Here is a 288,358-nt window from a genome sequence, read left to right as displayed (position 1 = left end):
CACTTCAGCAAAAAGTTTAGATTGACTAGTATTACACCCCTCTAATTCAATTTTTACTTCACTATTTTCATTTTCAAGTTTTTTTATTCTATCAAAAACATCCTTTAATGCTTTATGATGAGATTCTGCCTCATTTTCTATAGAATCAACACGAGATTCAACAGACTCAATACACAACTTATTATTTTCAATACATGACTTATTATTGTCAACTTCTACCTTAATATTATCTAACTGCACTTGCAAATCCTTTTGATTAACAGTTAAAGAACTACAAAGGTTTTCTACGCTACCTATTCTTTCATCAATTTTATTAATTGTAGTGGAGAGGCTATGTACATTCTCAACAATGCACTCTTGAATTCTAGCATTGTTAGCTTCAGCTTTTTCATTAACTTTCTGCTCAACGCTTTCTAGTTTACTTTCTATTTTACTATTAATATTTGCGTTACTTTCTTCTATCTTCCTATTAGTATTTGCATTACTTTCTTCTATCTTACTCAATACAAGAGCAAACATTTCAGCGAGTTCACTCACCTGCTCTGTCCCTTTTCCGCTTCCTTGCGGGGACTTAGGAGAAGAAAAATGTTTGGGAGGTGATTCATTCTCACGCACCGACACTTCAGGAGAAGCATGCGCGTCGCATTTAGGACAAACCCAAACAAAAGAATCTGAGCTAACAGCTTCGAAAACACTAGAAGTATCTTTTAATTTTACACAAACAAAATGTGACCATTCGTGACACCTGTCACAAGATATAGCAAGTTTCTTACCAGAATCAATTTGTTCCGCGGCAGCTCGCTACAAAGGCTCGCTACAACAAACGCAAATAATATCATCTCCATTAGGAGGAAGATTACTCGACTCAGCCGACATCCTACTTACTTACTTAACTCTTAATAAACATAGACATATCTGAGCTCTATCTAGCATATCTCATCAACACCAACGCAACAGTCCGTATCACTCGTTTCTTCCCGCATGACACGACAACAACCAAATAGTGTAACATTTTAGATAATAAAATAATCCTACAGCTGGGTTCGCCAAGTTGTAAAGAGCTATTTACACTAGTTCAATTCTATGGGTGGGTAGCCAACTTGAAAGGTAACATTTTCGATAATTAGAATTCTGGCTGCGTACGCCAGCTTGAAAAGCGCTAACAACTTTCGTTACCTGAATTGTATCCGTAGCTGACATAGGGGGAACGAAGGAAAGAAAAAAAGAGAAAAAAAATTGGTCGCCGTTATTCCTTCTTACACTATAGTTCATAGGCCAGTAAACACAACGCTACTTACTCCAGATTCTTGTACACTAATGGCATCGTCGATGCTAAGGAAGAAAAGATAAAGAAAAAAAAAACATTTAGGACAACACCATATATCTTGCAACTCGGTTTATTTAAAATTCCTTGTAATAACGTATAATACTAAACTCCTATTAACAAATCATGGACGGCTAGATTCAGAAAAAAAAAATCTTTGTATTCCGTTTAAGTTTCTCAAATCTTTAACGCCAACACAACTCAAAGGTAAGTAACAGTAGCAGTTAAACAGTGCTGTAAAAACAGTAAAAGAGTTGTTTACATTTTTCTAGACAATAGCACAAACTCCTCGGTAGGCTACTTCACCAAAAAGGAAATTTACCAATTACATTACTGCTCGTAAACATCTCACTACAGAGAAAGAGTAGACCTACGGCTGTGTCGATTGACCTTCCCCCTTTACGTACATAACTTCTCCACTTTGTCCGCATCCAACTGTTAAGAAGGCATTTCCCTCAACATAATTTACAATTAACAGCGGCGGTAATAATAATACATTCTGTAGCACATTATGGGGAATACAAGACCAGCCAGTAAAATTTAACTCAACTTCTGACACTTTCGCATTAAGGTACGAGTGGTATCGTACACCCACCGTCTCGACGTGCCTCAGTGATCTAGTGAGCAGCATTATAGCTATACATGACATGAAGACAACTCGAGGATTTAATACAAATTTTGAGGTGTGGCGACTTAATACTTAGATTGTGGAATATATATATATATATATATATATATATATATATATATATATATATATATATATATATTAATAGACAATACGGAATACCCGTTACTAGACAGACATAAACTAGCCATCGCTAGGCTCACTTCACCTTGTCAAATGAAGTACCTGAGAAAATAGACAATACGGAACGCCCGCTACTGGACGAACATGAGCTAGATGGTAGCGAATAATATGTTATACATCTAAACATCTCTAGGGAATGATTTTATTCAAAGCAAGAAAGGAACGGTGTTGATATCTGACTACCCCGTCGGCGTATGATTCGACTTACTGGATAGAGACTCACTTTCGTTTACTCGGACATGTTACTGACGAGACTCATTTTAGACAATATTATAGACATTGTGAACTGACGCAGATAACATGAAAGCACTGAAAACCAAGAATTATTAAATGTATATTATTGTTTCTTATAAACGATTGTATTAATATAATGAACACACGAAGACATTAATATGACGTTAGATATTGTGATTAGAAACGATTTGGACGGATTACAAACGGTGGACAAATTTCTTTCTCAACTTCCTGAACGATATCAGTTTCTTCACAAGACGGAATAAAGAATAGTAGACATATTTACCTGGGGAACAGTTACCAGAGCTTACCAAACCTTGCTTTCACTTCACTAGTAGGAACACTGCAGAAACATTGTGGAACAATGTCCCAGGGCGGCGACAAGTCCTGACGAATTCTCCAACGTCTCACCATACAGCAATCACAACCACCATTCAGCACAGATTGACCAAAGGGTAACGTCTCCTTAGTTGATACCAAGCAATCACCCTTCCACCACTGCTCTCACCGGGTAGACAGAAGTTCGCTGCAAAGTTGCCACAACACTGTTGGTAAGTGAATAGGCGACGGATCACTCAAGAAACTCCAACAAAATTGGATGAGAACCGTGTGTCCATTGGCAGTCCAGGAACGTTTAAATTCCACAGAAGCAGGTATGATCAATAACCGGTGACATGGGATGGAGTCCCTTACTAAGAAGGTCTGATGACAATGAATCGTTGTGTCAGAAGACGAGGATTCCCAACTTCAAGAGGACGAAGCCATACGTAATCGAATGTGGTTTGGAGACAATAATGAAAGGCCATTAGACTTCAGATCTCATCACGGCAGTGATTTACGAGTATTGCACCAATCCCAGTAATACGTCAGACACACACACGCCGAGCAATTTTTAGACGAGTCCTTTATATTTTACAATAAATTCATTCCTCCAACACAATGTTTAACCACAGTAATACTTAGGATGGGCACTGATAATAAACACACACTCGCCCACTGCATAATTCGCAAGGAACCTTATGTCCAAAAACATGGACAATTGTACTGCTCACTACACTCCCACCATATTTGTTATTACAAAGAACTAAGTCGAAGGGGGGGGCACGCTCCACGGCCTGCTCGTTCCTAATTGGTCATTCCATACTGCGCATCAAAGCATAATATGGAAACGACAACTTTAATAATAATACAGATATAACATAGGGGGAATAAAAATTATATGAGTGAGCATATATATATGCATGTTCATAATAATCCTTCCGTTTACATGAAACAAAAAAATTTAAATTATTTCAAACAATCAGAGCTACTCTCAAAAGCCGCTCAACGCAAAACATAGACATACAAAGAAAAAGTAGCATACTATAACTACACACACTGGTCCAATTGTCGACCATCTTGAATCCTTCATGAGAGTCGAGAATTGAGAAAATATAGAAAGAAATAACATTAACTAAGAGCTAATTAACATTTCCGCAAATATTTTTTTTGAGAAAATGTATCGCTCAAAGAGGAACGTTACAGCTGAGATCATCAATCCCTATATAATAGCATGGTGAGTAGTAGAAAATGGATCGATCTGGGCCATAATAGGACAACATAGAACATAAGAGAACAACTCACAAGCCCCTGGGAAAATGACCACCGTACACCGTGAGCCCACGGTCTTTTACGACCTCCATTTTAGGGGTGAATTTATTCCCTTTTATGACCACTTTTTCGGGGGTGTACTCGTTCTCTTTTATGAGCACATTTTTAAGGGTGTACTCGATCCCTTTTATGAGCACTTTTCCAACCCCTATGTTAATTACGAACACATAGAAGAAGAGATAACACATGACACTACGTAACACACAGCAGAACAGATAACAGATAAGAATATGAAACATAAAAGGGGTGTATTCGTTCTCTTTTATGAGCATTTTCCAACCCCTATTTTAAGATAACAGAAATTACATACGATTACGAACACATAGAAGAGCAGATAACACATAAGAGTACCTAACATAACAAGGGTGTATTCATTCCCTTTTATGAGCATATTTTCCAACCCTTATTTTAACATAGCAGAAATTACACTGAGACTATGAACATACAACAGAACAGATAATACATAAGACTCGTTCCCTTTTATGCCCTCCATTTTAGGGGTGTACTCGTTCTCTTTTATGAGCATATTTTTCAACCCCTATTTTAACATAGGAGATAACACATAAGATTACGAACACATAGAAGAGAAGATAACACATAAGAGTACGTAACACACAGCAGATTAGATAACACATAAGAGTACATAACATAACAAGGGTGTACTCGTTTCCAACCTCTATTTTAATTACGAACATATAGAAAAGAAGATAACAGATAAGAATATGAAACACACAGCAGAGCAGATAATACATAAGAATACGTAATATAACAAGGGTGTACTCGTTCTCTTTTATGAGCATATTTTTCAACCCCTATTTTAACATAGCAGAAATTACACTGAGACTATGAACACACAGCAAAGCAGATAACACACAGCACTATTTTAACATAGTAGGTAACATAAGATTACGAACACATATAAGAGCAGAAGACTACATAACATAGCATGCCTCCATTTTAGGGTGAACTCGTTCTCTTTTATGAGCATATTTTTCAACCCCTATTTTAACATAACAGAAATGACATAAGAATACGTAACTCATCCCAACCCTTATTTAGCAAAGATTACAATCGAACACCCCACGGTCTACAGATAATCATTTTAGAGGGTGTATTCATTCATTCTCTTTGATGACCATTTTTTCCACCCCTAATTGAAATTACATAGGAGAGCAGATAATACATAAGATTCGTTCCCTTTTATGAACACTTTTCAGGGGATGAACTCGTTCCCTTTTATGAGCATATTTTCAATCCCTATTTGAACATTTTAACATAGCAGAAATTTATGAACACATTCTCCACCCCTATTTTAACGTAGCACTGATTTCGTTCCCAACCCTTAATTTAACATAGCAGAAATGACACAAGCATGTCCCCAAACTACTGACCATCGTGAACAAAGGTCAAACTCAAAAACAAAACAACATATCGAGGTGCTGTTTCCACATTTAGTAAAATTCCAAAATAATGACCATCGAGGTCAAAGGTCAAAACTCGAAAACGGAGCCACATTTAGTAATTGGTCATCAACTACTACAAGTTCCAAAATAGTGGCCATCGAGGTCAAAGGTCAACTTACTTAAAACCTAATCACTCGAAAATGGATCCACATATTGAGGTGGTGTTTCCACATTTAGTAATTGGTCATCAGGTACTACAAGTTCCAAAATAGTGGTCATCGAGGTCAAAGGTCAACATACTTAAAACCTAATATCTCGAAAACGGAGCCACATACTCAGGTGTTGTTTCCACATTGAGTAATAGGTCATCAGGTACCACAAGTTCCAAAATAGTGGCCATCGAGGTCAAAGGTCAACATACTTAAAACCTAATAACTCGAAAATGGATCCACATATTGAAGTGCTGTTTCCACATTTAGTAATTGGTCATCAAATACTACAAGTTCCAAAATAATGACCATCGAGGTCAAAGGTCAACATACTTAAAACCTAATAACTCGAAAATGGATCCACATATTGAGGTGCTGTTTCCACATTTAGTAACTGGTCATCAACTACTACAAGTTCCAAAATAATGATCATCGAGGTCAAAGGTCAACATACTTAAAACCTAATAACTCAAAAACGGAGCAAAATATTGAGGTGCTGTTTCCAAATATAGTAATTGGTCATCAACTACTACAAGTTTCAAAAATAATGGTCATCGAGGTCAAAGGTCAATCTCGTAAATGAAACCACATATTGAGATAACGCTGTGTGATCTATTCAATTTTGTACAAAGCAAAAAAAAGTGAAGAAGGAATAAATTTGAGTGGCTTATTTACTTTTGTATTAATGAGAAAGAAATCAAAGGAACACAATTTTAACTAGCGCAGACTTTCTGTGCCTTTTTTGGCTATTCAAATGGATTAACAAGAAAGAAAGCAAAAATATGCCATATTAATTAGCTATGTATTATTTAAGCAAAACAAAGGGCTACATTTGAGAAAGCGAACATGGACCATTTTACTCAAATTTGGATGGAGTATTTATCTTTGTATGAACCAGAAAAAAAATGAAGAAGTTTCAATATTTCTATACAATTTTGTACTGCCCAAATAAACGAAATTTTATTTTTGTACCAATCACATGAAAATCAAAGAAGGGTCATTTTATACCTTTTTGTGCTATTCAAATAATAGAGGGAACAAATTTCAGTGGTCTATTTTATTTTTGTACCAATCAGAAGAAAAGCAAAGATATGCCATTTTAACTATTTAAACAAACGAAAAGATAAATTTGAATGACCTATTCAATTTTGTACCAACGAGAAATACCATTTTTACTAATCAAATAAACAAAAAAAACCGAAGAAGGATCATTTTAACTAACTCAGACTTTTATACCATTTTGTACTACTCCAATAAACGAAGGAATACCAGTAAAAAATAAGCGAAGATTAGGTGAATTATTTTCTTTTGTACCAACTGGAAAAGAGAAGAGGAGCAACTTTAACTAGCTCAGAATTTATGTAACTTTTGAACTACTGAAATGTTCTATTTTTGTATCAATCAGAAAAACCCGAAGAAGGATCATTTTAACAAGTTCATAATTTCGATGTTCTACTTTTTATACCAACGAGAAAAAAATGAACTAGCTGAATATACGAAAGAATAAATTTAAGTGACCTATTCAATTTTGTACCAATGCTGAAATGTCATTTTTAACTGGTTCAGAACTTTACTACTCAAATAAACAATGGAGTATTTAGTTTTGTACCATCAAGAAAAAAAGAAATTGCACCATTTTGGAGTATTCAAATAAACAAAGGAATTATAATTTGTGTCAACTCTAAATTCAATTACACGAAATAATGCATTTGAGTGAGCTATTTAATTTGAAAAACCGAAGTTGAGTATTTTATACCATTTTGTATTATTTCAACAAACAAAGGAATAAGCAAAAAAGGATCATTTTATATCATTTTAAACTAGTCTAATAAACGAAGGCATAAATATGAGTGAGCTATTTAATTGTGTAGCAACCAAAAGATTTTCACGAAAGAACAAAATTGTACTAATCAGAAAAAGCGAAGAAGACCCATTTTAACTAACTGAGAATTTCTGTACCTTTTTGTACTATTTAAACAAACGATGGAATAAATTTGAGTGGCCAGAAAAATTGAAGAGGGTCCAATTTAGCTAACTCAGAATTTATATACCTCTGTACTAGCCCAATGAACGAAAGAACAAATTTGGGTGTTCTACTTTTTTATACCAAACAAGGAAGAACCATTTTAACTTGCTGAGTATTTTATACCATTTTGTACTATTCAAATAAACGAAAGAAAAAGCGAAAAAAGACCTTTTTAACTAGCGCAGAGTTTCAGTAACGCAAAAATTAATTTGGATAGAGTAACAAGAAAGAAACCAAAGATATGCCATATTAACTATTTAAATAAACGAAGGGATAAATTTAAGTGATCTATTTCATTTTGTACCAATGAGACTTCAAAAACAAAAAGGATCATTTTATATCATTTTAAACTAGTCTAATAAACGAAGGCATAAATTTAAGTGATCTATTCCATTTTGTACCAAGGAGACTTAGAATTTCTAGAGAACAAAATTGTACTAACCAGAAAAAACCGAAGAAGGCCCATTTTAACTAACTGAGAATTTCTGTACCTTTTTGTACTATTTCAACAAACGATGGGATAAATTTGAGTGGCCTGTTTTTTGTACCAACCAGAAAAATCGAAGAAGGTCCAATTTAGCTAACTCAGAATTTATGCACCTTTATACTAGTCCAATGAACGAAAGAACAAATTTGGGTGTTCTACTTTTTTTTATACCAAACAAAGAAGAACCATTTTGTACTACTCAAATAAACGAAAGAAAAAGCGAAAAAAGACCATTTTTAAATAGCTCAGAATTTATATACGTTTTGTACTAATCAAATAAATGAAGGAATATTTAGTTTTGTACCAAGCAAAATAAGAATAAAATTTGGATGGACTATTTTCTTATATACCAACAAAAATGGAGCAAATTTGAGTGGCATACATACATACTTTTGTAGCAACGAAAAAAAGAAACCGAAGGAGGAATAAATCTGAGTGACCTATTCAGTTTTGTACTAAAGCGAGAAAGGTAAAATTTAAATAGCTCAGTATTTATGTACATTTTGTACTATTAAACGAAGGAATAAATTTGGATGTTCTACAGAAGAAAACGGAGAAGGGGTCATTTTATTTAATTTTGTAGTACTCAAATATACAAAGGTATAAATCTGTGTGACCCATTCAGAATTGTACTGAGCAGAAAATTTGTTGGCTTTTTTAGAAAGACCATTTTATCTTTTGTATTACTCAAATAAAGAAACCTATTCCGATTTGCCGGCTACTTTTTTTCGCTAATCATTTTTTGTGCTCTAAAGCAAAGAGAGACCATTTTTAACTAGCTTAGAACGTATGTGCCTTTTTGTAACGAAGGAACAAATTTGAGTACCAATCCTGCTGCGAGTAGATCAATTAGTACATAGATTAAAAAATAAAACAGTATGGCATTATTGCGACTTTCATTTCCGAATACATACGGATTAAACCACTATGGCAAAAAAATACTACTTTCTCCTTATGCTTATTTCGAGTAGACTTAAGAGGATCAAGCATTATTTTAAACTCGTAATCTAGCCAACAATTAGAAACCCACTACTAGAGTGTCAATTTATCCTTTGCAGTAAACCTGTTATGTTTTAGAAAACAAAATCCATATTGGAGTATACCTTTTATACAGCAAACAAGCTTCTTAGACTCACTCCAGAAATTAGAAAACAATTTTTTTCTTCTACGGTCTTCGGCATGCATTTTAGACCAAGAGCAGCAAAATTAATATTTGTATTCCCCTGCTGAATAGAAATTCGATACTTGGAAATTGACCTAATAAGCCTCTGTTAACTTTATCCATATCTGTAAAATATTCTTTGGTGTGTAAAATTAGTTCTAAATAGTCTTGTATTTGATCCACTCATCAGTATAGTAAGTGAAAGATAATTGCTTCCAATCTCGTAATACCCTTTAAACGCTTGTCTGAACAATGAACAAAATTTGGCAAATCAATTTGTTGTAAATTTTAATGGAAGAATTACCTGTAAGACATCTAAGATAATCTACACCCACGGAATCATCGTTGTTACAATTAGTGTTAATAGGCTTGTCCTTCCATTCAAAAATTAAAATACCTGAAAAATCTTGTGTATTATTCTGTTTATGTTCTGAAATTTTTCTATTAGCACATCCTAGTACTTCTTAGTTATATCTCCCAAATACTTTTGCACAATTTGTTGTACATCTCTTCTCCATTTAATTTAGCCTTAAATCTGAGAAATTAGATGGTATAAATGTGTTCGGAACATTGTCGCAGAACAGTGGTGCAATTGTTATCTGGTAAGTTTTATCTTTACCTAATAATTTTCTCAGAGATCATTATTGTTGGTACACTACAATATACCTTTAAAACCTACTCTCATTCCAAAAATAAACTGCACTATTACAGATTATTATTATATTATAAGTACAGTGCAATACCGCTATTAATTGGAAATTCTTACACAATGTATCGTTTTTGTAAAACCTACTATTAATCGGGGAATTATTGTTATCAAAGTATAATGTAATGGCACCTAAATTCTCTTCAGCCTACTCCAAATAAGCATAAGGAGAAAGTAGTATTTATTGACGTTTAATATAGCCCTTTTATGTCACTTTTTTACATATAGCTTTATTGTGAGAAAAGAAAACATTTATTTATTCTTTTTCACCAAGTTTCCAAATACTGGTTGGCTAGATTACGAGTTTAAAAGAATGCTTGATCCTATTAAGTCTACTCCAAATAAGCATAAGGAGAAAGTAGTATTTTTTTGCCATAGTGGTTTAATCCGTATGTATTCGGAAATGAAAGTCGCAATAATGCCATACTGTTTTATTTTTTAATCTATGTACTAATTGATCTACTCGCAGCAGGATTGGTACTCGAATTTGTTCCTTCGTTACAAAAAGGCACATACATTCTAAGCTAGTTAAAATGGTCTCTGTTTGCTTTAGAGCACAAAAAATGATTAGCGAAAAAAAGTAGCCGGCAAATCAGAATAGGTTTCTTTATTTGAGTAATACAAAAGATAAAATGGTCTTTCTAAAAAAGCCAACAAATTTTCTGCTCAGTACAAAACTGAATGGGTCACACAGATTTATACCTTTGTATATTTGAGTACTACAAAATTAAATAAAATGATTCCTTCTCCGTTTTCTTCTGTAGAACATCCAAATTTATTCCTTCGTTTAATAGTACAAAATGTACATAAATACTGAGCTATTTAAATTTTACCTTTCTCGCTTTAGTACAAAACTGAATAGGTCACTCAGATTTATTCCTCCTTCGGTTTCTTGTTTTTTTCGTTGCTACAAAAGTATGTATGTATGCCACTCAAATTTGCTCCATTTTTGTTGGTATATAAGAAAATAGTCCATCCAAATTTTATTCTTATTTTGCTTGGTACAAATCTAAATATTCCTTCATTTATTTGATTAGTACAAAACGTATATAAATTCTGAGCTATTTAAAAATGGTCTTTTTTCGCTTTTTCTTTCGTTTATTTGAGTAGTACAAAATGGTTCTTCTTTGTTTGGTATAAAAAAAAGTAGAACACCCAAATTTGTTCTTTCGTTCATTGGACTAGTATAAAGGTGCATAAATTCTGAGTTAGCTAAATTGGACCTTCTTCGATTTTTCTGGTTGGTACAAAAAACAGGCCACTCAAATTTATCCCATCGTTTGTTGAAATAGTACAAAACGGTACCGAAATTCTCAGTTAGTAAAAATGGGCCTTCTTCGGTTTTTTCTGGTTAGTACAATTTTGTTCTCTAGAAATTCTAAGTCTCCTTGGTACAAAATGGAATAGATCACTTAAATTTATGCCTTCGTTTATTAGACTAGTTTAAAATGATATAAAATGATCCTTTTTGTTTTTGAAGTCTCATTGGTACAAAATGGAATAGATCACTTAAATTTATCCCTTCGTTTATTTAAATAGTTAATATGGCATATCTTTGGTTTCTTTCTTGTTACTCTATCCAAATTAATTTTTGCGTTACAGAAATTCTGCGCTAGTTAAAAAGGTCTTTTTTCGCTTTTTCTTTCGTTTATTTGAATAGTACAAAATGGTATAAAATACTCAGCAAGTTAAAATGGTTCTTCCTTGTTTGGTATAAAAAAGTAGAACACCCAAATTTGTTCTTTCGTTCATTGGGCTAGTACAGAGGTATATAAATTCTGAGTTAGCTAAATTGGACCTTCTTCGATTTTTCTCTCCACTCAAATTTATTCCATCGTTTGTTTAAATAGTACAAAAAGGTACAGAAATTCTCAGTTAGTTAAAATGGGTCTTCTTCGCTTTTTCTGATTAGTACAATTTTGTTCTTTCGTGAAAATCTTTTGGTTGCTACACAATTAAATAGCTCACTCATATTTATGCCTTCGTTTATTAGACTAGTTTAAAATGATATAAAATGATCCTTTTTTTGCTTATTCCTTTGTTTGTTGAAATAATACAAAATGGTATAAAATACTCAACTTCGGTTTTTCAAATTAAATAGCTCACTCAAATGCATTATTTCGTTTAATTGAATTTAGAGTTGACACAAATTATAATTCCTTTGTTTATTTGAATACTCCAAAATGGTGCAATTTCTTTTTTTCTTGATGGTACAAAACTAAATACTCCATTGTTTATTTGAGTAGTAAAATTCTGAACCAGTTAAAATGACATTTCAGCATTGGTACAAAATTGAATAGGTCACTTAAATTTATTCTTTCGTATATTCAGCTAGTTCATTTTTTTCTCGTTGGTATAAAAAGTAGAACATCGAAATTATGAACTTGTTAAAATGATCCTTCTTCGGGTTTTTCTGATTGATACAAGAATAGAACATTTCAGTAGTTCAAAAGTTACATAAATTCTGAGCTAGTTAAAGTTGCTCCTCTTCTCTTTTCCAGTTGGTACAAAAGAAAATAATTCACCTAATCTTCGCTTATTTTTTACTGGTATTCCTTCGTTTATTGGAGTAGTACAAAATGGTATAAAAGTCTGAGTTAGTTAAAATGATCCTTCTTCGGTTTTTTTTTGTTTATTTGATTAGTAAAAATGGTATTTCTCGTTGGTACAAAATTGAATAGGTCATTCAAATTTATCTTTTCGTTTGTTTAAATAGTTAAAATGGCATATCTTTGCTTTTCTTCTGATTGGTACAAAAATAAAATAGACCACTGAAATTTGTTCCCTCTATTATTTGAATAGCACAAAAAGGTATAAAATGACCCTTCTTTGATTTTCATGTGATTGGTACAAAAATAAAATTTCGTTTATTTGGGCAGTACAAAATTGTATAGAAATATTGAACCTTCTTCATTTTTTTTTCTGGTTCATACAAAGATAAATACTCCATCCAAATTTGAGTAAAATGGTCCATGTTCGCTTTCTCAAATGTAGCCCTTCGTTTTGCTTAAATAATACATAGCTAATTAATATGGCATATTTTTGCTTTCTTTCTTGTTAATCCATTTGAATAGCCCAAAAAGGCACAGAAAGTCTGCGCTAGTTAAAATTGTGTTCCTTTGATTTCTTTCTCATTAATACAAAAGTAAATAAGCCACTCAAATTTATTCCTTCTTCACTTTTTTTTGCTTTGTACAAAATTGAATAGATCACACAGCGTTATCTCAATATGTGGTTTCATTTACGAGATTGACCTTTGACCTCGATGACCATTATTTTTGAAACTTGTAGTAGTTGATGACCAATTACTATATTTGGAAACAGCACCTCAATATTTTGCTCCGTTTTTGAGTTATTAGGTTTTAAGTATGTTGACCTTTGACCTCGATGATCATTATTTTGGAACTTGTAGTAGTTGATGACCAGTTACTAAATGTGGAAACAGCACCTCAATATGTGGATCCATTTTCGAGTTATTAGGTTTTAAGTATGTTGACCTTTGACCTCGATGGTCATTATTTTGGAACTTGTAGTATTTGATGACCAATTACTAAATGTGGAAACAGCACTTCAATATGTGGATCCATTTTCGAGTTATTAGGTTTTAAGTATGTTGACCTTTGACCTCGATGGCCACTATTTTGGAACTTGTGGTACCTGATGACCTATTACTCAATGTGGAAACAACACCTGAGTATGTGGCTCCGTTTTCGAGATATTAGGTTTTAAGTATGTTGACCTTTGACCTCGATGACCACTATTTTGGAACTTGTAGTACCTGATGACCAATTACTAACTGTGGAAACACCACCTCAATATGTGGATCCATTTTCGAGTGATTAGGTTTTAAGTAAGTTGACCTTTGACCTCGATGGCCACTATTTTGGAACTTGTAGTAGTTGATGACCAATTACTAAATGTGGCTCCGTTTTCGAGTTTTGACCTTTGACCTCGATGGTCATTATTTTGGAATTTTACTAAATGTGGAAACAGCACCTCGATATGTTGTTTTGTTTTTGAGTTTGACCTTTGTTCACGATGGTCAGTAGTTTGGGGACATGCTTGTGTCATTTCTGCTATGTTAAATTAAGGGTTGGGAACGAAATCAGTGCTACGTTAAAATAGGGGTGGAGAATGTGTTCATAAATTTCTGCTATGTTAAAATGTTCAAATAGGGATTGAAAATATGCTCATAAAAGGGAACGAGTTCACCCCCTGAAAAGTGTTCATAAAAGGGAACGAATCTTATGTATTATCTGCTCTCCTATGTAATTTCAATTAGGGGTGGAAAAAATGGTCATCAAAGAGAATGAATGAATACACCCTCTAAAATGATTATCTGTAGACCGTGGGGTGTTCGATTGTAATCTTTGCTAAATAAGGGTTGGGATGAGTTACGTATTCTTATGTCATTTCTGTTATGTTAAAATAGGGGTTGAAAAATATGCTCATAAAAGAGAACGAGTTCACCCTAAAATGGAGGCATGCTATGTTATGTAGTCTTCTGCTCTTATATGTGTTCGTAATCTTATGTTACCTACTATGTTAAAATAGTGCTGTGTGTTATCTGCTTTGCTGTGTGTTCATAGTCTCAGTGTAATTTCTGCTATGTTAAAATAGGGGTTGAAAAATATGCTCATAAAAGAGAACGAGTACACCCTTGTTATATTACGTATTCTTATGTATTATCTGCTCTGCTGTGTGTTTCACATTCTTATATGTTATCTTCTCTTCTATATGTTCGTAATTAAAATAGGGGTTGGAAACGAGTACACCCTTGTTATGTTATGTACTCTTATGTGTTATCTAATCTGCTGTGTGTTACGTACTCTTATGTGTTATCTTCTCTTCTATGTGTTCGTAATCTCATGTGTTATCTCCTATGTTAAAATAGGGGTTGAAAAATATGCTCATAAAAGAGAACGAGTACACCCCTAAAATGGAGGGCATAAAAGGGAACGAGTCTTATGTATTATCTGTTCTGTTGTATGTTCATAGTCTCAGTGTAATTTCTGCTATGTTAAAATAAGGGTTGGAAAATATGCTCATAAAAGGGAATAAATACACCCTTGTTATGTTAGGTACTCTTATGTGTTATCTGCTCTTCTATGTGTTCGTAATCGTATGTAATTTCTGTTATCTTAAAATAGGGGTTGGAAAATGCTCATAAAAGAGAACGAATACACCCCTTTTATGTTTCATATTCTTATCTGTTATCTGTTCTGCTGTGTGTTACGTAGTGTCATGTGTTATCTCTTCTTCTATGTGTTCGTAATTAACATAGGGGTTGGAAAAGTGCTCATAAAAGGGATCGAGTACACCCTTAAAAATGTGCTCATAAAAGAGAACGAGTACACTCCCTAAAAAGTGGTCATAAAAGGGAATAAATTCACCCCTAAAATGGAGGTCGTAAAAGACCGTGGGCTCACGGTGTACGGTGGTCATTTTCCCAGGGGCTTGTGAGTTGTTCTCTTATGTTCTATGTTGTCCTATTATGGCCCAGATCGATTCATTTTCTACTACTATGGTGAACTTCTTTCCAAAATATTATGAAAATTATTTGTCTTATGCAATTCAAAACTTCTCCAGAAGAAAATGTTCCGATTTAAATTTTTGTCCATTTTCGATCACTGTAATGACAACGCACATAATAGGACTTTATCTGGAGGATTCCAAATAATCACTGAGGTAATAGTTCACGCTTCTTATAGATCATCAGAATTTATTGGATGGCCGTTTCAAGTAAACTTAAAATTTGTAAGTTTCGTAATCGTAATATCCACCTCAAATTACTTCGGTTAAAGAAAACTGAGAAATAGGGGGAGCCTCATTTTATTATTTCAGAGAGCCTTTTCGATGAAAATAATAAAAAAAAGTCAGGGAAAGCTTTTGTTATTCATTTAATAAATGTGAACCACAAACATAATCAAATCGTTGAAATTTTGGTATTTTCAGTATTGCCACATGTGACATCAAAGTTAACGGAACATTGCAAACTTGAAAATGGTGTAGTTTATTTATGAAACATTGGTCGAGAGTAGTATTTCGTGTGTTTATTATTCATATAAAGTTGAACCATCTGGCAAAATTTTAGAATTTTAAATTATAGTGTTTTCGAGAAAATGGCGCCCAAAAATGGCAATTTGGAAAATTTAACATTTTCTGGAATTTATTGCGACAAAACGGTTGCACACGGAAGCGATTCAATTGTTTTTCGCGGAGAGCGGGTAACTAGGTCTTACCAACCGTGAAAACAGAATTTTAAAATTCGAAACGGAAGTGCTCGAAAAAATTCGCAAACTTCGACTTTTCAGATAAACTGACGTTTATTTGTTAATTTGTGTTCAAAAAGATGCACATGCGCAAATCAAACTATAATAAAATATAGTTTGTTTATATCCCTATGTACATACAACAACAAGAATTATACCTCTGGCTATCTCCATAGCTGAATGGTGTTTTTCCTAATTTGACCATTATCCATATTTTCTACAATTCATAAATTGTACTCATCTTTGATGGCCCATTACTTGGCAGATTTTTTTTGACAAAACAAAAATATGGGTCCCTTAAAAACATGTTAAGGTGCTATAAAAATGTTTCAGCGAGAGCTAAGATGGTGATACTACATGCTTTGCCTGAATTGAAATGGAAGGTACCATGCGTGATTTGTTTATATTCAGGAGAGTCTTAAAGACACTAAAGAAGTATCCCGGGTGAGGCGCGAACCATCGATATAATGAGTACTAGGCGCTTGTTCTTCTGACTTCACCATGGATACAATGAAGGAAACCTCGCTTGCAGCGTAATAAGTCATTGACGTCTTTATTCAGGCAATCAGATAACTTCCTACATCTCGAATTCTATTATGTGTTACCGTGATCCGTTTCAAATTAAATGCTTTCTTGTGGTTTGTTATCTATGTGCAAAAATTCAGCAAAATCGCCGACGTGCACTTTCGAAGCCTCTCCTCTCTGCTACTGCACTCGCTTGTCTTTTGTTCTTATTAACTTGTCATTTATTTCTCTCCGTAATTTGCGAAGTGTGTAAAACGAATGTTAGTTTATGGAGTGTGTAACTTGTGTATGGAAACATTTTTTTTTCTTTTATATGTTAAGCTGTGAGTGTTACTAATCGTTATTTGAACAACGAAAGCGAAGCAATTACTTTCTTCGCCCTCTCTATGTGTTCTCTTTCACAGTTCTCCAAAGTATCATTGCGTACGTAATCTTTTTCCAAGTCTGTTAAACTTAACAGACTCAGAAAGTACCTCGTAGTATCGAAGCACTTCCTTCACTCCTTGATGTTTTCTGTTAAAAATATTAAGCTCCTTTTCTTATTGTTTAATGACATGTTAGTTTCAACACAAGATACTACCTTAGCAAATGCAGAGATCATTCTTGTAGTTAAATGAAATTAAATTTGGAAGTTTTACGTCCCACAGTTATGCCGGCTAGGCTAAAGGAGACGGTGATGATGTGGAATAGATGAAATAGTGGAATGAAGAAAGTGGGAGGAAATGGAAGGGCCCGAGAAGCCCGAACATACACGATATTTGTCCACCACAAAGTTAACTTGGCGCGATGGAACCAAAGACCCCAGGCACCAGAGGTGAACTCTACCACTGAGCTTCCGCGAGTCCCTCTTGTAGTTAAAGAAGAAACGTACTCCCTTTCTGAACAAAGACAAACCAAATATGCTTAAGGTTCTAATGTTTAGTGTCTTAAGGTGTTCCTTAGCTATCAGTATAACTGAAATATAGATGTACAGTTGTTTGGGTAACTGTATATCTTAAGCTCCTTTCTCCACTTGTTATTCAAAACTTTTGAACCGTATTCGAATCCCACTTGATGCTTGTATTTATTTATTTTTGTACTTTTCCGCTGATCTCAGTTTACAGTTTCTGATATTATGATTCATTTCTTTTCTTTCTTCAGGACAAGTCACAGTTCAGAATGTAGTTAACTGATCACCGTTTCTATCCGAAGATTTCCCAAGCACTAAGTAAACCAATAATCTTAGCATTTTTTTTCTGTTTTATAGGTTTGAGAAAATTGTTTAAAATTTGTTAAAGCTTTTACTTTTCCTACTATGTACATTAACGGGGATGCCAGTGTTTACCCTCTCCAAAAACGTATCGCCTATAACTTTTCCCATATAGATTTTACTTTGAGTGTTCATTACAGATACTGGGCCTAACTTTTATTCTGTTCACAAAAATACTATAATTATGAACAAATCTTGTTCAGTAGATTTGTTTATGGAAACTACTTTACTCATTTACCTTATCTCTGTGTCCGTCCTTCCAAGAGACGAAATAAATCTCAAGGAGTACTTGTATCATCACATTTACCAAGAACGCAAAGGGTTAAAAGATAAAACATATAAGTTTGGGTACGGAGGCTATAATTCAAAATGTAATTGATAGAAACTGACCATTACTAACTCTTGTTCATCACTGTAGAAGTAAAAATTCAACAGATATCGTAAAGTAATTTTCTTAATGACATAAACGTTCCAGGAATACATTTTCTGTATCCTTTATTATCTATTAAAGCCAAAAGTGATAGAAATCCACTGCAGCTTCTGATTTCAGTATTGATTTAGCGACCTATTAATCTATCTACCTATTAACATTTTCGTTTTAGGGAGACGTGTAACATTTTTATAACTTCTAAATTACAGTTTTTTCTTAAGAAACTATCAGCTTAACAAATCCGTGTGTTATTTTTCTAATAACAAAAAGTATTCTGCAGTAAACTAATACAGTCTTTCAGTATCTACACATTATTCGTTTCAGGCGTGAAATGTACAAGAACTTGTACATTGACCACACAAGATCAGCTAACATGAAATACCACGAAAAATCGTAGAATAGCCGCGCGAAAAGATAGTGAGATCTAAAGGAGAATATAATACGCGAAGGGACTATAAACCTGCAGAAAGTAAAGAGTGTGGGCATTTTCTATATATATTACAAGACTTCTGAGATGTACATAGATTTGTTGTCTGCGTCATTCGTACTCAAACTACTACGCACTTAAATACATTGCGTGTGAATATACCTCTATTACTACTACACATTCATTCTTAAATACTCAAGGCAATTTGATGTAATTTGGCAGATATGAGATAAAAATTTTCTTTTGTCGCTGATTGTATATACAACTCTCGATTCCTTATTATCTTTTTTATCTTTCCAGTCTCTTTGATAAATATTTTTTGTATTATTTTTGTAGGAATGAGTAACTTTTACCTGGAAACACCGTTATTCACAGTCACCTTCTAATTATTTCATGTCCTTTAGCTGATTGTTAGCAAGTAGATGTTGGAATTGTCACAATGGAAGATGAACATAAACTTACATGTGAATTAATTTCTATGCTATCGGAAATTGTGCACGTGGCTGAAAAAACCAAACCTTTTAATGGAAATTCAGTTGATGAAAATTGTGTGCAATTTACGGATAACAAAGAAGCCAAGCTGACAGCAGTCCAAAATGAGAGTCTGATAACACATCAGAGCGTTACATCTCCAACTTTGGCATTACTACCCGCAGTGAAGCCTGAGCGAGAAACCAATGATGATAACACATATTTAACCGATTTCATTGACGAATTAAAAATTGATAGTTTTGCCTCCTCTGTAAAATCAGCTGATTCATCGCAATTTGAGGATGGAATTGAAGATGGAAAAGGGGAACCTTATAGTCAAAGGTAATTTCGTACTATATTAAATGTGAAAATCCTGAAAATTATATATATATTGTGTATCTTTGTTAAGTATTAACATTTATTTCTTCAACATAAAACTTAACAACTTTTTATTTTTCCAGACACTGATCTATATATCAGGTTTATCTGAAAGAAAGGTGTTTTTCACATTGAAGTTCCGCTGGCACTGCACAGTAAGCTAAGAACCCCGAAAACATGACGAAAACCTCAAAAATGAAAGTTCGTCAAAGGGTCTATCACCTAACGCATATCATCCAGGAAGTTCCCAATCGTATACAGCTGTCAGTGTTACTGACATATTTTCACTGTTTTGATCAGAAGTGAAAGCCAAAACAAAACTTTGCAAATGATCTATGTATTTGCTATGTTAGAAAAGGTTAATTTCGCAATATTATTACGGACATTAGCGTCATATCCACCGATGAGTAACTATTGTTTATCTATATGTGTATATTTTAATTCAATGATACATATCTAGTTTTGACATTATATGTAATTTGTCGATTATGGATGCTGATGGAGAAGTAGGTTGTCAGTCACAAAGAAAAGTATATTTTTTGTGGTTTCGTAGGTTTTTAATCCGGGAAAAGCGGATAGAAGATGGAGATTTTTGAAGTGTGATACTTGAATTATTTGTGTTTCAGAAGCTATGAATCATTTTTGCCTGTTTAAATTGTAAGCGTTTATTTAGTGTGGATGTTGTGTGGAAATTTGTAACCAAAATACACCATATTAATACCTGGTTTGATCTCTTTTCAAAGCAGCACCACATAATATAACTAATGGAAAGCAATTTGACTTCCTGAGGAATACAGAAGAGAACAGAGAAGCCAAGAAACAGCAGCTTCTGATTTTCGTGGAAGATGAAATATTAAGTAGAGGGATATTATGTAGTAATGACCAAAAAGCAGTAGTCACCTTTTCCTATCCGATGTTCCATAACCTCGAAACATGCAATCTCGAGTACAAGGTAGAGAGATATTATGCGAAATGAGTGAGGACTGATATTAATCTGGGTGACAGTGAACCATAGCCATCCACCTAGGAAAAAGTCAAACTCCCAAAGCAGACTTAGTAGAAAGCATTGAAAGATTAAAGAGAAGAAAGACAGGCAATTCAGTCAGCCAAGAGTGAAAACACTCTTGTTTACGCAGCCGCGATAAAGTGGAGAACAAAGAGAACTTGACAAGTGAAAAGTACTACAAGAAATCTAGCAAGTTCAACTTCAGCGAACAAGATTAGTAAGTTCTGGACAAAATCTGAAAGACACACTGCAATGTCGTAGGATTCAGGTAAGAGTCAGACGTTGAATATATGGCGTTTCAAGTCAAACACAGGATTAATTGGACGGTGCTAGGCGGCAAATCAGCAACGATATGACCACGCAAAAATCTACTGAAACTTTTTATTTATGCGTCACAAAACCTAAAGATATAGACAGTTAGAAGACCTCCATCAGCAATCCTAAAAGTCCCGACTCCTTCAGATTTAGACTTTTTACATTATATGTATTTATTACGTTCCTGGGGTGGCTTCTTTATGTGGCCTGAAGACTAGATATAAAAAAATGGCAAGTTGGGAAAGAAAATCAGAAAACCGCAAAGAAAGGAAGTCAGACATATAAAAGAAATTAAAAGCTAGGAAACAGGTGAACAACCCGAAATACGAAGACAATCAGCACAAAAAACACAAACTGTGAAGTGATAGAGGTCGTAGAAAAAAGTGGCTGCGATAGTTTGTGACGTTTCGAACCATAGTAGTGTACAGCAAGTATGATTTCACTTGTTGCTAGTTTCACATCCGCTTGTTCTTAAATATCTATACTCATATTACGCACACACACTAACGTATATATATGTAGATAGATAGATAGATTGATTGATATATGAAGTTTGTTCACCATTTTCCCTTTTAGTATAAAATTTGTACTGAGCAACCTTTTATACTAATGCATACCAAGTTCCATAAACATTAAAACACGACTTCCTCTTTTCGCAGAGTTTTCGAAGTTCCTTGCCCACTGTGCACTGGTGTAATTAAATTAACCCTTTCGGACCCAGATCATTTTCGGCGTTTTTCTACATTTTCAGTTAGTGACTTATTGCTGAAAAACTGTTGACCCGATTGATGTGATTTAGAAGGGGGATGTGGCTATTTTTTGGTGTAATTTACATTGCGGTGTTGCCAGTGAGAGAAATATAGGAGTGAGAATTTACGAAAAATTCCCTAACGGATTTCAAGATTATTTGTAACTGCCTCCACTGTTCCCATATGGTGGAAATCACATTTTTTTTTGTATGTTGACAAGGTACATGGAAAATCTGAAGTCGCTGGCTGCCTTATAAAAAGAGAAAGAAAAGGTGTCCTTCTCATTGTACCCAGAATATTTGTACACTTTTTCCGTCTCAGAAGGAAAAATCAAAACTTATACATGTGCTGCAGCTTCCCTAATTGTCCTATTAAAACATTGTATGCTGCCTTGTGTTTACCAGAAACGAGGCTTTCAGATACTGGTACGCTTGTTCCAATGTCGCTAACAAGAAGGATATTCTAGAAGGAAAAGTGAGATATTTTCCGATTTTTACACCTAAAATCAAATAATTCTGTGATTGGAAACACTGTTACTAAACACGCCTGTAGTATCTTAAAATAAACTTTGGTACACCACTAATATATCCTAGAAAGTATCATGATTATATCTAATAAACTAAGCATGTCATTAAAAATCTCATTCTAGCAAAAAAGAATAAATTATCTTTCCACTTAGAGAACAACGTCTACTGTAAACCTCAAGTCTGTTTTCCCTAATTTTCCTATTGAAAGTTTCTATGGTGCGTTATGTAGGGGAAGATAAAAGAAAATGCGAAAATTCACAAATTTATAAATTTGAGCTGAAATTTTAGAAGGAAATTCGACACTCAGAAGAAAAAACCTAATATGGTTAAGTGTCCAACCATAATTTGAAAAAAAAAATATCCCGATATATTAATGAGTGTCAAGAAAGGAGCGGATTAAGAAAATGACGCACCTGTGTGTGTCTCTCCCCACCTGAGTCCGGAAGGGCTAACAACCATACATTTTCGGTATCATCCCAATTGGAAACAGTATATGATATGTTCAACTGTAGGTATAACGTGTCATATTATTGTAGTTTCGACTTTTTTTCATGTATGGATTGTTTGCTTGAATAATTCCATTTTTGAATTGGTTGATTGATTGGAGTTTAAGGGAAGATTTAACTTCTTGGCTGTACGTTGCTTCTTCGCTTGGTCAGCAATCGCTAACAATTCTAATATATCAAAACAAGTTTTCTAAAACACATTAATGCAAAATAAGTTAAGAATAAAATACAAAATAAGGTTTGCATAAAACACGTGGAGTGATCTTCATAAAGCAAGACAATGAAAGAAAGAAAAAATGAGAATATAACTAATTAATTAGTAATATGAATCAAGCATGTAAAGGGAATTATCTATAATACACTTCATAAAACCTGATGCATTTTAATCGCAAGAACAAATCATGAAATATGAACATTGAAAAAGTTTATCAAAATATGTATAATAGTATTAGATGGTCGTGAATGGGTGAAAATTAATAAAGAAGGGTGATTGCCAATTATGTTAACATGTTTAACAAAGATGAATTTATTTTCATTTACCTGGTTCCATTCAGATTGTCAGAATAGCACGCCCAATAACAATAATTAGCGAGATGTGGGAAAGGGGCTGTACTAGTGCAACGTCTCTCTATGACCCATTCTTAACCTCCAGCAACCAGAAGCCAACAAAAGCATAGTTATATTGATGTAGCTGGTTTTATTTAAACTAAATGATATCTAGGAGATTGTATATTCCTAAATCATTTCCACACATTTATTAACGCTCTACGGGTTAATTCTGATAATCACATGACATGGTGTTAGCTGAAGCGATTGTTCGTGAAGAAAGTAATTTTCGGTTATTTCGGTAGGAAATACCGAACACATAGGTACATGCCAAATTTCGTGCTTTCTTTTCGCATGCCTAAAGAATAGCCAACAAAATGCTTCTTCCTTGTGCCGTTCGTATAACACAGAATAAAGTTATAATAATTTTCTTAATATTTCAATACATTCCTTGTTACTTTATTGCTGGATTGTGTATGATGGTAATCGACCATTATCAACGCTGTGGCTTCAACGTTTATATTGGACAAGTTCAAACATATGTCAAGCATGCAGACGGCTACGAAAATGTATTTGCGTTGAGGCTCTCATAACGTAACGCCGACATCTGACGTATAGTTCATAAGTATGACATATAGCCATGAAGCTTTTCAGAAATGGTTACTACACAGAGTGGAACTTCAGGGAAAGAGACATAATTGACAGAATAAACTGTAATTTGTGAAAAGTTTGTAAAAAAAATTATTAACTTGATGCTCTTACTTTTTTACTTAAACAGAAATCGTTGGACCAGAAATGTACGAAGTATCTCAGTAGCTTTTGAAATTCTGGTAAGTTATTTGAAGTTGTTCCATCTGAAATGAAAATTCGAATGATTGAGCAATAGAACCGTCGTATAATTTCCATCGAATCAAAAATATTACATCTTGAACTCTTCCATGATGATATGAAATTACAACGAGCACATTTATGTCGAAGAGTTTATTAAGTGTGTACCGTAAGTCAGGATGATTTATTATACCCTGAATTCGGGCCATATTAGCATACAAGTTGCTAGTGTCATCAAGATAATTGGTTCAACAGGGAAACTTTTTGAAGAAGGAAAGAGTATTTATTTAAAAAAGACATGCATGACACGATCAGCAAGCAAAATTATTTAAACTCATGCCGTCCTGCGAGTAGCGAAGATATCTGAAACAGTTACAAGTGACAATATCTTGACATCCGGAGTATATTCCGTAACTGTTTTGACTGTTAATGCAAATATTGTAATACGGAGGTCGATGCCTTAAGGAAAAAGCCTGTTAATTGAAGGAATTCTTATAAGGGAGTGTTATCGCATTGCAATCCGAACTAAATTGATTTCTACGCTATGTGTTCAGTCTTTGGTGCATCATACTTCTTTCTCACGTTAAGCCAAAAATGATCTTTATGAGAAATACCTTTCAGACGAATGAAATTGTCAGTAGGGGATCGGAGAGAGCTAAATGACACTAAAATTCTCTGGAGGGAGGGCTATAATTGTAACACATATCGCGCTAGTTCTTTAGCCGTCAATTTGCTTAGAGGGGCTGCGGTGGCTTAGTAGTAGAGGATTCACCTCTGGTGCGTGGGGTCCCGAATTCGAACCTAGCTCGTGCCAAGTGGACTCCGAGGTGGACAAACACCGTATTTGTGGGTTTTCTCGGGTTTTCGACCGTTTCCTCCCATTTTCTTCATTCCAATATTTCATTCATTTGTCATAATCAGCATCTCCTTTAGCCTAGCCGGCATAATAGTGGAACGTAAACATAAGATTTCATTCATTTTAAATTGCTTAGACACAATTCTAGCTTCAATGGATGTGTCGCTTGTAGTTCGACTTTTGGCTATCGGATTGGAACGATCTGAGCCTAAATTTATTAAACTTGAAAAGATTTGCCCATGTAGGATTAAAGGGTTGCAGTAGTCCAAGCTTTTTATCAGGAGACGAAGTTCTGCAATGTGATTAATACTCCATGATTCACGTCAAACTAGGCACAGTAATGGAACGAAGATGGACATACTCATCAAAGAGTATCGTTAATTCAAAAATAATATAATTGTGTCTGTTACAATTATAGGCTTCTTACGGATCAGTTACTAAGCAGGACCTCCGTTAATTTTTCAAAGTGGACATGACAATTCAGCACTGGACAGTTCATGACGCGGGCGTCAAATGTCAGTTGCAATTGTCAGCCTCTTTGGGAAGTAACAGGAATTTCTATCTTTAGGCCTTCTAAGATTTATTACAACTTTGCTCTCTCATTCGGAAATCAAAAGTGGTTAATAATTGGGACCTCAAGTCTCCCGACAAACGTGATCAGAACGCGGCAAAGAATGTGAAGGTGCTCATTGAAAACAGCACAAGATCCAGTGATTAGCTGTCTTGGACAGGCTCCACCATCTTCTGAAGTGAAACTACAGGCAATATCTATATCAATTTTGTAAAAAATAGATGCATGATTACTCGTGCTGGTTTCATTACGAGGATGAATATCTTTGTGTTCATGAAATACTTGCCGATCAGTACGCTATCAGAAATAGCGTCTTCGTTAAAAATTGACGTCAGCATCTCCTTAATGAAGCCTGTTATCTGATGGGTAGTATCGTACTTGCACATTTTAGCCTTGTAAGTAGTGGTACGGTTAAGTATCTTCCACATTCTTATTCAAAGTGTTTGGAAACTAAAGGCAATCTGCTGCTGGAAAGGTTTTTGTAGCAAATTGTAATCGGTCAAGGAAAGAAAACTAACGCCATTTGATTACATCAGAAATGAGGGTAATAATGATAGAATGAAAACCGTCATGTGCATTTATTGTGTGTTACTGAAGTTGAAATACTCTTACGTAAGAGTGACATGTTGATAATGCGAAAAGGTACTTTTACCGCACGTATCCAACTAATTATCTCACAGTGATAGTTTTGTTTCCTTTATAGTTAATTTCACCCTGATCACCTTAGTAATTAAGGCACAGTATATTATTTCGATATCAGCGTGTAATTATTATATTACTCAAATAATTTGTTAACAAGCGATGAGTCTATTTTTTTACCATCGTTGTAACACCATTTTTTTGGTATTTTGTTACGAAGAATGGTATCCAGTCGTGTCTCGTATTCAGTAATTGATTTTTCTGTCACAGGTAAAAGTATATTTTATATTTTTTAGATCGCATGGCGAGGCTTGGAGTGGGTACAAAAATACACAAACACTTGACCAAAATTTCGAATTGACATTGCATACTTCTGTAAAGCATACGAGTGTGGAGATCGATAGCCAAAGGTCCGCTTCATTAATTCAGGTTCCAAATGATAGCAGATGTTCCTTAAGCGGATATGCAATTGATGGGACAGAGCACACTGTAGAATCTATATTTGTAAATGAAACCGTAACACATACAGTCGAAACAACAGAAACTCCTATTATATGTGGAGAGACGTGTACTACAAAACGTGTGTTAAAGACTCATAGTGTCGCCAATAATGGTGCAAGTCCAACGACTTGCCCACAGTGTCCCAAAACGTTTACCTCTAAAACAAATTTAAAGACCCACACGTTTATTCATGCAGGGGAAATACGGCATACGTGATTCTATTGTGGAAAGGGTTATATTCTGAAATGTAATTTGAAATATCACTTGCTTACTCATACAGGGGAAAGATCGCATACCTGCAGCTATTGTGAAAAGGATTTTACTACGAAAAGTAAATTGAAATTGCACTTGCTTACCCATACTAGGGAAAGACCGCATAACTGCACTTATTGTGGAAAGGCTTTTAGTACCAAAAGTAGTTTGAAATGTCACTTGCTTACTCATACAGTGGAAAGATCGCATACCTGCACCTATTGTGGTAAGGGTTTTATTCAGAATGGTAATTTGAAATGTCACTTGCTTACTCATACAGGGGAAAGACCGCACACCTGCTCCTATTGTGGAAAGGGTTATATTCAGAAAAGTAATTTGAAACATCACTTGCTTACTAATACTAGGAAAAGACCGCATACCTGCACCTATTGTGGAAAGGCTTTTAGTACGAAAGATACTTTGAAACGTCACTTGCTTACTCAAACAGGGAAAATAAGGCGTACATGCACCTAGTGTGGAGAAGCTTTTAATTCGAAGGTACTTTGAAATATAACTTGCTTACTCGTACAGGGTTTATATGGCATACTTTAACCCTATTGTGGAAAGGCTTTTAGTAGGATAGATACTTTGAAATGTCACTTGCTTACTGATATAGGTGCAAGACCACATGCTTGCACTCTGTGTTGTAAAAAGTTTTCTGCTTTAAAGAAACACACTATTACTAATACAGGCGCAAAACCACATGCTTGCCTTCATTGTGAAAAGCGTTTACTAGAAAATATTATTCTAAGGATCATGCCATTACTCAAACAGGTGTACGTCCATTTACTTGTACGCAATCTGGCAAAGGGATTTCAGCGAAAACACGTTTGAATACTCACATACTTACTCTTAGGATTAGAAACCGCAATGCAACAAATAATGAGACAAGTGTCAATTCAGAAAGCTTCTTTAGGGGTCCGAATGCGTACTAGTGGATGTGAAAGGCCAAATGCTGGCACTTAGTTCAGTATGTTGTTCACTATACAACGTTTTATAAATACTTATACAATTAAATGTCCATTAATTGTACTGTAAGCAGCAAAAGAATTTCAACCAAAACTTGCTTAAAGATCCAGGTGTTCATTGATACAGGTAAAATCCAAATCTAAGCCCTTTTAGCAGCATGCCCTGCAATTACAAAAGCAATTTGATAGTCTGCCTTCTTACTCATACATTTAAAACCTTATATCATCTTAGTTATTGCCGCAAGGCCATTATTCGGAAAAGACACGTCGCTGTGCTTATTCTTAGAAGGCGATTGCATAAAAAAGAGAATAAAAGCTTCTCGTCCTTATTCATACAAATGATTGTCGACATGCTTAAAATAATTGTGGCAAAATGCTTATTTAATGGAACAACTTGCTCATGCATGTGAAAGTCATCATTCTTTCAAGTTTAGCGAAGAAGTAACAGAGAAGTGCTATAAAGGAACCCAGTCTTTTTCATGTAGGAGAAGATCAAGCAGTTGCGCACAATGGGCCTCATGCAGAGTCGTTCTGACGAGTAATTAGTATCATACTAAAGAGTTCGACTAACATATGTTTCCTAATGTAGTCAGGCGTTTAGTATGACGCTAATCATACGTCAGAACGACTCTGCATAAGGCGGAATATGTCTAAGGTTTTACTACAAATGTCATCTTGTAATTCTGGTTTGAAATAACGGGCTGTAGCAATCAACAACTCTCCACTTTCTTACCCACAAATTTCTTAAAATTATTCTGTTCTGACGATATTTCTTTATTTCAAATTCTCCGTAAAAATAGAGAACGTCAATAATTATCACCGACCTAAAGGGGAATATGGCATTGAGGGACCACCTTGTCCACTTTAACTATTGAGAACTGTTCCCTCAGGTGTGATAGACATTTGACAAATTATTATTGTTTAGGGAGCAATAGCTCAACACACTTGTTTCCCTGGTAATTACTTCTTCCCGCCGTACTGAGTGGTCTCCGTACACTTCGGAAAGGGTTGCGTCAACAATTTGAAGAGGTTGTTGAAATCTAGGAAGATTGTCAAGTTCCAGTAATAATGCAAACTTTAATGGTACTAGTTAAATTGAAGTAATTACAAACAAATAATGATAATACAGTTGAGTTTAACATAGTTCCAAATGTTTAAAGATTCTGAGTATATTAATCCTATGTCCTTGTTTTCCATAACAGCCGCGCATCGAATCTCGAATACTTATGTCTAGCTTTCTTTTACCTTTTTTAGAGCAAGAAACTGCCCATTCAAATCCAGCGACGAAAACTACGTTGACTCAACATCTGGAATATCCCTGTAGACGGACCTTTATGCTGTACTTTTCTTTAAAAGTCTCATTAAAAGCTAAGATTACAAACAGCCACTTCCTTTGGAACACGTTCACGAAGTTACACACAAAGCGACAAACACTGCTCTTATTCTTTTCCTTTTCTTGCTGCTAAAAGAATAAGGTGACTGGATTCAGCCAATCAGAATTTTTCTCCCGTTGCCTAGCAACGAAGGTCTTTCGGTGCGCATGAACCTGTCTGTGTGAGCGTATTGTTGAAATTTGAGCACCGCTTGCACACGAGTTGAGCTTTGTACCCTGCCGCAATTTGTAACTACATCGTTACAATACTATTGAACATTGACACACATACAAATACACATTCAATCAACTGACAAAATAACCTTGAATACGTGAATATATAAGAATGAACTGAAATAATATGAGGTAATTTAACAAATGCAAATTAAATAATAAGAAATGTCACTAAATCATATTTGTGACAGTGGCGCCCGAGAAGCGGACCGAACCACTTCACATGAACCCAACTTTACACTCGTTCACATGAACGGGATCCAAAAAGAAATAATTACAAAATATACATAAATTTGTGGATATAAGATAATCTTTCCTTGCAGTATTTTTAAGTATTTTTAATGTAAAGTTCCTAATAACAAAAAAATAAACACGAATAATTATGATCAGCAATCTTGCTACTATTGTAATATAAAATCACATACTATACCGTCCAATTCAACATAATCAAAGAAATCTAATATATTATATTTGTTTAGAATTTTCACTTCCGGCTTTTCCTTATCCTTTATTGTCCAAGAACTGTTTATAACTTTCCATCTCGCCATTATGATGATTTCTCCATCCTAGACAAGATTGATTTCTTGGTGCTTGACCTTGGTGATCTGCCGGTCAGTTATTTCCTCCATACGTAATATACATGCAAAGAAATCAACAAGTAACAAAACTTTAATACATACCCTTTCAAATTTCGGTGGTAACAAAGAAAAGTAAAATATACATAGGACATTACCATTTTAAAAATTACATGAAAACTTTACAAAACATATATTGGAAATATTATTATTTACAGAGGATATACATAATAATAAATGAAAGAAAAAATGCATACATGCATATATATGTGTATAGGCAATAAGCATATATTCACCAGAGCAATCGCCATTACTTCAATCTTTCCAAGTGAACAATGACTGAGATTTGACGTCTTCATCAGTCTTTTCCTTAGTTTGAACCATTCCTTCTAGGGCGAAATGCCTTACATTGGGATCGTTCCCTAATAGATTGCAGATTCCAAGGTTCTACCAACTGAACTTTAGAGATGTCCATTACTGTCTTTGATGAAGAATCTGCTATATCTTCGACCGAGCTCCGCAAGTCTTCTTCGTCTCTTCTTTCTGGACATTCCTTCATGACGGCAGAAAACCTCTGGGGATTGATCCTTTCTCGTAACTTCATGATCCAATGGTCCTTCGTGATTCCACTAGGATTCCATAACTTTATGTTGGAAAGATTTTGTCTTCCGACGATGTTTCCGGATTCTGGATCAATTAATTCCACGACTTCCCTGTTGATAACGTTATAGCACCAGTAGGGTCCTCGACAAACATCACAGAACTTTGCGATCTTCTTTCCTAGGAGATTACTTTGGTTATGACACTTTACGAACACCCAATCTCCTTCCTGGACGCATCTTTCTACCTTAACGTCACGATTCAGCTTTTCATTTCTCTTCTGTATGATCCTTCTTCTCTTGATGTCCGCCATCACCAATTTGTTCTTCCAAAGTTCCTTATCTTGATCATTGGAGATGTCTAGGATACCAAAATGCTCCAAGACGTGGGAATTCGGCCTAACGTTTAAGTGCAATTCGCAAGGTGCTACACCTAAACTACTACTAATAGTGTAGTTCAGTAAAAGACAAACTTGTAACGCTTGTTCGGGCCACCGTTGATGCTTCTGTCGACACAAAAGCCTAAGGATTCGTACAATTTCCGCATTGATGCGTTCCACAATGTTGCTACGAGGATGATATGGCGTGCAGAAATGAATCTGGATGTTATAACGCTTCATCTCCTGACAAAATTTCGTGCTGGAAAACTGGCTACCATTGTCACAGAGTATGTGCGAAACTAATCCAAAATGGAGAAAGTATCTCTCGGTCAAGCATCGTATGATGGTATTCGATGTCGCCGTCCTTAACGGATAGATGACTGTATACCAGGAAAAGGTGTCACAGACAGACAGGATCCAGACATAGCCTTCCTTAGATCGAGGAAGGGGCCCTATAAGATCGATCGCAATCATATAATTTATTCCCTTGGTAGGAATAGTCTTCATTAAAGTTGGAAGAGGATGTTTATCAGCTTTCGTTCTCTGGCAATCCAAACAATTCGTAATGTACCTCTTGATGTCATTCCTCATGCCCTTCCAATAAAATGATTTGGAGATAAGAGTCCAAGTCTTATCTACACCAAAATGTCCATAACTATCATGATATGCGTGTAAGATTTTCGGTACGAACTTCGGAGGTACACAAATTCTCCAAACATCAGGAAAATGGAAATCTCGGTTTAGAAGTATTCCATTCTCAACTTTGAAACATTTATGCCAATTTCTGCTACCAGGAATACTTCACTGATCCTCATTTTGCTCTTCCAAATACTTGATGATGGCAAGGTAAGGTTCGTGACTCCCTTGAGCTTCTTTCAAGTCGTCTAAAGAGATATCCCGTACATCGTCTTGAAGAACTTATACTGGGTTCACATGGAAGGTTTTCTTCCTTTCTGGAAATGCACGTGACAGATAGTCGCTGAGAAGATTATCCTTCCCCTTGATATACTCAACGGAAAAATCGAATTGTTGAATTTCTAAAGCCCATCGCTGCAATCTAGCATTCCAACTCCTGAATTTGTGCAAATAGATGAGGCTTTTATGGTCGGTACGAAAAATGATCTTGTTGCCAACCAACCATGATCGCCACTTACGTGTAGACGACACCAAGCAAAGACATTCTAGTTCCACGACAGAATAATTTTTCTCAGACTTGGACAAAGATCTACTCGCATATTCCAAAATCTTCTTACGTCCATCGATAATCTGATATGCGACGCTAGCCAACCCGAAGGTGGATGCATCCGTCTCTATGAAAAATGGATACTGAAAATCCGGGTGAGACAATGAGACATTTTCGGCTAATGCAGCTTTCAGTGTCTCAAAACACCTCTGATGCTCTTCAATCCATTGCCATTTCTTTCCCTTTTTGAGCAGAGAAAATAGGGGATTAGCAATAACTGCAAAACCTGGAATCGCCCGCGAATGCCACAGAAATGCACCAATCAAACTTCTCAAGGTTTTCAAGTTATGTGGTGGTGGCAACTTCATCAAAGTCTCCACAGCTGATGGATTTTTTCGTATTTCATAAGGTGTAACAATATTCCCCAGAAAGTTTAGTTCTTTTACTCCAAAAATGGATTTTTCGAGGTTAACTGTCATATTAGCATTGAGCAAACAGGTAAGTACTTGTTCAAGCGTCTCAAGGAATTCGTAAAACGTTCTTCCTACCAAGGCTATGTCGTCAACGTATCGGACTAATTTATCGTTTAGATGTTCAGGAAACACCCGATTCAGTGCCAGATGAAGTGCAGGTCCGCCAGCTTTATGCCCGAATACACAGCGTTCATATTCAAATAAATCACCACCAAACGAAAATGCCATATACTTCTTCGACTCCTCAGCTAAGGGTACTTGGCTATACGATGAGACGAGATCAATTTGCCCAAGGTAGGGTTTATTGGCGAATTTATGCAATAAGTCGGGTATTTTCTCTACTCTCAAGTTTGGAAGCAACGCCCTCTCGTTGTGAGCACGTAAATCAAGAACTAGCCTTAGTTTACCATTGGCTTTGGGTACTACGTGTAACGGGTTTAAGAATGGACTATTACTACGCCGGATGACTCCAAATTTCTCCATTTCCCGAAGTTGTTCCCGCACTTGTTCTCGGTACTTCACTGGAATACCATACGATGGTCCGACGATAGGTTTCTCATCCAGAAGCTCTATCTTATAACTAAACCTATTACATTTGCCAGGAAACTTGGCAAATACTGGTCTGAACTTCACTAGTAATGAGAATAAACTTTGTTTTTGCTCATCGTTAAGCATTTCTGCTTTACCAACACATTCCCGTATATCTTGAATTGAAAAATATAAATCTTCCGGAAAATCTTCTTTATAAGGATTACAGGATTGTTTTACAGGTTGGTAACCCTGTTCGACATTAATATCAACCTGATTTGTACTAAAACTGAACACTTTCCCTATATGTAACTGATCATTAACTTGAGCACACTTACCATCTAAAAGATTATTATTACATGAATTCAATTCGCAAGGATAAGAACGAGACACCAAAGTTTTATCACAAAAATGTTCATTCTTAATTTTATTTACGCTACAAGAATCTTCAATACAAATAGAATGTAAAACTTCTGATTCTTCTTGTAATTCCATCTTTGACTTTAACTGACAATCATGGACACTAGTGGGGTTAACTCCATTAACTTCGAACTTTAGATCCGCAGGATTGATAAAATGTAGGAGGCGGGGTACAGCTTCTTCAATGCAAACCAAACGAACATCAGACGAATATTCTTCGATCTTCGGATGCAATATGGGGGTGGTAACACAAACATCGTCTTTACATAGCGTTATTTCTCCGGCCTTCAAATCAATAATGCCTTTCAAGCGCTCCAGGAAATTTAATCCAAGGATCACGTTTTCTCTTAACTTCTCTATAACTACAAACTCAGACAAGACTTCCATTTCTCCAACACGGACGGGTAAAATGACTGTTCCTAATACTGTTGACTGCGACCTTCCCAGTGAAATCACACAATTGTAAGTTTTCCTTATGGGATAAACTCGCATTGAAAATGCAGCCAGTTACCGACTTGTACAGTTCCTTGCGTAGCAACGAGGTTTGAGATCCAGAATCAACTAGGCAACTTAATTTTCGACCATTCAAATGCGCAAAAATCCTCATAGATGATCTACCGTCGTCCATGGCTATGATTGAAGCATCTTCACTCTCCCGATCACCTTCTACACTAGATCGATCCAACTCGACATTACAAACTTGTATCTTCTGATCTTCATCCTCTATCTTTGATGGTATGGAAATAAATTCCTCCCCACGAGCGTCTTTCCATGGTAGTCTCTCACAACTTCCATTTGAATAGGTGCCCCCTTCTCCTGGTTCCAAATAAATATGCTGGGAATGTTCCGAGAAATTTAGAGCGTCACTCCTTGCCCACGGGGCACAGTCTGAACAAGGAACTACATGTTTAAAGGATCACCCCTTTGTTCGCCATTATCATGTGGACATCTGCAATTGACAGCTGATTCCGAGCATCTACAAGACTCCTCTTCCTGGTTGTCCGGCTCCCTTTCTCGACGATCTCTCCAGTTGTTCCGATTGAAGCTTGGCCCTCGCCGATTTCTTCCAAATCTCCTGCCTCTGTGACTTGCATTAAAGTCGTGATGACACTGGTCGGATTTCTGATAATTGCCGATGCAGCCGTCTTGTTTACCTCGCTCTTGGGAATAACTGCGCTTGCGACCACCACCCTGTCTTTTGTTTCCACCATCTTTATTGTTGGTATCTCTTCTGAAAACTTCTTCATTCTTCACGAGTGTTTTATTACGCCCTCGAGATTTCGATTCCGCACAAAATTTCTTGCTTTGAACCTTAACATTATTCACACGCTTCACATTCTCAGCCGATTTCCTTTCATTCATTTCCCATTTTTGATTTTGATGAAAGAATGTTTCGACATTTTGTACAGCTTGTATTAACTCCGACAAACACGATATTCGACGTCCCAACAAAGCAGATTGAACTTTATAAGGGAGTAAATTAACGAGATTAGACATCAGTATTTCTTCTTCTTCGTTCGGCTGAGCCATCTTCAACTAGTTGTATCGGCTTAAGAGAAAATCTACGACAGACTTGTCTTCCTTGGGATTGAAGCGAGAATTATGCAATTTGTTCAAACGCGTAACAACAATGCAAGTATTTTCAAAGGTATGCAAGAATTTTGCCTCAAAATCGTTCCAACCACTAAACCAGTTGCTTAGGTACCATGAATTAGCACCATCAACAAGAACCATAGGGATGTATCTTAAATACTCGTGTTCGGCAATGTTACTAAACTCCATCTCAGCACGAAATTTACGTAAGAATTCGGAAGCACTCTCCACCATTACATTTCCTGAAAATTTCGTAAGAGACTTCAAATCATTTAAGCGTAATTGCGAATGACTGTTTTGACTACTCTGCGAAGGACGATCCCGATAATGAGGAATCTTACGAGGTTTCCTTCGATGAATTTGTGAGGACGCGAAAGATTTATTACGCACAACGTCATTAATACTCAGGTAAGAAAAACTATCAGCATCCGAACTATATTGAACTACGAGTTTTCCTATATCCGAACTATATTGAACTATATCCGAACTACGTGTTTTATATATTTGTACCCTTGACGAGTCTTATTCATACGCACGTAATCGTGCAATATGTATGACTAAAAAGACGAAATAAATGAATGAATGAATGAATGAATTGAGAGTCTGGACTAACTTGCTCGCAACGCATGTTCAAATTCGGTGATTTCCTAAAACTTACATGCTTAGGCGTACTATGACCAACAGGTGAAGAACGAAAATCACTACCATCAGTAGGAAATTGGAACGTAAGTTCACGTACTATCTCTTCTACTTCCGTTTTCACTAGCGCAGTGGTAACCTTTCGGTTTTCTTCGACTTCCTGCTTTAAAGTACTAATTTGTCCAATAAGATCGACAACTCTTTCACACGCAAAGTTCACATTAGGTCTTAAAGCTTCAATGTGTTTAAAAGCATTATCAACTTGTTTTTGTAAACTTTCTGTACTTTGCTCAACATGGGCAACTTTAAGATCACTCTCGTCAACGCGATCAACAACATTAGTAACAGATAACGTCAAACCACGAATATTATCCTTGAATGATTCGTTGACCCTAGCTTGAATTTCAGTCTGAAGATTAAACTGCTCTTGGAGAGCTCTAGTACTGTTTTCGCAAGCTATCTTAACTTCAGAAATCTCAGCACGCACATTAGCAATTTCGGTAGATATATGCTTACTGACCTTTTCAAAATTTTCATTAACCTGCTTAACAAATTCTCCATGAGAATTACCTATATCACGAATTAATGTGGTTACATTGGTTTCTAGTAACTCCACAGCAGAGGTAAGTTTATCATTAAAATCTACCTGTTCCCTTTTAATGTCTTCACTAATGCTAGTTTTAACATGATTAACTTCACTTCTGACAGCGCTAATTTCTGAATTAACTTCGCTCTTTACAACACCCAAATTAGCTAACATTATCTTAGCTAAGTCCTCAATTGTCATATTAGGGTTAATTTCCGGAATACTCGGCATTACATTCTGTTCAGCAAGATCTAACGCGCCATTATCGACATTTACGTTTTCTACAGAAAACACGCTTTTCACATCACCTGTATTCTTATCCATTATGTGAACAAACAATATTCTTAGTCAAAGAGAAGATAATTCTTACTAGAGAGACAAATAAAATGCATATACATACAGTATATGATAAACAAATACACACACACACAAAAGCAATCTCTTAAGAAAACGGTAAACATACAATGCTCTGCATTGACTTGAGATGTTGTTTCGTACCAATAAAAGACAACAATATTTCTATTTTAATATACACTTTTCAAAAATTCTTTGTTATAGTTTGTTTTTAACAATCCTTTAGCGAATAGTGTTAATTGTTGACGCAAAATAACTCCCGGCACCACTTATCTATCACCGACCTAAAGGGGAATATGGCATTGAGGGGCCACCTTGTCCACTTTAACTATTGAGAACTGTTCCCTCAGATGTGATAGACATTTGACAAATTATTATTATTTAGGGAGCAATAGCTCAACACACTTGTTTCCCTGGTAATTACTTCTTCCCGCCGTACTGAGTGGTCTCCGTACACTTCGGAAAGGGTTGCGTCAACAATTTGAAGAGGTTGTTGAAATGTAGGAAGATTGTCAAGTTCCAGTAATAATGCAAACTTTAATGGTACTAGTTAAATTGAAGTAATTACAAACAAATAATGATAATACAGTTGAGTTTAACATAGTTCCAAATGTTTAAAAGATTCTGAGTATATTAATCCTATGTCCTTGTTTTCCATAACAGCCGCGCATCGAATCTCGAATACTTATGTCTAGCTTTCTTTTACCTTTTTTAGAGCAAGAAACTGCCCATTCAAATCCAGCGACGAAAACTACGTTGACTCAACATCTGGAATATCCCTGTAGACGGACCTTTATGCTGTACTTTTCTTTAAAAGTCTCATTAAAAGCTAAGATTACAAACAGCCACTTCCTTTGGAACACGTTCACGAAGTTACACACAAAGCGACAAACACTGCTCTTATTCTTTTCCTTTTCTTGCTGCTAAAAGAATAAGGTGACTGGATTCAGCCAATCAGAATTTTTCTCCCATTGTCTAGCAACGAAGGTCTTTCGGTGCGCATGAACCTGTCTGTGTGAGCGTATTGTTGAAATTTGAGCACCGCTTGCACACGAGTTGAGCTTTGTACCCTGCCGCTATTTGTAACTACATCGTTACAATACTATTGAATATTGACACACATACAAATACACATTCAATCAACTGACAAAATAACCTTGAATACGTGAATATATAAGAATGAACTGAAATAATATGAGGTAATTTAACAAATGCAAATCAAATAATAAGAAATGTCACTAAATCATATTTGTGACATAATGCAGGGTTATTCGAGAGGACATTTTATCTTATTACACCCCGACTTACTTTGTTATGTTACTAATGAAGTAATTTTGATAAACATTTGTAATACGAAATCTACTATGTGTTACGTAAATAATAATTTTGCTCGTTTGGGTAAAAAATAACAATTTGTAACCCTGAGAGTCTTTTTACGAACCCATTATTAAAAACTTTATCTACATAAGAGCAAACAATATTTTGTTTTCAGTATACTAGCAAACGTAGGTTAGGATAAAAAAAAATACTTTCTTTTAAAAATTTACTGTACAAATATGTCCAGTTCCAAATACTGTAGAGCAGTTCAGAAGTTTTGAAGTCTTACGTGTATTTAGATAGATCATATTCTAGGTTTCACTGTAGAAAAATATTTATTGCTTAGAGCGATTTGAGGAACGACACACTTTACATTCTAGTGAAAAATCACTTCGTAGCACTTCCCGTGGAAAGACTTTTACTCATAAAGATAATTCGAAGAAAAAATATTTATTTATACATTGATAGACATGTGTTCTCTTTGGAGAAGCGTTCTGTACTACAGTTCGTTAAAAAACTCACATCCCTATTAGTGCAGGCGAAAGAACGTATCATTTCTTATAGTATAGCGTTTATTACGAAACCTTTTAAATAATGTAGTGTTTCTTCATACTGACAGACATCGAACTCGCTGCATTTATTGTTGAAAGACTTACTTGAGAAACTGGAATGTAGTTCACAAAGTTAATTGTAGAAACAGTTGAAAGCAATCATATTTGCACTAAGTGTGTCAAAATTGTTGACTGAAGAAGTAGTTTTAAAGTATATATGCTTATTCATATCGGAATGTATTTGAAAATAAAATCACATTAAGCAGTTGAAATTCCACATATCTGTGCTCAGCGTGCAAAGAGATTCACTAGAGAGCATACCTTAAAAGTACACATCGTAAGTCATACATATGAAGGGTCAATCATTTGTAGTAATTGCGGCGGAGCCTTTTATCAGCATAGATATCTTAACGTCCCGTGTGCTCATGCAGGAGAAAAAGAATATTTGTTCGCTCAGTGCGGCAATGCTCTTAAGCGCAATGGTCATTTCAAGCTCCATGTGCATAATCATAGACGACAGAAATTACATCCATGCACTGAGTATTAGAAACGTTTTAGCAACAAGAATTGTTAAAACTATCACATGTTTACTTAAAGAGGAAATAGATCACATTGGTGGGCTGAGTGATGCAAGAATTTTGCCAAGAAGAGTACTTAAGCTCGTATATACTTACTTATACAGCAGAGGCAACATAAATTCGCTGAATGTGGAAAAGCGTTTACGATGAAACCTTACATCAAATCCCACCTTCTTACCTATACAGGAGTGAAATAACGTAAAAGCACTGAGCGTGGCAAAGGTTATCAATACAGGGGTCATTTAAGGTAGGCCTACCATATGCAAACTCATAGCGGAAAGAAGTAATTTATTTGTATTGAAGGAGGAAAATGTGTAACTCAAAAAGCTAAACTGTAGTACAATAAGCTTAGTCATAAAGTGGAGAAACCGCACCGCTGGTATTTGCGTGACAAAGCTTTTTAGCACAGGGGTCTTTTGAGGTCCCATATGCATAATCAAAAAAGGACTCATATACTTGCAATGAGTATGGAAAAAGCTTTCCGGAAAAAAGATTGTATACATTACCATGTGTACAGATGTAATATTTTGGCTAACGATATGTGTGGGAAACGTTATAAAAATACGTATATGTTTTAGGAAAGATCAAACTTTTCGTTTCAGAAGTAGTGATGGGCAGTGGGAATATTCAAGGTGGGAAGGAATTTAAAAAATGGGAATATTCCCGGTTTTTTTTCCCTGGCCTATAAATCCCCGGGAAGGAACTTATTTCCATTTCTGTACTTTACCTTCCAAATTATAAGAACCATATTACTAATTACTTTATTTTGATATATTATGATTTACTTCTAGGTTTTACAAAATTTGGAGTTAAAAAATTACAAATTATTTGACGGTACTTTATATAACTAATAGTATGATTTTTTAAGTTCAATTTCCATTTGAACTAAAATGTAAGGTAATTGTTTAGAATTGGGGGGACAAAACTAGCAAAAAGTAGAATGATTTATGGAAGAAATGAGTTGATAGTGATGTTTAAATAGTCAAGAAAGTATCAAACACATATTTTTTATTGCAGTAGGGGATTTATACAAAACGGAAAGGTAAGTGGAAGTGATTTATGTGAGAAAAGAAAGTAAATTGTTGGTAACTGGAAAGATAGAAAACAACGTGCCATGCGGGACTCTAACCCTTCTTCATTCGTTAACGCTCGCTCTGCAACGCTGTCTGAAATTAATGTTGGTAACGTAATTTAACGCATGAAAACATAAAACAAACGTATCGGAATAAAATATCGCAAAAAGTAGGTGCAAAAGCTGGCCCCCCAATGCTAAAGAACAGCCAAAATTAGCAAAGTACTAATTTACAAATCGTGAAAAGGAACTATTTTGTAAAGTACTTTAGAATTATGTAGAAATAGAGATGAACTACTAGTAATAAACCCTGAACCACCATTAGTAATAGACGTCGGTTTGTCTCCTCTCTCTGACTCAAATTTCTGCTGAAGTACTCGGACTTCTTTGCATGTGAATTAACGTATGGAATGTCGAGAAATAGGTAGAATGAAAGGTCGTGTATGGCAATGTTACGTGCTAAATATAAAGATAAGTAAGTATCTTGCAAATTTTGTGAACATAAATATATATGCGCAAATGTTGATAAATTGGTGAGACATGTATCCTCTAGCATTTACCCAATCTAATTGATTTATAACATTTATAAATTTAATGTGTTTATAATATCAGTAATAGAGTCACGTTGAGCAAATCCACTTACATATAAAATTAAACTGTTACTATATAATTTTTTCACACATATTTAATTGACAGAACATATTGTAAATAAATATAAATTTATGCGTAATTTCTTAATATAATAAAGTAACATAGTACCGTTCAGAATATACATTTTAAAGAATGCTCTGTGGACAAAAGTAAGAATATGCTGTGATATAAAAATTAATTCAACTTTGAAATCATAATAACGTAATAGAATGCAATTTTCTTCCTGATTGAACATAAATTCCCGGATAAATTCTCATTTTCGGAATATTCCCGAAAAATATCTTCCCTGGAATTTACCATCACTAATTCAGCCTTGAATAGGCCTACAAGATAAAGGCAAACAATGTTACAGGTTGAGAAAAACAGCCCGTATCAAACTAGAACAAAAGTTTTACTATTTTACCGCCCCCAATGTTGTGCTTTTCTCAGACACCTCTGGTTGAGTCATCATGTTGAGGGACAATGCCCTTATTGCTGGATGGACTACTTGTTTTTGTCCTAAGAAAAAATATGTAATTAGGTTTAATATTGACAGATATAAATAAATACATATTCAAATACAAAAGGGCAACAAGGAATGGACTGGAGCGCCGACTGGTATTTAGGCTAGCGTTCACTTACATCTCAAATCCTTACCTTAAGGTATTTTTAATAAAGTAAACTAACGATTAACCACAGAACTGGGTTGTACGGTAATCACAGATAATCCACAAAATGGACCAAAAAGACACAAACACAAATAATTTTTACAGTGATATTCACTTACAGCAGTGGTCGTTCACACGTAATTATGACTTAATGGATTAAAACAACGGTTGAATTATAATCAAATTACTCTCCGGGCAAAACAATACATTTTATTACAAATAGCTTAAAAGGTGTAGCGTTTCGCCAAGCAACTATGGCTTTGTAAACATTATCTAGATGCCAAAATGCATCTAGATCACACACCATGCACCCAAAGTAGTGAGTTGGTAAAACTACGTTGTCAGTATGACATAATAATCCCAGATAGGTGAACACGTCTTAAAACTGTGTTTATCTATTTTTGTACAGTATTCTTTTAGACAATAGATTTGAAAAAAGTTTGTGTGAAGTAGATAGGTGTTGAGCACTGTTAATCGGCTCCATTACTCCATGACGCAACGTTTGAGTCATGAGTGTTAAAAGCGTTAAACCAATTCAGGCAGAAGTCTCATGATTCCAGCAATCAGGGACGTGTAGTGCGTATTACCGCTGTTACCGGCGGTAACGGTAAAAATATTACAGTTTTTCGTTGTTTTCATATATCTTCAAATTTCATTATCGATATGGGAAGATGTTTACATTTTTCTTTTTCTTTTCTTTCTTTCTTCCTTTTTTTTTAAAAAAAAAAAGTTTGGATGGCATATGCTTCATTTACACTGTGAACGAATGCAACATGCCAGCACCAAATAGAAGGATACTGTTGTTGATACCGCAGATTTCAGAGGTAACGCGAACTCCGATAGCGTTCGTTCACTCCAGAAGCACCTTTTAGCGTACCAGCCAGAAGCATCCTGCGCGCTCGTATTTGGACTTTCGGAATAGCCCTGATGTTACCGTTCGGCTGAGTGGAACAGGAAAAAATTGGAACGTTCCTTGTGAAAACAAGGAGAATCTAGAATATCATCAACATGTATATTCTACTCACTGCCCGCTTAGTCTCTATGCGCTCTCCTCTCGCTGTAAAGGATCGAGCGGGTGGTAATTCTACGATACTGTTTGGTTTGCTTCCCCATTCTAAGGATACTGTAGAAACTTGGCTTTAATTTCAGTATTCATAAGATTATTTCATAGTCTTAACAGCATACAATTTCGTACAAATATAAGTAGCAGGTTTTTCATACTAATAGCATTTAACACGTGCTACTGTGAAACTGATGTTCCAATGCATTATTTATATGTCAATGTATCATTTTTACACGACTTTTGTATGTTAATACGTTATCTTTATATTTTAATAATACAAAGATCAAGAAGAATATATTCCATAGGATATTCTAACAAAAATTTAATATAGGTTTGATTCAAAATAAAGTTTCTCATTGAATGTTAATTTGAGCTTATGGGCATTATTTTTTTTTTTTTAAATTGAGATTTTATTTCTGTTTAAACAGTATATAAATTTAAATGGTTGTCTCATGCCTGAAGGAGCAAAGATATTGTCAGTCCCTGAAGTGTCATTAAATATACAGAAATGCCTATTGATGAAGCACATTGTGCTATATGGGAACTGTTTCAAGAGCAAGGGGAGTAGTAATGATAATTAGAGAGAAGTAGAGATGTTGCCCGCGTTCCTTCCAATTCGAGTAATTATTATTATTTAGGATTTATGCTCATTAAGTTGAAAATATTTTGTTTTTAATTTAGTATAGAAAACTTTCGATGCAAGAAATTTCCAACTCTAGCCGCTAGCCTACTAGATGAATTTGGATTTTGATGCAGTTTGATGTGTTGAAAAAGAACTGTGTATGTGCAATAGTCTTCATCGTGCCGCAGTTTGACTGTCTAACTAATTTTCAATACGGAAAACGTGTTGCTCAAACATACGATGAAACTCCAGTTATGGTTGGTGAGGTAGGGAACTGCAGCCTCTTGTTAATTATATTTTCATTCTTAAGCCCATAGACTTAATTTAGTTTTAGAAAAGTCCGTTGATTATACAAAAGGGCATAGGCGTAAATAGCACCCCCGCAATCCTCGCGGCAGGGGGAAGGCGCACGAGCTCCAGGGACGCAAAATATATAGAAACTACTGCGCATAACTAAAGGTTGCGAGGGCACTGAAGCTTCAAGTTACGCTACTGGAAAAGGGTATGTTTTTTTTTTTTTTTTTAATTGTGTTGGGACTTGCTTCTTCTTCCTCGAAGTCTTCAAAAAGAACAAATACTCTGGATTATGTAGTCAACAAAAGTATCCCAATAGTCTCAAACACAAGGTATGGAACTATAGAAGTAGGGTTAATGATGTGCTGTATAGCTTTAAAGATGAACTGTTAGGAGTCTTTAAATCCATAATGGATAAAACCGACGAATAGGATTCTCAAACCAGAGTTTGTGTAGCAAAATTTTATCAAACCTTTCAAAGTTTTGACTTCATTTTTTTTTACTTGAACTGTTTGCTGTTATAGCATCAAGATAAGAAATCTTGTTCAATATCTTACAAAAGAAAGTTCATGATGTAGGTTACTGCAGAAAGAAAATAGATGACTTTGAAGAATATGTAAGATCATTGAGAGATAGTTTCAATTATATTTAGTAAAAAATGAAAGAACATGAAGAGCCACATTGTTCTAAAAGGTCAAGAGTAAATAAAGTGGAATTTGACCACTTTGCCAATGCCTATACTTTGAAATGGTTGATACGCTGAAAGAAAAAGTGAGTACTAGATTTTCTGATATTGAGAAACAAGAGTTATTTGTAGTATCAGCAACCGGTAACAATCGTCAAATTGTCACGCCACGTCACTGCCAGCAATAAACAAAAAAGATTTATGCAAATAAGATTAAAAATTTGATATATAACCACACCTTAACTCAAAATCTTGAAAGATGTTCCGTCTCCTGAAATGCATAGGATTAATGTTCTTTTCAGACATCAATTTCCTCTACAATCTGTGCAACAAGTTTTACGAGTTCCTTCCAATGCTTCCAAAGAATCGAATTACTACAATTCAAAAACTTACTTTAACCCAGGGTGGGAAAAAATCATGATCTCTTTTTAAAAAATCATTTTTGTTGATTTTTCTGATTAAAATCGATTTTTTTTTATTTAAATCAAATCTTTTTCCTCCTATAATACAAGTCGCGAACTGAAGAAAAAGCATTTGGAATTAGTATTAAATGCTAATTATGCCATTTAACTAAAAGTATTGGGGTTGAATTGTGAATTATCCCCAATCGTTAACCTATATCAAGCTCAAACAACGTTTCTTAACCCTTTTAAATTATGGCTATTTTTAAAGGTGAATTATAGACTTTCTGTCAAGCAGCTACAGCATCATCCTTATTTATCCTAGGATAATGGTACATACATCACTCTCTTTAGAATGGAACAGCGTTTGAAACGGTAACATTAACATTTCCCTATCATGTCCTTGAAACGGGAAATTCTGAGAGTAATCGGAATTTTTGATTTTTTTTAAAAAATTTGATCCCCTCTGGATTCCCCTGTGTTAACACAGATCTCAAATTCAACTGGGAAATACTAAGGGGTGTACTATATGTGTGTACAATATCTCAAGCTTCTATTTTGAGTAGTAAGGGTGAGGAAACTATTTAACAATGAGCTAAGAACATCCCCACAATGCCCCAGATGACCCGGATATAATATGAAAATTTCCTCAGACATCCCTATTTATTCTAGGATCATGATTTGTACATTATTCTCTTCAGAATAAAACAAATATTGAAACGGTACCCTTCAAATATCTCCATGTATCTGGGGCGGGTAAATTACGAAAAAAAGGAATTCTCTGTTAAATATATATATATATATATATTTTATAATATTTACCTTTGTGCTCCCTCCCCTATTTTAAGGCAAAGATTTGCAAAATTCTGAGGAGTGCACTGAGTAAATGTGCAAAATTTCGATCTTTTACGTGCAAAAGTAAGCTCGCGAAAAATAATATTCCTCAAATACCCCTGATTCCCGTATAAAACAGGATCTCAGCTAACAGTTTCCTGAGACATCCCTATTTATAATAGGAGCATAGCACGTATATCATTTTCTTCAGAATAGAACAGCCTTTCAAACGGTACCATTCATATGTCTCCATCTGAGACGGGAAAATCAAGAAAAAACTAATTTTTTGTTAAAAGTACCCTTCTTTAAAAACATTTTTGACCCTCTGGACCCCGCTGTTTCCACGCAGAGATCTGAAAATTATTAAGTACCTTACATCAAAAGTCCTATCCACTGTTCAAATTAAAAGTTTCTGCCTTAAGCAGTTTGGCCTGTTCGATGATCAGTTTCTTAGGACTACCTTATCCATATTGTTAACGCGGGAGCAAAAACTGTATCTAACTTCAAAATTGAATTCCGGCAGTATCATGTAAAACCAGCATGACCAATTTGCTTTTGTCATGTATTAAAAACCTCTCCTAAGTCGTTAATTTTAGAAAACCCGTATTTATTTAAACATTGTAAGGAAACATCTTGGAATGTGCGATTTTGCTAACTGAAGGACGTGTTCCTAGTGATTAACTTAATATGATCAAATTGCCACTTTTATGGTGAATATATGAAACCATATCTACATCCTGGCCGAAAACCAAAGTTGAAAATATCTGTTACAAAGAATGAAGAAACTTAAAATAACTTTCCTTATTCATTATGATTACGCAATGGAATGTTGGTACGTCTCTTACTCCGCGCGATAACAGTTGAACGAAAGCTAAGTTTTGTTTAGACTTCAATCGATAAGCAGTGATTATTCGGAACAACATTATTAAGAGAAGTGATAGAAAGCACTTCCGAGTCCCGTTTCAACGCTTATCAATGTAGAATAAAAACTGCAAATAGCGATTTAGGATTTAGATTTCTGGGCTTTCGGAATCTAAGGCCATTTAGCCCTTCACGATTGGATGGATGACGTCCCTCGGCTAGCACACAATCCGGGGAAAGGGAAGCAGAAAGGATTGGGGAAGGATGGAAGCGGCCTGGGACATGTAAGTTAGGTACCACCCCGGTATTTGCCTGGTGTGAATGAGGAAAACCCGAGAAAACATCATTCATAGTGGCTGGCCTGAAAATACATGTTACATTTTTTCGACCAAGTGACCCCACCGGGAATCGAGCCCGGTACCGCTCGCAGCGAAGGCGAGAGCGTTAGCGACTAGCAATAAATAGCGACAAACAGGTTTATGTAATAAAATATCCCACTAATATGCTGCTAATAATATCCTTGGCTCTCTACCGAAACCGGAAATGGTAGATATATACTAGAACCTTTGGTTTCAATACTGACCTACATAGATCAATAATGTAAGAGATAGCGAGAAGCGTTTTTTGAATCGAGAATCTACTAATAAATACCATCTTCTCTTGTAAGGCTATTCAAGCCGAAAGTACGTGAAATCACTAACTTCCTGTTGGATTCCACGTTAAACTGCAGGTCCACGTGTCGTACAACCTCATTGCTGACAAATGATGCTAAACTAAAATCAACTCAAAACTGCATCTCGCTGTATCCGAGTAACGTTAAACCGGAAATAGCTTACTTGCATCATTCCGTAGCGACAGAAGTCTCAGAGAGTCACAAATATATTAAGCGGTCACATCCGTTAAAGTTACCTATAAATTTTTAAATTTTTATAGCTCATGATGACGCATTGATGTCTGGGTGCGAAGAAAAATTAAGACGGGCTAGCCTTCTCCACATCGACTTCGGACGTATCACTTCTGTTCACGAACTTATTTGAGATAATTAATCTACCTATCTCAAGGTTTGCAGGAAAAGCAGAAGGCGCTACGAATAACTGGAATTGACCTTTGACACTTAGACCCGGCATGGGAAAGTTCCCATAATCTAAACCGGCGTAACTAGTATGTTAATAGGAGATAGGCCGCATGTATGCATTTGGACGGTTGTATAAATATATAGAAACGAGACAAAATAAGATTTTCCTCTTCTTCTCGTCGTGTATTGGGTAATATTTGGGATTCTCCGCTCCGTCCCACGGCGAAGAGCGTAAGTGTCCATGGGAGCAGACTACGAGTATATGAAATTTGTTTTTTTTATCGAATTGGTCTTAGTTGCTAAGGTGAATATCGTATTTCATGATTTTTTTGAAAGCGTAGGATGAGAATTCGTATACGCAGGTGCCTCCATAGCTATTGAGTTGGCCTTGAGCGCCACGGGAAATTTATTGCAACAGCAGCAGCGTCGAAATTTAGCCTTGGTCCTATTCCGCTGAGACGTCTATATAAACAGATGAAACATGACTTTCCCAGGTCTTAGGTGAATAGTTTATTATTTTGATTCCATTCAGCATCAGCTAAGAACTGAAGCTGAGATATTGAACGATGGAAGGTTCCCACAGCATTTCATAATGTTTGACAACGTAGGATGACAAATAGTATATTCAAGTCCCCCAGTGGCCTTGTGTTCCACGCGAAAGATGTTATTTGAAGAACTACATCCACGAAAACTATAATATATCATGAGGATGCCTGTATTGAAGGCAGATGAGATATTTTGCGTAACATATCCCCATAGAAAACGATGATGTTGCTATAACTAGTATTCAAAGTCACTTTTGCAGATAGCCCAAGGATCAAATTATGTAAACGAATTGAAAGTTAGTATGACCTTGAGGTCACAAGAGAAATTGATTGTGGTTAATATGTCCCTGAATGTTTTAAGATGTGATTGAAACTGGAAGGAAACTGTGACTAATATTTTAAACCCACTCTTCTAGCCTGAATGATAAGAGAAAGTACTCAGTTCATAAATTTTATAGAATAAAGTCCTCGATTCATATTATGACATATTTTGTCGAAGTTATCACGTGTGCGATTGTCTGTGTGTTTGGGACGAAAGCTTGTACGACGGGAATAGAATCATTGTAATTGATAAGTGATAGAGTGTAGATTTTTGCAGTGCCTCGTCTTCCGTAGAAGTAATATTTGAGTTCACTTGCTGTTTTCATTAATGTAGGTAAGTAAAAAATAACTTAGAAATATTCATAGTAAATAAACAATAATAATGTTTCAGTTGCACGTCCCATGAATATGTCGTGAAGCATCAAAACTGTATATCTTCGTTTATTTAAAAAAAAGTACATAAAGAATAAAGGAATAAAGTTTATCACTCATAGTCCCTTTCGTACTTGGTAATGACAATTGATTCTAACGAAGAGAAAAGACTCACACATACAAATAAGCGAATCTGAATGAGTTGTGATGTTTGTTTCTTGCTCTTTCTCTTCGTTGTACATTGAATTCAGCGTTAAAAGGTGTTTACTTTAAGAACAAAAGATAATATGCCAGACTAAGTAATCGTGTGTGTGTGTGTGTGTGTGTGTGTGTGTGTGTTGATGATGATGATTCGTATTTCAATTCGTTCGCAGCTGTTGTGGGAAAATGTCTGGAGTCTTGTATAGACCAGATGTTGAATGTTGACCGACACAGACGTATCATTTGTAGTCCTATGTGAAAATAATATTACGAATCAAGATGTGTGTTCATGTGTTTTAATGTTGATAATGTCAAATGATAGCTTTATTTCAAACCTCAGTAGACATACAGTAGGTGTTTTTGACTCCCAACCCTATGCTTATATAATATAAATAAAATAAAAGTGTTTATCAGTCTGTATGTATGTCTGTCTGTTGTATATGCTCGAGGAACGCCATGATTATCTTAACATGATTATCTTAATATTGAACAATAGTCCCATGGTAGAATGAAGAGAAAAGTAGGAGGAAACGGGAGATCCCCGAGAAAACCCACGAGTACAAAGTCCACACGGCGCGAGCTTGTATCGACCCAAGGACCCCAAGCGCTGAGCCATCGTTCCCCATGTGAATGATGATGGAATAAAATGTTGGACGAGAGAGAATACATCGAGAAAACTGACGAGTAAGATGTCCATCACATATTTACTCTCTCGGAGATCGATCCAGAGACCCTAAACACCATAGATAAGTGAGTCCTGAGAAAACCAACGAGCATACGGCGCGAGCTGCCAACGAAGTAGGCATTAGAATTACAGAATTAGTATAAGAAAATCACTTTCAGAAGACACGGTAGTGGGCCAATTGTCACAAATGTGTTTAGGACCACATATCAGGAAAACGGTTAGATAAAAGAAAAATAATTTAAAAAACACCCCAAACAAATAAACTCCTGTCGATTCCATCATGAAGAATAAGTGTATAGAATTTATAGAGTCTGTAGCAGCATATGGTGTACCAAGTGCCAAAATTTTGGAAACTTTAGGACCCCATATTTGGAAAACGGTGAAAGAGAGAGCAAAAATAACGACATTTTAAATTACGAAGTAGGCATTAGAATTACAATATTATTATAAGAAAGCCATTTTTGGAAGACTCGGGGGTAAGCAAATTGCAAAAAAAATGTGCTCAGGACCGTATGTCTGGAAAACGGTTAGGGATAGAGCAAAATAAATTAAAAACACTTCCTAATCTCAGAACCCCTTGTCAATTTTCATCAAAAGTAGTAAGTGTATAGAATTTCAAGTCTGTAGTAGCACGGGGTGCGCCAAATTCAAACATTTTGGAAACTTTAAAACCTTATATTTGGTAAACGGTGAGAGAGCAAAAATAATGAAATTTTAACCTATAAAGTAGACATTAGAGTTAGGAATGGCCGCATTTTTCGGAAAAACAGAAAATATATTTTCCGAAAAAAGAAAAGAAAACGGAAGACGAAAACCTTTCCGGAAAAACGGAAGTCGTAAAATTTTCCGGAAAACGGAAGACGGAAAATTGTCCGTAAAGCAGAAAACTGAAAATGTACGGGAAAACAATGGCATAACATTATTTTACGAAAAGCAATCCACACATGTCACATATGTGAATCTGCAGACCTACAAATAAAAATGAATATTACGATGCATGTACGCGCATCATGATTAAACGCCTGCGTGAAGCAGCCAGTGTAGATCCGTCATGGTGGTGAAATTCCTAATATTCGTAAATTTCAAGATCATTTAAAGGATTATAAAATAACAGTGTATAAGCGGTTTTCTGGAAGTAATGCCGTGTTTGAAGCACCACCAAACGATAACGAGAGAACATCTTTAAACTTACTTTTCATAGACAATCATTACAACATCATTGAAAGCTTGACATGTTTTAGCTGCAATTTTTATTGCGAAAGTTGTCATAGGAAATGTGAAAAAACCGTACACATTTGAGACATTGTACAACTGTATGTTACCAATATCATCAGAAGCCACCATGTGATTCTATTGAAGACCATATTACATGCAATCTTTGCAATCGAGAATTTTATGGTCAGTCATGCTATGAATATCACAAGTCAGCTCCTTATAAAAATGGAAAACCTTTATGTTCAATTGTGAAATGTGCCCAGTGTTTGAAAATTTATGTGGTGAAAGAAAGATCTCACGTATGTGGAGAAAGGTATTGCAATATTTGCTATACTATAGTACCACCTGATCACGAATGTTACGTGAAACTGAATGAAAAAAGAATAAAAACTCCAATCAAAAGATTATCATGGACAAGAAAGATCTGATTGTATGGTATGATATTGAATGTACAAAAGATACGAAAATAGAAGATGATGACGCAAACACGTATGAATATATACCTAGTGCCCTGGTTCGTCATCATGCATGTTACCGTTGTTATGATGAAAACAACAGGAAAATGATTGTATCGGTTGTGGAAAACGTGAAAATATATTTGATGGAAAAAATGTAATAGAATACTTCATAAAACGTTTACGGAAACGACTTCCAAATATTAACACAATAAAATGCGTTGCACATAACTCGAAAGGCTATGATGCACATTTCATCATAAAGACCATGGTTTAGAAGTTGAATTGGACTCCAGAGGTGATAATGAATGGGGCGAAAATTCTATCTCTGAAAGTAAGGAATGTAACCTTCATATATTTACAGTTTTCTACCTATGCCCTTAAGTAAATTAAGTAGTGCATTTGGTCTTCAATCATGTAATGGGAGTTTCCCGCACTTTCTCAATCGAAGTGAGAACGAGAAGTATGAAGGTACACTTCCAGACAATACGTATTATGGAGCAGATACCATGAAAGTAGACGAAAGACTCAAGTTTCTGGAATTGTATACTGAACATTGAAATGAGACCTTTGAAATGAAAGAACTCATAAAGTACTGTGTATAGGATGACCAAGCTTTAAGACAAGATTGTACTTCTTCTATGAATACATTTGAATCAGAAACGAAAGTAAATCCCTTACTTGAATGCATTACAATCGCTAGTGCATGTAACTTGGAGTATCGAAAAAAATTTCTTAAAGGAAAGTACTATTGGTATCATACAAAGAACGGGTATCGATGTAGATGTGTACAATCAATTGAAGCAGTACAATGGTTTTCTTGGGAAGAAGAAACAAGAAATAATCAAATTACCAATGCTGCATGTACTAATGGAAAACGAATTACATCAATGAAAGTAGATGATGAATGGACCGACACTGATACAAGAAAAATACACGTATAGGAGAATGAAGGGTGCTTTACCCATGGTTGTATTTTTTGTTATCTTAATGACGATATAAACCCATACATAACAATGCTAGGAACACCATGGAATTTCGGTATGAAGCAGCAAAGAGTAAGATTCAAAAATTAAAAGATATTGGCTGTGAAATTCACGAAATATGGGGTTGTGAATTTAAAAAAACATAGGGCAGGAAATGAAGAGATGAAGAAGCATGTTAGTAATCACCCGTACACAAACAAAACTCTATTGAATCCTTGTGACGCCTATTATATGGAACGTGTGAATGTCATAAGTTTGTATCAAAACACAAGAGTATGAAGAAGAAAAACTGTGTTACAAAGATGTGATTAGGCTTTATCCTTACGTATTTAAAACTAAGAAATTTCCATTTCATCACCCCATTATTTATTTGTCTGGAGATTCAAATATTGCCAGCATTGAAGAGGTAGAACGATCAGTTAAGTATTCTTCCTCCAAAAACTCTCTTCCATCCGGTGCTGCCTTATAAATCAAATGGTAGATTAATGTTTCCACTTAGTCGTAAATGTTGTGATGATGTGATATTCTGAAAATTTGGGCTTATAATGTTCAATATGATGAAGAAACGAAAAGTCTCGATTTATTTTCAGAACATTTATTACATGAACACCTTGAAAGCAAAAACAGAAACTAGTGGATGGCCCTCACAGTGTGAAACAGATGAGCTAAAGGAGAAGCACATACAACAATTTTATGAAAAGGAATATGTGTAGATATAAGGAAAATTAAACATAATGCAGCACTTAGGAGTTTAGCTAAATTAATGTTAAATTCATGTCTAGCAAAATTTGTCCAACCTTAGAACATAGTTCATGTAAGTATCTTTAATGACAATAAGGAATTATATGACAAGTTAACATCCCATTATATAGAGGTACATAAAATATTTCCAGTAAATGATGGCATGTATGTATATTGTCAATACACACACTAAGTTCCTGTTTTGCTAACAACAGTAAACGTTGTAATAGCCGCATACACAACAGAACAATATGGGAATTGTACATGTATTTAGAACAGATACAAGAAAGTGTACATTGTTTTGATACTGATTCCGTAATTTATACTCAAGAACCTGGTGAAAGTACAGTGACTTTTTAGGTGATTTAACAAATGAATTATTCGAATATGGTAAAGAGACATATATCTCATAATATGTATTACCTGGAACCAAGAACTATGCATTACGTATTTTTGACCCTTACGAAGAAGAAGTATCAAGTATGCAAAATTAAAGGATTTTCATTAAATTATAAATCTTCCAAACACCTAAATTTTGATGTAATGAAGAAAATTGTAGTAGATGATGATGAGGCAGAAGCATCTCGTCCCATTGAAGTCAAAATTACAAATGAGAAAGAAAATTGCCAAAGTAAGATCATACTATCGTCAGCATGAACGAAACGTCTATTGGGTGAATTGCATAAAATGACGTAGAATTCCAAATTCATATGATACTCTTCCATATCAATACACTCCTTCTAACAAAACAATAAGAGAAATGCAACACAGTCCTTTATAAATATACGAATGAAGAGAAATTATCATACTCCGTAACATGGGTAGGACGTAGAAACGTCCCTTTTATTTAGTGTTGCAGGACCAAGTCGATGTACAAAAACTTCCCTTGTAATACGATTCCTGTCTAGTTTATCATGTATGGTAATTACATCATTTCGTCATATTTATTGGTACTATGAGGAGTAGCAAAATGCATACAGAGAAATTTCGACAAAAGTACCATTTACTGAAGGATTAGCTCGAACAAAAGACATTTTACCTGAAATTAGAATTCATCTTATTATGTACGAACATAATTTGTACATTTGAAGTGAACCGCAATGCAGTCCATTTCTCTACAAAGGGTTCTCATCATAGAAATCTTAGTGTAACGTTTATTACACAAAACATGTCTCATCAGGCAAATGGAAGCAGAGATATGAGCTTGAATTGTTCTTATCTCGTATTATTTAAAACCCAAGAGATAAATCAGAAATTAAACATATGAGTCATCAACTCACTCCTGACAATCCAAAATTTCTTCAAGAAAGTTTTAACGACGCAATAAAGTTTCCATACGGACAGGGTGTATTTACGATTTTGTTTCGGGGGGCTTTGCCTGGAAGTGTGAAAATTCTGCAAAATTTTAATTTGCTTTACTATAGTAAGTAAGATTTCGTGGGGGGCTAAAACGTGGAAGCCCTCCTTAAATACGCCACAGCATACGGATATTTATTTATTGATTTAAAACAGTATACGCCAGATGAAATTAGTTTTCAAACAAATATATTTCCTGATGATATTTATCATTACGTTTATGTTTCAACAAAGTAGAAGAAGATGGTATCCTTAAACTGTGTTTCTTCATTCTGCCAATATGTCTCCAAGAGTAAAATACGCTGAGCAAAGTAAATACTAAATTACGTAAAGCTATAGTGGCAAATGCAGACTCTTCAGTGATTCGTAGTATTTTCGAATGTATTAAAAGGGAAAGTACCTCTTACAAAACAAGATTAAAGCGATACAAGAGAAAGCTTCGACATCTTGTGAACAAAGGAAACTCCATCAAAAAGAAGAAGCATTTGTTAGTGCAACAGGGTGGATTCTTACCGGCATTATTAGCTCCCATTTTATGTGGTGCATTATCAAATTTACTATTCCGTTAGTGAAATGGAACACGCAAAAAGAAAATGATTTTAGTTCCACTATAAGTTCATAATCGTATACAAGCATCACCATCAGCAGCAGGAGAAACATGATCTAGTTTGGATTAAGAAATGCAACATATTTTACATTTATCCTCTCTTATTGATGAAGAAAAATGAAATCAATATAATGTTCTTTAAAATATATACATTAAATACGAAAACAAGAACATGTGACACTTTCGATTACGTCAAATAAATCAGAGAAGCCTGAAGTAGGAGAAGAAATATTGTTATCTATATCCAAAATGTTGCGTAAAAGACCTGAGTTTCTACTACATTGAAATGAAACATGATGATAATATCACGTGGGATAATAAAGGAACTGTTTTCATCAAAGGTGATAAAATAGAAGGATCTCATATTGTAGATTTAATTTGTGATATGTCGCGACCACGGAAACATAAAATCTACCTGAATGGGAACAACTTAGTAATTATTTATCTCCTAATACCACGCCTCAAGAACTTATGGCAATTCGAAACGTTTTTCATACATTTTACGACGAACCAAAGCATCACCAGTAGCATAATGGAAAAAGCCTCTGAAATCGATTATAGAAGACGAAGAAGAAAAGGAAAAAGTGATATCTTCTATAAGGATTCCATTGCATGTCCCAATCTGGCACTTCTTCCTTTTTCCAGTAGAAGTTGATGCTGCTGGCAAATCTTTTGAAACACGCTTTTGTCTCATTTTCTCAGAATGCTCCTTTTGCCAACTTGCAAAGACATGACTTCTCCTTTTTTCTGTCTACTAATATGCCTATTTATAATACAGTTGTATAAGATACGAAATTTTATGGGGCCGAACCAAATAGGTTATAAAAGAGCTATACCCACCATTTTCTTCTAACAGCCTTCACAGGATATTTACTATCCATCTACTCTTCAATGTCTACATCAATTTTCTGCTGATCGTAAAACAAAACTTTTGTTATTTTCGTGACCATTCATTACAATTTAGTACTCTTTTGTTTTTCTTGCATTGATATGTAGTGAGTAATTAACGGTTTTTAGTAGTCAGTGGTATACAAATCTTTATTATGGAAACGTACAGAAGCTGGAACTTCTCCCCTGTTGCTTCGGATAGTACCAAGCAAATTTATTCCGTTAATTTTTAGTTCCCTTGCAGGATGTAGAGACGTAAAAATGTTGTCTCAAGATACATGCAATCCTGAGTTTCAAAAGATGTAAAACTACATGTTCAGCAAGAGGGATGTTCCTTCGCCTCTTTTCATCTTTTTCTAGATATGGAAAACTACTTACTACATATTAGTTCTTCACTTCAACAAGGATCTAAAATTTGACGCCATATTTATCCGGCAGCTACCCATGAACTGATTAATGGACCATTAGTTTTCATTGGAAAGAGCCGCTCACCAATAGTGCAATAAGTATCGCGATTGTAGTACCTTCGGGAATTCTCAATCAACTAATACCAGATATCAAAAAATAAGCAAAACCTGTTAGTTTTACGGCTTTCGTCCCTCTTAGATTTGAGATAAACCTTATAAATCCCATTATTTCTTCAAACCTGTTTCTGGGCATGACATTCCAAAGAAGCTGCAGCCCAAGCTTTCCAGACCAGAGACTCTTTACACTTTACCAGAGACAATCAGTCTGAATGCACTTGCACAAGCATCATCCATGTTATGTGTAATGAGTGATGTGGGTTCTGATTTGATATGAACTATATTATGTTTTTGTAATCTTCCTGTGTCTTGTTGTTTTCATCCACTATCGTCCACATAGTCTGATCCCAAGTTCACTAGGCCTACCAGTAATTTCAGTAGAATTCTTTTGTTGAGATTCTTCATTTGAATCATTATCACTAGAATCAGAATCAGTATATTTGATTTGTTTATCATAACTACTGGAAAAATCTTATTCTTCAAGGTCTGCAACATCTTCCGCTTTAATCCAGCTGTTACTGTCCTCATTGCCAGAAGTACTATCGTCAATATCATGTAACTCTGCAGGAAACTCTACTGCTGCATGTCGTTTACTACCTGAAGACTCCATCATTCGCAAAGAGTGAAAAACCTTTTTGAAAACAATCACCACAAATCAAGGGTTGTTGACAATAGTTTTGGTGCATCAATAATAGACCTTGATAAAAAGTATAAACAAGAATAAAAATGCATTTTTTATCCAGGGTAAAATAAATAGGAAGTGAACTTTTTGGTGGACGAACACCGTCTGCGTGGGTTTTCTCGAGGTTCACTCGTTTCCTCCCACTTTGTTCGTTGCACCATTCCATTCATTTCTCACCATCATCGTCTCCTTTAGCCTAGCCGGCATAATCGTGGGACGTAAAACTCAAAGATTTTATTTCTATTTACAGAAGAAATAGGTAGGTGTCAAAATGACCCCCGTGGTAGTTCTAGGTAAATCATTTTAAAAGAAAACCAAAAATAATTGAAATACGGTATTTAGGATATACTCACACTGGTTAGAGAGAAGAAAAGTGGTGTAATATGTTTTGAATATTTTAATTAATTTTGAAATTAAAGGATAGTGAATGACAGTGAGGGGTCAAAATGACCCCTTTGGTAGTTCGTGTGTTAATAGGAAAACAAGAACCTGTGACACTTTCGATTACGTCAACTAAATCAAAGAAGTCTGAACTAGAAGAAGAAATATTGTTGTCTATACCCAAAATGTTGCGTAAAGACCTGAATTTCTACCAGGGGCGGATCCAGGACCGACTTCTTGGGGGGCGGTGGGTTGTCATACTGCTACTTTTAAGGGGTCCAAAGTTTGGGATGGGTTTATTTATATATATATTAAAATAAGAAAGTTTTATCTTGTGGAGGGCGATCGCCCCGTCCCTGAATCCGCCCCTGATTTCTACTGCTTTGAAATGAAACATGATGATAATATCACGTGGGATAATAAAGGAACTGTTTACATCAAAGGTGATAAACTAGAAGGATCTCACATTGTAGATTTAATTTGTGATATGTCGCAACCACGGAAACACAAAATCCACCTGGATGGGAACAATTTTTAATTATTTATCTCCTAATACCACGCCTCAAGAACTTAATGGAAATTCAAAACGTGTTTCATACATTTTACGACGAACCTAAGCATAACCAGTAACATCAAGGGAAAAACCTCTGAAAACTTTTGTAGAAGACGAAGAAGAAGAAGAAGAAATGGAAAAGGTAGTTTCTCCTTTAAGGAAAATGAAACGTGCGTGCAAACGTCCAGTATGTTCAAGATGGAAACCGTAAATAAACAGCTAAACAAAATTTATTACAACCGTTCACATCCTCCCTTCACATCGTTTTCAACTACCAAAAAATTGTGGATAACTACAAAGAAGAAAATTCCCATACACTGTATAAGAAAGTGGTTACTAAAACAATCAACATATACGTTGTACAAACCAGTACGTCGTAGTTTCGAAACAGATTTCTATGCAGTGAATAACATTGACAACGAGTGGGAAAGTGATATTAATGATCTTCAGTCTCCTCATAAATTTAATGACTGATATCGTCATATTCTTATAGTGATAGATGTGTTCAGTCGATATGCCTGGGCTCCGTCCTTAAAATCTAAAAGTACAAATGATATCTTAAAAGTATTAAAATTGTTTTCAAAGACAGAAAACCAAGTAGGCCTACATTCGAAGCAGATATAGGAAGTGAGTTTACTAATGAAACAGTACAGAAGTATTTAAAGGAAAACAAAATAAAACATATTACAATTAAAAATCATTACATAAAGGCTAGTGTTGTAGAGCGTTTTAACAGAACACTAAAAGGAAAATATGGAGGTATTTCACAAAGTATCAAACGTATAATTATGTAAATGTTTTACGTCTTCTTTCGAAATCATAGAATGAAGGTTATCTCTCAAGCATTAAGATAGGACCTTCAAATGTTCCTCGTAATAACCTATTACAAGTACGGCATAATCAGTATGATAGTAAAATGAAGGAGAAGAATTTAGATTTATCAAAACATCTTAAGATTGGTGATTCAAAACGAATTAGTTAAACTACACATACATTTGATAAAGGATAATCCAAAACTGGACTTGGGAAATATTAAAGTGAAGAAGATAATGATTAGACATCAACCTCTTTATGAAATAGATGGTTTAAACAAGGAACCATTACTGGATGGATTTTTATTGAGAGGAATTACAACCCTTGACGATACCAAAAACGTTTTACATGTATAAAATCATATGCACAAGAAGAAAAGGTAGAAGAAAAGAATATCTTGTTCATTGGAAAGGATATCCTTCTTTCGATTCCTGGATACCTGCATTATCTGTAAAGAAGATCAAGAAGTACAATGGAATCTGGTGAAGATTTTTACGTTATGCTTTGTTCGTGGACTGTATTATTTTGAACACAAAGTTTGTTGTACAATATACTATTTATTATATTGTAAACACACAACTAAAAACAATAATTGCTATGCATAAGCAACTACACACTATGCAGTCACACACGCCACATTGACACTTATAAAAGACTATCAATCATCCAGCGTTGCCTGATACAAAACAAAAGAATAATGAAATGCGACCGAACATACCGCCCACCTTGAAATATTTCAACAGTACATATTATTCTACAGATTACTCTACACTACACATTCTTCATTAAATGGAAGAGGAGAACTTTTTACAATTGGTTGTTTGAAGACACCTTTGTTACTTTTAATAGTAACAGTTCTAACAATATTATCTACACCAGGATGAACAGCAACTACTCTTTCTAAATTCCAATGTTGAGGATATGTCTTATCTTCCTTGATTAAATCATTGACCTTGATATTAGCACGTTTACACCACCATTTTGGCCTTTGTTGCAGGCAAGACAAATATTCTGTTTGCCAACGGTTCCAAAAATGTTGGACCAATCTTTGAGTTAATTGCCAGCGTGACAAATGATTTATTTTTAATTCACACAAATTTGGTTCAGGTATTGCTACTATTGCATCGTGAATTAAGAAATGACCAGGAGTTAATACCTGATAGTCATTAGGATCAGAACATAGAGCAGTTAATAATCTAGAATTTAAACATGCTTCAATATGAAACAAAACTGTATACATTTCTTCAAACGTGAGTATAGTGTTACCAACTACACGTCTCAAGTGGTACTTGACAGACTTTACACCAGCTTCCCATATGCCTCCAAAGTGAGGGAGGATGGTGGATTAAAATGCCAATTTATAGATTGCATACGGAGGTAATTACATACAGACTCTTTCGAATCACCATTCGTTACAAGTTTCAGTAAAGATTTTAATTCTCTGTTTGCACCTATGAAATTTGAACCACAATCACTATAAATATCAGTAGGTTTTCCCCTTCTAGCTATAAACCGTTTCAAAGCTGCAATAAATGACTCTGTTGAAGCATCACTTACCAATTTTAAATGGATTGCTTTGACACTGAAACAAATGAAAAGTGCTACGTAACCTTTGAACAATTTTGAATTTCGACTTTTCATATTTTTTGACATTAGTGGACCAGCATAATCTAAACCGCAATGCAAAAATGGACGAGTTGGTGTTACTCTACGAACAGGAAGTTGACCCATTAACTGAGAGGCTGTTACACTTGACTGTTTGTGACATATTAGACAACTTTTTACAATTTTCCTTACAAAGTCACGACCACCAACAATCCAAAACTTTTGTTGCAAAACAGATAAAAGTAACTGTGCACCTGCATGAAGATGCTTTATATGTTCAGATTTTACAAAAAGGTCTGTAATTCTAGCATGTTTTGGAAGTAAGATAGGATATTTGAAATCATATGTTACACTAGCATTTTGCAAGCGACCTCCAACTCTCATGACATCATTTTCATCAAGAAATGGATTTAAACACAATAGTTATAAGGCTATTATAAGGCAAAGGTTTTTTCATACGTAAGTATTTTAATCCAAGTGGATATTCATTTTCTTGACCTTGTTTTATCCAATGCATTAATGCATTTGACAACTCCTTTGTAGTCAGTGGTCCACTACATCTTAACTCCTGTGTAACGTTCCTCTTTGAGCGTTACATTTTCTCAAAGAGACTATTTGTGGAGATGTTTAATCAGCTCTTAGTTAGTGTTATTTTCTTTTATATTTTCTCAATTCTCGACCCTCATGAAGGATTCAAGATGGTCGACAATTGGACTAGTGTATGTAATCGGAGTATGCTATTTTTCTTTGTGTGTCTATGGTTTGCGTCGAGCGGATATCTTTCAGTTTCAGAAGATAGCGCTGACTGCTTGAAATAATTTGAAAATTTATGTTTCGTTTAAACGGAGGGATTTATTATAAACGTACATATATAAACATTGATTTCTGTAAATTCTATTTTTATTTAGTTATATATATTCTAATATTAAAGTTGTCGTTTCGGTATTACGATCTAATGCGTAGTAAGGAGCGACCAATCAGAGAGCGAGCGGGATGCAGAAGCGTGCTCCCTTTGTCTCAGCTCTTTGCACAAAAAAACATGGTGGGAGTGAGAATGGAGGCGTAGTTCTTCGTTCTGTCTTTGGACATGAATTATTGCGTGTCGTGCAGTAAGTGATTGTTTTCCTATTGCAAACCCTTTAATAAAGATGCTATGACCGAGTAGTAACAATGGATTCAGTGTACGTGTAGTGAATTACAATAACTCACCTACGAACATTCAACTCGTGCTCGCTCCGGACACTACTGGGATTGGCTTGATATTCGTTAATCGTTTGCTGTGTTGTAAATGGAAGTCCGATAGTCCCACCAAGAACTGTCTCTTGGATCAAGTTTGATCTTGTGTATGGCCTCTTCTTCTTGATGTAGTGACTCTCCGTCCACCGCCCTTCCTTAATTTGGGACTCCATCCTTTGTTACTTGCCGGCTGATTCTACCTGCTTCTGTGGGACCTGAGTGTGTCATTCAGTGAAACTTCTATCTGTGGTTATGATTACGGCTACTACGTGGTGAGATGCCTGAGAAGTCGTTGGAACCGGTTGCCACCCGAAGATGCTGCCCGAACTGAGCCCTTGGAACTGGCTTGGGGTGCCGGTATTGTCTGCTAGTAAGCGTCAAAAGGTTGGGTGAGCTTTGGTCTCCGTTTCAGGTGACTCTGTTTCACTATTTTCTTCTACCTCAATCTACAGAAGGAGTAATGTCGTCCTGGAACTAAAGAATTGTCCACTGTTCATATAATTCGTCCAAGTTCTTTCTGTTTATAATATTCAGTGTTGTATTATCACTGTCGTGTGTTTATTCTATTGTCTCAAATTGTTTTATAAAGCAAAAACAATATACATATTCCAATCATTGGTTACTTAGTGAACTTACGTATTACATGTATGTCGAATCTACAATGTCTATAATATCGTCTAAAGTAAATCTTGTCCGTAACATGTTTGAATAAACGAAAGTGAGTCTCTATCCAGTAAGTCGAATTATACGCCGACGGGGTAGTCTGATATCAACACCGTTTCTCTCTTGCTTTGAATGGAATCATTTCTCGAGTTGCGTAGATGTACAAACTACCATCTAGCTTACGTTCGTCCAGTAGTGGGCACTCCGTATTGTCTATTTACAAGTACTATGTTTGGTGAAGTAAAAGCTTGATTAGCGATGGCTAGCTCATGTTTGTCCGGTAGTGGACACTCCATATTGGTTATTACAATATATATATATATATATATATATATATATATATATATATATATATATATATATATATATATATGGTTTATAATCTAAGTATTGAGTTGCCACACAACAAAAATATATGTAAATCCTCCAGTTGTCTTCATGTCATATCTCCAGCTATAATGCTACTTATTAGTTCAGTAGGACGCGTCGAAGACGGTGGGCATTGCGATATTACTCACACTTTGATGTGATGGTGTCAGGGGTAGAGTCTAATTTACTGGTTGGTCTTGTACTTCCTATAATGTTTCTGCAGTATGTATTATTATTACCGCCGCTGTTAAATTGTAAGTTATGTGGAGGGAAATGCCCTCTTAACAGTTGGTTGCGGAGAGTAGTGGAAAAGTTATGTGTTTAGGGAGGAAGGTTAGTCGACACAGCCACATGTTTACTCCTTCTGCGGTGAGATGTTTTGTAAACAGTAATGTAATTTTGTAATTTCCCTTCACTCGTTGTAATGCAGCCTACCGAAGATTATGTCCTATTATTTGGTCGAGGAATGGAAACAACCTCTTCTACTGTTACTAAGGATAACGTTCAAATATTGTCGTTACTCATCTTTTAGTTGTGTTGGCGCTAGAATTTTTCTGGAATCTTTAAAGACTGAATACATATGATTTTTTTCTGACAATTGAATCTAGCTGTCCATGATCACTAATATTAATGATATTTTCAATATTATACGTTATTTACAAGAGAGTTAAATAAACACGATTGTAAGGTATGTGGTGTTGTTCTGAAATGATTTTTTTTATCTTTCTCCGTACTGACGATGCCATTAGTGTGCAAGAGTCTGGAGTTAAATAGCGTTGTGCTCACTGGTCTATAATAGTAAGAAAGGAATTTATCGGCGACCCAATATTTTTTTCTTTTCTTTTTCCTTTTTCTTAACGTCAGTTATGAACAAAGAGAATCGAACTAGCGTAAATAGCGCTTTTCAAGTTAGCGTATACAGCCAGAATTCTAATTACTGTAAAATATTACGTTTCACCTGTTTACTTTTACTATTTCTAATAAATCTTTTACACCAAGCAGTAAAACGAACTAACTTAGATAATGATGAAAATTTATCTACTATTGTATAGTCAACCTTAATGTGCATGTTAACAGTTGAAGACTTTTGCTCACATTGAACAGAATCTGGATTTTTGCAATTAATATTTACAGTAGGTAACTCTGATTCCATCAACCACTTTGGCCCATTCCACCATAGTGAATAAGACTAATTGTGACGGATTCAAACCACGAGAACTACAATCAGCTGGGTTGTCTTTGCTCGATGTGTGAACCAATTTAATAAAAAGTGATTGTTGAATCTCATATACTCGGTTAGCCACAAATGTTTTCCATTTACTCGGACATGAAGAAAGCCATGCTAACACAATAGTAGAATCTGTGTAACAGACAACCTGTTCAAACTTGATTAACATTGCCTTAATGACCGTATTGACTACTCTACATAACAATACTGCAGCACACAATTCTAACCTAGGTATTGGTATTTGCTTTATAGGGGCATATTTGGTCTTTGCAGCAATCAGGTATACTTGCACATTTCCAAGTGTATCTATACAACGTACATATGCTACTGCAGCATACGCCATTTTATTAGCATCTGAGAACCTAATTAGATCATATTTTACAATATTTTCAGAAGAAATACACCTTTTGATCTTAATCTGTCTCAACAATGGCAATTCTTGACAATATGCTTCCCACGAGCGAACAACATCATTCGGAAGTACGTCATCCCATTCAATTTTTAATTTCCATAATGATTGTAGCAACAATTTTGCAACAGTGGATACTGGAGATAACCAACCAAGCGGATCATACAATTTTGCAATATCGGATATTAAGATTCGTTTTGTAATTACTGACTTATAAGTGGGAAATACAATAGAAAATGAAAATGAATAACTTGATGGATTCCACTGTATACCTAAAGCTTTTACATTCTCATCTTCATTAAAACAAATTAAAGAGTGAGTTTCTCTTAAGTGAGAAGGTATACTATTTAACACATTCCTGTCCTTAGTAGACCATTTTCTTAATGCGAAAACACCTTTGTGTAATAATGCTGTTAGTTCTGAGTACAATACCATTGCCTCACTACTATCAGCTGCTCCTGAAACTAAATTATCAACAAAGAAATTGTTCATGACTAATTCTGTAGCTCTGGGATAGCAATGACCTTCATCTACAACTAAATGTTGCAAACACTTTACAGCCACATATGGAGCCAAACTGGTTCCATAACTAACAGTTAACAATCTAAAATCACTAATAGGTTGGTCAACTGTTTCTCTCCACACTATTCTCTGGTAATCAGAATCAGTTTGATCTACCTTAACTTGTCTGTACATTTTTGCTATATCAGCAAACAATGCAATTGGATGAGTTCTGAACTTTAATATTAATGGGATAATATCATCTTGTAATTCTGGACCTACCATTAAGTTGTCATTGAGAGATATTCCATTGCTAGTTTTAGCATTACCATCAAATACAACTCGCAATTTAGTGGTAGAACTACTTTCATTTAAGACACAATGATCTGGCAGATAATAAGATTCAGATACAAGCTTATCAAATTCTACATAAGGCGTTTTTTCCATGTGACCTAAGTCTAAGTACTCCTTCATGAAATCACAATATTGTTTACATAAATCAGGATCTTTCTGTAACTTACGTTCCATCTGGCATAATCGCTTTACTGCTGTGTCCCGTGATATACCTAGAGGCTCAACGTTTTTTTAAAAGGCAATTTTACAATATATTTGCCATCAACATCACGTTTGTAAGTTTCAGCAAAATACTGTTCACATTTTTGCTCTTCAACGGATAAATGTTGTACAGTTGGCAACTCCTCTACTTCCCAGAATCTTTGCAATGTTTTATTGAGATCAACAGAAACAAAATATGACAGAATACTTGATGTGTTATTCGTTAAGTTAATCTGACCACACAATACCCAACCTAACACCGTTTCAATGGCAGACGGAGCTCCATTCGTACCTACGTGTCTCCCACTGAGCAACAATAATAGAAAACATCAGCACCTTTCAAGACATCAATAGGGCCGCTTTTATTAAACTGTGGATCTGCTAAGTTTACTTGTTTCACAATTTCCCAATTACCTATATTTTGAATAGTTACTCTGGGTAAGTTACTTGTGATTCTTGGGACTACTATTGATTTAGTATGAATATTATTATTACTGTACAATGACTGAAAACACAAATGAACTATTGCATGAGAATTACCAACGTTAGAACCAGTAACACCTGATATGCTCATGTTTATTTTCTCTTTACTTAAGCGTAATTTCTGGACGCAACGTTCAGTTACAAACGATAATTCACTGCCACAGTCGATAAGAGCACGAAACTGGATCAACTTTTTTGCATTATCTTTGATATTTATGACAGCGGTGGACAACAACATCTGAGGAATTAGTTTTTGATTTATAGAATGAGAACAATTTACGTGATCTGCTTTATCCATTTCTTCAAAATGCAATAAAGTATGGTGTTTTTTGTTGCAAGTGTGGCCACCCTGCTTCACATTACACTTATTTACGGAACAATTTAAGGTCAAACAATTGAAACAAAGCGAATTCTTTTTCACAAAACTATGCCTATCATTCACTGACATATTTATAAACTCTTGACACTTATATAGCTTGTGGTTATTTTTACACATGATACACGACTCAATTGGACTTGAATGATGCACTAACGTGTTGCATCTTTTGTTTGGTTTTAAAGCAGACGTGTCTGCCGGTGACCTTGCACTCACTAAAGCTAACGCTTTGGCACGTTGTAATATGAAGTCTTTCAGCTGGTCGAAAGTTGGTTGTTCGTTTTTCTTCAATGAAAGCTCCCAATGTTTTCTGGTGTTCTTATCTAGCTTCTCACACACATGGTAAATTAAAATCACATCCCAATGTTCCACTGGAAAGCCCAAGGCTTTAAGTTCACAAACACACTGAATACTATTGTCAACCAATCTTCGTAACTCACCTGATAACTCATTCTTCACAGCTGGTTGAGTAACGAAGTTGCTCAAAATATGATTTGCTAGCTCTCTTACATTTTCATATCTTGATTTAAGTAACTCCCATGCTAGTTTATAGTTATCATCACATATGGAAATAGACTGCAACAATACAGCACGCTCCCCTGATACAGCTGTCTTCAAATACTGCAACATTTGAGCATTTCCTAACCGATTGTTAGCAACAGCAGCAACAAATAAGTCACGAAACGATAGTCAATCCTGCACTCTAAAACAAAATGTAGGAAGTTCTAAGTCTGGCAACTTCACATCTGTGCACTGTTTATTAGATGTATTTACCTGTTCAGTATTAGGTGACTACATATTGTACAAAATTTCTAAGACAGAGTCTAACTTATTTTGAACTTCATTAAATTCTCCGTCATATGTTGCAAACTCACTTTCACCACCCACAGAAATGAACTTTGTAATGAGCTCTGTGCAATCGCCATGTAATTGCGTAGCACGTTCAGTGTACAGCTTGATACTGAAGTTAGGCTTGTCTTTATTCTCGTTCACTTTATGTGTCAACCTTGTCACTTCACGTTTAAGTACAGTTTACTTACCTATGAGTTCTTCCATTGTTATAACTCTGCACCACTTTGACAATGCACTGCAAAATGAAAATACTGCGCCACAAGTTCGCAAACCACACACATCACATGCACAACTGGAACAAAATCCGGTCAGTAAGGACCAATTTAATGTTCGTGGACTGTATTATTTTGAACACAAAGTTTGTTGTACAATATACTATTTATTATATTGTAAACACACAACTAAATACAATAATTGCTAAGCAACTACACACTATGCAGTCACACACGCCACATTGAGACTTATAAAAAACTATCAATCATCCAGCGTTGCAAGATAAAAAACAAAAAGAATAATGAAATGCGGCCGAATACGCTTCCCAGTAATAGTTCTATGGACTATTTTCCTGACAATACCATAACAACATACACTACTAAACATAATCAAAGAATGGAATTCCCTGAAAAGTGGCTGTTGTTGAGATTCATTATCCTAATTCAATATTAAATATTAAAGAACAAAATATTTTTTTTTTACAAACCTGCAAACAGTGATGAATGGAAGTTTTAATTATTAATGTACGTTATTATACAGATATTTCAGAGTTGATAGAGGTAATTAATACGCACAACAGATTCACAAATTTACATATTTCCTACATTCGTGAAAGTAATACATGTTTTATACGACGTCTGCATTAAAACAGATGTGGACGTTGCATTCTCACCAAGTGTTAGTGGGATGTTGGGATTTGATCCAAACGTTGACTTAAAGGATATGCAACAAAGCAAAAGGGTTCAAAATTTACGTTTAAGACTTCCCTCTACAATATATGTATATTGTGATAAAAATTCAATCCGTGTTTGTTTTAGATACAGTAGCACCATTATTATGTATCATAAATATGAATCCTGTGAATCATACATTTAGAAGAAGTGCTATAGAAATTTTTAATTCTCCATAGTATGTACCTATAGAGAAGCATTTTGAACACATCAAAATAGATATAAGAGATAGTACAGGCTCTCCACTGGCGTTTCGCTTTCAGAACGGTATGCGTTAAACTGCATTTTCGACCAGTGTAACATCAACAATTATGAATAATCCATACTTACAATATTATCGAAAACAGGCACCTTCTGGAACTGGAAACGTTTATGTTGAATCACCTTACCAAGTTGGACAAGGTATAGGAATTTTCCTTGGAGGACTATTTCGTTCTGTCATGCCATTAATAAAACAAAGAGCTTAAACTACTGGAAAAGAATTATTGAAATCTGGAGGGAAAATTATTAATGACGCCATCATTCACAAATACTTTTCAACGAATCCTTTCGGAACAAATGGGGGAAGCGAGGTCTAGTTTGCAAGAAAAAGCTAAAAAATAAACTTAAATAAATGCTAGGATTTGGATATCATCGAAAGGAAAGAATAATTACACACCATATCATCCTTAACCCTTCATTATTACACATCATCAAGCGGAAGAAAAAGAAGGGCAAGGAGAAACGAGCACAGAAAGCAAAGAAAAATCAGTCTTATAAGAAGAGAAAATTACCAGACGACATCTTTGATTCAACATTCATCATCATGGCTTTCTTACATCATCAATCCTGCGAGTGTATAAAAATGAACTAGATATTTTTGTGAAAAACCAACTCAAACCAGTGTATTGGATAATCATGTTACATATAAATCAATCAGTTCACTAGCTGATAATGCACCTCTAAAATTAATTATCCCAGGAACAAGTGATGAATACATATATCTGCCACATACTTTCCTTTACATTGAAGCTCAAATCGTTAAGCCTGATGAATCAGCATTTGGTCAAAGTGAGAAAGCTGTGGCTCCTATTATAGACTTGAAATTCTATGTTCACTGAAGTGGAAGTGTATTTAAATAGCAAACTGATTTCATTTCCATCTCATAATCATCGATACCGATCATACATTGAAAAAAGGTTAAATTATGATGATTCTGCTAAAAACACTCATCTTAAGTTTACAATATGGTTTCAAGATATTGCTGAAAATATGGATGTAACATCTAGTTGCAATAAGGGATTTCAACAACGCTATGAATTAACAAAAAGGAGTACAAAATTCAACATGCTTGGACACCTTTATTGTGATATTTTTAATCAGGATAAATTTTTAATCCAAGGAGTAGAATTACGGATCAAGTTAATTCCTGCAAAACTAAACTTTTGTCTCATTGCTAGTGATTTGTCTGTTGAGGCTAAAGTGAATATTTTAGACTATGCTTTACATATTAAAAAGATTGATGTTAGTCCTACAATAAAACTAACACAACAAGCTTCTACAATCAATAGCCGACAAATATCCTCTCACAAGAGTACAAATGAAGTCATCTGTCATTCCAAAGGATTTTCAATTAAAAACAATCGATAATTTATTTATGGGAGTATTACCAACTCGAGTGATTGTGGCGCTTACTCAAAATGATGCCTATAGAGGAACAATAACTTCAAATCAATTTCATTTCAAACATTTTGACATCAACTTCCTCTCATTATACATTGATGGAAAACCTGTACCTTGAAAACCTTTACAACCGAATTTTGAAAACAACCTATATGTTTCTTCATATCACATATCATTTTGTGCATCATGTATTCTCTTTTCCAATCATGGCAACAACATTCCTCACCTTGACTTTCTTCAAGGATACACTAACTTTGTTTTCGACATTACGCAAGATGGACGTGCCGCGCTGTACAGCATTGGAATCTAATTAAACAAGGATGTGTTCGGCTGTAAGTTCATTTTAAGAACCCTCTACCAGCACCTGTTTCATGCATCATATATGGCGAGTTCCAGTCTCTCTTAGAAGTGGATCACCAGAGGAACATCATCATGGATTTTTAAAGGTACATTTTTATTATTTAAATAGTACACCATATATATACATGTCTGCATTTTTGTACATGATGTCCTATACAATAGAATAATTGCATGCACTTGAAACCAATTCTTTATTTCAAAATCATTACGTTGTGTATTTGCAGCCAACGAATTACCATCACATGTTCTATTGCCTGCAGCTATCTTCATAAATACAGATCCTGCGAGTAAAATTGGCACCCATTAGGTATCCGTATATATTAATACTGATGGAAGTGCCGACTACTTCAATTCATTTGGATTTCCTTCATATGTAATGCAACATATTCAGTTTCTACGTAGAAATTTCCTCTCTTATAAATTCAATAATAAACAAATTCGAAGTGAGAAATCGTCCTTATGTGGACATTATTCATACGTATTCCTATGCTTTAAAGCTAAAGGAAAGTCCTTAATCCATTTTCATTACACCTTCTCATCCACGTCCGAAAAAATGATCTTTGATTATTCTATTACTACAGGTAATCATTTCTCCATCTTCTCATCCTTTTTTGTATATTATCATGTCTTCAATATCATCTCTCTTATTTCTTCTTCGTTTGTTTTGGATACTTATTCTTGTTTCTTTATTTGTTCAATATTATTATCAATGAAATAAACTTTAAATTCTATATATTACCGCAGGTAATCATTTCTCCTTCTTTGTTAAAACATGTTTTGTATACATATTCTCATTTCTTCTTCGTCTTTTTCTTCGTTTGTTTTATATACTTATCATTATTATCGTTTTTATTTGTTCATGATTATAGATAAGATAAATTTTAAAGTTATTTTTTTCAATTTTTTCATTTCAAAGAATAAAAGATCTTGAGTTATTGTATAAGCAGCATCACTGTACAGTATGACTTCTAGCTACGTTTCATCATCATCATCATCATCATCAATATGAAAATTAGTGTGAACTGCGTATAAAGTCATCTTTATCAATATGAAAGAATATTACTATGATGTGTGTGTAAAATGGGTATGATCATCAACATGATACAGTATGGCTTCTAGCTACGAAAATAGTGTGAGCTGTGTGTGTGTGGAGTCATTATCAATATAAACGAATATTATTACAGGATGTGTGTAAAGTGACGAACTGTGTTTTAAAAAGGTATACTATACTTACCATCATTTTTTCTTGTATAAATATTATCATTGTCTATAAAGAGCTTTTATTCTACTTTTTGTCTTTGAAAAATTATTTATTTTCTTCTGTTTCCTAATAAATGTTTTATGATAAATTATGTAATTAAATAAATACATCATAATCATGTTTTGTACGTTTTTAAACTCATTGAATTAACCCTACAACCACACCGTGCTTTTATCACGGTGAATGTATCACACCGTGGGGTCATATACGACCCCAGTCTGGAGAGTCGTTTTATTAGACTAGATACGGTTATATTATGTTAGATTAGATAATATTAGGTTAGGTTAACTTAGGGTAGATAATGTGTGGTTTGTTAGATTATATATGTTTATGTAGATTATGTATATATGTTAGATTATATCTATATGTATTGGATTAGGTTAAGTAAGGTTAAATGAGTTTAGGTTAGGTTTATTAGGTTATATAATCTTATATATTTCACGTATCACATTTTATGTGTTGACGTAATTCGTTTCTTTACCGGTTATCCAATTAGTCTAAAATACACGAGTTCTACATTATAACAATATTAAATGTTTTCATTGGGTTTCAATTGTTTGATATTTTCATTGTTTTACATGGACATAAATGAAGCAGTTTTCATTGTTTACCATTGTTTACATTTTGCATTTCTCGCAAATGTTGTGTCGGTGTTCAGCACACACACTTCTCTTACACAAGTAACACACTGCTACTCCTTCTCTGTTTTTCTTCCGGCTACAGAAAGCACATATACCTGGTCGTCCAACTGGTGTCACACTTTGTACCGATTCCTCTTCGATGCCAAGAACATGACGAATATTGTTCCTTAGCTGTTTTGGCAACCTCTCGTTATTTGCTCTTCTTTTCGTGTGCTCTTCACAGAGTGCCAATGCAAGAACCTTCAAGAAATCAGAACGCTTCTTCAATGTCAAACTAAATCCCGAATTGCACCTGAAGATAACGAAGCTATTTAGTGCCGCTGCATCTAACATACCATAAAAAACTCTGAGTGGCCACCTACGTGTCTTCCTGGCAACTGTTTTCGAATGACAGTATTGATCAAATTGATCCACGCCTCCTTTAGCTTGGTTGTAGAATAAGATTATTTCTGGTTTCTGCGTCTCATTGTCTGTGTCAGCTTGATTATGCATAGACGATATCAGAACTACGCACTTGTTTTTTCTTCGTACAAAGGAGGCAGCGTTTTTGTTTTCCTGAAAAAGAAACAATGAGGAATAAACTGGTTTCCCTTTTGTTTCAGTTACACATGGTGGAAATTCTGGTTTGTTCTTCATCATAGTGCCAACCATGGTGAGTCCTTTTTCCAAGAGCTTGTCAGCTACCTCACATGAACTAAACCAGTTGTCCATAGTTACATTTCTGTTTGTGTGATGGATGGATTGTGTGAAATTCAACACATATTCAGTTGGAATTGCAAGCTGTGAGTCTCTTCTCTCTTTTCCAATATATGGTTTTGCTGCACACATATATGATGTTTTGGCGTCACACATCATAATAACTTTTATTCCATATTTATCGGGCTTGCTGGGAATGTACATTTTGAAAGGGCATCTACCCCTGAACCCAATAATTGTTCATCTATCGTGACATATTCTGAAGGAGTATAATATTCAGAGCGGTGAAGCACACAGATATCCCACACTTCACGGATGGCAGCGAATTTGTCTACAGATTTCCTTTGGTCCCTTGTAGCTTTATCGTCAAAGCGCAAGCAGTTTATGAGAAATTCAAATGTATTTCTTGACATAGTGCTCCTAAATGCAGGTGGACCAAACGCTTCAGACCACATATCACTTACTGTCAGGTGAGAATTTTTTAGAACACCGGCTAGATAAAGCAAACCAAATAAGGCACACAATTCAATTTTGTCAGTGGGGGATAGATAACTCTGATCTGATTTGAAGACACACTTTTGTCTTTCTATTTCTTCATTGGTAAAAATCACAATTGTGTTCAAAATGTCATCTGAAAAAAACAGTAGCCAAATGTCCTTTGCATCGGTTCTTTGTTTCGCTTCCTTCTTGGGCCCTGGGAGATGAATAACAATGATTTTTTTCAACGTTCTAGTGGATTTTTGGTGGAAGGGTTTAGTGCACCACTTACTGCCATTCTTCCCATAAATGACTTTAAGTTGTAACAAGTCGGCAACATCATCGTTATCAACATCAGCTTCAAATTCATCCTCCGATTGATCATCCTGCTCTTCGTTATCCTCATTTTCACTTAACAGTTCATCAGCATCGGACAGATCATCATCTGATACTTCTAAAATGTGTACAATATCTTCCTGGTTAGAAAACTTCCTTGATTGCCATTCGTAAAAAATCGCCCACTAGAAAATGATTTGTTATATGGCTATTCAAAACAAACTATGTTTCATTAATCACACCGTGGGGTCATATATGACCAGAGCACTCAAAATAACACAGAACTTTCCGCACCAACACAACAATGCAACTTGCAGTGTCAACAGCATGCTCCGAACTGAAGCTAGATGAAATGTTCTGTTTCCCTCTCACAACGGCGCTGACGCAGAACGCATTTCATATGCACTGGGGTCGCCGGTGACCCCACGGTGTGATTGTGGGGTTAAATAAGTTCATACTATTTAAAAATAAATCCAAAAGTGTTATTTAATTCAATTATGTAATCATGTAACTAAAGAATAATAATGAATTCAAGTACTTACTTAAGTTATTCTTTTGTAAATTAAAACAAGTATCTTTGTATTATTATTTTTATGATAGAACTTTGTTTCAAATTTTAATGTTTTCTTAACAAGTAACAAATGGTCTATCATACTTAAAACAGAGTTCTATAATAATGAATTCAAATACAAACGTTTTTGTTTCATTTAACTAAGCATGTGAATTCATTTTTTATTATAATAATTATACCTATAGTATACAAGGAAAATATGATAGGATTTTGTTATCATATCCTATATCAAAGATCCTATCGTATTCAATTGTATTAAACGAACACAAAACACAAGTATATTTGTAAATAAAAGATTTCATTTCCACTATATTTTTGTTATAAACCCCACTAAATTTACTACTACCCTGTTCAGTATAAATGAAAAAACTAATCACTTTTATTCTTCTTTATCCATCTCGTGCATACAGCAGACTCTAGTGCACGCATCTGCTTGGCTGATATTTTTCTTACGTAGGTGCTGCAATTCATGGCGCTTGGGGTTGTTCTTTGTCGCTAGACTTCTTTCTCTTGTTTTCCGGTGTAATTTTTCGTCACCTGTTGGCAGCCGCAAGAACTAGTCAGTTTCTTTCCACTTGGGCAGGAACAAACAGAAGACAAACGAGTGGTAAGAAAACAAAGAAATTGCACCGAATATCTTCTACGGAGGAACTAGTAGAGAGGTATGTATTTTTTATTTACTAACAATAATTTAAGAGTAGGACTAGTATGTAGTTTATGAAATATTGCTATATATGTGGCGTAAGGGGCTGTTTTCAATGTGTCCCATGAGATGGACCTCATGCAATAATAGAGTGAAAGGTTTTTCTGTTGTGTCCACTGAGACAGACATTAGGCATTACTGCGTCAGCCAGTTTTTTATTTATTACTCTAGTAGTTTTGAGAAAATAACCGTAGGAAAATTAAATATAACTAGGCTTTCATACAGTCGGGGCTATTATGGCTAAGAAACAATATAAATATTCATATTATGCCTTTTTTTTAACATTTTTTTGTCAGAGAAAACTCTCGTCAGAAGGCTTCTGGGCTTTGTTATGTATAGTATAACTTCATGCAAATATATCTGAACAGGGTACATTCACAGTAGAGGGAAGGGGACAGCACCGGGTTCGGGTGGGTGAGGGGCACCAGCACCCCAAAATCTCCCGAATCCTAAAATATTACGGTTTTTGCTCGGCAATAATTACACATTTCCATAGAATTAGATGTAAATCTGTAAGATTTCAACCTTGGATCCTCCTCCCCCAAAATTATGAATGCGCTCTGCATCTGAGTAAGTGTACGAGATTTTATGAAACTAGTAGTTGATTTCAGGATATGGTCTGTTGCGGAGGATTTATGCCCCGGAAAGAAGTTCATACACCATGTTCGCATTGACTCTGACCAGTGGCGTAGCAGCTGCCCCCGCAACCCCCGCAGTGCGGGGGGGCCCCGATGTATAGGGGCCCTGAAGTCTTGCGATGAATAAAGTTTTAAAGAAGTAGAACTTCCACCTTACTTGTGTCGGCTTTACAAGTGGGGCCCCTTCTCTATACTTTGCGGGAGGGCCCGCAAAAGTGTGCTACGCCACTGACTCTGACAATTTCTAATTAAACGTTAAGACAATAAATGCATGAAAAATAAAATGAAAGGTAATTCAAAAAGTAATAATATTACTAACACAAAACATTTGGAAAGTATATTTTGCTTTGAAACACAAATGATATAGTACGTGTTTTTTGAAATGAATGAAAAAAATAAACGTTTATCTTTTCACCGAATGTTGTAAATTACCAGCGTCTTATTATTAAAATATTTTTTTCTTTGCAGTTTTAAAATAACAAACGACGTTTTTTTGAGATCTTCCAATCATTTCCGAGTGAATCGGGAGACAGCGATTATGATGATGGTAATTGGGAACCTCACAGTACTATAGTAGAATAGAGGGCGTATAGAAGGTCGAGTCAGCGAAATTTGATCTTGTTTTCCTAGAAATGGATATCATTTCCTGGAATTGGGAGGCAAGTTTCGACTTGCCTATATTTGTTATGTTCATAGCCTTTTACGGCTACCACAGAAGTTCGTGGGAAAATGTTTGTTTATGAGAAGAGCCTGTTGCTATGCTGATAGTCTTGGATGCCTTCATAGTCTTGGATGCTCATACTCTTGGACGGATCAGAGTCCTATCAGTTATCATGATCGAAGCTTTCCAATTGATTGATTGATTTTTGCTTTTCGTTATGTATTGAATAGCTAAATGCTCTTGGACGGATGAGAGTCCTATTAGTTATCATGATCGAAGCTTCCCAATTGATTGATTGATTTTGTCTTTTCGTTATGGATTTGAACTCCCAAACCCCTCCACTCCCTCCTGCGAAGAACGTAAGCGAACGTTGTTACTATGCTCATACTCTTGGACGGGTATCGGATCTTAATGAGAGTCCTTTCAGTTATCACGTTCGAAGCTTCCCAATTGATTGATTGATTTTCGTCTTTTCGTTATGTATTGAATAGCTATTTTGCATAGCATAGGTAGAACTTTACCCCCAATCCTTTGATATTCAGTGATCGAAGTACTTCAATTGATTAGTCTTCGTCTTTCCCCGACTCGTTTTTCCTGGGAAATCGAGGAGCATACTTAATGTCTTAAAATATTCAATGCTTTCTCATCGAGAATCGAACCTGAACACTAAATATGTTTTCATTTTGTAAATTTGAGTGTCGAAGTGCATAGGGTACTAGAGTAGATGTAGATGTCGAAATGTAGATGTGCATAGGGTCTAGTACTATGTTTCATATTATGGTTATTATAACAAACGATCTGTTGACATTTTTAAGTTAAAAGAAATATGTCAAGGCTAGTTAGGGTTACATCTCTTTAGGTAAATCTGATATGTAAAAGGCAAAGTAAACCTAAATATATCATACAATTCTGTTCATTCGTCAAACTATTAGCTATTTTATTGTATGTATACTGTAAACTGTAAACCTAGCTATCCATTTGCTGCTAAGATATATTTCCAATGTGAAGAGAGAGTTATATATATACATGTAAAAAAACACAGTGCTTTCATTAGTGATACAGTTCTATAATTTTATTCTATGTCACTCTCTGAACCTGTAACAGAGGAACATATTAAATATGGATCTTATAATCTAATTTTGTGTTAATATTGTAATATATGTAATAGTAATTGTATGCACTTACAAAAGATACAGCGCGTTACAACGAACCCCAATCACTGTTACAACCAACCTCAACGTCGGGGTTGGTTGTAACGTTTGGATAGGCTTTGTTTTTCCACTATATCTCAGCAAATACTTTACATTATCTGATATTTGCTAGGTATTTTGAGAGAAGGATGTCCAAACTTCCAATCACGTGCAAAAATACGTATTTTTCTTCAATTGGAGTCTAGTTATGGATAAAAATGTAAAAAGTGTTACAACCATACCCGGTCTCCCAACGATACAAAGAAGTGCGCTGGAGCAGTATACTTGATTTATCCGTTAGGTGAATCTTCTCCCAGGAATACTTTTGATGGCGTGTTTTCCTTCCCTCGAGTTGGAAAATCTCAAGTTTTCCCTGAGCTATGAAAAACTTCATTGCTATTGTGAATATACCAAAATAGTATCCTAGTGTAGACCACTTATATTTTGATTTTGTCATTGCTGAAGAAATTTTCTAAAAGAAAGCTCGTTGAAATTACATAAAAAAAAGGATAGTCTTTTTTCGACGTTCTAATGTATCTTGGAGCTGTATGAAATACCTACACGGAGGAATACCTACGGAACTATCGTCCCTTGTGTGCCAATTGCGAGTGACTTGCAGAAGGCTGTCTTGCAGTTTTATTGTGGAATGGCATTAATTACCGTGGCTGAGTTGTAATAGGCATCTACGCAACTTGTGAGTGATATACATAGTCAGATGCTCTACTGTTACACATGGAATTGCTGTATAACAGGATGGGAACTGTTGCGTTCAAGGGTAGAGGGTTGTGTCCAGGTATTCATGGTCGTGTAAAAGTGTAGACGTTGGTGTTTAAGTATAATTGATTGTGTTAACTTGTACACGCCTGCACAATGGCAGATTACCCTGTCCACGAGCTGGCAGATACGCACATCATTTATGGAGAAGCAAGGGGCAATAGCCCAGAGGCGAGGCGTTTATGTCGTGATCGTCGCCCTCAAAAGAAAGTAACTTTCCTTGTATTTTTCCACGCCTCCATATTCGACTTTGAGAGAGGGGTCTCTTCAACTTCTCCTACGTGAAATCGGAGGAAATCGCACCATATGGACAGCTGAACTTGAAGACAGCGTTTGGTGAATGATCAGAGACCGTCTTGAAACTATCATGTGTATGGCGTAAAAATCCACATGCAACTCTAGTAAACGATCAGCAGCAGAAATTTGGTGTGGTATGGTGGATAATTTTGTGGTAGGATCTTGTTTATTACCGGCCTGCCTGTGTGAGAGTACGTATCTTTTATTTTTACGTAATTTTCTCCCAAAATTGATAGAACATGTGCCCTTGAACATAAGACAGCGGATGTGATTTCAGTATGACAGTGCACCTGCACATTTTGACAGGAATATGCTGACTTACCTAAATGAAACATTTCCAGATCGTTTGATTGGGAGACAAAAACCTGTGTTATGACAACCTCGTTCATCCTACCTCACGTCGCTTGATTTTTTCCTCACGTATGAAACACCTTTTGTGTGCAACTCCGGCCACGACAGTCGAAGAAATTGTAGTTCGATTTAATATATCTGCGGCAATCATCTACGAAATTTCAGATGTGCTTGACCAAACGCCGAAAAGTTTGTTTCGCCGATGTCATCTTTGCAATGCGGTCAACGGTCGACAATATCAGACTGTGAACTGTTATACTTCACAGCTGTCTCGTGTACATATACTGCATTGCACAAATACTGTACAAGGTACCTCTGAGTATTTCACAGTTATCCTACTGTGTGCGAAACAGAATAAATCAATAGTTTGAAATTGTATTTCTTTCTTTCCTTCTGCAACACGCGCAACAACCTTGAGTATCGTCGAATTTCATTCCTTCTGTACTCGTAGTTATTATATTCCGCATTACGGGGAGGAAATTTTTTAATGCACCTTACTTTCGCTAAAATTATATTCACATAATTTGTGGGAATCACTCTTGTTATGTGAAGAATCCGTTATACTCTGGTTCATCATACATGATCTTTTGTCCTTGACTGTCTAATGCACAGTCGTTATAAACCTACTCTAGATTAAAGTTATTTTTTCATTTTTATACACTCTTAAGTTGAACAGAAAGCCGTTCATTGATCATCCGTTACCATTAGCCTAGAAGTTATAATTGTGATACGCTGAAGACTTCGTTTCATTTAAATTCTTCTTCAAAGTCCAGGAATCGCCTCCAGACGTTCACTACATTAATTAAGTTACACCCTATATATATATATATATATATATATATATATATAATGATAAAAAAGAATACCGATATTAGTGTCGATGACAGTATTTGGGGTCAGTGAGACGAACAGTAACACTTCCGATGCAGTTTAAAACCATACTTAGCTTCCATTGCCCTTTATGCTCAAAATGAAACTATTCTCCCCGTGCGAAGAACGGGTATTCTGTTAATAATTTATTATTAAACATCACACCATAAAATCCAAACTGTATCAAGTAATGTACACGTTATACCGTTACTTGCCTAATGTATAAATGCAGGATGAAGGACTATTATTGGATCAAAAGATCCAATATATTTCAGGCAATGAATTTCTTGTAGGATTTATATCTGGAGAAACATATAGTGTACCCAGACCTAAACTATGACTTAACTCAGTATGATGAGCTTAGTGCCTGAAAAATACGAAAACTCGATTTAGGGGCCATTCAAAAATTCTGTTGCCCTTGATCCAAAAAATCTAATATATTTTATTCAATACTTTTAAAAAATCTTGTACGTCTTATATCTGAAGAACTACATATAGTGTAGCCAAACCAAAACTATCACTTAACTGAGCATGATGTGTTTATTCCGAAAGAAATGCGAAACCTTGATTTAGGGGCCGTCCAAACGTTTGTAGCTCCTGATTCAAAAAATCCAATATGTTTCCTTCAATCAATAATTTTCATGTATACCTTATATATGGAGAACTACATATAGTGCAACCGAACTCCCAAGGTATCACTTAACGCAGTCTGATAAGCTTATTCCGTAAAAAATATGGAAACTCGATTTAGGGACCGTCCAAAAGTTTTGTGGCCTGTTATTTAAAAAAATCAAAAATATTTCATTAAATCGAAATTTTTCTTGTACTCATAACTGGAGAACTACATATCTAGAAAAACTCGATTTAGAGACCGTTCAAATATTTTGTGGCCCCTGAACCAAAAATTAATATTATCCAAGATCATAATATTTTGATCCATTTTTTAGATCATTCCTAACATTCTTGTTTTTTCCAATCTTTCTTTTAAACAGTATTACTCGCTTTGTTCTCAATTTGTAGTGTATCAAGCAATTATAAAGCATTGTTTATTATCCAATTTGTATTCGATGTAGAGCTTCAATTTTCTCAAAGTTTCAAATAAGATAATGAAATATGATTTACTATCGAATTGGAATTCGTGTCAGGTATTATTATTACTTTTATTGGCGTTTTCCTTTCTTTCAATTGTTAAAACAAGAAACTTAATGGCGCTGTCATAAAATATGTGCTATTTTCCAATAGCATAATAAGTGCTCATATAATTTTAAACTTTGAAATTAAGAATTGAAGCAGTACAACAAGTACAATTTGGATAACGAATGATTTATAATTGATGTTTAGTGGCGTACTGAAGGAAAGGGATTTCGGACTTTGAATCCCCCCTTGAGCAAGGTATTATGCAAAAGTAAGCACGTTTATCATATTAGCACGTTTATATATATAAACACTTGATATTATATAAACTTATGTTCCTGAAGCCCATGAACCCCCTAAACATTTGCGTAGAGTACTGATTGTGTTTCTCTTATTATTTTAATCGTTTTATGCTTTGAACGAAATTTGAAGTGCAGGGACCCTGTGAAGGTGACCACCTTTACTATCAAAATTTCTTTAATGCTTCTCAGTTTTTCTTCAAAACAATAACGAACGAAAAATAAATGATTGAGTTTGATTTTGAATCGAAATTTGAAATACCAGTGAAAAATTGACCCACCCAACTTTATTTTGTAAATGACTCTTAATAATTTTCAAAACAAACTATTTTCTCTTCAAACCAATCAATAAGAAAAGAAAACACGTTATTAGCTTGAGTATTGAATCGATATTTAAAAGCAGAAAAAAAAACAGTATGAAGTTGACCACCAAATGTATCCTGCAAATAGATATGTCGCACATAACATAGAACAGTGACAAACTCAACATTTTGCGTTTTTGAGTTATTGCCACTGCGAGGAGCGCAATACTGTACTCTACCTAGTAAAAAAATTTCACACTTGTAACTTAATTTTTAGCCGCTAGAGAGCAGTATGTGTCGGTTTTCCATTTCCTGAACTTTGACTATTGTCCTTGGAGAATAGTGACATAAGTTAGATGATCTTGTGTGGTTTAGTAATTCATGCCGTTATCGAAAAAGCAGTGAAAAGATCATTAAAATCTGGACCAATTTATGTGTCATATCAGTATGCGCCAATAATTCAGGGAGCAAAAAAGAAAGGAAAGCCGAACAAGGTAATTGAATCTACGCATGAAAACTTCCTTGACTTTAAGGATCTTTGTCAAAACTACGGAAATAATTTCTCAAAAACCTACGATAAACAGCAAATAAAATTTGCCGTTATTAAAATAGCAGAAGTTGAGAAAGAAACACCGGACGGATTTTTTTTAGCAAAACTTCATACGAACAGGCGGATTACCAAAAAATTGTTGTCACGAAGAATACGCGCAAGTCTCGGCAGTGAAGAATGTCGTGCGGACTGAGAAAAGCGTATTCAGATAAACTGAAAATATCTGATCGCAAAAAGTACGATATAATGGATTTTCTTGCTTCCCAACACATTCCCCAGCTTACAAAGATTTCTACACATCACTTTTCAATTAGTAGTTTCTATTGGACAGCTGATTTAAAGACATTAATTTTTGGATCATTATTTTGAAGTTATACCATAATTTAAAGTAACTGTTTTCTTGTAAAACTTCGAAAACTTCGATTTGTGTCACTTTTCCTCCTTGTCATCATTACACACTTTTACACGGTGTATCATCAGAATAGTCAGAACTTGCAAAAAATGAAAATGAAAAATAAAAACAAAAGTGACACAAATCAAAATTCTCACCCCTGGGATGACTGCATTTTGTGTACTAAACACCTATTGTTTCCAGTAACAATACCTGTAACTATTTACAAAGTTAGAAGCAATTCATACACTATTTTTTTCGAAATATAATACTTACTGTAATACTAGTTTTTTTTTTGCTCTTCTGAAAAAATACGTATTTTGAGTTGTGTCACTGTTCTATGTCATGTGCGATATTTTACTGGTTGTTTTGAAACAAGTGATTTTTTCTTCAAAATAAGCAGCCCACCCCGAAACAAATCACTTTCATCAACATTATTTCTTAAATATATTCTTATGTTTTTCGAATCAAATTACTTTTCTTCCAAACCAGCAACAACAAACCCATATCAAACGATTGATTTTGATCTTGAATCGAAATTTGTAAGTAAAGGAATCAGATTGAATTTGATCAGATTCTAAATTTATTTTGTAAATCTCTCTTTCTGTTTTTTCGAAACAAGCGATTTGCTGTTAAAAACAACCAATAAGAAACGCTTAGCTTCGGTTTTGATTCGAGATTTTAAAGTGGAGACAATATGAAATTGCATCACCCATTTCTCTTGAAAAGACTCTTTATGTTTCGAAACAAACTATTCTTTCTTAAAATAATTAATAGCATACGCATATCAAAGGATTGATTTTGGTTTTCAATCAAAATTTTAAGTGGAGGAACAAGGATAAATTTGGTCATATACCAACTTTATTTTGTATACACCTCTTTATGTTTTAAGAAAGATTTGAATTTTACTATTTTTTCTTCAAAAAAGTCAATAACAAATGAAAAACACACGATTGGCTTCCGATTTCAAATCGAAATTTGAAAGGAGGCAACTTCACATAGCTGCATTGCTTCGCTTAAAAAATCCAAATTTCCAAACGCAAATTCTAAGACTACAGTTTTACAATTGCAGTTACATGTACATACTTCAACTTAGTATACATAAAAAATTACAACACTGTAAAAACATCAGCAAATAAAATTATTTATTCGGTATTGAAAACCTCGAATTAACTTTTGGAGTTATTTAGGGCCATTTTTAAAAATTTTATCACAAAATTAAGTGTGGGACATGGATATATTACGAACAGTATTTTTATACAATTTGTATATATATATAATTTTAAAAAATAGACCGTTTAGAATTATTTATCCTTACAATTTTTTACATCCCCAAATTCAAGGTGAGGGATATGCGATATTGATATATTCAGAAAGTGTTGCCCCCCAACAGAATGTCGGTCGTACGCTGTTTCGGTCCTGTGCCGTGTTGATCCTACGCCGTTTCGGTCCTGTGCCGTGTCCATCCTACGCCGTTTCGGTCTTATGCCGTGTCGGCCATGTGCCGTTTCGGTCCTATTCCGTGTCGATCCTACACCGTTTCATTCCTATGCCGTTTCGGTCGTATGACGGTTCTCTCCTATATATCCTTAAGAAAATAATTGTTAGTTAATATTGCGTAATTATCAAATGATGTATTTTTTTATTATTTCGATCGTATGAAAGTTCTGCTGTCGTCCTATGCCGTTTCGGTTCTGTGCCGTGTCGATCCTATGCCGTTTCGGTCGTATGCCGTGTCGATCCTATGCCGTGTCGATCCTACGCAATATCGGCCCACCGCAGTGTCGGTCCTGTGCATGTAACCCTGGATTTTGAAATTCGTTCACTTTTACGGGTAAGATGAGTGCTTTGATACTTTGATTTTGATTGGCTGATATATGTCACGTGATGTTAGGCCCTGGGACTTTTGAAATTCGTTCCCTTTTAAGGGTAAGATTTGTGCTTTGGTACCACGATGCTGATTGGCTGATAGATATCACGTGATCTTAGGCCCTGGGATTTTTGAAATTCGTTTCCTTTAACTGTCAAAATTAGTGCTTTGGTACCTCGATTTTGATTGGCCGATAGAGGTCACATGATCTTAGTCACACCCGCGCGAGAAATTCAAATTTTATGACACATGATATGATATCATGAGGTCATGTGATCCACCCTTGACCGAGATTTTAGAATTTCGTTTCAATTATGGTTACCCCTTTTGGTACCATGATAATGTACTGAAGTTCCCATTTCGGGCTCTGACCCCCACCTTAATTATTTAAGTTCTTTTAAGGGTAATACGGTTCTTACCTTGATGGAGAGGCAGCCCACTTTATATGTTAACTTGTGGAGATTGTGTTTAGAATCTTGTCCTTGAATTAGTATGTCTTTGAAAGGATATATTTATTGTTAACAAAGGTGAAAGTGGGGTCCTTCCTTGTCGCTTGTAGATTTCATTGTTATAACTCTTACAAAACATTGTTGTGAGTTTAAGCGATTTTTTAAACGCACAGCGTTTCTTGCTCAGTAAGCGCTTCATTGGTGGAAACAGTGTTGCCAGGTTATTAAAATGTAACTGTTCCGGTTCTTTTCAAAACGGTTCCGCTGAGTGCAAGAATTTTTAAAGTTCAAAGAATTTCAAAACTAAAAATTTTTCGAATCAAAACAAAATTTTTGAAACAAAAATTTCAAACCAAAAATTTTGGAACCAAAAACTTTGAAACACTTTTTCAAAACAAAATTTTTCAAAACAAAAAAATTAAACAAGAATTTTTCGAACCAAAAAATTGAAACAAAAATTTCAAAAAAGTTTTTGAACGAAAAATTATTGAAACAAAAATTCCAAAAAAATTTCGAAGTAAACCAACTTTTAAAAGCAAAAGTTCCGAACTAATCGATTTAAATCATATCTAAAATTTTTCAAATTAAACTTTTTTCTCGAACTAAACTTTGAAAATTTTTTAACTAAAACAATTAAAAATCAAATTTTGGACAAAAATTTTAAATCAAAATTCTTTAATTAATTTTTCTAACGAAATATTTTTAAGCTAATCATTTAAATCAAATGTTGGAAAATTTTTCCACCTCAAATTCTGAAATCAAATTTTCAGGATTACCATTATTTGAATGTTCGGAGTTTCAAGAAATAATAAAACACATTTTTTCAACTTATTGTAGTTTAACGAGAGGTATTTGCTCTTCTCATACATTTTTATTAACATGGTAAGTGGTGAATCTAGATCAATGAATACATTGAACGTGTCACCCTCGAAACTTGCAGACGTATTCTGTAAAGAAAGAGAAGCAATAGATTACTTTATGAATTTCATTTTTCCTGAAAAATAAAAACGAGTAAATAGTGATAAGAGAGAAATAAAATTTACTCGTTAAAGATGGATATGTACCTTTCTTTGGTCAGTTGCTCTTCCTCCTCGAGGTGCGAGATGACTGCATTTACTTCTGTTGATGGGAGTGTTGCTGCTTTATGAACTCTTCTGGGTACCAGATGACTGCATTTTTTGTTGGTGTTGCTGATTCATGATAAGGGGGAAAAGGAAAGTGAAAAAGACTATGTTACAATGGCCTCATTGGGTATTCATAGTTTTCCTTTATCATCTTTTTCTTGTTCCAACTTCCGTTTTTTAACGTACCCGTAAGGGACCGTATCATATGAATTGAGTTCTGTCAGTTGACGTTTTGTGTGCTGGATGCTGTAAATTTTTTGTTCTTTGCGAGTCACGATAGTATGATCTTTGGGCCTCCATATTTTATGGAGGATGGTAATGGTTAATTATCCACGGTATTCATTCGTAATCATTTCTTTTAAGGTGTTGAAATTTAAACGTTGTCCTGCATCGTAGTTTAAGGTAAATCCTCTAATATTGCATATATAGCTAGTGACGTTGGTGTCTGGATTATATATTTCTAAACTGTAGTTTTTCGGCCCTCCATTATCAAATGTCTTGATGTGGGCTCGTTGTCCGTAAGAATCCATCTCATCTGATAAATATCCCAAATACGTGTAAGGTTCAATGGTTGACCTTCCCGGTTTTTCTGTAAATATCACAGAATCAGTGTCGAAATATAAAACACGTTCCTGCAACATTTCCAGGTACTTGTACAGTTCCAGACGTACTTGACATGTTGTTAACGCCCATAAAATGACATTGGTGTTTCGATTTTGAACAGGAACGTGTTCATTGTACTCCCAGAACGTATACAACATGTTGTCATTGATGGGTACAATTTGATGGAGTTCAATGTTGGGGGAAGATAATTTTTCAAAAATTCTTCAGGTCAATCAATAATCGTGGTCTGACTAAAGTTTGCACGCTGGGATAGCTTGCCCCATAAAATATTAAGACAAAGCTTAGATAAACTTCTTTGTGCAGGATTATTTTCAATTTTGGACGGGTCCAAAGCAATACTTTCACGCTCCACGACGGTTTATATAAATTTCGTTTCCTCGTCTTCGGTGACACATGAACTTGGCCATCCAGAAGCTTTCATTTTTTATTTTAAAAACGTGTTGATGTACTCAGTGAACAAACCACCTGTTTTCTTGATGGGGTCATGTTGTTCCATGTCATAATCCCAAATTTCAAAGATTTCCACCGGTTGATATCCTAATTCTATTGTATTTTGTATTTCGTACAATACCCATGTTCCAGTGATACATCACTCCTTATCGTTGTGCATACACGCTGCTGTAGGGTCTGGTTTCATTTCTTCGGCGTAAGCAGCACGCAGTTGAAACAGTAATTTCTTATTTCATTGATATGGGAGGAGACCATAATAAAGGTGGCGACTTGGCAATATCATCATTTTGATTAGACCGTTGACTTTACTTATTTGTGGTATATTTCATCTCCCTGTAGATAAATTCTAGGGTGTCCTACAGGGTATTTAGCACACTCATTGCTGAACGGATACTAAGAAACAAATCGAGATATCTTATGTTTCTCCTGATTTTTCATCGACTTGGTTGTACAATTTCACACAATTGGTTCTACCTCCAAAAAAGCTATCTCTTGGATTTAAGGGCTTGCGGTTCATGCACGGGTGATTCTTGAGATATGCCACCATTGCTGGATTTTGTTTCAAGAACGTTTAAACTCGCACTCCCAAATTTCATGTACAATGTACCCCAATTCACGCAGTCTTGTATTTTTTCGTTGCGTAAGTACATAACGGAATTCTGTGGTGTCTTTCGGATTACCGTATATGGGTTGATTACGGCCTGTAGTAATACACACGTTACAACCATGATAAAAAAGAGTCGGCATGCTCATAGACGTGCTCCTATAACGTCTCGGGATCTTGGTAGTAACCATCAGCACGGAATCCCGCAATAAACACTTCTTTTTGTTCTTTATGGGGTAGTTTCACCGCGGGGTAGATTTTGTTTCCTTCTATGGCATAAAATTTGGGAAATTGTTACCCTTTGATGGAATACAGGTGTATGTATAGCTTACCTTGCGGTATTTAATTTTAACTTTTGTGCCCATAGGCCACGCCCCGTCCGCCTTTATTGGTAGTCCCACCTATGGTGTATTTCGTTTCCTTTTATGGCATAAAATTTGTAGATTGTTACCTTGTGATAGAGTACAGTGTATGTATAGCTTATTTTGTGGTACCTGATTTTATCTTTTGCGTCCCTTGGAGTGTGGTGTCCACTAAAATTTTCCGTCCCGTCCGATGTAGTTTAAAGAGTTTTACGCTCCGCCTTTATGGGGTAGTCCAACCTATGAGTTTATTTTGTTCCCTTTTATGGGTATAAAATTTGAAGAAAGTTATTCCCTTTCTTACCTTATAGAGTGTATGTATAGCCTACCTTATTTTTGTTCCCTTTGATGGGTGACAATTGATACCCCTGCGCCCACCGTAGCATCGCCTTCAGGTTCACGTCATGAGGTCAAGTGATGTTACGCCGCGCCTTTTTGGTTTTATTATGCTCCGCCTTTATGGGGTAGTCCCAATGAGGGGTTTATTTCGTTTCCTTTTATGAGTATAAAATTTTGGAGATTGTTATCTTTATTTCTTACCTTACAGGGTGTATGTATAGCCCACGTTATTTTTATCGTTCCCCTTGATGAGTATCAACGATTGATTTTGGGGCCTTATTACGTTATATGATTATTTGGAGGTTTATTTAAGATTATTTCCTTAAATTTGATATGTACTTCGTGGTTCATTTTGTTCCTTAAGGTATACCTCAGGGATGAACATGAATACCTTACATGTGTTGATTACTACGTTGTAGTCATTGCAATCGTCCCTAGTTCGATTCTTGGTTCTAGTTTAGGAAATTTTGAATTTATCGTCCGCTCGAGGCTAAGTGAAATGATGAAAAAATGGTGAAATGAGAAAATATCATAAACTTACTTGCGTGCGGATTGAACCAGGGATTTCACACATCAGAGACAAGCGTTGAGCTACCGGGCCACAGTTTTTAGTGTGAGCATTTTCACATATGGAATCAACATGAGCAGGTTATGTTACATTACACATTTCTGTTCCTAGTTACGCATACGAGTTTGTTGTGAAAATGCAGAATGCATGGAACCTACAACCATGGAATTCATACACATATTCCCGTTCAGTGTCGTGATGTTTGTTGGAGCCGCCCAGATGAAAACAAGCAACACAAACTTCTATTTCTCTTGCTGTATGTAGAATTGGATGTCCCTCATTTTCTTCCATGTAGGCTAGCCACTGCAAAGCAATTCGTGACTGATCATTTCTTTGGCGGTATCCTCGTGCAGGAAGAATGATAATAATATTGGGTTTTAGGAAATTTCGTCGAAATACTAAATAGCACGCACTCGCCAAAGTGATATCCTCTTGGAAAGGATTAACGTGAGTTTCTTGTTCAAAAGAAGTCATGAAAGATATACAAGCCATTCGAAGTACGTTGACGTCCTGGACACAAAATTTCACCAATTCTTCTTGGAAAATAAACGCATCGTTCTGGTGTTCGTTGTACCACGTCATAAATTTCTCTCGATCATCCACTTCCATTTCATCTGCACCACATACGTTTGATTTGCAGCAGTATTAAAAAGTGTGGAAAATATCCTTTGGTCGTTGGTAAATGAAATACCTTGGATAATTTACCTAAAGCCATTGGCAGGAAATTTAAGTAGTCAATAAACGATAGCTGATTCACTTTCATGCTTAAAATTTTTGCCCCATTCAAAATCAAAGTAGCTTTTAATTCATTTTCTTCCACTAAAGATTTATGAACAAAATTTTAGTTTCAACTTTCTAGTTCTAAAATTTGGTTTCAACTTCTCTTGGTTTGAAAATTTTGATTTGAAAATTTCAAGTTATAAAATTTTTAGTTTGACATGGTTTGAAACTTTTAATTCGTAAATTTCAATTTGAATTTTTCCTTTGAAAAATCATTTCATTTTTTTGCGTAAATTACAGTTTCGAACCAACAAGAGATTGGAAGTTTTCTACTGTCAAATAAAAATGAGCCGCCAGGAAGGAAAAAAGTACCCACTGAAGCGTATCATAAGTGGCTGCAACACTGCATGCTTTCCATTAATCTAATATATTCAGTATTCTTGCAGAAATCAACCTCCAAAGCCCCCATGAAATCATTCTAATTATAATGTTTGTATATCATCCTTAGATTTCGGATCTTAAAGTCCCACAAAGTGTACATTAGAATTTTAGAGAAGTGCTTTTCAGAGAGTTATTTTAACACTTTGTAAGTAATTACGCACTTCAAACTTTGTCTTTCCAGAATTTTTTTTAATTCCAACTTTAAACTAACAACTATTATAGGGAATGAAAAAAAAATCGTTATCTCGTTAATGCTAGTTTAAATCTGGTACAGCATAAAGCATAGCCTATTTACTTTTCTAAAACAAAATGGAATATATTTGTATTTAAAAAGATCCTATATTTGAAATTGTGTAGAGCGTGACAACAACATTTCACGTTGAGCTCCTCCGTGGCTAAGCGGTTAGCGTACGCGCCTTTGGCGTGGGAGACCCGGGTTCGATTCCCGGCGGGAGCTCATGTGGTTCGGATTCCACGTTAATCAGTAGGTCCACGTCTCATATAGCCTTGCTGCTGAAAGGGACGCTAAAACTAAAATCAATCAATCAACATTTCACGTTCCCAGAATGACACAAAGAAAGAAATATTTTCGCTTCTGTTTATTGACCTCACCCACCACAAATTACAAAGAAAAATAAACGCTTGGAAGAAGCGTTGTCATTGTGATGTGGAAAACAGATTCACCATAAAAAGTTACGACTGTTATTTAGTCTGTTAAAAATAATTTCAAGTTCAAAAGCACTTAAGACATTTAGGAACGTCAAGGATTTTAAAATCAAATTTAGGATATGTTAGATCCTAATATCGAAATTAGTACATTTTATGTTTATAAAATTAGTATATTTTTGCTCATATCAACTTGAAATGTAAAGAAAACAAAATTTTAAAATTAATTATAAAGGAATAAAAATTGATCAAATTTAACCCGAAGCCCCCATCTGCATTTTCCCGACTTTTTTCAGTTTCTTCTCGTTTCCCTGGCTGAAACACATTTCCTTGACTTTCCAGAATGTGGACACCATACATTTTAAGAACTTGTAATTCCCACAATTATCAACATATCGGAACCAAATTTTACAAAACATGGGTATTCGCAACACCTTATTTGGGTGAAAATCAAAATGATCTATTAAAAAATTTCAAAATGGCGGCCGTTAAATCTTTACAATTCGCAATTACGAACAAATCAAAACCTAATTTGGAACAAAAGTGAGTATTACCAATGCCTTAGTTAACTATTAACATCAGCATACTGAAAAAAAAAAAAAAAGAACAGCGGCAGTTTCAGGCTTTCTGAAAAATCTTGTTTCTTGCAGCCGTGGGCCATAAAATGTATTTCCTTTCCATACTTTATTCTGTTCAAACACAATACAATGAATCATATTGTCGTATACACAAGTTTCAAGTTTCACTGCCAAGTCGGGGTTATTATTATTATTATTATTATTATTATTATTATTATTATTATTACGCTCAGGACAAGCAACAGACTTTCCATCGTATTTTGTAATAACGAAAGAATATGTATGTGTTAAAGGAGGGGGATTATTTTCTTGAATATCATAATAATATATACTGTAAGTACGAGTATATCCCCACCCAGGGCCGGCCTTGGGTAGTACGGGGCCCGATTGGGAACATTTTGCGGTGAGCGTTGAGGAAACAATAAGATGTACAGATTTGGTAATTCATTTATTTTTCAACAGAATTCCATTGGACAGCAACATACTTGCTCCAACCGTGCTGCACTACTCTTATCACAGTTAAAAGAAGTTCCTTAGGTTGTGAACACAGAAACCCCTCCGCGGCTGTCATGACGTCAATATCGCTTGCAAAACGTCGCCCTGCTAGAGCCTTTTTTAGATTAGGAACAAATGGAAGTCTGAAAGGCCAGACCTGGAGAATAGAGTGGATGAGGAAGGAGTTCAAAGCCGCATACATGAATAGTAGCCATGACAACTGCTTAGTGTGGCCGCGAGCATTGTCATGATGGTAGAGAGCGCCTCTGGAGAGCATTTGCGGCCCTTTTTCTTGAATTTGGACTTGAAGCTTTTTCGAAAGGTCACTATAATACTGTCCTGTACTGGTATGACCCCTTTGTTGGTAATCAATCCATATCATATCTTGGGAATTCCAAAAAAACAGAGCTTGTATCGTAGAGAATGTTGTCAGAGCACATTAAACTTCTGTTTCCCTTCTCTACCAGATGTTCTGAGCAATTCATTAATACAATGTTAATATCATTTCACTACTTTGGAATTTTTGTGGAAATTTATAACTTAAAAATACACGTGCCTAATAAATTATAACAACTAACCTTTGTTTTCTTCCGTCTAGTCTCAACTTCGCTTTTCGCAGCCACTTCTAATTTTCTTTTTCTTTCTTTCTTTCTTTTTTTTTTTTTACTGCTTTCAAACATTTGTGAAGAGAATATGCTTTTTAAACTGGTAACTACCTAAGATGACTATGTGAAATTGCCAAAACTACTTTAACAACACCCACCCACACATGCACACACACACTCGTATATATATATATATAAGGTATTCCAAAAATCGTGGACACCTTCTACAGGAACTACTACTTATAGAAGTCGAAAAACAAAATAAATTAACTGTCGTTTTGTCCTATGGAGCCTCCCTTCGTCGGTAGAGTCCGAATTTGAATTCTATTTTTGGCTTTTAGGCAACTTTGGATGAACAAGGGGCCAGGAAAAGAAGTCAGAAAGAAACAGAAGAAGTCAGAAACTATTCATAAAGTAACGTTTTGCTTTTCTGTTATGCAGTACGCAGATACAGGCTTGCAGTAAAGTTGCCCCATCAGGTCAAAATAGTTTAACTACTTACCTGTATCTGAGTCTTGAATGACAAAGTAGTGGGTTGCAGCCACAGAGGTTTTTTTTTGGGGGGGGGGGCAAGTCATTAAAAATTCTCTTACAAATATCTAACTGTGCATTTTGTATTGAGGTCTGGAGGGGCCACGAAAATTTTAGGGGTTGCCAGCCCCCCTTGCCCCCTCTGGTTGAGGGCCTGGCGAGGTGTTACTTTGTGAATAGGTTTTATGCGACTTGTTTCCAATATCCCTCTTCCCAAGCTCTTCCCTGGTCCTTTGTTCAACGTTGTCTAAAAGCCAAAAATGAAATTCAAATTTGAACTCTTTGAGCGAGCCTACCGACCACAGGAGGTGCCAGAGGAAAGATACTTTGTTGATAACAGTAAGAATATTACACAGGCGTATACAGTATACTAAAATTTAAACTAATACGAATGTAGCCTACCATACAATACAGTTCAATTACTCACCGTACAAACTCACAATCTTCGCCGGGTACCTATCCCAATCTTTTCCTGCTTCCTGGCGTTCCAAAATTCATTTTCTTATTCTATCGGTGCCTTTAAATGGCGGCCATGCACACCTATCTTGTTTGATCCAATTTACTGGAACAACTTCTATTTCTTCCGTTTGCAGTAAACAAAAGAACAGCGTACAATTTCTCCATTCTATATATGCAGAGTAAAGAAAGACAGAAAATCTTCCGTTAATTTGTTTCTTACAAAAATTACAAATTTAGAAGGATTATTATTATTATTCCTCTATATTAAGTTCCGGTTAGGAAACATTACAGTTTAGAAAGACAAGGAGAACTATAAACATTCTGAATTTTTCTCCACGCTCTCACTCGCAAGTGTTTTTAATTTACTGAAATAAAATTCTATGGGTAGCCTTCCCGAAGAAAGGGATTTTTTGGTAAAAATATCCCTTTTTCCAACTTTTTGCCCCTCTGGATCCCCCTGGTTTAACGCAAAAATTTGAAAAAAATCTAGTAAATACTACTCGGTTGACTGAATGTTTGTGCAAAAGTTTAATCTTCTACGTGCAAAAATAAGCCCGCCAAAAAATAACGAACATAGGCTTAATAAAAGAGAATCTATTTTAGAATTATGACCTCATCATCTCCTATCTCTCGATGCAGGAAGGTGTGAAACCATACGTAATGTCTTCTACAATGCCTCTGGACTTGAAAAACAAACAAACAAAGAAAAAACGGACGAAAAAGCTCAAATAGGAGAGTTATAACGCATCCCATTCAATGTCGAAAATTCCCTCAGCATGGGATTTTTCGCACGTGTTGGCATCACTGAAATTGCGGGAGGAGATTTAAATGCGCATTTGACAGAAACGGAAGGAGAAGTAAACAAAAATGGGCAACTTTTATACTCACTAGTAGAGGATTTTAATTTAGAAATAGTGAACATAAGACAAACACCAGTTAAGAAGACATACTTCAAAAGAGAGATGGCTACTACTATTGATTACTTTCTTGTTAGTGAAAAAAGCAGGAAAATGGTTAAAGAATTTGATGTTGATGAAGAGGGAATTTACAGTGTAGGAAGTGATCATAGATTAATAAAAATGGAGCTATTTGATCAAGAGAGCAAGAGAAATTACCAAAAAAAATAAATAAATAAAAGAGATCAAAACAAACCTACTATTAGAAGACTGGAAAAAGAAGAAGATATAAAGAAATATAAAGATAAATTAGAAAAAGAATACATAAATGAACTAAGCTATGAATCTTTAGTAACAAAAGTTAAAAGTGCCAAATGCGAAAGAAGGCAAGAAAGGTTATAGAAAAAGTAGGAAGTTCAATTGGACCAAAGAAACATAAATAAAAATTAATATAAGAAATGAAAAAAGCCGAAAGCATAGATTAATACTAAAGAAATTCAAGAAAGGAGAAATCGGGAAAGAAGAAGTAATTCAAGCAAAGAACGATTATATAAACAGCAAGAAAGATGCACACATAGCTAAAATGAAAGAAATTAGAAATTTCAATGAAGAAATAGCAGAGCAAATTAAGTCAGGAGGGAGAGAAGCAGGGAAAAGATTCTGGAGATACGAGGGCTATCCAGAAAGTAGATTACGTTTTGGAATAAAAAATCAACAAAGTATAGGAAACAAATTTTATTATATACAGATGAAAGCCACACACAAATACTACTTTTCGACATAGTCACCATTCAAATTAAGGCATTTATCGTAGCGATGTACGAGCTTGGAAATTCCTTCGTCGAAAAATTCGGCCGCCTGCGACTTCAACCACTTCGTTACCTTTTTTTTTGCAGCTGTTCGTCGTCATCAAAACGCTGCATAGCCAGCCACTTCTTCATTGCTGGGAATAGGTGGAAGTCGCTCGGTGCCAGGTCGGGACTGTACGGCGGATGAGGAAACAACTCCCACTGAAAAGATTCAAGAACTTCACGCGTGACATTTGCCGTGTGGGGCCGGGCGTTGTCGTGAATCAACAAGATCTTAGAGCTCAACATTCCTCTGCGCTTGTTTTGAATTGCTCTTCTGAGGTTTTGCAGAGTTTGGCAATACCTTTGAGCGTTTATTGTAGTGCCTCTTTCCAGGAAGTCCACCAAAATCACACCTTTTCTGTCCCAAAAAACAGTCGCCATCATCTTCCTTGCCGACATTGTTTGCATGCATTTCTTGGGTTTTTGGGGAGAACCTGTGTGCCCCCACTGCATTGATTGCAATTTCGTTTCACAGTTCACGTGTTTCACCCATGTTTCGTCACCAGTAACGATGCGATCGAGTAAAGAGTCACCATCCTTATTGTAGGCGTCCAAAAAGTGCAACGCTGCAGCCATTCGCTGATTTTTGTGGTCCTCTGTCAAGATTTTTGGAATCCATCTTGCACAAAACTTGTGGTAACCAAGCTTTTCGCTGATGATTTCGTGCAACAAACTTCGCGAAATTTGTGGAAAACTCAAAGAAAGTTCCGTTATTGTGAACTTTCGATTTTCACGGACTTTAACATCGACTTTTTCGACAAGTTCGGCAGTCACTTTGCTGGGTCTCCCACTTCGATCTTCGTCGTGAACATTGGTTCGGCCATTTTTAAATCTTATGACCCACTGTCGCACTCCACCTTCAGTGATAATGTTGTCCCCATACACTTCACACAGCTGCCGATAGATTTCTATCGGTTTACAGTTTTTTGCTGTCAGAAACCTTATTACTGCACGCACCTCGCAGCTCGCGGGATTTTCAATTAACGCAGACATTTCAAACCGTCACAGTATCTTAACGGAGCACAGCACGAACCTCTCACTAGCACGGCTAGATGCCGACTGAGCTGCGCAACGCTCTGACCCCAAGATGGCCCCGCCCCTAGCGGACACAGACGAAAACGTAATCTACTTTCTGGATAGCCCTCGTATGTTAGACAAAAGCAAAACGAAACAGAAAAAGAAATCATTCTTAGAAATGAAAAGGGACAAATAATGGAGGACAGGACGGAAATTGAGGCGTACTTAACAGATTGGGCGATGAAACAAAATTGTGAAGAACGGAAAAATGAAACAAATAAATTAGCAAAAATGAGTAATGAGACTGCAGAAGAAGAAAGTCAGGAATTAACTAATGATATTGAAAATACGGAAATAGAGAAGGCTAGGAAAAAGCTAAGAAGAGGAAAAGCAACAGGAACAGATGAGGTGTCAAATGAGATGTTAATGAACTTAGATAATAAATATTTAGAAAGTTTAAAGAATATTATGAATAATATACTTGAGTCTAGAACCATTCCTCCAAGTTGGAAGCAAACGAAAATTAAGTTAATATATAAAGGAAAAGGTAGAGATAAACATGACATAAAAAATTATAGACCAATAGCTATTACCAGCTGCGTATATAAGTTTTTTGCAATTATTCTAAGAGACAGATTAATGAACTGGCTAGAGAAAAACAAAATATTAAGTGAGTTACAAAATGGATTCAGAACAGATAGAACAACAACAAATAACATCTACATTATAACACAACTGATAGAAATATGCAGAGAAAGAAAAGAAGATTTCATAGTAGCATTTATAGATATTGAAAAGGCGTATGATACAGTCAAGAGAAAGATATTATGGGAAGTAATGGGAAACATAGGAATATCAAAGAAATTTATTATGCTTCTTAAGGAACTATATAAGAACAACAAATACAGATATGAAATGGGAAACGTAAAATCAAAATGGATAGACAGTAATAAAGGTTTGAAACAAGGATGTCCTCTATCACCAGTTGTATTCCTGATATACGTACATGAAGTGGCAGAAGCATTGATCAAAACAAACAGGGGGTTAGAATTAAGATTGCAAGGAAAAGAAAAAGTAAAAAAAATCCCTGGCACTCTATTTGCAGACGATGTGACTCTGATGAATACTAATATTGAAGATATTAAGGAAATATTAGAAACAGTAGTTAGGAGAGGAGAAGAAATTGGTTTAAAAATAAATGAAGAAAAAAGCAAGTTCATGGTTTTTAGTGGAGACGTAGAGGATAAAAATATACAAGCAGGAAACATAGTAATAACAGGACTGAAAAAATAGAATTTTTAGGAATCACACTTGAAGAAGGAGAACAATACTTAGTTGAACATGAGAAAAAACTGAAAAATAAACATCAAAAATATACAGCAATTTAAAAAAATAAAGCAATGTGGTCATACAATAGATATGAGGTGTCAAGAATACTATGGAAACAAGTAGCAGTACCGGCGCTAACATATGCAAATGAAGTAATAACTTTAACGAAAAAAAACAGGAGTATTTTACAACAAGCACAAAATGAAATAGGAAGGTTTGCCCTAGGAGCAAATAAATTAAGTGCAAATGTAACAATAACAGGAGAGATGGGATGGAGTGATTTTGAAAAAAGAGAAGGTGTGAGTAAAGTAAAATATCTTAGAAGATTAAAATTTATGGAAGAAACAAGATTAGTAAAAGTGGTGCATGAGGCCACTAAACATATGAGAAAAGGGGAGAACACGAAATGGTTTAGGAGAGTTAGGAAATTAGAAAGAAAGTATGATCAAACTACCCGCTGGCATAGAGAAGAAATTTAAAAAAATTGGAAAAAAATCACAGAAAAAACATTTAAAGAGTAAGCGCAAGAAAAGTGGTATGAAGAAGTTGATAAGAAGAGCAGTTTGAAAGGAATATACAGACATAAAAAGCGTTATGAGAAAATAAATTATATGAACAATGATTTACGAAGCATTTTACTTTTCAAAGCCAGGTCAGGAAGCCTTGAAACAGGAGTAAGATTGAAAAAAATTAAATAAGTGAACGAAAAATGTCAATTATGTTTTAAAGAAGATGAAACATTAGAACACTTATTGTTAAAATGTGAAGAAACCCAAAAAATCAGGGAAAAATGGAAATGGATCGATGAAATGAAAGAGGAAGGAAATTTGGTTAAATTAGCTTGGAGGCTAGGTTTTAATGTAAATGGAAGGGAACAAAGTGAGAAAGAAATAGAAGAAAACAAAGAACTTCTTGAATTTTGGTGGAAAAAGAAAATGGAAAACGTTAAATGAAAAAAAGCAGTACCCTTCTTTTTTTTCTTTTTTTCAGGATCCAAACTTCCGAAGAGAAGGAAGGAAAATACCTTGAACCTGAATTTCGAAATGACAAAAGAAGAGCAAATAAAGTGAAGAAGAATACAATTTTGGTTGAATAATTGAACAGAATCGAAAGAAATTAATCGATTGAGTTGATACATTCAGTAAAAATCAGAGAGTGGTTTTATTTTCGACCTAGTGAATGCATTGCTATACTTTCGCACAAGTCGCCACGTATTTTACAAAATTCTCAACGAAATAGAGTATGCTCTAAGGAACAATGATTTCATAGGATCACTCAACGATAGGAAATATCATGTGATACAACGCTATACACTTATAGACTTTCCAGGTAACTCCACAAATTTTATGTTGATTCATTTCGTCCTGTAGAGTGCGACTTATATTTAACAAACTAGAACATAAGAACGCAAATTTTATGTTGCATTTACGAGAAATACATCTTTCAGAATTAAGCACCTAAGTTCAGTTTCATTATTTCTTTATAAATTGTTTGCAAAGATGCTTTCGTTAATTTAGAATTTACTGGGAGTACAAATATACTAATTTTTTAAAAGATAAAGTAAAGGAGGAGGATTATTAGAAAAAAGTAAAAAAGTGATATTAGCTACCGTACGTCTTGGATATTCTTTTTTTAATGGTTGTTCTACCCCGGAACATTTTTGGATAAGAATTCCTTTTGTGCTTATCAGTGACATTTTGCGTGGGTTAGGTTAGGTCAGATTATCACTGGTTGCAGTCACTGATCGGTAGAAAGTAAACTCTTGCCGATTTTTGAAAAAAAAAAATAGTGTGTTTGTAATTTTTGTGTGCTTACTTTCGTTTCTGCCTAGTTATTTATCTAAATACACCTTTTATTCATATCTTTATATCGTTTTTAATGCTCGGCCATTCCACGTAAATATGAGCCTAAGGACAGAAAATTGTTTTAAATATATTTTGCTCGTTATTTATATAAAAATGACCAGAAAGGTTCAAAATTTACTATGCAGATCGATTTCTTGTTAAAACGTTTTAATTTTTGTCTTTTTGAGCGATTGAAATTCTATGCTGTACGAAGCCAGTCGAAGGGAGAATTTACCAACAATATTGGACACCCCTAAACAACACCTGATAAGCATTTGATTCAGTTGCACTGCGATGTAGACAAGCACGTACACCTTAGGAACTGAAGCTCAGAAGTTTTAAAGCTGTTAGTATATTAAGTAGTTCACTATTTGACTACTTTTGGTACCAATGTAATTATGTAACGCCCGTTACAAAAAAGATATATTTTTCTCTATACAATTTGTACTAAAAGTCAGAAGTAGTCTATCTTTTGGAAAAGTAAAAATGAGCACATGGGAAATACAACAAGAAAAAGAATATCATTATATTTATAATTTAATAGGCAAAATCTGCGTAACGGGTGTTACATTGCCAATGTAACGGGTGTTACACGTGAATTGTTAGTTTGGTTCAAATGTGATATTTTGTGCACTTAGTCTAGCTCTAAGGCTCTAAATAGGGAATTTGAAGTTGGTAAAGTTATAGAGGGTCCTCTTCTGAAGACATAAATTATGGTAAGGATGAGCAGTGGGCGAAATTAAGGGACATTATACCGGAGGTGATGAAATGCATTCCAGAGAATATAATATCTAGGAGATATCGTACGATGGGGGACTCCCTCTCATTCCCGCGTTAAGTCGCATACTCAGGGTAGTGATTAAGTAGCATGAAAGTGCCGTATTTTAATTGAGTACTCATTACATACCAGAAGTCTACTTCTTTATCAGAAGCCTAATACGGTGCTTTGGAAGTCTTCGTTTAGCAAATCATTAGAGGCTGCAGCGCGACAGATTTTCATTAAGAAACCAGAAAAACCCTACACTACAATGATGTGTACGCAGACTCCGAATGAAATTGTGATCAGCCCTTTGCGGAAAGATGTTTGTGTTGGAATGTTGTCTTGCTGGCAATGAAAGATGAAATAAGTAACAAAGATTATCGTCAAGTTGGAATCCGTCAAGGATTTTCGGACGAAAATTGTGATATTAGAGTTATGTTCTTGAAATCTTGTGCCGAAAAGGAATTGGAACTACGCCGACGTTTAGAAAGTATACTAGTGACGTGCCGTAAGGGGGGTTTAGCGAGGCGACGGCCCCGGGCGCCAAAGTAAGGGGGCATAAAATTCGGTAGGAAAAGAAAAGGAAAGAAAAAAGAGAGAAAATACTTCACATATCAGTACAAATTAGTATGCACTTAAATCCTCTTCCTGTTTTAGAATTCGTCCTATAATGTTACTCATGTTAGGAAAATGCATGTGCACATATATAAAATGGAAGGAAAAAAGTAATAAAAAATCCTCGAAATCAAGGAAAAGCAGGGTTTATTTTGGAAAAGTTTCTTATGGTTTGCCCCAACCATAGTGTCGCTTCGCGGCTGGTCTGTCGACCTGACTAATATGTACGGGGGCGCCGTCGTATACTCTCGCCCCGGGCGCTGATTTTCCCAGCACGGCACAATATAATTCATTTTCATGAACGTGATTTGTAAACTGCCAAATCCGATTATGAAAATTAAAGGATAACAAAGTTGTGTAGCAACAGGGTTGGCTGGTTTAAACCAAGGTGGTTTAAACTATGGTTTAAACCAAGGTTTAAACCAGCTGGTTTTTTCAAAAAAAACAACTGGTTTAAACCAAAAAACGAAAAATGTTCGTAAAAGTGTAAGTGTTCGTAAAATCTTGATGAACACACATTCATGGGATATCACGTTTCACTCCCGTATATTATTCGTATTATATTCAGACCTAAATTCCCCATTCATTACTCAAAAAGATTATACTACGAAAGCAACTTTTTTTATATATAAATTTATAAATGTTTGTTTTGTGATTTTCTTGTAGTTGTTATTATTGTTATGTAATTGCAATCAAGAAAAATTCTTAAGATTGTTTCATTTCAATGTTTACTATTGATAAAATACATCGAAATGCCGTACTTTTTGTGTGTGGTGGGGGGGTCATACAGACTCCACGAGAGGCATTTAGTGAAATGAGAAGTATCTTTGGTATCTATTTATGTATAAATGAGTCTGAGCCAAAGTGGACTCAAATAATTTGTATCTTTATTCACTTTTCTTACTGATATGCAAATTAAGTCGTTGTATTTCTTTAATTCGGACCAATAAAAGTCGTTGTTAACTAACTTCAACTAAATTAGTTCTTCTGTACTCCGTAGTACTTTGAGATTGTCCATATGTAATTCTGTATAATGGTTTCACTTGTGCAACTGTTTATCTTTTTGTCCTTCTGAAATGACTCTTGCCAGTTATATTAAGAAGCATGTAAAGATCAGTACAATGTATTTTTATCAGGATTCCTTCGTGAGTGAGTCGGTAGACGTATCGCATTTGTGGCCAATTAGTCTTGGTTCCGAGTTCAAATGGAGGACAGTTTCTCTCGGATGTAAATCGAGAAGCAGTTTTTATTTCGCTTTAAGCTTATATGACCCCTTCCAGCATAACCCGGCTGTTGCATAATAACATCAAGGCGAAACAAACTTATTTCTGTTCATATATGATATGAATGTATAGAGCAAATTATTTAAACCAAACAAACCTGGTTTAAACCAAAAAAACCGTTTTTTTTGTTTTTTTTAAATAAAAACCATGGTTTTTGCCAACCCTGTGTAGCAATTTAGTTCCAGAGTTAATGTCACTGAAGCATAAGAAGAATAGACTTTTGTTGATGATCAGTGTGTCAAGAGACCTATATATTTAATACTGAAACTTCCTACATTCTTCTGATTTATATGTTTATTATTTTGTGTTTTTTATTTCCTACACTGTACTACATGTGTATTTTTTTATCTATTAACATTGTAATATTTTGTTCTGTACATAATATGTTCATCAAAAGTGAAGTTGGTTTAAGTTCATTCACACTGTGTAACACCCGTTACGGTATTGAACATTTTTTAAAATAAAAGCCATTACATTTATGGAATTTCTGATTCTAATATTCACATCATTATACTTTCAGAAAAGTGCACACATAATTGGAAAAAATTCTGATCTGGACATTCGCAGAGTTTGGCTTAACTTTGCATGCATCTGAAAGTGCATGTCCAATTGCTGTAACACCCGTTACGCTACATTTTTCACTCTCACTGAATTGTGGTATCATGTATATGTAACAAATTAAGTGTTTACTAAAATACAAAGGCAAACGGTGATGTTTCGAGGCAGTTTGATATAACTTGACCCAGTAAGGACATTTCTATAACAATTTCTATTCGTCCAAATGTAACACCCGTTACGATGGAATGGCCGTGCTATATTAACAATACTAAATACGGCATTTTTTTAAAAAAATGTATGTTTAGTTTCCCGTTCTGTTCTACATTGATCTGTGCACACCGATTGCGCTTTTAATTAAAAGATTTCGGTTGCCAACGAAATGTGTGAATAGGTAAAAATATGATTTTTTTTAATGAATTGGATATTTGAAAGCGATTACGAACGTGGAAAGACTTAATTTCCTTAACTGGCTTACTTCGACAGAAGAACGATATAAAAGTGGATTTGTGTCATTAACGTGTTAATGACGGACAATACAGTACAATCGATATATTTTTCGATTGTTAACGCAGTCAAATAATTATAGTGGCTAATTACAGTTTACGCTGATGGACATCAGCGGTGTTAGCCAGGAGGTTTATGCGAAGGTGGGGGGCGCGGTGGCTCAGTCGTAGAGCGTTCACTTCCGGTGCTTAGGGTCCCTTGTTCGATCACAGCTCGTGCCGTGTGGACTTTATGGTGGACAACACCGTGCTGGTGGGTTTTCTCGGGGTTCTCCCGTTTCCTCCCACTTCATTCCACCATTTCATTCATTTCCCATAATCACCGTCTGCTTTACCCTAACCGGGATAAGCGTGGGGCATAAAACAGAAGGATTCCATTTGATTTTTTTATGCGAAGGTATCCGAAGATGTAAAGAACACGCAAGTAAAGTGGGTTTCTTTTCTTAAATATATATATATCTTTATAGCATACTATTTCAGTTGAAACACGTAAAACTAACCAATATTTGTAAGTGATGCAATAAAATTAAATATAAGTGGTGCAAGAGTAAAATGCTATTTTCGAATATGATTTTAACTAAAGAGACGTAATAAAATCCGGATTTCCGGAAACTTTTTCAGATATAGTATACGAGACAAACTTCCCGTGTTGCGAAGGTGGAGAAATATGAATATATTGATATGTGTGTTTATAAAGTTAAGATATGAATATAACGTTTCTGTGCAATGTTTTCCCTTCAGTATTTATACATTTTACTTTCTACACGAAACTGCATACAGTTTATAAATATTGATGTTAGACTGAGGGTACTGGTATCGATACTTAGTATGAATTACCAATATTTCTGAAGAAAATTAAGTATTTACTGGTACCGGCACAGGAACAACATTCTAATAGTTTAAGCATAGGCCTATGTCCCACACAAATGCCAACTCAGGGACAGAAAAAAAGTCCATGTGAACCAATTTGCCGTAGTTTTTTCTTATGTCCTAGAATATCATCCCAACCGTAATTATTGGAAGATTTACGGGATATGGGACTTTCAGACTGAAGTTCACTAAAATTGGATGATTTCTTTCTTTTTTTCTTTTTTTTTTTATTGTAATGCTAGTAATTCCTATGCGTATAAGTTGCAATCTCTCCCAAAAGCCTAGTTATTTCTTAAAAAAAAAGAAAAAAGAAAAAGACCAAAGCATTTATGAGAGAAGCTCCTCTCAAACTACTGTTCTGAATCGACCACTGTTCATAATTTATTTTCCAACAAGAAATTCATTTCGACATCTACCTAAATTTATAATGAAGGAGGTTCCGAAGGTAATAATTTCTTTTTTATGAGGTATTTTGGACTTGTGAAAAGTAACCCCGATTAGAGGCTGAAACCGCCTTCTTCTAGTTTTCCTATTTTAAAAGACTTTAAACCGTCTCACATTTAAATTTCGACTATTGCATCAAAGTTTCATTATACACAGTAGTATTCTACGAAACTGACTTAACTTTAACGGAAATTCTTGTACGTGATACCTTTCAAATTTTGGTGGGCTTTACATTGACTGCCTTCCATACCTCTATAACAACGAACCCTCACGGTAATTAGAACTGATGTTAACTACAAATATTTTAGCCAAAATACAGTCAGATGTTCTGTCTTTCGGTGGTAGTTGCAATTTACTCTTTGCTGTTCATGATTTTGCTGACAGAGAACTATGAAAATCTTCATATTTTGTGCAAAGTAAGCCCGTCTTACGATATGTGAAAATCAATGCTTCCTGTTCCTTATTCTCTTTTTCGTTGCATTCCTAATATTTGCCGTTGTACTCAATGTGTGTTTTTCTATGCTGTATTCGAAAAATAATATTGCCCTTCTACTTCCTCTCTTTTTTATTGCATTCTTGAAAGTCCCTCATACTTAAGGTGTTTTTGTAGGAATATATGTTTTTATGTCGTATGGAAAAATTAATAATGTGCCCTTGTACGTAATGTGTTACTATGTGTGGGGGAATTGAAAATACATATCGCATGTCCCGTGCATGTGGATAATTCTTACTGTTGTACTACTTACAGAAATGATTCTGTATCATGTTCAACTGGTAATAGAACACACAACAAACCGGCATCACGAGAATTCACACTCCATGTTGGAGTGTGAACACAATATAATCTGGGTTTGTTGTGTGTTCTATTAGCAGTTGCACATGATATTGAATCATCTCTGTAGGTACTACAACAGTAAGAAGTATCGATGTGCACGGGAGATGGGAAGTTGCTGTTGTAAACTATTATAATTTTTTTTTTACCAACTTGTTAAAAATATTTAATACAAATTAAAATGTTCACGCTGTTTCATAATGAATGACTCCAATCTTTATTGCTGTTCTGAGGTAAAAATTTTCTAAGTGCAATTTCGGGTAATTTCGGAAAAACGCAAACCAATTTCGAACCTGCAAGCCAACCTTTGCATTAAGAAAGATTTTTCAGATGTGCTTTTAGTTTATGTGAAATATAATACTACTTATTATTAAGTTTAGAAAAAAGCAACATTGATTGAAATATTTAGTGATACAATAGTTCGAAACCATGTTTTCATGTCAGCACATGCTTGTTGGTCATGTAGCTTTCCATACGTAAAAGAACATTTAGATATGTAAAGGAACCTTTCCTATGAAAAGGAAGACAGAGAACAAACTTCTCCCATCCGTAGTAAAAAGAAAAAGCTACAGAATTTGCAACAAATAACAAAGGAACTTCAGTTATATTTCTTTAGAAGGAACGTGGGCGGAGTCGTCGTGTTAGCACATTGTTTAAAAGCGACGTGCCAAATCGTAAAGTCATCAGTTTGAATTCCGTTTGGGTCAAAAAATTATATGAAATTCTATTTTCCTCAATGTATGAAAATTATATAAAATAATTACAACGAAATAAATCAGATGTATATGTATACCCATAGAATCATTGGAGAACATAAGTAATTATTATGTTTAAAATATAACATCTGATTTATGTTAACAGATCGTCGGTATTATATATGTGAGTGTTAAACATATTATGAAAATCGTGGAATAGCAATAAGTTATGTAGTTTTTTTATTTGCAGCTATTTGTCATATTGAGGTTCCTTCTCATCATTCTCATTACAGAATGTCATTTACGTTCTTGAAATATATTCCTATATTTCTAGAAATATAAATAACATTCTCTTTTAATGGTTCTCTTAGCCCGGAACACTTTTGGATAAGAATTTCTTTTGTGCTTATCAGTGATATTTTACATGGGTTGGGTTAGGTCAGATGAATCGGTTCCAGTAACTGGTTGGCAGAAAGTAAAGTCTTGCCGCGTTTTGAAAAAAAAAAATAGTGTGTGTGTTTAGTTTCGTTTCTACATAGTTATTTATCTGAAATACACGTTTTATTCATATCTTTATATTGTTTTGAATGCTGTATTACAAATACTAAATACGTCTTTTTTTGCAAATTGTATGGTTAGTTTCCCTTTCTGTTGTACATCCATCTGTACACATCAATTATGCTTAAAATTTAAAAATTTGTGTTGCCAAGGAAACGTCTGAATAGGTAAAAAGATGTACTTTTTTTTTTAATGATTTGGATATTTGAAAGCGATTGCACATATGGTAAAACTTTACTTCCTTAGCAGGCATACGTCGACAGTAGAACGATATGAAAGTGTGTTTGTGTCATTAACTTGTCAAGTACAGTACTTATTTTTCGATTGTTAACGCAGTCAAATAATTATAGTGGCTGATTACAGTTTACGCCAATGGACATCAGTGGTGTTGGCCACAAGTTTTATGCGAAGTCGGGGGCAAGAAGCCAACTATTAGAGCTGAGCGCCAATTGATGGCGCATCAATATCCAACTACTTCTTCGTTCTTCGGATACAAATCTGCACTGTCACTGTTTTCTTGTCTCCTTCACTTCCTCATCTTCCGCCAACTGCGCAGTACACAACGTTGAAGAAGAAGGGCAAGGTATTATGCTATTAACAGAGAAATTAATATATATTGACTTCTTTTAAGCATATTAATTGGGATACGATTAATTATCACTTTCTGTTCTTCTATTATAGTTTTATAATAATTAAAACACTGGAAAATTCAGTTTAAAACACTTTTTATTTTGGTTCCATCGGGAACGTCCCGAAGAATTTTATTCGTACTGTTCTGACGGACGTGAAAAAGAAAGAAGTTATTTTGAGAAATGATTTAACTATATAATAAGGAACTTTTAATGATAGAATTGTACGAGGGTTGTTCAAAATGTTTTTTGTATACTGATTTTTTGTGGCACAGCCAAAGTGTCACTGGCGCAAGTCATAAATGTAACAAGACCTTAAAAACATTTCGCAGCAGGAGTCCTATACGACATGAGACCTAAACGGCACATGACGTAAAAAACATTTCATGCCATAAAACCTATTCGCCACAAGACCTAAAAATCTTGTGGCGCTACCATTGCATCCGTACAAAGAATACTATCAATCTGTTAGCCAACGTTCTAGATATACTGTTTCGTATTACATAACCAGATTTTATTTTAGTTCTTACAAATAATTTGTATATAAGTACATAGTCTCTAGTTCTGAAATAATAAATCCTGTCGTCCTTTCTTGCTCTTTGCGTGATAGCATTAGTATGGTCACATAATTTTAACTGCCTGCCAAATGTGATTCCCAGATCATTCATAATTTCTGTTTTTCTTCTATTTCCACACCATTGACTTCGTATTTAGTAAATTGACGTGGTGTTTGAGTTATATACATGATAAATTTTGCGTTCTTTGTGCTGATTTGAAGTTAATAATTTTTCACATTGTAGCAAATAGTTTCTATACTCGTAATATAACACACTTTACTCGTTACCATTATTAATACTAGTTTTTTGTTAGTATCATAGCACTTATCGTTGGAATCAACTAGTATTATTATCAGTAACAATAATAATAATAATAATAAATTTAAGATATGTTCTATTTTTAAGATCTTAGCCTTGATTATGCGTAAAGTTAAAATGGTTATGCCACGGACGGCAAATGCTGGTTTAACATCCAAAACAAACTAATGTCCCCTCAAATGAGGGTGTCTGTTTTGAGTTTATTAAACGTGTTTAATATTATAATTACAGCAAATTAAGAATATTTATGATACAATGTAAAAGAAGACACTGAAAAAATTGAAACTATGTCAGCATGTTTAAATAATCAGAAGAACCGAATTAATCATCCACTTTGTATTCTCGTTTGCTTAACTGGAAAATTGGAGATCTAAAGGAAAACCGTTTTCTGCGCAAATCTCATAAGCTGTTGGAAACATTTTATATTATAGAAATTTTCCCTTCTAGAAGTGTAATTTTCAAGACCCTGAAACATGTGTTTTGTTACTTTCAGTTAAGAGATTGGATACCGAGTTTCGCGCATCCAACTGATGCAAATCCTTCCGTACTTTATAAATATTTTCAGAATAAGAAATGGGAAATTCGAACATTAAAGAAAATTCACCCTTTGTTCTTTTCCTTTTGAGTGTTGATTTTTTTTGTATCTTTTTTTCAGTGGAATGTTTACATGACAAGTTTCATTTTACTAGCTTCAGAGGTTTGCGAGATGCACTATTTAAGAAAAAAGTGCCCCAAACTTATACGGTACGTTTTTCCAATATAATCTTTCCTACATCCTGATTTCTTAAGAATTTTTTTTTTTAATTAAAATTTTTCGACTTACTTGTAGTAGTATGCCCAGAAGGTCTCTCAACTCTTTTATATAAGAGTGCGGAAGATAAACTCAGTCAAACAAGTTTATGTCCATTAACAGTTTGTGGTTTCTTATGTCTAACTTATTCCTACATTTCTAACAACCTGTGATTTTTTAATTCATGTACTGTCAAGACTAGTGATGGACAGTACGAATATTGCCGGTGGGAAGGAATTTAAAAAATGGGAATATTCCCGGGTTTTTTCCCTGGCTTATAAATTCCCGGGAAGGAATTCATTTCCATTTCTTTACTTTATCTTGCAAATAAAAAGATCCATATGACTAATTACTTTATTTTAATATATTATGATTTACTTCTAGGTTTTAAAGAATTTAGAGGTTAAAACTTTAATATCTTCCGCTGCACTTTATATAAATGATAATATGATTTTTTAAGATCTATTTCCATTTGTACTAAATTAGGGCAATTGTTTAGTATTGGAGAGGGGCGGGGCAAAACTAGCAAAAGTAGGATTATTAGCGGAAGAAATGAGTCGATAGTAGTGTTCAAGTAGTCAAGAAAGTATCCAACAGAATTTTTTAGGGCAGTAGGGACTTTGTACAAACCCGAAAAGTAAGTGGAAGTGATTTATGTGAGGAAATAAAGTGAATTGTTAAAAACGAAGATAGAAAACAACGGGTCCTCTAACCCGCCTTCACTTGCTTACGTTCGCCCGGCAGTGCTGTCTGAATTTAATGTTAGTAACGTAATTCAACGTATGAAACCATAAAAAAAAGCGCATTCGAATAGAATATCGCAAAAAAGTAGGTGCAAAATCTGGGCCCCCAAAGCTAAACAATAGCCAAAAGTAGCAATGTACTAATTTACAAATGATGAAAAGGATCAGTTTTTTAAAGTAATGTAGAACTATGTAGAAATAGGGATGAAATACTATTAATAAACCCTGAGCTACCGTTAGTAATAGACGTTGGTCTGTCACCTCCCTGTGACTCGAATTTCTGAAGAGGTGCTCGGACTTCTTTAACATGTAAATTAACGCATGAAATTTCTAGAAATGGGCAGGAAGAAAGGTCGTGTAAGGTAATGTTAAATGCAAAATTTTAAAGATAAGTCAGTATGTTGCAAGTATTGTGAACATAAATATTTATGCGCAAATTTTGACAAAATATTGGAACATGTGTCTTCTGGCAGTTACCCAACCTAATTTGTTTATGACATTTAAAAATTCAATATGTTTATAATATCAGTAGTAGAGTCAAGTTTAGAAAATCGACTTACATGTAAATTTAAATTGTTTAGCGGTTTAAAAGTATGTGGACTTGCTATACAATTTTTGAAACATATTTACTTTCATAGAACATATTGTAACTATCTATTTATACGTACTCTCTAAATATAATAAAATAATAATAAAAGAATATAACGTCGTTCAGAATAGTGCGGTCGAAATCGGTTTTTGAAAAAACCGAAAACCGGTTTTTGAAAAAAAGTGAAATTTCATAAAACCGAAATGGTTTTGAAAACCGCATTTGCGGTTTCGGTTTTGAAAACCGCTTTTGCGGTTTCGGTTTTGAAAACCGCAAATGTCACAAAAAATCTAGAGCACTAATATCAAGTAACGACGAGAAAACAGCAAAGAATCTTTTCCTACACCGGCTCACAGTTGCCAAATGGAGGGAAATTTCCTTCGGCGGCGTAGGGAAAAAATGATCAAAATTTGCAGAAGGAAAAGAAGGTATTTTTTCTTAAAATGTCCTAAAGTGTAGGGAAATTCTATACTTTTACAATTGGCAGAATAAAACAAAAAGTTGCAATTTCTCAAAGAGGCACGAATTCGTTATTGGGAAGTAAAAAGATGCAGAATACAATATGATCGGTGTTTCCGTCTAGTATAAACTATTGCAGGTGTCTGGGACTTGCGATAAGAAGCCAGTCGACGCATGCAAAACCACAACATTCACATTTATCGAAGTGGCAACAAATCAACAATAAAATTGTGTATTGCGATAGAGATTTTCTTTCTTTCTTTTCTCTTTCTTTATATTAAGAAAGGGAGGTGGTGTCTTTTTGTTAACAAAAGAAAGAGTGGGAGTACTATTTTTAAAAATATGGGGAAAGAGTAATAATAATACAAAAGATGTCAGTCTAAGTGGATGATATTTCAAATTGAATTTCATGAGTTGCATGTGTAGTGATTTTAAATTGGGATATACCTTATTTCTATTGAGCTTAGTGTTGGCTTATTACCCTTTTTTAGCGGGTACCACCCGATTTTCAGGTTATATATTCGTCCCCCGCTTAAACATATCTTAATCACGAAAATCCACCCGCTTTTTGGGATTGGAGAAAAATCTAAGAGGACTTAGTTGATAAAGTGTTTGTATGGTATATTCAACGTAAACCACTATACCTTTGACAATCTCAATCGCGATTGAGTTAAATTTGGACTCGCGCTCAGGCTCAGGCTCTGGACTGTCTGAGCAGTGCGCGTGTGCAGAATCATTTGCTAATAAAAGATCTGCTCTAATGCACAATAGTTTTCTTTGTATAGTTCATGTGTTTTGTATGTAATCTATTGGAGGTTCTATACAAATGAATATTCGTTTGTAGATGTTGTAACAAACATACTTAAATTATTAATGCTTTCACAAGCTACAAGAATCTTCTACAAGAGTCTTTCACACTTTAAAGACTCTTGTAGAAGCGAATTTACGTTTCTTAACCAGGGCAGAACTCAGTTTGAAGCAAAATGTATACTCTGGAAAACTGTTTCGTTTGAAAAGTAGAATGCAGAGAAGCAAATTGGACCTCCCCTGATTTTTATATATTTTGTAAACTAGATCACGAGGAACACGAATATGAAGGCGTTTTGACATTCAGACCTCAGGAACTCGAGATATTAAAACTTAACGTTTAATATAGACGCTATATGAAAAAAACACAATATTCTCTATACGAAACATATTATGTCCTGTGAGATATATAAAGGTAACCAAGAAAGTTCTGTCGCTTTTTGTGGAGTTCTGTGTAAAATTGACCCTAATACCGTGAGTTGAATGCGAATGGAGATAAGGCGAAGGTCAGTTGTTGGTGTGGGTATATCCGACATTCTACCTGGTTGTGGCAGTTCAGTTACAACGTAAATGTATGTAAGGACGGAGTGAATATGGAACCTCCACAGAGCGTCATAGGGGCGTGTATGCTGTACGAGTTCCAACTTGGATCAAACGCCACTGTAGCAGGGCGGAAGATACCTCAGGCCTTTGGTGAGGGTGTCGTGATTACGCAGACAGTGCAAGGGTGGTTTTGCAAGTTTAAGAACGGTGACGAAACACTCACGAAAGACGCACCACACGTGCCGGAAGACCAACACATGTACAAAATGAGGATCTTCAGGTAGCAATTAAACCGAACAGACATGTGAGGAACTGGTGCTAACATTCAATGTTAGTCGAGAAACCATTCGCCAGCACCTACATTAATTTGGGAAGCACTACAAGTTGGGTCTATGTGTCCCAGATGATTTGTTTCCGGGCCAGAAGGCTACGCGTGCAGACACTTGTGATTCTTTGCTGTCTCGTCTGAGGAAGGAGCCATTTCTGGACAGGATGTTGACATGTGATGAGAACTGGATCCTGTACGAAGCTCCACGGTGCCGTCATCATTGGTTAAAATTCCATGAACCGGTTCCAAAACAGCTGAAATCAGTAATGCAGCAGAAATTCCTCCTGTATGTTTGGTGGACTGCTCACGACATCGTGCATCGGGAACTGCTACCGGGTGGTCAGAGAAGAACATCAATGCAACTGTCTACTGTCAGCAGTTGAGCCGTGTTCAAGAAAAACTCAAAACCCTGGAGCCAACACTTCTCAAACGCTAAGGGGTTCCCCATTACGGGACAACGCTATGCCCCACATAGCTAGAATGAGCGGGGACACCATCCTACACCTTGGATGGGAAACATTATTGCATTCGCCATACTGTCCGGACATTATACAGTGCGGTTATCACCTGTTCCTTTCCTTGGACACTCACTTTAGAGGACTCCAGCTCAACTCCGTAGTAGAGGTGCTAAATGCACTTGATACCTTCTTCGGTTCACGGCAAACCAAGTTCTACCGCGAAGTAATCCATGCCCATCCCGAACGTTGGCAGAAGGTCATTGATACTGATGGGTACTATTTTTGATCTTCCAGGTAAGTCTTAGGTGACATATCGATGCTCTAAGTGATAGGTCAAAAAGCGACAGAACTTTCTTCGTTACTTTTATACATATTACATAAAACTACTGTATAAGTTCTAGTATCTCGAGATCGGGAATCGGAATGTCAAAATTCGTTCAGATAATTGCTAATTTTGGTCCAGTTTACAAAATATATAAAAATCAAATAGTGTCCCTTTTGCTTCCTGGTTACTTTATGTTCGAATATCTCGAGTTCCGAAATTCGGAATGTCAAAATTCCTTCAGATTCGTGTTTCTCGTGGTTTAGTTTACAAAATATATAAAAATCAGTTGGGGTCTAGTTTGCTTCCGTTTTCACTTGATGTTCGAATATCTCGAGTTCCGAAATTCGGAATGTCAAAATTCCTTCAGATACGTGTTCCTTGTGGTCTACTTTACAAAATATATAAAAATCAGGTGGGGTCCAGTTTGCTTCCATGGTCAATTTATGTTCGAATATCTTGAGTTCTGACATTCGAAATGTCAAAATTCCTTCAGATTCGTGTTCCTGGTGGTCTAATTTACAACATATATGAAAATCAGGTAGGGTCCAGTTTGCTTCCCTGCAGCCGAAAACTACATTGAAAGTGTCGTCAAAGAAATAACTAAAAAAAAAAAGCTAAGGATCGAATGTCAGTATTTGTCACCCTAATTTAGCTGTGACTTGTACAACCATCGAACTATCCCTTTCGCACTGTGCTGCACATATTACCATAATAGTCTTGAAGCAAATAAAAAAAGTTAAAACACACATATACATCAATACATTTGTCTCGATCGATAGATGCTTTCACAATTGTTAAAAGGTGTAATTAAAAACAGCAAACATTGTTTCTGCTTTGAAAAGGACAATCCTTATAGAACCGCAAACACGGTCTCGGGTGGCTTTCGCTATCGAAAAGAGCTTTTGCGGTTTCAGTTTTGAAAACCGCTCTTGCGGTTTCGGTTTTGAAAACCGCATCTGCGGTTTCGGTTTCCAAACCACTTTTGCGGTTTCGGTTTTCAGAAAATCGGTTTTCTTAAAAACCGAAAACCGCAAATGTCACAAAAATTCAACAGCAGTTGTTCAGAATATACATTTTAGGGACTCCTCTTGGGACAACAGTAATAATACTGAAATATAAAAACGAATTTAACTTTGAAATTATAATAGCAATTTTTTGTGATTGTACATAAATTCCCGGAGAATTCCCATGTTTGGGAGTCTTCCGGGGAATATTCCCGAAGAATATATCCCGGGAATTTATCTATAACTAGTCAAGGCACACATTTCGAAAACGTAACAAACTAGAAATATAATAATAACAACAATAATTGTATTTATTTACATGTGAAATATGTATATATTCGTTGTCTTATTGAAGCTTTCGTATTTTGAAATACACTTTTGTATTGCTTTTAATATGAAGAAAACCGGCTCTCCTACAAAAGTTTGCAGGCTACACTCCTAAATGATTATGGATTGGTTTCTGCAAACGTATTGTGTTGGATATTGCATTAGTAATTTAGCGTTATTTGTTGCTTTTTCTTGCTTATACATATCAATTCTTTCGATACACACTGTGAAATATAGTAACTGTATTGCATGGATAGTAACTTAACACGCATTACAAAATATAGTAACTTAACCACTTATGTAATTAGTTCTTAGAATGAAATATGTTGTTATATGTAATTTATGTTGTTTATGGTGCATTCACAACTCGTAGCACATTGTCGATAGTTACAAAACTCTTATTTTCACTTCTGTTATTGTCTTCTGAAAACCTGTATTCTGTTGAAGGACCATGTGGGAGCATGGACAGAACTTCACGTAATTCGTGATTTATGCATAGTTTTTCTGCTACCCAGCACTGGTTATCATATATGCATGTAAAAAAAATTCTTTCTGCAGACATCTTAAATCCTTACTTTGAGTTTCACAAACTCGATTTTTGTGGCACCGTGAAGTTAGTTTATGGTGACCCGTTACTGTCATAAAAACTTCGCTATTTTCCGAAAGCCAAAAGTACCTTCGTTCAATACCAGTTGCCAATCGCACACTTTCCTATTCTTGCTGACAACAATACAAGAGTAATACCCAGAGTTTGTACTTGCAATATACTCACGAATTCTTCTGTAGTTTTAATACTATATATATATCTATATATATATATATATATATATATATATATATATATAATGTTTTTGCCTAAGGTTATGCTGGATTACCACATTCTTTACAACCCACCCCCAATACTGTCGCAGAAGCCCTTGCATGGACGGTTTCACTGAAAAACCAAAGCTATATCTGACTATTCTGCATCTTGAACACCTGAAAGCGATTTCTAGAGGGATGCAGCACAATCAGGAATCACTGACATGGTTTGGGAAATTGTAGACACTTATTTTCAAGTATTCGAACCTTTTTCTATAACCTATATTTACGCTTTTCTTCGAGTATTTTTTTTTTAACATTGTCTATGACTATGAGTGTATGAGTCGAATCGTGTTTTGTCGTCGCTTATTACAACAAAACACTCATTTGTTCTGTAGGGATGGGAAATTTGCTCGTTCAACAGTGATAACTCTGAATTTCACTTTACAGAATAACACTCCAGTTTTCAGCGAAGTCTACACGATAAAGAATTCTTCTAGCGATTCTCTTTGCATTTTCTTGATGTAGTTATGAATAACAACTCTTACAATTAAACCAGCAACGCACGATACGAAAACAAAAAGGAGCACAGATTTTAACGAGATCATTGTTTTCCCATATGGCATACGTAGCACTTTCATTTTCATCAGGGTCAATAATTAAAAACTCCATACTTATTCCTTCCACTCCAGAACGTTCACCACACACTTGAAGAAGCCAGCTGTCATTTTATACGGATCATATTATTAATTAAGAATATAGGTCACTCGTAAAACCTTCAATACAGGCTCCACCTTTGATTTGTTGAACGCAGTAGCAGGTAACTTAAAATTTGCAGGGGGCGCGATGGCTCAATGGTAGAGCGTTCATCTCTGGTGCTTGGGGTTCCTGGTTCGATCCCAGCTCACGCCGTGTGGACGTTGTGGTGGACAGACACCGTGCTCATGGGTTTTCTCGATGTTCTCCCGTTTTCTCCTATTTTCTTAATTCCACCATTTCACTCATCTCTCATTATCCGTCTCCTTTAGCCTAAACGGCATTCACGTGGGACGTTAAACTTAAAGATTTCATTTCATTCATTTTTAAAATTTCCACAGTACACAAACACATTTCCCTCACAGGTTGCCTACTTTGGTCGATTAAAATTTCAAATGACCCATTCTTATGCTGGGATTGTTCTGTTTAAAAAGCCCGTAAATTTTTTAATGGAACGCGTAAGAAAAGTTCCGATTTAACTCTTTGTCCATTTTCGATCACTGTAATGACTTCGCACATAATTGGACTTTTTCTGGAGCATTCCAAATCATCACTGAGGTAATAGTTCAGGCTTGTTATAGATCATCAGAATTTATTGGATGGCCGTTTCAAGTAAACTTAAAATTTGTGAGTTTGGTAATCGTAATTTCCACCTCAGATTACTTCGGTTAAAGGATACGGAGAAATAGGGGGAGGCTCATTTTATTATTTCAGAGAGCCTTTTTTGATTAAAATAATAAAAATAAGTCTGGAAAAACTTTTGTTCTTCATTTAATAAATGCGAACCACGATCATCATCAAATTGTTGAAATTTGATTGTTTCCAGTATTGCCACCTGTGACAACAAATTTAACGGAACTTCGCTAACTTGAAAACACTGTAGTTTATTCATGAAGCATTAGTCGAGAATGGTATTTCGTGTGCTTATTATTCATATAAAGCTGAACCATTTGGCAAAATTTTAGAATTTTAAATTATAGTGTTTCCGAGGAAATGACGGCCAAAAATGTCAATTTGGAAAATTTAACAATTTCTGGAATTTATGGCGACAAAACGGTTGCACACTAAGCGATACAATTGTTTTTTTTCTTTTTTCTTTTTTTTTTGGAAAGCGGGTAATTAGGTCTTACCAACTGTGAAAACAGAATTTTAAAATTCGAACCGGAAGTGCTCGAAAAATTCGCAAATTTTGACTTTTCAGATAAACTGACGTTTATTTGTTCAATTATGTACAAAATAATACGCATGCGCAAACCAAACTACTAACTAACTAAAATATAGTTTATTTATATCCCTATGTACATACAAATACTAGAATTATACCTCTGCCTGTCTCCATAGCTGAATCGTGGAATTCCGAATCTGACCATAATCCATATCTTCTACAGTTCATAAATTGTACTCTTCGTCTTTGATGATCCATTACTTGGCAGGATTTTTTTTTTTTGACAAAACAAAAATATGGGTCCGTTAAAAACATGTCTAGTTGCTATAAAAAATGTTTCAACGAGAACTGAGATGGTGATGATACATGCTTTGCCTGAATTGAAATGGAATGTACCATGCGTTATTTGTTTATATTCAGGAGAGTCTTAAACACACTAAAGAAGTACCCCGGGTTAGGCGCGAACCATCGATCTAATGAGTACTACGCGCTTGTTCTTCTGACTTCGCCATGGATACGATGAAGAAAACCTCGCTTGCAGCGGAATAAATCATTGAGGTCTTAATTCAGGCAATCAGATAACTCCCTATATTTCGAATTCTATTAGGTGTTACCGTGAGCCGTTTCAGATTAAATGCTTTCTCGTGATTTATTATCTATGTGCAAAATTTCAGCAAAATCGCCGGGGTGCACTTTCGAAGCCTCTCCTCTTTGCTGCTTCACTCGCTTGTCTTTTGTTCTTAATAACTCTTCGTTTATTTTTCTCCGTAATTTACGAAGTGTGTAAAACGAATGTTAGTTTATGGAATATGTAACTTGTGTATGGAAACATTCTTTTTCTTGTATATGTGAAGCTGTGAGTTATTAATCGTTATATGAACAACGAAAGTGAAGCAATTACTTTCTTCACCCTCGCTATGTGTTCTCTTTTACAGTTCTCGAAAGTATAATTGCGTACGTGATCTTTTTCCAAGTCCCTTAAATTTGTCAGATGGCAACAACAGACTCAGAGAGTACCTCGTAGTATCGAAGCACTTCCTTCACTCCTTGATGTTTGTTGTTTAAAGTATTCAGCTCCTTTTTTATAGTTTAATGACATGTTAGTTTCAAAACAAGATAGTACCTTAGCAAATGCAGAATCATTCTTGTAGTTAAATGAAATTAAATCTTGAAATTTTACGCCCCACGATTATGCCGCCTAGGTTAAAGGGGACGGTGATGTTGTAGAATAAATGAAATATTGGAATGAAGAAAGTGGGAGGAAATGGAAGGACCCCGAGAAAACACAAACACACACGGTATTTGTCCACAACAAAGTTAACTTGGCGCGATCGAACCAAAGACCCCAGGCACCAGAGGTGAATTCTACCACTGAGCTACCGCGGGTCTCTCTTGTAGTTTAAGAAAACGTACACCCTTTTTGAACAAAGGGAAACCAAATATGCTTAAAGTTCTAATGTTTAGTGTCTTAAGGTGTCCCTTAGCTATCACTATAACTGAAATATAGATGTACAGTTGTTTTGGTAACTGTACATGTTAAGCACTTTTCTCCACTTGTTCAAAACTTTTGAACTGTATTCGAATCCCTCTTGATGCCTGTATTTATTTTTTTGTACTTTTCCGCTGATTCAGTTTTCAGTTTCTAATATTATGAATCATTTCCTTTTTTTATTCAGGACAAATCACAGTTCAGAATGCAGTTAACTGATCACCGTTTCTATCCGAAGATTTCCCGAGCACTAAGTAAACCAATAATCTTAGCATTGTGTTTTCTGTTTTATAGGTTCGACAAAATTGTTATTTAAAATTAGTTGAATAACCTTAGCATTGTGTTTTCTGTTTTTTAGGTTCGACAAAATTGTTATTTAAAATTAGTTGAAGCTTTTACTTTTCCTACTATGTACATTAACGGGAGATGCCAATGTTTACCCTCTCCAAAAACGAATATCCTCATGAAGAGGTATAACTTTCCCCATATAGATTTTATTTTGACTGTTCATTACAGATACTGGGCCTAACTTTTATTCTGTTCACAAAAGTACTATAATTATTTACACGTCTTGTTCAGTAGATTTATTTAGGGAAACTCCCTTACTCATTTACTTATCTGTGTGTCCATCCGTCCAAGAGACAAAATAAATCTTAAGGAGTACTTGTGTCATCACATTTACCAAGGACGCAAAGGGTTAAAACATAGAACATAGAAGTTTGGGTACGGAGGCAGTACTCAAAATGCAAATGATAGAAACTGACCATTATTATCTCTTGTTCATCACTGTGGAAGAGAAAACTCAACAGATATCGTAAAGTAATTTTTTAAATGAAAAAAAAAAAACGTTCCAGGAATACATTTTCTGTATCTTTTTTATTATCTATTTAAACCAGAAGTGATAGAAATCCACTGCAGCTTTTGATTTCAGTATTGATTTAGCGATCTATTAATCTATCTACCTATTAATATTTTCGTTTCAGGGAGAAGTGTAACATTTTTATAACTTCTAAATTACAGTTATGTTCTTAAGACACTATCAGCTGAACAAATCTGTGTTTCATTTTTCTAATAACAAAAAGTATTCTGCAGCAAAACTAATACCGTCATTCAGTACCTACACATTATTCGTTTCAGGTGTGATTGTACAAGAACTTGTACATTGATCATACAAGATCAGTATTGCATCTGTTAACATGAATTACCACGATAAATCGCAGAAAAATCGCGCGTAAAGATAGTAAGATCTAAAGGAGAATATAATACGCGAAGGTAGTACAAACCTGAAGAAAGTAAATAAGCGTGCGGCCATTTTCTATATATATTAAAAGTCTTCTGAGAGGTACATAGATTTGTTGTTCGCGTCATTCGTACTCAAACTACTACGCACTTAGATGCATTGCGCGTGAATATACCTCTATTACTACTGCACATTCATTCTTAAGTACTAATGCCAATTTAATGTAGTGTGGCAGATATGAGATGAAAATTTCATTTTGTCGTTGATTGTATCTACAACTCTCGTTTCCTTATTATTTTTTTCTTTCCATTCTCTTAAATAAATATTTTTTTGTATTATTTTTGTAGGAAAGGAGTAACTTTCACGTGGAAACACCGTTTAATTCACAATCATCTTCTTGTTAGTTCATATCCTGTAAGTGATTGTTAGCAACTTGATGTTGGAATTGTCACGATGGAAGATGAACATAAACTTACATGTGAATTAATTTCTATGCTATCGGAAATTGTGCACGGGGCTGAAAAAAGCGAACCTTTTAATGGAAATCCAGTTGATGAAAATTGTGTGCAATTCACAGATAACAAAGAAGCCAAGCTGACAGTAGTACGAAATGAGAGTCCGATAACCCATCAGAACGTTATATCTCCAACTTCGGGATTACTACAGGTAGTGAAACCTGAGCCAAAAACCAATGATGATAACACATATTTAACGGATTTCGTTGACGAGTTAAAAATTGATAGGTTTGCCTCATCTGTAAAATCAGCTGATTCATCGACATTTGAGGATGGAATTGAAGATGGAAAAGCGGAACCTTATAGTCAAAGGTAATTTCGTAATATATCATATTTGAAAATCCTGAAAATATTATATATATATATATATATATATATATAGTATTTCTTTGTAAAGTATTAACATTTATTTCTTCAATATAAAATTTAATAAATTTTTATTTTTCCAGACTGATTTATATATAAGGTTTATCCGAAAGAAAGGTCTAATATGCATGTTTTTCACATTGAAGTTCCGCTGGCACTGCAAAGTAGGCCAAGTACCCCGAAAACATGATGAAAACCTAAAAAATGAAAGTTCGTCAAAGGTTCTATCACCTAACGCATATCATCCAGGAAGTTCTCAATCGTATATAGCTGTCAGTGTTACTGACATGCTCATTACTTTGATTAAGAGTGAAAGCAAAAGCAAAACTTTGTAAACGTTCTATGTATTTTCTATGGTACAAAAGGTTAATTTCGCGATATTTTTACGAACATTAGCATCGAATCTACCGATGAGTAACTATTATTTATCTGTGTGTGTATATTTTAATTCAATGATACATATCAAGTTTTGACATTATATGTAATTTATCGATTATATGGATGCTTATGGAGAAGTAGGTTGTCAGTCACGAAGAAAAATACATTTTTTATGGTTTCGTAGGTTTTCAATCCGGGAAAAGCGGATAGAAGGTGGGGATTTTCGCAGTGCGATACGTGAATTATTTATGTTTTTGAAGCAATGAACCATTTTTGCCCGTTTAGATTGTAAGCGCATATTTTCTGTGGATGGTGTGTGAAATTTTGTAACCAAAATACACCATATGAATACCTAGTTTGATGTCTTTTCAAACCAACACCACAAAAAATTACTAATAAAAAGCTATTTGACTTTCTGAGGAATGTAGAAGAGAACAGAGAAGCCAAGAAGCAGCAGCTTCTGAGCTTCGTGGAAGATTAAATATTAGTTAGAGAGATGCTATGTAATGATGACCAAACAGCAGTAGTCACCTTTTCTTATCCGATGTTCCATAACCTCGAAAAATGCAATCTCGAGTACGATAAGGTAGAGAGAAATTATGCGAAATGAGTGAGGATTGATATTAATCTGGGTGACAGTGAACCATAGCCATCCACCTAGGAAAAAGTCAAACACCCAAAGCAGACTTAGTAGAAAGAGGTGAAAGATTAAAGAGAAGAAAGACAGGCAATTCAGTCAGCCAAGTGTGAAAACACTCTTGTTTATGCAGCCGCGATAAAGTGCAGAGAACAAAGATAACTTGACAAGTCAAAAGTATCACAAGAAATCTAGCAAGTTCAACTGCAGCGAACAAGATTAGTAAGTCCTGGACACAATCTGAAAGACACACTGCAACGTCGTACGATTCAGGTAAGAGTCTGACGTTGAATATATGGCGTTTCAAGTCCAACACAGGATCCATTTGACGACGCTAGGCGGCCAATCAGCAACAGTATGACCACGTAAAAGTCTACACAAACTTGTTATTTATGCGTCACAAAACCTAAAGATATGAACAGTTAGAAGACCTCCATCAGCAAGCCTAAAAATCCCGACTCCTTCAGATTTAGTCTTTTTTTATATGTATTTATTACGTTCCTGGGGTGGCTTCTTCATGTAGCCTGAAGACTAAATATAAAGAAATGGCAAGTTGGGAAAGAAGATCAGAAAAGGGCAAAGGAAAGGAAGTCAGACATATAAAAGAAATTGAAAGCTTAAGTTAGGTCTCATACTTGATTAGCCAAAGCTGGGCGGCAGTGGCAGATGTAAAGAACGCAACATGGCTGGAAGGTTTTTTCACAATGCGGAAAAATGTAGCTACGATAAAAGGACTCCTCAAGAAATTCATCGAAAAGTCTTCTGTGTTACTACAAGCTTTAACTTCAGGACTGGATATCGAGGGGAAACACATTTAAAACTCTGCAAGTGGTATCCCGGAATTGTATATTGCAAATTACCCATTATTCTACATGTCATAATCAGTTCAGAGGCCCGGTAGTACATCAACAGTACCGAGAGCACATTAAACAGTACCAAGAGCATTACGCACGTAAGTGCTCCAAAGAAAAGGTATTAAAAAAATGTTCCGACTGTTTGTGACACCTGATCCCCTAACTTTCACCTTACGGCAGGCCATGTCTCAACGAACCAGAAGAAAGCACCGTCGGGCAGTCCTTTCTCTCCTGAAGCCACACGTGCGTGCAACAAAGATTGAGTTTGATTGAGAAAAAATAGCCATATAAGTACGAATGTATCTATTTTTCCACTTTCCTTTTCATTCAACCTTGAGGTTAATACAGTGATGAGCAATGTGAATTCTATGATGTGGAATGAGAATGTAAAACATGGAGCACTGGAAATGAGACAACATATTCTAAAAAGAATCAAACTGGGAAACAGATGAGTAACCCGAAATACGATGACAATCAGCACAGAAAACACAAACTGTCAAGTGATATAGGTCGTAGAAAAAAGTGGCTGCAATAGTTTGTGTTGTTTCGAAGCATAATAGTGTATAGCAAGTATGATTTCACTTGTTGCTAGTTTCACATCCGATTGTTCTTAAATATCTATACTCTTATTACACACACACACAAACATGTATATATATTTGAATCTTTGTCCACCATTTTCCCTTTTAGTATCAAATTCGTACTGAGCAACCTCCGATACTTATGCATACCAAGTTCCATCAAAATTAAAACACGACTTCCTCTTTTCGCCAAGTTTTCGAAGTTCCTTTCCCCCTGTGCACTGGTGTAATTAAGTTAACCCTTTCGAACCCAGACCATTTTCGGCGTTTTCCTACATTTTCAGTTAGTGACTTATTGCTCAAAAACTATTTACCCAATTAATGTGGTTTAGAAGGGGAATGTGGCTATTTTTTGGTATAATTTACATTGCGGTGAAGCCAGTGGGAGAGAAATATAAGAGTGAAAATTTACAAAAAAATTCCCTAACAAATTTCAAGAGTTTTTTGTAACTACCACCATGTTCCCATATGGTGGAAGTCACCAAAAAATTCTTTTGTATGTTGACAAGATACAAGGAAAGTCTGAAGTCGCTGGCTGCCTTATAAAAAAAGGAAGAAAAGTCTCTCTCTCATTGTAGACAGATTATTTTCCGTCTCAGAAGCAAAAACCAAGAGTTATACTTGTGCTGCAGCTTCCCTAATTGTCCTCTTGAAACATTGTATGCTGCCTTGTGTTTACCAGAAACGAGGCTTTCAGATACTGGTACGCTTGTTCAAGTGTCGCTAACAAGAAGGAAATTGTAGAAGGAAAAGTGGGATATTATTCGATTTTTACTCCTAAAATCAAATAATTTTGTGATTAAAAACACTGTTACCAGACGTGTGTGTAGTATCTTAAAATAAACTTTGGTATACCACTAGTATATCCTAGAAGTATCATGACTATGACTAATAAACTAAGCAAGACATTAAAAAATTCTCATTCTAGCAAAAAAGAATAATTATCTTTTCACTTAGAGAACAGGGTGTACTGTAAACCTCCAGTCTGTTTTCCCTAATTTTCCTATTGAAAGTTTCTATGGTGCTTTATGTAGAGCAAAGGTAAAAGAAAATTCGAAAATTCACGAATTTATGAATTTGAGCTGAAATTTTAGAAGGAACTTCGACACTCAGAAAAAAAGAAAAATTATATGGTAAACTGTCCAACCATAATTGGAAAAAAATTATCCCGATATATTAATTAGTGTCAACACATGAGCGATTATAGAAGTGACACACCTGTGTGTGTCTCTCGCCACCTGAGTCCGGAAGGGTTAACAATCATACATTTTCGGTATCACCTTCAATTGGAAACAGTATATGATATGTTCAACTGTAGGTAAAACGTGTCATACTACTGTAGTGTCTATTATCTTTTCATGTATGGATTGTTTGCTTGAATAATTCTATTTTTGAATTGGTTGATTGATTGGCGTTTAAGGGAAGCTTCAACTTCTTGACTCTACGTTACTAATTGGCTTGGTCAGCAATCGCTAACAATTCTAATATATCAAAACAAGTTTTCTAAAACGCATTAATGCAAAATAAGTTCACAATAAAATACAAAATAACGTTTGCATAAAACACGTAGAATGATCTTGATAAACTAAGACAATCAAAGAAAAAACATAAGAATATAACTAATTAATTAGCAATACGAATGAAGCGTGTAAAGGGAATTCTTTAAAATACACTTCATAAAACCGGATGTATTTTAATCGGAAGAACAAATTATGAAATATGAACATTGAAAAGGTTTATTAAGATATGTATAATAGTATTAGATGGTCGTGAATTGTTTCTAGTGTATCAATATCCCCAAAAAATTCTTCGTATATTCAAATATATTTATATATGTGTGTGTGTGTGTATATGTATGTATATGATACATAGTTGAAAAGTAATTGCTTGACTACCTTACAAAATTTTGATGCGAGAGAGAAATGTTTGATGCGCCGGTGTCAGAACTTTTAAATTAGTATAGAAGGGTGATTGTCAATTATGTTAATATGTTTAACAAAGATGAATTTATTTTTATTTACCTGGTACCATACAGATTGTCAGGAGACGACACCCAATAAAAATAAATACCGAGATGTGGGGAAGGGGCTGTACTAGTGCAACATGTCTCTATGCACCATTCTTAACCCCCAGCAACCAGAAGCCAACAAAAGCATAGTTATATTGCTGTATCTGATTTCATTTAAACAAAATGATATGTAGGAGAATGTATATTCCTAAAACATTTCCACACTTTTATTAACGCTCTACGGGTTAATTCTGATAAGCACATGACATGGTGTTAGCTGAAGCGAGTTTTCGTGAGCAAAGTTATTTTCGGTTATTTCGCTAGGAAATACCGAACTCATAGGTACATGCCAAATTTCGTATGCCGAAAGAATAGCCAACAAAATTCTTCTTCCCGGTGCCGCTCGTATACAACAGAATAAAGTTAGAATAATTTTCTTAATATTTCAATACATTCCTTGTTATTTTATTGCTGGATTGTGTATGATGGTGATTGAGAACTATTTCTGTGGCTTCAACGTTCATATTTGACAAGTTCAAACATATGTCAAGCATGCAGACGGCTACGAAAATTTACCTGCATTGAGGCTGTCATAACGGAATGCCGACATCTGACGTATAGTTTAAGAGCATGACATATAGCCATGAAGCCTGTCAAAAATGGCTAGTGTGCAGAGTGCAGCGTCAGGGATAGAGACATAATGGACATAGTAAACTGTAATTTATGAAAAGTTTGTAAAGTAAATAATAACATCATGCTCTTTTTTTTATACTTAAACAGAAATCATAGGACCAGAAATGGTACGAAGTATCTCAGCAGCTTTTGAAATTCTGATAAGTTCTTTCAAGTGTTCCATCTGAAATGAAAGTTCAAATGATTAAGCAATAGAACCGAATTTTTGCATCGAGTGAAAAATATTACACCTTGAACTCTTCCATGATGATATGATATTACTACACGCACATTTATGTCGAAGGGCTTATTAAGTGTGTACCATAAGTCATGATGAATTAATATACCCTGAATTCGGGCCATATTAGCATACAAGTTGCTAGTGTTATCAGAATAATTGTCTGGTCCAACAGGGAAACATTTTGAAGAAGGAAAGAGTATTTATTTAAAAAAGACATGCAAGATACGATCAGCAAGCAAAATTATGTAAGCTCAAGCTGTCCTGCGATTAGCGAAGATATCTGAAACTGTTAGAAGTTGTTTTGAGAGTTAATACAAATATTGTAATACGGAGGTCGATGCCTTAAAGAAAAACCCTGTTGTTTGAAGGAATTCTTATAAAGGAATGCTATCGCATTGCAGTCTGAACTAAATTGATTTCTGCGCTATGTGTCCAGTCTTTGGTGCATCATACTTCTTTCTCAAGTTAAGCGAAAGAAGGCCTTTATGAAAACTACCTTTGAGGTGAATGAAATTGTCAGTAGTAGATCGGAGAGAGCTAAATGACACTAAAACCTTCGCAGAGAGAGCTATAATAGTAACACATATTGCGCTAGTTCATTAGCCCTCAATTTGCTTAGAGGGGGCCGCGGTGGCTCAGTAGTACAGCATTCACCTCTGGTGCATTGGGTCCCGAGTTCGATCCCAGCTCTTGCCAAGTGGATTTCGAGGTGGACAAACACCATGTTCGTGGGTTTTATCGGGGTTCGTCTTTTCCTCTTATTTCCTTCATTCCAATATATCATCCATTTGTCATAATTAGCATCTCCTTTAGCGTAGCTGGCATAACAGTGGGACGCAAAAGATAAGATTTCATTCATTTGAAATTGCTTACACACAATTCTTGCCTCAATGGATATGTGGGTTGTAGTACGACTTTTGGCTTTTGGATCGGAACGATCCGATCCTAAATTCATTAAGGTTGAAAAGTTTTTGCCAATGTAGTATTAAAGAGTTGCAGCAGTCCAAGCATATTTTCACGAGAGAAGTTCTGCAATATATTTAATACTCCATGATTCACGTCAAACTAGGCACAGTAATGGATCGAAAATGGACACACTCATCAAAGAGCATCGTTAATTCAAAAATAATATAGTTGTGTTTGTTACAATTATAGGCTTCTTACGGATCAGTTATTCAGCAGGACCTCTGTTAATTTTTTAAAAGTGGACATGACACTTCAGCACTGGTCAATTCACGATGCGTTCGTCAAGTGTCAGTTGCAATTGTCAGACTCTTTGGGAAGTAACAGGAATTTCTATCTTTACACCTTCTAAGATTTATTGCAATTTTGCTCTCTCATTTGGAAATCAAAAGTGGTTAATAATTGGGACATAAAATCTCCCGACAAAATTGATCAGAACGCGGCAAAGAACGTGAAGGTGATCACTGAAAACAGCACAAAATCCAGTGATTAGCTGTCTTGGACAGGCTCCACCATATTCTGAAGAGAAACTACGGGCAACATCTCTATCAATTTTCTCAAAAATAGATGGATGATTACTCGTGGTGGTTTCATTACGAGGATGAATATCTTCGTTCGCGTAATATTTGCCCATGTGTATGCTTTCAAAAATAGCGTCGTCGTTAAAAATTAACATCAGCATCTCCTTAATGAAGCCTGTTATCTGATGGGTACTATCGTACTTGCACATTTTAGCCTTGTAAGCAGTGGTATGGTTAAGTATTTTCCACATTATTAGTTCAAAAAGTTTTGAAACCAAAGGCAATCTGCTGCTAGAAAGGTTTATGTTGCAAATTGTAATCGCTCAAGGAAAGAAAACTCTCACGCCATTTGATTACATCAGAAATAGGGTAATAATAGAATGAAAATCGTCATGTGCATTTATTCTGTCATTACTGAAATTCAGATGCTTTAACGTAAGAGTGACATGTTGATAAAGCAAAAAGGTACTTTTACCACACGTATCCCAAGTAATAATCTCACAGTGATAGTTTTGTTTCCTTTCATAGTTAATTTCCACTGATCACCTTAGTAATTAAAGCACAGTATATTATTTCGACATCACCGTGTAATTATTAAATTACTCAACTAATTTATTAACCAGGAATGAGTCTTTTTTTTACCATTGTTGTAACAATTTTTTTCTTCTTTTGTTACGAAGAATAGTATCCAGTCGGTGTCTCCTATTCAGTAATTGATTTTTCTGTCACACGTAAAAGTATATTTTACATTTTTCAGATCGCATAGCGCGGCTTGGAGTGGGTACAAAAATACACAAACACCTGACCAAAATTTCGAATTGACATTACATACTTCTGTGAAGCATACGAGTGTGGAAATCGACAACCAAAAATCAGCTTCACTAATTCAGGTTCCAAATGATACCAGATGTTCCTTACGCGGATATCCTATTGATGGGACAGACCACACATTAGAATCTATTTTTTTAAACGATACTGGAACACATACAGTCGAAACAACCGAAACTTCTATTATATGTGGAGAGACGTGTACTACAAAACGTGTGTTAAACACTCACAGTGTTACACATAAAGGTACAAGTCCAACTACGTGCCCACAGTGTTCCAAAACGTTTACCTCTAAAACAAATTTGAAGACCCACATGTTTATGCATACTGAAAATAGAGCGCATACTTGCACCTATTGTGGAAGGGGTTTTAGTCAAAAAGGGACTTTGAAATGTCACTTACTAACTCATACAGGGGAAAGATCGCATACCTGCACCTATTGTGGAAAGGCCTTTAGTACGAAAAGTAAATTCGAACGTCACTTGTTCACTCATACAGGGAAAAGTCGGCATACCTGCACCTATTGTGGAAAGGCTTTAAGTCGGAAAGATAGTTTGAAATGTCACTTGCTTACTCATACAGGGAAAAGTCGCCATACCTGCACCTATTGTGGAAAGGCTTTTAGTCGGAAAGATAATTTGAAATGTCACTTGCTTACTCATACAGGGGAAAGATCGCATACGTGTACCTATTGTGGAAAGGCCTTTAGTCAAAAAGGGACTTTGAAATATCACTTACTTACTCATACAGGGGAAAGACCGCATACGTGCACCTATTGTGGAAAGGGTTTTAGTCTGAAGGGTAATTTGAAATCTCACTTGCTTACTCATACAGGGGAAAAACCGCACACCTGCACTTATTGTGGAAAGGCTTTTGGTCAGAAAAGTAATTTAAAATGTCACTTGACTACTCATACAGGGGAAAGCCCACATAGATGCACCTATTGTGCAAAGGCTTTTAGTACGAAAAGTAAATTGGAACGTCACTTGTTCACTCATACAGGGAAAAGTCGGCATACCTGCACCTATTTTGGAAAGGCTTTTAGTCGGAAAGATAGTTTGAAATGTCACTTGCTTACTCATACAGGGGGAAGACCGCATACGTGCACCTATTGTGGAAAGGGTTTTAGTCTGAAGGGTAATTTGAAATCTCACTTGCTTACTCATACAGTGGAAAAACCCCACACCTGCACTTATTGTAGAAAGGCTTTTGGTCAGAAAGGTTCTTTAAAATGTCACTTGATTACTCATACAGGGGAAAGCCCACTTAGATGCACCTATTGTGGAAAGGCTTTTAGTACGAAAAATGGATTGAGATACCACTTGCATACTCATAAACGGGAAAAAGCGCACACCTGCACTTATAGTGGAAAGGCTTTTAGTCACAAAGGCACTTTAAGATGTCACTTACGAACTCATACAGGGGAAAGACCACATACCTCCAATTATTGTGGAAAGGATTTCAGTACCAAAAGCAGTTTGAAATGTCAGTCGCTTAGTCATACAGGTGAGAACCCGCATGCTTGCACTGTCTGTGGCAAACTGTGTTATACAAAGTATGATTTAAAGAAACACATTATTACACATACACGCGTGTAAAACACATGCTTGTTCTCAGTGTGGCATTGCATTTCTTAGAATATACGATTTAAAGACTCATATGTCTATTCATACAGGGAAAAGATCGCGTACCTGCACCTATTTTGGAAACGCTTTTAATAGGTAAGGTACTTTCGAACGTCACTTGCTTACTCATAGCGGGAAAATAAGGCGCACGTGCACCTAGTGTGCAAAACGTAATAATCAAAAAGGTACTTTGAAATGTCACTTGCTTACTTATACAGGGTTTTGATGGCATACTTGAACCTATCGTCGAAAGGTTTTTAGGATGTAAGGTACTTTGAAATGTAACTTGTTTACTCATACAGGCGCAAAGCCACATGCTTGCCTTCATTGTGAAAAGCGTTTACTACAAAATATGATTTGAAAGATCATATCATTATTCATACAGGTGTAGGTCCATCTACTTCTACGTAACGTGGCAAGGGGATTTCAACGAAAACTCGTTTGAAGACTCACAGGCTTACTCAAAGGATTCAAAGCCATATTGCAACACATAATGGCACAAGGCCTCAATTCAGAAAGGTGATTAAGGGGTGCGAATTAGTGATGGGCAGTGGGAATATTCCCGGTGGGAAGGAATTTAAAAATGGGATAATTCCCAGGTTTTTTCCCTGGCATATAAATTCCCGGGAAGGAATTTATTTCCATTTCTTTACTTTATCTTCGAAATTATAGAAACCATATGACTAATTACTTTATTTTAATATATATTATGATTTACTTCTAGGTTTTAAAGAATTTGGATATAAAACAACGTGCCATGGAAGGCTCTAACCCGCCTACATTAGCTAACGCTCGCTCTGCAATGCTGTCTCAATTTAATATTGGTAACGTAATTTAACGTATGAAAAAATAAAACAACCGAATCGGAGTTGAATATCGTTAAAAAGTAGGTGCAAAAGCTGGCCCCCAATGCTAAAGAACAGCCAAAATTAGCAAAGTACTAATTTACAAATGATGAAAAGGAACCATTTTGTAAAGTAATTCAGAATTATGTAGAAATAGAGATGAAGTGCTATTAATAAACCCTGAACCACCATTAGTAATAGACGTCGGTCTGTCTCATCTCTCTGACTCGAATTTCTTAAGAGGTACTCGGACTTCTTTTACATGTGAATTAACGTATAGAATTTCGACATAGGTAGAATGAAAGGCCCTGTATGGCAATGTTACGTGCTAAAATATAAAGATAAGTAAGTACCTTGCAAATTTTGTAAACATAGAATAGAATATTTTATTGTCATTGAGCTTTACAAGCAATAGACAACGTCCGAATGAGATATACCTACATATAGATACAGATATATATATATATATATATATATATATATATATATATTATATATATAAATCATTGCATACAGACAATCAGTTATTGGTTAATTTTATAATGAACAACCTAATAATATTTGAAATAAAGTGCCACTGCAAATTAGGACACAATGTCTTGACATTCACTAAACTCTTGAATCGAGTAAAATGGATTCGTTACTAACCAATCATATAACTTTTTCTTATAGACTATAAATATGTACGCGCAAATGTTGTTAAATTGGTGAGACATGTATCTTCTAGCATGTACCCAATCTAATTCGTTTAGAACATTTATAAATTTAATATGTTTATAATATCAGTAATAGAGTCAAGTTGAGCAAATCCACTTACATATAAATTTAAACTGTTACTTTATAACTTTCTCACACATATTTAATTGATATAACATGTTGTAAATAAATATACATTTATGCGTACTCTCTAAATATAATAAAGGGTTAATAAAGTAACATAGTACCGTTCAGAATATACATTTGAAAGAATCCTCTGTGGACAACAGTAGTAATATGCTTTGATATAAAAATTAATTCCACTTTGAAATCACAATATAGTAATAGAATGCAATTTTCTCTCTGTTTGTACATAAATTCCCGGATAAATTCCCATTTTGGGAATCTTCCCGGGAATATTCCCAGGGAATATTCCCGAAAAATATCTTCCCGGGAATTTACCCATCACTAGTGCGAATACGTACTAATGGATGTGAAAAAGCAAAGGCATTTGGTGCAGTAAGTTTTTCACTCTACAACGTGTTATAAATACTTATACAATTGAATGTCGATTAGTTGCACTGTAAGCAGGAAAAGAATTTCATCCAAAACTTGCTTAAAGATCCAGATGTTCATTGATATAGATGAAATCCAAATCTATGCCCTGTTTGTGGCAAGCCTTTCAATTACAAAAGTAATTTGATAGTTTGCGTTCTTACCCATACAGTTAAAATTTTACATCATCATAGTTATTGGTGCAAGGCTATTATTCGGAAAAGACACGTCACTGTGCTTATTCTTAGAAGGCGATTGGTTAAAGAAGAAATTAAATAGTTCGCGTGCTTATTCATACAGGTGAATGATGACATGCTTAGACTAATTGTGGCAGAATGCTTATGTAATGGAACACCTTGCTCATGCATGTGAATGTCGCCATTCTTTCAAGTTTAGCGAAGAGAAAACAGAGAAGTAGTATAAAGGAACTCAGTCTTTTTCATATAGAAGATAAAGCAGTTGCGCACAATATGTCTTAACATTTTACTACAAATGTTACCTTGTAATTCTGGTTTGAAATAACGGGCTGTAGCCCTTCAAAACTATCCACTTTCTTAACCACAAGTTTCTCAAAATTACAATCAGTTGTGAAAATATTTTTTTTTTTATTTCAAACTGTCGATTAAGAAAGACAACGTCAACAATAATGCCGGGTAATTCAAGTGGAAATTTTATCATACTACACCTGGACTTACTTATTTTGTTACTAATGAAGTAATTTTGATGAACGTTAGTAATCCGAAATCTACTATCTGTTATGTAAATAATAATTTTGCTCGTTTGGATAAAAGAAACACGTAATTTCTAACCCTAGGAGTCTTTTACGAACCAATTTTTAAAAACTTTTTCTACATAAGAGCAAACAAGATTTTGTTTTCAGTACATTAAGCAAACGCAGGTGCGAATATAAAAGACATAATTTTAAATACTTTATTTTAAATTACTGTATAGGTATTTCCGGTTCCAAATACTGTAGAGTAGTTAAGAAGATTTGAAGTCTTACGTCTATTCGGACAGATCATATTCTAGGTTTCACCGTAGAAAAATATTTATTGCTAAAAAACATTCTTGAATATGCCCCCTTACATAATGTAGTAACTTTAGACATCTTATTTTAAAATGTTTTCTTTAGTAATAATTTGAGCAACCATGTGGGAGGCGACACGAGGTTTTATTTTGCCCCTCTCATTTCAGTACCCACCCAACAGAAACTTTTCTGATAAGCAGGGTAGACAAAATGAATAAAAAATATATTTATAGTTTCCTCTCCCCCTTCATGATTGGAATTTCACGTAGAATTTTTTTTCTACCGAAAATGGCCCTGTGCGGTCAGGGGTAGGTAACTAAGGAAATACCTAATATATAGCACCCCTTGATTGTAATATTACCGCTTGTTTATTTGCTCGAGGGAGCTCCTACACTACCAAGGGTGACAAAAAGAAAAGTGTATATTGATTCTAGTGGGGACGGGGGCGAAGAAGTGAAAGATTCTTTTGATGATGGGAAGCTGTCACATATTACCAATTAACTAAACAAACATAATAGTAGGGTGAAACGGAACCCAGTAAATTAAAATTGATGTAAAAGTTCAATTTTTGACTTCATATTAAAGTTTTGGTTCCAAATGAGAATTTCAGTCCGAGTTGTCAATGATCAAATCTATGGGGGCTCTTCGATGTAGAGGTTACTACCCCCTTATGGGAAAAGGCAAAAATATTAAAATTCTTAATACTTTCAAATTTTCGTTTATTTTAAAAGAATTTCTGGCTTCATATTAAAGTGTTTGCTCCAAATGACAATTTCAGCCTAAGTAGACAATGATCATATCTCGGGGGGCTCTGCAATGTAGAAAAAATAATGACGTCTATATCGTGATCCTGTTGGTGACATCACGAGTCATGACATAAATATGGCACAAAGAAAACGCTTTATGCTTTCGGCTTTCGTAGCCGAGTGAGCTAACGCAACATGCTACAAAGGAAAATTGGTTTTACCGTGGGTTCAAACCCTGCCTGAGGAGAGTTATTTTTATTATTTTTGAATAATTTATAACACTTCTTTCGTTAAAAAAGATTAAAAATAATATTCGAAAAGTGATTTAATGATTATTTTTTTAATTTTCATTAAACTTCGTTGATTAAAATAAGTTTGCCCATGTACTATAGCAAAAGTAGTAGTAGTAATAGTAGTAAAAACGGGTTAGAATACAATCCAGCATTCATTTGTTTCCGTGCGATATTGCGAAACGTAACTCGCTTACAATGCTTTCTGGCTAGGGCTGAGTGTATTTCGAAAATATGCTGCTTTTCGGGATGAAGTTCCAAGGTTCAGCATTGACTAGCAGTTTTTGCTATTAATATCTGTTCTAACAATATTGCAGTGGACGAAAGTTAGCTCGTGTTGATCATTTTTGCTCCTAATTTAGTTTTTTTTATTATTTAACGAATATATTGAAAATATATTTGTCAGCAGACACGTACGCAGGAATTTATTTCGGGAGCAATCGAAAGCTATTTGGGCGGTCTGACTTCAATATTAGGATAAATTATAATAAAATTTTTAAAAATAACCCCCAAAATTAGGTTAAATTTACATAAAAGTTGGAATTTCAGAGGGGGTCCGGACCCCCTGAACTCACCCCTAAATGCGTTCTAGTTTGTCAGTAACGTTTCCTCATTTTAAAACCCTCAGAAACTTCGGATATATAAACAAAAACGAGTTATTTTCGATAAAGTATCACTTCAGGGAGAGGTGACATTTTTATTACACATGGTGGTACCCCACATTAACAAGGGCTAGAATTCCTTCTCTTTGGTTCTCTGCCATTGTGCTCTATCGAAAGATTAGGTTTGTAAAATATTACTCCTAAAAACAAACGTGATTGACAGAGAAACGTGATACTGAACAGAATTCCACAGAAATGCATGCTTAAATTTCGTTTAAGCTATCCTTTGGTGATTTGCCCTCAAGATCAATCGAGTGATAAATCAGTTCAGTCCCTGTGCTTAAGCCGTGTTCGTATTACTTCGAACAGTTCTGATGTGTGTTTTCCAACCACCATAGGAACAGACAATCAGGGCAAATCATAGCATACAATACATTTAAAAAAGAATATTTGTCGCGAAATTATTACACACATTACCCAAAGACTCTTAATATGTGAATCTAAACATTTATTTATATAGATAAAGCAAATAGTGGAAATTACCTATGGAAAGAATAAATTAACAGCACGATCATAATGAAAAACATGTAATATAACACACTTCTTTCGCGTAAGAAATTGAAACTCAGTTGGATAGAGCAACTAGTCTGTACGAATTAGTTAGTTAGTTCGAGTTTGTGTTAGTTCGAGCCTAATACGAGTAAGGTTTTTATTACTATTGTTTTTCTTTTTTATGTGAGGAAACATCAAATTGTGACATCGCGATATCAAATGTATTTCGTTAGGTAACTTTGTCTTAGCTAAACTTTAAATATCAGTAACCGTCGAATTTATTTCACTAACCGATCAGTTACTGAACATTTCAAACACGTCAAACCAGTGGCATAACATGAAGGTTAACCCCTCCACCGCAAACCCTTGATTATGCGTCCGTACTTTCAAGGGCAGGGCAACCCGGGCGCATGCCCGGGACGCCAGAGTCAGAGGAGCGCCAAAACGAGCCTCAGAAAATAAATTTTATAATGTGTTTTCTACTGACTACTTTTGGTATATATTCTTGTAAAGTAGCGACAATTACATAATCTTTTTCCATTTCATCTAGAAGAAGTGTTTCATAGTACTAAGGGGACTGTATCGACAAATGGAGAGATAGCATGTAGAAGGAAGAGTGGAGGGGAAGTAATTATTGTTTGTTTGATTGCTTGAGTTTAGCGTTCCACGGTTATCCCTCAATGGCGAAAGGAGATGAGGATACTGATTATAGTGGAATCCGAACCACGTTTATCGTTCAACAGTAACCCTCCGAGAATTGGACCCAGGACCACAGAAGGCAGTAGTGCTAACCACTAGACCAAGCGGAGGGGGGGGGCGGAATTCGTATTGTTTATAGCGGGCCATATTCTTTGTGAAGTTTTCCTAGGTAATGAATGTATTCTTGAAAAATGGGTTTAAACTATGAAAAACACTATGATAAAATGTAAAATATAGCCTAGTACTAGGGGGGAGGGGATTGCTAAATTTAATACTAAAGAAAGTATTTTAAACTAAGATGTCTAAGGTTACTACATTATGTAAGGGGGCATATTCAGGAATAATAATAATAATTATTTTTTTATTATTATTAATAGTATTATTATTAAATATGAATGTCTTTGGAGAGCCGAAATTATGTGACACGATTGATTACATGTAGAGCTTTAAGATAAGTGGTCATAGGAGAGAAAAAAATCGGATTTTCCTGTCTGAATTTCTAACGTAAAGATTACGTGCTGAAGGTAAGACGCTTCATCAATTTACAATTGGTTCTTTTTACCTAGAATATCAGTTACTTGAGCTCTCCTTCTTCGGGCTACTAACCTCATGCGGTAAATTCAAAACAATTTCAATTTAAAACAAATACAATGTAAAACTTTTCCGTAATTAAATATATAAAAGGAAAATAAAACATTTAATAAGGAAATTTGTTATCAAAGTGTCTAAAAAAGTAGAAAGAAGACTTTCTAGTGATAAACACTGTGATACTTTATAAAATTCTCCAAATTAGAATTAACATTTACTGGAAAACATTTCTTATGCACCTGTGAGCATGTAGTGAGCAGTGAGCATAGGGGAAATAATTACGAAACTCTTTGCAAACGAAAATTAGGGACACTAACGCAAGTGCGACAACGACATTTTTTCTTTTTTGTTTTGGTATCGTCATGAGTTTTACACATATGTTACAATTTGATCTTTCCCACATAAAAAATAAATAAAAAAACATTAGTAATAAAAATTACAATTGCACTTCATTGGGGTTCGAACCAGGTATCTGCGGCATACAGACTCGTTGCTTTAACTAACTGAGCTATTTGTTTTCTAATCTGAACTAAAACTGTTCTACGATAAAGAAGTTTTTTCGTTACGATCGTGCTACCAATTGTTTTTTTTTTTCCATAGGTAATTTCCACATTTTGCTCTGTCTATACGTTATACTTAGTATACATTCATATATTTGGAGTTCGCAGATAATGTATGTAATAAGACATATTAGAAATATTTCGTTTGTAGATTTAATCCACATTTCTCCCGATGGCATAGGTGTCACTGCTTCGAGTTGAACTGCAGAATTCCCTCGCGTTCTTGAAAATTTCCCACTTTAGTAGAGTTAATAATTCACGTGATTTCGGTCGATTTAATGTTTTTTGCTTCTAATTTATTTATTTTAAGCTAATATCTAACACAAATATTAAAAACGGGTTTGTTATTAACCTATGCTGCTAGGGAGACCTTCCGAAGTTTACAACTTATAAAGAAAACGGAGATATTTTCAAAAAACCTCAAAATAAAGAGACGCGTCATTTATTTTGCTCATAGTTTATAGCTATACTACCGTGAACCTTAAGTCTAAAAAAGACACGATGACTCAGTAAACATAAGCAAAAGTTAATAAAGTATTTTTAAATAAAAAATGAAAAAAGAAGAGCATAAAAAATTAATTTTAATCCGATTCTCATTACAATGATCAAACAAATCCTTTGCCAAGTACTGCAAATCCCTGCCTCAACAAGACCGGAACCCCTTTCGAATAAAATAATATCACTTATATATATCTAGCTTAGAATCACACCTTAACAATATCTTCAATAAAATATATTTTACATAAATATACTATAAATCAGATGGTGAGACTGTTAAGAAAAATAATAATTGATAAATATGTAAACCGCTGAGCTTTTTTAAAGGTTTATTTCCCAAAAGGGGATAACAAAACAACAAACAACAAAAATATAATAACAAGATAAAATAAAATTAATTAATGTTAAGTAAAGGAAATAAACGTAATAATCATGCAATAAATAAATAAATAAATATATGCATATATTAATTAAGAAGTCCATCCATTATGGAATTTCAAATTAGAAAGAAAAAATCAAACATTTTTAAATGGCAAGATCACACATTCATCAAACAAAAAATGTTTTAACTAAGCAAATAAAACAAAGATTGGTCCCGAAATGATCTACCCTCACCGGTAAGAAAGTACTAATAATTGGCACAAAGGAGTCAATGTACAGCACAGTTACATTGTGTTCTTGCAAAATAATTCAATAGATTTTTCTTTCTTTTTTCCTTCTCTTTTATTTTTAATACTTCAAATCAGTCTTCGAGGTTCAAAACACTTAGTATTCTCGTCGGTAATTAGACATAGAATCTCGTTGATCGTTGTATCAACATTTACCCGAAGAGCAAATATTTTAAATTTATAACGTTGAAAGGAAAAGAATATATAATTTAGTAATTATTCTTGACCATCAATTTAATCCTCACAGTTAACTTTGATAAATTAATTCAGTCACCAATTATAAACTTAATAATATTTGTGCAACAGACATACACAGGAAGTCAAAAAATTTTATATTAATTTCTAAATACTGTAAGCCGGAAGTTTATAAATTTATCCAAAATGCAACTAAATTCCATGGTATCCTTCAAAAATAATAATAATAAAAAAAAACTAAAATCAGGATATAACAATATGCTGTTTAAACTGTCACTAATATTTCATCCAATAATCCAACCAAATGTGACGAAAAGATTAATGCCAGAAATATAGATGATTCCAGAAATTTTCCAGAAATATAGATAATTCCAAAAGAAAGAATAGAAATAATAATCAACGTTGTATATGTGGATGTCCATTTATCAGGTAAGTCCAATACTTCTATACATATTGAAGAAAAGGAACTTCTTTTTTTATTTTTAAATTTCATACGACAGATAGAGGAACTCCAGGCCAGATTGAGAACCACTTAGTTGTCCAATCAACACGTACGCATGATCATCATATATATTCCTAATATCGTAGATTTTATTTTAATGACATCTTATTTCAATTAAGGTACTGAATTCATATTGACTTCAATAATGTTACGATTACAGTTAGGGCATTCACAAAATTAAAACTTTAAAACCGAACGCAATGAATAAGACGATAGAGACAGCGGCGGGGATTGTTTTTCTTTTCTCAGTTCCGTTACAAACTTTTACGAGTACTCATTTAATCATAATAATATTTTCATAGTTGCCATTCATGGAATATTCTTTACAATTGGCGCGTCGCTACGTAACTTATTCAATCAACGAAGAAAAGAGCTACATTTTCTAATCACTATATAATTAACTACGATACATTATTTCATTACAATTATATCCCCGGGTAAAAATTTAAAAAAAAAATCGTGTGTGTATTATACTTCCAAAAACTGAATTCAAGCTAGAAATTGTACTTAACCCCAGAGGCCTTAAAAAGGAAAGATTATACGCCAATCATTAGACGTAGAACAAAAAACTAGTCTCATTATATTGGCCAGTGGTCCTTTGAAGTTTCAAAATTTCTAACTACTACTCCGAAAATTCAATAAATCAGTACCATTACTGAAGGATTACAAAAGTAAACGAAAAGTGGGATACACTTCAAACAGCCGAAAACGCGGTAACAGCTTTCCTTCATTTCCAAAATTTTGCATATTCCTGATCACTGATCAAACCGAAATAAGTATTACATAGCTTAAAGACAAATTAAAGTTAAATGTAAACACATAGTTGTTGGGTCAAAATTTGGTAAGAATTCAGAAACATAAGGTTGAAGAATCGAAAACTTGACCAAAAATTGCTAAGTTTTGATGATTTCCTTTCCGAGAATGAATTTTGCCACATATATTCAATAACGTCCAATCAGACGTAATCGTCTTGTATTCAATTCTGCAATACACTCTACCAAGATATATTTAAAATAAACGAAAAATTTTTTCCTTCGAAATTACGTAAACTAAAACAAAATTAAAATAAATCACATGGAACAGCATAAGTGACAACACATTTATCATTCTTTAAATGCTTTTGACATCAGACGGTAAGTCTAATTAAATTGGGTTCCCTATGCTCAAGGATAGGCAATCGATTCCCGAACATATAACAGTACACTGATAAAATTGGCAGTTAACACACGAAAATAATTATTTCACATTGACAGACATATAATACAAAAGCCAGAAGAAATAGACAAGGATGTTGGGTGCAAAAAAAATTAATTTTAAAAAATACGTATGTGTGATTAACTATTTTGAGCAATAAGCTGTAGTGAGTAAGACACTCAAATATAAATAACCCAAGATTTTGTTTTTAACAATGCTGTAGAAATCCACGTGTCTCAAAATAATTAGTGAATATATTAAAGCACATAATTTAAACTCCCCCTTTTGACCTATTCCGTATTCTGAAGTACACATGTAAACAGACAAAAATTCTACGTGCACCGAAATAATACTATGCCACGATTAATCAGAATTTCAATATTTTTATCGGTAACGAACTAGACAAAACTTGAATTTTAAAAAATGCTAACTTTGCATTTGTAACTACCTATCCTGATATTTAAAATTTAATAATTACACTACCAGAATTAACTATTTTCGATATATGCCATTGCGCCATCTCATTAGTTCAACAAATCTAAATTTACAATTAACATACCGAATTGTTGCCATTATTAAAACGTAGAATATGTTTTGAGACAAAGAGTATCTTATTACTAGCAAAAATCAGAAACTTTTAAGAACGACACCACGAAATAATTACCTTATCTTCGTCTCCTTTATACAAAAAACAATTCTAGTATCTATTTACAGAATATAAACATCTTTTTATTCATTAAGCCTCAGCACACTTAAATAATCATCAATTTCACTACTTTTAATTCATCGAATATCAACGAATTATAACGAAATAAATAATAAGGGAGAAAAATAACAAAATAAACGACTCTTAAATTAAAATTTTAATCACATCTTTTAATGACATTTACTGGAAACCAAACGAAGAAGGAGTTTTGGTGAAACTAGCGTCTCATATCCAATTGTTTACAAGTTACACAGAAATATGGCTGCCCTACAAAACATGCATTGGGAACGAAATTTGTCTTTCTTTCTTTCTATTAGTTTGCGAAAGGAGGCGTAATTTTCAAAAAATCAAAACTTACAGGGTCTCGGAGTCTATTGTTTTTTTTTTACTCCCTACTTAAGTTAGTGTTATGTCCATTAATTAGTTGTAGAGAATGACGTCCAAACGAAGCACCTCGCCGAATTTTTGCATCAAAATATGAGCGCCTCCTGCCTTTTTTCTGCTTCTAGCCAATGTTGCTAACTCCCTCTAATATAATATTCACCGAAAATTCCCCCTCAACCTTTTAATAGCAAATGATAAAAACTGTGTGGAAAATACTATTCTAAGTTAAATATATCCCTTTCAACAGGCCTAATACAACAAAGAAATGGGATTTTAAAAAAATAGAATAACAAAAAGAAAAAACTGAAAAAAATTAACACAATGTAATGGATAGAATTATCTCGTTACGCTCTTTCCAAATTATAAAACACTTGAAAAATTAAGTAAACTGGTACCTAAGGCTTACAAATTTCCATCTGATTAAAACTTACAAGGCATGCCCAAATGAAAAGGACATTTCTACTCTGGCAGCAGTGTATTCAATCACAGAGGGTACAAATGATCTTAATTAGTGACGTGTGTTTTGCCGATAGAGCGCGGTGTGGAGATTGCAGGTTTAACGGAGAGCTTAGGACCTTCTTTACTCAGTAAAAGAAAGTTGTTTCGCTGAATGGCGGGGTGCATCATAGATTCCTCCTGATGAGAGCAAGGAGCTCTAATCCAATTTCATCGTGCAGAAAAAGTACATCTTCCAATGTGATTTCCACCTCTTCGGCCCCTTAAAACTGTCGCCTAAAAATGAACAGTTGACCTGTGAGAAATTAGCTCCGTAACCCTAGTGCTTGTATACTGAAAAAATCCATTCACTTCTTACGCACTGGGATTGAATATTAATGGCAATTTTGTGTAGGTATCATGTTCAACGTTAACTGTACTTTGCATATTATGTATTGCACATACAGATACACACACACAGTAAATGAGTGTTGAGCTATAATTGAAGCAGTTTCATTCGGGCAATTCTTATACATTAGTAAAAACAGTACATTCTAGAAACTCAAAATTATTTAAAAAATAAATATCAATATTGTTTCCAGGTTTAGAGAATTTTGGTTCCTATTTCCGTTGCAAAAATACTAAAGAAGAGTAATTAGTTTTCATTTTTTTTTAAATTACTATCATCCATATTTCTGAAATTCACCAAGCAAAACGTGAAATTAAAACTTACAGTATTGTTTATCGATATTAACATTACAAATCCCTTTTATTCTTAGTAATATTGCAGATTTTATAAAATAGTAAAATGCTTGACGTTACAAAGTGACACGAACAAACGAACGAAATAAAGATAACTGTAATAAGGAAATAATTCAGAAATGAATTCAAAGTATATGGACTGTCCACTCTTTTATTAAGGACTAACAAAAAAATATTTAGGAAGTAAAATATATTGCTTTTTCTTGTGAACTGGTTAAATGGGTTTTCTTTAGAAAAAGTATATTGTTCTGCCGTTTTAGAAAATTTATAATAATTAGAAAGACATTGGTATTATAGTAACAAGTTCTTGGATAAAGCTACTATTTTATAATACACTCGTGTGATAATTTTCATTAGATTGTATTCACGTTACCTTTCGACTCGATCAGAAAATCCGTGCGAGTTAGTAGAAATATTACAACCTCAGTCCAAAATAACAAAAACATAAGTTTAATTAAGTTCCGAAAACAACATTTAGAATTAAACTTTAAAAAATTACAGAATTTAATGATAACATTTACCTTGTTTCCTACATCCAGTTCATATTAACCGCAATAATTATCCCCGTGTTCTACGAATTCCTAATTTCAAGCTATTCGACAATATAAAAAAGGTACAATAAACCGTAGCACCATTTCGGTTAGTATTCGCAACGCAATTTAATTCTAAATTCATATATTTCTAAAACAAATACTGCGATCTGACAAATGCAATTTTGGTTTAGATAAGAAGCCGTAAATTCTTGCTAAGGATACAATCCTGCCATGAAGCCAGTTCGCTAAATTATGACAGAAAATGTTTAAATAATCTTACATTAATGTGTTATGGTCCAGTATTCATTTAAATAAGCAAAGAACGAATATTTCAATCTGAAAATAATCTTTATTCAGATAACTAGAAAAATAGAAAATGACAAAATGTATAACCATCACCTCTCATGTATTTGTTTTGATAAACACCAATAAAACGACCAATTTTTTAAACAAAAATATGTGCTGATACATACATAGTTAACATTATGGTATAATTAGTGATGTAACTATCAAATATTCTTTCATATGTGTACATAATGGTTCTAACTGAGAAAAATAATAAAAGAACTATCAAAGACACTTTTGTACCTTGACAACTATTTTCTTTTAAGTCTTTTGACAATAAAGTTTATGATCAGGACATGACAGTATTATCCAGGATAATTTTTTAGTAGCCCTGGTATTCAAGATTTTCTTTCACACAATATATATACAATAGCACTAAATTTGCATTATGCTTAACCCATTTCTAACGCGAGTTTCCTTGTAATCATTTCAAACAGAGAAAACACATTTACTTCCACTAATATTTTTTTCAACATCATAATTCCTCACAAATAAACACATATTTACTTTCACTAATATTTTTTTCAACATCATAATTCCACCAAATAAGAGCCTTTTTCTTACTTTTATTTCTCCGGAACCTTGATATGACGTATTAGACACCGACACAATACATTCACACTACGCGAAACACGTACTTAAAATAGACTCTACAAAGGCACGTTATTAAATAACACTATCTAAGTATACATAAATTATATAAGCCACTGGATAATAAACACTAAATAAGATATTATTAGCAATAAAAAATAAGAACTACGACTCTCGAAAATACTACCCTCTTTCTTTGGCCAATAACTGGCTAATAGCACTGTCTCCAGCAATAGCACATTTGTTTAATTAAAACGGTAGGAATGGCCATCTAATAGTTTCGTTCAACAGTCGACGAACATCAAATAAAACACATACAGAATGATCTTAAATAACATCTGTTAAGTACTTTAATATGAACTGATTTTTCCACGGATTAAATGTCGCAGAGCACTGAGCGAATATGTTTTTCAAACAATTAAACTGGAAAAGAAAGTACACATAATAACTGTGCATGTACCTGAATGGATTTTCAGTGTAACGTTTTTAATGTTACCAAACGTTGAAGAAGTAGATTTGGCACGAGAGATTGAATGAGAAATTAGATTCTCTAATATCTAAGGCATGGAACAACGCAACTTGCTTCTATTGTACAAATCTATCCTTAGATTCGCCATGTATTATTCTCAATTTCATAAAGACCTGAACACGTTTTAGATTTAAGCCGAAAGCGAAACTGAATTTTACAATTTAGGTTTTTCGTTTTAGCGAAAGATGCTTTGCATGAATGAAGGTATTAACAGAGATGATTCTAATATGGTATTATCAACGCATCTTTCTTTATGTAGTCTGGAATGGCATATGTGACTTACCTAAGCGTCTAATAAGTAAACATAAGAATGAACATTACGACTTGTCTACCAAATAAACCTAGAAATAAAAAATGAATTTTTAAGGTTAATAATAACTGAAGCTTTTCGCAGTTTCTGAAAATCACTTCCCACGCAGGATACGTTAAGTCTTAACACGTAGAACAATTTGCTGAAGTAATTAAATTAAATTACAGGCGTAATCTCACCAGTTAGTTATGTGGATGAGAACAAAACTTTGGTACTCTTTTTACCTACTAGCTAATAGGAATAACCCACCAACTCTTCACCACTGTAAGATCAAGAGAATTTCCTGATTTCGCAACAGAACCACGGTGTATCCCACACCGGTCGTTTGAAGTTTTCGTCGTTCCTATTTTACAATTTTATGTGAGACAAGGTATGGAAACACGCGGCTAGTGATCAGTCCTAATTGTATTGATATAAATTTTGTCAAGCTCCCAGGCTGTAAATTGTCTTAGGTGTTCCTATGACTTATTTTCTGCTAAGCTATAAACCCAAATATTGTAAACTTTTTTAAAAATTTCCAAATTTGTCTGTGCAGCTTTCACTAGCTGATAACTTACTGCAAAGGCTAGGTTTCATAGCAAAGCGTCAGTTATCGCTCGAAACAGCACAAACGAAAAAAAAAATCTCTCAACCAATATAAAAATATATATTTCAAAACAAACAAACAAATCTCAATTTCCGTATCACTCACCTTAAATCTCCGAGATTTATATCCCCAATTTCTATTTTTTAATTTTATCTACACTTCCCTGCTTTTTATATCAATCTGCAGTAAACTATTAGATTCCGAAAAGCATGATTGTAACCTTGGTTTTGTATATGAGCCCCTCTGAGCAATCTGAGTGATCCTTTTCCTTCCACGAACGACTTGATGGTAACTGTTTTCATACGTCTTATAAAACAAATGCTAAAATTTTTCGTCGGAATTAAAATACACCGGAATTGAGGTAAGAAATATGATGTTATAAATTAAGATATCATACTAACAGATTTGACTTCATCTATACCAGGATTAGAACTTAGTTACAAGTGGTACTTTATCTCGATAACATTTCGGGTTTCAAAAAAAAAATCAACGTGCAAACTTAGAGAAGGGGTTCCTCTAATCAAAATACGGGAAGAAAAACATGAACTTGTCGTCAAAAGTCCATAGCTTCGGAGCTATAGGCTGCCGAGAACTTGGAAAAATGAACTTTTAAGGGCACATAGCTCTCGGAATATTATGAGACGATCGTAGTCGGGTGACTGCTTACCAAACAGTATGAGCCCTATTCAAATATCCTGTAGCACTTGCGCAACGAATTGTATTGAGAAAGTTGGAGTACGAGGAGATACTTTTAAGTACTAATTAAGCACTAATGGCAGTATTCATGTGAATGCCATTTAAAAATCATTTCATTTTACTATTGGTAATCGAAAATAACTTATTTCAGTTTTTCCTTTCATGTAGCAACAAATATTTTTAGAAGTTATGCAACCACAAAAACATGTTCTAACTTCAAAGGGAAGTCATGAAATACCTTAAGTTCCTCTGTGCAATTTGTAGCGCCTTTACCGGAAGATTCTAAACATGGATATTTGAATAGAGTGGATACTAGTTCCTAATGAGTCAACCTGACTACAATATGTTCCAATAGTAGTAGGGCTATGAACACTTAAATTTCAGTTTTTCACGTTTCGGCATCCAATAGCACTAAATCTATGGATGTTTGGCCAGAAATTCATATATTTTTTTTTATAATGTTGATATGAGAATCACGTCTCGAAGTTTATCGGTTGATCTTTTTGATACCCGATATATGTATACACAATTTACTTTCCATCTCGTGTGACTACTCTAATATTTACATTATTAACAGTTTGGTAATATTTAAGACAACACGACATACCAACCTAACACAACATATAACCTACACCGAAATAATCTCCAACTACAATAATGAAAATAGGAAACAAAAACGAGACTTCGCAATAAGGGAACATTTTGCCTTCAATAGAAGATACAAGGAAACAATGTTACAGATTGAGGAAAACGGCCCGTATCAAACTAGAACACGAGATTTACTATTTTACCGCCCCCAAATTTGTGCCTTTCTCAGACACCTCTGGTTGAGAGTCATCATGTTGAGGGACAATGCCCTTATGGCTGGATGGACTACTTGTTTTGTCCTAAGAAAAAATATTATGTAATTAGGCTTAATATTGAGAGAAAATAAATATTTAAGTACAAAAGGGCAACAATGAATGGACTGGAGAATCGACTGGTATTTAGGCTAGCGTTCACATTATTGTCAAATCCTTACTTGAAGTTAATTTAATGAAGTAAACTTCCGGTTAAAAACAGAATTGAGTTGTACGGTAATCGCAGATAATCCACAAAATGGACCAAAAAGACACGAATACAAATCATTTTTACAGTGGTATTTACTTACAGTAGTGGCCCTTCACACGCAATTATGACTTAATGGATAAAAACAAAAGTTGAATTACACTGGTCGGCAAACTGAAACTTTTTTCGCTCCCACGAACGAAAATAGGTGATTTCTATAGGTTTTGAGCTCCTGTGTACGAATCCGTAACCCTTTTATCTCAAGGACATACCAGTTTTCAGGGAGGAAGGCGGGGTGTTTCAATATTCGCCGAAAGATGCTATTCTCCACCCATAATAATTTGCACATTATAATTTAAATATCAATACAAATTATGTAGATAAAATTGCATAAAAAAGGTAAAGTTAAACACTTAAGTGTCACTTGGTTTTCCTACTCCTCTTGTATTTACTACAGGGTGTCTTGCGTGTCACATTCCAACAGAAGTCTGCCAAAATATTCATACTCCATTTACCACTGTAGCGCCTCTCCATGGTAGCCATTTGCTGGTGAAACGTTTTCCCGTGTTCGGCAGAGACCTTCCCCAAGCTGTACATTTCAGGAAAGAAGTCCAGGTGGCAACGCAGGAAGTGTATCTTTATGCACATATTACATTCCATGTTACGAAATGAAGTAATTAACCTGCCCACAATGTCTTTTTAATCAGGTGACTTATGATTATCTAGAAAGTTACTGGAAACTTCTCGAAAGGCCTCCCAAGCCTCACTTTCCACTTCATTAAACTTAGAAGAAAATGTAGTATCCTTAAAAACGTCTCTGATTTGAGGTCCCGTAAAAACACCTTTTACCTTGGCCTCGTTGAGTCTTGGAAATAGTTTTCTGAAATAATTGAATGCTTCACCATCCCGGACGAGGATTTTCATGAGCCCTAATTTGATATGAAGGAGTGGTAGGAATATTTTCTCCGGATCCACAAGACGTTCCTTAGCCACGTTCATCTACCCTGGGACCAGTTGCTTCCTTGGCGGCGATTTTGTGATGGTGTACTAATCTTTGGCTTGACTAAACCGATTGACTCGAGAAGCAGCAGAGCTTTGTGTAACCTCCTTGTAAACCGGTAAGGATGGCAATAACCTTAAGGTCAGCGCATACAGACCACTGGAACTGTTTGTACTTAATTTTCTGCAATAGGTTTTGCATGTTCTCGTATGTTTCATTCATATGTACAGCATAAGCGATAGGGATGGTTGGCTTTTCATTGCCATTGTGTAGTAACACTGCCTTGAGACTTATTCTAGAGGAATCTACGAATAGCCTCCAATCTTCAGTGTTGTAGCTCAACTTCAGTTGTCCCATAGCGATGGAATGTCACTGCAATACTCCAAATCACCATCCTTTGTAAAATTAGGAACTAGGCTCACCTCTTTTTTCCTATACACGACATATTCACATCTTGGTTTAGTTGATTCCATTGTTGAAGTCGTGATGCAAGCAACAGGGCCTTACACTTGGGAAGGTTTAAGTCTCTGATGAGATCGTTCAGCTCTTCCTGACTTATCACATGTGGTTCATTAGTGTCAGCACTGGAGCGAAATTGGGATCTAGCCGTGTAGTCGAAGATTGTGCAACATTCTCACAAGCAGCAGGTTCTTCATCGGATGAAACACTGCACAGGGTGTATGAGTCTCGTGGTACGGGTACAGGCAGACAAACATCATGTTTCACAGGTCTTCTCGCGGAATCCAAGTTAGGTTACTGTATTTTATGCTTCAAGTTTTTTGAGAAACCTTTTATATTAGTCAGGCAGAAGTAACACTGAAACACGATCACGGGGCTCGCGCCAAACCATAGGTACGGCGAACGGCTGTGACAGGACACGCTGCCCCATCAGCATTTGTATACGTGTTGTTTTCGCAAGTTTTGCGTTTCGCTCACTTCGAGCAGTGTGACTGAGCGCTCCGCTCAGTAACCTTCTGAACTCCACCAATGTCTAAACTTCACTGGCAACACTGTCAACATATGATCGGGGAGCAGCAGGTTGAATCGACAGCAGTGTGAGGAGCAGGTTGCAGACAGATAGAGAAGAAAAATGCAGCGGAAAAATAAGTGAAGTAATAATCCAGTGAGAAGCGTATGAGGACAATAAAACGTAAACATGTAATTTCACCTGCCGATCGAGGTAAGAAAAACTGAACATGTTTAAAGATAACAAGTAAGCCGTGTTCGTGAAAAAGCAAGACCCTGCAAGTAAACATCGCATGTCACGTACTAATGTCAACGAAAAGGATTGAAACAAGTGATATGTGTATACGGTATACGACACATTAAAGCATGCTTTGCACTCGTAACATTATAGAATTCTTTTGATATTACCGTAAAAACATATGCGCATATAAAAAGTAAATCTACAATATTGATACATTATTTATGTAAGCCGATATAATATTATTCATTTCAAATACCTCACTCATAATCTAATCTATTTTATTGGATACTGCATATCAGTGCTACAAAAAGTAAATATAAAGTTTCTTGCGCCAGTCAATATTAGAAGTAAATAATTTGTAGACACTCTAAAGGATCAGTAAATATAGAACGTCGTGCATATAATGAGCGCACAATATGAACGCATTCCTTTGTATTGAATTATTTTAGTCGTAAGCTCAAGTTTGAAACATATATACATAAAAAGCGCTTAAAACAAAATCAATCTATATTTGATATAGGCCTATATAATAGCGGAATATTACTTCAATTTATAGCTATAAAAATATCCAACAACCACAGTAGTACTATAACATCGTTACATAACTGCATTATTTCTGGAAACTGTGCTAGCTAACATATTTATCTGTGAAGAATGTTTTAAGTATCAGTACTAAGTTGAATTCAATTTAAATAAAAGTTCGCCGGTCGCGACTATCAAGTGTCAGTCAGTTAGTCGCTTTGCATTCAAATTAGTATTTCACTAGTGAATCATCTGTTCAGGCAAAGACAGAACTGAAGATAGAAACAATTATACCAAGCGGCAAGTATAATGTAATAGTTTAGTGCATCCGTAAAAAGGAAATAATTAAAAATAATAAATAAATAGTAAATATAAATATAAATAAGAGATCAAACTTCTTTCTAGACATTTGAAATAATATAATTTGCTACTGTCGTCTGGACTTGCATTTCTTCTGAAAAGACTAAATAGTAGAGAAACCTTATTGCATGTATTATTATTGTTTTTGTTGTATATAGTATTTTGTATGTTTCCTTGTTTGATATATCTTATTTCTTTTAATTACTTGTCAATCTCAGTTTTATGTTGAACGGTATCAATAATTAAAGTGAGTGACGTTATCAAATCATTATTGAAGCGACTGTTTACGTCAAAATATTGTTCATTTGTGGTTAGCTTTATCTGTTGTGTATATGAATACTATTTTGTGATAGAATGTGGTATTATAAAAACAAATATAGTAAATAAATACATGTGGTTTTTAGCAAGTTTACGCAATTGTATTCTGAGAATTCTGAGTCTAGATTGCATCATCTCTCTACGTCTTACAACTTCGTGAATAATATCAGTGTGGAGATTTATATTGAAGGCTCGAATGGTAAGTTGTCGATTACGAACCAAGGGTGTTGTAGTATTAATATTGGTATTCTTATTTGAGTTCACTATTTCTTGATACACTGTTTTCGGAGCGTGCGCTCCTGCTACCGAGATTCCGGATAACGGGAGGTTATTAAAGATTTGTTTCATATTTTAACCATTAATACCCTCCACCGTTACCGTCACAGTTACATTTTAGATTATGAGACTTAGACGCTTGTGAAGAATAGTGGCAATCAAAAGTGTGAATTTCCTGGACTGTTGGTTGTGTAGTTTACTTCGACGTAAAAAAAGTGAACATGGGTGGAAATCGGCGTAATCGACAAAGAGAAAGTGCAAGTGCAAGTGAATCTGGTGGTGCGGCCATGTCAGACTTAGATAAAGTAGTGTGTTGTGACGATCCAGCTAGAGATGAGTATCATGTACAATGTTGTCTGTGTGATCGCTGGTTTCACCGCGTGTGTAGTCAAATGACAGAGGAAGAATGGAATGCTCAAAATGAACTTGAGGATGATGCACCCGTTGAAGCATTATGGAAGTGCGGACAGTGCAAACCACATAAGGTGATGGAGAAGGTAGAACGTAGTTTGTCTTTGGATGCGATGGAGCAGATGCTTGTCCGTATGTTTGAGAAGTATAATGAAAAGGGACAATGTGAGTTGAGGTCAAAAATCAAGGAAGATTTTCAGATGGAGATGAAGGTTATTCAAGAGGATTTACGGGATAGTAGAGAGCAATTGGAGAACAAGATTGAAGAGGTTAGCAGGAAGTGTGACAGGACGAGCGCCTCGTTAACTCATCAGGTAAATGAATTGTCACGAAAGATGGACGGAACTCAGCTGGAGATTCAAGATTTGAAGAATACCGTTTTTAAACTCGAGGAAGTGGCAATACTAACAGAGAAAAAGGTGAGTCAGCAATTTGAAGAAGTAAATAGAAGAATCGATCAGGTATCGAAGAGCTGTGTAGCAGGTATGGCACAATGTCAGGACAGGATGCAGGATGAGATTGAAGATGTGAAGCATGAGGTGTTACAGATGACTACCGCGCAGATAGAAGATCGTTTGGCCAAAGAAGAGTTAAAAGTCATGCAGAAGACTGATGAATGTAGAAAGGTGATAGAAGAGGTGTCTGGGAGAATGATTAGAGCCAACGCGGTGATAAATAATCAACTGCAAGACTGTCGCGCGGAAGTGAGTCAGTCGAAGGCTGTCATGTGGCAAAACACTTCGGAACTGTGGAAAGTACAAGAGAAGTTGGCTTGTCAGGATGTAGCAATCGCGTCACTTCAACAAAGGATAGAGGAGGAATGGCGAAGACATAGTTCAGGCGTAGAAGAGGAAACAGAAGTGAAGCGGCCATACTATCCTGCTCAATCTCCAAGCTTAGATGGAAGGCGCAATAAAAGTGATTTCAGTGGTACCTGCTGTGGAAGAAGTGCCCTCAATAGTACGGCAGCTTCTCGGAGCAAGGAACCTGAGGTGCACCCAAGTTATCGGAGAAGACGAAGGAGACGGATCAAGACCAGTTCGTCTGATGAGAGCGGGTATTCAGAAGATGGATGGTCCCCGAAGACGGAAAGAAGAAGGAACCGACAAAGAAGACAGCTTCCTTCTAACGGTAACGAGAATGAAAACGCCAGAAGACTAACGAACCGTCGCGGAGTCTATTCGGAAGCAGCTCAGGACTACAGGGAGGAAATAGAAAAGGAAGAAGACGAAAAGGAACTGAAATTGCGATTGACGGATATAAAATCGTTCACGCACTATCCACCAGAGAGATGTGATTTGTCAGCTCAAGCATTTATCATACAATTTGAGCGAGAGTGTGCTCTAATGGGGGTGCGACCTAGTCAGGCGCTTAAGGTATTACCGTTCATACTAAGAGACGCAGTGTTGTCATGGTATTATTCAAATGTGAATAAGTTCCTCACGTATGCTGACTTCAAGCAAATATTCTTAAGGCATTATCATTCAGAAGATGTGACATGTGCTAAGCTAACGCGCCTTAAGACTGTACCATTCAACCTTAAGGTTGACGGGAGTGTTGAACGTTTTGTTACGAATCGATTTTCTCAGATTAGGGACTTGGATTCACAGAGCAGTGAAGTCCAGATTTGCAACACTATCATAACTTTGCTACCAGTTCAGTATCAGAGACTGTTGGTTTCAACACGAGGCCAGGAGTTAGCAGAAATTCTTGAAACAGTCCGACGACTTGAACTGATTCACGACACATGGGAAGCAAGACGGAAGACAGGAAGAGATGGCGCTAGAAGATGGGAGGACGGTGAAGAGGTGTTTACTCGTAAAGCTAAAGTAGGAGCTATATCGAAGGACCAGGAGGATAACAAGACAGAGCCTGCGAACACAAGAGAAGAATCACCGTACGAAGGACGAGATGGTGTACGAGGACGCGGGAACTATCGACGCGGCAGACGAGGTGGTCGTGCACGTTCTTGGAGAGGAAGAAGACGGCCAGAAAGGAAGTGGTCCACACACGAAGAATATGAAAGAGATGACCCGAGATCCTCCCAAGAGGATATTCAGCACCGTTGGGATCCTCGGGGAAGTCCAGATTCAAAAAACTAAATGAAGTATCCACCTCGCGGGTCGGAGGTAGGTACGACTTGTGTTGTGAGAAGACCCATGAGAAAAGTGTAAGTGAGGATATACCTGAGGAAGTGTATAGTGATGTATATAGTCCTTTATGTGTACGTGAGTTTGAGTGTAGGAATGAGATAAATATTTTTCGAGTTAAATTTCAATGTATAGCTGGACAAGAGTGGGAGTATAACACAGATTGTGAGAATATTGACGACGTGAAGACTGACTTTGAACGAGTAAAAGAATGGTCTGGTATCATACGAGTAAGTGTGTTGGATGAAGTTGTGCAAGCACTCGTTGATAGCGGTGCGGAGGTGACATTGTGTAGTCTAGAGTTGTGGAGAAAGGTTACGAAGATTATATCACATCCGAAATTGAAACCAGCACCCCACGTAGTTCTTGTCGATTATAGTGGAACCAGGAAGAAAATGGTGAAAGGAGAAGTATATCTTCCTGTGACAATTCAGGGAATACAGACGGATGTTCGAGCATTTGTGGTCGACGGGCTCAACCAAGATCTTCTATTGGGTCGTGATTACATGAGCAAGTTTCAAGTCAGAATGAATTTTGGAAATGGCATGGTAACCATCCAAACTGGGGAACAAGAAGTCGTAGTACCTATGGTTCAAGCGAAAGAGGAAGAAAATACGTATAATAATATGATTAATGAGTTGAGTGTGGATGACCATCTTCCTGGAAATGTCATAGAAGAAAAATGGAGTGAATGCGAATGCCATCCAGAGGAAGAATGCAGCACACAGGTATGTGGATGCGATCGTGAAGATCTGAAAGAAGTTTTAAATCAGTGGAACAGCGTATTGATGCAACAAGAAGATTCGTATGATAAAGCTAGGTCAAGGCAAAGAGATGATTGCAATCTGAGACGAATTACGCTGGCACAAATAAAGGATCAAGCTCTTGTGGAATCTTTGTATGACCCACTTGTTCAGGATATTCAATGTTCGGCTTGCTGTCCAAAAAGAGTGGAAGTCATGGAAGTCAGGGAAGAAGCGACTGAAAAGAGGCTGTACGCTACCCTAGAAGAAGTGACAGAAGTGGTGAAAAAAACTCCTATTGCTCCGAAACACAAGGAAATGTTGTTCAATGTGCTGATGAAGAGAAGAAAAGTTTTCGCCCATTTCCCAGGAAAATGTAACAAGTTTAAGTATACAATCCAGGTTACCACTGAAGATCCAATTGTGAAACGACCTTACCCAATTCCACTGTGTTATCGAGATAAGGCAAGGGAGCAGATCCAAAATGGTTGCGTCAAGGTATCATTGAGCCTGCAGTGTCAAAACATCATCATCCCCTGGTAATAGTCAGAAAGAAGAACTCAGATGAGGTTAGAGTCTGTCTTGATTTGGTCCAACTTAATAAATTTGTATCTTTGACAAATCTGAAGGTCGAACGCCTCGATGACCTCTTTGCAAGATTTAATGGGATGACCTGTGCAACGTCCCTTGACCTGGTGCATTCCTACTGCCAGATCGAGTTAACTGAAGATTGTAGGGATCTTGTAGCATTCTCTTTTGAAGGCCAGATGTACCGGCATTGCAGAGTACCCTTTGGTTACAAGAATGGTGGAGCTTGTTTGATGGCAGCGTTGCAGAGGGTATTGGGAGTTGCTATTCTTGAAAAGATCTTACTGTATATAGATGACATTTTAATTCCAGGGACTGATCCAGTAGCTCATATTGAATTGTTAGACCAAGTATTGTATAAGTTAGAGGAAGCAAATATGACAGTCAATTTAAAGAAATGCACATTTATGGTATCTGAGGCAAATTTCTTAGGTTTTGTGGTAACACCGGTAGGAATAGCGAAAAATCCAGAGTACGTGGATCTGGTAAAGTCATTGCCAAGGCCAACAACTATTAAAACATTGCAACGGACCTTAGGATTTTTTCAGTGGTGCTCCAAGTTTATACATGATTTTGCTCGTAAGTCAGCACCTTTATACCAGCTGCTTAAACAAGGGAAGAAATGGACCTGGTTGCCGGAACATACGAATTGTTTCGAGGAGATAAAACATGAGATCTGTAAAAACATACTTTTGGTGCATCCAGATATGTCAAAAGACTTCATTATCATAGTTGACGGCTCAACTATTGGGGCTGCTGCTATTTTGACTCAAGAATATGAAGATGGGAAACGAGTTATTGGTTTCACTCTACTCACATACTTAAGCCTTGCGAATCTCGCTATACCATTACCGAAATAGAGATGTTGGGTGTTGTGAAAGCTATAAGAAAATGGCGTAATTTATTGATAGGGCATCATGTGATCGTACAAACTGATCATCAAGCTTTGGTGCATTTTAAGAGCATAAAATATTGGAATACCAGGTTATATCGGTGGTGTATTGAAATGCAAGATGTGGAGTTGGAAATCCAATACATACCTGGAGTAACCAACGTAGCAGCGGATACTTTGTCTCGTATTACCGTATGCCAATCACCTAGAATTGTTACAATTTTGAATTTTCATGTCCTTCCAGGAGATTTAGCAAATATGACCAGTGAGGATTGGAAGCAATACCAGCGTGAAGATTCACAGTTAATGAAGTATATTGATGCTCTGGAGCAAGATCAGACCAATGTATCAGAAATAAGTTGGGGTAAATCTGTACGTCTGTATTACAAGATCCAACAAGGTGTGCTGTTAAAACGTGATTTTCATTTGAAAGATAAATGGAGGATAGTTGTACCCAAAAGTTTAGTAAAGAGAGTACTCAGATGTTACCATGATGACAGGGGTCATTTTGGATATGCGAAGACACACACGATGCTTCTAGAAAATTTCGTTTGGGAAGACATGTATACTGATGTCCGACAATACATCCGCAATTGTGTATTGTGTATGAGACACAAAGCTGATCCTCATCCTCTCTCAAGGAAATTACAGTCAGTCACCGTTTCGAGAGCCCGAGAGTTACTGTCAGTTGATGTGGTAGGGAAGCTTCCAACCAGCAAGTCAAACATGGCATATGTATGCACGTGCATGGATGTGTTTACCAGGCATCTAGTAGCGTATCCAATGAGACGAGCTACAACTGCTGCAATCCTGAGGTGTCTGGATTTGTATTTTATGCATCTAGGTATTCCGGACGCCATTATATGTGACAACGGTCCATGTTTTGTATCTAGTAAGTTCCTAGGATCAATGGCTAGTAAAGGAGTTAAAGTGTATCACACCACACCTCACCATCCTCAAGCAAATCCCGTGGAGAGGATGCATAGAGAAATGAATATGCTTTGGAGGTTGTATTGTGCTGGACAACATGTGGATTGGAGTAAGCACTTGTGGAATATCGTTATGCTACTGAATTATACTATTGTAGAGAATCTGAACGTTGCTCCAGTCCAAGCACATCTAAACGTGAAGGATGTAACGACTGTTCCAAGAGGAGACTGATGAAGACGGAAATTCGTGGGAAAAAACCGGCTACTTATGATTGCAAACCGTAAGAAGTCTCAGATGGCGAAGAAGAATCAACGTACCAACGAAAAATAACATCGGATCGGCATGCTAATGTAGGCGATCTTATATTCCTCAGGGCACATCCCATCAGTGATGCAGCAGCACAGCAGATAAAAAAGATGTTCGATCTGTACTCAGGACCGTACTTATGTGTTCGTAAGCCAAGTCTTAAGGTTGTGGAGCTGATTGATCCGAACAATGGACAATCTATAGGACACCGATCCGAACATCAGTGTAAATTGTGGAAGCCTACTAAGGAAGAATACTGGAAGTGGCGGAAGAAGGCAGAGGAGAATTGTGCCAGTCAACTTTTGAAGGACTTACCTGATGAATACTGCGAATAGATTGCGGGCTGTACATATTTCGAAATATTGTGTATATATGTATATAAATGTATGTGTCAGGTTTCATTTGTTTGTGTATTATCTTACTTCTATAAGTATCTGTGGAACTAAGGGAAAGTTAATCTGAGAATGCTTAGTGACGGCACAGGGATCAACCTATTCGGACGCCATATGTGACAGGACACGCTGCCCCATCAGCATTTGTATACGTGTTGTTTTCGCAAGTTTTGCGTTTCGCTCACTTCGAGCAGTGTGACTGAGCGCTCCGCTCAGTAACCTTCTGAACTCCACCAATGTCTAAACTTCACTGGCAACACTGTCAACATATGATCGGGGAGCAGCAGGTTGAATCGACAGCAGTGTGAGGAGCAGGTTGCAGACAGATAGAGAAGAAGAGAAATGCAGCGGAAAAATAAGTGAAGTAATAATCCAGTGAGAAGCGTATGAGGACAATAAAACGTAAACATGTAATTTCACCTGCCGATCGAGGTAAGAAAAACTGAACATGTTTAAAGATAACAAGTAAGCCGTGTTCGTGAAAAAGCAAGACCCTGCAAGTAAACATCGCATGTCACGTACTAATGTCAACGAAAAGGATTGAAACAAGTGATATGTGTATACGGTATACGACACATTAAAGCATGCTTTGCATTCGTAACATTATAGAATTCTTTTGATATTACCGTAAAAACATATGCGCATATAAAAAGTAAATCTACAATATTGATACATTATTTATGTAAGCCGATATAATATTATTCATTTCAAATACCTCACTCATAATCTAATCTATTTTATTGGATACTGCATATCAGTGCTACAAAAAGTAAATATAAAGTTTCTTGCGCCAGTCAATATTAGAAGTAAATAATTTGTAGACACTCTAAAGGATCAGTAAATATAGAACGTCGTGCATATAATGAGCGCACAATATGAACGCATTCCTTTGTATTGAATTATTTTAGTCGTAAGCTCAAGTTTGAAACATATATACATAAAAAGCGCTTAAAACAAAATCAATCTATATTTGATATAGGCCTATATAATAGCGGAATATTACTTCAATTTATAGCTATAAAAATATCCAACAACCACAGTAGTACTATAACATCGTTACATAACTGCATTATTTCTGGAAACTGTGCTAGCTAACATATTTATCTGTGAAGAATGTTTAAAGTATCAGTACTAAGTTGAATTCAATTTAAATAAAAGTTCGCCGGTCGCGACTATCAAGTGTCAGTCAGTTAGTCGCTTTGCATTCAAATTAGTATTTCACTAGTGAATCATCTGTTCAGGCAAAGACAGAACTGAAGATAGAAACAATTATACCAAGCGGCAAGTATAATGTAATAGTTTAGTGCATCCGTAAAAAGGAAATAATTAAAAATAATAAATAAATAGTAAATATAAATATAAATAAGAGATCAAACTTCTTTCTAGACATTTGAAATAATATAATTTGCTACTGTCGTCTGGACTTGCATTTCTTCTGAAAAGACTAAATAGTAGAGAAACCTTATTGCATGTATTATTATTGTTTTTGTTGTATATAGTATTTTGTATGTTTCCTTGTTTGATATATCTTATTTCTTTTAATTACTTGTCAATCTCAGTTTTATGTTGAACGGTATCAATAATTAAAGTGAGTGACGTTATCAAATCATTATTGAAGCGACTGTTTACGTCAAAATATTGTTCATTTGTGGTTAGCTTTATCTGTTGTGTATATGAATACTATTTTGTGATAGAATGTGGTATTATAAAAACAAATATAGTAAATAAATACATGTGGTTTTTAGCAAGTTTACGCAATTGTATTCTGAGAATTCTGAGTCTAGATTGCATCATCTCTCTACGTCTTACAACTTCGTGAATAATATCAGTGTGGAGATTTATATTGAAGGCTCGAATGGTAAGTTGTCGATTACGAACCAAGGGTGTTGTAGTATTAATATTGGTATTCTTATTTGAGTTCACTATTTCTTGATACACTGTTTTCGGAGCGTGCGCTCCTGCTACCGAGATTCCGGATAACGGGAGGTTATTAAAGATTTGTTTCATATTTTAACCATTAATACCCTCCACCGTTACCGTCACAGTTACACGGCATCTATTTATGTGTACCTTTCAACCATCCTGTGAGAGTACGCGCACACAAGTTACAACTTTGTTTTGGAGCCCAAACTCGATTCTGGTTGCCGATTTTACACCCGAAGTACAGATGGTAGGCTGTCTTCAGGAACGGTGACAATGGCTTACTTTGTCCCTTGAAAATCACTTCACCACATATGTAGCAGAATGAATCTGTCGAGTTGTTGCAAGTTCTCGACATGTTCGTTTAACACAAACGTCAATATTTTATGCAGAAAAATTTTTCACCTTCGGTAAACACAGACACACCGTAGCACCACCTTCTAACACGAAGATCAACTGTAAACTGAAATATTTCTTTCACGCGACAACGTGGTGTATGTATTGGCGCATTTTTTCAACAATCTGTTTGTCGTCTAGACAAAAGAGAGCCGACGAATGAGCGCAAGTAGATTACGGAACTTTTCTCCGTCAATAACGCCTAGGTATAAGTGTATGCAGTGTGGAACGATAATTAATCTTTGTAACCCAATGCCAATTGAAGGGAAATTTTTCTTGGCGCAGGGAAATTTTGAGTAAAATTTGGAGAAAAGGAAAAAGGGAAATTGCTTGTAATCTCTCAATATTGCAGGCAAAATTGAACCTCTCTTCAATCATTTATAGATTGAATGTAGTTACGTATCTGATTAATCTCATTAAAATTCAGTATAAATTCAACATTCTATTTGTTCCAAATATAATCCGTTGCACATATTTCACATAAATTCTCACAAGTTATCTTGCTTTGCATTCGTTAATAATTACACATCGGTCAACATATTCAGTTAAATTCGAAACATTACAACAATGATTATTTAAAATGTTTTATCAAAATTAATCTTTCCATTGTTGAGTTAAATGCAATGCAATAAGATGAAATATTTCTCAATTAAATTATCACTCCAACTATTATAACAGTTTGGTTTTCCCAATCAGAAGATGGTTTTCCCAACCAGAAAAATGATTGTGAAGCGAATTAATCGATGTAAGATAAGAAAATCTGCGTATCGTGAATGTAAATATGTATATATGGGCGATTATTTGGTCATTAGTGTGTGTGTGTTTGTGTAAGTTTACAAATTTTCTGGTGACTGTGCGCACAGGATTATAAATTCTTAAGAATTCCGCATCTCTAAACTTTGATTTAGTTTGTATTGTGCTTACGAACATTTCTGGTGTACAGCCTAAGACAGTAGCAGCTAGAGTTTTCTTTGTAACTGTTCGTATTCGTTTCAGTAAATATGGGTGTGCTGTTTTTAAGTAAGTACATACCAAAAATATACTTAATATTTTTCTTTGTACCGTAGGTTACATTAATATTAAAATCTATCATGATATCTAGGATAAAAATTAAATTTACATAATATTTATTTTATATTTTTTAATGATTTATTTAGGTTGTCCGTCCTGACCAAGGTATTTATAGGATTTCTCCTCACTCACACCAGGCAAATGCAGAGATTGCATCTTTAATATACGTCCTGGCCTATACCTTTCCATATCCTTTTCCTTCCTCTATCGCGACGCCTTAGAAATGTAAACAACAAATCAAGTTCAAATTCTGCGTAAGCTCAAAGGAAAGCTGTCAGGTATCTGCTTGTATGTGGTAATAAGATTGGGTTGAGGGGGTGGAAGCGAAAACGATTCAAAATACGTTTACTAAATACATTACTTGAACGGTTTGGATGAAGGGAAATTTTGTGCGGAAAAGGGAAATTCTGAAGCTTGTGAAGGGAAAAAGGCTCTGAAGGAATTGGCATCACTGATCGGGAACATGTGTATTTTGTTGTTGTCAGGAATGTAGTGACTCCAGTGTACCTTTGTGCTTTCATCTTATACTGAGCCGATTGTAATTAGATAAGTTTTGTTCTCCACACATATACGTTGTTTCCTTCATTCGTTCCTCGTTCTGTTTTGTTGCTTATCGAAATATCAGAACAAAAATCTCGTTTCTTGGTACCTGATTTTTGAATGTCACATCCCTAATAGCATGTTGGTTTGCAGCAAGTCTTTCATTATATTTGATTTTAACTTGCTAGACTTTCCGTGCACTGTACACCTGCTGCAGGCTTTTTGAAAGAGTTACCCGCAAATGTCGTAATTTGATTTTCATTTGCTATATTTTACTTACCTCGGAGGCTAGCTGGAGATTTGTAGCAAGTGTATCAGTTCTAGTTTCTACCAACAGGTGGCACAAAAGTCCAATTTTAGAAATTTCGCGCCAGGTCGCCATTTGTATAGGTGCTAAGGTAGAAGCAAGGTTCGTATATAGGTAGATGTGGATAATTAAGATAATTACGTAAGTATCCAGATGTAGAGATAATTTATATTTTAAACGTGTATTGTTTGACTAAGTTGAGAAAAATATACTTGAGTGTATGTTCGTATGCAGTAAATGTTTACTTGTATTATACCCTTGTGTGCGGGAAGGTTCTAGATTACTGGTTTGTAAATGGCATTCAAAATTAATCAGTTTCTACAGCACAATATGTCTTTATATACGTAAAAACACACACACATATCTTAATTATCTGATATGAGCCGTAATTCCTACTGTCTATTTTCAGTTGTTACTATGAAGTGGACAATCAGGACAAAATAAAAAAATTCAAAATAACATCACTGGTCCATCTCTATCATTATTCGATGTTACTATATATTGGTTAATAAAACCAATGTAAAAATATATTTTGTAACATTGGCTACAATGTGACTTGTGTATTTAATATGTACTCGAACTCATGTTTAAATACTGTGCTACTGCAAGTGAAGATTTGCTGTGAAGTTTACTTGCATTATACCCTTGTGTACGGGAAGGTTCTAGATTACTGGTCCCCCATGTAGATTAGTAGTTGGGTAGGTTTTAAAGTTTATACATTTAGCTTATACAGTATTGCCGAGCGAGCGTTAGCGAGTGAAGGCGGGTTAGAGCCCCGCAGGGCACGTTGTTTTCTGTCTTTATTACTGCTCAATGGGAAGGGGGACCAGTAATCTAGAACCTTGCCCTTGTGTACATTGATAGTTAATTGAATACTTATGTAATTGTAGCTTTTTGATCCTGATTTCCACTTCATTAAAATCGAGAACGGGGGAAAGATACCGATGGTAATTGCAAATAATGGCTTAACTTTAATTATTCCCCTCCACTATCAAAAAATCGAAATACTTAATTCACAGAGTACTATTACCTTTTAGATGTATCCCTGCTCTATCAAACCTACGAAAAAGTGCAATAGCCTACTCAATTCACACAGTATTGCCGAGCGAACGAAGGTGGGTTAGTAGCCCCGCAACGCTCCTTGTGTTCTTGAAATTCATTACCGTGGTGGTGGTAGTAGTAGTAGTAGTAAGAACTCGAAATTACCATTCCTTACCTCATTTCTCCTACAAATTTTGCAGATGTCTTGTCAAAATGGAGGGGAGTAACTAAAGTTAATACAAAATAATGGAGAAGTCTAGGAACGCCCCTCCAGTTTCACTGGGCAAAAAGCTGCGGCATTACTCGAGCAGACGGCTCTACCAAATTTTCACACATTTATTGCGTTTTCCGATTTCTTCTTGCAGAGCATGCACTAAATGAGGAGCTAATGCATAAACCACGAACTAATATGTGCTAGGTGGCCACTAAAAGCACGAATGCTATCTAACCGAGTCAGGGCAGGAACGCAGCAGGGGGCCCGAGCGGAGCGAGGGGTGCATCCGTAGGGAGTAGGCGCGTCAGCGACGGGGGCATACGAGGGGCCCATATGGGTTTTTCGGGTATAATTGGGGTTTTTCAGGTTTTTTCGAAATGTTTCAATGTCTTTGGGCTAAAAGTGTTAAAATGTGATTTATATTTGAAGATTGTCATTGTCACAACTTGCAACAATTTTCTACTCACTGCTCTTTTGAAAAAATTGCCGTCATTTTGAAATTTTACATTAGATTCCCGAGATAATCTGTACAGCAAATTTAGCGTAACTCGTGCTTTTACTGTCGAAATTTCAACTTAAAAGACTGAAAATTGCGCTTTGTACCGTGGATACTCGCGGTTTTGAAAAAATGGCCGCCATTTTGATATTTTACGTTGGTATACCGCCAAAATCTATGCAGGAAATTTAGTGTGTCTCGTGCTTGTACTCTGAAAATTTTAACTTAAAAGGCCGGAAGTTGTACCCTGTAGTGTGTGTGGTAGAGGCAGTCAAACGAGTTGAGTTGCTTTTGTGTTTAACGTCCCTTTCAGCAGCGAGGCTATATGAGACGGGACCTACTGATTAACATGGAATCCGAACCACATGAGCTCCCTCCGGGAACCAAACCTGGGTCTCCCACGCCGAAGACGCATACACTAACCGCTTAGTCATGAAGGAGCTCGGCAGACAAACGAACAAATATACATCAAGTCATCCAGAAGCCTGACTGACGTTTGCCAAATATGAATACCAAAAGGGGTCTATTAATTTAAAACAAAGATACAATTCATGTTATATGAAATAAATAAATGTTTCAAAATGTTTTATATGAAATTAACATTTTCCAGCGTAAATGAACTTCCCATATTTTCTCCATGAGAATACGGACACCTCAGATCCCCCCTCAACTTTCCAACACAGTGCAATGAACTGTAGTCTGGTTATGAACAAAAGTATAATAGGCCGCCGTGGCTCAGTGGTAGAGCGTTCACCTCTGGTGCATGGGGTCCCTAGTTCGATCCCAGCTCGCGCCAAGTGAGCTCTGTGGTGGACAAACACCTTGTGCGTGGGTTTTTTGGGAATCTCACGTTTCCTCCCACTTTCTTCATTCCGTCATTCCATTCATTTCTCATCATCACCGTCACCTTGAGCATAGCAGGCATAACCGTGAGACTAAAACTAAAAGATTCAATTTATTTTTTTTTTCAAGAATATAATAAGCGAAAGTTCACTAAGCACCAGCTGCTTTTCTCTCTTCGTACCCTGCAATTAATTGTGCGGACTGAAGATGCCTAAAAACTTAAGATGTGCTATAAAAATGCTTTATAGGAAAACAATATGCAAATTATTTAAATCAGTGGTACAATCTGCCTTCAATATTCTTCGCGCGTTTAGCAATATTTATTTACATGGCTGTATTTGCCAAAATTACGTTCGTCAGTTTAATCTGATGAAAAGCTGATTTTTCTCCTTGTGTCGTGTGTAATTGTCAGGACCAGATTTACATTTTTCTAAGACCTGGACCAAAGCAGAATTCTGTACCCTAGCCTCTGAAAAAGATTATAATTCTTGTTAACTTATCTAATGTGTTGCCGGAGAAAAGGTTAGTCATCTTCCCTGTGTTTGTAAATGTAGAAACACTCAAAGCCACCTTTTTTCTTTTAATGTTTCGGAAATTATCCGAGTTTCCATAAAATGCAATGGAAAAAGTAACATTGCAAATTTCGCTCGCTATCAAGTCGGATTTCGCCCGCTATCAGGGTGGTGTAATAACTTCCTCGAAACTGTTACCTACAACAGTCCACTGTTCATTCACTAATTACAGGATTTCCAGCCAGTCAGATTTTTTTTTTTTTATTTTTTTAAACTTTTCGAATAAGCTGATATTGATAGCAGAAATGGAACGGAGTTAAAATACGAAACATTTCCCTGTCACGACTAAATTTACGGGGACGCGGGACACTCGGGCCCAAAAACGGGACTGCCCCGTTTTTTACGGGACGTATGGCAGGCTTAAGCGTAAAATAAACAGTTTTATTGTTGAAGTATTCATTTCCGATCCTTCTGCGTTTAATTTCCCGAGCACTTCTTTCACGGCGTTGAACTCAGCACTTGAAATAGTAAGCGGTACATAGTCTTCGAAACCCCGAGCATTAAGCTTCTTAAATTTGACAAGAATTTTTACGCTATTGCTGGTGTTGATTCTACAGAATGCTTATTTGAAGAGTAGCAACAAATGACTGAACTAAACTTTATTGTTGGAGAACCAAATTTTAGTTGAAGAAACTTGTGTTTTACATCAAAAGTAAGAAATAATACTAGTAGTTTTACTAATGTATTTACATGTGTACTAATAGTACCGGCACCTATGACCTTAAACCCGTCAAACGTATCAGTGATAATGTCCCTCGGGGTCGCCAAGTCGACGAGCATACTATTCACGGAAAATATTTTCGAAAGTACAAAATCGCTTATTTTACTTCAAATAGGCTATAAGCATAACCCATACATTAATTTGTTGTGTAACTATCTCAAGCTAAGTTTAAAAAAAAACCTTTAGTGCATTCAGAACTTTATAAAGGTCTCATGTTGAATGTTATTGTATACCTTAACATGAAAGCCTCTAATTCGCCCAAGGAAAGTCTAAAATCTGATGAAAATCACTTACAATGTGATCACCTTAGTTGTACCAACAATATACTAACAAATAGGTCAAAAACTCAGGTGGGTTTTAAAGTGGGTTTTTTCAGGTGGGCCCAACCCGAAAAAACCCACCGGGTTTTTTCGGGCTACGCCCACTTGGGCAAACCCTGTGTATTAGTTACAAGTTTTCATCTATTTTGTCGCATAGGGTGACCCTGTCTTTTCGTCATCAATTCGATGGCATTCTTGATATGAACATACTGTTTGACAGTGACATAATCTGACGCGTTCAAGTAGTTCGGCAAGCATCGTATCGTTTGACACAGAATGGCATTCTAATATGCGCTTGTGGTTTTACAATTTATTAATATTTTATATTTTTTTTTTTAAAAAAAAAAAAAGCTTTACTTTCATTTGAAAAGAATTAAAGGAAGGCTGAGACAAATACCTTATAACCCTCTATACTAGCACCTATCCAGGACGCGGAGCCGCCTCCGCATAAACCCATCTTTTTTAAAGTTAATTTTGTGGACTGTCTCATCAGACCCTTACAGGCTTATGGGATATAATATTGCCATATTCTTCTCTGAGTACGTGGCCGCGGTGGCTCAGCGATAATGTTCACCTCTTGTGCGTGGGGCCTGGTTCTATTCCAGCTTGCGTTAAGTGGGCTTTGTGGTGAACAAACACCATGTGTAAGGGTTTTCTCTTGGTTCTCCCATTTCCTCCCACTTTCTTCATTTCACCATTTCATTCTTATCATCACCGTCTCTCTTAGCCTCGGAGAAAAGTTTTGGGACGTTAAACTCAATATTTAATTTCATTCTCTGAGTACAGGAGTCTTTGCTTAAATACTTCGGGTACTGAAGTACCATTTTTTGTTGATATCTGAAAGTTAATAATCCAAACAACTTCCGCAACGTTATGCGAGAATTGGTACTATTGAAATGTAGCATTTTTTTTTTTTTTTTATAAAGGAAAACGGAACAGTAGAATACATTATCTGCCATTAATCGATTTGTTACTTTCATTCTTATTAAAAGTTCGTTTCATTCGTATTTAAAGTTATATAGCCTGATCTCTTTCATTATTACTACTACTCAGCTGATGATGTAGGGATAGTGTGTCTGGTTCCCAAGCATCGTTCGGTAGGTTGAGCGTGGGCACCAAGCTTGTTCCGGGCAGCCGTCTTGACTGAAGTTTTCCTAGTTTCTCAGTGCCACCAGGCGAATGCCAAAATAGTACCTTTTATAAGGCCATGGCTGCTGCATTTCAAGATCCTTGACCTTCCCCTTTCCCTAAGGATTGTATGCGTAAAGGACTAGAGAAATTGTATTCAATTCATTATTACTATCTCAATTATTTATATATTGGAACCAGAGGGGACGTGGGAGAAAAATTGTCGGAGCTGATCTTTGATTTGTAATCTTTAGTTGGGCCGAATGACTTCTTGATATGCCTTCAAGTTCCCAGGTGTGGCAAAACCAAGATGTCAACTAAATCTAATATGGCCGTCACTCTGTCACTCAGGTTTAGTGTTTCTCTCTGTAACTTGGAGATTTAAAGCACATACATTGGATAAATCTCAACAGAACACATTACATATTATGCTGGGTCAACCAAAGAACGTTTGTTTGTTTTTCGTATAGTGTAAAAATTGAACTATTACATTGTGTTGGGGAATTCTGCTGGACTTCAGTTGGTCGAATTCGACCCTTAATTGGTAATCTCTAACGGGCAGGTTTGGCAGACATATTTCTGAAGGGCCCTATTGTGTTTGCCTGGCTACAGTATCTTTATTAGCTGTTGTCACTCGGATGGTTAAGCCATTTTCCTGTCAGCTCCATTAAAATAGGCGTGGTAAAAATGTGGGTGAATAAGAGCCATAATGTTTTTTCTCGTAATAACGGTTAACCTTCCGATTTTGATATGCCAAATCCCTGTAGGTGCAAATTATTTTTTTAAGGAGTGTAAGTTACGTGATGAACCCGGGATCAAACCTGGGACCTTCGAGCATACGTCCGATGTGCTACCAACTGCGCAGCCAATCGATTCACTTCTCAACCACATAACTTCCACTCTATAAAAAGTTGTATACATTCTCTTTATTGTTAGTTCCCTTTTTTCTCTACGTAATTACATTCACCAAGCTTTTTGTTGCTGGTGTAACTTTTATTGTAAACTAAGATTATTCTATATATACAGTATATATATATACCTTAGAAATCTAAAAAGGAACAGGGTAGTGGTAGCTCATATAATTTCACGGAATGTATACGCTTTGTGAACGTTACAATTTATTCAACTTTACACTGACGTAAATGAAATTACCTGTTGCAGGACATGAATCGTTTTCGAATCGACAGTGGAGTATTCTACAACAGTGGATGATAGATTTATCAAACAGTGTAAACAATCTGGATAAAAAGGTGAATAATATTCCAGGCAGTAAGGCTGTATCAGAAGAAGACGAGAATGACGACCATTTTGCTTCTTTGGGCGTGCTACCGTTGAAAACATTGGAAGACTTCCATAAGTTTGAACAACAGTTGAAGGACAACTCTAAACTCAGATTGAAATTGGTAAGCAACATTTTTCCTTGAATGTAGCTGTGTATATTATATTGTAGTTGGAGTTTATTCTGAGATCCTAATTCTACAGGTATTCACCTGTTCATCGATATGTCAGGCGTTGCTTTTTATTTTATATTTATAGGTTATACCTTTCTAGCTTGTAGTGAATGCTACTTTCTTTGATCTATGTTTTTTTATTCACTGATAGAAGTCATGGGGAACCTCCCCGATATTTCGTTTTCTCATACAGTCTGAAACTACTTGGCACATACATTATGTGCTTCTCATCTAATGCTGTGTGGTAAACCGTATTCCTCAAAGTACTGTTTACGTGGGCCTGTTCGAACCAGTTGCCCATGGTGGCTCAGTAGTAGAGTGCTCACTTCTAGTTTCAAGGATCCGTGTTCGATCGCAGCCCCTGCCAACATCGTGCTCGTGGGATTTATCGGGGCTTTCCCATTTCCTTCTACTTTCTCATTCCACCATTTCTTTCATCCATCCTTTGTCGTCTCCTTCACCATGGGGAGCTAAACTAAATATTTCGTTTCATTTCGCTTAATTTCTTTTTGAAGCAATGTTAGCCTTAAACAGTCGACGGAATCGATTGAAAGTTAATTTTAAAAGGTGTGGAGCGTTGGGTAATTATTCGCTAGGTTGTGAGTTCTAATTACTTTTATAGTCATCCTGATTTTTTTAAAAGTTTTTTATAGTTCCACGTAGACATTTCCGAAGTGCATCACTGAGAAGAGACGGGGGCTTAGTAAACCCAAGATTTTTTTTGAGTTCGACAGTTTCCACTATAGCTTGAAAAACAGAAGGGCAAAGATTGGCACGTGGGAATTGTCCAATCAAATTTATTAGTGCCTAATACATTATGGAATACTTCTATCTTTCTTTTGTAGATGCTAGTGATAACATGGGCAACAAGCACCATATTGTTGACATAAGTATTGTATATTATTATGATGATGATGATTGTTTGAAAGTTTGCTATGTCATGTAAGCTGCGTACTAGATTTTTACGAATAGAATTGGATCATGCTTATTTTTAGGCAAATACGATATTTTATTTCTGTAAATACTTTTAGTTTACTAGAAAAGTGAAAAGATAACTAATAGTTGAAACCTCTGTATAGTCTTTCTTTAACAGGTTAATGATCTAGCTTCTTCTGTTGCATGCTTGCAAAACCTGCAGAAACTTATTCGGAAATAATTTCTCTATTGAAAATTTTTATTACATTACCGAGCTCCAGTTCCTTTACTGTTGCTTGAAAAGGGCAAGGAACTATCTCCGATTTTCAGTTTCTGCTGATGGCCTTCACTCGTAGTGATTTTATTTGTGCACCGAAAAAGAGAGAGCTTATATACCAGATGGCTCTACGAATAGATGGCAGAAACCTCTCTGTATTTTTTTTTTAACTTGGTTCAAAATTTCAGAGAAGGAAGCTCATAACCATGTAAAGGGTTCTATTTATTTTCCATATTCTCCATTGTTAAAATCAGTTGACTGATTCGTGATTAGCAAATAATTCAACAGTGAAATTGTTGCAGGAATGAACAAAATAGAAAATCACAATACGCCACGCATTAAATCCTTTATGTGGATAGGAACAGCCTTCTCTGCAAGCTTATACTCTCTAGGTTTAAATTTGTAATATCCACTTTTGTTTAATGTGAGTGGGAAAAACACGTTTTAGAGGAAAAAGATAGTTCTTAATAAGACAACTTTAGTCTCTTACATGTAATATGTAAGCTTGTAGTTGCTTATTGTGAAAAATAGAAGCATTAAATATCTGCATTTTTTTCAGGTTCAAATGTTAATCAGTACTGGTGGTCGTGATGAGAAGACGCTCATCTATAATATGCTCCGACGCCTCTTACATGATGAATTGGCCCAGATGTTCACGTTAAGTGGGAGATCGACGAAGAAATTGGATAAGAAAGCGTTCATTGGGACACAAATTGGGAATATTGTATTACGTAAGTACTTTATATAAAATTTTCTTTATACTGATACCTATAAATCTCACTGCTCCGATCGGACTACCTGATGAGGTTTCCCTTTGTCTTTAGTTCCAGCAGACGAATGATGGGATGGTAGATTCTGGGACTCTGCCTGTCCACATCCTTCCCTTCCCTTATCCCGGCCTGAGCCTTAGATACCCAAGAGGTATAAATACATTCTTTCAAGTTTACTTTGTGAATATGTCTAAGATTTTAAAAGGTGAGGGCAGTAAGCTATAAATAATATGCATTTTAAAATTTTTGACAGATTTTGCAACTTTGTTATGCTATCACCCACATCGTATATTGCACCAAGACACCAACATGGCAATTCTTCATTAAGATGTCAGGTAGGTGTTGCTGAAAGAAACTGAAATAATTGCTGGGAGTAAATTAACTTTGGAACATCGGTGATTCTTGACGCTACATTCGAATTATTGAATTAGGCAGCTGTTTAGCGTCATTTTATTTTAAATAAATATTGAAATAGTTGTCATGACTTATGACTTAACCCTCGTATTAAAAGAGGTTCCATAAAAATATTAAATGTAGTTTTAAAATATTTATATAGGATTGCGCTTTACTCACCAGAAGGAAGACATTTTTCAGTTTTACCTATATATTGTCTATTTACCAGAAATGTGGAAATATCTGCAAATTTGTGTAGCTATCAATATCGGGCCTGATATTTTAGTCGTAATTTTTAACAAGTGACAAACCTGTAAGACGAGTCCGAGTTTCTTTCAACAAAATGTGTCGTTGGAAGTTTAAATTTTTCCTATTCTTTTTTGTTACTTTCTACGTAGGACGACCTTTGGCTCTTAGAAGTTGTCTGTTGCCGTTTAAATAAGTTTTCGGGGCCAATTTACTGCTGAAATATTCGCTTGTCGCCTGCGGTGACGTTAGGGTTGGGAAGTGCTTTCTCCCATGTACAACAATGATCCGGTAACTTACCTTGATTCGAGGCTTTGTTTGCCTTTAGAGGCGCGTCAATATTGTCACTAACGAAGACGTAAACACATCTGCTTCTAACTCGAAAATACGAATTTGAGAGAAAAATCTATATATAAAAAAAAGGTCCGATTATCGAAATTCAAGAAAAAACTTGCGAGTTTTTCTCGCTTTTAGAATTTCAAATTTGATCTTTCTGTGAAAGATAGAATCGTGGGAAGCGCTCTCATATAAATCAAATAATAAATCTTTATATACTAATGATAGTGCTCTCCATGCTTTTCCCTTCGAAAGTTTTTTTTAATTTTTATTTTATTTTTAAACTTGTTTTGCATAGTTGTTTGTAAGAATTTAGATTTTAATTCTCACAGCCAATAGAACTACATATTATATGAATAAATTTTATATTTCTTTTTTCGCGCTATAATTTACAGTTTGTAAACTGCAGCAATGTCCGTGGTGTTTACCTTGTATTTTTCATTTATGATGAGAAAAACAAAGGGATTGAATTAACTCCATGTCCAAGCTGCTTTGTACAATATGAATAAATAATTCCAGATCTTTCTGTCCTTACGAAAAAATGTGAATATATTGATGTAGTCTTGTTCATAAAACTTCGTCCTTACCAGTGTCTTGCATTGCTGTGTATACTCAAATACAATTTTTTAAAATTAATTATTTCTGTTTTGAGATGCGTGTAAGAAAGTGTACATTAGTACTACTGATGAGAAAGTGAAAGAAAACATAGGCGATTGGCTGCACCAAGCTAAAACTAGGTTGATTAGGCTGTAAGTAGTATGCAATTTTATAATTGATGGGTTTGTAAATGAAAACTAGATTTTGGGTTTCGTAAAAGGAAACTAGACTGGATATTTAATAGATTTCTTAATCGCGTCAGCGACTGATAAATCCCTGTATTATAACGCAAATGCCACCTATAATGCAGCCCTTTATTACACACTTAAAGAAATCTTTAATAATTGTCAAATATCATATAAGGGTAATACGTACTTCTGCTTTGTAGTAAAAGTTATGCGTTTCGCTTCTTTAAGCTGATTCGTTGAATGGCTCGAGGGCTGATTAGATACGCAGTACATCTGTTTAAAATATTGTCGAGGACCCAAGTTTTGTCCTCGAGTGTACCAGCTAGATTCAGAAGGATGATGAAGTCGGAGTGTAGTACTGAAGTACAAGATGGTCATACAGGTGTCTTATTTAGAATTGAATTTAGAAACAAAAGTAACAAGCAGGACCTCTTTTATCAATTTGTAAGAATGAAACGGAAACACACTTGAGAATAGGTGATTGTTTGAAGACAAAGAATATAGTAAGCTGACTGGACATTCATGAAGTCACGTTTAGGTTTCTTAAACTGAACATTTCAAGAATACAAGACTCGGAGAAGAAACAATAGGTGACGAAGATAACACGCGACAGTGTTGTCCACCACAAAGAAATTATTAAAATCCCTGAAAAGGACACACAGGGGCTCATTCTGGTTCATTTTGCTCACTCTGACTCATTCTGTTCATTCGCGCTTATTCCCCTCAGTCGGATTCGGATTCTTAAGATCTCAGTCTCTCTACACCAAACTACAGTCTCTCCATATCCATTTATAACCTGTAGCAGTACAGTAAACAACTCTATTGAACCGAGTATCTCAAAAAGCGGATTCAACGTCTTTACCGCCGATGCAATGGAACAGCAGACGTAGAAGATACAAAAGATGCCAGTGTTTATTAACCCACAAGAAACCTAAACTGTGTACTGAATGTCTCATTCCTTTAAACAATTACACGTTCTAAGTCTCAGTTATTAGAAATAATAATCACAGTCTTTAATCACGCACTTCTCAAACAAATCACCAGAATTTAGAGAAAAAATATCCAGCCAGAGAAAGAAAAAAGGTTTAGTTTGTATATAATATATTAGATTCGGGATAGCGTTGATAGATACTACTTATATAAGATTTAAGGTAAAACGCTGAGATAGTGATGAAGATATTGCACAAGCTGCGTGGGTGGACAATATATCGTAGTAGGCAGTATTTCTAGTAGAACACTCGAAATATAAAAGTAAACTCCAGTAGACACCTTGATTACAGACATTGTGGAATTAATAAAGCGAAAACTACTTTAAAATTAATTTAATGAAATATGTAATGAATTTATAATATAAGAAATTGACGGTTTGCATTTCCTTTTATATTTCAGTAAGGAGAAGCAGCAAAAAGAGGAAGCAGCTGCAGTTGGTGGGGAACAAGTGGAAGAATTAACGTAGTACTTTGAAAAGCAAATTTTGTATTACATATTTAGCCCATGGACGAAAAAAAAAGTTAACTAACAAGGGCAAAATATAATTAATGAAACTAAATTAAGTGTTGTTCATTTATATTATTTAGAATACTTTCCTTATAATATTGAAGTATTAATTTCTTTTATGTTTTTATTTAATTTCCTTTAGAATATGAACACGAGCCTATAAAAGTCGAAATATTTTTAAATAGACATGAAAAGAGCTAAAATCACCGGGAAGCATTCCAGTTTTCACCCTCCGACGTGTGCTGTTAAGTTAAAAAAGTATTTCTTGCTGTAACGTAAGTCTAGGGTGAGATTTTTCAACATCAAAGGTATAAAAAAAAAGGTGGGCATTCTAGAGTCTTATTGATGCATCCATTCTCAGAAGATCAAGGTTTATGCACTAGCGTTTAGTTATAGTTTTGTCGAGGAATTCCATGTGGTTGGATTATAATTGCTATAATCAGGAAGCTTACACACATGTTAAAACTGTTTTAACGAACCACAATGCAGATACAAATAATAACTTGATTTTTCACGGTTACAGCAAAAGAATTTTTAGATTATTTTGTCACATTTTGCTGTTGCAGAATTTTAGGCCATATTGTCATTTTCTTTCATATCAATTGCATTCTTGTATGAGTGTAAGTTTGCATGCAGTACCTTCTCCAAGCGTTTCACTTCCATAAGTCATGTGTAAGTCAGCAGGCAGTGGCGAGATGAGCATTAACCTTCGCGGCCTAGACTTTCCATTGTAAAAGAAAAATGCATGTTTTATTATTTCTTTTACAAGTACATCACTTGGTTTCGCCAAGTGGTATATTTGTATTATAGCAAAATAATGCACTTTTCTTCTGCAATGAAAGTGCAAGCTGTATTCGCTAATGCATCCTTCAATGTGCTATCACTAGCAGAAGACTTGCAGAGGAAGTAAAGTGCTTGCTGCAGGCTTGCTATGCTAAGTTCCGCACACTTGCAGTAGACTTGCAATGTAAGTATATACCTGCAGAAAACTTACTACACTCACTTGATGAAAACCTGCTGTAGCCTTGCAATGTAAGTATATACTTGAAGAAGACTTACTACAAACTTGCTGTAGACTTGTTAGGGACTTGCAGTGCAAGTCGTATACTTGCAGAGACTTGCTTATAACCTACAAAAACTTGCTGCCAACTTGTTGTGCACTTGCAGTGCAAGTGACATACTTGCTGAGACTTGCGTCAAACCTGGACTAGCTTGCTGGCAACTTGCTGCGCACTTGCAGTGCAAGTAGAAACTTGCTTTGCAAACTTACCATACATTTGCACTGCAGGCGTGCTGCAAGTTCGAAGAGCGTCAACTAGGAAGTTTGCATTAAACTTGCATCAAACTTGCAGACTTGCATCACAAGTCTGCTGCAAGTTTGCCAGACTTGAATTGCAAATCTGCTGCAAGTTTGTTGCAAGTCATTTTTGCTATCTGGGTCGAGCGTTAGCGAGTGAAGGCGGGTTTAAACCCCGCAGGGCACGTTGTTTTCTGTCTTTCTTTATTGGAACTGTAATCTATAATTGCGGGAACCGTTTCAGATGACTTGGTTATTGTCACTGCCTTGCCTAAACTAAAGACTTGCGAGTGATTTAAATGGTACTACCTAGCCCAACCTGTGTATTAACTTCGATTCTATTTGTTACCTTTCTGCTTACCTTCACGGACCCCCTAAGGTATATCAACAACTCCATTACAATTGTAAGGTCCGTGCTGGTTCAGTAGTAGAACGTTCACCTCTGGTGCTTGGGGACCCGGATTCGATCCCAGCCATCACCATGTGAACTTTGTGGTGGGCCAACAGCGTCTGCGTGGGTTTCGTCGGGGTTCTCCCGTTTATTTACACTTTCTTCATTCCACCATTTCATTCATTAATCATCATCACCGTCTTCTTTAGCCTAACCGGCATAACTGTGGGACAAAAAACTTAAGGATTTCACTTAAATTTTTATTTAAAAAAAAGGAAGGACAGTTAAGAAACTGTAATACACTATTTTCTTCATGAAATTACAAAAGTTTACATGCCTTAGTTTTTAAGGTAAGTGGCTTCTAACTCAACGGCAATGTATTTCTACACAGTGTACGAGAGCTGTATTTTATGTTTACAACTGAAGCGTTACTAGTATGAAACCATAACAAGTGATATTGAAACATGTATGATTACCAAAGCCCACATGTTTTCACTACCCTCGCTTACGCGTATACCCACCTTCGCTGACGCACTTGTTCCCTTCAAACACACCCCGCGCGGGCCCACCAGCGTTGCCCTGCTTGACTCGGTTATATAGAATTCGTGCTTTTTAGTGGCCAACTAGCGCCAGGGGCGGCTCTAGGGCGGGGGGCGATTGCCCCCTTCCCAAAAGAGGAAACTTTCTTATTTTATATATCAATAAAACCCATTCCAGAGTTTGGAGTACTCAAAAGTAGCTCTAAGTAGTAGTATTACAACCTCCCTCCCTCGCCCCAGAAATCCGTCCTGGATCCGCCCCTGACTAGCACAGGTTGGTTTGAGTTTTTTGCACTGTAGTTTTTATGCCCCTAACCTAATGTAAAGTAATCGAACGTAACTTAATCTAATGCAACCAAATATAACTGATCGGAGTACGTTTTGGTATATTTTTTTTTTTTTCGATTTTCAAATTGGTTCTGCGATACAACGGTAAATCCCAAAATTTAGGTTAGGTTAAATTGGATAATTTTTAGATTAAGTGCTCTGACGTACTGCAAGAGGTGGTAGCTTGATTTTGTCTTTTGTGAATAGTTGTTGCATAATAGAGTGAGAAAGTGACCCGCAACCTTTTCTTATGGCAACAATACTTAATAAAGTGAGGTGGTATACAGGCTGCACTCTTATGATACAATCAAAGGAACGCTATTTCCAAGCAGAAATCCTACTCCGCGGGAAAACGTCAGCGCGGTGAGTGGTACACTGAGAAAATTAATCAGTAACCAACTGGAGGTTAAAGGATAACTTGGCTGCTAAAAGCAGTTAATAATTTTATCTATGCCAGGTGTGATATTTTCATGTCGCTCAGTGGAAATATTTTAGAAGTAATAGGAAGGAAATTGGTGAAATAATTAAAATTTTTCATCAATTATTCCGGATGGTGCGCCGAAAATATACCTGAACGAACACAATTTCGGATTTGTACATAAGTTTTAAGCCTAAATAACAAAAAGGAAGATAATTATCTTAGAGAAGCGTGGACAATTTCTCATAATGCTTGTGCCATGACAAGGTTTGTGTTCCTTTAGTATTCTCTAGTATTTAGTGTCTCTTTAGTAACCTAATAAGATCCAGTAGATTATATACTGCAGGACTTGTTTCACATGTGAGCGAAAACTTCCAATTAAAAAAAAAATACAGGAGAAATGAGGTAGTGGTTAAACGCTCTTGTGTACAGGTTTACTTGTGGCGCAATACTAAAAAAAAAATGAAAAATTATAATTCTTTCACCAGTTTCTTTTTTATTGTCCCCTAGACGGTTTCCAATGGGCGGAATATATTTTACTTGGCATAAATAAAATTCAAGGGGACCTCTAGAAGTAATTGTTGAAAAATTATAATTCTTTTAAGATTTGCGTATAAATAAGGCTTCCGGATGTCTAGCAAAGAAACAGTGCAAAAAAGCACAAAACAATCTGTGCTCGGTTGCCACTAAATAGCACGAATGCTATCGAACCGAGTCAGATAGGACGAAGCTGGTGGGCCCGCGCGGTAATACGTCCGAAGGAAGCAGGCACGTCAGCGATAGTGTGTATGCGCAGAAGTGAGGATAGTGCAAGGAAGTGCGTTTTGAGAATAATACAAGTTTCAACAACACTTGTTGTTGTTTCATACTAGTAACTCTCCACTTGTAAACAAAATACAGGTTCTGCACACTGTGCAGAAATATGATGCCGGTGTACACGGTGCAGAAATAATCCGCCCGTGGAAAATAATATCTAATAGAGCCATTTTTCATATGCACTCATTTGTTTTATTCGTCGCAAAGCACTTGTAATGATTTAACATTAGTAAACCTAAGATACAGTTGTATAACATTGTATGTAATTAAGTTACCAGTAGAAATTCGTTCTTTATAAACATGTCTTTTCATGGAAAGTTTTGAATTTTACCTGTAAATCTTCCAAAATGTAGCGCACCAAAACTACACCTGCACCAGACTGTCTTATTTTGATTTTTTGCGGGCCGCGGTGGCTCAGTGGTAGAGTGTTCATCTCTGGTGCATGGGATTCCTGGTTCAAACCCTGCTCCTGTCAAGTGAACTTTGTGGTGAACAAACACCGTGTGCGTGGGTTTTCTCGGGATTCTCCCGTTTCCTCCCACTTTCTTCATTCCACCATTTTCATTCATCTCTCATCATCACCGTCTCCTTTAGCCTAACCGGCATAACCGTGGGACGTAAAACTCAAAAATTTCATTTTCCGAATGTTAACTCTTTTTCCTGACACTGTTTCAGGATTTGTAGGTACAAAAACTTGGACATCGGAAGTTTGAAAAAATTAAGCAATTTAACATTAACATCTGTAGAAAACCATTAGCGACTACTATTAAAACTTGTTTGAGGAGAAAAGCTCATCATGAACCAGGGTTTGAAAAAACCCGGGTTTTTTGGAAAAGCCAAACCCACCTGGGCCAATATGGGTTTTTCGGTTATTTTCGGGTTTAATTGGGTTTTCTGGGGTTTAATCGGGTTTTTTCGAAATATTTCAATGTCTGTGAGGTAAAAGTTTTAAAATGTGATTTATATTTCAATATTGTCATTGTCACAACTTGCAACAATTTTCTACTCACTGCTGTTTTGAAAGAATGGCCTCCATTTTGATTTTTTCTTTTACATTGGACCGCCGAGAAAATCTACACAGCAAATTTAGCATATCTTGTGCTTCTACCGTCAAAATTTCAACTTAAAAGACTGAAAATTGCGCTTCGTATCGTAGATACTCGCTCATTTGACAAAATGGCCGCCATTTTGAAATTTTATGTTTGTATGCCGCCAAAATCTAAACAGGAAATTTAGAGTGTCTCGTGCTTGTACTCTGAAAATTTTAACTTAAAAGGCCGAAAGTTGAGTTGATTTTGTGTTTAACGTCCCTTTCAGCAGCGAGGCTATATAAGACGAGACCTACTGATTAAAGTGGAATCCGAACCACGTGAGCTCCCTCCGGGAAGGAAACCCGTGTCACCCACGCCGAAGACGCGTACACTAACCGCTTAGCCATAAAGGAGCTCGGCAGACAAACGAACAAATGTAAATCAAGTCATCCAGAAGCCTGACTGACGTTCGCCAAATGTGGATACCAAAAGGGGTCTATTAATTTAAAACAAAGATACAATTCATGTTGTATGAAACAAATAAATGTTTCAAAATGTCTTACATGAAATTAACATCTTCCAGCGTAAATAAACCTGCCATATTTTCTCCATGAGAACACGGGACACCTCAGATCCCCCTCCCCTCAACTTTCCAACACAATGAATTGAACTATAATCTGGTTATGAACAAAAGTATAATAGGCCGCTGTGGCTCAGAGGTAGAGCGTTCACTTCTGGTGCACGGGGTCTCTAGTTCGATCCCAGCTCGCGCCAAGTGAGCTTTGTGGTGGACAAACACCTTGTGCGTGGGTTTTCTCGGGATTCTCCCGTTTCCTCTCACTTTCTTCATTCCGTGATTTCATTCATTTCTCATCACCGTCACCTTGAGCATAGCAGTCATAACCGTGAGACTAAAAGTAAAAGGTTTCATTTTATTTATTTATTTATTTATTTTTTCAGAATACGTAAAATAGGCGAAAGTTCACTAAGCAGCAGCTGCTTTTCTCTGTTCGTACCCTGCAATTAATTGTATAGACTAAAGATGCCTAAAAACCTAAGATGTGCTATAAAAATGCTTTAGAGGAGAACAATATGCAAATTATTTAAATCAGTGGTACAATATACCTTCAATATTCTTCGCGCGTTTAGCAATATTTATTTACATGGCTGTATTTGCCAAAATTACGTTCGTCAGTTTAATCTGATTAAAAGCTGCTTTTTCACCCTGTGTCGTGTGTAATTATCAGGACCAGAGTTACATTTTTGTAAGACCTGGACCAAAGCACAGTTCTGTGCCCCTAGCCTCTGAAAAAGATTACAATTTTTGTTAACTTATCTAATGTGTTGCTGGAGAAAAGGTCAGCCATCTTCCCTGTGTTTGTAAATGTAGAAACACTCAAAGCGTTTTTTTTTTTTTTTTTTTTTGATACGGAGACTATCCGAGTTTTCATCAATTTCAATGGAAAAAGTAGCATTGCAAATTTCGCTCGCTATCAAGTCGAACAGGGTGGTGTAATAACTTCCTCCAAACTGTTACATGCAACAGCGTTCTGTTCATTCACTAATTACAGGATTCCCAGCCAATGTCAGAATTTTTTGTTTTTCACTTTTCGAATAAGCTGATATTGATAGCAGAAATGGAACGGAGTTAAAATACGGGACACTCGAGGCTCAAAAACGGGACTGTCCCGACGTATGGCAGGCTTAAGCGTAAAATAAATAGTTTTATTGTTGAAGTATTCATTTCCGATCCTTTTGAGTTTAATTCGGAAATTTCCCGAGCACTTCTTTCATGGCGTGTTCATCAAAACTTCCGCTAGTACGAAAATTTGAACTTAGCACTTGAAATAGTAAGCGTTACATAGTCTTCGGAACCCCGAGCATTAAGATTCTTAAGTTAGACAAGAATTTTTACGCTATTGCTGGTGTTGATTCTACAGAATGTTTATTTGAAGAGTAGCAACAAATGATTGAACTAAACTGTTATTGATCAACCAAATTTTAGTTGAAAAAACTTGTGTTTTACATCAAACGTAGGAAATAATACCAATAGTCTTACTAATGTATTTACATATGTACTATTAGTACCGGCACCTATGACCTTAAACCCGTCAAACGTATGAGTGATAGCGTTCCTCGGTGTCGCCGAGTCGACGAGCACACTATTCACGGAAAATATTTTCTAAAGTACAAAATTGCTTATTTTACTTCAAAAGGCTATAAGCATAATCCATACATTAATTTGTTCTATAACTATCTCAAGCTAAGGCAAGTTTTTTTTTTAAATTCATTTAGTGCATTCAGAGCTTTATAAGGGTCTTATGTGAAAGGATATCTTAACGTGAAAGGATATAATTCGCCCAAGGAAAGTCTAAAATTTGTTAAAAATCACTTACAATGTGATCACCTTAGTTATACCAATAATATACTAACAAATAGGTCAAAAACCCAGGTGGGTTTTAAAGTGGGTTTTTTCGGGTTGGGCCCAGTTGGGCAAACTCTGTCATGCACTTGGAAATTTTAAGCGTTCAACTTCTTAATTTTTGATCTTTATTAATGGATTTCCATCAAGGTAGTAATTCAGCAAAAAAACGACTTTATTCTCCATACATCTGATCCATTATTTAATTGTGGAAAAGGGAAACTCAAAACAGGAGCGTAGTCAAGCAAAATTCGTTTTGTAGCAGTTAGAAAACGCGGTGGCTCAGTGGTAAGGTCCGCCCTTCAAAGTTCAGCCGCCAGTTCGCAGTTCTCCACTGCCACCGCTTCGTACCCCTTATCATCTCCCACATGAAAAGGTGTCTCTGCATACTGATAACTATACGGAATTTCCTCTGCTCACTTCTGCTCACCCTGGTATTTCTTCAAGTCATGACGTTCCAGCACCTGAAACATCCCACGATCCTGTCATTCGCCCCGACCTACAAATGGAAGAAGATCGTACTACTGACCCGGAAGTTATTGCCCCTCTGGAATCTACTGCAGTACCTCAGTCTACTCCTGAATGTAAGGCCCAAGAAATTCTCAAGGAAGGACAACTAGCTCAGGTAGGTGACCAACAGTCAGTAAAGGATTTACAAATTGATTCTAGTGCTCCCTTGGACCACGATAATCAGTCTGTTGTGCCATTGGTAGCCGACTCGAATACCACCCGTGACCGGAATGTGCAATCACTCACAAGTGATTCCGCCAGTGAATCCGATCTTAGTGCCCCTGTATATGAAAAACGTAAACTTTCCAAATTAAAGGCAACTGTTACTGGAGTTTCAAAAACTTCTAAAGGAGGTCGTTCTTCAGATGTTACACCTGTTTCAGGTGCACGAACACGGGCCACCTTGAAAAAGTTGAAAGCTGGTACCCCTGTTCGGGAAGATTTATAATTATCTTCTTTGTATTATTGTGGTATCATTTTCAGCCCTTTATGCAGTGTTTACTACTTCGTTTTACTTTCTTTTTGTTTATGTATAGTTTTAGTTTTGCCACCATTAACCTAAATGGATTTACTTCTCCTGTTAAACAAGAAGCGTTAAGAGATTTTATTTACAAAGCAGATATTGATGTGTTGTTCGCTCAAGAAGTGGCCCTTCCAGAATATGGTTCTCTTTCCAATCATACATGCTATTCTCGTTTTACAGAGAATGGGCTAGGTACAGCAATTATCTATCGTAGTGATCTAGCTTTTAAGACAATTAATGATTACCCAAATGAACGAATCTCCCTTGGTATGGTTGAACGCATCAAATTATGTAATATTTATGTCCCCTCTGGTTCTCATAACAAGAGAGAGCGCCAAGATTTCTTCAACACTGACCTTGCTCAGGCTCTATTTAATGGTACTCACCCTTGTATATTAGGTGGAGATTTTAATTCCGTTTTACAACCCATTGACCAGACTACGAACTTTAACTTTTCTCCCGAACTCCAGCGCATAGTAAATACGTATGATTTAGTGGATGTGTGGCGTCATTTTCGACCCGCTGAACCGGGTCACTCATTTCATACTTTACAATCATCTAGTCGCTTGGACCGTTTTTACATAAGCCGCTCACTTGTTGCACAAGTGCGCAATATTAAGCTCGAACCTGTTTGTTTCAGTGATCACTACGCTTTAATTATGAGAATAACCCTACCAGTATCCAAATTTTTGAGAAGTAGTCCCCTTTGGTATTTTAACACCTCTATACTTATGGACCCTGAGTATCAGCATTTAATTCGAGAGGAATGGCGGATCTTGTTTCCGTTAATATCACGCTATCAGGGCAAACTTATGTATTTTTGGGACAAGCGAATTAAACCTAGATTTCGATCCATAAGTAAACAATATTGTATTCAACGGACCCAGGCATACAATACTCAATACAACTATTACTCTAGTCTTCTCAAAGAATACATGCAAGAACAATTACGAGGCCGTCCGGTCAGGCCTCAAATTCAAGAAATCAAAGCGCATTTATTGTCGTTGCATAAACAACGAATGCGCGGTTTTTTTGTTAGAAGCAAACTTGTCCAGGCCGATGACACGGAACAAGCTAACATCGTGCAAATTCACAAAGAACGACTCAGAGGCAAACAAAAGTTAATTTCTTCTATTAAGGGCAAGGATGGCCAAATTTATGAAGGTTCGCAGGTACTTCCCCAATTTGTTCAGTATTATAAACAATTGTATACAAAACCTAATGTACATAATGAAGATGAATCTCTTTTGGACTTTATTCCTCTAAACCTAGATGTAAATGCTCAAGAGTATCTTAACAGTCCCTTCACACTTGATGAAGTCAAGAGATCAATTCAATTAGGGAAACGTGGTAAATCTACTGGTATTGACTCTTTACCATTAGAATTTTATATTACTTTCATTGATATTCTTGCCCCGTTTCTTACGGACCTCTTCAATGAATATCGAGATACCTGTACCTTAGTGGAATCTCTATCCACGGGTATTACTGTATTAATCCCTAAACTGCCTAACTCTAACTTCATAGACAATTATCGTCCTATCAGCCTTTTAAGTGCGGACTTAAAAATTTTAACACGATGTCTCGCGCTTCGTATGAAACAATATGTGGGAGAGTTATTAAGTTCCTGTCAATATGGACATGGGCAAGAAGCTTTAATTCATGAAGCCTTAGCTAACATAAGAGATTTTATAGCCTATCACGAGACTGCCTCTCCTACGCCCGTTGCTATTTTATCTACCGATTTCTCGAAAGCTTTTGATAGGGTATCACACGAGTATCTTTTTAAAGTTCTACAAAAATTTGGTTTCAATGGCGCCTTTTTGTCTATGCTCCAAGGAGTATATCATAACAGGACAACTAAATTAAAACTCAATGGTAGTCTCAGTTGTGTCATTCCTTTCTGTAATGGTATTCTTCAAGGTGATAGCATGTCGAGCCTTTTATTCAGTTTCTCGGTTGCACCTCTCATATACGCGGCACAAACCAGACTCACTGGCATACAAGTTTATCAAGCTTCCATTTCTATCGCAAGTTATCTTGATGACGTTCATTTCTATGTTAACAGTATTTCTACCTTAGAAGCTATTCAGAGCCTTTTACACAGGTATCAACAAATTTCTGGAGCGATTTTAAATAAAGACAAAACAAAACTACTATGTATACACCCCGAATACCGGACTACATACAGTTCGCACTATACGATTGCTGACTCAGTTAAAATCCTAGGTATTGAATGGTTCAATAACACCAAACAAACCATTCACTACAATTCTGACATAATTGCAAACAAAATACGTGGTCTTTTAATACAGCATAAGCCTCGCAATATGAACATGATCAGTAGGAATTCATTTCTCAAACAAAAAGCATTGAGTCTTTTGTGGTATTTCTGTCAGATTTTCCCTCTTCCCACAAAAACATATAACTTCCTCAATAGTCACGCCTTGTTCTTTCTGTGGAAACACAAACTGTTGAGAATTGCACGTGATCAACTTGAGCTTTTACCAGCTCAGGGTGGCGTAGCTTATGTAAACATAGCCCTCCAGGCAAAATCACTACTGCTGAAAAGAAGCATTGAATTGTTTACGAACGATAGGGTCAGTGTGTCGTCATCTGTTCTCTCCGCATGTTTAGGTTGCATTGACCTTGAAGCTCCGATTCATATTTTTCCTTGGGGAATTAAATTCCCACATTTGTGTGAACCCGTCTTAGATATCGCTTATGCATTAATTGCACGAGCACAAATTGAGTTAATGCCTGTCAAAGCACTCTACCGACATTATCTCAGAACGCAACATATCGTCACGCCCCACATTCAATTGAAAGAACCACAACTTCATTGGAATTATATTTGGCAAAATATTAATGCTCCCTTTTTAACTACCCAGCAACGATCTCTTTGGTATTTTATCGTTAATAATAAATACGAAACGCGAGACAGACTATATCAGCTCGGTATAGTGTCTTGTAATCTGTGTGACTACTGTCATAATATAGATACTCTTGAACATCGCTTCCAATACTGTACAGAGATTCAACATATATGGACCAAATTTAGTACACTCATAAGTAAGATTTGTCGTTCTTCACCATCTCATATTACTGCTACAAATATTCTGATATATCCAGATTTTAACTATTTTCCTAAAGCAAAAAATAACAGTGTAGTCTGGCTCGCTGCATATACGCTTCTTTATGTGCTCACCACACATCGACCATATCATGTCGATGTGTATTTGTCTTATTTAAGGTACCATTTGCAGCAAATGAATGTGCAGTATAAACAACACTTCGCAAATTATTTTGTTGTCTTAGCTCCATAACAATTCTGTAAACTTTTCAGATTTATAACGTTTTTTTTTTTAAAATCAACTCGCTGTTGTATTGCTTTTATAACTGTCCAATGTACATGTGATAGAACTGTTAATAAAGAATTAAAAAAAGTGGTAGAGCGTTCACCTCTGGTGCTTGGGGTCCCGGGTTCGATCCCAGCCCCCGCCAAGTGAACTTTGTGGTGGACAAACACCGTGTGCGTGGGTTTTCTCGGTGTTCTCCCGTTTCCTCCCACTTTCTTCATTCCACCATTTTATTCATTTCTCATTATCACCGTCTCCTTTAGCTTAACCGGCATAAACGTGGGACGTAAAACTCAAAGATTTCATTTCATTTTTTTTTTATTTCACTCAAGGTAAATGCACAGTTATGCACCTCGCTGCCCACTAGCTCCGAAGAATGTAAAAATGTCTCACTCAGTTGACGATCTCTGGTCTAGGGCTTAGAGCGTTAGACTCATGTAGGTATAGTCCCGGGTTCAATGCCCTGATGGAATACCCCAAATTTTCGCAATCTACCCAGCTTCGTGATGTACACTGGGATCATTTAAATAAAAGACGTATCGGCCATTTGGTCTAGAATTTCCCCGGTACACCTGTTGGAGGCAGTTAACACAATGGGTTGACTGACTACATATTCGTCACTCAGGTAGACGTAGTTCCTGCAATCTCTAACATATAGCGTTGAAGCCGGTTCATTGCAACAAGGGCTATTACACTGTGTAGTTTGGTTTGGTTTTGGCGTGATGAAGTATATATTCGATTGTAATAAATATACGTGATGTGCCACCGCCGTACGCATTGAAGAGTATATTTTACAAAGCATTATATTTGTTCTATTTTAGATACTTCATTTATTTCTCGAAGCAAGGGGAAATGTTGCTCAAGAAAGACAAAAGTGTTGCAATGGAAGAAGACCCACAGAGGGCAGTAGCGTAGCCAGGATGTGTGTTTGGAGGAGGGGGGGCAAGTGCTGTTATAGGTACATATAGAAAAATACCAAACAAAAAATACTTTTCTGATTTTACATACTGTATGAAGGCTATCTGTGTTAAAACTCAATGTTATGAAATGCTACAAATTTTTCTTTTTTTAAAAAAAAGAATTAGTAGTACATCCGAAGGTATATTACATATAACTTGTATTGAATGATAAGGTTCATTACATAGGCTAATGTATATAAGTTAATACGATGTGCATTGTATTTTGTTAATACAATTTGTTGTGTTTTTAGTGCTAATATAGACCAGAAAAAATTGTGATCTTCCCTTCATTTATTCTCTTAAAGAATTCCTTTAAAACAAAGGATCTTTGCAAAGTATTATGTTAAAACACTTTATTTTTTATGTAAATGACTTCATTAACCTTTTTTTCTCTATATAATGGGCATGCACTATGAGTATACTGTACATGTGGCTGTTGTACTTACGATTTAAATTATTTTCTCACATTTTTCTGTTTCATTGTATACAATTAATGTATAAATCATATAGAAACGAATGAAATGAACAATTAGTTACCTACTTAATTGTTATTTTAACTTAATATGATTTTCACTTTTAAAGTGTATTTAAATAAATATTTGAGGCATAGAGTGAGAACTGATAGCTTAGTCGTTAGAACTTGTGTTTGGTGCATTTTAGTGTTTGGTTTCTACGAATATAGTAATGGGTGTAAGTAGGGGTAAAAGTGTGGAGAATGCGGGTGGACGCCGTCCCCTCGCTTCCAGGATATATCCGTGGCTTTCCCCCACGCAAAGATATGTACGGGTAAATTCATGGGTCTCCCTACCTTTTCAAATCCACTTTTACCCCTGGGTGCAAGTAAAGCTGTACCCTGGCCAAGGGTGCCGATTTCTCTGTAAATTTGGGGGAGGGGGCATCTACATGCAAAAGGCATACATAGGGATTTAAAGACAAATTGCATTCAAATTATACCAAATATGGTATATTCATAAATACAATGCGAGGAAGCCCACATGAGCTTTGGGGGGGGGGCTAGGTCCTCCAGGATCGGCGTCCTTGACCCTGGTTTCAAGAATACATACATGATGCATTAGTATCGGGGATTTTAAATTATTGCTTCACACTTTCGACCATAGCAGGACAAGCAGGCAAGTGATCGCTCCAGCCACTTTTTTTTTTTTTTTTTTTTTTAAATACCAAAGTTACAACAAATGCAGAGACATTTTTGTTTTCAGTGTAGTATAAGAAAATGAATGCATTCAGAGACGCAGGCGTGGAATTACTAGTGAAAAATGTTTAGCATTGTGGCCAGTATTTGACGCTTGATTCATACACAAATCCCTAACGGCTGAGCTATACGGATAACTTATATTTTGCAGTATTATTATATTTTAATTAGTTTATTTGACTCTGTGAATAATTTTTCGAGTTAATTTTATATTCACCATCTATTTGCAGTAAGTTGAACAGAATATCAAAAACTGTGCAGTATGGAAATGGAAAGTAGAATTCACATTAAGGGCGGTGGGATCTGACATGACTCTTTATAACATTGTTCTGCTTTTATTTCAATTATTTGATATTGTTCACAATGTGTAAAAACTCACGGAGCTCCTATTCTACTGTGTTTTACAGGATTATGAAAGCTTTATATTTTACAGGACTATGAAGTGCTTTATATTTTTCATGGTTAAAATTTTGTATTGATTTTAAGGTTAAGATTTTATGTCGAACCCAGAAATGTGTCCCAGTATAAACCATTGAACCATTTACCAAGTTTGACGTGAAACAAATCCATTCCACAAAGCTAAATTCTTTCCCTTTTATAAAACTATACATTTTTCGTCTTTCTTCAAATGATACACAAAAGGTAGTAACATAATTTTATGGATTATTAAATAGACCCTCTACTGTACTTTTAGAAATCTGTTATGTTGCAGCCGAAATAATTTTTCAAATTTCAATTAGCAAATTACTATAGGAAATTAAGGAATTACCATTTCACATTGCATTGATAATCCTTTTCTATACTATTATTAATTAATATTTCCAATTATTCATTCTGAATCATTCTAAACAATGCTTTTACCTTTCTGTATAAGACACCGTCCTCAGATTCATATTCAAAATAAGTACGCCACTTTATGTGGTTTAATAAACTAGAAAAAGTTTAGTTTTGTACATAAATGTTTATTTCACATCGCTACGTTAAGTGGTTCAAAAATTATAAAGCGAGAACAATTCTGAATTGGGCATAAAATTTTAACCTTCAGAAAGGTTAAACACAATTTTAACCCTGGAAACTTTGTCAATATATGGACAACAAAGCAAAAGAGGTTATAACAAATTGAGTCATAGTTATTTCAACTAATAAAGGAGGTTATATTAGACGAGATACTCGGTTACTGGAATTAACTTACCCTATTACATTAACCGAGTAAACGGGTTATTTCAATTAACTGAACAGGTTAAATTAACCGATCTACTCGGTTAAACAATTGCTCTAACTTATTACATTAATTGAGTAGGGGAGAGGGGGGTACATTTGAACAGGGGGTACCTTTGAACATTTAAGATAACAGGCTAGAAATAATAGCATATCTGGTGGTTTCAAAATTTTTAGTTTGGCAAAACTGCGTTGCATGACAGTCAACTGTTATCTGCAATTTTAATGTAAATGTTGATGAACATCAGTACTTTGTTACATTTGTGGGGTGAAAAGTTGGAATTTTTGTGAAGTTTTGTAAGATTTTTGACAGAAACCTGTGTTTTGATATTATCTGCCATTCATTGCACAAGCAAGTACATTAATTTACTTATCCAATGTTGCCCTTTGTATTTCACAATAGCTTGTACTATCTGGGTATTATCAAATTCTGCTTGATCATGCCGGTTGGGGCAGCTTTGAACAAAAATTAGGGGGCACATTTGAACATTGTTCTACCTATGCTTTCCTGAAAGTTATAAGTACCAGCAACATGTTTGTGTTCTCAGACAATGAAGACAAATGTTCAGTACCAACTGCTGATATTGTGTGTGGACTTTCTAATTCTTGTCTGTCGTTTTCGATTACTTTTAAACTCTCGTCCGCCTCACTTGGGAGTTGAGTATAACCTTGAAGTTGAATTGGATTATAACTGTCACTATTCATCTCAGTGACCCCAAAAACTATGGATTCAACTCAATTCAGATGTGTTTCCGAAGGGAAGGCAAATTATTTAGAGCACAGAGGCGCACAATATACAAATACGGGCCTGCATATATGTTTCAGCAATTATTACTATTATTATTATTTCCTTGCCATACGCGATTGGTTAATTCTTGTGCCTTAAACTGTTAATGCTGCTTTGTTACATTAGCCTTGTTGTTCGTAAACGAATTCATCCTGAAAATAACGATTATTGTAGTAAAATAATGGTTTGTTCAAAACTGCCCCACGTATGTTCAAATCTACCCCATGCTTGTTTAAATCTACCCCCCAAGGGGGTACATTTGAACGACACCCCCTACGCCCTTGCACAGAATGACAAGATCAAACAAAGTACTCTATTTTATGGCAAATATAATGTATATTATATTTAGCTTTTGTTACAGTTCTATAAGGAAATTTACTGGGTGTTTGGAAGCAAAAACGAATATTCGAAAACAGATGTTCAAATGTACCCCCCTCTCCCCTAAATATGTTATCTTAACTAATTTAATTTGTTATATTAACCGATCCACTTGGTTATACATTTGTCCTACCGTATTACTTTAACCCAGTAAATGGGTTACTTTCAGTAATTGAATATGTTATATTAACCAAAATACTCGGTTACTGTAGTTGATGCACCCTGTTTCATTAACCGAGCAGTCGGTTATTCCAACATACTAACTAGGTTACCGGTTACAGGCTAGTTACATTGATTGTGGTAACTACGTGATCGGTTAGCGTACCCCTGTGAGTTATTACACTGTAACCTAGCAAAATTAACCTGTAACGCAAGGTTGCTATCACCTTCTCTCGTTAACCTTTTTGGCTTGGCTGGTTGGACACACGTCTCTGTTTTCCATATATTGACAAACTAACTTGGTTACTGTCCACCTTTTTCTTGTTTATTAGTAACTTTTTTGTGTGTGTGTAGGCTCGGTTTGAATCTCTCCGCCACCATATACCTTTTATTACGGTATTTTTATTTATAATTTTTACTTCATTAATTTTTATTTAAATCTCATTTTCCATTGGGAGTGTGACCCCTGTACTTTAAAAAAGTTAGAAAATCATTGACCTTTAAAATTTTTTTTACAATAGTTGATGGGAAAACGACAACCTGAAAAGACCGTATTCCGACGGATTGATGCGGCTTTTTTTTTCTTTCTTCGATGAAAAAGCGTTTGCAACTAGCAAATTTCGATTGCATAGAACAGTGTTGTTCCTACTAGTCGTGATAGTGAAAAATGTGCTTTCAGGGGGAAAATGTACTGACTGTTATAAGTTTCTCACATTAGGCCCCCAGACATGTTAATTGAATTATTCTTAACGTTCATTATTAGCTGCTCAGTTGTTATTTTTAGGTGGCTTTTAAGCATTTGTAAGTCATTCACAGATACTTTCCCTCTATATAGCACTTAAATCGTACTGAGAATTGTAGAAATGTATTGCGTATGTACCGAGTGCAACATTACTGGTGGGAATCCGTCATGATTTTCATTACAGTGCTACGCATCTTTTCTGCTATCTGTCGACTGGTCGGAAAGGCAACTTTCCACCGGCGGCGCGGGCGCATTTTATGCGCCTTTCCGGTTGTTTGCCGACTGTTCGAAAAGACCTCTTTTCGATGTCAGCTTCTCAATTCTCCCACAGCCGGCATCCGACCTCTTGCCGCAGTCGAAAAGTAGCCCTTTGCCGACTGGATACCAACCCTTCAGGAAGGCAAAATTTTCACCACCTATTACAGTAGCTTTGCCTAAGTTTGCCTGTGTGCTATGATTTCTTGTGAAGGGCACTATTGCTAGTTCTGAAAGTATATAATACTTCCATGTCCCATTCAATTTCTTTTTTGGCTGAGAGTACTACAAAAAAACATAAAGGAACAAATTTTATACTGGAACACACAAAAATGCAAGTATTTTATACTTTAAGAACTTGTCGAGAAATCATAGCATGGAGGAAGACTTAGGCAAGACTAATGTAAAAGCTGATGAAAATTTTGCCTTCCTGAAGCGTTGATTTCCAGTCGGCAAAGGGACACTTTTCGACGGCGGCAAGAAGTCGGATGCCGCCTGTGGGAGAATCGGGAAGCCGACGTCGAAAAGAGGTCCTTTCCAGCAGTCGGCAAACAGCCGGAAAGGTGCATAAAATGCGCCGGCGCCGCCGTCGAATAGTTGCCTTGCTGAACAGTCAGCAAACAGCCGGAAATGAGCATTAAATGCGCCGGCGCCGACGTCGGAAAGTTGCCTTGCCGAGCAGTCGACAAACAGCCGTAAAGGTGCAGTAAATACGCCGGCGCCGCCGTCGAAAAGAGGCCGGCGTAAGGAGTCGGCAGAGGGTCGGAAAGAGGTCTTTCCGACTGTTTTACCGACTCTGGTGGTCGGCAACAGTCGGCAAAGGTCATTTTTTTTTTTACGATTTTCGACCGCTTGCCGCCTCGGCAAAAGGTCGGCAATTTTGAACAAGTAGATCGTCGTGCCGCCGCGGACGAGTGCCGGCTGCCTACCGGCGGCCTGCCACCGTCGACGGTGGCAATCCCTCTTGCCGACCGCGGCATCCTGATGGGAAATGCAGGACCAAGATTTGACTGCAAGACAAAGAATAAGACGCAGTATTGATGACCAAGACTCAGGGAGCGAATTGTTTGAATTTCATTTGTTGGGCTGAAAGTGGTGAAATAAAATTAGTACTTTATAATTAAATATCATACTGTATTTTTAAAATTTAAATTACAAAATTCATATTATGTATATTCTTACGTGCAACTATATATACTGTAAAATACGTTTTAATTACCGAGAAAGAAAAATCAAAGTGGCACGGGTTCCGGAATCATAAGAACCTATTTTGGAATGAAAGTTGAAGGGTTTGAAAAAAATCACAGGTGTTCCCCTGTTTCCTCAACCCTTGTAGTTAAACGATTTCCTTTTGTCTCTGCCAAGAGACTCTTGCTAGTGCCTTCCGAGAAGACCCCATGCCGTCCAAGCAGGTGAGAACACTGACCTTGAATAAAAATTTCGTCTCATAAAACTAAAGCAAGAAAAAATAAATAAATTTCTCCCACGTCGGACATTGGTATCAGTTATAAAAAGAAATAACCAAACCTCAAAAGTGCCAAATATTCATTAAGATGCATATACAAATCCCCCGCTTGATCTAGCTAGTGGTTAACGTGTAAGACTTCGGTACACGTAGTCCGGGTTTAATTCCCAATGGGAGTGCATTTTGGCGTTCACCCAGTGTCGTGACTATAGTGCTCTCAAAAGGATCGGGTTGACCCGACCCGACCAGACCCGACTCGGATCGGGTCAGCTCGGGTCGGGTTGTCGGGTCAGGTCAACCAAGTGGGATCTCGGGTCATCGGGTCGGGTCACTCAATTCGGGTCGGTATTCAACCCGACCCGACCCGACCTGTTGAGAGCACTTCTTGTACCCCTAGGGCCTCTCTTCGTGGGGGCCCAGAGCCCAATTTTAAAATTTAAAATGGAAATATGCAGCGAGTGGTACCTCGTTCGATAGATCTTTAAAAACTAAAGAGCGTTTTGACAAAAGGTTGTTCATATGGATCACTGCTTTCAAAATCACCACCAAGACGTGGTACCTTTATGAGATAAAACGTCCAAACTCATAGAATGAAAGCAGTTAAACATGAAACAACAAAACAAAAATTCGAATAGGAAAACATAGAGGATATTTATCATTCCACGGCTCAAGAATGTTGGAACAGGAAAAGATAATTAGAGTAAAAGTGCCATAATGCAAAGGAGGAAATCTAATTCCTAGAAAATTTCTCCGTAAGCGGTTAAAGTGGGAAAGAACTGGGAATTTTGAAATGAGAACCTTAGGTTTTGTAAATTGAATCTACGCAACAAAATCATCTGAAATGTGTTTCTTTAAGAGATAGATTTTTCTGTAATGAGTAAAGGTAAGGTAAAATTCGTGTAAAATTATACCTTTTTTTTCAGGCAATGATTTGATGCAAAAATGAGTCAACTGAAATGTGAAACAAAATTGTCAAACAATGCAGTTTTTAGAACAATATGCAAACCTTGGTTTTGTTCAACCGTCGTCTGTACGATATTGTTTCGATTCTTTTCTTTTTGTCTTCTTGCATGTCATGTCCTGGGCTTTTTCTTTGTGTCTCCTCATCCCTCACATCCGGGGTGTGTTTTCTTCTTGAGTAACCTCACGTCTGATGTGTTTTTTTCCTTCTTCGTGAGTCTCCTTGCCTCTCATTTACCAACAAAATGGGAAAATCTATTTCACAGTTTGTTCAATGACATCTCCATTTTCCTGTATACATAAATTAATCCTTCCGCGAAAATACATGACAGTTTAATAAAACTTTACGTGGGATTTGAACACAAGCTAAGCGAGTTCGCTCCATCATATCTTTCTTTCCTAGTTGTTGGTTCGCGTTCATGTACAACATTCTTGAAATATCCCCACAAAAATCTGGTGAGGATAAATCTGGAGATAGTACGGGCCATAATATTGGTCCGTGCGTTTCTCCCAATCCGTTTTCCATTATATCGCATGTGCAAATACTCTACCACTCTTTGCGCAGATTGAGGTGCCGTTCCATGTAATTGCACCCACGTCCTCTATCTTGTCTCTAGGTTCACCTCTTCAGGTAGCAATGAAAAATGATGTGAATTCCAGAAAATTTTACCAGTCACATTTCCATCGAAAAAATGTGGACCAATGAGGTAACCATTGACAATAGCACACCATACATTAACACTCCAACGATATTGAACATATACTGGCCTATGCCAACAAGGATTGATATCTGGACCAGTAGTGACAATTATGCCTATTTAACTCGCCAGTATTTCGAAATGTTGCTTCGTCAAAAAAATATAGGTCTATATCTAAAAAAAGAAAGAAAGAAAAGAAAAGAAAAGAAAAGGAAAGGAAAGGAAAGGAACATTTATACAGATATCCTGTGCTCACTGACAAAATGCCAAACGGTGTACACGGTCAGTCGCGCGCGGTGGAAAGCACCGCAGAATCACTAAACAATCACTAGTAGTTAAACTAAACAACGGATAACGGAGTGATTGAGCAGGAATGTTCGGGAAGGTGAAGGGGAAGATTAGCTAGACGGAGAAGTCTGTCGGACAAACAGAATGGACATACGATCGAAAATAATTTCCCTGTGGTGCTTTTGACCGCGGCGCGACTACTCGAGGGTTAAATATCGTGTATATCATATCACTTTAACTCAAGTCTTTACTGCAAACGACATGCTACACCGTTTGGCATTTTGTCAGTGAGCACAGGATATCTGTGTAAATGTTCCTTTCCTTTCCTTTCCTTTCCTTTTCTTTTCTTTTCTTTTCTTTCCTTTCCTTTTCTTTTCTTTCTTTCTTTTTTTAGATATAGACCTATATTTTTTTGACGAAGCAACATTTCGAAATACTGGCGAATTAAATAGGCATAATTGTCACTACTGGTCCAGATATCAATCCTTGTTGGCATAGGCCAGTATATGTTCAATATCGTTGGAGTGTTAATGTATGGTGTGCTATTGTCAATGGTTACCTCATTGGTCCACATTTTTTCGATGGAAATGTGACTGGTAAAATTTTCTGGAATTCACATCATTTTTCATTGCTACCTGAAGAGGTGAACCTAGAGGCAAGATAGAGGACGTGGGTGCAATTACATGGAACGGCACCTCAATCTGCGCAAAGAGTGGTAGAGTATTTGCACATGCGATATAATGGAAAACGGATTGGGAGAAACGCACGGACCAATATTATGGCCCGTACTATCTCCAGATTTATCCTTACCAGATTTTTGTGGGGATATTTCAAGAATGTTGTACATGAACGCGAACCAACAACTAGGAAAGAAAGATATGATGGAGCGAACTCGCTTAGCTTGTGTTCAAATCCCACGTAAAGTTTTATTAAACTATCATGTATTTTCGCGGAAGGATTAATTTATGTATACAGGAAAATGGAGATGTCATTGAACAAACTGTGAAATAGATTTTCCCATTTTGTTGGTAAATGAGAGGCAAGGAGTCTCACGAAGAAGGAAAAAAACACATCAGACGTGAGGTTACTCAAGAAGAAAACACACCCCGGATGTGAGGGATGAGGAGACACAAAGAAAAAGCCCAGGACATGACATGCAAGAAGACAAAAAGAAAAGAATCGAAACAATATCGTACAGACGACGGTTGAACAAAACCAAGGTTTGCATATTGTTCTAAAAACTGCATTGTTTGACAATTTTGTTTCACATTTCAGTTGACTCATTTTTGCATCAAATCATTGCCTGAAAAAAAAAGGTATAATTTTACACGAATTTTACCTTACCTTTACTCATTACAGAGAAATCTATCTCTTAAAGAAACACATTTCAGATGAATTTATTGCGTAGATTCAATTTACAAAACCTAAGGTTCTCATTTCAAAATTCCCAGTTCTTTCCCACTTTAACCGCTTACGGAGAAATTTTCTAGGAATTAGATTTCCTCCTTTGCATTATGGCACTTTTACTCTAATTATCTTTTCGTTCCAACATTCTTGAGCCGTGGAATGATAAATATCCTCTATGTTTTCCTATTCGAATTTTTGTTTTGTTGTTTCATGTTTAACTGCTTTCATTCTATGAGTTTGGACGTTTTATCTCATAAAGGTACCACGTCCTGGTGGTGATTTTGAAAGCAGTGATCCATATGAACAACCTTTTGTCAAAACGCTCTTTAGTTTTTAAAGATCTATCGAACGAGGTACCACTCGCTGCATATTTCCATTTTAAATTTTAAAATTGGGCTCTGGGCCTCCACGAAGGGAGGCCCTAGGGGTACAAGAAGTGCTCTCAACAGGTCGGGTCGGGTCGGGTTGAATACCGACCCGAATTGAGTGACCCGACCCGATGACCCGAGATCCCACTTGGTTGACCTGACCCGACAACCCGACCCGAGCTGACCCGGTTGACCCGACCCGACCCGAGCTGACCCGATCCGAGTCGGGTCTGGTCGGGTCGGGTCAACCCGATCCTTTTGAGAGCACTATAGTCACGACACTGGGTGAACGCCAAAATGCACTCCCATTGGGAATTAAACCCGGACTACGTGTACCGAAGTCTTACACGTTAACCACTAGCTAGATCAAGCGGGGGATTTGTATATGCATCTTAATGAATATTTGGCACTTTTGAGGTTTGGTTATTTCCTTTTATAACTGATACCAATGTCCGACGTGGGAGAAATTTATTTATTTTTTCTTGCTTTAGTTTTATGAGACGAAATTTTTATTCAGGGTCAGTGTTCTCACCTGCTTGGACGGCATGGGGTCTTCTCGGAAGGCACTAGCAAGAGTCTCTTGGCAGAGACAAAAGGAAATCGTTTAACTACAATGATAAGGGTTGAGGAAACAGGGGAACACCTGTGATTTTTTTTCAAACCCTTCAACTTTCATTCCAAAATAGGTTCTTATGATTCCGGAACCCGTGCCACTTTGATTTTTCTTTCTCGGTAATTAAAACGTATTTTACAGTATATATAGTTGCACGTAAGAATATACATAATATGAATTTTGTAATTTAAATTTTAAAAATACAGTATGATATTTAATTATAAAGTACTAATTTTATTTCACCACTTTCAGCCCAACAAATGAAATTCAAACAATTCGCTCCCTGAGTCTTGGTCATCAATACTGCGTCTTATTCTTTGTCTTGCAGTCAAATCTTGGTCCTGCATTTCCCATCAGGATGCCGCGGTCGGCAAGAGGGATTGCCACCGTCGACGGTGGCAGGCCGCCGGTAGGCAGCCGGCACTCGTCCGCGGCGGCACGACGATCTACTTGTTCAAAATTGCCGACCTTTTGCCGAGGCGGCAAGCGGTCGAAAATCGTAAAAAAAAAAGACCTTTGCCGACTGTAGCCGACCGCCAGAGTTGGTAAAACAGTCGGAAAGACCTCTTTCCGACCCTCTGCCGACTCCTTACGCCGGCCTCTTTTCGACGGCGGCGCCGGCGCATTTACTGCACTTTTACGGCTGTTTGTCGACTGCTCGGCAAGGCAACTTTCCGACGGCGGCGCCGGCGCATTTAATGCTCATTACCGGCTGTTTGCCGACTGCTCGACAAGGCAACTTTCCGACGTCGGCGCCGGCGCATTTAATGCTCATTTCCGGCTGTTTGCTGACTGTTCAGCAAGGCAACTATTCGACGGCGGCGCCGGCGCATTTTATGCACCTTTCCGGCTGTTTGCCGACTGCTGGAAAGGACCTGTTTTCGACGTCGGCTTCCCGATTCTCCCACAGGCGGCATCCGACTTCTTGCCGCCGTCGAAAAGTGTCCCTTTGCCGACTGGAAATCAACGCTTCAGGAAGGCAAAATTTTCATCAGCTTTTACATTAGTCTTGCCTAAGTCTTCCTCCATGCTATGATTTCTCGACAAGTTCTTAAAGTATAAAATACTTGTCGAGATATATCTTGACAAGTATATGTTTCCTTGTTTGATATATCTTATTTCTTTTAATTACTTGTCAATCTCAGTTTTATGTTGAACGGTATCAATAATTAAAGTGAGTGACGTTATCAAATCATTATTGAAGCGACTGTTTACGTCAAAATATTGTTCATTTGTGGTTAGCTTTATCTGTTGTGTATATGAATACTATTTTGTGATAGAATGTGGTATTATAAAAACAAATATAGTAAATAAATACATGTGGTTCTTAGCAAGTTTACGCAATTGTATTCTGAGAATTCTGAGTCTAGATTGCATCATCTCTCTACGTCTTACAACTTCGTGAATAATATCAGTGTGGAGATTTATATTGAAGGCTCGAATGGTAAGTTGTCGATTACGAACCAAGGGTGTTGTAGTATTAATATTGGTATTCTTATTTGAGTTCACTATTTCTTGATACACTGTTTTCGGAGCGTGCGCTCCTGCTACCGAGATTCCGGATAACGGGAGGTTATTAAAGATTTGTTTCATATTTTAACCATTAATACCCTCCACCGTTACCGTCACAGTTACATTTTAGATTATGAGACTTAGACGCTTGTGAAGAATAGTGGCAATCAAAAGTGTGAATTTCCTGGACTGTTGGTTGTGTAGTTTACTTCGACGTAAAAAAAGTGAACATGGGTGGAAATCGGCGTAATCGACAAAGAGAAAGTGCAAGTGCAAGTGAATCTGGTGGTGCGGCCATGTCAGACTTAGATAAAGTAGTGTGTTGTGACGATCCAGCTAGAGATGAGTATCATGTACAATGTTGTCTGTGTGATCGCTGGTTTCACCGCGTGTGTAGTCAAATGACAGAGGAAGAATGGAATGCTCAAAATGAACTTGAGGATGATGCACCCGTTGAAGCATTATGGAAGTGCGGACAGTGCAAACCACATAAGGTGATGGAGAAGGTAGAACGTAGTTTGTCTTTGGATGCGATGGAGCAGATGCTTGTCCGTATGTTTGAGAAGTATAATGAAAAGGGACAATGTGAGTTGAGGTCAAAAATCAAGGAAGATTTTCAGATGGAGATGAAGGTTATTCAAGAGGATTTACGGGATAGTAGAGAGCAATTGGAGAACAAGATTGAAGAGGTTAGCAGGAAGTGTGACAGGACGAGCGCCTCGTTAACTCATCAGGTAAATGAATTGTCACGAAAGATGGACGGAACTCAGCTGGAGATTCAAGATTTGAAGAATACCGTTTTTAAACTCGAGGAAGTGGCAATACTAACAGAGAAAAAGGTGAGTCAGCAATTTGAAGAAGTAAATAGAAGAATCGATCAGGTATCGAAGAGCTGTGTAGCAGGTATGGCACAATGTCAGGACAGGATGCAGGATGAGATTGAAGATGTGAAGCATGAGGTGTTACAGATGACTACCGCGCAGATAGAAGATCGTTTGGCCAAAGAAGAGTTAAAAGTCATGCAGAAGACTGATGAATGTAGAAAGGTGATAGAAGAGGTGTCTGGGAGAATGATTAGAGCCAACGCGGTGATAAATAATCAACTGCAAGACTGTCGCGCGGAAGTGAGTCAGTCGAAGGCTGTCATGTGGCAAAACACTTCGGAACTGTGGAAAGTACAAGAGAAGTTGGCTTGTCAGGATGTAGCAATCGCGTCACTTCAACAAAGGATAGAGGAGGAATGGCGAAGACATAGTTCAGGCGTAGAAGAGGAAACAGAAGTGAAGCGGCCATACTATCCTGCTCAATCTCCAAGCTTAGATGGAAGGCGCAATAAAAGTGATTTCAGTGGTACCTGCTGTGGAAGAAGTGCCCTCAATAGTACGGCAGCTTCTCGGAGCAAGGAACCTGAGGTGCACCCAAGTTATCGGAGAAGACGAAGGAGACGGATCAAGACCAGTTCGTCTGATGAGAGCGGGTATTCAGAAGATGGATGGTCCCCGAAGACGGAAAGAAGAAGGAACCGACAAAGAAGACAGCTTCCTTCTAACGGTAACGAGAATGAAAACGCCAGAAGACTAACGAACCGTCGCGGAGTCTATTCGGAAGCAGCTCAGGACTACAGGGAGGAAATAGAAAAGGAAGAAGACGAAAAGGAACTGAAATTGCGATTGACGGATATAAAATCGTTCACGCACTATCCACCAGAGAGATGTGTTTTGTCAGCTCAAGCATTTATCATACAATTTGAGCGAGAGTGTGCTCTAATGGGGGTGCGACCTAGTCAGGCGCTTAAGGTATTACCGTTCATACTAAGAGACGCAGTGTTGTCATGGTATTATTCAAATGTGAATAAGTTCCTCACGTATGCTGACTTCAAGCAAATATTCTTAAGGCATTATCATTCAGAAGATGTGACATGTGCTAAGCTAACGCGCCTTAAGACTGTACCATTCAACCCTAAGGTTGACGGGAGTGTTGAACGTTTTGTTACGAATCGATTTTCTCAGATTAGGGACTTGGATTCACAGAGCAGTGAAGTCCAGATTTGCAACACTATCATAACTTTGCTACCAGTTCAGTATCAGAGACTGTTGGTTTCAACACGAGGCCAGGAGTTAGCAGAAATTCTTGAAACAGTCCGACGACTTGAACTGATTCACGACACATGGGAAGCAAGACGGAAGACAGGAAGAGATGGCGCTAGAAGATGGGAGGACGGTGAAGAGGTGTTTACTCGTAAAGCTAAAGTAGGAGCTATATCGAAGGACCAGGAGGATAACAAGACAGAGCCTGCGAACACAAGAGAAGAATCACCGTACGAAGGACGAGATGGTGTACGAGGACGCGGGAACTATCGACGCGGCAGACGAGGTGGTCGTGCACGTTCTTGGAGAGGAAGAAGACGGCCAGAAAGGAAGTGGTCCACACACGAAGAATATGAAAGAGATGACCCGAGATCCTCCCAAGAGGATATTCAGCACCGTTGGGATCCTCGGGGAAGTCCAGATTCAAAAAACTAAATGAAGTATCCACCTCGCGGGTCGGAGGTAGGTACGACTTGTGTTGTGAGAAGACCCATGAGAAAAGTGTAAGTGAGGATATACCTGAGGAAGTGTATAGTGATGTATATAGTCCTTTATGTGTACGTGAGTTTGAGTGTAGGAATGAGATAAATATTTTTCGAGTTAAATTTCAATGTATAGCTGGACAAGAGTGGGAGTATAACACAGATTGTGAGAATATTGACGACGTGAAGACTGACTTTGAACGAGTAAAAGAATGGTCTGGTATCATACGAGTAAGTGTGTTGGATGAAGTTGTGCAAGCACTCGTTGATAGCGGTGCGGAGGTGACATTGTGTAGTCTAGAGTTGTGGAGAAAGGTTACGAAGATTATATCACATCCGAAATTGAAACCAGCACCCCACGTAGTTCTTGTCGATTATAGTGGAACCAGGAAGAAAATGGTGAAAGGAGAAGTATATCTTCCTGTGACAATTCAGGGAATACAGACGGATGTTCGAGCATTTGTGGTCGACGGGCTCAACCAAGATCTTCTATTGGGTCGTGATTACATGAGCAAGTTTCAAGTCAGAATGAATTTTGGAAATGGCATGGTAACCATCCAAACTGGGGAACAAGAAGTCGTAGTACCTATGGTTCAAGCGAAAGAGGAAGAAAATACGTATAATAATATGATTAATGAGTTGAGTGTGGATGACCATCTTCCTGAAAATGTCATAGAAGAAAAATGGAGTGAATGCGAATGCCATCCAGAGGAAGAATGCAGCACACAGGTATGTGGATGCGATCGTGAAGATCTGAAAGAAGTTTTAAATCAGTGGAACAGCGTATTGATGCAACAAGAAGATTCGTATGATAAAGCTAGGTCAAGGCAAAGAGATGATTGCAATCTGAGACGAATTACGCTGGCACAAATAAAGGATCAAGCTCTTGTGGAATCTTTGTATGACCCACTTGTTCAGGATATTCAATGTTCGGCTTGCTGTCCAAAAAGAGTGGAAGTCATGGAAGTCAGGGAAGAAGCGACTGAAAAGAGGCTGTACGCTACCCTAGAAGAAGTGACAGAAGTGGTGAAAAAAACTCCTATTGCTCCGAAACACAAGGAAATGTTGTTCAATGTGCTGATGAAGAGAAGAAAAGTTTTCGCCCATTTCCCAGGAAAATGTAACAAGTTTAAGTATACAATCCAGGTTACCACTGAAGATCCAATTGTGAAACGACCTTACCCAATTCCACTGTGTTATCGAGATAAGGCAAGGGAGCAGATCCAAAATGGTTGCGTCAAGGTATCATTGAGCCTGCAGTGTCAAAACATCATCATCCCCTGGTAATAGTCAGAAAGAAGAACTCAGATGAGGTTAGAGTCTGTCTTGATTTGGTCCAACTTAATAAATTTGTATCTTTGACAAATCTGAAGGTCGAACGCCTCGATGACCTCTTTGCAAGATTTAATGGGATGACCTGTGCAACGTCCCTTGACCTGGTGCATTCCTACTGCCAGATCGAGTTAACTGAAGATTGTAGGGATCTTGTAGCATTCTCTTTTGAAGGCCAGATGTACCGGCATTGCAGAGTACCCTTTGGTTACAAGAATGGTGGAGCTTGTTTGATGGCAGCGTTGCAGAGGGTATTGGGAGTTGCTATTCTTGAAAAGATCTTACTGTATATAGATGACATTTTAATTCCAGGGACTGATCCAGTAGCTCATATTGAATTGTTAGACCAAGTATTGTATAAGTTAGAGGAAGCAAATATGACAGTCAATTTAAAGAAATGCACATTTATGGTATCTGAGGCAAATTTCTTAGGTTTTGTGGTAACACCGGTAGGAATAGCGAAAAATCCAGAGTACGTGGATCTGGTAAAGTCATTGCCAAGGCCAACAACTATTAAAACATTGCAACGGACCTTAGGATTTTTTCAGTGGTGCTCCAAGTTTATACATGATTTTGCTCGTAAGTCAGCACCTTTATACCAGCTGCTTAAACAAGGGAAGAAATGGACCTGGTTGCCGGAACATACGAATTGTTTCGAGGAGATAAAACATGAGATCTGTAAAAACATACTTTTGGTGCATCCAGATATGTCACAAGACTTCATTATCATAGTTGACGGCTCAACTATTGGGACTGCTGCTATTTTGACTCAAGAATATGAAGATGGGAAACGAGTTATTGGTTTCACTCTACTCACATACTTAAGCCTTGCGAATCTCGCTATACCATTACCGAAATAGAGATGTTGGGTGTTGTGAAAGCTATAAGAAAATGGCGTAATTTATTGATAGGGCATCATGTGATCGTACAAACTGATCATCAAGCTTTGGTGCATTTTAAGAGCATAAAATATTGGAATACCAGGTTATATCGGTGGTGTATTGAAATGCAAGATGTGGAGTTGGAAATCCAATACATACCTGGAGTAACCAACGTAGCAGCGGATACTTTGTCTCGTATTACCGTATGCCAATCACCTAGAATTGTTACAATTTTGAATTTTCATGTCCTTCCAGGAGATTTAGCAAATATGACCAGTGAGGATTGGAAGCAATACCAGCGTGAAGATTCACAGTTAATGAAGTATATTGATGCTCTGGAGCAAGATCAGACCAATGTATCAGAAATAAGTTGGGGTAAATCTGTACGTCTGTATTACAAGATCCAACAAGGTGTGCTGTTAAAACGTGATTTTCATTTGAAAGATAAATGGAGGATAGTTGTACCCAAAAGTTTAGTAAAGAGAGTACTCAGATGTTACCATGATGACAGGGGTCATTTTGGATATGCGAAGACACACACGATGCTTCTAGAAAATTTCGTTTGGGAAGACATGTATACTGATGTCCGACAATACATCCGCAATTGTGTATTGTGTATGAGACACAAAGCTGATCCTCATCCTCTCTCAAGGAAATTACAGTCAGTCACCGTTTCGAGAGCCCGAGAGTTACTGTCAGTTGATGTGGTAGGGAAGCTTCCAACCAGCAAGTCAAACATGGCATATGTATGCACGTGCATGGATGTGTTTACCAGGCATCTAGTAGCGTATCCAATGAGACGAGCTACAACTGCTGCAATCCTGAGGTGTCTGGATTTGTATTTTATGCATCTAGGTATTCCGGACGCCATTATATGTGACAACGGTCCATGTTTTGTATCTAGTAAGTTCCTAGGATCAATGGCTAGTAAAGGAGTTAAAGTGTATCACACCACACCACACCATCCTCAAGCAAATCCCGTGGAGAGGATGCATAGAGAAATGAATAGGCTTTGGAGGTTGTATTGTGCTGGACAACATGTGGATTGGAGTAAGCACTTGTGGAATATCGTTATGCTACTGAATTATACTATTGTAGAGAATCTGAACGTTGCTCCAGTCCAAGCACATCTAAACGTGAAGGATGTAACGACTGTTCCAAGAGGAGACTGATGAAGACGGAAATTCGTGGGAAAAAACCGGCTACTTATGATTGCAAACCGTAAGAAGTCTCAGATGGCGAAGAAGAATCAACGTACCAACGAAAAATAACATCGGATCGGCATGCTAATGTAGGCGATCTTATATTCCTCAGGGCACATCCCATCAGTGATGCAGCAGCACAGCAGATAAAAAAGATGTTCGATCTGTACTCAGGACCGTACTTATGTGTTCGTAAGCCAAGTCTTAAGGTTGTGGAGCTGATTGATCCGAACAATGGACAATCTATAGGACACCGATCCGAACATCAGTGTAAATTGTGGAAGCCTACTAAGGAAGAATACTGGAAGTGGCGGAAGAAGGCAGAGGAGAATTGTGCCAGTCAACTTTTGAAGGACTTACCTGATGAATACTGCGAATAGATTGCGGGCTGTACATATTTCGAAATATTGTGTATATATGTATATAAATGTATGTGTCAGGTTTCATTTGTTTGTGTATTATCTTACTTCTATAAGTATCTGTGGAACTAAGGGAAAGTTAATCTGAGAATGCTTAGTGACGGCACAGGGATCAACCTATTCGGACGCCATATGTGACAGGACACGCTGCCCCATCAGCATTTGTATACGTGTTGTTTTCGCAAGTTTTGCGTTTCGCTCACTTCGAGCAGTGTGACTGAGCGCTCCGCTCAGTAACCTTCTGAACTCCACCAATGTCTAAACTTCACTGGCAACACTGTCAACATATGATCGGGGAGCAGCAGGTTGAATCGACAGCAGTGTGAGGAGCAGGTTGCAGACAGATAGAGAAGAAGAGAAATGCAGCGGAAAAATAAGTGAAGTAATAATCCAGTGAGAAGCGTATGAGGACAATAAAACGTAAACATGTAATTTCACCTGCCGATCGAGGTAAGAAAAACTGAACATGTTTAAAGATAACAAGTAAGCCGTGTTCGTGAAAAAGCAAGACCCTGCAAGTAAACATCGCATGTCACGTACTAATGTCAACGAAAAGGATTGAAACAAGTGATATGTGTATACGGTATACGACACATTAAAGCATGCTTTGCATTCGTAACATTATAGAATTCTTTTGATATTACCGTAAAAACATATGCGCATATAAAAAGTAAATCTACAATATTGATACATTATTTATGTAAGCCGATATAATATTATTCATTTCAAATACCTCACTCATAATCTAATCTATTTTATTGGATACTGCATATCAGTGCTACAAAAAGTAAATATAAAGTTTCTTGCGCCAGTCAATATTAGAAGTAAATAATTTGTAGACACTCTAAAGGATCAGTAAATATAGAACGTCGTGCATATAATGAGCGCACAATATGAACGCATTCCTTTGTATTGAATTATTTTAGTCGTAAGCTCAAGTTTGAAACATATATACATAAAAAGCGCTTAAAACAAAATCAATCTATATTTGATATAGGCCTATATAATAGCGGAATATTACTTCAATTTATAGCTATAAAAATATCCAACAACCACAGTAGTACTATAACATCGTTACATAACTGCATTATTTCTGGAAACTGTGCTAGCTAACATATTTATCTGTGAAGAATGTTTAAAGTATCAGTACTAAGTTGAATTCAATTTAAATAAAAGTTCGCCGGTCGCGACTATCAAGTGTCAGTCAGTTAGTCGCTTTGCATTCAAATTAGTATTTCACTAGTGAATCATCTGTTCAGGCAAAGACAGAACTGAAGATAGAAACAATTATACCAAGCGGCAAGTATAATGTAATAGTTTAGTGCATCCGTAAAAAGGAAATAATTAAAAATAATAAATAAATAGTAAATATAAATATAAATAAGAGATCAAACTTCTTTCTAGACATTTGAAATAATATAATTTGCTACTGTCGTCTGGACTTGCATTTCTTCTGAAAAGACTAAATAGTAGAGAAACCTTATTGCATGTATTATTATTGTTTTTGTTGTATATAGTATTTTGTATGTTTCCTTGTTTGATATATCTTATTTCTTTTAATTACTTGTCAATCTCAGTTTTATGTTGAACGGTATCAATAATTAAAGTGAGTGACGTTATCAAATCATTATTGAAGCGACTGTTTACGTCAAAATATTGTTCATTTGTGGTTAGCTTTATCTGTTGTGTATATGAATACTATTTTGTGATAGAATGTGGTATTATAAAAACAAATATAGTAAATAAATACATGTGGTTCTTAGCAAGTTTACGCAATTGTATTCTGAGAATTCTGAGTCTAGATTGCATCATCTCTCTACGTCTTACAACTTCGTGAATAATATCAGTGTGGAGATTTATATTGAAGGCTCGAATGGTAAGTTGTCGATTACGAACCAAGGGTGTTGTAGTATTAATATTGGTATTCTTATTTGAGTTCACTATTTCTTGATACACTGTTTTCGGAGCGTGCGCTCCTGCTACCGAGATTCCGGATAACGGGAGGTTATTAAAGATTTGTTTCATATTTTAACCATTAATACCCTCCACCGTTACCGTCACAGTTACACGGCATCTATTTATGTGTACCTTTCAACCATCCTGTGAGAGTACGCGCACACAAGTTACAACTTTGTTTTGGAGCCCAAACTCGATTCTGGTTGCCGATTTTACACCCGAAGTACAGATGGTAGGCTGTCTTCAGGAACGGTGACAATGGCTTACTTTGTCCCTTGAAAATCACTTCACCACATATGTAGCAGAATGAATCTGTCGAGTTGTTGCAAGTTCTCGACATGTTCGTTTAACACAAACGTCAATATTTTATGCAGAAAAATTTTTCACCTTCGGTAAACACAGACACACCGTAGCACCACCTTCTAACACGAAGATCAACTGTAAACTGAAATATTTCTTTCACGCGACAACGTGGTGTATGTATTGGCGCATTTTTTCAACAATCTGTTTGTCGTCTAGACAAAAGAGAGCCGACGAATGAGCGCAAGTAGATTACGGAACTTTTCTCCGTCAATAACGCCTAGGTATAAGTGTATGCAGTGTGGAACGATAATTAATCTTTGTAACCCAATGCCAATTGAAGGGAAATTTTTCTTGGCGCAGGGAAATTTTGAGTAAAATTTGGAGAAAAGGAAAAAGGGAAATTGCTTGTAATCTCTCAATATTGCAGGCAAAATTGAACCTCTCTTCAATCATTTATAGATTGAATGTAGTTACGTATCTGATTAATCTCATTAAAATTCAGTATAAATTCAACATTCTATTTGTTCCAAATATAATCCGTTGCACATATTTCACATAAATTCTCACAAGTTATCTTGCTTTGCATTCGTTAATAATTACACATCGGTCAACATATTCAGTTAAATTCGAAACATTACAACAATGATTATTTAAAATGTTTTATCAAAATTAATCTTTCCATTGTTGAGTTAAATGCAATGCAATAAGATGAAATATTTCTCAATTAAATTATCACTCCAACTATTATAACAGTTTGGTTTTCCCAATCAGAAGATGGTTTTCCCAACCAGAAAAATGATTGTGAAGCGAATTAATCGATGTAAGATAAGAAAATCTGCGTATCGTGAATGTAAATATGTATATATGGGCGATTATTTGGTCATTAGTGTGTGTGTGTTTGTGTAAGTTTACAAATTTTCTGGTGACTGTGCGCACAGGATTATAAATTCTTAAGAATTCCGCATCTCTAAACTTTGATTTAGTTTGTATTGTGCTTACGAACATTTCTGGTGTACAGCCTAAGACAGTAGCAGCTAGAGTTTTCTTTGTAACTTTTCGTATTCGTTTCAGTAAATATGGGTGTGCTGTTTTTAAGTAAGTACATACCAAAAATATACTTAATATTTTTCTTTGTACCGTAGGTTACATTAATATTAAAATCTATCATGATATCTAGGATAAAAATTAAATTTACATAATATTTATTTTATATTTTTTAATGATTTATTTAGGTTGTCCGTCCTGACCAAGGTATTTATAGGATTTCTCCTCACTCACACCAGGCAAATGCAGAGATTGCATCTTTAATATACGTCCTGGCCTATACCTTTCCATATCCTTTTCCTTCCTCTATCGCGACGCCTTAGAAATGTAAACAACAAATCAAGTTCAAATTCTGCGTAAGCTCAAAGGAAAGCTGTCAGGTATCTGCTTGTATGTGGTAATAAGATTGGGTTGAGGGGGTGGAAGCGAAAACGATTCAAAATACGTTTACTAAATACATTACTTGAACGGTTTGGATGAAGGGAAATTTTGTGCGGAAAAGGGAAATTCTGAAGCTTGTGAAGGGAAAAAGGCTCTGAAGGAATTGGCATCACTGATCGGGAACATGTGTATTTTGTTGTTGTCAGGAATGTAGTGACTCCAGTGTACCTTTGTGCTTTCATCTTATACTGAGCCGATTGTAATTAGATAAGTTTTGTTCTCCACACATATACGTTGTTTCCTTCATTCGTTCCTCGTTCTGTTTTGTTGCTTATCGAAATATCAGAACAAAAATCTCGTTTCTTGGTACCTGATTTTTGAATGTCACATCCCTAATAGCATGTTGGTTTGCAGCAAGTCTTTCATTATATTTGATTTTAACTTGCTAGACTTTCCGTGCACTGTACACCTGCTGCAGGCTTTTTGAAAGAGTTACCCGCAAATGTCGTAATTTGATTTTCATTTGCTATATTTTACTTACCTCGGAGGCTAGCTGGAGATTTGTAGCAAGTGTATCAGTTCTAGTTTCTACCAACAGGTGGCACAAAAGTCCAATTTTAGAAATTTCGCGCCAGGTCGCCATTTGTATAGGTGCTAAGGTAGAAGCAAGGTTCGTATATAGGTAGATGTGGATAATTAAGATAATTACGTAAGTATCCAGATGTAGAGATAATTTATATTTTAAACGTGTATTGTTTGACTAAGTTGAGAAAAATATACTTGAGTGTATGTTCGTATGCAGTAAATGTTTACTTGTATTATACCCTTGTGTGCGGGAAGGTTCTAGATTACTGGTTTGTAAATGGCATTCAAAATTAATCAGTTTCTACAGCACAATATGTCTTTATATACGTAAAAACACACACACATATCTTAATTATCTGATATGAGCCGTAATTCCTACTGTCTATTTTCAGTTGTTACTATGAAGTGGACAATCAGGACAAAATAAAAAAATTCAAAATAACATCACTGGTCCATCTCTATCATTATTCGATGTTACTATATATTGGTTAATAAAACCAATGTAAAAATATATTTTGTAACATTGGCTACAATGTGACTTGTGTATTTAATATGTACTCGAACTCATGTTTAAATACTGTGCTACTGCAAGTGAAGATTTGCTGTGAAGTTTACTTGCATTATACCCTTGTGTACGGGAAGGTTCTAGATTACTGGTCCCCCATGTAGATTAGTAGTTGGGTAGGTTTTAAAGTTTATACATTTAGCTTATACAGTATTGCCGAGCGAGCGTTAGCGAGTGAAGGCGGGTTAGAGCCCCGCAGGGCACGTTGTTTTCTGTCTTTATTACTGCTCAATGGGAAGGGGGACCAGTAATCTAGAACCTTGCCCTTGTGTACATTGATAGTTAATTGAATACTTATGTAATTGTAGCTTTTTGATCCTGATTTCCACTTCATTAAAATCGAGAACGGGGGAAAGATACCGATGGTAATTGCAAATAATGGCTTAACTTTAATTATTCCCCTCCACTATCAAAAAATCGAAATACTTAATTCACAGAGTACTATTACCTTTTAGATGTATCCCTGCTCTATCAAACCTACGAAAAAGTGCAATAGCCTACTCAATTCACACAGTATTGCCGAGCGAACGAAGGTGGGTTAGTAGCCCCGCAACGCTCCTTGTGTTCTTGAAATTCATTACCGTGGTGGTGGTAGTAGTAGTAGTAGTAAGAACTCGAAATTACCATTCCTTACCTCATTTCTCCTACAAATTTTGCAGATGTCTTGTCAAAATGGAGGGGAGTAACTAAAGTTAATACAAAATAATGGAGAAGTCTAGGAACGCCCCTCCAGTTTCACTGGGCAAAAAGCTGCGGCATTACTCGAGCAGACGGCTCTACCAAATTTTCACACATTTATTGCGTTTTCCGATTTCTTCTTGCAGAGCATGCACTAAATGAGGAGCTAATGCATAAACCACGAACTAATATGTGCTAGGTGGCCACTAAAAGCACGAATGCTATCTAACCGAGTCAGGGCAGGAACGCAGCAGGGGGCCCGAGCGGAGCGAGGGGTGCATCCGTAGGGAGTAGGCGCGTCAGCGACGGGGGCATACGAGGGGCCCATATGGGTTTTTCGGGTATAATTGGGGTTTTTCAGGTTTTTTCGAAATGTTTCAATGTCTTTGGGCTAAAAGTGTTAAAATGTGATTTATATTTGAAGATTGTCATTGTCACAACTTGCAACAATTTTCTACTCACTGCTCTTTTGAAAAAATTGCCGTCATTTTGAAATTTTACATTAGATTCCCGAGATAATCTGTACAGCAAATTTAGCGTAACTCGTGCTTTTACTGTCGAAATTTCAACTTAAAAGACTGAAAATTGCGCTTTGTACCGTGGATACTCGCGGTTTTGAAAAAATGGCCGCCATTTTGATATTTTACGTTGGTATACCGCCAAAATCTATGCAGGAAATTTAGTGTGTCTCGTGCTTGTACTCTGAAAATTTTAACTTAAAAGGCCGGAAGTTGTACCCTGTAGTGTGTGTGGTAGAGGCAGTCAAACGAGTTGAGTTGCTTTTGTGTTTAACGTCCCTTTCAGCAGCGAGGCTATATGAGACGGGACCTACTGATTAACATGGAATCCGAACCACATGAGCTCCCTCCGGGAACCAAACCTGGGTCTCCCACGCCGAAGACGCATACACTAACCGCTTAGTCATGAAGGAGCTCGGCAGACAAACGAACAAATATACATCAAGTCATCCAGAAGCCTGACTGACGTTTGCCAAATATGAATACCAAAAGGGGTCTATTAATTTAAAACAAAGATACAATTCATGTTATATGAAATAAATAAATGTTTCAAAATGTTTTATATGAAATTAACATTTTCCAGCGTAAATGAACTTCCCATATTTTCTCCATGAGAATACGGACACCTCAGATCCCCCCTCAACTTTCCAACACAGTGCAATGAACTGTAGTCTGGTTATGAACAAAAGTATAATAGGCCGCCGTGGCTCAGTGGTAGAGCGTTCACCTCTGGTGCATGGGGTCCCTAGTTCGATCCCAGCTCGCGCCAAGTGAGCTCTGTGGTGGACAAACACCTTGTGCGTGGGTTTTTTGGGAATCTCACGTTTCCTCCCACTTTCTTCATTCCGTCATTCCATTCATTTCTCATCATCACCGTCACCTTGAGCATAGCAGGCATAACCGTGAGACTAAAACTAAAAGATTCAATTTATTTTTTTTTTCAAGAATATAATAAGCGAAAGTTCACTAAGCACCAGCTGCTTTTCTCTCTTCGTACCCTGCAATTAATTGTGCGGACTGAAGATGCCTAAAAACTTAAGATGTGCTATAAAAATGCTTTATAGGAAAACAATATGCAAATTATTTAAATCAGTGGTACAATCTGCCTTCAATATTCTTCGCGCGTTTAGCAATATTTATTTACATGGCTGTATTTGCCAAAATTACGTTCGTCAGTTTAATCTGATGAAAAGCTGATTTTTCTCCTTGTGTCGTGTGTAATTGTCAGGACCAGATTTACATTTTTCTAAGACCTGGACCAAAGCAGAATTCTGTACCCTAGCCTCTGAAAAAGATTATAATTCTTGTTAACTTATCTAATGTGTTGCCGGAGAAAAGGTTAGTCATCTTCCCTGTGTTTGTAAATGTAGAAACACTCAAAGCCACCTTTTTTCTTTTAATGTTTCGGAAATTATCCGAGTTTCCATAAAATGCAATGGAAAAAGTAACATTGCAAATTTCGCTCGCTATCAAGTCGGATTTCGCCCGCTATCAGGGTGGTGTAATAACTTCCTCGAAACTGTTACCTACAACAGTCCACTGTTCATTCACTAATTACAGGATTTCCAGCCAGTCAGATTTTTTTTTTTTTATTTTTTTAAACTTTTCGAATAAGCTGATATTGATAGCAGAAATGGAACGGAGTTAAAATACGAAACATTTCCCTGTCACGACTAAATTTACGGGGACGCGGGACACTCGGGCCCAAAAACGGGACTGCCCCGTTTTTTACGGGACGTATGGCAGGCTTAAGCGTAAAATAAACAGTTTTATTGTTGAAGTATTCATTTCCGATCCTTCTGCGTTTAATTTCCCGAGCACTTCTTTCACGGCGTTGAACTCAGCACTTGAAATAGTAAGCGGTACATAGTCTTCGAAACCCCGAGCATTAAGCTTCTTAAATTTGACAAGAATTTTTACGCTATTGCTGGTGTTGATTCTACAGAATGCTTATTTGAAGAGTAGCAACAAATGACTGAACTAAACTTTATTGTTGGAGAACCAAATTTTAGTTGAAGAAACTTGTGTTTTACATCAAAAGTAAGAAATAATACTAGTAGTTTTACTAATGTATTTACATGTGTACTAATAGTACCGGCACCTATGACCTTAAACCCGTCAAACGTATCAGTGATAATGTCCCTCGGGGTCGCCAAGTCGACGAGCATACTATTCACGGAAAATATTTTCGAAAGTACAAAATCGCTTATTTTACTTCAAATAGGCTATAAGCATAACCCATACATTAATTTGTTGTGTAACTATCTCAAGCTAAGTTTAAAAAAAAACCTTTAGTGCATTCAGAACTTTATAAAGGTCTCATGTTGAATGTTATTGTATACCTTAACATGAAAGCCTCTAATTCGCCCAAGGAAAGTCTAAAATCTGATGAAAATCACTTACAATGTGATCACCTTAGTTGTACCAACAATATACTAACAAATAGGTCAAAAACTCAGGTGGGTTTTAAAGTGGGTTTTTTCAGGTGGGCCCAACCCGAAAAAACCCACCGGGTTTTTTCGGGCTACGCCCACTTGGGCAAACCCTGTGTATTAGTTACAAGTTTTCATCTATTTTGTCGCATAGGGTGACCCTGTCTTTTCGTCATCAATTCGATGGCATTCTTGATATGAACATACTGTTTGACAGTGACATAATCTGACGCGTTCAAGTAGTTCGGCAAGCATCGTATCGTTTGACACAGAATGGCATTCTAATATGCGCTTGTGGTTTTACAATTTATTAATATTTTATATTTTTTTTTTTAAAAAAAAAAAAGCTTTACTTTCATTTGAAAAGAATTAAAGGAAGGCTGAGACAAATACCTTATAACCCTCTATACTAGCACCTATCCAGGACGCGGAGCCGCCTCCGCATAAACCCATCTTTTTTAAAGTTAATTTTGTGGACTGTCTCATCAGACCCTTACAGGCTTATGGGATATAATATTGCCATATTCTTCTCTGAGTACGTGGCCGCGGTGGCTCAGCGATAATGTTCACCTCTTGTGCGTGGGGCCTGGTTCTATTCCAGCTTGCGTTAAGTGGGCTTTGTGGTGAACAAACACCATGTGTAAGGGTTTTCTCTTGGTTCTCCCATTTCCTCCCACTTTCTTCATTTCACCATTTCATTCTTATCATCACCGTCTCTCTTAGCCTCGGAGAAAAGTTTTGGGACGTTAAACTCAATATTTAATTTCATTCTCTGAGTACAGGAGTCTTTGCTTAAATACTTCGGGTACTGAAGTACCATTTTTTGTTGATATCTGAAAGTTAATAATCCAAACAACTTCCGCAACGTTATGCGAGAATTGGTACTATTGAAATGTAGCATTTTTTTTTTTTTTTTATAAAGGAAAACGGAACAGTAGAATACATTATCTGCCATTAATCGATTTGTTACTTTCATTCTTATTAAAAGTTCGTTTCATTCGTATTTAAAGTTATATAGCCTGATCTCTTTCATTATTACTACTACTCAGCTGATGATGTAGGGATAGTGTGTCTGGTTCCCAAGCATCGTTCGGTAGGTTGAGCGTGGGCACCAAGCTTGTTCCGGGCAGCCGTCTTGACTGAAGTTTTCCTAGTTTCTCAGTGCCACCAGGCGAATGCCAAAATAGTACCTTTTATAAGGCCATGGCTGCTGCATTTCAAGATCCTTGACCTTCCCCTTTCCCTAAGGATTGTATGCGTAAAGGACTAGAGAAATTGTATTCAATTCATTATTACTATCTCAATTATTTATATATTGGAACCAGAGGGGACGTGGGAGAAAAATTGTCGGAGCTGATCTTTGATTTGTAATCTTTAGTTGGGCCGAATGACTTCTTGATATGCCTTCAAGTTCCCAGGTGTGGCAAAACCAAGATGTCAACTAAATCTAATATGGCCGTCACTCTGTCACTCAGGTTTAGTGTTTCTCTCTGTAACTTGGAGATTTAAAGCACATACATTGGATAAATCTCAACAGAACACATTACATATTATGCTGGGTCAACCAAAGAACGTTTGTTTGTTTTTCGTATAGTGTAAAAATTGAACTATTACATTGTGTTGGGGAATTCTGCTGGACTTCAGTTGGTCGAATTCGACCCTTAATTGGTAATCTCTAACGGGCAGGTTTGGCAGACATATTTCTGAAGGGCCCTATTGTGTTTGCCTGGCTACAGTATCTTTATTAGCTGTTGTCACTCGGATGGTTAAGCCATTTTCCTGTCAGCTCCATTAAAATAGGCGTGGTAAAAATGTGGGTGAATAAGAGCCATAATGTTTTTTCTCGTAATAACGGTTAACCTTCCGATTTTGATATGCCAAATCCCTGTAGGTGCAAATTATTTTTTTAAGGAGTGTAAGTTACGTGATGAACCCGGGATCAAACCTGGGACCTTCGAGCATACGTCCGATGTGCTACCAACTGCGCAGCCAATCGATTCACTTCTCAACCACATAACTTCCACTCTATAAAAAGTTGTATACATTCTCTTTATTGTTAGTTCCCTTTTTTCTCTACGTAATTACATTCACCAAGCTTTTTGTTGCTGGTGTAACTTTTATTGTAAACTAAGATTATTCTATATATACAGTATATATATATACCTTAGAAATCTAAAAAGGAACAGGGTAGTGGTAGCTCATATAATTTCACGGAATGTATACGCTTTGTGAACGTTACAATTTATTCAACTTTACACTGACGTAAATGAAATTACCTGTTGCAGGACATGAATCGTTTTCGAATCGACAGTGGAGTATTCTACAACAGTGGATGATAGATTTATCAAACAGTGTAAACAATCTGGATAAAAAGGTGAATAATATTCCAGGCAGTAAGGCTGTATCAGAAGAAGACGAGAATGACGACCATTTTGCTTCTTTGGGCGTGCTACCGTTGAAAACATTGGAAGACTTCCATAAGTTTGAACAACAGTTGAAGGACAACTCTAAACTCAGATTGAAATTGGTAAGCAACATTTTTCCTTGAATGTAGCTGTGTATATTATATTGTAGTTGGAGTTTATTCTGAGATCCTAATTCTACAGGTATTCACCTGTTCATCGATATGTCAGGCGTTGCTTTTTATTTTATATTTATAGGTTATACCTTTCTAGCTTGTAGTGAATGCTACTTTCTTTGATCTATGTTTTTTTATTCACTGATAGAAGTCATGGGGAACCTCCCCGATATTTCGTTTTCTCATACAGTCTGAAACTACTTGGCACATACATTATGTGCTTCTCATCTAATGCTGTGTGGTAAACCGTATTCCTCAAAGTACTGTTTACGTGGGCCTGTTCGAACCAGTTGCCCATGGTGGCTCAGTAGTAGAGTGCTCACTTCTAGTTTCAAGGATCCGTGTTCGATCGCAGCCCCTGCCAACATCGTGCTCGTGGGATTTATCGGGGCTTTCCCATTTCCTTCTACTTTCTCATTCCACCATTTCTTTCATCCATCCTTTGTCGTCTCCTTCACCATGGGGAGCTAAACTAAATATTTCGTTTCATTTCGCTTAATTTCTTTTTGAAGCAATGTTAGCCTTAAACAGTCGACGGAATCGATTGAAAGTTAATTTTAAAAGGTGTGGAGCGTTGGGTAATTATTCGCTAGGTTGTGAGTTCTAATTACTTTTATAGTCATCCTGATTTTTTTAAAAGTTTTTTATAGTTCCACGTAGACATTTCCGAAGTGCATCACTGAGAAGAGACGGGGGCTTAGTAAACCCAAGATTTTTTTGAGTTCGACAGTTTCCACTATAGCTTGAAAAACAGAAGGGCAAAGATTGGCACGTGGGAATTGTCCAATCAAATTTATTAGTGCCTAATACATTATGGAATACTTCTATCTTTCTTTTGTAGATGCTAGTGATAACATGGGCAACAAGCACCATATTGTTGACATAAGTATTGTATATTATTATGATGATGATGATTGTTTGAAAGTTTGCTATGTCATGTAAGCTGCGTACTAGATTTTTACGAATAGAATTGGATCATGCTTATTTTTAGGCAAATACGATATTTTATTTCTGTAAATACTTTTAGTTTACTAGAAAAGTGAAAAGATAACTAATAGTTGAAACCTCTGTATAGTCTTTCTTTAACAGGTTAATGATCTAGCTTCTTCTGTTGCATGCTTGCAAAACCTGCAGAAACTTATTCGGAAATAATTTCTCTATTGAAAATTTTTATTACATTACCGAGCTCCAGTTCCTTTACTGTTGCTTGAAAAGGGCAAGGAACTATCTCCGATTTTCAGTTTCTGCTGATGGCCTTCACTCGTAGTGATTTTATTTGTGCACCGAAAAAGAGAGAGCTTATATACCAGATGGCTCTACGAATAGATGGCAGAAACCTCTCTGTATTTTTTTTTTAACTTGGTTCAAAATTTCAGAGAAGGAAGCTCATAACCATGTAAAGGGTTCTATTTATTTTCCATATTCTCCATTGTTAAAATCAGTTGACTGATTCGTGATTAGCAAATAATTCAACAGTGAAATTGTTGCAGGAATGAACAAAATAGAAAATCACAATACGCCACGCATTAAATCCTTTATGTGGATAGGAACAGCCTTCTCTGCAAGCTTATACTCTCTAGGTTTAAATTTGTAATATCCACTTTTGTTTAATGTGAGTGGGAAAAACACGTTTTAGAGGAAAAAGATAGTTCTTAATAAGACAACTTTAGTCTCTTACATGTAATATGTAAGCTTGTAGTTGCTTATTGTGAAAAATAGAAGCATTAAATATCTGCATTTTTTTCAGGTTCAAATGTTAATCAGTACTGGTGGTCGTGATGAGAAGACGCTCATCTATAATATGCTCCGACGCCTCTTACATGATGAATTGGCCCAGATGTTCACGTTAAGTGGGAGATCGACGAAGAAATTGGATAAGAAAGCGTTCATTGGGACACAAATTGGGAATATTGTATTACGTAAGTACTTTATATAAAATTTTCTTTATACTGATACCTATAAATCTCACTGCTCCGATCGGACTACCTGATGAGGTTTCCCTTTGTCTTTAGTTCCAGCAGACGAATGATGGGATGGTAGATTCTGGGACTCTGCCTGTCCACATCCTTCCCTTCCCTTATCCCGGCCTGAGCCTTAGATACCCAAGAGGTATAAATACATTCTTTCAAGTTTACTTTGTGAATATGTCTAAGATTTTAAAAGGTGAGGGCAGTAAGCTATAAATAATATGCATTTTAAAATTTTTGACAGATTTTGCAACTTTGTTATGCTATCACCCACATCGTATATTGCACCAAGACACCAACATGGCAATTCTTCATTAAGATGTCAGGTAGGTGTTGCTGAAAGAAACTGAAATAATTGCTGGGAGTAAATTAACTTTGGAACATCGGTGATTCTTGACGCTACATTCGAATTATTGAATTAGGCAGCTGTTTAGCGTCATTTTATTTTAAATAAATATTGAAATAGTTGTCATGACTTATGACTTAACCCTCGTATTAAAAGAGGTTCCATAAAAATATTAAATGTAGTTTTAAAATATTTATATAGGATTGCGCTTTACTCACCAGAAGGAAGACATTTTTCAGTTTTACCTATATATTGTCTATTTACCAGAAATGTGGAAATATCTGCAAATTTGTGTAGCTATCAATATCGGGCCTGATATTTTAGTCGTAATTTTTAACAAGTGACAAACCTGTAAGACGAGTCCGAGTTTCTTTCAACAAAATGTGTCGTTGGAAGTTTAAATTTTTCCTATTCTTTTTTGTTACTTTCTACGTAGGACGACCTTTGGCTCTTAGAAGTTGTCTGTTGCCGTTTAAATAAGTTTTCGGGGCCAATTTACTGCTGAAATATTCGCTTGTCGCCTGCGGTGACGTTAGGGTTGGGAAGTGCTTTCTCCCATGTACAACAATGATCCGGTAACTTACCTTGATTCGAGGCTTTGTTTGCCTTTAGAGGCGCGTCAATATTGTCACTAACGAAGACGTAAACACATCTGCTTCTAACTCGAAAATACGAATTTGAGAGAAAAATCTATATATAAAAAAAAGGTCCGATTATCGAAATTCAAGAAAAAACTTGCGAGTTTTTCTCGCTTTTAGAATTTCAAATTTGATCTTTCTGTGAAAGATAGAATCGTGGGAAGCGCTCTCATATAAATCAAATAATAAATCTTTATATACTAATGATAGTGCTCTCCATGCTTTTCCCTTCGAAAGTTTTTTTTAATTTTTATTTTATTTTTAAACTTGTTTTGCATAGTTGTTTGTAAGAATTTAGATTTTAATTCTCACAGCCAATAGAACTACATATTATATGAATAAATTTTATATTTCTTTTTTCGCGCTATAATTTACAGTTTGTAAACTGCAGCAATGTCCGTGGTGTTTACCTTGTATTTTTCATTTATGATGAGAAAAACAAAGGGATGGAATTAACTCCATGTCCAAGCTGCTTTGTACAATATGAATAAATAATTCCAGATCTTTCTGTCCTTACGAAAAAATGTGAATATATTGATGTAGTCTTGTTCATAAAACTTCGTCCTTACCAGTGTCTTGCATTGCTGTGTATACTCAAATACAATTTTTTAAAATTAATTATTTCTGTTTTGAGATGCGTGTAAGAAAGTGTACATTAGTACTACTGATGAGAAAGTGAAAGAAAACATAGGCGATTGGCTGCACCAAGCTAAAACTAGGTTGATTAGGCTGTAAGTAGTATGCAATTTTATAATTGATGGGTTTGTAAATGAAAACTAGATTTTGGGTTTCGTAAAAGGAAACTAGACTGGATATTTAATAGATTTCTTAATCGCGTCAGCGACTGATAAATCCCTGTATTATAACGCAAATGCCACCTATAATGCAGCCCTTTATTACACACTTAAAGAAATCTTTAATAATTGTCAAATATCATATAAGGGTAATACGTACTTCTGCTTTGTAGTAAAAGTTATGCGTTTCGCTTCTTTAAGCTGATTCGTTGAATGGCTCGAGGGCTGATTAGATACGCAGTACATCTGTTTAAAATATTGTCGAGGACCCAAGTTTTGTCCTCGAGTGTACCAGCTAGATTCAGAAGGATGATGAAGTCGGAGTGTAGTACTGAAGTACAAGATGGTCATACAGGTGTCTTATTTAGAATTGAATTTAGAAACAAAAGTAACAAGCAGGACCTCTTTTATCAATTTGTAAGAATGAAACGGAAACACACTTGAGAATAGGTGATTGTTTGAAGACAAAGAATATAGTAAGCTGACTGGACATTCATGAAGTCACGTTTAGGTTTCTTAAACTGAACATTTCAAGAATACAAGACTCGGAGAAGAAACAATAGGTGACGAAGATAACACGCGACAGTGTTGTCCACCACAAAGAAATTATTAAAATCCCTGAAAAGGACACACAGGGGCTCATTCTGGTTCATTTTGCTCACTCTGACTCATTCTGTTCATTCGCGCTTATTCCCCTCAGTCGGATTCGGATTCTTAAGATCTCAGTCTCTCTACACCAAACTACAGTCTCTCCATATCCATTTATAACCTGTAGCAGTACAGTAAACAACTCTATTGAACCGAGTATCTCAAAAAGCGGATTCAACGTCTTTACCGCCGATGCAATGGAACAGCAGACGTAGAAGATACAAAAGATGCCAGTGTTTATTAACCCACAAGAAACCTAAACTGTGTACTGAATGTCTCATTCCTTTAAACAATTACACGTTCTAAGTCTCAGTTATTAGAAATAATAATCACAGTCTTTAATCACGCACTTCTCAAACAAATCACCAGAATTTAGAGAAAAAATATCCAGCCAGAGAAAGAAAAAAGGTTTAGTTTGTATATAATATATTAGATTCGGGATAGCGTTGATAGATACTACTTATATAAGATTTAAGGTAAAACGCTGAGATAGTGATGAAGATATTGCACAAGCTGCGTGGGTGGACAATATATCGTAGTAGGCAGTATTTCTAGTAGAACACTCGAAATATAAAAGTAAACTCCAGTAGACACCTTGATTACAGACATTGTGGAATTAATAAAGCGAAAACTACTTTAAAATTAATTTAATGAAATATGTAATGAATTTATAATATAAGAAATTGACGGTTTGCATTTCCTTTTATATTTCAGTAAGGAGAAGCAGCAAAAAGAGGAAGCAGCTGCAGTTGGTGGGGAACAAGTGGAAGAATTAACGTAGTACTTTGAAAAGCAAATTTTGTATTACATATTTAGCCCATGGACGAAAAAAAAAGTTAACTAACAAGGGCAAAATATAATTAATGAAACTAAATTAAGTGTTGTTCATTTATATTATTTAGAATACTTTCCTTATAATATTGAAGTATTAATTTCTTTTATGTTTTTATTTAATTTCCTTTAGAATATGAACACGAGCCTATAAAAGTCGAAATATTTTTAAATAGACATGAAAAGAGCTAAAATCACCGGGAAGCATTCCAGTTTTCACCCTCCGACGTGTGCTGTTAAGTTAAAAAAGTATTTCTTGCTGTAACGTAAGTCTAGGGTGAGATTTTTCAACATCAAAGGTATAAAAAAAAAGGTGGGCATTCTAGAGTCTTATTGATGCATCCATTCTCAGAAGATCAAGGTTTATGCACTAGCGTTTAGTTATAGTTTTGTCGAGGAATTCCATGTGGTTGGATTATAATTGCTATAATCAGGAAGCTTACACACATGTTAAAACTGTTTTAACGAACCACAATGCAGATACAAATAATAACTTGATTTTTCACGGTTACAGCAAAAGAATTTTTAGATTATTTTGTCACATTTTGCTGTTGCAGAATTTTAGGCCATATTGTCATTTTCTTTCATATCAATTGCATTCTTGTATGAGTGTAAGTTTGCATGCAGTACCTTCTCCAAGCGTTTCACTTCCATAAGTCATGTGTAAGTCAGCAGGCAGTGGCGAGATGAGCATTAACCTTCGCGGCCTAGACTTTCCATTGTAAAAGAAAAATGCATGTTTTATTATTTCTTTTACAAGTACATCACTTGGTTTCGCCAAGTGGTATATTTGTATTATAGCAAAATAATGCACTTTTCTTCTGCAATGAAAGTGCAAGCTGTATTCGCTAATGCATCCTTCAATGTGCTATCACTAGCAGAAGACTTGCAGAGGAAGTAAAGTGCTTGCTGCAGGCTTGCTATGCTAAGTTCCGCACACTTGCAGTAGACTTGCAATGTAAGTATATACCTGCAGAAAACTTACTACACTCACTTGATGAAAACCTGCTGTAGCCTTGCAATGTAAGTATATACTTGAAGAAGACTTACTACAAACTTGCTGTAGACTTGTTAGGGACTTGCAGTGCAAGTCGTATACTTGCAGAGACTTGCTTATAACCTACAAAAACTTGCTGCCAACTTGTTGTGCACTTGCAGTGCAAGTGACATACTTGCTGAGACTTGCGTCAAACCTGGACTAGCTTGCTGGCAACTTGCTGCGCACTTGCAGTGCAAGTAGAAACTTGCTTTGCAAACTTACCATACATTTGCACTGCAGGCGTGCTGCAAGTTCGAAGAGCGTCAACTAGGAAGTTTGCATTAAACTTGCATCAAACTTGCAGACTTGCATCACAAGTCTGCTGCAAGTTTGCCAGACTTGAATTGCAAATCTGCTGCAAGTTTGTTGCAAGTCATTTTTGCTATCTGGGTCGAGCGTTAGCGAGTGAAGGCGGGTTTAAACCCCGCAGGGCACGTTGTTTTCTGTCTTTCTTTATTGGAACTGTAATCTATAATTGCGGGAACCGTTTCAGATGACTTGGTTATTGTCACTGCCTTGCCTAAACTAAAGACTTGCGAGTGATTTAAATGGTACTACCTAGCCCAACCTGTGTATTAACTTCGATTCTATTTGTTACCTTTCTGCTTACCTTCACGGACCCCCTAAGGTATATCAACAACTCCATTACAATTGTAAGGTCCGTGCTGGTTCAGTAGTAGAACGTTCACCTCTGGTGCTTGGGGACCCGGATTCGATCCCAGCCATCACCATGTGAACTTTGTGGTGGGCCAACAGCGTCTGCGTGGGTTTCGTCGGGGTTCTCCCGTTTATTTACACTTTCTTCATTCCACCATTTCATTCATTAATCATCATCACCGTCTTCTTTAGCCTAACCGGCATAACTGTGGGACAAAAAACTTAAGGATTTCACTTAAATTTTTATTTAAAAAAAAGGAAGGACAGTTAAGAAACTGTAATACACTATTTTCTTCATGAAATTACAAAAGTTTACATGCCTTAGTTTTTAAGGTAAGTGGCTTCTAACTCAACGGCAATGTATTTCTACACAGTGTACGAGAGCTGTATTTTATGTTTACAACTGAAGCGTTACTAGTATGAAACCATAACAAGTGATATTGAAACATGTATGATTACCAAAGCCCACATGTTTTCACTACCCTCGCTTACGCGTATACCCACCTTCGCTGACGCACTTGTTCCCTTCAAACACACCCCGCGCGGGCCCACCAGCGTTGCCCTGCTTGACTCGGTTATATAGAATTCGTGCTTTTTAGTGGCCAACTAGCGCCAGGGGCGGCTCTAGGGCGGGGGGCGATTGCCCCCTTCCCAAAAGAGGAAACTTTCTTATTTTATATATCAATAAAACCCATTCCAGAGTTTGGAGTACTCAAAAGTAGCTCTAAGTAGTAGTATTACAACCTCCCTCCCTCGCCCCAGAAATCCGTCCTGGATCCGCCCCTGACTAGCACAGGTTGGTTTGAGTTTTTTGCACTGTAGTTTTTATGCCCCTAACCTAATGTAAAGTAATCGAACGTAACTTAATCTAATGCAACCAAATATAACTGATCGGAGTACGTTTTGGTATATTTTTTTTTTTTTCGATTTTCAAATTGGTTCTGCGATACAACGGTAAATCCCAAAATTTAGGTTAGGTTAAATTGGATAATTTTTAGATTAAGTGCTCTGACGTACTGCAAGAGGTGGTAGCTTGATTTTGTCTTTTGTGAATAGTTGTTGCATAATAGAGTGAGAAAGTGACCCGCAACCTTTTCTTATGGCAACAATACTTAATAAAGTGAGGTGGTATACAGGCTGCACTCTTATGATACAATCAAAGGAACGCTATTTCCAAGCAGAAATCCTACTCCGCGGGAAAACGTCAGCGCGGTGAGTGGTACACTGAGAAAATTAATCAGTAACCAACTGGAGGTTAAAGGATAACTTGGCTGCTAAAAGCAGTTAATAATTTTATCTATGCCAGGTGTGATATTTTCATGTCGCTCAGTGGAAATATTTTAGAAGTAATAGGAAGGAAATTGGTGAAATAATTAAAATTTTTCATCAATTATTCCGGATGGTGCGCCGAAAATATACCTGAACGAACACAATTTCGGATTTGTACATAAGTTTTAAGCCTAAATAACAAAAAGGAAGATAATTATCTTAGAGAAGCGTGGACAATTTCTCATAATGCTTGTGCCATGACAAGGTTTGTGTTCCTTTAGTATTCTCTAGTATTTAGTGTCTCTTTAGTAACCTAATAAGATCCAGTAGATTATATACTGCAGGACTTGTTTCACATGTGAGCGAAAACTTCCAATTAGAAAAAAAATACAGGAGAAATGAGGTAGTGGTTAAACGCTCTTGTGTACAGGTTTACTTGTGGCGCAATACTAAAAAAAAAATGAAAAATTATAATTCTTTCACCAGTTTCTTTTTTATTGTCCCCTAGACGGTTTCCAATGGGCGGAATATATTTTACTTGGCATAAATAAAATTCAAGGGGACCTCTAGAAGTAATTGTTGAAAAATTATAATTCTTTTAAGATTTGCGTATAAATAAGGCTTCCGGATGTCTAGCAAAGAAACAGTGCAAAAAAGCACAAAACAATCTGTGCTCGGTTGCCACTAAATAGCACGAATGCTATCGAACCGAGTCAGATAGGACGAAGCTGGTGGGCCCGCGCGGTAATACGTCCGAAGGAAGCAGGCACGTCAGCGATAGTGTGTATGCGCAGAAGTGAGGATAGTGCAAGGAAGTGCGTTTTGAGAATAATACAAGTTTCAACAACACTTGTTGTTGTTTCATACTAGTAACTCTCCACTTGTAAACAAAATACAGGTTCTGCACACTGTGCAGAAATATGATGCCGGTGTACACGGTGCAGAAATAATCCGCCCGTGGAAAATAATATCTAATAGAGCCATTTTTCATATGCACTCATTTGTTTTATTCGTCGCAAAGCACTTGTAATGATTTAACATTAGTAAACCTAAGATACAGTTGTATAACATTGTATGTAATTAAGTTACCAGTAGAAATTCGTTCTTTATAAACATGTCTTTTCATGGAAAGTTTTGAATTTTACCTGTAAATCTTCCAAAATGTAGCGCACCAAAACTACACCTGCACCAGACTGTCTTATTTTGATTTTTTGCGGGCCGCGGTGGCTCAGTGGTAGAGTGTTCATCTCTGGTGCATGGGATTCCTGGTTCAAACCCTGCTCCTGTCAAGTGAACTTTGTGGTGAACAAACACCGTGTGCGTGGGTTTTCTCGGGATTCTCCCGTTTCCTCCCACTTTCTTCATTCCACCATTTTCATTCATCTCTCATCATCACCGTCTCCTTTAGCCTAACCGGCATAACCGTGGGACGTAAAACTCAAAAATTTCATTTTCCGAATGTTAACTCTTTTTCCTGACACTGTTTCAGGATTTGTAGGTACAAAAACTTGGACATCGGAAGTTTGAAAAAATTAAGCAATTTAACATTAACATCTGTAGAAAACCATTAGGGACTACTATTAAAACTTGTTTGAGGAGAAAAGCTCATCATGAACCAGGGTTTGAAAAAACCCGGGTTTTTTGGAAAAGCCAAACCCACCTGGGCCAATATGGGTTTTTCGGTTATTTTCGGGTTTAATTGGGTTTTCTGGGGTTTAATCGGGTTTTTTCGAAATATTTCAATGTCTGTGAGGTAAAAGTTTTAAAATGTGATTTATATTTCAATATTGTCATTGTCACAACTTGCAACAATTTTCTACTCACTGCTGTTTTGAAAGAATGGCCTCCATTTTGATTTTTTCTTTTACATTGGACCGCCGAGAAAATCTACACAGCAAATTTAGCATATCTTGTGCTTCTACCGTCAAAATTTCAACTTAAAAGACTGAAAATTGCGCTTCGTATCGTAGATACTCGCTCATTTGACAAAATGGCCGCCATTTTGAAATTTTATGTTTGTATGCCGCCAAAATCTAAACAGGAAATTTAGAGTGTCTCGTGCTTGTACTCTGAAAATTTTAACTTAAAAGGCCGAAAGTTGAGTTGATTTTGTGTTTAACGTCCCTTTCAGCAGCGAGGCTATATAAGACGAGACCTACTGATTAAAGTGGAATCCGAACCACGTGAGCTCCCTCCGGGAAGGAAACCCGTGTCACCCACGCCGAAGACGCGTACACTAACCGCTTAGCCATAAAGGAGCTCGGCAGACAAACGAACAAATGTAAATCAAGTCATCCAGAAGCCTGACTGACGTTCGCCAAATGTGGATACCAAAAGGGGTCTATTAATTTAAAACAAAGATACAATTCATGTTGTATGAAACAAATAAATGTTTCAAAATGTCTTACATGAAATTAACATCTTCCAGCGTAAATAAACCTGCCATATTTTCTCCATGAGAACACGGGACACCTCAGATCCCCCTCCCCTCAACTTTCCAACACAATGAATTGAACTATAATCTGGTTATGAACAAAAGTATAATAGGCCGCTGTGGCTCAGAGGTAGAGCGTTCACCTCTGGTGCACGGGGTCTCTAGTTCGATCCCAGCTCGCGCCAAGTGAGCTTTGTGGTGGACAAACACCTTGTGCGTGGGTTTTCTCGGGATTCTCCCGTTTCCTCTCACTTTCTTCATTCCGTGATTTCATTCATTTCTCATCACCGTCACCTTGAGCATAGCAGTCATAACCGTGAGACTAAAAGTAAAAGGTTTCATTTTATTTATTTATTTATTTATTTTTTCAGAATACGTAAAATAGGCGAAAGTTCACTAAGCAGCAGCTGCTTTTCTCTGTTCGTACCCTGCAATTAATTGTATAGACTAAAGATGCCTAAAAACCTAAGATGTGCTATAAAAATGCTTTAGAGGAGAACAATATGCAAATTATTTAAATCAGTGGTACAATATACCTTCAATATTCTTCGCGCGTTTAGCAATATTTATTTACATGGCTGTATTTGCCAAAATTACGTTCGTCAGTTTAATCTGATTAAAAGCTGCTTTTTCACCCTGTGTCGTGTGTAATTATCAGGACCAGAGTTACATTTTTGTAAGACCTGGACCAAAGCACAGTTCTGTGCCCCTAGCCTCTGAAAAAGATTACAATTTTTGTTAACTTATCTAATGTGTTGCTGGAGAAAAGGTCAGCCATCTTCCCTGTGTTTGTAAATGTAGAAACACTCAAAGCGTTTTTTTTTTTTTTTTGATACGGAGACTATCCGAGTTTTCATCAATTTCAATGGAAAAAGTAGCATTGCAAATTTCGCTCGCTATCAAGTCGAACAGGGTGGTGTAATAACTTCCTCCAAACTGTTACATGCAACAGCGTTCTGTTCATTCACTAATTACAGGATTCCCAGCCAATGTCAGAATTTTTTGTTTTTCACTTTTCGAATAAGCTGATATTGATAGCAGAAATGGAACGGAGTTAAAATACGGGACACTCGAGGCTCAAAAACGGGACTGTCCCGACGTATGGCAGGCTTAAGCGTAAAATAAATAGTTTTATTGTTGAAGTATTCATTTCCGATCCTTTTGAGTTTAATTCGGAAATTTCCCGAGCACTTCTTTCATGGCGTGTTCATCAAAACTTCCGCTAGTACGAAAATTTGAACTTAGCACTTGAAATAGTAAGCGTTACATAGTCTTCGGAACCCCGAGCATTAAGATTCTTAAGTTAGACAAGAATTTTTACGCTATTGCTGGTGTTGATTCTACAGAATGTTTATTTGAAGAGTAGCAACAAATGATTGAACTAAACTGTTATTGATCAACCAAATTTTAGTTGAAAAAACTTGTGTTTTACATCAAACGTAGGAAATAATACCAATAGTCTTACTAATGTATTTACATATGTACTATTAGTACCGGCACCTATGACCTTAAACCCGTCAAACGTATGAGTGATAGCGTTCCTCGGTGTCGCCGAGTCGACGAGCACACTATTCACGGAAAATATTTTCTAAAGTACAAAATTGCTTATTTTACTTCAAAAGGCTATAAGCATAATCCATACATTAATTTGTTCTATAACTATCTCAAGCTAAGGCAAGTTTTTTTTTTAAATTCATTTAGTGCATTCAGAGCTTTATAAGGGTCTTATGTGAAAGGATATCTTAACGTGAAAGGATATAATTCGCCCAAGGAAAGTCTAAAATTTGTTAAAAATCACTTACAATGTGATCACCTTAGTTATACCAATAATATACTAACAAATAGGTCAAAAACCCAGGTGGGTTTTAAAGTGGGTTTTTTCGGGTTGGGCCCAGTTGGGCAAACTCTGTCATGCACTTGGAAATTTTAAGCGTTCAACTTCTTAATTTTTGATCTTTATTAATGGATTTCCATCAAGGTAGTAATTCAGCAAAAAAACGACTTTATTCTCCATACATCTGATCCATTATTTAATTGTGGAAAAGGGAAACTCAAAACAGGAGCGTAGTCAAGCAAAATTCGTTTTGTAGCAGTTAGAAAACGCGGTGGCTCAGTGGTAAGGTCCGCCCTTCAAAGTTCAGCCGCCAGTTCGCAGTTCTCCACTGCCACCGCTTCGTACCCCTTATCATCTCCCACATGAAAAGGTGTCTCTGCATACTGATAACTATACGGAATTTCCTCTGCTCACTTCTGCTCACCCTGGTATTTCTTCAAGTCATGACGTTCCAGCACCTGAAACATCCCACGATCCTGTCATTCGCCCCGACCTACAAATGGAAGAAGATCGTACTACTGACCCGGAAGTTATTGCCCCTCTGGAATCTACTGCAGTACCTCAGTCTACTCCTGAATGTAAGGCCCAAGAAATTCTCAAGGAAGGACAACTAGCTCAGGTAGGTGACCAACAGTCAGTAAAGGATTTACAAATTGATTCTAGTGCTCCCTTGGACCACGATAATCAGTCTGTTGTGCCATTGGTAGCCGACTCGAATACCACCCGTGACCGGAATGTGCAATCACTCACAAGTGATTCCGCCAGTGAATCCGATCTTAGTGCCCCTGTATATGAAAAACGTAAACTTTCCAAATTAAAGGCAACTGTTACTGGAGTTTCAAAAACTTCTAAAGGAGGTCGTTCTTCAGATGTTACACCTGTTTCAGGTGCACGAACACGGGCCACCTTGAAAAAGTTGAAAGCTGGTACCCCTGTTCGGGAAGATTTATAATTATCTTCTTTGTATTATTGTGGTATCATTTTCAGCCCTTTATGCAGTGTTTACTACTTCGTTTTACTTTCTTTTTGTTTATGTATAGTTTTAGTTTTGCCACCATTAACCTAAATGGATTTACTTCTCCTGTTAAACAAGAAGCGTTAAGAGATTTTATTTACAAAGCAGATATTGATGTGTTGTTCGCTCAAGAAGTGGCCCTTCCAGAATATGGTTCTCTTTCCAATCATACATGCTATTCTCGTTTTACAGAGAATGGGCTAGGTACAGCAATTATCTATCGTAGTGATCTAGCTTTTAAGACAATTAATGATTACCCAAATGAACGAATCTCCCTTGGTATGGTTGAACGCATCAAATTATGTAATATTTATGTCCCCTCTGGTTCTCATAACAAGAGAGAGCGCCAAGATTTCTTCAACACTGACCTTGCTCAGGCTCTATTTAATGGTACTCACCCTTGTATATTAGGTGGAGATTTTAATTCCGTTTTACAACCCATTGACCAGACTACGAACTTTAACTTTTCTCCCGAACTCCAGCGCATAGTAAATACGTATGATTTAGTGGATGTGTGGCGTCATTTTCGACCCGCTGAACCGGGTCACTCATTTCATACTTTACAATCATCTAGTCGCTTGGACCGTTTTTACATAAGCCGCTCACTTGTTGCACAAGTGCGCAATATTAAGCTCGAACCTGTTTGTTTCAGTGATCACTACGCTTTAATTATGAGAATAACCCTACCAGTATCCAAATTTTTGAGAAGTAGTCCCCTTTGGTATTTTAACACCTCTATACTTATGGACCCTGAGTATCAGCATTTAATTCGAGAGGAATGGCGGATCTTGTTTCCGTTAATATCACGCTATCAGGGCAAACTTATGTATTTTTGGGACAAGCGAATTAAACCTAGATTTCGATCCATAAGTAAACAATATTGTATTCAACGGACCCAGGCATACAATACTCAATACAACTATTACTCTAGTCTTCTCAAAGAATACATGCAAGAACAATTACGAGGCCGTCCGGTCAGGCCTCAAATTCAAGAAATCAAAGCGCATTTATTGTCGTTGCATAAACAACGAATGCGCGGTTTTTTTGTTAGAAGCAAACTTGTCCAGGCCGATGACACGGAACAAGCTAACATCGTGCAAATTCACAAAGAACGACTCAGAGGCAAACAAAAGTTAATTTCTTCTATTAAGGGCAAGGATGGCCAAATTTATGAAGGTTCGCAGGTACTTCCCCAATTTGTTCAGTATTATAAACAATTGTATACAAAACCTAATGTACATAATGAAGATGAATCTCTTTTGGACTTTATTCCTCTAAACCTAGATGTAAATGCTCAAGAGTATCTTAACAGTCCCTTCACACTTGATGAAGTCAAGAGATCAATTCAATTAGGGAAACGTGGTAAATCTACTGGTATTGACTCTTTACCATTAGAATTTTATATTACTTTCATTGATATTCTTGCCCCGTTTCTTACGGACCTCTTCAATGAATATCGAGATACCTGTACCTTAGTGGAATCTCTATCCACGGGTATTACTGTATTAATCCCTAAACTGCCTAACTCTAACTTCATAGACAATTATCGTCCTATCAGCCTTTTAAGTGCGGACTTAAAAATTTTAACACGATGTCTCGCGCTTCGTATGAAACAATATGTGGGAGAGTTATTAAGTTCCTGTCAATATGGACATGGGCAAGAAGCTTTAATTCATGAAGCCTTAGCTAACATAAGAGATTTTATAGCCTATCACGAGACTGCCTCTCCTACGCCCGTTGCTATTTTATCTACCGATTTCTCGAAAGCTTTTGATAGGGTATCACACGAGTATCTTTTTAAAGTTCTACAAAAATTTGGTTTCAATGGCGCCTTTTTGTCTATGCTCCAAGGAGTATATCATAACAGGACAACTAAATTAAAACTCAATGGTAGTCTCAGTTGTGTCATTCCTTTCTGTAATGGTATTCTTCAAGGTGATAGCATGTCGAGCCTTTTATTCAGTTTCTCGGTTGCACCTCTCATATACGCGGCACAAACCAGACTCACTGGCATACAAGTTTATCAAGCTTCCATTTCTATCGCAAGTTATCTTGATGACGTTCATTTCTATGTTAACAGTATTTCTACCTTAGAAGCTATTCAGAGCCTTTTACACAGGTATCAACAAATTTCTGGAGCGATTTTAAATAAAGACAAAACAAAACTACTATGTATACACCCCGAATACCGGACTACATACAGTTCGCACTATACGATTGCTGACTCAGTTAAAATCCTAGGTATTGAATGGTTCAATAACACCAAACAAACCATTCACTACAATTCTGACATAATTGCAAACAAAATACGTGGTCTTTTAATACAGCATAAGCCTCGCAATATGAACATGATCAGTAGGAATTCATTTCTCAAACAAAAAGCATTGAGTCTTTTGTGGTATTTCTGTCAGATTTTCCCTCTTCCCACAAAAACATATAACTTCCTCAATAGTCACGCCTTGTTCTTTCTGTGGAAACACAAACTGTTGAGAATTGCACGTGATCAACTTGAGCTTTTACCAGCTCAGGGTGGCGTAGCTTATGTAAACATAGCCCTCCAGGCAAAATCACTACTGCTGAAAAGAAGCATTGAATTGTTTACGAACGATAGGGTCAGTGTGTCGTCATCTGTTCTCTCCGCATGTTTAGGTTGCATTGACCTTGAAGCTCCGATTCATATTTTTCCTTGGGGAATTAAATTCCCACATTTGTGTGAACCCGTCTTAGATATCGCTTATGCATTAATTGCACGAGCACAAATTGAGTTAATGCCTGTCAAAGCACTCTACCGACATTATCTCAGAACGCAACATATCGTCACGCCCCACATTCAATTGAAAGAACCACAACTTCATTGGAATTATATTTGGCAAAATATTAATGCTCCCTTTTTAACTACCCAGCAACGATCTCTTTGGTATTTTATCGTTAATAATAAATACGAAACGCGAGACAGACTATATCAGCTCGGTATAGTGTCTTGTAATCTGTGTGACTACTGTCATAATATAGATACTCTTGAACATCGCTTCCAATACTGTACAGAGATTCAACATATATGGACCAAATTTAGTACACTCATAAGTAAGATTTGTCGTTCTTCACCATCTCATATTACTGCTACAAATATTCTGATATATCCAGATTTTAACTATTTTCCTAAAGCAAAAAATAACAGTGTAGTCTGGCTCGCTGCATATACGCTTCTTTATGTGCTCACACTACATCGACCATATCATGTCGATGTGTATTTGTCTTATTTAAGGTACCATTTGCAGCAAATGAATGTGCAGTATAAACAACACTTCGCAAATTATTTTGTTGTCTTAGCTCCATAACAATTCTGTAAAGTTTTCAGATTTATAACGTTTTTTTTTTTTAAAATCAACTCGCTGTTGTATTGCTTTTATAACTGTCCAATGTACATGTGATAGAACTGTTAATAAAGAATTAAAAAAAGTGGTAGAGCGTTCACCTCTGGTGCTTGGGGTCCCGGGTTCGATCCCAGCCCCCGCCAAGTGAACTTTGTGGTGGACAAACACCGTGTGCGTGGGTTTTCTCGGTGTTCTCCCGTTTCCTCCCACTTTCTTCATTCCACCATTTTATTCATTTCTCATTATCACCGTCTCCTTTAGCTTAACCGGCATAAACGTGGGACGTAAAACTCAAAGATTTCATTTCATTTTTTTTTTTATTTCACTCAAGGTAAATGCACAGTTATGCACCTCGCTGCCCACTAGCTCCGAAGAATGTAAAAATGTCTCACTCAGTTGACGATCTCTGGTCTAGGGCTTAGAGCGTTAGACTCATGTAGGTATAGTCCCGGGTTCAATGCCCTGATGGAATACCCCAAATTTTCGCAATCTACCCAGCTTCGTGATGTACACTGGGATCATTTAAATAAAAGACGTATCGGCCATTTGGTCTAGAATTTCCCCGGTACACCTGTTGGAGGCAGTTAACACAATGGGTTGACTGACTACATATTCGTCACTCAGGTAGACGTAGTTCCTGCAATCTCTAACATATAGCGTTGAAGCCGGTTCATTGCAACAAGGGCTATTACACTGTGTAGTTTGGTTTGGTTTTGGCGTGATGAAGTATATATTCGATTGTAATAAATATACGTGATGTGCCACCGCCGTACGCATTGAAGAGTATATTTTACAAAGCATTATATTTGTTCTATTTTAGATACTTCATTTATTTCTCGAAGCAAGGGGAAATGTTGCTCAAGAAAGACAAAAGTGTTGCAATGGAAGAAGACCCACAGAGGGCAGTAGCGTAGCCAGGATGTGTGTTTGGAGGAGGGGGGGCAAGTGCTGTTATAGGTACATATAGAAAAATACCAAACAAAAAATACTTTTCTGATTTTACATACTGTATGAAGGCTATCTGTGTTAAAACTCAATGTTATGAAATGCTACAAATTTTTCTTTTTTTAAAAAAAAGAATTAGTAGTACATCCGAAGGTATATTACATATAACTTGTATTGAATGATAAGGTTCATTACATAGGCTAATGTATATAAGTTAATACGATGTGCATTGTATTTTGTTAATACAATTTGTTGTGTTTTTAGTGCTAATATAGACCAGAAAAAATTGTGATCTTCCCTTCATTTATTCTCTTAAAGAATTCCTTTAAAACAAAGGATCTTTGCAAAGTATTATGTTAAAACACTTTATTTTTTATGTAAATGACTTCATTAACCTTTTTTTCTCTATATAATGGGCATGCACTATGAGTATACTGTACATGTGGCTGTTGTACTTACGATTTAAATTATTTTCTCACATTTTTCTGTTTCATTGTATACAATTAATGTATAAATCATATAGAAACGAATGAAATGAACAATTAGTTACCTACTTAATTGTTATTTTAACTTAATATGATTTTCACTTTTAAAGTGTATTTAAATAAATATTTGAGGCATAGAGTGAGAACTGATAGCTTAGTCGTTAGAACTTGTGTTTGGTGCATTTTAGTGTTTGGTTTCTACGAATATAGTAATGGGTGTAAGTAGGGGTAAAAGTGTGGAGAATGCGGGTGGACGCCGTCCCCTCGCTTCCAGGATATATCCGTGGCTTTCCCCCACGCAAAGATATGTACGGGTAAATTCATGGGTCTCCCTACCTTTTCAAATCCACTTTTACCCCTGGGTGCAAGTAAAGCTGTACCCTGGCCAAGGGTGCCGATTTCTCTGTAAATTTGGGGGAGGGGGCATCTACATGCAAAAGGCATACATAGGGATTTAAAGACAAATTGCATTCAAATTATACCAAATATGGTATATTCATAAATACAATGCGAGGAAGCCCACATGAGCTTTGGGGGGGGGGCTAGGTCCTCCAGGATCGGCGTCCTTGACCCTGGTTTCAAGAATACATACATGATGCATTAGTATCGGGGATTTTAAATTATTGCTTCACACTTTCGACCATAGCAGGACAAGCAGGCAAGTGATCGCTCCAGCCACTTTTTTTTTTTTTTTTTTTTTTTAAATACCAAAGTTACAACAAATGCAGAGACATTTTTGTTTTCAGTGTAGTATAAGAAAATGAATGCATTCAGAGACGCAGGCGTGGAATTACTAGTGAAAAATGTTTAGCATTGTGGCCAGTATTTGACGCTTGATTCATACACAAATCCCTAACGGCTGAGCTATACGGATAACTTATATTTTGCAGTATTATTATATTTTAATTAGTTTATTTGACTCTGTGAATAATTTTTCGAGTTAATTTTATATTCACCATCTATTTGCAGTAAGTTGAACAGAATATCAAAAACTGTGCAGTATGGAAATGGAAAGTAGAATTCACATTAAGGGCGGTGGGATCTGACATGACTCTTTATAACATTGTTCTGCTTTTATTTCAATTATTTGATATTGTTCACAATGTGTAAAAACTCACGGAGCTCCTATTCTACTGTGTTTTACAGGATTATGAAAGCTTTATATTTTACAGGACTATGAAGTGCTTTATATTTTTCATGGTTAAAATTTTGTATTGATTTTAAGGTTAAGATTTTATGTCGAACCCAGAAATGTGTCCCAGTATAAACCATTGAACCATTTACCAAGTTTGACGTGAAACAAATCCATTCCACAAAGCTAAATTCTTTCCCTTTTATAAAACTATACATTTTTCGTCTTTCTTCAAATGATACACAAAAGGTAGTAACATAATTTTATGGATTATTAAATAGACCCTCTACTGTACTTTTAGAAATCTGTTATGTTGCAGCCGAAATAATTTTTCAAATTTCAATTAGCAAATTACTATAGGAAATTAAGGAATTACCATTTCACATTGCATTGATAATCCTTTTCTATACTATTATTAATTAATATTTCCAATTATTCATTCTGAATCATTCTAAACAATGCTTTTACCTTTCTGTATAAGACACCGTCCTCAGATTCATATTCAAAATAAGTACGCCACTTTATGTGGTTTAATAAACTAGAAAAAGTTTAGTTTTGTACATAAATGTTTATTTCACATCGCTACGTTAAGTGGTTCAAAAATTATAAAGCGAGAACAATTCTGAATTGGGCATAAAATTTTAACCTTCAGAAAGGTTAAACACAATTTTAACCCTGGAAACTTTGTCAATATATGGACAACAAAGCAAAAGAGGTTATAACAAATTGAGTCATAGTTATTTCAACTAATAAAGGAGGTTATATTAGACGAGATACTCGGTTACTGGAATTAACTTACCCTATTACATTAACCGAGTAAACGGGTTATTTCAATTAACTGAACAGGTTAAATTAACCGATCTACTCGGTTAAACAATTGCTCTAACTTATTACATTAATTGAGTAGGGGAGAGGGGGGTACATTTGAACAGGGGGTACCTTTGAACATTTAAGATAACAGGCTAGAAATAATAGCATATCTGGTGGTTTCAAAATTTTTAGTTTGGCAAAACTGCGTTGCATGACAGTCAACTGTTATCTGCAATTTTAATGTAAATGTTGATGAACATCAGTACTTTGTTACATTTGTGGGGTGAAAAGTTGGAATTTTTGTGAAGTTTTGTAAGATTTTTGACAGAAACCTGTGTTTTGATATTATCTGCCATTCATTGCACAAGCAAGTACATTAATTTACTTATCCAATGTTGCCCTTTGTATTTCACAATAGCTTGTACTATCTGGGTATTATCAAATTCTGCTTGATCATGCCGGTTGGGGCAGCTTTGAACAAAAATTAGGGGGCACATTTGAACATTGTTCTACCTATGCTTTCCTGAAAGTTATAAGTACCAGCAACATGTTTGTGTTCTCAGACAATGAAGACAAATGTTCAGTACCAACTGCTGATATTGTGTGTGGACTTTCTAATTCTTGTCTGTCGTTTTCGATTACTTTTAAACTCTCGTCCGCCTCACTTGGGAGTTGAGTATAACCTTGAAGTTGAATTGGATTATAACTGTCACTATTCATCTCAGTGACCCCAAAAACTATGGATTCAACTCAATTCAGATGTGTTTCCGAAGGGAAGGCAAATTATTTAGAGCACAGAGGCGCACAATATACAAATACGGGCCTGCATATATGTTTCAGCAATTATTACTATTATTATTATTTCCTTGCCATACGCGATTGGTTAATTCTTGTGCCTTAAACTGTTAATGCTGCTTTGTTACATTAGCCTTGTTGTTCGTAAACGAATTCATCCTGAAAATAACGATTATTGTAGTAAAATAATGGTTTGTTCAAAACTGCCCCACGTATGTTCAAATCTACCCCATGCTTGTTTAAATCTACCCCCCAAGGGGGTACATTTGAACGACACCCCCTACGCCCTTGCACAGAATGACAAGATCAAACAAAGTACTCTATTTTATGGCAAATATAATGTATATTATATTTAGCTTTTGTTACAGTTCTATAAGGAAATTTACTGGGTGTTTGGAAGCAAAAACGAATATTCGAAAACAGATGTTCAAATGTACCCCCCTCTCCCCTAAATATGTTATCTTAACTAATTTAATTTGTTATATTAACCGATCCACTTGGTTATACATTTGTCCTACCGTATTACTTTAACCCAGTAAATGGGTTACTTTCAGTAATTGAATATGTTATATTAACCAAAATACTCGGTTACTGTAGTTGATGCACCCTGTTTCATTAACCGAGCAGTCGGTTATTCCAACATACTAACTAGGTTACCGGTTACAGGCTAGTTACATTGATTGTGGTAACTACGTGATCGGTTAGCGTACCCCTGTGAGTTATTACACTGTAACCTAGCAAAATTAACCTGTAACGCAAGGTTGCTATCACCTTCTCTCGTTAACCTTTTTGGCTTGGCTGGTTGGACACACGTCTCTGTTTTCCATATATTGACAAACTAACTTGGTTACTGTCCACCTTTTTCTTGTTTATTAGTAACTTTTTTGTGTGTGTGTAGGCTCGGTTTGAATCTCTCCGCCACCATATACCTTTTATTACAGTATTTTTATTTATAATTTTTACTTCATTAATTTTTATTTAAATCTCATTTTCCATTGGGAGTGTGACCCCTGTACTTTAAAAAATTTAGAAAATCATTGACCTTTAAAATTTTTTTTACAATAGTTGATGGGAAAACGACAACCTGAAAAGACCGTATTCCGACGGATTGATGCGGCTTTTTTTTTTTCTTTCTTCGATGAAAAAGCGTTTGCAACTAGCAAATTTCGATTGCATAGAACAGTGTTGTTCCTACTAGTCGTGATAGTGAAAAATGTGCTTTCAGGGGGAAAATGTACTGACTGTTATAAGTTTCTCACATTAGGCCCCCAGACATGTTAATTGAATTATTCTTAACGTTCATTATTAGCTGCTCAGTTGTTATTTTTAGGTGGCTTTTAAGCATTTGTAAGTCATTCACAGATACTTTCCCTCTATATAGCACTTAAATCGTACTGAGAATTGTAGAAATGTATTGCGTATGTACCGAGTGCAACATTACTGGTGGGAATCCGTCATGATTTTCATTACAGTGCTACGCATCTTTTCTGCTATCTGTCGACTGGTCGGAAAGGCAACTTTCCACCGGCGGCGCGGGCGCATTTTATGCGCCTTTCCGGTTGTTTGCCGACTGTTCGAAAAGACCTCTTTTCGATGTCAGCTTCTCAATTCTCCCACAGCCGGCATCCGACCTTGCCGCAGTCGAAAAGTAGCCCTTTGCCGACTGGATACCAACCCTTCAGGAAGGCAAAATTTTCACCACCTTTTACAGTAGCTTTGCCTAAGTTTGCCTGTGTGCTATGATTTCTTGTGAAGGGCACTATTGCTAGTTCTGAAAGTATATAATACTTCCATGTCCCATTCAATTTCTTTTTTGGCTGAGAGTACTACAAAAAAACATAAAGGAACAAATTTTATACTGGAACACACAAAAATGCAAGTATTTTATACTTTAAGAACTTGTCGAGAAATCATAGCATGGAGGAAGACTTAGGCAAGACTAATGTAAAAGCTGATGAAAATTTTGCCTTCCTGAAGCGTTGATTTCCAGTCGGCAAAGGGACACTTTTCGACGGCGGCAAGAAGTCGGATGCCGCCTGTGGGAGAATCGGGAAGCCGACGTCGAAAAGAGGTCCTTTCCAGCAGTCGGCAAACAGCCGGAAAGGTGCATAAAATGCGCCGGCGCCGCCGTCGAATAGTTGCCTTGCTGAACAGTCAGCAAACAGCCGGAAATGAGCATTAAATGCGCCGGCGCCGACGTCGGAAAGTTGCCTTGCCGAGCAGTCGACAAACAGCCGTAAAGGTGCAGTAAATACGCCGGCGCCGCCGTCGAAAAGAGGCCGGCGTAAGGAGTCGGCAGAGGGTCGGAAAGAGGTCTTTCCGACTGTTTTACCGACTCTGGTGGTCGGCAACAGTCGGCAAAGGTCATTTTTTTTTACGATTTTCGACCGCTTGCCGCCTCGGCAAAAGGTCGGCAATTTTGAACAAGTAGATCGTCGTGCCGCCGCGGACGAGTGCCGGCTGCCTACCGGCGGCCTGCCACCGTCGACGGTGGCAATCCCTCTTGCCGACCGCGGCATCCTGATGGGAAATGCAGGACCAAGATTTGACTGCAAGACAAAGAATAAGACGCAGTATTGATGACCAAGACTCAGGGAGCGAATTGTTTGAATTTCATTTGTTGGGCTGAAAGTGGTGAAATAAAATTAGTACTTTATAATTAAATATCATACTGTATTTTTAAAATTTAAATTACAAAATTCATATTATGTATATTCTTACGTGCAACTATATATACTGTAAAATACGTTTTAATTACCGAGAAAGAAAAATCAAAGTGGCACGGGTTCCGGAATCATAAGAACCTATTTTGGAATGAAAGTTGAAGGGTTTGAAAAAAATCACAGGTGTTCCCCTGTTTCCTCAACCCTTGTAGTTAAACAATTTCCTTTTGTCTCTGCCAAGAGACTCTTGCTAGTGCCTTCCGAGAAGACCCCATGCCGTCCAAGCAGGTGAGAACACTGACCTTGAATAAAAATTTCGTCTCATAAAACTAAAGCAAGAAAAAATAAATAAATTTCTCCCACGTCGGACATTGGTATCAGTTATAAAAAGAAATAACCAAACCTCAAAAGTGCCAAATATTCATTAAGATGCATATACAAATCCCCCGCTTGATCTAGCTAGTGGTTAACGTGTAAGACTTCGGTACACGTAGTCCGGGTTTAATTCCCAATGGGAGTGCATTTTGGCGTTCACCCAGTGTCGTGACTATAGTGCTCTCAAAAGGATCGGGTTGACCCGACCCGACCAGACCCGACTCGGATCGGGTCAGCTCGGGTCGGGTCGGGTCAACCGGGTCAGCTCGGGTCGGGTTGTCGGGTCAGGTCAACCAAGTGGGATCTCGGGTCATCGGGTCGGGTCACTCAATTCGGGTCGGTATTCAACCCGACCCGACCCGACCTGTTGAGAGCACTTCTTGTACCCCTAGGGCCTCTCTTCGTGGGGGCCCAGAGCCCAATTTTAAAATTTAAAATGGAAATATGCAGCGAGTGGTACCTCGTTCGATAGATCTTTAAAAACTAAAGAGCGTTTTGACAAAAGGTTGTTCATATGGATCACTGCTTTCAAAATCACCACCAAGACGTGGTACCTTTATGAGATAAAACGTCCAAACTCATAGAATGAAAGCAGTTAAACATGAAACAACAAAACAAAAATTCGAATAGGAAAACATAGAGGATATTTATCATTCCACGGCTCAAGAATGTTGGAACAGGAAAAGATAATTAGAGTAAAAGTGCCATAATGCAAAGGAGGAAATCTAATTCCTAGAAAATTTCTCCGTAAGCGGTTAAAGTGGGAAAGAACTGGGAATTTTGAAATGAGAACCTTAGGTTTTGTAAATTGAATCTACGCAACAAAATCATCTGAAATGTGTTTCTTTAAGAGATAGATTTTTCTGTAATGAGTAAAGGTAAGGTAAAATTCGTGTAAAATTATACCTTTTTTTTCAGGCAATGATTTGATGCAAAAATGAGTCAACTGAAATGTGAAACAAAATTGTCAAACAATGCAGTTTTTAGAACAATATGCAAACCTTGGTTTTGTTCAACCGTCGTCTGTACGATATTGTTTCGATTCTTTTCTTTTTGTCTTCTTGCATGTCATGTCCTGGGCTTTTTCTTTGTGTCTCCTCATCCCTCACATCCGGGGTGTGTTTTCTTCTTGAGTAACCTCACGTCTGATGTGTTTTTTTCCTTCTTCGTGAGTCTCCTTGCCTCTCATTTACCAACAAAATGGGAAAATCTATTTCACAGTTTGTTCAATGACATCTCCATTTTCCTGTATACATAAATTAATCCTTCCGCGAAAATACATGACAGTTTAATAAAACTTTACGTGGGATTTGAACACAAGCTAAGCGAGTTCGCTCCATCATATCTTTCTTTCCTAGTTGTTGGTTCGCGTTCATGTACAACATTCTTGAAATATCCCCACAAAAATCTGGTGAGGATAAATCTGGAGATAGTACGGGCCATAATATTGGTCCGTGCGTTTCTCCCAATCCGTTTTCCATTATATCGCATGTGCAAATACTCTACCACTCTTTGCGCAGATTGAGGTGCCGTTCCATGTAATTGCACCCACGTCCTCTATCTTGTCTCTAGGTTCACCTCTTCAGGTAGCAATGAAAAATGATGTGAATTCCAGAAAATTTTACCAGTCACATTTCCATCGAAAAAATGTGGACCAATGAGGTAACCATTGACAATAGCACACCATACATTAACACTCCAACGATATTGAACATATACTGGCCTATGCCAACAAGGATTGATATCTGGACCAGTAGTGACAATTATGCCTATTTAACTCGCCAGTATTTCGAAATGTTGCTTCGTCAAAAAAATATAGGTCTATATCTAAAAAAAGAAAGAAAGAAAAGAAAAGAAAAGAAAAGGAAAGGAAAGGAAAGGAACATTTATACAGATATCCTGTGCTCACTGACAAAATGCCAAACGGTGTACACGGTCAGTCGCGCGCGGTGGAAAGCACCGCAGAATCACTAAACAATCACTAGTAGTTAAACTAAACAACGGATAACGGAGTGATTGAGCAGGAATGTTCGGGAAGGTGAAGGGGAAGATTAGCTAGACGGAGAAGTCTGTCGGACAAACAGAATGGACATACGATCGAAAATAATTTCCCTGTGGTGCTTTTGACCGCGGCGCGACTACTCGAGGGTTAAATATCGTGTATATCATATCACTTTAACTCAAGTCTTTACTGCAAACGACATGCTACACCGTTTGGCATTTTGTCAGTGAGCACAGGATATCTGTGTAAATGTTCCTTTCCTTTCCTTTCCTTTCCTTTTCTTTTCTTTTCTTTTCTTTCCTTTCCTTTTCTTTTCTTTCTTTCTTTTTTAGATATAGACCTATATTTTTTTGACGAAGCAACATTTCGAAATACTGGCGAATTAAATAGGCATAATTGTCACTACTGGTCCAGATATCAATCCTTGTTGGCATAGGCCAGTATATGTTCAATATCGTTGGAGTGTTAATGTATGGTGTGCTATTGTCAATGGTTACCTCATTGGTCCACATTTTTTCGATGGAAATGTGACTGGTAAAATTTTCTGGAATTCACATCATTTTTCATTGCTACCTGAAGAGGTGAACCTAGAGGCAAGATAGAGGACGTGGGTGCAATTACATGGAACGGCACCTCAATCTGCGCAAAGAGTGGTAGAGTATTTGCACATGCGATATAATGGAAAACGGATTGGGAGAAACGCACGGACCAATATTATGGCCCGTACTATCTCCAGATTTATCCTCACCAGATTTTTGTGGGGATATTTCAAGAATGTTGTACATGAACGCGAACCAACAACTAGGAAAGAAAGATATGATGGAGCGAACTCGCTTAGCTTGTGTTCAAATCCCACGTAAAGTTTTATTAAACTATCATGTATTTTCGCGGAAGGATTAATTTATGTATACAGGAAAATGGAGATGTCATTGAACAAACTGTGAAATAGATTTTCCCATTTTGTTGGTAAATGAGAGGCAAGGAGTCTCACGAAGAAGGAAAAAAACACATCAGACGTGAGGTTACTCAAGAAGAAAACACACCCCGGATGTGAGGGATGAGGAGACACAAAGAAAAAGCCCAGGACATGACATGCAAGAAGACAAAAAGAAAAGAATCGAAACAATATCGTACAGACGACGGTTGAACAAAACCAAGGTTTGCATATTGTTCTAAAAACTGCATTGTTTGACAATTTTGTTTCACATTTCAGTTGACTCATTTTTGCATCAAATCATTGCCTGAAAAAAAAAGGTATAATTTTACACGAATTTTACCTTACCTTTACTCATTACAGAGAAATCTATCTCTTAAAGAAACACATTTCAGATGATTTTGTTGCGTAGATTCAATTTACAAAACCTAAGGTTCTCATTTCAAAATTCCCAGTTCTTTCCCACTTTAACCGCTTACGGAGAAATTTTCTAGGAATTAGATTTCCTCCTTTGCATTATGGCACTTTTACTCTAATTATCTTTTCGTTCCAACATTCTTGAGCCGTGGAATGATAAATATCCTCTATGTTTTCCTATTCGAATTTTTGTTTTGTTGTTTCATGTTTAACTGCTTTCATTCTATGAGTTTGGACGTTTTATCTCATAAAGGTACCACGTCCTGGTGGTGATTTTGAAAGCAGTGATCCATATGAACAACCTTTTGTCAAAACGCTCTTTAGTTTTTAAAGATCTATCGAACGAGGTACCACTCGCTGCATATTTCCATTTTAAATTTTAAAATTGGGCTCTGGGCCTCCACGAAGGGAGGCCCTAGGGGTACAAGAAGTGCTCTCAACAGGTCGGGTCGGGTCGGGTTGAATACCGACCCGAATTGAGTGACCCGACCCGATGACCCGAGATCCCACTTGGTTGACCTGACCCGACAACCCGACCCGAGCTGACCCGGTTGACCCGACCCGACCCGAGCTGACCCGATCCGAGTCGGGTCTGGTCGGGTCGGGTCAACCCGATCCTTTTGAGAGCACTATAGTCACGACACTGGGTGAACGCCAAAATGCACTCCCATTGGGAATTAAACCCGGACTACGTGTACCGAAGTCTTACACGTTAACCACTAGCTAGATCAAGCGGGGGATTTGTATATGCATCTTAATGAATATTTGGCACTTTTGAGGTTTGGTTATTTCCTTTTATAACTGATACCAATGTCCGACGTGGGAGAAATTTATTTATTTTTTCTTGCTTTAGTTTTATGAGACGAAATTTTTATTCAGGGTCAGTGTTCTCACCTGCTTGGACGGCATGGGGTCTTCTCGGAAGGCACTAGCAAGAGTCTCTTGGCAGAGACAAAAGGAAATCGTTTAACTACAAGGGTTGAGGAAACAGGGGAACACCTGTGATTTTTTTCAAACCCTTCAACTTTCATTCCAAAATAGGTTCTTATGATTCCGGAACCCGTGCCACTTTGATTTTTCTTTCTCGGTAATTAAAACGTATTTTACAGTATATTTAGTTGCACGTAAGAATATACATAATATGAATTTTGTAATTTAAATTTTAAAAATACAGTATGATATTTAATTATAAAGTACTAATTTTATTTCACCACTTTCAGCCCAACAAATGAAATTCAAACAATTCGCTCCCTGAGTCTTGGTCATCAATACTGCGTCTTATTCTTTGTCTTGCAGTCAAATCTTGGTCCTGCATTTCCCATCAGGATGCCGCGGTCGGCAAGAGGGATTGCCACCGTCGACGGTGGCAGGCCGCCGGTAGGCAGCCGGCACTCGTCCGCGGCGGCACGACGATCTACTTGTTCAAAATTGCCGACCTTTTGCCGAGGCGGCAAGCGGTCGAAAATCGTAAAAAAAAAAGACCTTTGCCGACTGTTGCCGACCGCCAGAGTTGGTAAAACAGTCGGAAAGACCTCTTTCCGACCCTCTGCCGACTCCTTACGCCGGCCTCTTTTCGACGGCGGCGCCGGCGCATTTACTGCACTTTTACGGCTGTTTGTCGACTGCTCGGCAAGGCAACTTTCCGACGGCGGCGCCGGCGCATTTAATGCTCATTACCGGCTGTTTGCCGACTGCTCGACAAGGCAACTTTCCGACGTCGGCGCCGGCGCATTTAATGCTCATTTCCGGCTGTTTGCTGACTGTTCAGCAAGGCAACTATTCGACGGCGGCGCCGGCGCATTTTATGCACCTTTCCGGCTGTTTGCCGACTGCTGGAAAGGACCTCTTTTCGACGTCGGCTTCCCGATTCTCCCACAGGCGGCATCCGACTTCTTGCCGCCGTCGAAAAGTGTCCCTTTGCCGACTGGAAATCAACGCTTCAGGAAGGCAAAATTTTCATCAGCTTTTACATTAGTCTTGCCTAAGTCTTCCTCCATGCTATGATTTCTCGACAAGTTCTTAAAGTATAAAATACTTGCATTTTTGTGTGTTCCAGTATAAAATTTGTTCCTTTATGTTTTTTTGTAGCACTCTCAGCCAAAAAAGAAATTGAATGGGACATGGAAGTATTATATACTTTCAGAACTAGCAATAGTGCCCTTCATAAGAAATCATAGCACACAGGCAAACTTAGGCAAAGCTACTGTAAAAGGTGGTGAAAATTTTGCCTTCCTGAAGGGTTGGTATCCAGTCGGCAAAGGGCTACTTTTCGACTGCGGCAAGAGGTCGGATGCCGGCTGTGGGAGAATTGAGAAGCTGACATCGAAAAGAGGTCTTTTCGAGCAGTCGGCAAACAACCGGAAAGGCGCATAAAATGCGCCCGCGCCGCCGGTGGAAAGTTGCCTTTCCGACCAGTCGACAGATAGCAGAAAAGATGCGTAGCACTGCAATGAAAATCATGACGGATTCCCACCAGTAATGTTGCACTCGGTACATACGCAGTACATTTCTACAATTCTCAGTACGATTTAAGTGCTATATAGAGGGAAAGTATCTGTGAATGACTTACAAATGCTTAAAAGCCACCTAAAAATAACAACTGAGCAGCTAATAATGAACGTTAAGAATAATTCAATTAACATGTCTGGGGGCCTAATGTGAAAAACTTATAAGTCAGTACATTTTCCCCCTGAAAGCGCATTTTTCACTATCACGACTACTAGGAACAACACTGTTCTATGCAATCGAAATTTGCTAGTTGCAAACGCTTTTTCATCGAAGAAAGAAAAAAAAAAGCCGCATCAATCCGTCGGAATACGGTCTTTTCAGGTTGTCGTTTTCCCATCAACTATTGGAAAAAAATTTTAAAGGTCAATGATTTTCTAAATTTTTTAAAGTACAGGGATCACACTCCCAATGGAAAATGAGATTTAAATAAAAATTAATGAAGTAAAAATTATAAATAAAAATACTGTAATAAAAGGTATATGGTGGCGGAGAGATTCAAACCGAGCCTACACACACACAAAAAAGTTACTAATAAACAAGAAAAAGGTGGACAGTAACCAAGTTAGTTTGTCAATATATGGAAAACAGAGACGTGTGTCCAACCAGCCAAGCCAAAAAGGTTAACGAGAGAAGGTGATAGCAACCTTGCGTTACAGGTTAATTTTGCTAGGTTACAGTGTAATAACTCACAGGGGTACGCTAACCGATCACGTAGTTACCACAATCAATGTAACTAGCCTGTAACCGGTAACCTAGTTAGTATGTTGGAATAACCGACTGCTCGGTTAATGAAACAGGGTGCATCAACTACAGTAACCGAGTATTTTGGTTAATATAACATATTCAATTACTGAAAGTAACCCATTTACTGGGTTAAAGTAATACGGTAGGACAAATGTATAACCAAGTGGATCGGTTAATATAACAAATTAAATTAGTTAAGATAACACATTTACTCAATTAATGTAATAAGGTAGAGCAAATGTTTAACCGAGTAGATCGGTTAATTTAACCTGTTCAGTTAATTGAAATAACCCGTTTACTCGGTTAATGTAATAGGGTAAGTTAATTCTAGTAACCGAGTATCTCGTCTAATATAACCTCCTTTATTAGTTGAAATAACTATGACTCAATTTGTTATAACCTCTTTTGCTTTGTTGTCCATATATTGACAAAGTTTCCAGGGTTAAAATTGTGTTTAACCTTTCTGAAGGTTAAAATTTTATGCCCAATTCAGAATTGTTCTCGCTTTATAATTTTTGAACCATTTAACGTAGCGATGTGAAATAAACATTTATGTACAAAACTAAACTTTTTCTAGTTTATTAAACCACATAAAGTGGCGTACTTATTTTGAATATGAATCTGAGGACGGTGTCTTATACAGAAAGGTAAAAGCATTGTTTAGAATGATTCAGAATGAATAATTGGAAATATTAATTAATAATAGTATAGAAAAGGATTATCAATGCAATGCGAAATGGTAATTCCTTAATTTCTTATAGTAATTTGCTAATTGAAATTTGAAAAATTATTTCGGCTGCAACATAACAGATTTCTAAAAGTACAGTAGAGGGTCTATTTAATAATCCATAAAATTATTTTACTACCTTTCTGTGGAACAAATTTGTACAGGTAAGTTAATTACATACAATGTAATACAACTGTATCTTAGGTTTACTAGTGTAAAATCATTACAAGTGCTTTATGACGAATAAAACAAATGAGTGCGTGTGAAAAATGGCTCTATTAGATGCTATTTTCCACGGGCGGCTTATTTCTGCACCGTTTGCACCGGCATCATATTTCTGCACAGTGTGCAGAACCTGTATTTTGTTTACAAGTGGAGAGTTACTAGTATGAAACAACAACAAGTGTTGTTGAAACTTGTATCATTCCCAAAACGCACTTCCTTCCACTACCCTCACCTCTGCGCATACACACTATCGCTGACGTGCCTGCTCCCTTCGGACGCATTCCCGCGCGAGACCACCAGCTTCGCCCTATCTGACTCTGTTCGATAGCATTCGTGCTATTTAGTGGTCACCCAGCACAGATTGTTTTGTGCTTTTTTGCGCTGTTTTTATGCTAGACATCTGGAAGGCTTATTTATACGCAAATCGTAAAATAATTGTAACTTTTCAACAATTACTTCTAGAGGTCCCCTTGAATTTTCTTTATGCCAAGTAAAATATATTCCGCCCAGTAGAAAGCGTCTAGGGGACAATAAAAAGGAAATTGTTGAAACAATTATAATTTTTCAACAGTTTTGTCTAGTATTGCGCCACAAGTAAACCTGTACACAAGAGCGTTTAATCACTACTTCATTTCTCCTGTTTTTTTTTTTTTTATTTTTTTATTGGAAGTTTTCGCTCACATTTGAAACAAGTCCTGCAGTATATAATCTAGTGGATACTATTAGGTTACTAAAGAAACACTAAATACTAGAGAATACTACAGAAATACAAAGCTTGACACGGCACTAAGCATTATGAGAAATTGTCCACGTTTCTCTAAGATAATTATCTTCCTTTTTGTTATTTAGGCTTAAAACTTATGTACAAATCCGAGCTTGCGTTCGTTCAGGTTTATTGTCGGCGCACCACCCGGAATATTTTATGAAAAATTTTAATTATTTTACCAATTTCCTTCTTATTGTTTCTAAAATATTTCCACTAGGCGACATGAAAATATCACACCTGGCATAGATAAAATTATTAACTGGTTCTAGCAGCCAAGTTACCCTTTAATCTCCAGTTGGTTACCGATCATTTTTCTCAGTGTGCCACTCACCGCGCTGACGTTTTTCCCCTGGAGTACGATTTCTGCTTGGAAATAGCGTTCCTTTGATTGTATTATAGGAGTGCAGCATGTATACCACCTCGCTTTATTAAGTATTTTTGCCATAAGGAAAGTTTACGGGTCACAACTATTCACAAAAAGACAAAATCAAGCTATCACCTCTAGCAGTAAGTCAGAGCACTTAATCTAAAAATTATCCAAACTAACCTAACCTAAATTTAGGGATTTACTGTTGTATCGCAGAACCAATTTGAAAATCGAAAAAAAAAAGTACGAAAACGTACTCCGATCGGTTATATTTGGATGGATTAGATTAAGTTACGTTCGATTACTTTACATTAGCTTAGGGGCATAAAAACTACAGCGCAAAAACACAAACGAACCTGTGCTAGTCAGGGGCAGATCCAGGACGGATTTCTGGGGGGGAGGTAGGTTGTAATACTACTACTTTTAAGTACTCCAAACTCTGGAATGGGTTTTATTTATAAGGATTCCTCTTTGGGAGGGGGCAATCGCCCCGATCGCTCCCCCTGAATTCGCCCCTGGCGCTAGTTGGCCACTAAAGAGCACGAATTCTATATAACTGAGTCAGAGCAGGGTAACGCTGGTGGGTTCGTGTCCGAAGGGAACAAGTGCGTCAGCGACGGTGGGTATACGCGTAAGCGATGGTAGTGAAAACATGTGGGCTTTCGTAAACATACATATTTCAATATCACTTTTTATGGTTACATACAAGTAACGCTTCAGTTGTAAACATAAAATACAGCTTTCGTACACTGTGCAGAAATACATTGGCGTTGAGTTAGAAGACACTTATCTTACAAACTAAGGCATGTAAACTTTTGCAATTTCAAGAAGAAAATAGTGTACTACAGTTTCTTAACTGTTCCTCGTTTTTTAAAAAATAAACATTAAGTGAAACCTTTAAGTTTTTTGTCCAACGGTTATGCCGGTTAGGCTAAAGAAGACGGTGATGATGAGTAATGAATGAAATGGTGGAATGGAGAAAGTGTAAATAAACGGAAGAAGCCCGAGGAAACCCACGCAGACAGTGTTTGTCCATCACAAAGTTCACATGGCGATGGCTGGGATCGAACCCGGGATCCCAAGTACCAGAGGTGAACGTTCTACCACTGAGCCAGCGCGGACCCTACAATTGTAATCTAGTTCTTGATATACCGGTAACTCTTTACTTTGGCAAGGCAATGATATCCTGTCAGTACACAGTATTGCCGAACGAGCGTTAGGGAGTGAAGGCGGGTTAGAGCCCGGCAGGGCACGTTGTATTCTGTCTTTCCTTCTTGGGAACTGTAACTATAATTGCGGGAACCGGTTCAGATGACTTGGTTATTGTCACTGCCTTGCCTAAAGTAATGACTTGCCGATATACCTTAGGGTGTTCGTGAAGGTATATCTTTGATTGATACCCGCCCCCCAAAAATTTTATATGCCAGAGACGCCAGTGCGCGGGAACATACTATAACCGAATCTTTTTCATGCGCAGCAACAATTAACATATGTAACACAACATATAAAATTTATGACAATTTGAAATGTATATGCATAATATTAAATTAACTCACCACATGTATATGCATAATATGTGCAATAATATATGCAAATGTATATGAATAATATTAAATTAACTCACCACTCTCTCACTTCATGTTTTCGTGGTATTTGCTTAACCAGCAACTGCGTACAGTTCCAATGAATGAATATTTTAATGATAAACATTATTTTCCCCACTTGTAAACTCAGCTCAACGAACTTTGTTTAAAGGACTTTACCCACACTGCATCACAATGTAACAAATGAAGAACGCGAACCGAACATACAGGCAGCACAATCAGACTACAATTTCTTCAATCAAACTCTTCAGCGGCAAAGGCGACTCGGCGCCTGTCCGAGCATCTTTTCAAGGTCGGTCCATCCGCTGTTTGCCGACCTTCTTTCGGCTCCTTTACTTGTCGGCACGCCGCCAACGTTTTGGCGTCTTTCCGACAATATTTGCCGCGGTCGCCGTCCGCTGTTTGCCGTCTCCTTGCAAAATGTTTGTCAAGGATCCTCTCGTACTTGTATTTTATTTTAAGTATTTACTTCTCATATACCCTTTACGTGCATTCCCTTTACTACATTTCTTTTCATGCATTTACCTTTTTCGTGGTCGGCACGCCGTCAACGTTTCGACGTCTTTACAAACATCATTTGACGCTGTCGTTCCGTCCGATGTATGCCGACTTTCTGCCGACTCCGTTTTCACAACACATATTTTATGGAATTAGTGCCTACCCACAAGAAAAACCTTCGGACAGTTTCAATTTTTACTTCATCATTAAAGAAGGTACAGGCTCTATTCATTTTCCAAAATTCGACTCTTTGCCGCTGGTACGCGTTATTGCAACTTTCGCCGACGTCGTTTTTCAAGAAATTGCCGGCAGTCTCTTTTTGCAGTCGTCGTCCGACTGTCTGCCGACTGTTTCGAGAAAGCTTTATACGAGGGAAATATAAGCCCTAATTCGTATTTTAAAGCAACAAATTACCTTCTAACTCTCTTTGTTTTCTTTTGGTGAACGAATCTCTTTTTGCTCGTCGCGGTCGAAAATCGAGCGGAAAGACGCCGGTGTCCGGCGCCGGCAATCCGACCGCGGCATCTGGTCGGCATGGACAAATTGTCCGACTATAGGCGGCAGGATCCTGATGAGGTAGGTAGGTAGGTAGGTAGGGAGGTAGGTAGGTAGGTAGGTAGGTGGGTAGGTAGGGAGGGAGGTTGGGTGTAAATTTGCAAAAAGACACCACCTTTCCAGATATTTGTAAGTGAACAAATTTTGGAATCACCCTCGTATATTTAATATTTTATTATTTTTCCCCTTTTCATATTAATATAATATGTAGTAGAAGTGACCTTTATCTACATCATAATATTCGGCTTCATGAAATTGCAGGTGTGTAATTTAGTGTAATAACATTAAGTTTGTAGATATTTGTAAGTGAATATATCTTGGAACTTCCTTCGTACATTTTATATTACAATGTTATTTCCTGCATTTCATATTATATTTGTAGTACAAGGGGTCGTCTTCTACATCATAAAATGCGCTTTCTTCAAATTAGCGTGAAGACACCTAGTTTATTTATATTTGTAACTGAACGAAATTTGAAATTTGCATCCTGTATTTTATATTTCAATATTATTTTCCCCTTTTTAATTAGGTATTAACCAACGACCTTTTTGTGATTGTAAACTATTAATATCGCGAAATGCACTCATAAATAAGCATAATTCTGTGGTAGATAATATTTGCATGAAGGCAGGGTTGAAAAAAAAACTTTTTAAAAAAAGGACAAAATATGTGTTTAAAACATGAAAAAGGTGTTCAAAATGTTTTAAACATGTTTTAAAGCACACACGCACACACAATGTTATAAACATTTTTAACAGTTTAAAACATGATTTTAAACATATTTTTAAAAATCGTGTAATAACTTATTTGATAACATTTCTTGCTTTTTACTTGCCACCGACCTTTCTATTATTTTATCCTGGTTAAGACTACACTGTGTTGGTAACAGAATATTTCAGTATATATTAGTAATTCTCAACTTATTTCATCACGTCTCGAGACCACATTCAAGTTTCATCATTCTCCCTCAACCTTTTCTCAACACACAAGGGTGCTGAGGACTTGTGTTTCACTGGGTATATTGATAGATTGTGTGAAATCTCCATAGTAGCAAGATTTAAAATTAACCTAAAGCTTATTACAACCAAGAAAGTACTTATGAGAGTCACTGGCAAGAAGGTGTAATAAAAAGGGGGTCGTGATGAAATAAGTCTTGCACTGGTACACTTGATCTTGGTCTTGGTCTTGCATCGGGATTCCTGGTCTTGGTCTTGGTGAAGACTCTTGCAAAAACTGCAAGACCAAGACTCTTGCGCTCATCACTAAAGAGGAGGAATGTAAAAATAATAGGAGGAAACGGGACAATCCGAGAAAACTCACGCACACGGTGTTTGTCAACCACAAAACCCACAAGCTGGGATCGAACGAGAGACTCCACTCACAAGAGATGATCCCTCTACTACTGACTCACCGCGATCTAAATAAAGTTTTGATATAATCAGTGAGAGATGGATTATTCTTTCTTGCCTTGTTAAATATTGGCCACTTCTTTGTTTAAATATGTCTATTTCTTTATTCTTTTCCTCAACAACACAACATTGATAGTACCTGCATTTAAAATCATTGCTTTCGATCGATCCACTCTGAAAACAAAGAAACAATGGAAAGCAACTGCTTTCCTCAGTTTACACGCGTAAATTCACGCTCAATGTATGAGCTCCGTCACTCGAGTAAAGTCACATCGTTAGTTTACGTGCATAATTTACATGCGTAAACTCACGGTAGTGTATGCTGAACTTATGCTGCAGACAGATGTTTGCTTCATTGGCAAAAGGATAAGGAATGTATTCCAAGTACAGAATTCGATGTAATGCAAAATTACATCCGCTTTGCAAAACGAAGATGAAGCGCATTCTGTACTATTTGTAATGTTATATTTATCCACTTGAAGAGTGTTTGACATTTGAAGCTTTTTCAAACGTCTTTAGAAATTAGAAATGTTTTTTTTTTTTTCATAGATTTTTATGAGTGCTTTTTTGAGGCTGGCACTTGCTTTTGTTGTTTTAGTAACAAATTCCATGCCCCTTTATTTTATTATTATTATTATTATTATTATTATTATTATTATTATTATTATTATTATTATTATTATTATTATTATTATTATTATTATTATTATTATTATTATTATCATTATTATTATTATTATTATTATTATTTTAGATTAAGATCATAGAATATGAAAACCTCTTGAACTTCCAAGGTAGGAAATTTATATAGTAACAACTAATGAAACTGTGCGTTCATAGAAAACTCGAGCGACTTTTCCACAAACCCGAACATAGCAATAGAGGTAATTTGTTTTGCTCACATTCAGCATAAAAAAGAAAAATTAAAACATGCTGACAGTTAACATTGATAGTAATATCCCACTTAATATTAAAAAAAAGGAAAAAAAGGAAAATAAAATGTCATAATAAATTGTCAGCATATTCAGTTGCGAAACTCTCTGATGCCAAACATTTTATTTAATTGAATATATACCAGCAAAACATACTACCAAAAGTCCTCGAGAAAAAATGCACTTTTTTGTTCTGTGCATTTTCTTCATGTAGCCAACTGTTACGCTTCTTTCACATTGTCAAAAATGCGGAAAGCATGTCTCTCAAAAATGGCTAATTTCTGATAATGTGGGTAAGAAGCAAAAATCCAAGCTGAAAAACCGTAAGTAAAAACTGGGTGGAGAAAGGCCTTGTAAGTGTTAAGAACTATGTGTGATGAGAAACCCCAGGTTGTGCCTGTTAGCTGTTTCAAGAGGTTGAGGTGGTTGTAAGCTTTAGTAATTACACGGTTGATATGCGGTTTCCACGTTAAATGATGATCGAATAGTATGCTTAAGTATGTAACGGTTCGGGTTGGAACGATGGCTGTATTATGAACATGGAGTGATAAAAAAAAGATGGATTTCAGTGGACCTTGGTACGTTTATGGGGCGGTATGAAAATAATAACTTGGGTTTTGGCGGCGTTAATCTTGTTTCAACTTAGAACAGTGCGTGAAGCGATTGATGGCTATTTGTACTAAATGATTGATGTTGTGTATAGTTTTGCCAAGTGCGAGAAAAGCTGTATCATCAGCGTACTGAAACAAATGGACGTCAGGAGGAAGATGTGGAAGGTATGCAACAAAAAGGATATATAATAGTGTGGAAAGAGTGGAACCTTGAAGAACACCACACATGGGAAAAATGAGATGTGAGAGCTGTTCGTTAATGGAAACATAAGATATACGACAGACAAGAAAATAATAAATGATGCTAATGTATGCCATCGAAAACTGAAATTTAATGAGATTATAAATTAGCACCAGATGCCAAACCTTGTCAAAAAATTTTTCAAGGTCGAAAAGTACGAGACACGAGGGTTGGGTGGAGTTGTAATGGTTGGTTATGAGCGTGGTTAGTCGAAAAAACTGTTCATTAATGGAGAATGAGGGACGGAAACTGCTTGATTAGTCGGAAGGAGTTGGCGTCTTGTAAATATGGATGAAGGCATCTCACAAGAATGCGCTCGAATATTTTACTCAGTGTAGCTGTCAACTGCATAAGTCGATATAAAGAAACATCTGACTGCGCTTTACCAGGTTTGGAAAACATGCGTGTCTTCGATACTTTCCAGTCCGTTGGAAAAAACCCGGTGCGTAAGATAAAAGTATAAATAAGTGCCAGAAGAGTGAGTAATATATTGGGGCTTTCTTTAATATGCCGATAAGTGATCGAATCGAAACCTGGTGAGGTGTTGCGTTAGCGCTGAATGACACTGGTGATTTCTGAGAATGTGATGGGATTGGTAAGAGCATGGTTGGGGACTGTATGAGAGATATGAGGTTGAAATGAAGGACAGTTAAGATCGACTTAATCGACTGGATGAGTGATGTTGTCAGACTCTGAGGGTGTGAATATAGTTTGGAGATAGTCAGCAAATGCATTTGCATTCTCGTTGTCGGAATGTAATGGTGAATCGTGTAAGAGAATCAGATATGGAGTCTTAGGGCCGTATGCATAGTTGTTTTGAGGGCTGCTTACGGGCTACGAATGGGATACTTCTAATTTGCGTTGCAGAGTTCTCCCGTAAGGTCAAACTAGCCCGCAACCTCCCTGTAAGTCAACGGGATGGCTAGGGGTGCTTCAACGCTGCCTTTGCTAGCCCGTAGCAGTTTCTGTTGTACAAACTGCATATGCAGACACCCAGGGCACGTTGTTTTCTATCCTCGTAAGCAACAATTCACTTTCTTTTCTCACATAAATCCCTTCCACTTACCTTTACGGTTTTATAAATTCCCTACTGCCCTAAAAATAATTGTGTTCGATACTTTCTTGATTACTTGAACACCACTATCAACTTATTTCTTCCATAAGTCATAATAAGTTTTGCTAGCTTTGGCCCTCTAATACTAAACGTTTACCATACTTTTTAGTGCAAACGGAAATGGAACTTTAAAAGTCATATTATTAGTTATATAAAGTACAGTCAAAGAATTTTAAATTTTTTATCCTCCAAATTCTTTAAAACCTAAAATAAATCATAATATATTAAAATAATATAATTACTCATATGGTTATTACAATTTGGAAGATAAAGTGAAGAAATGCAAATAAATTCATTCCCGGGAATTTATAGGCGAGGGAAAAAAACTCGGGATTATTTCCAGTTTTTTAATTCCTTCCCACCGGGAATATTCCCACTGCCCATCACTAGGCGTCGCTAGGGCTGCCAACGTGACGACAGTCCATAGAAAAATATGTACAGAGTGACCATCGGAGGTAGGAAGTTCCGAAATTGTATCTCTCTTGCTATTGTATCTACGCCCTTCATTTCATTATATGATTGTTGCCTATGTATGGCCTAGATGTAAGATTATTTTTTTCTGCGTACGACAAGCAACAACGTTGCCAGCGTCCCACGAATTTTACAAAAAATAATTATTCTTCCTAATATTTTATTTTCTACTTCTTCTTTAACATGTTGGGCACTGGGAGAACAAACGTTACCTCGTCGAAATTTCTGTTCCATAAGCTTTTCAACGAGGTATTTTTCGTGTCCCTGGGCCAATTAGGAGGGCTATTAGGACGCCCCACCTATTTTCCCACTTCCCCCAAGTTGTCGACTACGCTGGGGGGCGAAGAGATCGGTTTTCACGATCACAATAGTGCCTATAACAATAATCAGAAATAAAATTGCGTTAGGCTTTCCATGCATGCTCAATCCCCCTCAGATCCCGGCCTATCCTCCCTTCTCCAATTTGCGGGCTGAATTTGGATTTAAACGGGGTCGGAAGTGTCACTCTTCATCTTATCAACCCCAAAGCCATGGATTCGGCACTATTATCGGTCATTTTCGATTTTATGTATTCCTCTCTCCTTCCCCGATGTTGTGTAACACGGCATCCAAAGTGTTACTGTTCATCTCAACGACCCCGAAAACTATGGATTCGATACTGGTATTGATCATATTCGGTGATTTTTATACGTATCCTCTGTCCCCCAAGCTGCGGCTGAATTTGGATTGAAACGGGATCGGAAGTGTCACTGTTCATCTCAGCGACCTCAAATACTAATTTCCACATTAATATTGGCTATTTTTAAATCATTTTATGTATCTCCTCCTCTCCGTCTCCAAGTTTTGTGATTGAATTTGAAATTTAAACGGCATCAGAAGTGTAACTATCAGGGTCGAAAAAAACATGTTTTTTATTAGAAAAAAACTGAAAAAATGTTTTTGGTTTAAACTGTTTTTGTGTATGTGTGTGTGTTTGAAGCAGGTTTTCTTGGTTTAAATAACTAGTTCTACGTATTTATATTACATACGGACTGAAATAAGTTTGTTTCGCCTTGATGTTAGTACGTAACAATGGGATTATGCTGGAAGGGTTCACATAAGTTTAAAGCGGAATTTAAACCGCTTCCCTGCTTTCATCCGAGAGAAATTGTCCTCCATTTGCACTCGAAACCAGGACAAATTAGCCACAAATGCGATGAGTCTGCCGACTCACTCACGTAGGTCTTCTGATACCTTGTACTAATCTTTACACACTTGTAATTGTAATTATCGAGAGTCATTTCAGAAGGACAAAATGATAAACAGTTGCACAAGTGAAACTCTTATACAGAATTACATATAAATGGGAAACTCCCGCCTTAGGCATTGGGAAAATCTTGTTATTACTTTAAATGCAAAGCAAATCCCGTTATTGCTTTGGGTGTAAAATTTTAGGGTCAACGTATCGTAATCAGTACTCAAAATTGAGGTATTAAGTTACAAATTTAGTATATAGGTATCATTAAATAAATTTGAAGTCCAATCTAAGCTAATGTTTGAAGCTACGTAGACACTTGATAAATTTTGCCATTGTCTATCAATATATTTAAGCAACCCTTGCTTATTTAGAAAACAACAAGCATTCAGAGAAGGAGAAATATACAATTTCGTTGCGTTTCGTATATTTAGGCTTCACATCTTTATGCAATACCGAGGTTATCAAGAAGAAGACTTTAGCTTAAAGTGACATTCAAACATCTTCTCGGTTTACACTAAAAAAGAATGGTTGTAGTTCAACCGAGAATTGAACATGGAACATCTTGATTAATAGATGAAAAGGAGATAAAACTGTTGCAGATGGTTTGATTTATGGAAACGTAAACATGAAGTTCACACGTTTTAAAACATTTTTCGTTCTTTTTTCTTGGTTTAAACGAGTATTTTTTTTTTAAAAAAAATACCTCTGGTTTAAATCAATGTTATACCATGGCTTAAACTGTCTTGGTTTAAACCAGTCAACCCTGGTAACTATTCATCTCATCGATCCCGAAAACTATGGATTCGGCACTAATATCGGTCATTTTCGGTAATTTTGTGTATCACATTCCCTCATGTCTTGAGCACGGTATCGGATGTGGCACCTGTTCATCTCAGCGACCTCGAAAACTATAGATTCGACAGTAATATTGGTCATTGTCGATCATCTACATATATATATATATATATCCTCCGCCACCAATCCCAAGTTGAGGGGCACAATTTGGATTTAAACAGCATCGAAAGTGTCACTGTTCATCTCAACGACTCCACAAACTATAGATTCGACACTAATATCGGTCATTTTCGATTATTTTAAAATGTCTCCCTTTCCCTAAGTCAAAGTGATATGTTCAAAACCATCCCTTGTCCGACCCTTATCCATGTCAATAATTTGATCGAGATCGGTTGGATGGTTCAAGAGTGATGAAGTCACAATGACAGTTACTTTCATTTTATATATATCCCTGTCGTACGCTGCGCCATCAAAGTAAAATGATAGTATCCATCCCAGGTCCGAACTTCATCTATGTTGAAAATTTGATCGAAATACGGTCCAAGAGTTATTAAGTTTGATTTATTTTTATATATTGCCCTCACCCTTAAGTTCTACCGTCAAAATGAAATTATATATATATATATAAACTTCAATGTCCAGAACCTCATCTATGTTGAAAATTTGATCGAGATGGGCCTAGTGATTCAAGAGATTAAGAGTCACGAACATAGTCACTTTCAATTTTATAATATAGATTAGCTCTTCTAACATTCTGTGTATGCCGAAGTGGATAGCGCGCGTTGTGTAGGTTTCGATTCTCGGTGTGTACTTTCTTCGGGTACGAACCCAAGCAGTAGCTGGTGTCGGTATCGTCTCACATACCCTCGATGCTGGAAAGGTACTTTAAACTCGAATAAAATTATCCCGTTACGTTTAACACTGTTTGTACTAATGTTTATTTCATTCTTTCTGGGATGTACTGTAATATTTGAGTAAGAATTTAAATCTTACTCACTTGTATTTTTGCTGAAGTGTTACAATTTTCCCTATAAATTTTCAGCTCTTAACGTACGGAAGTGTAATATAGGATAGTTTAATCAAAATGTACTGCACTGTGTTACTTGAAGTCAATAGTATCGAAATGTATTTTCCATGTATTGTAGCGTTTAAATTCCGAACTAAAGCTAATTTTTATTGCACAAAATAAATTTAAAGCTTATTTTCGTAACTAGAATCATATGTCAAATTTCGCAATAGGGGAGACCGGGGCTGGTTGACGAACTGCATACAACTACTTTATTAATTAACATAATGAGCTGTTGTTGATGTCATAAAAGAGCAACCTATGGAATTTGTACAGCTGTCACCTTCATATGGAATTTGTAACTTGCGGATAATGTCTATTAGGTAAAGTGTTTTTGCCAGTCTGAAATATTTTTTTTTAGTTCTTCGTTACATCACAGAATGATCATTACTTGGAGTACAGAGGTAACTAATATAGCATTAGTTAGATCTGAACTTTGTTTTTATTGATATTCAAACAATAACACGTAAATGCCAAACAATTGCTGAGTAATTACGACTTCGTTGCACAACATGGGCTTGGGGTTGGTTGGCAAGTATGACAAACAGCCCTGTGTAGAATTTCATTTTATTTTACTTTTATTGGTACATTGTTTGTTTTATTGTTATGTTGTTTACAGTTCTATCAATATTTTACTTCAATGTTATATAATAACATGCTCATATTGGATTACTGTCAAAATTTAAAAATCGGAATAAGACTGGATGTCGGACTCTGAATTTTCTGAATATGCCTAATTCTCAGGATGAAGAATATTTTGTATGTGCTCTTTTCTTATAAAAATATAGGCCTAGCTATTGCTTTTTTTTTGTGAAAGGTAGGAAATAAACTGCATTTCTCGATAATTCAGTGAAAACATATCTTAGTTTCTCTTAGCTATTGTTTAAACAGCAGGAAATAAACAGGTTTGATAATCTTGTAGCTTTCAATGTCATGACAACCAAGCAAGAATGAAAGAAAGAAGTTTTCATATTTCATAATGCTGATACTTTTAAATGTTGTGTATAAAAGTCACTTCAAACTTCCAATAGCCTACTTCATTGCAATATTATAGAATTTAGAAAAATTACGTTTACTACTAATAAATCCAATTTTTGTTTGTTTTGCTATATTTAAAAAGTATGCCAACTAACCCCACAATATCAGCCAACCAGCTCCTTACTAGGGGTCAGTTGGCATACTCCACTTTAAAAGAAAGAAAAAGTTATTTATCGAAAACTGTAAGCAATAAAACAAAAACAAAATTTAATTTATTGGAGTAAACATTGGTCTGTCCGTACACATCCATTACATTGCAATACAGTGCACTATCTGATTATAAAAAATAAAGAATGGAAAGTTCGCCAACCAGCCCCGGCCTCCCCTACTTAGCGATAGTGAAATGTACTAAATGTTCAGATCTTTTTTTTTTTTTCATTTCATTCGGTTCATTATGTAAATTTATATTACAGATCCAGGCAAGGGCTTACAGCCATTGCAAGAACTAATCTTTTGGCGAGAACTCCAACTTGTATGAGAGGATATTTGAGAATTTTTGCAAATCATTTCCAATCATGGGCATTCACGTCAACTGAAAGGAAACGTCTTATCTCCTCTTGACTACTATTTTATCTGTATGACTTTGCAATGTTCAATTGTATACGTAATGCAAATATCGTCCCAGGCTATAATTTTCATGTACTCCCATGCGCAAAAAAAATTGCGCGTATACTGTAACTCACGATTTTCCGTATTTATTCCTTTTTCCTTACGCTTATGGGTAAAATTGAGTTATTAGTATGTGGAGATAACAGAGAGCAATCCATCTAAGGAGATATATCCAAAAAATATAATAAAATAATAAAAATATAAACAAAAAACAAAATTATGCTCGGTTTTGTGTATACTGGCAACGATGATTTCTAGGGATTTTTTCAGTAGCACAGCACGATTGCGGAGGGAATTCAGTAGGGGGGTCGAGGAACTGGATACTGGACTAAAATGTTGCATTTATTGGTTAAAACCTAGTGTGTAGATTGCCTGCCAAATATAAATTAGCTTCTGTAACTAAGATGTCGTACGAAAATATAGAATTAAACAGAAAAACTCTTATGTTAAGGTTCGAAGCGATACGCACCATGGTTATGAAGATTATTTCTTAAGAAAAAAGAACAAACACAACGTAGCCCCTGTGGTTAGGTGGATAGAGTGGCGGATTCGTAGATATTTTATTATTTTGACACCACATCGAATCCCATCCTATTCCATCCCATTTTTTTTAACAAAACATTATTGGAAGTGTATAACTTTGATGTTAATAAGAACCGAAACAGTATAATAAGGAAATAACTTATTGATAGTATCCTTTAATCGACGTATTTATTCAGTATTAGAATACGTGTACTGTTGGAAACAGTTATTGTTTTCAGTTTATGGTCTTGTATGTTACCTGTCCGTTCTTGAACAGCAGACAACTCACTTCGGATTTGTGTGTCAAGAACAGGAAAAATAACATACGCGACCTTGACAGTCTTCCCAAGTTTACCCCTTGTTATATCGACATGACGTTACATCGAATGATGCTTGTTGTCGTGAAAAAAAGGAAGAAAGGAAAAAGCTGATGTTAAATTATCGTTTGTCTGTGTGTGTGTGTGTGCTTGTGTTTTTTTTCTTTTTAGAGTATTGACTTTCTCCCTCTCTCTTTTTTTTTCATATCCACAATTGCAAGAAATTATGACCGACCTTTGTGGGTTTATTGGGAATAGGACGATTTATTTTGGATTGCTAACAGACGACATTTTTTTAACCATTTGCTTTAAACTTTGGCTTTGTGGCTCTTAGCACCCACGAAAGGTCATTATAAACTATATAAGCAGTTCCCGTTTTCACCGGCTGCTGAAAAGATATTGGGGAAGAGAAAAGTGCTTGCCGTAAAGATAATGAATAAAAAAACAAAAACAAATTAAAGGAAATAACTTATAAATCTTTATAATACACTGTAAAGTTACGAGCGATTACGGCTAAGAATTTAACGTGAGATTAAAATTACGAGTATTATGTATTATGATTAAACAAATAATATACAATAAGTAAACTACAAGCAAATTATATATTAAACAACCTGAGTGCTTAAAAACAATTACTTTATTTTTATTTTTTTTAATTATTTACTTTGATTAGATGGCCTTTTTGATTTATAGGAATGATTTTTTTAAAAAAAAAATATTTATAATTTGCGCTAGCGGCAACGAATGAAAGTAGGGGATAATTTATATAACACTTGCGTTTTATTATGCACTGCACAAGGAGGGTGGGGATTAAGTCAGCCGCAGTTTTTTTCTTTTTGGCTTTTTTTTTTTTTACAGAAATTTGGTTTTCTGTAAAAGTCAAAAACTAATTTGAGTGTTATGCTTATATTTACTAAATTCTAACGACGACAAAAACACGATTTCAAAATGCAATCATGTCTGTGTAAGGAATGTTTTCGTTGAACGAAGCTAAATTATACAGATCTATGTATGCGGAACACGAATATTTCCAAAAGATAGCATGAATATGAACGATAATCATACCATATTTCTACATTTTATATTAGCGTGAAAAACTGATATTAAAATGATATAACAAACAGGCATAAGCATTTTCTTCTAGCACGGCAACACATTAAACTTATTAAATTTTGGGAATTACAAATTATCACCTTACGTATCGTTGTATTCCTATTCGTTTTCACGTTCGACCGACGAAAGAAGAAATTGTAGTAATAGTGATAAAAATCGACTTCGAGATTTCAATGAATTCAAGTTTCACGCCCCCACATATCGAAAAAGTAATTTGATGTCTGTCCATCTGTTCGTCTGTCGGTTCGTCACGCTTTTTCATGTATTCAAATAGAGGCCATACTGTTCGACGTATCTGGACCGAATTCTAGACATAAACTTTTTATAACACTTTAAAAAAACTTACTAACTATATGGCCTATGGAACCCGGAGGTTCAATGCCGCGTTCACAAAAGCTCTCCACTGACTTCTATTCTTAGCTAACTGCATCCAGTTTCTACGTTGTATTCCAATCTCTGTGAGATCCATCTTAATATTGTCCTCCCATCTACGCCTAGGTCTTCCTAATGGTTGTTTTCCGATTGGTCTTCCACTCAAGACTTTGAAAGCATTTCTACTTTCTTCCATTCTAGCTACATGACCCGCCCACCTAAGCCTCCTAGACTTGACGACCCTAACAATGTTGGGTAGATCATATAAATTGCGTAGTTCCTCGTTATGAAGTTTCCGCCATTCCCCATTCCCGTTCCTATCCAACGTTAAGGAATAGGTGCAAAGAGAAAAGTGTTTAAACAAGTCTAACCAAGCTAATGAATAATACAAAGAAATAATACAATATTACGAAATTCTAGAAGAAACGTTGTTAATATTAGATATTTGCGTGTAAAAGTCCAACCCATGACTGTCAACTCCAAAGGTAAGAAAGTGAAACATCCAATACCAGGTTAATCAGTGGTCTCTAGTTAAAGCTATCCTACTAGGAAGTGATTGAGATACCAAAAAATATTGTAATCGCTGGGAGACATGTTAGGAGAATACATTGGGTGAGAGAGTTTAATACTGGAACTCATGAATAGTCTCTGCACCTTCGTTGAGTATTGAAGTGCGTAGGTCTATATAGGTTTGCATTGAAATGAGCATTAATACACAACATCTGTTGAACATTACGGGGGGCTTGCGGACAGGTTTGCAGTACATTTTACGGGGTTCGATATTGTAACGATCCTAGCAAACTCCTCAGCCTTTCCGCACTGTACTCTATAAGTTAAATTCGTGCTTAATTAAAACTATGTGTTTAAATTTAACACTGTTAACCGTTAATAACTGTGCACAACTGGCAACAATCCGCCAGTAATTCTTTATTTTTGCCCTTTGTTTTCGCACCATAAATGTCTTTGTTCATAAATTTCTTTGTCTATGGTTTTGCATATACGTAGCGTGGACATTAAATTTTGACTTCTACGCCATATGCATCTAATTACAAACACACCTATAGAACGAACACAACAAACTTGGAATATATATAGTTTATGTATGGGAAATCATACACGAGGCGCTGCACGGGACAGCAGTGTGCATACATATGGCAGTCAACTTCCTAAGAAATTTATAATAATAATAATAATAATAATAATAATAATAATAATAATAATAATAATAATAATAATAAAAACAGAAAACGAAACAGTTATTTACATAATGTATTTATTTAACCCTTTATTTACGACATTATGAACCAATGAAGCTAGACATGATCTCCTTAGTGCTTTTTGCTTGAATTGGAGTAAAATAAAATATTTTTGCGCAACAATTAAAAAAAATATTTTTTGAATTTTTGGCGGTCCCTTTGACTCAAAAGTACCGTCAGGTCAGAAATGTCATTTTTCACAAAATGTACAGTATACAAGAAAATGTTTTAACTCTTTGTTTTGTGATTTTTAAAATAAAATATGACATTGTAAGCGAACAACTGACCTTTAATACCACTCAGAAATAAATGTAGACATTTACTATAGATATACCACATTGAGTTGACACCTAGTCTTCTGTTCTGAGCGCTGCTGTCGACTGAAGAAATTCCACTCCCTTTCGCTAATTCTCTCCCGTTTAGCAACAGCTGAACACTTATTGGCTCAACTCGTGGGTGTGTCGAGGGTGAGCTTTAGTTTGCCTTTTTGCCACGGCTCAATACATTTTGGCAACACTATAACCACAGTTGAATACAAGGTAGCCTAAGTACCAACAGGAATAACGTCGAAATTAGTATATACATTAATACTAATTTCGATCTATTTCTATTGAGCCTAGACTATTTTGGCACGATTGGAACGCATAAATCTATATCACTGCACCAATAGGCTTTGATTTTCGGAAGTTGTGCTACCCAAAGAGAAACTGTAAACCAAGAAACCCATAAATCTCTTCCACATTTATTCCTTCTGTATCTTCCTTTGTTTTTGCACGGAATACAAAATGGATTGGCAGACGATGTTATTAATGACATTATTTTCAAAAAATTTCAGGAAATAATCAGTAGCGGTATCCAATGAATAGAATATTTCTGTAATGGGACCTTTCTTTAGTGTGAAAATCGGGATAGTTATGCTTGCATCCTTCTTCCGCCGTTTCCTTGCGATTGGAATATTCGATGGAAGCGAACTTTCTTCAACTTTAACAGCAACTTCTGGTTCCACATCTTCGGGTAATGGCGATTCTCTGGAACAAGAACTTGCCTGTTGACCAAAACTCGGATTTTCATTGTTTCCGTCGCTTGAAACCTCAGGCGTTACAACATTGTCGTCCATCTCTTCCAAGCAAAAACGGATTTCGTCTGAGGGGAGCAGGCGTCTATGTTCAGCCATCTAAAAATGTTAGTATCGTAGGAGAATTACATAAATATCGTACAAATAAGTTAATTTTAGAGCCCTATTTACTCAAATGTGCCTAGCCTGTAGCTCAGTCGGTAGGGTGGCCGACTGCCCATCCATCGACTACGGTTCAATTTCCGGTGGGTGTAGTAGAGGAACCGTTCACCTCAGACCTTAAGTCCCCGAGTGTTGCTCTCAAACGGGTCGGATCAGGTCAGAGCAGCTCGAGTCACTTGTCGGGTCAAGTTAGAGCTAATCGGGTCCCAGGTCGGGTTGGGTTGGACCTTGACCCGACCCGTTGAGAGCACTATCCCAGAGGTTCACTCATCCTCTGAAAATGAGTGCCGACGAAACCGGAATCAAACCAGTGGAGAAGGTTACTCAAAGCGGCTGGGAATAGCGGCACACTGACTACGTACACCCCGCAGACAAGCCGCTTAGCTGGCCCTGGTCCTAACAGGCTGTTGCGCCGTATGTTCATTTTATTTACACTAATGTTACTGAGGAATCTAGTAGAAACTTACAAATTTACTAGCACAACCGGAAGTATGATTGCTCATCAGATTGAATCCCAAACTCTCCTCATGGGTACCTTGCTGGTCGCACCAATGAAACATCTGAATGTATTAGTGAGTGCATTATTGGCGCGACCAGCATGGGAAGATTGATCATCAGATGCTTTCCCGAATATTCCCTATTTACTTTGACTTGATTACGGTATCCATTTTTCAGATTATTTCCAAATATACATTATGTTATATAAAAAAATTCATGGTGACGAATGCCCCCTAAACCCCTGTCCACATACGCCACTGCTTGCATCTAAGTCAGATAAATCTATGCTTCATTCATTCAAAGAAGTTGCAAACACATTTCACATTACATGGAGAAGTTTACTCAATTCTCCCATAAAAATAACAAAAACAAGTAAAATGAGCCAATGATCTATCTTTCCAGCCCGGACGGTACTTCAAAGGCAAGAAACAACAATTGGCTTTCTCGCACACAACAATCTAAAGATTCCGAAACTAAACAATGAATACATGAATACTGAGTACGTTGATAAAAATAAAAAATATCTGAGCACCTATCTGTTTTAGTTAACTCTCCAGGACCTTTCAAATCCTTAGTAGCGAAAACTTCGTGGCACCCTTTCTGAATTGCTGAAACAAAATGGCTTTGGTGGGAAAAATATTTCTTCTACATCGTGCAGCCAGCTGTTGGTCGTTTTGCAAAACAGAGTGAAGCGTTACCAAGAAGTACCGTTCGAACACAAAGTACGAATGATTTCCTATAACGTTTTCTTTCTGCATGTACTTAAAAGTACCGTCAGTAAACAAAGGGTTAAGCATGGAAGTGCAATGGACTTAAGTTATTTCTCTCTCTCTCTTTGAAGGCAACAACCTTTAGGGTGCCAAGACGTAGAAAAGGACTTGTGGCACTCATGACTATAGAGTGGTGTGTGTTTGGCACATCGGGTTCCTTCGTTGTTAGCCCCAGCTTTCTAGACCGGATGCAGTTATTCCCGGTAGAGAATACAAGAAAATATACCTTTCTATTACTATTAAAGTAAATAATTACACTCATTCCCTCAACGTGATACTTGTTTGTTTAACTGTATACAGACAGCTGATCCATGGGAGAATCGTTGATAATAATAAATAAAATAAACTCGACAAAAATTCTTGTAATTTGCTGGACACGCCAGTATGCCTGTTATCCGGTTGTGGCACACTGGAATATAGGGTATGGCTTTCTAATTTTCCCCAACTATTTTAACTGCTTCAATTGAAATTAATCTATAATAATAAGAGTGAATTTAGTCTTCTTACCCTTCGATTTAGAAATAAGGTCCGCTAGAATTGTATATTTAAAAAATAATAATACTCAGAATTTTATAGAGTAGTTTGTTTTATTCGAAATGACAAACTTCCTGCAACTGTTTGGGTTGGAATTATTTGAGATCAAATCTTTAAGTTTTACGACCCACGGTTATACCGACTAGGCTAAAGGACACGGTGATGATGAGAAATGAATGAAATGGTGGAATGAAGAAAGTGGGAGAAAACGGGAGAACCCCGAGAAAACCCATGCACATGGTGTTTGTCCACCACAAAATTCACTTGGTGCGAGCTGGGGTCGAACCAAGGATCCCATGCACCAAAGGTGAACGCTTTATCACTGAGCCACCGCGGCCCCTCTGAAATTATATATAGGAGAGAGTGACTACTTTATGAAAACTTGATATCGAACACATTTGTTTAAAAATACCAGCTTTTTGTGAAATATTGCTTAATATTCAGGAAAACCTAAGTCAATAAAATAATAATAATAATAATAATAATAATAATAATAATAATAATAATAATAATAATAATAATAATCTTAAATTAAAAATTCCCTGAACCTAGTGCATTGGCACAATTCCACGAATTAAGAAGAGTTTGTTTACTTGTCATGTAAGTGTAGAAGGACTTAATCCCTGTTGCTTTCAATCTACGAAGAAAGTGTCCAGCTGTCAAATGATATACTACATAAAATGCCCTATGCAACATAATGTAATATAGAGTCATCATTTCAGGTTGTCTAAAGAACACTTTCGTTTTAGCAAGAAAGGAAGAAAATAGAAAATACTCAGTTTTAACCTAGTAGAAAGTTTGCAGATTTAAGAGAAAATGTACAGAGTTGTTGGATATTAAATGTAGTTCGGATTAATGGAGTAAGACACTGTACTTCATTGTATGAAATATACTGGGAGTGACCAAGCCATTGCCTATGGAAATATCGAAAGAGATACGTTAATGGTGTTAGTTGCCAACTGTTGTAGAAATGAAAAATTTAAGGAAATCTCCAAAACTCTAAAATCACAGATCCAAATTGACTAACTGCTAAGTAAAACTGCTAAATCTGACTAAAGCAAAAAAAGAAGGTCTTAATGACCTGTGTTACAGTTTCAGACACATCATTCTCATATCAAAACTACGATAGAAGTAAATTATGAATACAGGTGAATTTGCAGTTCTGGAATACCAACAAATGATTTTGTTAGATGTAAATTTTGGGAAAACATTTTTATAAGGTTTTAGATTTATTTATTGGTTTGTTTGTTTATTAGCTTCTCCATGCCGTAAACGTCGCCAACACCTAGGGGCCCACTTGCTGGTAAATGGCGATCGTCAATATAGCGACGCGTCGAAGGATTGCCGCTAGTGTGCCACTAGTGGCAGGGATTCGTCGAGTCGAAGCAGATATCTAGAATCGGGGATATTGAAGTTACCACCACGTAACAGCGAGGACTTCATTTTGATCCCCGCTCCTTTGATTTGTCACGGAGAATCGCAAAGGGACCAACACGAACTATCGCCAGTCATGAGCATGCGGTTATTATTATATATTACTTTTCCCTGACGAATTGTTATTATAAGGACAATACTTGAGCTCCGGGGGTGAAGAGTAACTCCTGCCTTTACATCATGAAGTGAAAAATCTTGAGATGGGTGCGTATAATTGTATGAATTTAGTTGGCAACTGTCGCCGATCACTAGCAAGTGAATATGGGAGAACTATGAAAAAAGTAAATAGACGCTTGCCATTTTGTTATAAAATTACATGACGAGTGCATTTGATCTGATTCCAAACAGTTATCGTCAAATATACACGGTTAATGGAGCACTCTGATTAGAAATATTAAAAATACTTCAACGATTTATCACTCTACAAGCTGTGATCCGTGCCTCCGTGGCGAATTCGGAAGAACACGCAACTAATAACCCTAAGGTTGGTGGTTCACGCCCAGCTCAGGGCACTTTATTTTTACTTTTTTTAAAAAAGTGTTTGTAGACTCACCTTAATGCAAAGGCGATTTAACGTATTTTAGGGGAACAATTTTGTGGTTCGTTGGCGTTCCGTCGCTTCTCTGCCAGTGGTGGTATAATTTTCAAAGCGGAAGTGGGACCAATTTTTGGCTGCTGGACCACCAATTTTTGGGGACATGTCGCTAGTTGCCTATCGGTAGTCCACCGACGCTTACGGCATGGGGTTGTCCCCTCACAAGTGAGGCAGATTGTAATCGACCAAGAGTATTTGGGAAAAATGGGAAACATCTTCCGACTTCGACTTCTGAATAATCCGTTTAGGATCAAGTCGAATCAAGGGAAGGTAGAACAAGTGAGGCAATCTTTCCAAGCACTACGCTGAAGAGCCTCTGTCTCATTCAAGACTTAGACTCTTCAGGAAAAGTAACAAGTTTATTACTTGTAATTTATTCTTTGAGTCAAAGTATTTTGCATTAAACCATCGTTTTGTAAGATATTTTTACGATTGTATACTATTAATTTCGAAAATTGTACACATAATATAATTTCCCATCATGGATTTGAAAAAATCAAAGTTCGAACAAAGAAAGATCTTCGATCCACATGTCTCTTTCATTATTGACCCTTAATTTATTTTAGTCCTAGGCAAAGCGAATCGACGGGATGGCTCTAAGTGAAAACATTCATTTAGATGGTTAAGTAATCTGGAAATTCCTGCTGTTATTTCACGAAACACAACAAATCTTGAGAAACAAAAACAATTTTGCTTACCAGGGGAAGGGAGTAAATCATCTGCTTACGTTTGCTTAACTAGGAAGAAGGCAAGGGCGCCGATCCTAGGGGGCCAGGCCCCCCAAAGCTCATGTAGGCCCCCTTTGTATTTATGAATATACAATCTTTGGCATAATTTGAATGCAATTTGCCTTAAAATCCTAATATACATCGTCTGCATTTGAATGCTCTCCCAGAAAAAAAAATTACAGAGAAATCGGCGCCCTTGGAAGAAGGTCTAGTGAAAGGAATAAAAATGTGATAACGTAATGCTTGAACAACTCTATCTAATGGAGAAAAGTAAATTAGTATTCAACACTTCTTTCAATTTTAAGCATTTCAAAGATTCTCGTAATTTAGTAGCGTCCCGGATTTGCATTTTTGAAGTACGGGTACTCTATCTATACCTTAACGTTTCAGACCACGCACTTAAGCCGCTTTGCCACAAGAGGCACATAGGAGTTTTTCTTTCGATTTCCTTAGGAATATTGAGAATGGTATGACTTTTAAAACTATGTTTAAAAAAAGAATACATATCGATACAATAAGATGATAATCTAATACCTAGGAAATATATTGAATTGTTTTTAATTTGTTCTCACGCTACCAAAGCAGTATTTATTTTTTTTTTATTCCAGCCTTTTAATATAAGCATTTCACACTATTGTCTGTTCTAGGACAATACAATTCTAGTTCATGTATATGCTAGCTTTGGAAATACAGTAGAATTTCGCTTATCCGACATAAACAGGCAGGCAGAACGCTGGATAATATGGATGTGTTAAGAAAAGACCTGTTAAAAGTAAAACTTATGATATAATTTTACATATTTCACATCTAATAATAATGTTTTATAACAAATAACTGCACTGCACTGAATCAGGGACGTATCCAGCGTGAGGGCCTGAGGGCTGTCCCCCTCCGAAACTCAAGCACTTTTAAATAAACATGCTTTTACCCTTTTGAGATTCTTTTATATCAGTTTACTAATAGTCAGTGTCCAAACTTTGGGCAATGTGCTGTTGTCTTGTTATAATTCTAAGAACATACCATAATGCCATTATACCATTTGGAATTAAAGAACAGGAATTAAATAGGATTAACATTTTGTTTCCGTTCTGTTTTAACTTTAATATATTAGAACGATACACTCAATATCTTCTTGCTATTTTTGTTATGTGATATACGTAGCAGACAGTTTTCTTTAGTTACATTTCTCTCGAAAATATGTTTCATTTTGTTTGTGCTATAATGCAGTTTCCAAAGTAAACCGGTTTATAAATGAAAAGTAGGAAAAAGTTTAAGAGAAATACAGAACTGTTGCATTATTATTATTATTATTATTATTATTATTATTATTATTATTATTATTATTATTATTATTATTATTATTATTATTATTGATATTGATATTTTTAAAACATTAGAATTACGTGCTTACGAGGATTCGTGTTGGGCCACCTCCGAATAGAAAACCTGGGTACGTGTCTGCACTGAATGATAGATGTATGAGTCAACGTGTAGACGGGCGCGCTAGGCGATATACTCCAGAGCATGAAAAATAGATTAAGACCACAACTTGCAGTTCTTCTTGCCGATTGGTGCTTTCTACAATGATATATCGGATCTTACGGTATGTGTAACAAAGGATGGTCGGATAAGCGAGACCATGGTGTATTGGTGTTTCACGCACCTAAACCTGTAAAATGTTTGTATAAACGATTATCTTTCACTCCCTAGCTAAATTTGTGGGTATGATCACACACCTTGCCTCATAAAGTATAGTCTTATAAAGAAAAAAAATATTTTTTTAGCTAAAAGCTAAAGGGAAGTCAACTTCAGTAATTTACTTTAGTTTTTTTTTTTTTTTTTTTTTAATAATGGCAAACTAGTCCATTTCACCACGATAAATCACGTTTGATACTAAGATGTCTTTTTCTGTCCGTATATATCCTTTACATTTTGTTGGAGACAAAATTGTTATTTTCCCAAGAAAACAGGGTGAGAGAAGCTATACAACAACATGAACTGAAAACAATAGCTATTACCAATAATACTGTAATCCTGGATATCAATAAGTTGTCCTTAGTATATAGCTTCGGTTCTTATTAACATGAAAATTATAATGTTTTGTAAAAAAAAAAAAAAAAAAAAAATGGGATAGGATGGGATTCGATGTGGTGTCAAAGTAATAAAATAACTACGAGTCCGCCACTCTATCCACCTAACCACAGAGGCTACGTTGTGTTTGTTCATTTTTCTTAAGAAATAATCTTCATAACCATGGTGCGTATCACTTCGAACCTTAACATAAGAGTTTTTCTGTTTAATTCTATATTTTCGTACGACATCTTAGTTACAGAAGCTAATTTATATTTGGCAGGCAATCTACACACTAGGTTTTAACCAATAAATGCAACATTTTAGTCCAGTATCCAGCTCCTCCACTCTCCTACTGAATTTCCTCCGCAATCGTGCTGTGCTACTGAAAAAATCCCTAGAAATCATCGTTGCCAGTATACACAAAACCAAGCATAATTTTGTTTTTTGTTTATATTTTTATTATTTTATTATATTTTTTGGAAATATCTCCTTAGATGGATTGCTCTCTGTTATCTCCACATACTAATAACTCAATTTTACCCACAAACGTAAGGAAAAAGGAATAAATACGGAAAATCGTGAGTTACAGTATACGCGCAATTTTTTTTGCGCATGGGAGTACATTTGAAAAAAAAAATATGGACCTTATAAATTTATTATTACTGTAATTTATTGTTTTATACTCTCCTTGTTAGCGTTTAATAGTAATTTGAGCCTTGTGCAGAGCCGTTTTGACGTCTGATTAACGTCATACTACGGGGTTGACTAACGGAGGTTATCAAAATTGTATTCAGAGTCTCTGACTAGGATGTAGTATTTGACGAAGGTTATCACATGTGACTAATTAATCTAGAGTAGAGGCTAATCTTTTACCCGGGAGATCTTAAGTTGACAAAACCAGAGCACCACACAATATGACGTCACTAAATGTGATAGTAAGTTGAGCAGTGTTTGCAGCTGATTTGGTGTCAACTTATTAATTTTATACTAGAGTAACAGACCGGTAAAGAAAATATGTTTAAAAATGATTATCTGTTAATGAAGTAATATATTTAAAGAGATATTTGTATATTTGTATGAAAACATAGCATTTCCACACGCGATATTTGATGATGTGCTCCGCAAAATATTTGTTGCCACAAAAAATTTGGAGATCTACGATATATAATTGACATAAAAGTTAATGATAGGTCTACATCATATTAATATGTGACAGGCTCTTATCTATGGGGTCTAGGGGGGCGGGCCCCTCTAAATTTTTACGGTACTGGTCCCCTAAAATTTTCACAGTACGCTTGCAAATGAACAGGGTGCAAAATTTCGAAGTCAGATGCACTCGCCAATCCAAAAATAATGGTCGCCAGTATCTCTCACGTACAAATTGAGATGCCCCCCTCCCCAAACACCCTTTGGTTTGACAAAGAAAGACTTCACATTCCGTGTTTTCTCTCACTCGGTGACAATTATTTTCTTACAAAACAGAAAATGCGCTGCTCTGTGAGTTCCGGCAGAAACCATTCCTAGTGAACACTGGTCGCCAGCTCTAAATTTCTAGTCGCCAATTTCTAGTCGAAAATTTGTACGCTGAGGTATAATATGATGATTAACTATAGTACGTTTGGATCGGGACTCCCTCCCAAACTTCTACCGGGCTTCCCCTAGATTTTTGGGCTGGCTACCAGCCTAGTATGTGATAAGTGACAGGGCCTTAACTTCAGGAGGGAGAAGGGCAAATTCTTCCCCAAGGAAGCTCCCCGCCGTTCGAGGGTACCCATTTTAAGACAACATTTTGTTACTCCGTATACGATACGAACATGAAATTATAAATGAAGCATCGAATATGTCCACTATATTACATAAACAAAACAACACATAAAAAGTAAATAAAACAAAAATGAGTCGTGAGCCCATTTCAATAAAAAAAGTTTCTATTAGGGGCCCTAGAAGTAATGTTTATTCGTATGGCTTTGATATTTGTCAATATTGCCCCCTTAATTCATTTGTCATGTATGGAACGGGATCAAAGGTGTAACTAACGACCCGGGCCCATAAAGAGTAAGAGAAAGATGGAAAGAGGGAGCCCAAGAATTAGAAAAACAACTTTTTTCTAGGAGCACCAAATACGCGTATTAATGCTTACCCCCTCCCAAGAAAAAATCTAAGTTACGGCGCTGGATAAATGGATGCAGGTGTAGAATACATAAACATAAAAACAGTAATTTATGATTAAAATGAATGACTGTGTGTAAAAGAGGACTGTACTACTAATTTTTAAAAATTATGTAACGTTTACTGTACGTAGAAAACGATGGTGCTGTCATATTTTACGAGTTTGAATTTGCAAAATTTACGAAAGAAGTATGTAATATATTTCTCGGGTTCTGTTGGATTACGGGGGACGAAAACTACGTAAAAACACAATGTTTATAGGTGGAATGAGTTCATGTTGCGGAAAGATAATTGATATTGATATGTGAGTAATTTGTGAACTGAGTAGACTGGAAATATTGTGTGCTGAATAGAAAATTTTGCAATTACTATTTGCTATTAATTAGAATGGACAAATATAACGTGCATTGCGGCGTTCTAACCCGACTTCGCTTGCTAGCGCTCGCTCGTCAATATTTATTTATTTATTGACACAAGTCATGGCCATTACCGGCATCTATGGCCTTAAGCACGTCAGGTTGGAGGGATGACATCCTCGGCGAGCACACAATCACGGTACGGGGGAGAGATATAAGGAACGGATAAAGAAAGAAGCGGCCTGAGGCCTGTAAATTAGATACCATCCCGGCATTTACCTGGTGTGAATGAGGAAATCCCAGAAAAAACCTCATTTAGTATAGCTAGCCTGAAAAAGCTGTTACACCTTTTCGACCGACTGACCCTGCCCGAAATCGAGCCCAGGACCAAAGGCGAGAGCATTAGCGACTACTCATGCTCAGCAATACTGTCTGAAACTCTTTAGTTAGTGGTATGTTTGGCTTTAGGTAGATTAACCTCAAACACGTTTAAGAAAACAGCAATGAATTTCAACAAAAAATGCTTTCTCCCAGTAATTCGATATATGGCTAGTTTTCAAAGCACATACTGTGAAAAAAAATTGTAGGTAGCGTACTCAAAACGGTAGGTTACATGCGTAATTCCTGTAGCTTTTGGACTTAACGTACAGCAAACGTATAACTGAAAACGCATGTTTTATAATACTTACTTTCCGTATAAGCGTTCCATCTATACGTACTTTCCGTATGAAACAATATAGGCGGTCAGGATCTCACATACAAATCGACGCAGAATGTCCATAGTAGAATAGAATATAGCTGCAGAATGTAACATAGGTGATATACGGAAAACTGTTAGATGTCAGACATCCTGCAATGGCATGATGTAACATCTAAGGGCAGTGCGTATGTAGCATATGCCCCATACTGATTTATGTAGTAAGCAAGAGGATTTTGTATATTTGTATAATATACCGCTGTCCGGAGAACGGATTTTTCTTAGTGTGCAGTTCATAAGCAAGGGCGCCCATGTTGTGGTTTCCAAGGGGGGCAAGTATAAGCGACGTTTCAAATTTTGCTGTAAGTAATGTAAAAATTCTGTTGGGTTTTCAGTATTCCCAAGTACAATTTCCTCTGAGGGGCGAGCGCCCCACCTTGGCCCCCTTGATGGGCGCCCTTGTTCATAAGTAATGCAGTTATGTGGGTGCTGAACCTGTGGGTTCAGTATTTCTTGATAAATCCGTTAAATGTTGTGCGTGTAATCCACAACACACACAGATATAGGCGGGAATTCATGTCACTTAAGGACCTCCCCATTTTAAGGCAGTAATAAATGCGAAAATTGTCTATAAGTGATTCGGCTACTTTGATTTTGCGAATAGTTCTACTATGTGCGACTTTGTCCATGCGGCGTCTAGGGTATGGTCGACGTCGATACGCTAATAAAACGAAATACTTCAAAAGTTGAAACGGTGGGTGCGTAGACGTAAACCTCGTGTAGCTTAGGTATAGGCTGCATAATTACTTTATTACATCAGTGTTAATGTGCATCCTTAAATTGGGATAGAGCAGTTTCCGCAGTTCAGATCAATAATACGTGGGCAAATTCATATCAGTTTGAAACCCACATTTCTCGATGAAAATAGTGTCATCACGCCTTCTAGACTGTATATGTGTTGGCACATGCCAGTGATCCACCAGGAACAGGTAAAATTCAGGGGAGCTACAAGAGATAATTGTTCAAAAATTACATTTAAAAAAAAAGATATGGGTGCACACTTAGTAGTAGTAATAGTAGTAATGATAGTATAGTAGTAGCAAGGTAGTAGTAGTAGAGTAGTAGACAGGACCGCAACCAGAGGGGAGCCAGGCCCCTCTAAACTTTTTGTGGCCCCTCCAGACTTCAATTCAAAATTTTATTATTAATACAAAAAACACAATTTAGATATTTATAATATAATTTTAAAGACTTGGCCGCCCGTAACATATTCACGGTCCTTCCAAACCGTAGCTGGTTTCGGCCCTGGTAGTAGCAATGATGGTATAATAATAGGCTAGTAGTAGTAGTAGTATAATAAGGCAGTAATGTTAGTAGTAGTAATAATAGTATACTAGTAGTAGTAAAGTAGCAGTAGTTCGGGTTAGGTTAGGATAGGTTCAAGCAGCGAAATAGTCATATTTCAAGTCCCTTGTACATTAGTTTGCAGCCCTGGAATAACGCCCATATGGAGAGTTTCATAAAATTAAAGCAACATCTTATTGCTGTATCTATGTTCACAGATGACTTACATATTCTGCGCCTTCATAAATAAATTCCCTAAACATTTGTCTTGTGTTCTGAATTAACACCTTTTACCTGTAAATTGTAATTTTAAAAATGTCCACGTATTCTTAATCCCGTTTCTGCCACTCCAAAACACTTACTAAACCTACAAGTGTTCATTTGGTGCTAAAATAAATTGATATATCATGAATGTCAGTACACCTAAAAAATAGAACATAACTGAGGAAACCTGAAATTTCAATCTTGATACACGTATCAGTGCGCAGCACGAAATAAGATTTTTTTTTTAAAAAAAATCCCGGCGTTCTTCCCGCCTTTGATGGGACAAACCGCAATTATTTACGCATTATTCAGTGCATTGTTTGTGTATAATCTTGTTCGTTTGTTGAATGTAAAACGCAAATCACACAACCACTGTAACAACATAATGTGTTTTTTGTTGTCCACCAGTACACGAACAAATTCCAGGTATGTCTTAAATTATAATCCACCTTGGCATATTATCTCAGCAGTATTACTGTCAACAGAGCTGCCTTGCTTATGGATACACTGCGCATTAAGTGCTCCAGGGTAGTGACGACATTAACTGACGTCATGTCCTGTTGCTGTAGTTATGTCAACTTAAGAACTCCCCCCTTTTACCCATGGTTTAGCGTGCGACACAACATTTCGTATTTCATTTATTTTCATTTTTACAGACTACGCATGCGCTCGTCTACTTTTCCGTAGTTGCCACATTTATTTTTCTCACCCGATGCATTGGGGTTATATAAGTTTACCATACTCAAATCAAAATTTTATTTGTACTCAAAGTTGACTCTGAATACCATAAAGTGCACCTTCCTTGGTAAAGAATTAGTATGCTTACTAACTGGTTTGTGACTAAACCTCCATTAACGAATCCTCTATGAATACCGCCCTTTAAGTTTAGACCCAATTGTAATAGCATATTGTAAGATTTCACGTGATACATTACAATGTTTCCATTGTTAAATTTAACAGTTGTCGCACGGATAAAAAGAGATAAGGTGCTAAAGAGGACTAAATAAATAATGTATACATGATTAGATGTTTCATTGCTGCCATAATTGTGATACTACATATTTGGATTTCGCAACTATTATCTGTCCATAATTACAGAATAGATAGGGTAAATATAGAATTTATTTGTTTTTTATATATGTCTTTATTTATTGGTTGGTTGGATTAGAGTTTAGCGTTCTTTTCAAAACCGAGGTTCTAGGGGACGTGGACCTAAAGTTTAAGATGGAATCCCTGTCATTTAATGACGACAGTAATGCGTTCAAATCTTCTAAGTTTCTTCCACCGGGAAACGAACCTGTAACTCAATGCACCGAAAGGGATGAGCGCAAGGCGATCAGAGCACGATGGAAACAAGTCCAATAACCAAAGTTAATAGAAAAATAGATACTTCGTACGGAGCGCTTAAGTATATGGAAAAGTTCTTGCCGTGTTTTCAGATAATTGTTTCTTCCAGTTCCAAAATGACTCTTGCACATTTACAGAAAATCCCACAAAACTTAGAAAAGTGTAAGATCTGTGTGTTTTGTAGAACTGGGAATACTTTAGTGTGTTCATGTGAAAAACTTGAACATACTCAAATATTTCCAGTTCTACAAAACGCATCAATCCTACAGTTTTCCACGTTTTTCTGGGATTCTCTGTAAATGGGCAAGAGTCGTTTTGAAACTGGACAACTCAATTACACTACAAGAGTTATTTACAATATCTGAGCATGAGTCTCTTAAGCTTTGAAAGGGGCTTGAATAAAGATCTTTAAGAAGATACGTCCAAAATGATTTTTTTAAAATGGATTTGATTAGCTTGTGCACTGAATACGCTGTACAGTATTTTCTAATTGATTTCTGGATCTAGTGTGTGTTCAAGGTATTGTTGATGGATTTAACTGAATAGACTCATATATATGCATCGCTATCAAAAAAAAAAAAAAAACAGATATCCTTTACGACCGTCATTTTAAAATTAAATTTGTTCTGTAAATTTATCCTAAAGAAAAGAACTAATAGATGGGCCAAGTATTTCCGCCATTACGTTCGGCATTTGTTTTCGATGGGTTCCAGAGAAATTTATTACAAATGACACAACATTATTCTTTTACGCTGATCTTTAAACATTGATGTGAAAGAAAGGAAAACTGTTTCAGTTAAAAATTGGAAAGAGGAGTCTCAGAAGAATGACGAAATAATAATCAAGGAAAAACGTTTCCACATGAAAGTAGAGTCAAACAATCAGTGACATTGGTCATTCCTTCCTCTTTACTATCCTTCACTCTCTGACCAGTGATAAACATTCGTGACACTATCATCGAGGCTGGGTTGCTCTTAACGCATGCTATACACAAAATGCTTGAAAGGTTGAAAGGCAACAACTACCAGGACATATTGTAGTACCCACTACATTCTTGATAATTTTGGTTCGTAATATTTTTAACCTTAATACTTTTTCTATTATTGATCTGGCCACTCTGTAAAAATGTTCCATTTTCCGTTGTAGTGTAAGCAGAGCCGTAGCTAGAGATTTCGGCGCCCGGGGCGAAGTAGAATTCGGCGCCCTTCTACACTTACCTTAACAAGCTTTTTTTTTCCTTTTTTTACATGTAAGAGAAGCAGCTTTTGTTGTTATGCTAAATTTTTATCAAGCTTCTTGGACAGAACATTGCAACAACCAAAAGCGATCATTATGTATCCTTTTACAAATAAGAGCTGCTTTCAAGATGCTTATTTTGTACTTTCTGTTTAACTTGACAAAACTACTTTTGGTTGTATACAAATCCATTTGCAGAACAGTTATGGAAAGAGCATGGAGCCAATTCTCCTACGCCAGGGAAATCGTGTTAGACATTTAGTTGGTGGACGCGGGTGGTGGCGTTGGAAAGATCTTTGTCCCCTTAGCACATTGGTTTTGTCAGAAATGGAATCAGACACTCAAGGCCCCAGAAATGGGGTCCTGAAGCTTTTGCCTTGAGTCTCTTTTATTCACCTATTAAACATGAAGTTGTTGTCCGGAGTTAGTAGCATTTGAAAGATCTTGGTCCCTTGAGCACAGTGGTGATATCAGAAATCTAATCCTTACCCCGAATCCATAAAGATAGAGTCCTAAAATTTTGGGCTCACGTTCATTCTATTCGACTATAAACCGTGGAATTCTTGGACGCGGGTGGTGCCGATGGAAAGGTCTGGATTTCATTAGCACATTGGTGATGTCAGAAATGGAACCCGAAGCCCGAGAAATGAGGTTCCGAAATTTTGGATTCGGGTCCATTCTATTTACCTATTGAACATGGAGTTGTTGGTCGAGAGTACTAGCGTTGGAAAGGTTTTGGTCCCTTGAACACAGTTGTGACGTCAGAAATCGAGCCCTGGCCTCGAAGCCTCAGAAATGGGATCTAGAAGTTTTGAACTTAGGTTCCTTCTATTCCTCATTAAACATGGAGTTGTTGGACATGGATGATGGCATTGGAAAGGTTCTAGATGTCTGAACACAGTGTAACAACAGAAATCGGGCCCTGGTCACAAAGCTTCAGAAACGGGGTTCCAAAATTTTGAATTCGGTTCCATTCTAATTGCCTATTAAACATGCAGTTGTTTGGACGAGGGTAGTAGTATTGGAAAGGTTTTGGTCCCTTGAACACAGTTGTGACGTCAGAAATCGGACCCTGGTCTCGAAGCTTCAGAAATTGAATCTAGAAGTTTTGAGCACAGGTCCCTTCTATTCCTCATTTAAACATTTGTTGGACACGGGTGGTGACATTGAAAGGTCCTAGACGTATGAGTAGAATGTAACATCAGAAATCGGGCCCTGGTCTCAAAACTTCAGAAGTGGGGTTCCTAAATTTTGGATTCGGGTCCATTCTATTTGCCTATTAAACGTGGAGTTGTTGGACGAAAGTGGTAAAGTAGGAAAGGTCTGGGTCTTCTGAGCATAGCGGTGATGTCAGAAACCGGGGATGGGGCCCTGAAACCTCAGAAATGGGTTCCCGAAGTTTTTGGCTCGGGTTCCTTTTATTTGACTATTAAACATGGAGTTATAGGATGAAAGTAGTGGCGTTGGAAGTCTTTGTCCCTTGAACACAACGTTGGTGAGAAATTGGTTCCGGGCCCCCATTTTTTTTATGTGTCGTAAACCTTCTGTCTAATTTGATCTCAATACCTGATTGTACAAGATAAAACCATAATAAAAGCTGAATTAATGCTTTTATCTCTCGCAATCAAGTATTGAGATTGAGGCATTGCAAAGGTTTAAAACACGACCCAAACTTCGGGACCCGGACCTGATTTCTGACATCACCGCACTGCTCAGGGGACCAAGACCTTCCCAACGCCACCTCTTGTGTCCAAAAACACATTGTTTAATAGCCGAATGTAAGAGACCCGAAAGCAATATTTCGGGACCTCCTTTCCGGGACATTGAATCCTGGGTCCAATTTTTGACATTACCTCTGAACGACCCGAACCTTTCCAATGCCATCAACCTCGTACAACAATCCATGTTTAATAGGCGTATAGAAGGGACTCATGCCCAAAACATCGGGACCCCATTTCTGGGCCTCATGGTGGGGGCCCGGTTCCTGACCACCACTGTGCAGAGGGGAACCGGATGTTTACAACGTCACCATCTGCATGCAACAACCCCATGCTTAAACGAGAAATAAAGTGGACTCGAGCCCAACATTTCGGAACCTCATTTTTTGCGGCTTCGAGGCCAGAGTCCAATTTCTGACATTACCGCTTTCGTTAATCGACCCCGAACTTTCAAACACCAACACCCTAGTACAACACCATGTTAAAAGGGCAAATAAAAGAGACCCGAACCCAAACTTTTGGGACCTCATTTCTGGGGCCTCCGGTTCCGGAGCTTTCCAACACCAAAATATATCCAATAACTCCACGCTTAAAAGAAAAATAGAATTTCGGGACACCATTTTTGGTCCTTTGAGACAAGGGCCCAATTTCTAACATTACCACTGTACTCAGACGACCCGAACCTTTCCAACTTCACCACCCGCGCACAATTCCATGTTTAATAGGCGTATAAAAAGAACCCGCGCCCAAAACTTCGCGACCCCATTTTTCTGGAGCTTCATGGCTGCGTCCGGTTTCTGATATCCCCGCTGTATTCAGGAGACCCGGACTTTTCCAACGCCACCATCTGCATTCACTAACTCCATGTCTAACACGGCTTCCTTATTGTAGAAGGATTTTAATGGAATTTTCTCCAGCTCTTTACAACTATTTACAACGTTTCAAACTATCCATAAGAAATGAAATTTCAATACATTAGAAACTATGTTCTTTTAAAATGTTCAAAATGGGCGACAGCATTGATTCCAGTAATAATTGTAAACTTCCGTAATTTTATTCTCTATTTGAATAGTATTTTAATTTCAAATCTTTTACGGTAGAAAAATTTTTGTGAAATGTAACGGAATACATACGGATATATAATGTGTGTATATTTTGTATGTATGTAGATAGGTAATAATATCACACAACTAGATACATATGCAGAAAAAATATGTATGAAACGAATGGAGAAATGATTCCAATAAAAACATTCAAATTGGAAGCAATTCGTATGTCAATTGAGTTTTTAAAAATTACTGGTATTGATCAGTCTTTAAAAAAGACAAAATCGTTGGTTAAGTTCTGACCTCTTAAGCCCCTATTTACAACTTCTTCAAGTTCGAAAATATTATTATTCTTGTTTACTTTCATTTTTAATATTCCCACCCAAACAGCAACTTGCATGTTCTTTTCACTCCTCTGCTTTTCATACCTTCATTCTCACCATCGTGATTAATTCGATTGGGTAGAAAGATGTGATTAACTAAGCAAATTCATCACCATCGAAACACATTTCAGACTTCGACCGTTTGACTGAAAATGCTCCTGCGTAATCTATAAGACATTACTCGGCAGCTTGATATCACATCGTAATTAATAAGTCGGTTGCTTCGCTCTCGCAACTCAAACGTTCCAATAATAGTCACAAGTTTTTCACTTATTAATAATAAGTGAAAAACTTGTGACTATTATTGAAACGTTTGAGTTGCGAGAGCGAAGCGAACAAGAAAATTTTTAAATCCATTTCTTTGCTAACCGACATTATTGATTAGTAGGGCGCAGAGAATTTTTACGGGGCGCCGCATTGTTTATTCATTTCCAACACTTTTCTTTCTTCTTGCTCGTTCGGCGCCCCCTTGCTATCAGCGCCCGGGGCGAGCGCCCCGCTGGGCCCCCTCTAGCTACGTCTCTGAGTGTAAGGGAAGTGACGTAGAAGGGTGGAAAGATGGAAGTTCATCGTTAGAAGTAACACCATGTAAACCCTCAAGAAATCATGTTATTTCTTGTCAGTTTAATACATACAGCATGCATCCTTAATAATGGTGGATAACCTGGATATTTAAACGGTCGAAGGGCATATTCAGTGGCTGAAAAAAGTGTAAAATTCGTAATATTTTTTGGATCAAAGTAACCCATTACAATTAACAAGTTTAACACATGTTCTCAGTCTCAGGGTATTAGTTATTTTAAACTGAGAAGTGTCTTTTTCTACCAGAAAATCAATCGAAGTGACTGTGCTGGTACTGGGATTTTCGTAATTATTTCAGCTTGGAAGCTAATTTTTGATATTTTTCTTCAACACTTCATCTAGTGAAATCATGTTTGTAAAATGAAATCTTTGAGTTTTACGTCCCACGGTTATGCCGGTTAGGTTAGAGGAGACGGTGATAATGAATAATGAATGAAATGGTGGAATGAAGAAAGTGGGAGGAAACGGGAGTACCCCGAGAAAACCCACGCACACGGTGTTTGTCCACCACAAAGTTCACTTGGCGGGGGCTAGGATCAAACCCGGGACCCCAAGCACCAGAGGTGAACGCCCTACCACTGAGCCACCGCGGCCCCAAAAAATCATGTTTGTGTACACCTCTAGTGAAGCCCTTTCAACCTAATTCGTGCCTCTATATTCGTAAGCATACCAGTAGCGATAGATGTGGCAGTTATACCCTGATTTTAAACTTCACCTCAAATATTTCAACAGCAACAATGCTAGTCTCAAGTGCTATAAGAAGTAAGTGTTTGTTCATCTTCTAATTGTAATGGTTAGCCCACTAGAAGCTACTTCGTTCCTTTCTACCAATATGGACTTGCATTTGATTTGTGACATGGTTATTTACCAGGCGTGTCTGCATTACCTCCTTGGATTTTTAAGTCTACCGGCTTACCTTCGGACTAAGCCGGTATTGTATATGAGTTTTCGTCTTTTTGGAGCACTTAATAGTTACTGGCCTGCGAGTAAGAAACTTTACTTTTGGTCGCTTAGCCTTCGTACTAAGCTATTTATTAGATATGGAATTCATGGTCGCTTAGCCTTCGTACTAACCTATTTATTAGTTATGGAAGTAATGGTCGCTTAGCTTTCGTACTAAGCTGTTTATTAATTATGTAACTTATGGTCGCTTAGACTTCGTACTAAGCTATTTATTATTTATGGAGTATTCTTGCTGTCAGCTTAGCTTTCGTACTAAGCCATTTGTTATTTATGGGACTTTCCTTATGTGTTGCTTAGCCTTTGTACTAAGCTGTTTAGTTATGGAACTATCCTACCAGTTAGCTTAGCCTTCGTACTAAGCCAGTTCCTGAGGTTTTTACCCGAACCGAAGCTGTTTATGTCTCCGTCTTCTTTAATCATGGAAGAAACTGGATTTCAGTTGTTATTTTTTTTATTTTTCTCGCCATACAGCTCTTTCTGGCGACAACCAGTCATTTGGAGTGTCCACGATTTATGTCGAGAGTGCGTGACTTTTATATCAAGTTTCTGCATGTCTACAGGCTGATACCTTTATCCCAAGTAGTTCGACAGTGTTTGGTCTATGCTGTGAATTGCCACTCTAAGCAATATATGTCCCTGTCTTCTTTCGCCGCAGAAGAATGTTTTGAACTGTCTATGATTTTCTTCAAGTGTGCTTGACTGTCATGTTAAGCCTTTTATGTCTACAGGTCTGCGCCTGCATCTAAAGTAATTCAACGTTATCTGTATCATGTTCTGATTTGCAATACTCAGTGTCATGTACGGCTTCAAGCTGAGTATTACTTCCACCGGAACGCTAGTGGGAGTATATTTTATAATTGCTTGAAGGTTGAATATTTCCCTGGCCGTTAAGTAAACTCCGGTTGTAAATGTTGTAACGAGAATGTTAAGATAAATGATGTACCAAGTAATAGTGTCTTAGAGAAACTCATTATCTTTCTCTTTGGTGCATACATTTTTAATTGTTTTTGATGACATTGCTTATTTGCATTTATTTTGTTTCTTTTTCTTTTCTGTTTTTTATTACTCACATGTAAGTTTCCAATGTCAATGCCAATTACTTCTTTCGTAAAGAAGTATATAATTGGAGTAACTTATACCATTTGTAGTAAGGTATGATACTACCAGTACTATTTTTGATATAGCTTATTGTCTTGTTGCGGTGAATAATCCTGCTGTATCAAGGAATTTTGTGTTACACTCGTTTTGGATAATCCGGCTATATTTGTGTTATATATGTCTGTAAAAGTGGAGAAAAGATTGTAAACAAAGTTATTACTGCATTTAAAACTTCATCCCCTTTTTTATTTTTATTTGTTTTATCTCACTTTGGTCAATTATGTTTTTGTCTGTGTTAGGTATTTGAGTTTTCCAAATCCAAAAGTACTAAGTTTCTCATTTTTTAAATAATAAAATGACTAACAAATATCCTATGTTCTGATTTTATTGGTATATCTTTGTCTCAGATTATCTTAGGTTAAGTAAGCAGATAGATCTGTGAGGTTCTTAAAGCAAGTGAGGGAAAAGGGTTCCCTCCCATTCGTATGATTAAGCGAGAGGTAGCCTCGCTTGAGTCTGTTGTTATCCGTTCGCTTCCCTAACAGCATTTACTCACGTCCCCGACAATGCCGGCGATGGAATCGGCGGCAATGTAATCAAATGGTAGTTTGCACACGCTTTCCGACCCAGCAAAAAAGCCGGTGGAACTCCCGGCACCGGGAAATGGAGTTGGGACTAGCCGCCGAAATGTCGGTGTCGGCTCCGGCTCCGGGTTTGTCGGCGGCAATGTTTTCTTATGCGTGGATGCACACGCAGCCGGTAAAGACGGAGCCGGCCTGCTGATAGGTTTCTTCAATCTAGCTACAGTGAGTGAGTGGCAAGGCGTTGTGTATTCTTGTTTCTTTTCCTGTATTTGGATTTTTCGTTTACTTCAGTTTTTTCGTTATTTTCTTTTTTTCATATCATATGAATATATAATGAAGAATGAAATAATCAAAATGGCTGTGAGGTACCACAAATATAGCGGATTGCTATTTACATAAATTCTCAGCAAGGGAAATTCGGATCTTGTTTGAATTACCCAACTACGGCAACGCGGAAAGTGAGTTTCACAGATGTATGTATGTATATTAATTTGTTATCTTCTATAGCTGAAACTTACTTAAACGATTTAAACAAAGGGGTCGTTGGATTCGATTTGATAGAGTATATGGTTTAGCATATATGAAGTCATAATTTAAAAACTCAACATGGCGGAAATGAACAAAATAGAGATACGAAGAAATTATGAATCTACGATAGTTGTCCAGTGTTTATCCTGTTAATTATGCAACACAGTAGGTACGGTATAAATATCCATCATAATCGAAGAAGTAGGCATTCCCAAGCATAACAAAGGTTGTAAATAAAATTAAAGTAAGTAAAAACTAAAACACAACTACAGAAAGAACTGAAAAAGCATAAACAGAGCAAGAAAATTTCCATCTTCTGGTTGCATATTATTTTACCATATAGATCATTATAAAAATATTCATGTGCTCTGGCTTGACTGGCATTTGTTCCATAGAACGATTGCGGACTGAGTGAATAGGCAGCCGCAATGTTGCCTTTCCAGAACCTATTATTATTATTATTATTATTATTATTATTATTATTATTATTATTATTATTATTATTATTATTTTAAATAGCGTGATCTCAGCCTGTTTCAATTTTGAGAAATTTAAATAGATGTTAAAATTATGGGAACAAAAGTGAAAAGAAAAGGAGAAAGAAACCAAAAGAAGGGCATATACCTCTTGCGCACACATCCACACACACAAAGAGCAAATAACTTTTTTGGGAGGGAGGGAAATCTTCGGTTTAGTCTCCCCCGAGAGGAAAATACAGAAAAATAATAGTTTGCAAGACTCCTTCCATCAATAATTGATAGCGATCAGGTTTCTCCTAAGCATTTTCCTTTTGTGTGGATTGTCTTTCTTGGCTCCTGCAAGATCATAGTACGTAATTTGGAAGAGGGGGGGTTGTTTCTTGAAAGACGGAAAGGAATGCATAAAGAAGACTATCTTGTAGACCCTATAACAGTATGATTTCATTTAATGATTATCAACACAACAGGCTACAGCCGAAATAGCCTTATGTTTTTGTTCTACAAGATGCAAGGTGCATTGCAAAACGTTGTCTATGAATGTTATATCGGACATACTACATATGTAGGCCTATCTAGAACAAAATCTGCCCTGGAAAAATGTTCCTATGCTGAAGAAAATTATAATTTAGTTCCGTTTCCTCCGTTCGATTCCAGGAATGTACTCGATTCGTCTATATATATGCAACTACGCAAGCCTGCAGGGTATCAAGGACAGAAGTAGGTCAAGTTGACAGGGGTGGATTAAACTGACGTATATCATTTATATGAAACTATTCTGGAGTGCCATACTTTCTGCGTGAGTGTAGCTATATGTTACTTATTTCCGTTTGAAGTAGCTTTTTGATTTAGTGGAGGGCCATTCCACCGTCACGGGCAGGACATTTACACTACATTTTCGATGCTTTAAAGTTGTATATTTCTAAAAGTACAACATAAATTCTGCTAATTGTATGATATATGAGTAGTACAGACTTAGGAGTATATGTAGCTGATGTTTTCAGTATTTTTTCTGTTTAGAGTAGAAAATATTAATTCCTAAACGTCTGTCACGGGTGGTGACAAAAAAGAGAAGTGACTTTCGACACACCAAGTGAATGTTACAAAACTCTGTGAATTCTTAGCTCAAAATGTTTTTATTTAAACGGAAATGTATAAATGATGAAATTTTTAAACAAACTTCACATAATAGAAATTTGCTAAATATTTATTTAATGAATTAAGTAAACTTTACTGTGTCACGGGCAGAACACATGGTTGTCACGGGCAGGACACCGTGTGAATCAACACACATCTCAATATGAATGATTTCAAAAATGAAATAAAATCGAAAATAAGTTAATTTCTGCTGTTCTGTTATAACATTTTACAGAAATAAGTATATTTACTTTACTTGAGGCTCGTTTTTATCACATAAAAATAATATGCCGTACACTTATTTCTCACCACCGACACTTTAGGAGATGGTTTTATTTGCCCATTTACACCCACCTTATAGGGAAATTCGTACAAAATACTGTCTAACAGTATATAAAATAGGTGCTGGTATCCAGTGCCCGTGCCGTGGAAAATCAGCGCCCGGGGCGAGAGTATACGACGCGTCGCGACGGCGCCCCCCATAAATATGAGTGAGGTCGACAGACCAGCCGCAAAGCGTTATCATGGTTTGCGCGACGCGTAAGAAAATTTTCAAAAATAAACCCTACTTTTCCTTGATTTTGAGCACTCTTTAATAATGTTTTCATTCCATTATACATATATATATTCCTCCTGAATTTTGCGCCTCCTTACTTTGACGCCCGGGGCCGTAACCACGCTTGCCCCTTCTCCTCCCGGCTCACAGCA

General features: G+C 36.4%; 4 protein-coding genes and 1 long non-coding RNA gene across 11 annotated transcripts; 2 read left to right on the top strand and 3 right to left on the bottom strand.

Moving 5' to 3' along the window:
- Nucleotides 1–63,934: 63,934 nt before the first annotated feature.
- LOC145675068 (uncharacterized) lies at nucleotides 63,935–65,479 on the bottom strand. The gene has a single exon (XM_081745436.1). The coding sequence runs from the start codon at nucleotides 65,477–65,479 to the stop codon at nucleotides 63,935–63,937; it is 1,545 nt and encodes a 514-aa protein (XP_081601562.1).
- A 319-nt stretch (nucleotides 65,480–65,798) lies between these two features.
- Nucleotides 65,799–66,995, bottom strand: LOC145675067 (uncharacterized). Its single transcript, XM_081745435.1, has one exon. It carries the CDS (start codon nucleotides 66,993–66,995, stop codon nucleotides 65,799–65,801), a length of 1,197 nt encoding a protein of 398 aa, XP_081601561.1.
- An 18,503-nt stretch (nucleotides 66,996–85,498) lies between these two features.
- LOC145675745 (uncharacterized) lies at nucleotides 85,499–249,857 on the bottom strand. Its single transcript, XR_014129203.1, has 3 exons — nucleotides 249,718–249,857; nucleotides 93,179–93,376; nucleotides 85,499–85,591 (listed from the first exon to the last, which is right to left on the bottom strand). It is a non-coding gene; the product is annotated as an uncharacterized LOC145675745 (long non-coding RNA).
- On the top strand, nucleotides 98,346–173,303 carry LOC145675738 (uncharacterized). 5 transcript variants are annotated; one of them, XM_081746370.1, is made up of 4 exons: nucleotides 98,346–98,632; nucleotides 108,425–108,513; nucleotides 119,941–120,420; nucleotides 128,087–132,730. In XM_081746370.1, exons 3-4 carry the CDS (start codon nucleotides 120,047–120,049, stop codon nucleotides 129,753–129,755), a joined length of 2,043 nt encoding a protein of 680 aa, XP_081602496.1. In that variant the 5' UTR covers nucleotides 98,346–98,632; nucleotides 108,425–108,513; nucleotides 119,941–120,046; the 3' UTR covers nucleotides 129,756–132,730. The 5 variants fall into 5 exon arrangements, with proteins under 5 accessions (XP_081602496.1, XP_081602495.1, XP_081602497.1 ...); XM_081746371.1 differs by lacking the exons at nucleotides 98,346–98,632; nucleotides 108,425–108,513; nucleotides 128,087–132,730 and adding exons at nucleotides 167,749–167,990; nucleotides 169,790–169,961; nucleotides 173,150–173,303 and having other exon boundaries at nucleotides 120,243–120,420; XM_081746373.1 differs by lacking the exons at nucleotides 98,346–98,632; nucleotides 108,425–108,513; nucleotides 119,941–120,420; nucleotides 128,087–132,730 and adding exons at nucleotides 160,858–160,943; nucleotides 167,749–167,990; nucleotides 169,790–169,961; nucleotides 173,150–173,303.
- LOC145675744 (uncharacterized) lies at nucleotides 208,170–220,622 on the top strand. 3 transcript variants are annotated; one of them, XM_081746390.1, is made up of 4 exons: nucleotides 208,170–208,255; nucleotides 215,060–215,301; nucleotides 217,100–217,271; nucleotides 220,460–220,622. In XM_081746390.1, the coding sequence occupies exons 2-4, from the start codon at nucleotides 215,107–215,109 to the stop codon at nucleotides 220,519–220,521; spliced, it is 429 nt and encodes a 142-aa protein (XP_081602516.1). In that variant the 5' UTR covers nucleotides 208,170–208,255; nucleotides 215,060–215,106; the 3' UTR covers nucleotides 220,522–220,622. The 3 variants fall into 3 exon arrangements, with proteins under 3 accessions (XP_081602516.1, XP_081602513.1, XP_081602515.1); XM_081746389.1 differs by lacking the exon at nucleotides 208,170–208,255 and adding an exon at nucleotides 208,301–208,705; XM_081746387.1 differs by lacking the exon at nucleotides 208,170–208,255 and having other exon boundaries at nucleotides 208,298–215,301.
- Nucleotides 249,858–288,358: the final 38,501 nt, after the last annotated feature.

The sequence above is a fragment of the Thermobia domestica genome, chromosome 18, assembly GCF_964235325.1.
Source record: "Thermobia domestica chromosome 18, izTheDome1.hap1.1, whole genome shotgun sequence".
NCBI classification, from domain to species: domain Eukaryota; kingdom Metazoa; phylum Arthropoda; class Insecta; order Zygentoma; family Lepismatidae; genus Thermobia; species Thermobia domestica.
Note: the sequence above shows the minus strand (reverse complement) of the source record. Positions and strands in the feature narration are given on the sequence as shown.

Bases quoted from the DNA above. Each gene is read 5' to 3' on its own strand.
- LOC145675068 (XM_081745436.1), bottom strand. From the start codon at position 65,479: ATGGAACGTAAGTTACAGAAAGATCCTGATTTATGTAAACAATATTGT.
- LOC145675067 (XM_081745435.1), bottom strand. From the start codon at position 66,995: ATGTTGCAGTATTTGAAGACAGCTGTATCAGGGGAGCGTGCTGTATTG.
- LOC145675738 (XM_081746369.1), top strand. From the start codon at position 120,047: ATGGAAGATGAACATAAACTTACATGTGAATTAATTTCTATGCTATCG. The intron at 120,421-128,086 runs GTAATTTCGTAA...TACATTTTTCAG, and splicing joins GCGGAACCTTATAGTCAAAG to ATCGCATAGCGCGGCTTGGA.
- LOC145675744 (XM_081746387.1), top strand. From the start codon at position 215,041: ATGAAATTACCTGTTGCAGGACATGAATCGTTTTCGAATCGACAGTGG. The intron at 215,302-217,099 runs GTAAGCAACATT...CATTTTTTTCAG, and splicing joins CTAAACTCAGATTGAAATTG to GTTCAAATGTTAATCAGTAC. The intron at 217,272-220,459 runs GTAAGTACTTTA...TTTATATTTCAG, and splicing joins AATTGGGAATATTGTATTAC to TAAGGAGAAGCAGCAAAAAG.